This window comes from Myxocyprinus asiaticus, chromosome 3 (genome assembly GCF_019703515.2).
Source record: "Myxocyprinus asiaticus isolate MX2 ecotype Aquarium Trade chromosome 3, UBuf_Myxa_2, whole genome shotgun sequence".
Classification (NCBI taxonomy): domain Eukaryota; kingdom Metazoa; phylum Chordata; class Actinopteri; order Cypriniformes; family Catostomidae; genus Myxocyprinus; species Myxocyprinus asiaticus.
In genome coordinates, this window is record NC_059346.1 from 23,002,716 (window position 1) to 23,291,073 (window position 288,358).

The window sequence follows — 288,358 nt, forward strand, 5'->3', positions numbered from 1 at the left end:
GTAGTAGGCTGAGAACACAGCCCTGTGGGGCTCCAGTGTTGAGGGTCAGTGATGAGGAGATGTTGCTGTCTATTCTAACCACCTGGCATCTGCTTGACAGGAAGTCCAGGATCCAGCTATACAGCGAGCTGTTTAAGCCCAGAGCCCGGAGTTTCTCATCTAGCTTGGAGGGCACTATGGTGTTGAATGTTGAGCGGTAGTCTACAAACAGCATTCTCACATAAGTGTTCTTTTTTTCCAGGTGGGAGAGAGCAGTGTGTATTGTAGATGCAATGGCATCATCAGTGGAGCGGTTGTTGCGGTAAGCAAACTGCAACGGGTCAAGAGAGAGAGGCAGCACAGAGCAAATGTAATTTCTGATTAGTCTCTCAAAGCATTTGCTGATGATGGGGGTCAGAGCAACAGGACGCCAGTAATTTAAGCAAGTTATTTTTGATTGCTTTGGAACAGGCACAATGCTGGATGTTTTAAAGCATGTGGGGACTACAGACAAAGAGAGGGAAAGGTTGAAAATGTCCGTAAAAACACCAGCCAGCTGGTTCGCGCATGCTCTGATGACGCGGCCCGCGGATTTGCGGATATTCACCCATCGGAAGGATCGGGTTACATCTGCTACAGAGACGGAGAGTGAACTAACCTCTGTAGCTTCAGCCGCGAGAGCTCTCTCCGCGAGGGCGGTGTTATTTCCCTCAAAACGAGCATAAAAAGTATTTAGCTCATCCAGGAGAGATGCAGCGGTGTTCATGGCGGAGTTTTTATTCCCTTTAAAGTCCGTGATAATGTTAATTCCCTGCCACATGCTTCTAGAGTTGTTGGTGTTAAACTGTCCTTCAATCTTGCTCCTGTACTGGCGTTTTGCGGTTCTGTTTTTCGGAGGGCATAACTGGCTTGTTTATGCTCCTCCGCATTCCCGGAATTAAAAGCAGAGGTCCGCACATTAAGTGCCACGCGAACATCATTATTTATCCATGGTTTCTGATTCGGATAGATCCGTAATGTTCTGGTCGGAACCACGTCCTCCACACACTTTTTGATGAAACACATTACGCTATCAGCGTAAAGCTCGATGTCGTCATCAGAGGCGGACCGGAACATCTCCCAGTCCGTGTGATCAAAACAGTCTTGTAGCGTAGAGTCTGATTGGTCCGACCAGCACTGGATCGTTCTGAGGGTGGGTGCTTCCTGTTTCAGTTTCTGTCTGTAAGCGGGCAGAAGCAGAATTGAAGAGTGGTCCGATTTGGCAAATGGTGGGCGGGGGAGGGATTTGTAGCCATCCCGGAACGGAGAGTAGCAATGGTCCAAAACCCTGTCCCCTCGTGTGTTGAAACTAATGTGCTGGTGGTATTTTGGTGCGAATGATTTGAAACTGGCTTTATTAAAGTCCCCGGTCACAGTGAACGCGGCCTCAGGGTGCGCGGTTTCCTGCTCACTTGTACTCCCATACAGTTCCTTGAGTGCCCGGTCTGTGTCGGCTTGTGGGGGAATGTACACAGCTGTGATAACGACCACTGTGAATTCCCTCGGTAGCCAGAATGGTCGACACAGAAGCATAAGAAATTCCAGAGCAGGAGAGCAGAAAGACTTGATAGAATGTACATTCCTCTGATCACACCAGGATTTGTTGATCATAAAACTTACACCACCGCTCTGTCCGCTCGGTGCACGGAGAACCCCGCGGGTTCAATGGCTGAGTCTGGAATCTCCGCAGACATCCAAGTTTCCGTAAGGCAGATAATGCAGCAGTCCCTTGTATCTCGTTGGAAAGAGATCCACGCTTTCAGCTTGCAGAGCTTGTTATCCAGAGACTGAACATTTGCCAGTAGAATAGTGGGTAGCGGGGGTCGATTTGAGCGGTGTCTTACTCTGATGAGAACGCCGGCTCTGTTTCCCCTTTTCCTTTTGCGTTTCCGCGGCCGGACTGCCCAGACAAAGGGCTCCGCTTGCGTGTTTGTAAACAGCGGGTCAGCATTGAGAAATTTTAAGTCCGGTTTATGGTGTGAAATTGCTGAACCAATGTCCAAAAGTGTTTGTCTGTCGTAGACAATAAGGCAGACAACATCCAAGACAAAAAACATAAGAATTGTGAACAAAACAAACAAAACACTACTATGTTGTGTCGGAGCTCGCAACGCAGCAGCCATACTCGGCACCATCTTAAGTCCAGATGGGACAATGATAAGATCATTGTGGACTTTAGGAGAAACACTCCAACACTGACCACCCTCACCATTCTAAACAGCACTGTGGCAGCAGTGGAGTCATTCAGGTTCCTGGGCACTACTATCTCACAGGACCTGAAGTGGGAGACCCACATTGACTCCACTGTGAAAAAGGCCAGGCAGAGGTTGTACTTCCTTCTCCAGCTGAGGAAATTCAACCTGCCACAGGCGCTGCTGATACAGTTTTACTCAGCAGTCATTGAGTCTGTCCTCTGCACTTCAATAACTGTCTGGATTTGGTTCAGCTACAAAATCAGACATCAGAAGACTACAAAGGACAGTTCGGACTGCTGAGAGGATTATTGGTTGCCCCCTGCCCCCCCTTCAAGAACTATTTCCCATTCAGCTGATGAAAACAAGCTGCGTGAGCATGAGGAAGGATTACTTTAAGATGTAGATTGGAATGCAGGTGCAGAATTTCATATGAATAAAATAGTCTACTCCTGTCTCGCCAATGCTGGCACACGTGCCATAGGTTGTCGACCCCTGTACTATAGACTTAGTTTAGGGGTTATATCTTTAAGACCCATTTACTCAATATTCAAAATTGATTTCTTCATTATTTTTGCATTATTTAGTGGTCAATATAATTGATTTTATTTAATGTATTAAAATTTACCAATAAATATTTTTATCCCTTCTACAAACCATCTGATTTATTGGAGTTATTTCCATCTGCTGGATCACCTTGCATCAACAAGTCATGTATTATTTTAAGTAAACTGAGTAGATTTTTGGTGGGCAATATTTAAAACTAAAGGATATTGGACTTTGAAGTCCATCCCGAATTGACTACGAAAGTGCAAGGACATATCAAGGAAACTAGGATGAAAGTAAAGAGCACCACTTGGAACAAACACTTAAAGTTGCTATTTTTGCCATTTCTCCACTGTGCGGCACGGAAAGAAATGAAATACAGATATATATATATATATATATATATATATATAATAAAAGTAGGATGAGTCGAAATGAAATTTTGTGGTAATCATCATTATGCCACAAATGCTGTTGAATGAGCTTAACTTGTACTGAACCCAGAATATTCCTTCACACATAAGACCCAGGCAATAGAAAATGCAACATCCCACAATACATACAGACAATATACAGGTGGAGGCTATGTAGGCTACAGTACAAGTGAGCTTGGGCACTGAAGATAAACTGCAATATATCCGGTCAGTACAGTACAGCAATGTATCATCTCCTTTATAAATGCATATAGGCAACCTGGTCTCATAGAATCATGTTACTGTACTCTCGGTGGGGCGCGTGGTGAGTTGTGAGTGGATGCCGTGGAGAATAGCGTGAAGACTCCACATGCATTATGCGGTAAGGTGCTCAACAAGCCACATGATAAGGTCTCAGACGCGGAGGCAACTGAGATTCGTCCTCCACTACCCGGATTGAGGCGAGTCACTACGCCACCATAAGGACTTAGAGCGCATTGGGAATTGGGCATTCCAATTTTTTTATTAAAAAAAGAAAAAAAAAGAAAAGAAACAGTAGATAAAATTAATATGTATGTAAAGGAAAAACACATGGCAAAATAAATAAAGCTGTTTATCATTTGGATGCTGATACTTTGATGATCCTTTTGACTCACATATATTTTTAAGGTAAATACACACATGGAATAGTCTCAACCTCTTGTAGTTCTAGCAATGCCATTGTTTCAAGGTCCCTTTCAATAATCCCACACTTTTATTTCTAAAAGAAAATGGGACATGCCATTTAAGAGACCACTGTTCCAGTACAAATGATGCACCAGTACGACTCCCTCAAAGTGTATTATGATGTGGAACTCTCCACCAAAGTCCTCTATCTTGACTACAGTGACTCTTTCTCCATGTTCCTGGCTGTCCCAGAAATTGACAACAGAGAGAAGACCATCACTGATCTGGAGAAGGCTGTCTCTCAACAACACATAGACGAGTGGAGGGGAGCTGTCAAGAAAATGTATATATATACAGGTGCATCTCAATAAATTAGAATGTCGTGGAAAAGTTCATTTATTTCAGTAATTCAACTCAAATTGTGAAACTCGTGTATTAAATAAATTCAGTGCACACAGACTGAAGTAGTTTAAGTCTTTGGTTCTTTTAATTGTGATGATATTGGCTCACATTTAACAAAAACCCACCAATTCACTATCTCAAAAAATTAGAATATGGTGACATGCCAATCAGATAATCAACTCAAAACACCTGCAAAGGTTTCCTGAGCCTTCAAAATGGTCTCTCAGTTTGGTTCACTAGGCTACACAATCATGGGGAAGACTGCTGATCTGACAGTTGTCCAGAAGACAATCATTGACACCCTTCACAAGGAGGGTAAGCCACAAACATTCATTGCCAAAGAAGCTGGCTGTTCACAGAGTGCTGTATCCAAGCATGTTAACAGAAAGTTGAGTGGAAGGAAAAAGTGTGGAAGAAAAAGATGCACAACCAACTGAGAGAACCGCAACCTTATGATTGTCAAGCAAAATCGATTCAAGAATTTGGGTGAACTTCACAAGGAATGGACTGAGGCTGGGGTCAAGGCATCAAGAGCCACCACACACAGACATGTCAAGAAATTTGGCTACAGTTGTCGTATTCCTCTTGTTAAGCCACTCCTGAACCACAGACAACGTCAGAGGCGTCTCACCTGGGCTAAGGAGAAGAAGAACTGGACTGTTGCCCAGTGTTCCAAAGTCCTCTTTTCAGATGAGAGCAAGTTTTGTATTTCATTTGGAAACCAAGGTCCTAGAGTCTGGAGGAAGGGTGGAGAAGCTCATAGCCCAAGTTGCTTGAAGTCCAGTGTTAAGTTTCCACAGTCTGTGATGATTTGGGGTGCAATATCATCTGCTGGTGTTGGTCCATTGTGTTTTTTTGAAAACCAAAGTCACTGCACCCGTTTACCAAGAAATTTTGGAGCACTTCATGCTTCCTTCTGCTGACCAGCTTTTTAAAGATGCTGATTTCATTTTCCAGCAGGATTTGGCACCTGCCCACACTGCCAAAAGCATCAGAAGTTGGTTAAATGACCATGGTGTTGGTGTGCTTGACTGGCCAGCAAACTCACCAGACCTGAACCCCATAGAGAATCTATGGGGTATTGTCAAGAGGAAAATGAGAAACAAGAGACCAAAAAATGCAGATGAGCTGAAGGCCACTGTCAAAGAAACCTGGGCTTCCATACCACCTCAGCAGTGCCACAAACTGATCACCTCCATGCCACGCCGAATTGAGGCAGTAATTAAAGCAAAAGGAGCCCCTACCAAGTTTTGAGTACATATACAGTAAATGTACATACTTTCCAGAAGGCCAACAATTCACTAAAAATGTTTTTTTTATTGCTCTTATGATATATTATAATGTTTTGAGATAGTGAATTGGTGGGTTTTTGTTAAATGTGAGCCAAAATCATCACAATTAAAAGAACCAAAGACTTAAACTACTTCAGTCTGTGTGCATTGAATTTATTTAATACACGAGTTTCACAATTTGAGTTGAATTACTGAAATAAATGAACTTTTCCACGACATTCTAATTTATTGAGATGCACCTGTATATATATATATATATATATATATATAAAATATACTCTGGTTGCCAAAAGTTTGGAATAATGTACAGATTTTGCTCTTATGGAAATAAATTTGTATTTTTATTCACCAAAGTGGCATTCAACAGATCACAATGTATAGTCAGGATATTAATAATGTGAAAAATGACTATTACAATTTGAAAAAAAAAAAAAAAAAACTTAAACTACTTCAAAGTTTTCTCATCAAAAAATCCTCCACGCGCAGCAGTGACAGCTTTGCAGATCCTTGGCATTCTAGCTGTCAATTTGTCCAGATACTCAGGTGACATTTCACCCCACACTTCCTGTAGCACTTGCCATAGATGTGGCTGTCTTGTCGGGCACTTCTCACACACCTTACAGTCTAGCTGATCCCCCAAAGCTCAATGGGGTTAAGATCCATAACATTCTTTTCAATTATCTGTTGTCCAATGTCTGCATTTCTTTGCCCACTCTAACCTTTTCTTTTTGTTTTTCTGTTTCAAAAGTGGCTTTTTCTTTGCAATTCTTCCCTTAAGGCCTGCACCCCTGAGTCTTCTCTGTACTGTTGTACATTAAACTGGTGTTAAGCAGGTAGAATTCAATGAAATTGTCAGCTGAGGACATGTGAGGCATCTATTTCTCAAACTAGAGACTCTGATGTACTTATCCTCTTGTTTAGTTGTACATCTGGCCTTCCACATCTCTTTCTGTCCTTGTTAGAGCCAGTTGTCCTTTGTCTTTGAAGACTGTAGTGTACACCTTTGTATGAAATCTTCAGTTTTTTGGCAATTTCAAGCATTGTATAGCCTTCATTCCTCAAAACAATGATTGACTGGTGAGTTTCTAGAGAAAGCAGATTCTTTTTTGCCATTTTTGACCTAATATTGACCTTAAAACATACCAGTATATTGCATACTGTGGCAACTCAAAAACAAACACAAAGACAATGTTAAGCTTCGTTTAACGAACCAAATAGCTTTCAACTGTGTTTGATATAATGGCAAGTGATTTTCTAGTACCAAATTAGCAATTTAGCATGATTACTCAAGGTGCTGGAGTGATGGCTGCTGGAAATCGGGCCTGTCTAGATTTGATTATATTACATTTACATTTATTCATTTGGCAGACACTTTTATCCAAAGCGACTTACAAAAGAGGAATACATTATATCAAAATACATTTGATCAAAAATGACTTTTTTCAAATAGTGATGGTGCTGACTATATTTTGTGATCAGTTGAATGCCACTTTGGTTAATGTAAAGTACCAATTTCCTTCCGAAACAGCAAAATCTTTGCATTATTCCAAACTTTTGGCCACCATTATATATGTTATCTTTGAAATACTTGTTGTTTACACATTGAACATCATATGTATTTCAAAATTAAGGTTTTCCCTACTGATTTATTATACTCTTTAGTCTCTTTAACTTCAATGTCTTTCATCACACCTAGACTAGAAAATGTGAAAACTGATTTTATGAAGTCACAGTCAGTCTGATTTAATACAAACACACTTTTTTTGTCCTACAGCAAGACTTTCACTGCCTGGCCAAAAAAAAAAAAAAAAAGCCCTGTTTGGATTTAAATAAGCAGATAATTAAGAGCCTATGATTGGATCATTATTGCAATGATTAATGTTTCAGCTGGCAACAGTTCTTTTAACCCTAACTGATGCAGTGTGTAGCTTCTCTCTTAAACAACCATGTCGGAAGACGTATCCCGTGGACGTGGAAAAGATGTTACTGTGTTTCAGAAGGGGCAAATTATTGGCCTGCATCAAGCAAAGAAAACATATAAGGAGATTGCTGGAATCACTGGAATTGGGTTAAGAACTGTCCAACGCATGATTAAAACCTGGAAGGATAGTGGTGAACTGTCAGCTTCGCGGTAGAAATGTTGTCGGAAAAAATCCTGAATGATCGTGATCGGAGATCACTATAATGCTTAGTTAAGTCACATCATAAAAAATCGACATCAGAACTCACGGCAATGTTTAATAGTGAAAGTAAGAGCATTTCCACAAGCACAATGCGACGAGAATTTACAGGATTGGGACTAAACAGCTTTGTGGCCACAAGAAAGACACTAGTTAGTGAGGCTAATCAGAAAAAACAACTTCAGTTTGCTAGGGAGCATAAAGATTTGACTGTGGAGCAATGCAAAAAGGTAATGTGGTCTGATGAGTCCAGATTTACCCTATTCCAAAGTGATGGGCGCATCAGGGTAAAAAGGGAAGCACATGAAGCGCTGCACCCGTCATGCAAAATGCCCACTGTACAAGCCTCTGTAGGCAGTGTTTTGATCTGGGGTTGCTTCAATTGGTCAGGTCAAGGCTCAGCAACATTATGCGGCAATAAAATGAAGTCAGCTGACTACCTGAATGTACTGAATGACCAGGTTATCCAATCAATGGATTTTTTCTTCCCTGACAGCACGGGCATATTCCAGGACGATAATGCCAAGATTCATTGGGCTCAATTTGTGAAAGAGTGGTTCAGGGAGCATGAGGAATCATTTTCACACATGAATTGGCCACCACAAAGTCCTGACCTTAACCCCATTGAAAGGCTTTGGGGTGTGCTGGAGAAGACTTTACGGAGTGGTTCAACTCTCCCGTCATCAATACAAGATCTCGGCCAAAAGTTAATGCAACTCTGGATGGAAATAAATGTTGTGACGTTGCATAAGGTTGTCGAAACAATTCCACGATGAATGCGCGTCGTAATCAAAGCTATAGGCAGTCCAATGAAATATTAGAGTATGCAACTATTTTTTGGCCAGGCAGTGTAGCATGAGTATCATCGGTGATCTGTATTTGCAGATAAATACTCACATTTTAAAGTGAACTCTGATTTACTTTCAGGCTATGCATAAAGCCACTCTGGATATAGATGAAGAAGGAACCACTGCAGCAGTGGTGACAACAGCTACATTCAGACCAATGTCCTGACACCCTGTGAAGGCTCTGAGGTTCGACCGTCCATTCATGATCTTTATCATTGATCAAAAAAGTGACAACATCCTCTTCTACGGAAAAGTTGTCAACCCAGCGGAAAAGCATCGTACTCCTAGACCTAGAGGCTCATCTCCCTTCTTGCAAAGTTTAGATTAAATAAACTAACACACTTAAACCAGAAAATCAAGGTCTTTGGATGTATTTGACAACAAACAGTCAGGTGTCATAGAAAGAGGACACGCAGCTGCTGCTTTACTGTCAGAACGTTGTATGTATGACTTGAGATAAATCATTAAAAACAAACAAAACACAAATTCTCTGCATCGAAAGATTCCATTCAGGACAAACTAGGAGCGACAGAGCATTGTTTTAGAATGAAATAAAAGCACAATAATCACATTAGTTTCCTCACTTCTTTTAATTTTTTCTGGAACAAATAGTTTTCCTAAAAATGTATGTACACATATGTGGATAGCAGGATTAAGATTTAAATAATACCAAGCTATAGAAAGTCAGATTTTTTTTTTATCAAATTGTTTATTATGTTTCCAGGAGTGTTGGTTATTCATGTTTTTGAGACAATGCAGACATAAGAGCTGATTTTCTTTAAAACTGCTCTGGAACAACGTGTATTGGGAAAAGCAAAAAAAATAAAATAATAATAATAAAAAAAACTATACAAATAAAAATTATTTGACTTGATTTGACATTTTTTTACAATGGTTTTTTTCTACTTCGGCAACAAAATCTCAGTGTTATCTCTTTGCACTGTCAAACAAACAAGTGATAGCTGGTGCTGGAGCATTTTACCAATCACAAATTAGCATTGATCTGATACAAGTAAAGACCAGTATCGTCCAATCTAAGTACTGATAACCACTGTTTCATGTCTGCTAACCAGAAACTGAACTTTTGATGGGAAGTTTGGATTGAATGCAAAGGCAAAATACATCGTCCATGCATGTGTATTCTGGGTCACACAAGGATATATATAATGCTGAATTAACTATATATATATATATATATATATATTGTTAATTCAGCATTTCACAACTTCATTTCCATGCGTTTTACACTTAAATAATTTATACGTTCACACAATTTAAAGTTAGAAAAAATATGAACTCATATCTTGGCTCATACATGAACTTTGCTAAATGAACGCATAAATATTTTTAAAACACCATATTTGTAACTTAAAAACCGTAATTGTCTATCTCTATAAATGTGCTACCCGTCAGACCATGTTGTGTCCATCATTAGCAAAGTGTATGCACATCTGATTAGTGTGCAATAATGAACACGTTGTGAAATGTTTTTTGTTTTGCACTGTAAATACTTTATTCATAAGAACAAATTTATCAATACTTTGCCCAGGTTTGATGTCTTTCTAGTTGAAATAACCCATAAAATAGAATCTCTTAAATAATAGCAAGAATAGCACATTTCTCAAGTTTTATGAGCTTGTTTTTCTGTCTGATTGAGTTTCTATTTATTTTCATTTACATTTTTATAAAACGTATCTATTTTTAATATATAAGTATAGATCTGTAGACTATTTCCTCAGTGTAGTGCTAACTGTTCTGTGTTGCGCATGTTGAACTTGAAACGGAACTCCGTTTAAGCATCACTTCTCATTCCCCTTTAACCATTACATTTATTATTTTAAAACCGCTGACACTTCATAACCACATTTCAATTTTTGGGGGGCTCTCGGGTGGGGCGTGGAGAGAGTACTGTAGTATAGTTTTTAAGTGAGTATGATTATTATGTGTGTATATGTATATGTATGTGTATGTATGTATGTATATATATGTGTGTGTGTGTGTGTGTGTGTGTGTGTGTGTTTATTGTTATTATAAGATTTAATAAAAAATGTTAATAAAAAAAAAATAATTCCCATTCTACAATACCGGTAAGTCTAATCAGGTCCTGTGTGTCCTGATTCTCGTAGGAATGTAGATCTGCTGAATCAACTAAAAGGACAAAACAGCAGTGATTTCTTAATATAAAGAGAAAAAGAAGCAGTTAGACTTCTATGTAGGCCTGAGAGAAAGTGGAGGCCCTGCATTACTTAAATATGAGTGGCTAGGACTGGCATACCACTAGACTGGCATATGATTAAAGAACTGAATGTGCTACCACATGGCACAAACAAACACAGTTTGGCTCACATTCTAAATGCTGAAAAATTATAGGTACTGTACAGAAAAAGAAATAAAAATTAAAACATGAACTGAAACAGGACACTCCTAATTTTATAGAATCTACCCTAGTCAGGAATTCTAGCCAAGCTATAGAGAGAAGGGCAACACCCACAGTCCCGGGGACGAAAAGACAGGAAACTTGCACAACATAACATTTTGCATCTTGCTTTATTTCTATATAAAGAAATGTCTTTCCAATTGTTCTATGAAACGTCTTAGATATTCAAATGTCTCTTTACATTCAACGCCTTACCCTGGGCCTAATCAGATTCAACCCTAAACTTTTTATGTTTTTGTCTTTCAGAAAAGTGGACATCTTTGTCCCCAATGTGTCTCTTAAAACATCATACTCCCTTAACAGTATTTATTTTAAATGCAATGGAAATGACTGATATGTTTACCGCTAAACCCAACGTCACAGGAATGTCAGAGGAAAGGATGTTTATTTCAGAGGTAAAGAAACTAATTTTAAATAAAAAGAAGAGAAATTAGTGAAACTTTATTTCTTTCATGTGCTTTATCTGAAGTGGACTATCTGATTTACCTTCAGGCAGCAGCGGTGACAACAACTCACATCAAATCTGTTTCTTTCGACCCAGTGAAAATGTACAGATTCGACCGTCCGTTCATGATCTTTATCGTCGACCCAGTAAATTACAACATTCTCTTCATGGGAAAAATCGTCAACCCAGCGGAAAACCAATGACATTATTTTAAAAATGTCATTACTCACATTAGCCAGCAGATGGCCATGGTTGTTTTTATGTCATTATTTTGCCGACATCTTTTAAATTTGTTACTACTGTATACTGCTGATAATAGTGTGTCTGTTTTCTGATAGCACACGTAGGCTACCTCAACCAGACATCTATTTGTGTGTTTTTACATCTGGAAACGTATTCTTTAGGTTGTTTGCTCATCTGCAGTACGCCTGACCCAATACTCAAAACAAGCAGGTATTCATGTCCAGTAAACTATGTTGTCTGTGTCAATTATTTTTCTGTATGGTCAAATGTGTTACCAAGATTTTTACATTATTTTATTTTTATTTTATTTTTAAACCTCAGCTGCATCCTGTACAGATATGTGTTGTGTAAAGTGATGTCCAGAAGTGTGTTTTTCCATGTAGATCACTTTCTTCCAAAAGAGCACAAAATTCGACTTGCTTGAGAAAATGCGAAGACCATTGACTTCCATTTGTGAAACTAGACAGGTATCATCCCTCTAAATATTTTTTCTATTAAAGTGTTGCTTTTGGTGAGTGGTCACATCATCTATAAAATCAGGTTGCTATGTTAATTCTTGGTATTTTCAAAAACTGTGAAAAATTACTTGGCTGGTCCGTAACATAGTTGACAAATTAAGCAGCTAAAATTTCTAATTTTTGAAAAAATATCTGAAACCAGGTTATCCTGAGTTTGGCTTATACCAAATATATTGATTTTTAAGGGTGCTATGTAAGATCATGTTTGAGTTTTGAGGAAAACGTAAACTTTTTTCTTCTCACTAACAAATGTCAGATGTACCCCTAATTATAAATTGACCTATATATGTCAATAAATAATTAAAAAAAGACTAATGTGTATACTGTCAATAGGCCTATTTACCTTATACTGAGATGGCCTTTGGAAAATTAACTAGACACAAAAACAGATGCTCACTTTATCTACCCTGTTCAGTGCGAAAATTACCATGGTTTTGCAACAGTAACCATAGCTTTGCCATTGTATTAGTAGTGAAACCATAGTAACCACAAAATTAACCATGGTTACTACAATATTACTGTAGTAAAACATTGTTTCATTTATCCACAGGTGTGTCATGTGGTTAATAACCTGTTAGATATTTTAGCACTAATATTCTGCTCGTTTATTTAGTGCCCACACAAAACTTCTGTTTTGATTTCTGTTATGTTTAATATAAAAGACGGGACATATATATTATTTGAGCTGATATAAATATTTATTTCATTCTCTTTATATATTCCATCTTTACATGCATGTCAGGCAGTCTCAGTAGTTGAAAAAGGTTCAGTAGGCTCTTTCAGACCAGACTAGACCAGCATATACGCCGACATTTATTTTTAAAATTGTAGGTCATATAGAAGACTATTAGAGTACTCGCCACAGTGAATGTCTAACAGAGCAGGCTGACTACAGTTGTTGGATGATGGGGTCATTGGCATGCTGAGGCACATTTATAATTTTACAGTCTTCCCTCTGCATCAACGCCGCATTGAGACACCAACAACACTGTCACAATGTTTAACTACTGTAGAAGTCTCAAAGGTACAAGATTCAGAGGAACCTGAAAGCAGCAATGCACGCTCCAAAATCAAACGATATCATATCACCGATTGGTAAATCCTGGCCTGCTTCATCCACTATAACAGCTATATACATTGCAAATCAGGTACAGATGTTTGTTTTTTTTTTGTTTGTTGCTGAGTTTGATAAAAAATTATTCCAACTAAAATTTCAGTTACAGTTCATATGTGTTTTTGTTACATCATTTGTGTGAACCAGAAATGCACACGGACTCTCTTTATTATTAGCCTATACAGTTTCAAACCATGCATAGTATGACCATTCTGATTATACAGAGGCTACATAATATAATATAGGATTATTTTTGTGAGCACGATCATAAAAAAATATAAAAATCACCATTGGTATTTTACAAAATACAGTCACAGACATAGTTGGTAGAATTAAACATAAAATATGGTAATCATATCATTTATGTTGCTTATGAAATGAAAATGAGCATCTGCATCTTCCAAATCTGTTCTAAATATACAGTATGACTAGTGTTTGCAGGCAAGATATCTCTACAGAATTAATTCTATAAATAGGTTTCCTTTTCATTTCACAGTATTCACAATATAGTACAGATTAAGTCAGAATAAAACTGAGCAATGACCTGATATTAAATGAGCCTTGAGCTGGTATCAAGTGCACTGACAGATCACTTATGTTCAAGCATTGTGAGTGTAGAGACACTCAGTTCCTTGATGCATGTTTATAGCAGACAGTACTATCAAACTGGATAGTCCAGAAGGCTTAAAGGAATAGTTCACCCAAAAATTACAATTTGCTGATAATTTACTCACCCTCGGACCATCCAAGATGTATCTGAGTTTTTTCTTCATCAAAACAGAATTTAAGATTTTTGGGATTTAATTTCAGGCATCCTCCTTTAAACAATGCGAGTGAATGTACTCCATTTTTTGACGGTCCAAAATTTATATTTAGGGTGCATCAAAATAATCCACACGACTACAGTCGACAAATAAAGTTCTTCTGAACCCAAACAATTGATTACTTTTAGAAACAAAACAATACTTCTATACTTCTTAACTACAAATGTTTGCTTCCATACATCTCTGTTATGTGCGCTAATGAGAGGGATGATGTAAGCTTGTTGGTAAGGCCACGTGTCATGTGGAGGAGGAGGCAGGAAGCGCGTCATTGAAATCGTCAGGGGTAAAATGTTCATTGCACACCCTACAATATTTGAGAGAATGTAGGGGTGTACTGATATCCAGGTTCAGCGCGATAAGCCAGAGATTCAATCGCTCATGATCACGTATAAGCAATCGATGAAAAGTAAAATTTTTATCCGCCGTGCATTTTCTTTGGGGTTTCTGAAGGTTGAAGCATCCAGGATACACACAACAAACGACCATTTTGAACAATACACTTATACAAATACAAATCTACAACAAAGACAATTAAACTTTTGTACAGCGCTGCTCCTCTTGTAAACAATGACGCGCTTCCTGACTCTTCCTCCACGTGACGCGTGACCTTACCAATGAGCTTACGTCATCCCTCTCAAGAGTGTGCGTCACGGAGATGTACGGAAGTGAACATTTGTAGTTAAAAAGTATATAAGTATTGTTTTGTTTCTAAAAATAATCAATCGTTTGGGTTCAGGAGAACTTTATTTGTCGACTGGAGTCATGTGGATTATTTTGATGCACCCTAAATATGCATTTTGGACCGTCAAAAAAAGTCACTTGCATTGTTTGGAGGAAACCTGAAATGAAATCCTAAAAATCTTCAATTCTGTTTTGATGAAGAAAGAAACTCAGACACATCTTGGATGGCCTGAGGGTGAATAAATGATAAGCAAATTTTCATTTTTGGGTGAACTATTCCTTTAAGGAAACACAGGCAGACAAAGACTCTGCGAGGAAAAAACCTGCCCTCAAATGTCCATAAAAACCATGAAGACCATGATAAGTGCAGAGTGTCTTCATGACCTTCACTGCATGGCTACCAATGCCTGAATGGATCAGATGGTGTAAGCACACCTTTGTGAATCACAAGTGTTCATGCGTGTTTGTGTATGCGGTGATCTTGCTGAGATGATGTGTCCTCACATTCAGTTGTAACTCCTCTGCAAGTGAAGATGAAAGGTGGAGTCATCAAACAGTGGATTCTTCACTTCCATCTCACCAGTCTGCAAAAATAAAGAAACCTTCAAACACTACAGCACTACAGGAAACCTCATAGCACTGTGGGTGACATATAATACCATAGATTACAGCTGCAGGTGTCTTGATTTATAAGATCTGTACACACATGTACACAGACATATGTTGCCACACTCAGAATAATAATGTTGTGCTCTTACTGGGGCGAGTCCAGGGCACTCATACACAGTGAAGTCTCCATCTTCATTTTCCTCATCTGAGGTGGCTCCTGACTCCAGAATCTTGGACTCCTTTCTTTGCCTGAAAGTGGTACCACCAGCAAATGAGAGACACGCAGTATAAAACACACTAAAAATGACACAAAATGCTTTATAATCTAATGGGTAAATCGCTCAAAAACTGATTTGGTGTAGATATTAGGTGTGACTGTGAAGATACAATCTAACACAGTGGTTTTTAACTGGTTTTGTTTCAGCACCCAGATTTTACATTGATGACCCAACACCGTGCTGAAATAATTTATCGTACAAATTAAGTAAACAAAAATGTCATTATGGTGGTGGGGGCGTGGTTGAGCGCCGGCTTGTGAATGGAGAGCGAGATCAGGAGATGAGAACGGTAAGGATCATCACCTGGAAATGATTGTCTCTAACAGCTGTTTGTCATTGCAGTGAGAGTGGAGACGGTTTTAAGAGTGAGCCAGACACCAGTGAAGGCAGAGAGAGCTACCCATGCACACACACCCAGAGAGAGCATGTATTGACAGTCCACTGACAGTGAGTTTTGTGTTGTAAAATAAATTATCTTTTGAGTTGAATTTTGCTGTCTCCCGCTTCCTCGTTGCACCCCATTATGAACTTTGTTACAATCATACATTTAATGAACTGCAACAGGCACAACAACATGCAAAATTATTAACATGACATGGGTTGAATAGGAAAATCAACAAATTTGGTTTTTAATGTCTCTTGAATTTCATGTTCTCGGCAGCCAATAATTCACCGCACAAAACAAATTGCACAAACTATGTTTTTCCTTGCTGCAAGTGAACCCATATTTAATGCAGACTGGGCCATATTTTTTAATGTTTCATTTTGTTCTTGGTTTTTTGAGGATGAAGACATGTCACGCAACCTGTATATGTTGTCATCTGTTAAATTCGGGTAGCTTTTACCATGTGATTGATACATTTTTGCCAAAATACTGTAAAATTAATTATTGATTTTATATCAGTGACAAAACATAAGGTAAGCATTATCCTCTCCCTTTTAAAAGTTTAAAATATATATATATAATTTTTTTTTTTTTTTTTTTTGCTATTCTAACTCTTCAAAATTATATGGTTAGTTGCATTTCATTATTTGCATTAAGCATTGTTTTTTTCTTTTCTTTTTTTTTCTCCCTTTTCTCCACAAACATATTAGAAAAGACCTGTGACCCACCAGCAGAGAACCACTAATCTAATATACTCTAATAATTCCAGGCAGAAAGGTTGAGGATGGGTTATAAATCAGTTGTAATGATGAGAGTTGGATGGCTGGAGTTTATTAATGCTGTTTCGAGATTACTCACTTGAGTGACATCATTTGCTGCTTCTGAAGGTGAAAGTGGTACATCTGGGCACTCTGAGCAAGTGTCTTATCTCCAGGCTGGAAATTAATAATAGGAGGGTGTGTGATCCTATGAAAAAAAGGTAGCTCACTGGATGTTGTGTTGTCATTGCGCATATAGGCTCTACTCACCATGGCACCATCATAAGAATGGGGACCTCTTAACCCAAATGCAGGATACTCAACCTTCTGGTACAGATGATTTCCTCTCTGCATTCTAAGGAGGAAGATGACATGGAATCAGTATTTTTCATGCCTACTTATTCATGCATGTCTTTCAAGCACGTATGACTTTGAGCACAAAAGGAGTTATTTATAGCAGACTGTCCAAACTGCTCTTTTCCATACAGTGAAAGTGAATGGTGCTTAACGTCTGTCAGGCAAGAATTTCCAGTAAATAATAAATTCCATTTCAACCTGTTTCTCAAACAAAACTATAATAGGATAGGACAAAAAGTCATAACAGGATAATTTTAAGATGCTTTTTGGAGCTTGAAAGCCCCTGATCCACATCCACTATGCAATGAACAGCTTGGACATTCTGCTAAAAATTCTGGTGCTTCAGGGAAGACAGAAAGTCATTCAGATTTGGAATTCCATGAAGGAGAGTAAACAATGACAGAATTTTCATTTTTGGGTGAACTATCCCTTTAAGTTGATCCATTACTGAGAGACAGTAAAAAATACAAGCCAGTCTGGTCATCCTGCAAATAGATGAATGCTCACCTGACCCAATACAGTCCAGTCAAGACCATGGCCACAGAACCCGCCATGAGAAACACACCCAAAAATACTAAAGGAGAAAAAAAGGAAGTGTTGTCATGAAAAAGTAACAGAAGGAATGCACGGAATAGGCACAATAACAAACAAATATTTGTTTATTAATATCAATAAACAATAGTGTCCATAACGCACTGATGAAAGAGTGGTCCTCAGAGGGGTATGGGACGATAAAGGGGTCATTGTGCACAGCAGAGATGATGGGAGCATGTGAGGCTGGGCTGATGGTAGAGAAGGAGGAGGTAGGCAGGGCAATTGTAAGAGGCTGTTCAGGTGTAGCAGAGGTAGGAGATGGCTCTGCTCTGAGCTGACTGCTCGGTAAGGAATGGTCTTCCTCTGTGACTTTGGGAGCAGCTGGAGAGGGAGCTGAAGAACATAATGAAACACAAGAAAAGAGATTGTCACTTTGAATGGAAAATATTAAGGGGCAAACACACTGTGTAGTCGAGTATACTTTCAGAATTTTGAAGGGATAGTTCATCCAAAAATGAAAATTATTTCATCATTTACTTACCCTCATGCCATCCCAGATGTGTATGAATTTCTTTATTCAGCAGAACACAAACAAAGATTTTTAGAAGAATATCTCAGCTCTGTAGGTCCTTACAATGCAAGTGAATGGTGGCCAGACCTTTGTAGCTCCATAAATCACATAAAGGCAGCATAAAAGTAATCCATATGACTTCAGTGGTTACATCTATATCTTCAGAAGTGATATAATGGGTGAGGGTGAGAAACAGATCAATATTTAAGTCCTTTTTTACTCTAAATCTCCACTTTCACTTTAAGATGTTTGTGTTCTGCTGAAGAAAGTCATACACATCTGAGGGTGAGTAAATGATAAGAGAATTTTCATTTTTTAGTGAACTACAGTATGCCTTTAAAAAGTCGATTCAGGTAACTGGATCACAATGGTGGAATGACACTGTACAGTCCCAGCTAAGTATACCAGATCGTGGTATTTTGCTGCTGCATCCTTCACAACCAAGTATTTAGAACGGGCATGCAAGATTGGGTAATTGTGGCATGCAAAATGCATTCAGCACAGATTTTTTGGGCATGTTTGCACCGTTTCCTGATTTTCATACTTCCTTTTATGAATTGGGTGCTAAAACAACATAGGCAGTGCGTGCAAATAAACCACACTATCAGCGTGTTCATTCAGGCCAGTTAATTCTTAGTGAATGTGGTAAGCAGGGCAGGGCCGAGCAGTGTATGGGCAGAGCGAGGCCGAGAAGATAAGTGGTGAATGAGTTCCACCTGTATGCCACACCGGTCTCGCATTCCAGCGAAGGGTGGTGGGAGGGTTTAAGGAGAGGAGACAGCGGCAAACGGGGAGTGAGAGACGTGTGGGCGTGTGTGTTTGCAACGTGACTGCGGGGAAGTAGTGTGTTTGGTTTTGTCTTTTAAGTTGTATGATAAAAGTTTACGTGTTTGTCAAGCCGGTCCCAGCTTCCTCCTTCCCCATCCTTGAAACGTTACAGTGAATTTCCCCCATTATTCTAAATTTGAACATATTTAATATAGATGTGTGTATTGGGTGAAAAAGAGGGGAATGTAAAGGTTCCATGCTCTTACCTGAGTGCTTCATCTTTGTTTCTTTGTGTTTGCTGCTGATGATGGAGGAGAGAATGTCTATCTCTTCATCTAGCTCTGGGAGATAATTCACCTTGGCTGCTGGACAGGAATAGTGAAAGAGAAATAACATAAGAGAGTTAGATAGATAGAAAGGGATTGATGGAAGAGAGACAAAGAGGAAAACTAAAACTTTGCACTAATTGCTATCTTAGCGCAGTACTATACAGTACTACAGTATAATATACAGTATGCACATACAAACATAATATACAGTATGTCAGAGCAAAATAATTGCTGTAACAGGTGAGTGCTCCTTAGTTAGGAAAGCAATAGTAAAATAACAGTTTGTAAGATTCAAAGCATGCCATTTGTACTGAATATTTGAAACACTGCATACATATTAGTATTCTGGTGTATTCTGGTGTAGTACTAGTACTACATACTTTGGTACAAGAAAATCACTTGCCATTATATCAAACACTGCTGAAAGCTATTTGGTTCATTAAATGAAGCTTTGTCTTTGTGTTTGTTTTTGATTTGCCACAGTATGCAATAAACTGGCATGTCTTAAGGTCAATATTTGGTCAAAAAATGCAAAAAAGAAACAGCTTTCTCTAGAAACTCATCAGTCAATCATTGTTTTGAGGAATGAAGGCTATACAATGCTTGAAATTGCCAAAAAACTAAAGATTTCATAAAAGGTGTACACTACAGTCTTCAAAGACAAAGGACAACTGGCTCTGACAAGGACAGAAAGAGATGTGGAAGGCCAGATGTACAACTAAACAAGAGGATAAGTACAACAGAGTCTCTAGTTTGAGAAATAGATGCCTCACATGTCCTCAGCTGACAGCTTCATTGAATTCTACCTGCTCAACACCAGTTTCGTGTACAACAGTAAAGAGAAGACTCAGGGGTTCAGGCCTTATGAGAAGAATTGCAAAGAAAAAGCCACTTTTGAAACAGAAAACAAAAAGTAGAGTGGGCAAAGAAACAGACATTGTACAACAGATAATTGGAAAAGACTGTTATGGATCTTAACCCCGTTGAGTTTTTGTGGGATCAGCTAGACTGTAAGGTGCGTGAGAAGTGTCCGACAAGACAGCCACATCTATGGCAAGTGCTCCAGGAAGTGTGGGGTGAAATGTCACCTGAGTATCTGGACAAACTGACAGCTAGAATGCCAAGGATCTGCAAAGCTGTCACTGCTGCGCATGGAGGATTTTTTGATGAGAACACTTTGAAGTAGCTTAAGTAGCTTTCTTTTTTTTTTTTTTTTAATTGTAATAGTAATTTTTCACGTTATTAATGTCCTGACTATACATTGTGATCAGTTGAATGCCACTTTGTTGAATAAAAGTAACAATTTGTTTCCTGTTAATTTCTTTCAGTACATTATTCCAAACTTTTGGCCGCCAGTATAAACAAACAAATTACAAATTATTTTTATTTAAAAACATAATTGTTCTGAAATCAGTCACACTGTCAAAAATTCAACCTACTAAAATGAAAACATAAGTTTAATACTATATACTAGTATTAAACTAATACTAATAGTAATACTATAAAGTTTTGAGTAAAACCAAAGTGATGCCACATTTTTAAATTTTGGTCAATTTGAATTTACTTACTAATTAGTAAAATCAAATCGAAACTCAACTAAAAAATGTGAACTTTGATAAAATTTAGTAAAAATTACAGAATTTATTTTGAGAAGTTAAACAGATCAAACAATTATGTTGTTATAATCATGAAAAAAAATGCAGGGCTCATTTATTTACAGAAAAGTCTCTTAAGTGAATACAACATTCTACGTTCACAGGGAATCGCAAAATGTTGTAATATTAGATGGAACATAAACTGTCAGAGTTCAGCCATTTGTTGATTGTATTTTGTTGTCTTTGTGGCTGAGTTCTGACATTCTTGTTTAGTGTTTTGTCTAGTCTTTGTGAGAGTGCATGACTCGTCCTTTTGAAGTTGTCATGCATTCTCTTGTCTTGTTGGTTATTGGCAGGAGTGCATTGCTATTGTGTTATTCTTGCAGCATGCACTCATAGCAATTGTTCTCTGTCTGTCTCTCGTGACCTCGGGCGCGCTTCGTGTGGTGCTCGCCTTGCACTGCGTGTCCGGGTCGTGATCCGTTGCCAGGTTGTGTTGGGGTTCGGCCGCTTTGGTCTTGGTTGCCTGTTTATATGTGGCCAAAACCCCGCACAAATGTCCTGTCTTGTCTGTCGTTTGGCATGAGCACGTGTTGCAGTTGTCTCTGGCGATATGCGCTCGTGTCATTCGTGTGTTTGTGTCTGTGAGAGCGCAAGGCTTTGTTTTGTTTCCGTATTGCCACATGTCTCTCAGTCTTGCATCATGCCCCACCTTATGTCTCTCTCTTTCTTTTGTTTTGCAGGTGCTGCAGTGGTTACTTAATTACCTTGTTAGCTGATCATCTCCGACACCTGTTCTCCTCGTTTTTCCTCCTGATTCCTCTCCCATATATTCTCCTTGCGTGCTCTGTCTGGGGTCAGTTCGTTGTCTCTGTTAAGTCAGATCGGTCACGTCTTCTTTTTCTTCAGTCAAGTCTTTTCAGTCGTGTTTGTTGTATTTCTGTAGGTTTTGTATTTCTTTTGTTTCTCCCTTGTGTGTGTTTTCATTTCTGATTCCTGTTTTGTTTTGGTTTGTTATTGTATTGGTTTTATTTCCTTTCTCTCCACAGTGAGATTTTTGTGTTCTGTTTAGTTTTGGCAAAAGTCAAGAGTTCAACAAGTCAGTAGGCAAGTACATTTAGCACAAGATTAGACCAATGAAGCCATCAGCACAAACATGTACTTTATATAAGTCTAACAAAAAACGGCAGTCATGAAAAAACTGCAAAGCAAACTGGTATTTGTCAAGCCGTACCACTGCAGTGTAGAACAAGACCACCTGAATTATTTCATTAGTTCCCCTCCCTCCTGTTGCATCTGCAGCAATGTGTAGTTGGAGGAGGAAAGCCAGACTGGAGGGTGATGAGGAGTGAGAGGTCTTTCACTGCAGTTCAATGCATACTTCGGCTATCCCAAATCCTTAAGATGGGGAACCCTAAAAATGACTTGCTTATGAAAGATTTACTTTGTAATACTGCATCTAGTATCAGGTCAATATCCCTGAAACTGACTGATAAAATTACAGCAGGCAAAATCACCTTTAGGTCCTTTAATTCAAATATTAATAATGCATATTATGTTTTTATTGTTGTAATTATAATTGTGTAAAGGAGCAGAGACAAAATAATAATTAAACAATGGTTCCAGATGTCACTTGTCAGATATTTTAACAAAAATCTGCATATTATCAGATGAAAAAAAAAATACACTCACTGAGCACTTTATTAGGAACACCTGTACACCTACTTATTCATGCGATTATCTAATCAGTCAAATCTGTGTCAGCAGTGCAGTGCATATAATTATGCAGAGACAGGTCAAGAGCTTCAGTTAATGTTCACATCAACCATCAGAATGGGGAAAATAATTTGATCTCAGTGATTTAGACCGTGGCATGATTGTTGGTGCCAGACAGGCTGGTTTAAGTATTTCTGTAACTGCTGATCTCCTGGGATTTTCATGCACAACAGTCTCCAGAGTTTACTCAGAATGATGCCAAAAACAAAAAACATCCACTGAGTGGCTGTTCTGCGGACAGAAACGCCTTGTTGATGAGAGAGGTCAACGGAGAATGACTGGTTCAAGCTGACAGAAAGGCTATGGTAACTCAGATAACCACTCTGTATAATTGTAGTGTGCAGAATAGCATCTCAGAATGCACAACATGTCGAACCTTGAGGCGGATGGGCTACAACAGTAGAAGAACACATCGGGTTCAACTTCTGTCAGCCAAGAACATCAAGCAAAGGCTGCAGTGGGCACAGGCTCACCAAAACTGGTTAGCTGAAGACTGGAAAAACGTAGCCTGGTCTGATGAATCTCGATTTGCACACAGATGGTAGGGCCAGAATTTGGCACCAACAGCATCAGTCCACAGACCCAACCTGCCTTGTGTCAACAGTCCAGTCTGGTGGCGGTGGTGTAATCGTGTGGGGAATGTTTTCTTGGCACACTTTGGGCCCGCTAATACCAATCAATCATCACTTGAATGCCACAGACTATTTGAGTATTGTTGCTGACCATGTGCATCCCTTCATGGCCACAAGTGAGGCTGTTTTGAGAGTAAAGGGAGGCCCTACCCAGTATTAGTGGCTCTCATTTACTCTCATTATAAACCAACAGCCATTCTTTCTTTGTGGCTTTAGATCCTGTTTAAAACTCAGTCTGAATTTAGCAGTACTTACCAGAGTGATTTCGTCTCCTGAACACACACTTCCCTCGTTTGTTCTCAACAAATGGGTCTAGGCATGGGCCACAGTGTGAAGAGCCAGGCTGACAGAAGTGCCGTCGCTCCCGGGCACAGTCCAGACTCCGAGGACAATGTCCCACAACTAAGACAAAGAGACAATGATGAATGAGTGTCTATCCATCATTTCATCCAGGATCTCAAGACCTATCTCTAAACTCCAAAAGAATAAACAGAGTCATTCATATTCAAGTTAGCATGATATGACTTATTATATATTATACATATTATTTCTATTATATAATACATATGATATTTTATGAATTAACAGATGAATGTAAAATAGAAATGAGTGGAATGAGTGGTAGACCTAAACAAATGCAAGCTGTCCTTAATATAGCCTGCTTTCAAATTATACTATCTATTATGAGACAGCAAAAACAGATATCTGACAGCTAAAGGTCACTACAATGTCTGCAAAGGCATCAGGGTAGGGTTGCACCAGCTGTGCATAAGTTCTCACATAAGTTAGGACGTAAAGTTCAAACTAAGGGCTTAGTAACTACTAGTTAGTTTGTAAATAAGTCAGTGCTTAATTTGGTTGCACCACCTGTTCTTAAGGCAAGACTTAACTAGAAGGTTGTAAGCTCTCCGTAAAGTAATGCATAGTCGCATAATATGACGTTTACCTGTATTTATCCAATAAGCAGCCTTCAAATTTGTACACAGAAGTATTAAAAAGCCGTGAATTTCAGTTTTATCTCATTACGATTGATGTTCAAACCTTGTTTGTTCACGTAACTGTCAGCTGTAATAAATGATATCCCCATTAAAATACGATACGTAATAAAAGAGGATTTCATTAATGATATATTTAGCTTATGTAAATAACAATATTCAGTAACTGTATCTAAAATAAATAAGGGGTGATAAATAAATACTAATACAACAGGCTGGAAAAATAGACATTTATTCATTTTAATATCTTATATATTTGGTATATGCTGAAACTTGACACCGGGCGACGCACCCTGAAAACTGCACCATTAGATCGTTTCATGCTGAAGAGCTGCTTAAAAGTACGTTTTTTTTTTTCCCTCCCGTAAATGTAAACAAGTGTAAATGCCAACACCATCATATATGTCGAAAGGATTTATGCCTGTCACGCAAAACATGAGCTCATTGATGTCTTTAAATGAGTCTGGGTTTTTTTTACTCCATCCGTTACTTCTGGTTGGTGGCTTCTGTAAATATTTAGTTCATACGTAGGGTTACGTCCTAACTAAATTTAATGGTGCAACGCTGAAATATTTAGTAGTGCGTAAATTGTGACTTAGTGCCCATTTATGCCACAACTTGGCTAAGTTGTAACGTATGTAGAGCTGGTGCAACCGGCCCCAGATCAATAACTAGACAGGCCTAGAATATTGTGAAATATATCAATTGTTAGATAACGGATTAAAAAAAAATTTGTTCATATCTAAGGCCTTTTTTGTTGTAGGCTACTTAGTAAAATGTCACTTTTACCATTAGTAATTATCAATAATTTTTATAGCTCACAGTGATTCATAATCTGATTTTGATTTAGGTAGATAGACTACTTTCGATGACTTTTGATTTAAAGAGTTAACTATGGCTATTAGGACTCAGTAAGAGAAAAAACCACTTCATCCTGAGATTATATATATAAAGAAATGTCAGCAGATTAACAAAATACACTTGGCTCTCTGAGTACATCAATTTGTAATAGGAATTGCTCTGATCGATCGGCCACTGATATGTATCGAACGATATTCACTTCCTATGACTCAACTGGTGGTCTAATAACTTGGCTGATCACATCAACTGATCACCCATTTCGCAAAAGATGTGCGACTCCTTTAAGACTTCAGCGTCACTGTCATGCCATCACAAATGTGTGGGGAACAAAAGCCACAATAGCAAGACAAAAAACTTGATTCTGCTGTTAAGAGTGATGCAGTGTGAGAGGTATGGTGATTATAAAAAAACGTGCACAGTAAATGGCATTTCACAAGCGACAGCAAATGGAAAGTGGTGCGGCCTTTATTTTTGTCCGCAGCGGCGGCAGGCATAGGAATCATAATAATAGCGTGGGCTACAAAATGAGGTATAATTCAAAAATCTTTATTAAATAACTCCAGAGCAATCTGTACTAACAGCAGCATCTGTTCTGTCCACAAATATGCACTCTTTCTCCGCTCTGCAACCTACAGTATTTTTGTCAGCAAAAACTAGGTAACAGCTATTGTATTACCAACAGGCTAATTCAGTTAACCATAAGGGCAGAAATATACTATATGCAAGTATGTGAACGCAGATACATCTTGCAACGCAAGCTCGATTTCACGCGTCGTTGCTTTCTGAAATGTGTATGAATGTGTACGCAATTCTTAAATTAACGCAGCTCTGCGTTGCATTCTCAACGTTGCCGCAAGAGGCGCTATAGCGAGATTAGTGTGAACTAAACACTTCTATGGTGAGTTTTCTCTTTCAACTCAACTACTGTTATGGCAGAGCAACAATTTGAAGAGAATATTGCTGAGCAAGTAAGTTAAAGTCAATATATTTATAGCAATTTACCAGAATAATCACACATTCAGTTTAATGGCACAGAATGTAACTGTTTGGAACACATGTGCGTTCACGTACTTACCTACAGCAGAAACCTTATATATAACCGGTTATGACAAAGTTAAATGGTGTCATGGGTTAGTCGACACAAAGAATCAGCCAAAGTAGTATCAAAGACTCTGGAGGCTTCAGTAGTAAATGCAGAATATAGGTTTATTGTAGAGTTAGTTATCGTATTTCTAAAAACTGTCTGCATCATCATAATCACACCATTGTTTTCCCACTATCGTTGATCAGCTTCTTGTATCTATTTTAATATAATGGGGGTTGGCGGATGTGCAAGGGTTACTCCCTGCCTCTTACGCAGTCAACCCTCCTTACATTCCTTCTGTCATTGTTCACTGTCCTCCACTCATTCTGGGTCACATGAGGCTATGCATGAGTTCGTTGGGTTATGTGAGAATATAATGATCACGCGATTACACATTTTGGTTCAACTTTCTCTACCACAATGGTCTGGATCTGTATCAGCTGATGAAATGACAAGAAAATCAGTAATCATATCAGCTGTAAAAATCCTGATTGGACTATCCTAATTTGTAGATGCCCCAGAGCAGGCTTTAGTCTATAGCTGTAGCTTGAGTGATCACATATTAGACATAACATTGTTCAGCTTCCAGTGAACATGGCAGGCTATTCATCAAACAGAATAATTGCTAATTGCATGAACAGCTAACAATAATCAGCCTGCTCATGTTTACACTGGCCTCTCTGAAAAGGAAGGATCCAGTGTACGTTGTTGTTCAGTGAGGATGTCAGGAGTAACAGTGGAGCAGTAATGCACTGTTGTGTGGGAACTGTTGCTGAGGGGAGAACGGGGCAGCAGTTTAAAAACAGCGGGCAACTCCTCCAATACTAGGACACGGTATTGATACAGATTTCCCGATTAAGTTAGATTCTGATTCACAAGCTCTTGATTCATATAGGTATATTTCAGTTATAATGTCCTTTTTGCTTGAAAAAAATGCTCTACCTGCACATGCTGTTAATTAGACAGGGGATCTTCTAAATAGGTACATTACGAAATTATTAATTTTACAAATTATATTTTATTTGTTTTTCTTTATTTTGGTCCCATTTTAGCTTTTTAAAAATTAACAAATCCATGTATTCCTTCAATAAATATAATATTATATTGCATATCTTCTATTTTGTTACATGTGTAATGCATAATTTTCTGTTTTCTATTTTTCTATTTTTACAAGTATTTACATTGATTTGTAAAATCGGCACTGTCTCTTTATGAAAACCGGCAGTTATGTATAGATTGCTGTAAAAAGCACATATTAATGAGAGACGACTCTAATGGCTTCTTTACCTCAACTGTGCTCTTTGTAATTGAAATGTAATGTTTATTTTTTGTTGTTTTTGATCAACAAATGACTGTAAAAAACAGAAAGGATATTAAGAGACATTATTCTATGACAAATGGATTGTGTGGATCTTGTCTTTGGATACACATTACACGGAACAAGTCAAATCAACCTTCAATTCTCAACACACCATAAGCTTTGGATAAAAGTGTGAGCCAAATGCACAAATGTAAATTTTCATCAGAACACCACATGCCAGGGCTAACGTTAAATTTCATTCCAACAAACAGTTTTGATTAAGATACAACTGAGCTGCTAAGCTTTTGTTGGCATTTAAACAGCAGGGGAAAACAAATAATCATCAACAAAGCAATTTAAATTAAAAATTGAGTTCCACTTCTGGAAGACTCAGCCATTGAAACCTCTGCTCCAGTTTCCATAACAACTGCTATGGCAACTGAGTATGTGTGACAACATCAGGTGTGAGTCACTGCCAATGCAGTAGCTGAAAGGGGCCGGGGGAGGGGGGTGAACTCTCCTGAACCAGAGCAAAAAAAAAAAAAAAAAGAAAAAAAAAAACACACGACCATTGAGAAGACGCTATCAAGATTTTATAATCTTTTTAATATATTTAGGGTAGAAGAAGTAAATGGTGTCCAATATGTCAAAATGCCATCGTTATACATTGGAGTTAAAGAGTCTTTTTTTTGAGAATTTTTTTGAAGTAAATTAATATGATTCTGCACTATTTATAAGTCACTAAGCCATAAAGCAAATCTATGAAATTGAACACCCAAGGTCAGATTTTCTTTTCTTTTTTTTCAATGGAGCACAAGATGCTCTTTGGAGAATTCGGAGAATGGATCATCAGGTTTTGCCCAAACTTGTGGAGTCCCTGCCAGTTCGAGTGCCTACTGTTATTAAATAAATTACTAAGTATTACATTTTGAAATTCATGTTAAATTATAACAGAAATAGTTTTGTAGAGAATATAATTTATAATGAAAACATTGCAAAATAGAAGCATTTTAAAAATTGGACTCTTGTACCCCACTATATTCTCCCCCAAAACTAATATTTAATCATGACTACCTTAATCAATTGACTGGATCATTAGTTGCCATCTTTTATAATAAACTTTATGAGCATAAAATTCAATAGTCTTTTGACCACACCATTAGACTCATTAAAAGATCTATATCACCGTATAAATAAAAATTGTTTTCAATGCTCAAAACTACAGTCATTGCCTGTAGTTCAGCCATTTACTTTTACTGGAACTGTCCATTAAGTGTTACAGAGAGGAAGGCGTCATTAAACACAATAAATCAAAGATGCATCATCAGTAATGTTGGTTTTTGCAAGAATCCCACAATCTCACTGTAAACAGTGATGCGGAGATGGACAGACCTGCTCTCTAGTGACTCTCTGTTAGCTTACAGTATGATCTAAACAATCGCATAAAGAGAGAAACAGAACCGCTTTTTATTTGACAATCTTTCAATCACACATACATTCACTTACATGTACACAAGCACACTGGTGCACAAACACACACACATCACACTCAAAATTAATTTCCTGCTCTTTATCATTTGAAGTCGAGGGAATTCATCTGTCTAACTGCCAATTTTTCCAGCTATCAATTTAACATACAGTAATGAGAAAAGATCACTTCCTCAGATTACGCCTGACAAAAATGCATCTGTAGTTCCTGTCAGTAATGTGATATTAGGTCCAGTCTGAAATACCTACTGTAGCTGTAACTGCAATCTTGTTCCAGTTATTCCCAGTCCAGGTTCTTTGTTGCAGTTTTGTGTTTATAAAAAAGACTGTGATTAACCATGTGCGACCCAGGGTCCAATATTGTTCACAAGACTCTAGACTGTCATTTAAGGGTTTAACATCTGCCGGACCAAGTCAAGTGACACAACAACATGACATTGATTTCTATGAAGCGCTTCTATGGATGCAGTGCCAACAAAAGTTCCTCTGGTAAGAAATCTCTATGTTTTTTTCATTGAAACCTGTTTGGTTGTAAATTGTAGTCTCTAGTTTTGTTTGATATGCCGCTTTAAAAAATACATTAATTTTTCAAACGCCAGTGCCCTGATAAACATGTGGAATGTGGAAACTTTTTTCCATTTCCTCAAAAATGCATTTCCTCAAAAATAGAAAAAACATGTTAGTTATTTTGAATAACTTTCTACACATCTGTGGATCATTTAGCTTCATTTTAATATACATTTTGTTATGTTTAATTTTGTTTATAGCTGTGCAATACGATTCTATTCATTAACATTAATAAATGCATTCCTATATATTTACTGTTCAGTTTGACATTGAGAATAAATGGGTTCATCCAAAAGCAGAAAAATGTTGCTTTCAGAGGCTTTATATGGAGTTAGGATGAAAATAAGATGCATTTCAAACTGTTATGAGACCACTGTAGACAGACAGCACACTGGAGGTTAAGTCATTCACTAAATAGGGAGCAAGGGACCAAGGGAGCATCCTATAGCTTTCTATACAGCCAAGTGCATTCCATCCTAAAATCCAACCAAACGTTCAGTTTCAGGCTGCAGATGATGTTTGGACAGTGGCAGGCCATGCATTTAAAGTCTAGGCCTTCAGTGTGATTCATGCCATTAAGAAAACACAGTTTCACAATGAATAAGACACCCTATGCCTTTGGGCATCATACGTTATGTCGCAGCAAACTAGTAATACCAATTGACATTTTAAAAACACATCCAAGCATGAAAGCCAGCACTTGAAATGACATTAACTGCAGCATGACTGTTTTGTGAAATGAACATCAACTGAACAGACATTCAAAAATCATAATTTTTCATATGAATCTAACAAGGGGGTCTATAATACCTGGAAAAATCTATCTAATAATATTTGCGATTTAAATGTTGCTTACAATATATTTAGTTTCATCAGGGTACACGGTTATGCTGTGTTCCATTCAAGTTGGATGTGGGATATTCCCACTTGATATCTCCGACCATAAATGCATTCCATTCCCTGATACTCGGAACTGCAATGCTCCCATTAGCTTAGCAGGGGTTTGACTCTCATTAGAAATGTCTCCTAGCAACCCAACTGATAAACTATGCTGCAGCGCTAGTATTTGTGCTTCAGGTGTACGATTATCAAAAGAGATTATAATAATTTATACACCTGTTTCTGCAGGCGTTTGCTAAACCAGCTTTAATATCATGTAATGTGGAAACAAACTCATTTATCAATAATACTTAATAAAGTGAATGTTTATCACTTACTTTGTATATCTCCCTGAGTGTCGACATGTTTGTGTGACATCATGCCCCTGCATCTCGGCGGAGTTGAGAATTTCTGCACAAGCCTACAAGTTGTAATTCTGACTTCAAGATGCATTCCATTGCACTTTTCCTGGTAGGAAGTTATACAAATCTGACTTTCCGAGTTGAATGGAACGCAGCACTACTTTTCAAAACTTGATCCAACACTGAATGCTCCAGCAGCCTAGTTTACACTTAGAACTAACTTACACTCCTGATGATGCTATAACAATGCAAAAAGCACTTACCAATTTGCTTGAAGTGAAAATCTTTAATAAATTAAGCAATCACATGGTCATGCAGAACATCTCAGGTTTTTAAATCCATAAGGATCTCTTTCTCAATGGCAATAACAGCAGAGATGACAACCGTCTCTCAGACAGCTTGATCTTACGCTTTTCGCTCTTGAATTACGTACATAACTTAAAGCGTGATTGCGTCACTCAAGGCCAGCTAGAAGGCCTCGACCAGGACATATCCTAAAGAACAAATAAATCAATCTGATTGGCTGATGAATCTGACAATCTGACTTTAGTTGCCCATTCATTTGCACTGCTGAGGGATTCTGAAGAAATTCTGAAGGCCTGACGGAGTTTAGACTCACGTGCTGCTTCGGGCATGTGATTTGTGAAACAGTTGTCACATTTTGCTTGTAAGCATCAAGGAATAAATTCTGACTGGATAAACTTTTTGTTTTCTCTATTTGTTTGTAGATTAATTAAGAGTGGAAAGTGATTAAAAATATACAGGCAAAAAGGTGATTGAGAATGAAATTATGAAAAATATTTATTTATTTGGCATGTTAGGACAGCAGAGAAGGCTTTGCTGGCCCTGGGAATTCACCACTGTGTTTGGACCACTCAACATGTTTGGCAGACCTGGGACAACGGTAATCAGTACATAGATTCAGAATTTTATAATGCAGAAAAACAAATAATTTATAATTTTATTTTAACATGATTGGCTGTGATGATGAACATTACTTTGAATAAGAATTATTTATTCAGCTTTACAGAAAATCTGCTGTAATGCCTGTAATGTCTCAAAAACATGAATAACCAACACACCTGGAAACATAATAAACAATTTGATGAAAAAAAGCTGACTTTCTATAGCTTGGTGTTATTTAAAATTTCACAACGTAGTCTCACTGTCCACATACATACATATGTAGGAAAACTGTTTACCCCAGAATTTTTTTTATTTATTTTTTTTTGCTTGTTTATTAGGTGCTACTAGTTACAAATCAAAAATGGAAATGGAAAATGCACAAAGCAGTCACATGGGGGTCTCAGGAGACTAAAAGTAATGGGAAACAAATCATACAGTAATATACAGCCAATCCAGGTTACCCAATTGTTTATGCTTCCAAAGCACTTGAAAGCACAAAAGCGTGTGGGGCCTACCCTTACCTTGGCCTTAGAAATGTTTTGCACTTATAAAAATGTATAAATACATTTTCCAATTCAGGAAGTCTTTAAAGGTAGGTTGTGTCAGAATTAACTCACTTTTGGGCACAATTTTGTCCGTAAACTTTAGCTAAGTGCACACACACACACACACACACACACACACACACACACACTTGAGCTGCTGTTTGTGGACTACATTCATCTCTCACTCTGCCCTGTTCCTGCTTCTGCCAACAAAGGCCAGTGTGTCTCTGCTGAGGGGGGAAAGTGTCTGCGTCTGATCATGGTTCAAACATATGCCTCAAGGTGACCCAGTCATGCTGGTCTTTCTGTGCAGAGTAAAGATTAAACTTATCCAGGACAGATTGAAACAGGCTTCTGTTAGTAAAATCATCTTGGTCAGAAGTACGATATGGAGATTTAGTTCAAAGTAGAACTGGTTTTGGTGTACTTGTTTACCTTATTTTGCATTATGCAGGAAAAGCAGAGAACTGTACTGTATAAGACCGACAATGCAAATGGTACATCTGATTTGAGAATGAACTTGAAGTTCTGACTAAAATACAAAATGAACAGATGATAGCAGAGTGAGCCCATCCATTTTTGTGACGTTGTGATATTTTGTGAAGAACTTTGTGTTATATGTGACATGACAGGTTGACTGAGGAGGGCACACACTTTTATAAACTAGACCGCTGTGCGCTCTTCCTGTCTTTTTGAGGTGTTGAGTGCCTCGATTTGAATTCATTTGAATCATTAAATGGTTAAAAAAGTTTATTATTTTTGAAATGTCAAGAATAAGTTAACAGAGAATCAATAACAATTTCAAATGTGTCGGAAAGATCAAAATAAAATTATTACAATCCTGTCACTTCTCATTATTCATTCTGTCTCCTGTTGTCGTTGTTTCATGCTGTCTGCAAATTAATCCTTCCATTGTAAACTGTTAAAATAATCAGAACACTCAAAGAAACCGATTGCAATCAAGTTTGGTCCTGGTAGTCGCTCAGAAATGACAGATAATCTGTTTAAGCAGTCACCTCACAATCTTAGCATTTTCCTGAAACCTCTAAGTTGACAGAGAAACATGGCATCTGTTATATAAATAGATAAAAGTGATGCCATTAACAACTGTTTATCTGACCAACTCAGAATACGTTAAAAAATAGCACATACTGTACAATGTTTGTGTCCAGAAATAATATTCCTATTTCTTTCATCAACTGTTGTCATGATGAATCATGACAAACATAAAAAATTACCTCTTCTATTTTTAGCTAGCCTACCTCATTTTCTTACATCATTGCCTGCTTCCTGACCTCCTGAATGATCATCATGTATGAATACATTTGTCTTATTCAGGGCAGAAGTTAGGTTGCCAACCGTGTCTCTAAATTAGTAATGAGCTGTAATCTATTGTGTCATTTAGATGGGAAATGTAATGACCCAATTAATGTAATAATGTGCAGTGAATGAAGCACACATTTGCATGTATTATTGACTCAACTGGGAAATAAAAGAGCACCATGTCAGACAAAAGCAAAATGCTAATTTTAAAAGAATCACTTGCCTTTGGAAGTTAAATAAAAAACAAAGCAGCACTTCTTTCATGTGAATACAATGTGCATGCATACAGTATAATACAATACAGAACGGCTTCCTCTTTGACATACCATGTCCTAGAGACTACGGTCAGTGTGAAATGTGGCATTTCAGGAAAATAACTTTAAATTAAGAACTAAAGGCAAAGGCGTTGGTTCAGATTAGCAAAGAATGCATTCTCAGGTAAATTCATGCAGCACGCCAGATTTTATCTTACAAAGGGAGCCAGACAGATTTCACACATGCACTGTGTCAGTGTCAGGATTAAGGTTAAAGGTTTAAGATCATCAAAGGATGTTTGTGGGCTGGGTCTCATGTCACAGAGTTACTTAACATCTGACTTTAAACTGTTGTGTGCAATTTTTTCAAAGTTAAAATACAGTAATTTTGTCAGTATATATGCAGAGACAATTATAATAAGTCATTCATCAGTCAAAGGGTAAACACTGTGGCTTTTTGGCACTTTCGACATTGCTCTGTTTTTCTGAGTGATCTAACACAGAAACATTCAATTTACAAACAAACAATTCCATTTGATGCCGCTAGTGGTGCTAAAAATGACACACTACAGCTTTTAGCACACAGAGAACATTGCTATTTATCCTGACATTTCAAAAAGCTATTGAACTACTGCATGTTACATATATGGGGAAACAGAAATACAAAACCTGTAGCAATTTGTGCCTGACATTAATGAATGCATATAGTACCAGATTATGAAGAAAGGGTTAATGTATCACTTCTGCATTATGCTATGAGAGAGTGGAGAAAAGGGAGAAAAAAACAGGTAGGTGAGAACGAGAGAGAAAAAAAGGGAGGAAAGGAGGAAAGAAAGAGGGAATGGAGAAAGAATATTAGATAAAGGGGGGGGGGGGGCAGGGAGAGCGAAAGAGGAGGCAGCTTCAGAATATTCAAGATGACTATTAATTTCTATGGAGTAACTCTTGAGTGGCAGCTGTAACCTTTTTGTTTTAATAATAATCTCGCAATTGTGTCCCTGTTTTATTTCAGAGGCACATAACAGAACTGAGACAACAGACAGTGACATACCAAAATGCATTTTACTTTCTACCAGACATCTCTCTATAACATTAAAATCTACAAAAAGATTTTAAAAAATAAATAAATAAACACTGTCAAGAGAGCACTGTAAAAAAATCTGTTAAATTTACTGTAAAAAGCTGGAAGCTATGGCTGTGAGAAATTCATCAGAACAAATTCACATAAAAAAAGTGACCATGTTTCAGGCATTACAGTATGTATTTTTGGTGACTGTATATTTTACAGTCCACTATCATATAAATCATTAATGATATCAACCTACTAAACTACAAAAATCTGCTTTGCACTTTTAAATGTATTGTTAAAAACCAGGTAACACAGATGGTAAAAAAAAGGCCACATGATGACTTAAATTTCATCAAGAGTTGCCCTTCCAGGAGCACTTACACAAACAAAAACACAAAACACCATCACGGTAAGACGTGTGACACTAAGACCCCGTTTCCACCTGGCATTAAGATACGTTTCGGGTGATCCGATCACATGTGGTCCGCCCTAAATACAGGTCTAAACAGGGTCTAAAACGTTTTGTGATCGGATCACTAAAACCACATACGAATGTGGTCAAAAATGCATGTGACCAGATCACATTTGAGTTGTAAATAGGCAGATCAATCCTCAGAATCAGAATCAGCTTTATTGCCAGGTATGCTTACACATACAAGGAATTTGTCTTGGTGACAGGAGCTTCCAGTGCACAACAATACAACACAGCAACAAGACAGAGATAATAATAAGAAAAAATAATTAAAAATAAATAAATAAAATAAAATAAATAAATAGAAATAGTATAAGAAAAAAATTGGATGGAAAATAAAGTATACACTACCGTTCAAAATATACCGGATTGAGGCTGGTCACTAAGCCACCACGAGGACCTAGAGTGCACTGGGAATTGGGCATTCCAAATTGGGGAGATAAGGCGAAAAAAACAACAACAACAAAAAAAAACTAAGCAACAAAAAAGGAACATAAAACACCCCAATGTACATTACTGATATATAAAAAAGGAAGAAACAGCTATTTAAATTGAATATAATCAAATGTGATGCCACGTAGGGACTTCTGGGAATATCCAGTTGTTACGTAATTTTAACAACAGTTTACCGGAAAAGTACATGTATTGTCTTATTAAACATACTGTCATATACATTTTTACCATTAACTATAACGTAAATCATACTTTTTTCTTATAAAATGGTTTTTACATTATTATTAATGTAAAATTACATGTATTGTCTTGTTAAATAAAATATAATTTTTCACTGTACATGGTACTGTATGGTGACAACAAGTTAACCAATTAACAGTTTTTATACTGTAGCATTTTTACATCTTTTTCCATTAAAATTACAAACTACTTCTGTGGTGCACATTAATACAATATTTTTTTGTTATAATTATTTAAAAAAAAACTTTATTAATAAATTATTAAAATTATAATTGTATAAAAGAGAAAAATAATTTGAGAGAAGCTCTTCTCGCTCTCACAGCAATGCAGTACAAATCCCAGATTTAGGCATATGCTTTGAAGTGAGATTAAATTGGCAGAACAATCAAAGTCACACACACACAAGGATTATTGTCAGCGCAGCTTGCTGCTTAAAATATCTCACCCTCTTTCACAGCAGCTTAGTTCTGACATGTAGTTTAGCCACTCTCCTTAGACAAACTCACATATACACTTATCACGCAATAGCAGAACAGGAGCAAAAGCACACAGGAAGCAGTTTACACTGGAGACAGAGAAGTTGATAAAGAGACAGACAGCTGGAAACGTACTAGGCTTCCCAGCTCCAGGCATTAAATCAGAAGTGTGTCAAAACAGAGACTTAAATGGACATAACCATATTAAACCTCTACACAAGCACAATTTCTGAGTGATTAAAGGGATAGTTCATCCAAAAATTATTATATTCTATACATTTCCTCACTCTCATGTTTTTCCAAACCTGTATGACTCTATCTCTACAGTGGAACACAAATATAATGTAAGTGACTGGGTTTGTTAGGCTCCAAAATAAAAAGTGGTCCATTGGACTTGTATGCTATATACAAATTCTCCTGATGCCATACGACAGCTTTGTGTGAGGAAATAACTTTTACAATATTTTTATTGTGCTTCTTAGACATTTTGAAGCTTGACCTACCCAATCACTTTAGTAGGTACACCTGTACACTTACTTATTCATGCGATTATCTAATCAGCCAAACATGTGGCAGCAGTGCAATGCATAAAATCATGCAGTTACGGGTCTGGACCTTTATTTAGGAAATGTTCACATCAACCATCAGAATGAGGAAAAAATTAAGCTGAGGCTGCAGTGGGCATAGGCTCCCCAAAACCGGACAGTTGAAGACTGGAAAAACATAGCCTGGTCTGATGAATCAACTTCTGCTGAGGTACACAGATGGTAGGCCCACTGCAGCCTCAGCTTTCTGTTCTTGGCTGACAGAAGCGGAACCTGACATCGACGTGGTCTTCTGCTGTTGTAGCCCATCCGCCCAAGGTTCGAAGAGTTGTGCATTCTGAGATGCTATTCCGGTCACTACAATTGTACAGAGTAGTTATCTGTGTTACCGTAGCCTTGAACGAGTCTGGCCTTTCTCCATTGACCTCTCTCATCAACAAGGCATTTCCATCCACACTACTGCCGCTCACTGGATGTTCTTTGTTTTTGACACCATTCTGAGTAAACTCTAGAAACTGTTGTTCGTGAAAATCCCAGGAGATCAGTAGCTACAGAAATACTCAAACCAGCCTGTCTGGCACCAACAATCATGCCACAGTCGAAATCACTGAGATCAAATTTTTTGGTGAATGTGTATATCAACTGAAGGTCCTGACCCGTATATACATGATTTTATGCATTGCATTGCTGCCACATGATTGGCTGATTAGATAATCACATGAATATGTAGGTGTACAGGGGTACCTAATAAAGTAGTCATGAGTGTGTCTAAAGATGAGGTCAAAGATGGCATGGTAATACCACCACATCTAGAAAACCCTGTTTAGGAAGGTAGCTGTGTTTATTTTAGAACAAAGGTAGCTGATTTCTAGTTAGTCTAATCTGGTCTTTGTATGGTCACTGGCAGACCAGCCACTATGTTCCAAAAATCTGGTTTGTTGCAGGTCCAAGATGGTCTATCGGCTTGGACCAGCTAATAAACATCTTATTCCAGCCAAAAACCAGCTACCATGTTCCAAAACACAGCTTAAACTAGTACTTTGTTGTTACTCTGTAATGATTTATTCAAACAACTCTTGCAGTACACATAAAACAAAATAAATAAATAAATATACCAGTATTGTCTTTTGATTGTCTTTGGTCTTATGTACACTGTAAAAAAAAAAATGAAATTGCATTTTATCCAGCTTATGGGGTTTTTTTTTGAGTCACAGAAACTCAAAATGTAAAATACTTTGCATCTATATAAAAACACATGTTTGACCAACAATAGTACCCCAAATGTTGTCCCAACTGAGTTGTCTGAATGAACAATTTCATGTTGAACAGTGTTCCTGATGTGTGAGTTCCCAGCATGCATTGCAACATGAATAAATTATGTGCCTAGTGTTTTAGTCTTGTTCCTTGCTGTTTGCTGACTTTATGCTTTTTGTTGTTGCTGTTGTTTGGCACTGTTAGTTAATAGTTGTGTGGTAATGTTAGGAGCTCATCTTTTAACTTAATGAGGTTTGTGTGTTAAGAATTGAGGTCTTTTGTGTGTCTACATCAAACAATTGTTCATACTGCCTTGCCTCGCAAGACATACCTCTTCAGAGGCAAAGATTGCTGGTAACTTCATATAAAAGTACTTTAAATGATGACAAAATGAAAGTTCTCACATTGTGAACTGTTAGTTGTCTGAACTAGAAGTTAATAGTTCTCTCAACAAAAATGTTTGCATTTAGTGATCAAACACATTCACATTGACTAAACAAAGCAATGTTACTGAGGACAATTATTTAAACGTCGTTGAGAGAACCCAAAAATCTTACTGCTTCATGTTGCGTTGAATTTTTACGTTTGCTCAACTATTCTTTTTTTTTTAAAGTGGCTTAAGGGACTCTGGTTGGCATCATGTTCACATTGTTCTTATTTATAGCACAGACTTGAGTGACAGAAGGAACATTTCAGGGTCTGAGTTTTCCTCCTGGCTATTTCCATTACACACTGACAAGAGGTTAAAGAATAGCCCCTGGAACGTGTGTATGAATGAATGGCATGACGTTATCAGGACATTATCGCAAACCTTAAGTGCACACAATCCCTGTTTCACTGGGGAACAGACACATGGCCAAAATGTTCACACACGTGGATTAGAGGGGGTCCACATCTCTTCTATCTGCATCACAGAGCCAATCTGTTTTTCCTTGATCAACATTTGCCTCATGTTTAAACAGAAGCTTGTCACCCAGTTCTGTGCCCTGTGTTTAACTGCCTAAAAAAAACCCATTATAACTTCTTATACAGTTTAAAATTAACATAACATTTAAATGAGAGATATAGATATATATATATATATATATATATATATATATATATATATATATATATATATATATATATATTTTTTACACACACACACTCATACATACATACTACAATGTTATTAACAAAACAAAACAAAAAACAAAAAAAAAACAAAAACAAAATAGTTTAATAATAGGCTACTATAATATAACCAGAGACAGAAATTGAAACAATTTAAGTCAGAATTAATTTGGTCCATTTAGTCACAGAATGTGAGCAAAAATATTCAGTTAGTAGTCAAGTCATTTTTATTTGTATAGAGCTTTTCACAACACACATTGTTTCAAAGCTGTTTTACAGAAAATTATGCTCTAACAGAAAATAATGCTGCATTATGTCTGTAATGTCTTAAAGTTGTCCTCATTGAGCAGTTTTAATTAAAAACGTGATTGAAAAATTCTCATGCTTTAAAAAATGCTAAAACTCCATAAGAGTTAATGGAGAGAAAAAAAAAAAAAAAGTTCCCATCTGGCAATACAGTATGATCATAATGCCAATATTAGTTTTCTATGCGTTATAAAATTAATGTATTCATTGAGTAAACTGAGTAGTAGCTTAGGCTATATAATACAAATTACATGTATTTAAAATCATCAGAATACTTGAATGGGCTAATTATGACTTTTAGAATGGGTTTGCAGCGCACATGTGGACAGCGAAACGAATATTGAATATATCCTAATCCTATTGTTACACAACCTGTTTTGCGCTACGGTGATATGCATTGATATAGTTTATTTAACCTAATAACATGCCTGGCATCACAGCCAAGGTGTTCTACTGAAATCATGCGTCTCCGTTATATTATCTCCATCAATTAAACTACTAAAATCCAATACTCTTACCTGCCATTGCAGCGCTGAGGGCGACTGTTGTGATGAAGAAAACCTCGGTGAAGAGCGAGGCCCGACTCAGTGATCGCATCCTGACGAACAGTACAACGGTCCGGGGAATCCGGGGTTTATCATTCCCCCGTCCCACTGGATAACCTTTGACAGTAATCTATTTGCAATTACACTCAGGTACACGCAGTAAGATGAGTTTATGTTGCGGCAGGATCATTCAGCGATGCGCATCCTCTGCCCGGTGCTGATGCTGCTCTCAGTGCGTGCGCTGAGTGGAGACGATCACTGAGTTCGAGATTTGAGCGAGCAATGGCTACGCACAACAATGTCGTCATTACGTCAGGATGTTATTAGTTCCCCACCAACATCAATATCACCATAAGGGCCAATCCATAAGTTGCGCTAGAAAAAGTTGAAAATTACCGTCATTGTCTATTTGTATCAGTCATACTTGTTTTCATTTCATAAATAATAGGGCTAGATTCTGGGGCCTAGCATTCATTAAAGCAGAGTTCGGAACTGCATTCTACCCATACTACTTGTACTACTTCTGCCATGTTGGTCTATAGGAGAAATAGTAATAGCAGTATGGTAATATGCAAAGCACCATATGGAGAATGGCTTGTAGACAGTTGGTGTGAATTGTACTGGTTTGAAATGCTGAAGGAAAATCGATGCAGCCACTTCTGTAAATAGAACAAATGACAGCAGTGTTTCTTAAGAAATTAACGGACCAATGCAAGCAAACCAAAAATGGCTAAACAGGGTTAAAAACTTGGCATTCCAGCCCAAGAAAGAACCAGAGTAAATCAATGTAACAAACCCAGAATCATAATAAAATTCAGTATCTTCAATTTGAATGCAGACAAGGCAGATACCACTAGCGTTAAGCATTAGAGGCAAAATGCAAGGCACCATATGCTATCAACATGAGGTATAACATGGCTGGTTTCCATTGTTTCAAAGCATCCTGCTTCTAGGTAGCTAGACACACAAAAACGGAAAAGTACTGGTTGATATCATATTTGTTAATGGAATGACATTTTGACCTAGGATACAATATGATTATCATTGAGCCCAGCTCTAACTCTAAGAGTGACAATAATTAAGTGCAGAAAAGTTAAATATGTGACAAAAAGATTGCGCAAATGATTGGAACATTGTTAAGACAAAATTCACAAAAGTCTATACAATCATAGTAGTAAGACAAGCGCGTTTACATATAAAAACGCCACCAAAAACTCCTGTTACCAAGTCTTTCTTAGAGCAGTGGGTTATATATTTACTCACTGTTTACAGGCACAAACACACATACACAATAAATGAACAGAATTAAGAGACCCTAGTAAGTTTCACTGGTGATCCATGTGCGCACATTCTCCCTTTCCAGTGTCCTCTCCTGTTTCAAAGCCATTACACTCCTCCTTTGCCGTCTGAAGCTCCTCCACTGCTGCTTCATTAGTGGGAGACTGAAATCCGCTGTTGTCTTGCTGTGACGGAGATATGGAGTCAGTGCTTTGCTCCGAGTGTGAATCTTGATTGCTCTCTGAAATGTGACTTTTCTCCTGTTGGTCTGATGGTGTCACTGCCTCTACTTCCCTTGATGGGGAATCTAAAGGCTTTTCTTTTGTGCCTGAAGGTGTATCTCTGTTTGTGACCAATGCAGGCATTTCCACTTGGTTTAGTTGTGTCTCATATTCATAGTTTGGGGTAAATTCTACCTCTTTATTTGCAATGTCCTCTTTTAACAATGATGACTCTGCAGCTTTCTGCATCCTGACCAATCCACCCAGCTCACGTTCCTCTTCCTCTTCTGTATTATCTATTTCCTGTATGGCACTCTCCATGGCTGACTTGTTTCCTGTTTCCTGTAGTGGCTTTTCCGCTGGAGTTTCTTCCTCTTGTAGTGCTGTTCTATTTGTTAAAGCAGGTGGTTTCTCCTCAAACTCATTTCTATTCACATCCTTTTTAGTTCCATTGGGAACTTTCATCTCCGACTCCTGGGTTGATGTGGTGTCCGAGCGTCTCTCTGCCTCATCTTCAGGATAGTCATCCACGGCAGCCACTTCTAAGGTCGATTCATTGGGCAGCACATGGGCAGTGCCTTCCAGCTGGATCATGGAGACCACTTGCTTCATCCTGTGTCTCTTATGAGCTTCTGTGTCTCCCACTTGTCCTTCATCCTCTCCATCCACCTCCTCTCGGCCTCCTCCATACCCCCCAGCCCAGTCAATAGGAGGGTTCTCCCCCAGCAGGAGAAGATTTGGGTCACTGTTGTTAAGAACGATGCTGTCTCGGTACAGGTTGTGTCTCCGCTGGACAGCTGCTTCCTTCACAGCTGGAAACATAGAAAAAACATGCTTCTTTTAGACGTGTTAAAAATTACAATGTAAAAAAGACATCTGTGTGAAAATGTAGGTAGGAGGTTAAACATTTTATTCTTCTTGGGTTTAACTCTTTAAGCTCAGAAGGTGTTTAAGGTGTTTTTAAAGATTTCTCGTGTCAGTGACATGTCCAAAATAAAAGGCTTATAACTCTACAAAAAAAACAAAAATAAAGAGAGTCAAATGTTTGGTATAATTTTAATGAAAACTTTTCACAATTTTTAATGAAATAGATTATGATAAATTAGCCTAAGAAACAACTGAAAATTCACACAAAAACCTGAGCCAAAAATGAACTTTTATTCTTATTTTTCTGATTTGAAATTGTATATCTCAGTGTGTAAAATTGGTAGCTCCGAAAAACTGCTTTTATTTTGTTCCTAATCATGTCACATGTAACGAAGTAACATTTTTTTGTTGATACGACAAAGCAATCAAAAGTGTAGCATTACAAAAATAATTTATCCAAGTGTCCAAAAGCCTCTCCAAACAAACAAAACAATAATTGTACATAAGAACTAATTACACATGCAAATACAACAATGACTAAAGGTATGCTCTCTCTCCAAAGCATGCAGGCATGAGTAATGAGATCTCATTTAGTGTCATTTGAGCCATAATTGACTCTACTGTATGTTGTGTACTTGACACCATCTCCTGGTGGCCATATGTAATTAGAGTGAATGATCCTCTCTGCCCATATCTGGATGACTTCCACCTCTGGTTGCAGCAATCTGAATCCTAATACGATTGGATTAGCGTTTCATGACACTGGACCACGTACTACATCATTTCCGATGAAGTCATCTGATCCAGGAAAGCCAATGTGTTTTTAGCCAGATAGCACATTATGTGCTGTGTGCACACTGTGCTTCATGTGCATTATCTAATTATCTATGCATCCGATTATGTTGTTTGTGGGCTCGCTCTAATAGGAATCCCCTCCTCCAAGTAATGGTACATGATATTTTATGTTCAGCTAATTTTTCATGAAGTTATAAGTGAAAATGTGGCATATAATCTGCACCTGTTTACATGTAACATGTATGTCAAAGACATATACTTAGCTATTACTAGCTATATTTTTGTCTGTGCATAAACAGATAGGCTGACCGTAGTCTGCTCTTTGAGAGCTTTCCAATGACAAATAACACATGGCTATTTGATCAGTTTGATGTTTTTACCTATTACAATAATATCTACAGTGCAAATTGTTAATAAATTATCAAAACAGAACACTTCTAATTTGACAGTAAATTTCAAAGCACTTGTTCAGTTTTGTTCATAATGCCCACATGCATTGTAAAGTACAGCTTCTAAGCTTTAAAACGAAGCCTATTTTTTTGTCTTGGTCAAGACTTTAGTTATTAATATTTTGATAATTATTTTTTTCTTCCATGGAACACAAAAGGAGGTGTTAGCCAGCATGTTAGTCTCAGTCACCATTCACTTTCATTGCATCTATTTTCCATAAAATGAAAGTGAATAATGACTGAAGCTAACATTCTTCCCAACACCTCCTTTTGTGTTCCATGGAAGAAATAATTTATTTTTGGATGTATTATCCCTTTAAGGTGTCCTTCATTCTATGAAAGACATCTTACCCATCATTATGTCTTTCATAACTGTGTGCAACACCACTTCCTCAAAGATGTTCTCCACCAGAATGAAACGAGAGAAATCCTCAAAGATCAGCTCCTGGAAATGAGGGAGTTCCTGTAAAACATAACATAATGATAATTATTTTATTGCCCATACCAACAAGCACACAAAGCCCAAGATATCTGTTAAAGACTATCATCTGAAAACATTACACAACAATTATTTTATACAAACATCTGATAAACATCTAAGAGCAGATTCACATATAGTACATTCCAAAGACATTTGCTGAATGTTGGCCTATCATATGAAAAAGAACATTGTATAGACATATTGTAAATGCTCTAAAAATGACATATTCCAGATGAAAACACATACATGGGAGTTTCTAACTTTATTAGATAATTTTTTAAAACACCATACTGCTACGAGAGAAGGTCTTACAGCAGAGCATGATGGAGAGAGCTGTTTCAGCATGTAGGGGATGAATATCTGGAGAAGAGCCTCTCTGAAAAACTTCTTACGAACAGTGCTGCTATCGTAGTCAAATTTCTAGAGATGACAAGAGATGAAATCAGTATAAATTTACAAAAAAAAAAATCATTTAAAAAAATCCCCCTACTGGTACAAAGATATCTGATAGGGCAGAAGGACCACTAAAAGTACTGTTTCACCTTGATGACACGATCCTGGCAGCGCTGGATGGTTTTGCAGAGGTCTTCTCCTTCTTGGCCCTCCAGACTCTGGTGCAGGAGCTGCTCAAATGTGTACACTGCATCATCCATTTGCTGCGTAAAATAAATGGATATATCTTTAGTAAAACTGTGGGAGGACTAATGCAAATAATTTTCATAAAAGGTGACTGGATCTACAAAAGGTCAAAAAAAAAAAAAAAAAGACTTCATGATCAAATACATTTGTTTGTTTTTTTAATTACCACACAGCTTTCACAAACAACTACAATTTACTCCATGTTACTCCATATTGCCACAAGAGGGCATATTCTACCACACAGCAATGGCATTAGTCTTGTTTCTCCACTCTCTATGCGGTGAATTTCTGTTCATCCGAGTCTGTAGTAAAAGTTTATTTTAATGATTATAATCAGTCATTTTATGTAATTCTGGTGATTCAAAAAAAATATACATATTTAACATTTGCATTTAAGTGCTAGCGCATGATGGTACAGCTTTCTCATTTTGTGCTCTCAATCAACAAAAGCTGACAGCAGTAATGAGTCAGTGTTTAACAGTAAACTGCAGCTTTATAATTTGGTGACCAAAATGAGGTTTACATGTCTACCACAACAGTACATTCCCCCTCAGGGCATCTCATTTCATACACAACAACAAAACCACAAACCAAAACCCAAGCGGCACACTGATAAACACAAAGCACTTTTTTGCACTTATTTTTATACTTATTCGAACAAGCTGCAAATTAAGAAACCATCTTGATGCATTTCTCTTGCATAAACTGTCACGGTCCTGTCACTCTATCAGTCTGGAGTTTTGTCTGACAGGACCGTGGCATCATCGTCCCATGTCTTGTGTTTCGGTGTCTGTTTTTGTGCGAGTGCACAGTTTTGGTTGTATTCCCTGCCGTGCACTCTTCGGTTCATCTTGTTTCATGTCAGGAGCATGGTGTCTGGATCCTGACTTTCTGTCTGGTTCAGTTTCAGTCTGTGTCGGGATCCGGACACTCGTGCTCCATATCTGTCTGTTATTGATGTGGGTGCATCGCACTTACAGGTGCATCTCAATAAATTAGAATGTCGTGGAAAAGTTCATTTATTTCAGTAATTCAACTCAAATTGTGAAACTCGTGTATTAAATAAATTCAATGCACACAGACTGAAGTAGTTTAAGTCTTTGGTTCTTTTAATTGTGATGATTTTGGCTCACATTTAACAAAAACCCACCAATTCACTATCTCAAAAAATTAGAATATGGTGACATGCCAATCAGCTAATCAACTCAAAACACCTGCAAAGGTTTCCTGAGCCTTCAAAATGGTCTCTCAGTTTGGTTCACTAGGCTACACAATCATGGGGAAGACTGCTGATCTGACAGTTGTCCAGAAGACAATCATTGACACCCTTCACAAGGAGGGTAAGCCACAAACATTCATTGCCAAAGAAGCTGGCTGTTCACAGAGTGCTGTATCCAAGCATGTTAACAGAAAGTTGAGTGGAAGGAAAAAGTGTGGAAGAAAAAGATGCACAACCAACCAAGAGAACCGCAGCCTTGTGATTGTCAAGCAAAATCGATTCAAGAATTTGGGTGAACTTCACAAGGAATGGACTGAGGCTGGGGTCAAGGCATCAAGAGCCACCACACACAGTCGTGTCAAGGAATTTGGCTACAGTTGTCGTATTCCTCTTGTTAAGGCACTCCTGAACCACAGACAACGTCAGAGGCGTCTTACCTGGGCTAAGGAGAAGAAGAACTGGACTGTTGCCCAGTGGTCCAAAGTCCTCTTTTCAGATGAGAGCAAGTTTTGTATTTCATTTGGAAACCAAGGTCCTAGAGTCTGGAGGAAGGGTGGAGAAGCTCATAGCCCAAGTTGCTTGAAGTTCAGTGTTAAGTTTCCACAGTCTGTGATGATTTGAGGTGCAATGTCATCTGCTGGTGTTGGTCCATTGTGTTTTTTGAAAACCAAAGTCACTGCACCCATTTACCAAGACATTTTGGAGCACTTCATGCTTCCTTCTGCTGACCAGCTTTTTAAAGATGCTGATTTCATTTTCCAGCAGGATTTGGCACCTGCCCACACTGCCAAAAGCACCAAAAGTTGGTTAAATGACCATGGTGTTGGTGTGCTTGACCGGCCAGCAAACTCACCAGACCTGAACCCCATAGAGAATCTATGGGGTATTGTCAAGAGGAAAATGAGAAACAAGAGACCAAAAAATGCAGATGAGCTGAAGGCCACTGTCAAAGAAACCTGGGCTTCCATACCACCTCAGCAGTGCCACAAACTGATCACCTCCATGCCACGCCGAATTGAAGCAGTAATTAAAGCAAAAGGAGCCCCTACCAAGTATTGAATACATATACAGTAAATGAACATACTTTCCAGAAGGCCAACAATTCACTAAAAGTGTTTTTTTTATTGGTCTTATGATGTATTCTAATTTTTTGAGATAGTGAATTGGTGGGTTTTTGTTAAATGTGAGCCAAAATCATCACAATTAAAAGAACCAAAGACGTAAACTACTTCAGTCTGTGTGCATTGAATTTATTTAATACACGAGTTTCACAATTTGAGTTGAATTACTGAAATAAATGAACTTTTCCACGACATTCTAATTTATTGAGATGCACCTATATGTCATCTTGGCAGCATGCACTCACGTCAACAGTTTGTCTCTTGTGAACACAGCGCGTGTCGGGCTCACTTTGTTGCGCACCCGGGTTGCGAGATGTCTTCGAGATGTGCTGGGGTTCGGTCACTTCGGTCTAAGGTGTCGGGTGTGTGGCCGAACCCTTGCACAGGTGTCCTGTCTTGTTTTTGTCACCTGTTGCGTGCATCACGTGGTGTTTGCATCGTGATGTATGCTCAGGTTTCGTTTAGTGTGAGAATGTGTGGCATTGCTTTGTTTGGCGTTGCAATGCATTCTCTCCTCTTGTTTGTTGGTTGGCATGGGCGTATATTGCCTAGTTCATCCTTGTGGGAGTTTTATGTTGGATTTTTGTGTTTTATATTTGTATTAAATAAACCTTTATTTTTCACTATGCATTTGGGTCCGGAGCCTCTTATTCCTGACATAAACATCATAAAAATAGCTTGAATTTGTGATAAATATTTGTACTTTGTTTTTTAGTTTTACTTGCCAGTTTTACAGCCTGTTATTTTTAATAGACATTATTTTGACTTTGTTTCTGTTCTGCTTCAAAGATGACTGACCTCTCTAATTAAGATTTGGGCTCTCTGGACAAACACGGAGGGGCTGGAAACGTCAAACCGCTGCTGCAGTCCCTCTAAACTCAGTGTCTCCACCCTCTCATAGCAGCTCTGCATCTTCACAGGATGGAAGGCTAGCATAGAGATCTTCTCCATGTGCTGGACAACAAAGACAAAAGAGTTGAGACCACTGTACCTAGTGGCTGAGAGACCAGCCAATGACCAGCTAGCTACCAAACTGGTCTCTGAGATGGATCTTCCAGCAGGATAATGCATCAAGCAGCCTATTGGAAACTGCAGTACACAGGTGTATGTATATACAGTGTGAAAAAGTTATATTCAGGAATTCAGTTAAACTTTTCATATGTACAGGTTGTCTTACTTCTCCAAGTTTTTCCTTGTTGCCATCATTGAGAAGGTTCTTGCTCATATCCACCAACTCCCTGAAGAACAAGTCTCGCACCTCAAAGAAACCTCTGCTGGTGGGTTCCATCAAAGCTTCCAGGATAGAGCTGATATACGGTTGGATACTCACCTTCAGAAGCTTGTCTGCTTTGGGCAGAACAAGAGCTACAGACAAACACACAATAGTCTTTCTGTTTGTGACACTCACTTTAAAGGAATATTTCACCCAAAAATGAAAATTCTCTCATCATTTACTCACCCTCACACCATCCAAGATGTGCATTACTTTTTTTCTTCTGCTAAACACAAACAAACAAAATGTTTTAGAAGAATATCTCAGCTCTGTAGGTCCTCACAATGCAAGTGAATGGTAACACATAAAGGCAGCATAAACGTAATTCATACAACTCCAGTGGTTTAATATAAGCAATGCAATCACTTTGGGTGAGAAAAAGATCAACACTTTTTTTTACTATAAACTAATAGATTTATAGTAAAAAAGGACTTAAATATTGATCTGTTTCTCACCCACAACTAACATATTGCTTCTGAGGACCCAGAGTCTTATGGATTACATTTATGCAGCCTTTATGTGATTTTTGGAGCTTGAAAGATCTTGTCACCATTCACTTGCACTGTATGGACCTACAGAGTTGAAATTCTTCTACAAATCTTTGTCTGTGTTCTGCAGAAGAAAGTAAGTCATACAAATCTGGGATGGCATGAGGGTGAGTAAATGAGAATTTTCATTTTTGGGTGAACAATCACTAAGCTACAACAAATAGACCTCGCTAAACTGTACTGCGAGTTATGACCAAAATTGTGTCTCTTCGACTTAGATCTGTCCTGTGACAGATTTGGTTTGACGCAACTATGTTCAGATTCAGAGAAAATGGAGTGAGACTGTTATAATCTACATTTGGCTGGACAATCAAAAAACTGTGATGCCATTTTTTCTCAGTTTCAGTGGTGGCACTGTTACTGTGGTTTAGCTTTGAAGGGCAATATAGATCTATATATCTTAATCCCAAAATTATTTTTTGTACACATGAAAGCAGTCACCATAGAAGCAAACAGAGCTTTATGAGTCTTTGATGGTGTCTTGTGTAGCATAAACATAACATGCTGTTGCAAAGTTTACTTGGATTGTGAGAAGGAAAGAAGTTGTTTCAGTGGTTTCAGAAGCACAACCCTGTATATATGTCATCCTTACTCATTAATAACACTGGAGGTGACAAATTATGTCATCCTTTCTTTTCAAAATTCCTAGAAAATGCTGTATACTTCCTTGGAAGTGAATAACCAGAAACCTGATATGGCCTGACATCAGTAAATAGTCGGAGTTAATTTATTTCCTTGATAAGTAAAAAATAGTTAAATTAAAGCTACCTCTGATTTTGCTGGTCACATGTTCTTTGGAAGAGATGATCTGGTCCATGTCTGTGCGGATAGTGTTTTCCAGTGGGGGGCTACCTGCTTCACAGCTCTGCACTATTGCTTCATACTGCGCTTGAGTCTGGCTCTGAACCAGCCCATACACTGCATCTGATATCTGACCACAAATAAGATAGAAGCCATTTTAATACATCCAGGTCATTGTAGAATGTCTGGTAGAATTTGTTCAGGAGCTTATTCAGTACATTCAGTTAGTAATAACACCCTGCTTTTAGGATAGAGCTATACTAAATGGCTAAAAATGTGTGTACATCCAAACACCACACCCATATGTGCTTTATAAGCATTTAATTTCAATTCAGTTGAAACTAAACAGCTTCTAATCTTATGGGAAGGATTTCCACTACACATTTAAACATGGCTGCAGGGATTTGCTCCCATTCAGACACAAGAGCATCAGTGAGGTCAGGCACTGATGTTGAGTGATGGGGCCTGGCTTGCAGTTGCTGTTCCAATTCTTTAAAAAAGGTCTGGACTTCCACACCAGACTCGGTTATAAAAAAAATAAAAAACAAATAAATATATATATATATATATATATGGACCCTGCTTTGTGCACAGGCTGGAACAGAAAAGGGCCTTCTTTAAACTCTCGAGAATGTCATGCCGTAGCATTAACAAAAATTAATTAAATTACTGGGATAGGCAATCCCGTTAATTAGAAGGGGGTGTATACATACTTTTGGCTATGTCGTGTCTTGGCGGTATAGTTACCTGCTCGCTTTGTTTCACACTCTCAATTATGGGGAATTAAAATGAGCAGAATAGAGCGCAACAGTGCCCATCTACCTTTTCAGCCATCTGGGTTTCCCCAAGTATTTTCCCCATAGACTTTTCATAAAACCCTTCATAAGTGTTGTGAGCCATGAACCAAACTATCCAGCTCAGAGATAAACCACAACTTCACAAACTTTGTTTTGAGGCAAAAAAATATTTGAAAATCAGACAAAAAGACAAAGGTACAAGACTGTGTACTTACGTCTTTCATGAAGGCACGCACTTCAATCCCATGAAGCATTGCAAATTATTTAATTGAATAAAAACAATGGGAATACTGTATGTAAAACTATTGGTTTTAAGTTGCTGATTATAGGTATAGAAAAAATATATTGTACGTTTATTGCTAAATATTCCGAAAGGTACAAAGTAATTTAAGGGTGAAAAGACACAGAATCGATTACGTCATACACAATGCGTCATTTTGCGGGCTTGGTTGGCTGCAGTTCTCTGATTGATTAAGCTTTCTCTGCTGGACCATGGGTAATGTAGTTATTTACCATGAATTCCACTATCAAACACTATGTTTAATCAATGAAGTTGAAATAAAGCAGACTGATGGCTTCAACAAAAGCATATACCATTGATAAACAACCTCAGAGCTCAAGGTAGGTCTGTCTTTAAAGGTTTATAAGTTACTGAAAATCAGTTCATCTATGGAAAAATTAATGGGATTTTTACTTCCGGAACCAGAGATTTGCACTCTATAAAAGCTGTTCGAATTCTGCGGAAATGTGTAGAGCTTTTGTTAGAATTCTGGAACTAGTAAAGCTTAAGTGCATGACATACCAGCATCCAATTCCTCTGTCTCTCATGCATTTTGCCCTTCAGTTTGGGGGTGATGAGGTCTTTCAGCTCAGGGAGGAGGGTCTCCATCACTAGATTGGCAAGGATCTGTGAACACAATCAGAAAACAACAGATTGAAGAGACATGAGGATTGCACAACCATAGCTTACCAGTCTTCTTTTAAAAGCAACATGGCAGTCATTCCTGAAAAATCAACAAAATACAAAAGACACAAACAGTGTGTTTGTGTGTGATTGTATGTCAGAGCCAGAGTAATTCTAGTGAAAAAAAAAAATCTTTTGAGTGCCTTAGAGATAACAGAGGAAACCCGGCCTGCCTGGTGCACACTACAACTTTACTAGTTCCATAACGGTCTGGATGCAGATCATATATCATTCAACCAGTTACTGTTTTATATCAAAGGCTAAGAAAAATATCCTGATGTAACGTCTATTATTTAGCTAGGCATATTATGAACATTGCTAATCCAAACCTTAAGAATCTGAGAGAAGAGTAATAGTTAAAAAGAATTGTCAAAGTCACAAGACACTAAAGGAGGCACTCCTACGACTTTCACACGATGTCTCTTTCTATTTGTTTCTCTCTCTCTCTCTCTCTCTCTCTCTCTCTCTTTTCAGACAGAAAACAACACTGTTAAGGAACTCAGCCAAGGCTCCTGTGAAGCTGCCAACATCATCTGATCCCAAAATAACAGTTCAAACTTGACATGCTACATTGTTAGCTTTATACTTCCAAGTTATTTCTTTCAGATATCTGATATAAAGCCGTTTAACCAACCACTGTATAACCAAAGCATGAAGAATAAATAATTCAAAAGCACAATGAAAAAAGATCAGACACCATGTATGCCAAAGTAGAGTTAAAATCAACATTTCTCACGGCTGCCTTCTCTGCTAAGGATACATGCAATGTTACCTTAGATTTTTGGTCAAAACTAGGTATCTTAGGAGCAAGCATAATTAAAATGCCTATGTTTTGGAACACCCTTCACATCTGGAGTGCTTTTATGATGCCATAACATGTTGCATTCATAAGAAGCTCATCAGGTTTTTCAAACAGAACCAATGAGTGTGTGCGTTTTACCTGTTGGGGCATCCCACACATCATATCCCAGGTTCCATAGTGTCCATGAGCCTGTCGATAGAGTCGCACTGTGTCTGTGAACGCCGGGGTCTGAACCTTACATTCTTCAGATAATCCTGAACAAAAGACGACAGCATTACCATCACCATCATCAACATTTTCAATTAACAACAAAGCCATACAAATAACAAAACGATGTGTTATTTTCAACACATTACCAAGAGCCCATTACCATGGCTAGTCATTTCTAAACAAAACATCATCATAGCATTGTACAGTTCCTCTCTATTTAGAGAAGTGAAAAGAACAGGTGGCAAAAATGGAAGAAAGGTCATCATCATATGCATGAACACGATCAGATTTTTACCATTAAACCACAGAACACAAAATCTGCTTTGGTCACCCTCTCAACAGGAAGCATTGCATCATTAGTTACCACGGTAATTCCCTAAACACTGCCATAGTCACCATAGGATACTAAAGTGTCATAAGGATTATGTAACTAAATAGAAAGTTTTAAATAGAAGAATAGAAAAACTATTAACTGCTGCTATTTTCTGAGCTCAGAGAGTGGAAATGCAAATCTACATATGGGTAAATGAATAAGGGTCCAAGAAAATGAAAAGTCTTATAGTTTTATAAAAAACACATGCATGAATTCTTCTAATAGAACTAGAGTATTATTTGAGCTGTAAAATCGTTTAAATCATCGTTTCTCAATCGTTTTAGGCTTACAGCATTACATCGTCCTGTTAACAATGTTGTACAGTTGTATACAACTTTACATAGTAAAGGTTAGTAATCGATTTTATCATGTTAGCACACATACGGTTGACATCTTGTGGCTATACTTTAAAGCATTTAAATGTTTACGGATTGGCTACTTTCACTTCCACTGTAAGTGTCTCACTGTAACCCAGATTGTTTTGTTTGTTTGTTTTTTAATGAGGGGCAAGTCGAATTTAGTTTTTGCGATGACCAACATAATGCCACAGATGCGGTTGATTAAGCTTAGCTTTTACCGAACCTGAAATATCACATGAGTAAAAACCTGAAGTCCCACATGAATGCCTGAAAAAGATCAGCCTCCTGTACAACTCTTACAATGAGAGGAAGTTGGAGCAGGCAGCTGTGTGGGGGCTGGAGGAGCGCAGGCAGGAAGTCCAGCACTCCACATCAGCACAGCATGAGTTTTTGCGAGTGCACGCACACATGGGCAAGTGCGTTTCTGAACATGTGGGGAGCACCAGAGAAGTTTTATGCAAATACAATCGTTACGGGTTGCTTATTCTGGTGCAAAACAACTCATCTCAAGTCAGTCCAGAAACACCAGAGGATCAAAGACCTTTCACTTTCCACTGAGAGAGATAGAAATGAGGGTGTTTTGTGAAAAATTCATCGTGCCCTAATACCACTGACACAAATGAGCTGTTAAATACCTTGCACAACATGAGACCTAGTTTGGATAAGGCCAAGCTGAGTTCAAACATTCATGATCAACATTTTTATCCCTTTCAGTCATCATGTCACAGGGTGTAAATACTTATGGTTTACTGTTGAGGAATTCAAATTATTCCAGTAATTTCCTTGTATTTTACCAGTTTCTGTCAGGTTGTCCCTCAAAGCCCTTTACAATGTCATTCGATAGGCTTTTAAAGAGTAACTGTGTGCCTGGAAACTGAAGAGATTTTCAACCACCTGGACTTAATTCATTAACATGCTTGTAAACCTGTTCAGTTGCCCAATAAAACCTTTTTCCAAGACTGACATGTACCAAATACTGTACATTTTAAGGCAGGGCTCGATGAAAATCTTGCCAAAATTTCACTAGTGAAACCACCAAAAATAATTCAGTTTTATTTTTGGCAACGTATTTTACATGCATCAGAAATAAAATATTCCCTTTTTTTTTTTTTCACTTAACATTAAACTATTTAACTATCCGAAATCCTGCTGTAGCTCGATTAAAACTGTGCATATAAATATACTGCATGTTAGCCAAATAGATAATGTTACCCTAGTGACTTATTTAAATCAACAGAATTTAAACAAAGTTCAATACAATGCTCAAAACATCATACTAAACCAAATGTTTAAGTCTACAACAACACATTATCAATTAACTTAAGATATAGTGAAAATCTCATAGGGCAAATGATAGTTCTGACAAGTGCCCCAAAACTCATTCATCCTTATTGTTATGCTGTGTAAAGCTGTCAAGTCTAGCTAGTTTGCGCAGTCTGCCTCATGACTATAAATGAGATATCTTTCATCAAAGTTAAGCTTTGTTCCTTGCAAAATTTGCAACCTGACCAGGTGCCATTTTAATCACTCCCATTTAGATCCCAGACATTGGATCTAAAAAGCCTCTCTAACCCAAGCCAAAATCACACAGGGTAAGATCAGAGGAACCTAAATTAATTGCAGTCACATACCAGACTTTACTGGGCCGCCCATCCAAACAGATTGCTCATGACAGCATGGTTCTACAGAAATCAGGCCCAACATGCCAGTATACTTACAGATGTGTGCAGTATTTATGGTAAATAAGCATGGATTGTTTAGACAGCCTTTGGATTAGGAGGCCTTAAACATTGCACATGTATATTATGCACTTCCAAAAGCACGCTTAGACTTGCCAGGGTCTAGCCCTGATCTAACACTGTTCATGCATGCTTCGGTTTACTGCTCTGGGCCTCAAGTCACAGAATAACACGATCTTATTGGAGCACGAACATGTTCCTGTACCCCAGAGTTCTGCCACTTTTAGGAACAGTAGATGAGCTTTTACAGTGTTTCAAGCTAAATTCTTCTGTGTACTTAGCATATTGAATTACGTCACATTTAGCTCTTTGAGGAGACCAGACAGAAAACACTGAACAGCCACAATACCAACACCATATCAGACACGTGCCCGGCTTTTGTTTTCAGTTTAGCTGCTTTAACTGCACTATTTGCCATAAAAGATTTCTTTTGGAGCCATCCAACATACATTTAGCTAATGAAGAGACAGAGATTAGTGTACCTAACATGTCTTATAGTTTTTAATTGTCTATTCTTATATGGACAGCAAGGAAATTTAAATAAAATGGAAAACTGCATAGTAGTTAGGATAGCAAAATTAATATGGAAGACTGGTAATATGGCTAATAATAATACAATGATTGGCACAGTGTTTGTTTCATGTGTTAGGCTGTTAAATCACACTTCTGCTGTTTATGCATTTACAAAATTGTCAATTCAGCCTATGTCATGTTAATAATTTAGCATATTGTTGGGCCTATGAAGATCACAGTTATTACAGGGTTCATACAGGCACCACTAAATGAAAATCCAGGACTTTCAAGTACTCTTTCCAGCACCAATGTTTCATTTTTAAGGACATCATACAAGTGAAAAAAAAATAAAGTCAGAATCTAATACAGTAATTTCAACATTGCATGAACAAATGTATAAAATATGTAAACAGCCAAGAAAAGTAACACACTAAATATTTATAGTATGTGCAACAGCCTATATTATTTTATAATTTATCAAATATATTAATTCCACATTCTATCAATTAATATAATGGTATGAAACTGCATGTATAATGATGATTTGAGCAGTCACTGATTGAAATAATATGTATAAGTATCCCAGTATTTACATTAGTTTATGCTCATTTGTATAACAAGCACTAAAATGGCACAGTCTCTTTAAGAAAACCAGCAGTTCAGCCAACCTAGTCTAATAGAATGAACGTTACTATAACAAAATTTTGCAAACTGAGTTTTACATGCTGCTTTCTACATTTTACTGCAGTCCAAACACAAATCACTACTACGATGGCTGATTAAAACTTTAACACCAATTTTTCGCTTTATTACATCCTGCTATGTTATGATTTCGATGCATTTGACTTCAATGCATAATTTGAAAAACTATACATTTTCACACTTTTACAGACCCACCCACATTTACACACTTATTCCAACATGATTAGCTTCCGCAGTAGCTCACCTGAGTGTGTTGGACTTTGATCTCAGAGACCAAGCCTAGAGCCCAGCCAAGGACGCTCCAGTGAAAATGAAGAAAAATTTCATAAAAAGCTACACAAAATGATGTGATTGCTTCAGTAAATGTGCTTTTCATGTCGAATCTGCTTTTAAAACAATGATAACGTTTTAGGTTAGGGAGGTACATTTTACTTATTAAAACATCCATCTAATATTCACTTTAAAGAGATAGTTCACCGAAAATTTTTAATTCTCTCATCATTTACTCACCCCCATGCCATTCCGGATGTGTATGACTTACTTAAATATTGATCTTTTCTCACCTAAACTTTTATCGCTTCTGAAGATATGGATTTAACCAAATGGAGTCTTATGGATAACATTTATGTGGCCTTTATGTGATTTTTGGAGCTTTAAATGTTTGACCACCATTCACTTGCATTGTAAGGACCAACAGAGCGGACAGAGTTTTTGTTCAGCAAAAGAAAGAAAGTCATACACATCTGGGATGGACATTTCACTCACTTTTGGTGCCCCCCACTGGAAATTTCACTGGGAAACTGCAGCCAAATGAAGCCTATAATTTTGGTGTACAAAAATGTCCCCATTGTCAAGTGAATTTCACGAGATAAGGCTGGGGTTGAGCACACATTAACGAGAAAGGAGTCGCACAGTTTCTTTACTGCATCTGTGCTATGTGTGATTAGAATTTGGTTCTTTTTGCCTTTGATCAACAACTGAATGTAAAAAAAAAAGACTATTAAAAGAGAAATTACCGAATATAAATGGAGTGTGTGGAACTTTGATGGACACACATTACAGGGAATGAGTGTTCATGCAACAACAAGCAGTGAAAGGATCTCGAAGCTAAACTTCTTCACCACTACTGCAACTTATGGGGGTCTATAAAATATTTCACTGGCAAGTTTTTTTTTGGAAGTGGCCATTTTTTAGTCAGCTAACTTAAATTTGGTTAAATATGTGAGTGATTTACTCACATTGTAGAGGGTTGTAAATCCACATCGACATTTGACAACAACACAGAAGTGCAGACCATTAATAGTAACAGGCCTCTTAATGTCAAGTAAAAAAAAAAAAAAAAAAAAAAAGAGCTGTGGTTGGTCAATTTTCACTTCGGTCAGATGGCCCCTTCCAATCTTGGAGTGGTAGTGGCATAGTGGGCTGAAACACAGAACTGGTAAGCAGAAGGTTGCCAGTTCGTTCCCCATAGCCACCACCATTGTGTCCATGAGCAAGGCACTTAACTCCAGGTTATTCCTGGGGGATTGTCCCTGTAATAAATGTACTGTAAGTTGCTTTGGATAAAAGCGTCTGCTAAATGCATAAATGTAATCTTGGATGGTATCTGTGCACTGTGTGCTAAAGAGAGCCACAGTGAAAGATACATTAAAAAAAAAAAAAAAAAAAGACTAAATATGACAAAATGATTGATTTATATGAAAAAAGGTTATTTTTTACTTCTTTTTGCAGTTTAAAATGCAGCCTTTTAAGGTTTAGTAATCACAAAAAGCCATATTGCAATTTCAATCTTAATTCAATCAATCATGCAGCATTAATGGTCTCAGAAGTCTGCTGGTATCAAAACGTTTTGGATGGTTTCATCATGTAGCCTAGAGGCAAGATTCTGTTTTCACAACTGTCACGTCCATTTATTGCGTTTTTTCCACATTAACGCGAGATCGAGACAAAACAAAAATTAAATAATTACATGTTCTTAGCAGTGCCAACCCTTCCAGATATTGTGGCTATTATTATTTTTGGATTGTGCATTTGAATTCACAGAGGTTTTACAAAGTGTGTTACTAACTAATTACAAATAAACCATCTGTTGTTCATACCGGTGTTTTCATGCTTATTACCGATATGCAGATGGTTTTAATTTGGTCAATAATTGGCCGATAAATATTAGCAGCCAATACATCGGTGCATCCCTACTTACATAATAAATGTGTGTTATTAAGGAGGTAAAAGGGATGGGCAGTTACATTAATAATCGGATTATGAATCAGTCAATTCCGAATCACTCCCAAATCTAAACTGTTTCTGTAAGGTTTACCTTAAACACTGCCATGGTGACCAGGTACATATCCACTAAAACAACAACTTCTCAACCAATGAATCAGACCAAGGTCACATAATACATCAAAGAGCAGTTGTTCTGCTGTAAAAATCAGTCAATTAAAACATACTGAACAATACAACAACACAGCTTTTAAGCTTGGGTGACTGTGAGGCATTTTACAACAATTTAAAAAATGAAGCACTGAAGTTGATTCTTCAGACAGACAAACCACTTATCCACTCCTATTAGCATCTGTTATAAACAGTGATAAAACCAGATTCCTGCTTATTAAGTGATGTTCCCGGTCATGGTCACCAATTTAAAACCACACAGCCTCTGCTAACAGCTAACTTTTTACCAAACACTTAACATAGTAAATGATAGGGTCTAATATCTTAAAATATTTACGGGAACGATGGCTAATGAATAGCGCAGAACCTCACCAGAACTGAACCGGTCCTTATTTGGGAAAAGAGGGTCTGCAGATGTTGCATACAGAACATACTACAAACAGCAGGGATTTGGATAAGGCAAGCATACACATTCAGCTGGCCACCTTAATCCCACTAGGGACATTACTGCCTTTGCCGCAAGTGTGCATTCCCTCTCGGCAGCCTCCCATCAGATCTGAAATATGGGTTTACGTCCCCAGCTGTGACCACTCTGGAATCTGGACTACAGCAGTGAGAACAGGTCTTGAAGCAGTGGTATTCAACCAGGGTAAATGTACCCCAGTAGGCACTTAAGCAGGTTCCAGGTGTGCATGGAAAGATCTTGATTTTGTTTGTTAATGCCTAAAACAGAAATGATGACTTAAAATATTGGGGCTGTAAATAGATCAAAATAACTAAATGATTAATTTCAGTATTTTTCCTTTTCAGTTCAGGAAAGAAAAAAAAAAAAAAAAAGTTGTTACAAAATAAACACTAATTCTGTATTTCTCAGTCTGCATCAGAAAAGCAAACACAACAAATCTGCAATAATAAAATCATATAATAAGATTATCCACATTTTGTGTCCATAATTAACAAAGCAGAATCACTGTATTAATAAAGATTTCGATAAAATGAATGATAATGCTAAATGATATCCAGTATTATAAGAGTTAGGAAATACTACTGGTTTGTGAAATACTTCTCTACAGTACCTTCAGTACAGTATTTTTTAACACAAGAGTGAATTTCACTAATGCAAAGGGCTCATGACTAAACAAATGGCAAACACAGCTCAAAAACAAGCCCTTTAACCTGAGGCCATGAATGATTTTTTCCTCCATGATGCTAAAGAGTCAAGCACAACAAGTTTGTTGTTGTCACAACTTGCTCACTGAAAAAAAGCACAATAAGCAGGCAACACACCTAAAACAAAGTGACAAAATCTTACCGTACCCTTCAAATAGACAAGTACTCTCTTGACGCGAGTAGTCTGCCTGTAAAATCACATTTAGAGTGAAACCCTCATAGTTTGACCCGGTGGCCCTAGGCATGGCGTAACTATGTTTACACAAGAGCAAATTCTTCTTGAGTAAGTTTCTTAAACTTAAAAGGAGTTTCTATGGGAGTTCTTTGCACAATCTCTTTCTAGTCTGAGAATTAACCTCAAATACTCAAGTACTGTTCAAACAGAATTGGAACTACAGTAGTTGTTCATGAATCACAGAAAGCGATGTTTATATGACATTCACCTGTGAAACACTATTATCTCAACTATTGATATAAAGTTACAGACGTTCTATAGAATAAACAGCCATAAAGCTCAGGGAAGAAAGGATGACAGATAATGACAGCACATCTCCAGTCTTCCCTATGATCTCATCAGACTCTTTTTACAGCCTTGAGCGTTCAAATTCTTTCTATTATCAAAGAGGCCAAATGAATACCATCAACCGTTCCAAACGTACTGCTCGAGTTTCCTCTTTGGTAAATGGATGTCTAAAAAAGGTGATTTAGAAAATAACATATCAGTAAATCAAATAAGTTTGAAAGCAGCTTATTCTGATAACAGTAGAATAACAATAACTGTAATGAAAACAGATGACCTTTTGTAATGAGTCATGTTTTAAATATGTGTCATATGAGTGTTAAAGTAACAATCAGCAGAGAAGAGAGGCAGACAGTAGGATTTTCCTGACTGTACACTTTATTTTGCCTTTGTGGAATAAATGCTATAAAAACAGGACAGTAATTTTTAACAAGGGGTATGATCAGAGACAGTACAAAGAGGAGATGATGGTCTACTCATAGAAAAATGAGGAATTGTAAAACTCAACGTGGCAGCTATAGTAATGGAAATGCTGCATTTCAGTAAAAAAAGAAAAAACATTTTGATGAGACATTGATGTGATGTGTTTACTCTAGTGCGCATGCATGGACCAGCAGGAAAATACAGTTTTTAGTGTGATTTAAGCTAGAGAAGCTAAATATTTAAAGGAATAATTCACACAAAAATTATAATCCTCTCATAATTTACTCACAGTTACAAACTTGCATGACTTTCTTTCTTCTGCGGAACAGAAACAGATTTTTTTGATGGAGATATGACGTGGTTATATCCATACAATGCAAGTCAGTGGGGACCAACACTTTCTATCTCCAAAAAGGAAATAAAGGCAGCATAAAAGTTACACTATTACACCATTGCACTTGTGTATATGGCTGTGTGACAATAAAAGTGATTTGATTTTGATTTGATTCATCATACTTGATGCATGTGCAAATTGCTGTACAGTCATTCTGCACGTTCACACGCTGTACATGCGAGGAAGTGGAATTCAGCTTCAAACCATGATTGGGCCAAAGAAATTGCAGATTTCATGATTTAGAATGATAAACGAGCTACATTTTTGTCTGTTCACACCCAAAACCAATCGGAGCTAGAAGGTGTTGGACCCCATTGACCCATTCACATCTCCATAAAAAAAATCGTAATTTGTATTCCGCAGAAGAAAGAAAGTTATACAAGTTTGAGACTGCGTAAGTGCAAATAAATGATGAGAGAATTTTCATTTTGGGGAACTTACTGTAAGACTCACCGTTGTTGGAGTGCCGGACACAATCCTGAAAGACAGCATTCCATTTCTGCTGCTCCTTCTCGGTCACCACACAGAAAACGTAGTGACGTGCATAAGGGTGCCAGAGGATGAGGGGAAACTGTGTCGCACATTTTAGGAATGGAGAAGTGCCAACTTTAGCTTTTACACCTGGAAAACATACATAGTGCTGCATGACTGGATGATTCATTGTTCTGTTAAATATGCCTGAGGAAGAGGTCACCACATTCATCATGACCACAGCTGCACAACATACAAAGATAACAGTCTATCCCTGTCTCACTCTTTCTTTCTCTCCCTACTTCATCACTTCTTATCTGAGATTCTGGCCCAACCCATTTCTCCCTTTCTTAAAGAACTCCCTTTCCTCCTTGAGGACATCCTGGTATCCATATCTCCATCATTCCTTCTTTCAGACTGACCTGGGAGGCTGGTGTTAAGGAGCTCGAGATATTCCTCCATAGAAGTCAGGACCCTGTAGCCAGCACAATTAATAGTGCCTTTAGGATGCAGGCCTCTGTCATGGGCCTAATTAAAAGAAAGAGATAAAGACATGAGAAAGAGAGAGGCGGACAATTTGTGAAATATGTCCACAGTTAATATGATGAACTACACCTATGGTTAACACCTGTGTCATACAACCCACTAAAAATCTACTTGGGATCACATGGATCAAAATAATTACAAAAATGGCTAAGGAATTTGAAATTGGTTCTGAGAAAAAAAAAAGTTTAGCATCATTTGTTTGCAGATATCCTGGTTTGATATTTTGTGTGGCTTAAAGGGACAGTTCACCCAAAAATGAAAATGCATCATTTACTTTATCTCATGTCATCCCAGATTTGTTTGCGTGATGAGGAGGAGGGAGGGGCCGGGCCGTGAGTGCGCACGGCTGGCCCCCAGTTGGGCTAATCAGCCGAGGAAAGGGATAAAGCCGAGCCGGATGCGGCAGTTCGAGAGAGAGATCCACACGCAGCTGCCGTGTGTGTGTTTGTGTTTTGTGTCTTTTTGTTTCATTAAATATTATTTTGACTGTTTAGCCGGTTCTCACCTCCTCCTTGCCCATTTGAACCATGTTACAATTTGACTTTCTTGCTTCTGCTGAACACAAACAAAGATTTTGAGAAGAATATCTCAGCTCTGTAGGTCTATACAATGCAAGTGAATAGTGACCAAAACGTGAAGGTCCAAAAAGCATATAAAGGCAGCATATAATTAATCCAGACTCCAGTGGTTAAATCCATGTCTTCAGAAGCAATATGTTAGGTGTGGGTGAGAGAAGATGAATATTTAAGTCCTTTTTTACTATAAATTCTCCTTCCTGCCCAGTAGGTAACGACATGCACAAAGAATGTGAATCGCCAAAAACAAAAGAAAAATGTGGAAGTAGAAGTGGAGATTTATAGTAAAAAAAGGACTTAAATATTGATCTGTTTCTCACCCACACCTATCATATCGCTTCTGATGATTTGGATTTAACCACTGGAGTCATATGGATTACTTTTATGTTGCCTTTATGTGCCTTTTGGACCTTTAAAGTTTTGGTCTCCATTCAATTGCATTGTATGGACCTACAGAGCTGAGAAATTCTTCTAAAACTCATTTGTGCTCTGCAGAAGAAAGTCATACACATCTGGGATGGCATGAGGGTGAGTAAATGATGAGAGAATTTTCATTTTTGGGTGAACTATTCCTTTAAGTGACCTAATACTATTTGGGGCCACTGTCTTCGTAATACAGAAATTAATTATAACAAATGAGAAGTAAAATTGTTGAGATCAAATACACCCAAGGAAAAAAAAACATTTACTCTATATTTACTCAAAATTCACACAAAAACAACTTAAATTGTTAGGCTGATGGTAGATTTTGGAATTGCTACAAAGAAGAACTACCACTTATGTTAATTACCGGCATGATTATTATTACTGATGCGCTAATCTCAAATTGGCCAAAAATTCATATTATCTGAAAAGTTAATCCTGTTACCTGTTTGTTTTCATAATAGTTGATGTTGAAGGAGTCAGGTATAAAGAGGAAACCATTCCTCCATTTTTTATTTTCTTCTAGATACTGGAACAAAGCCCCTGAGAAGATGGACTTATTATTAAGAGGCACCTACAAAAGGAAAACAAAAATTAAAGTGTGGTCTAATTTACCACAAGGTCCAGCTTTAAACAGGATTGTTGTTCCTCAATGTTTAGTGAGGAGCTGGCCTATAATTATATACATTGTTAGGACTGGAACTACTTAAACTGTGTTTATTTAAATCTTTGACTGTGTGTACTTCTTGAAGAGAGCCTGTCACGGTCCATTGTCAAATGCAGTCTACAGACTTATATGGTTTAGAGGGGCATACTGAGGTAATACTACATATTTCAAATAGACAAGGATAACATTTTTCAAACAGAGCCAAGGCCTCATCAGTCCACTGAGAAATCCCCTGGTTTCATTTATTATTTCACTCAAATGAGGTTCAAAATACTTTAGTCCCTATTCTGGCTCCATAATAGTCTTGTGAAATGACACATAGAGCTGAAAAAAGAGGAATAGAAAAAGGCAGAGCTTTACCTTCCTGTGCAGGAGCTGGGGTTGAGGGCCTCCCCCACCCTCCATGTCATAGCGCATCTTGTTAAAGAGAGCAACTGCATACTGCTTTTCATATAGTCGACCAAACTCTCCCATCAGCTCCCCTGTCCGTGCTGAGAGAGATAACACACAATTAACGAGCATAAAGAAACCTCAAAGAATCAGCATGGCCATTATGAAGTAAGGCAGGGTAATAGCCAGGTATATTCTGAGTTATAAGACAATGTCTGTGGCATGCTGTCGTTAACACAGACAATCATTTTGATTCATCCCTGAGTTGGCAAAAAATTTGAAATGTGAAAACTCGGTAGGCAAGTGGACTGCACCGGGAATAATTGTTTAAAATGTGCAACTATCACAAGAAAGTATAACCATAACACTTATAAATTACACGTCTACGTGTCTTACCAACCCTGTCTGTGAAAAGTTACATCCCAACATATGAGACTACTAGCTAAAAAGAAACCTGTTTATTTTCGTTTGGTATCTAGATCTACACAAGTTATTTACCCCATCTAGAAAAGTAGTTTCACCTCAAAGGACAATGTAGACAACTTTACAACTGAAGTAACAATTATTTTTTATTGAAGAGGTTGTATAAGGGCTTTAAAATAAAAGCTTAACATCTGGGCTTTTAAAACCACATTTCAAACTGAGGGAACAGTATAAATTAAAGTCTGTACTCTGTAGTAATGACAAAATTATTGTCTGTTGTGCTAATTAACACCATGCCACATACAGTACAGTAAGCTGTCTGTAGAAAAATAAATTTTATTATTAAATTAAAATATAAAATATGGAAATTACAGTAAATGCAGTAATTTAAACACCGCAATAAAAAACTGTAATGGTTGCATTAGCATTTCAACCCTTGTTGCAACTTCTTTGCAGCTCTACTACATAAGGTTGCTGTTCAATGAATTGATGGGCATTAATCATTAACCGCAATTCACACTGTGCTCCATGTATCTGATCAGAAGAGGAGATTACAAAGTTCAAGCTTCACTGCTTTGGCCTTCACATGCATGTGAAAGCACATCAACACTGCATTTGGCATATGAATACAGGAAACTCCTTACTGACTACTTTCAAATGGGATATTTTACAAATGACTCTGTAGGGCTTGTTTGTAAAACTAAGGGATGCAGAGGAAAGAGAACAGAAAAAACAACAACATTCCTATCCATTCACATAAAATGTAAAGATGCCATTAAATTAGGGGGAAGCACGGCGAATGAAGCACTTAGTGATGGTCAAAGTAAGGCCCAAAACGTCTTCGCAAGTATGTGAATCCAAACGGTTCTAGTTATACAAGTTCAATTGTGCGTTGGCATGTAATGCAATGTGTCAGACCACAGTTCCGAACGCAACGCAAGTACGTGGTGCATTCTCAGCACTGTCACAAGGGGAGTTATAGCAGATATTAGCGTAAACGTAGAGAACGTGAATGTAACAAGGTTAAGGTTGGGAAAGGTGGCGGCGGGAACCGGACGAACCATCAAAATAATGTTTAATGATAAATTAAAACAAAGACAAAACAAACACAAACGCACACACTGTAGCTGCATGTGGCTCTCTCTCTCCCAAACTGCCGCATTCCGCCACATTTATCCCTCCAATTAGAGGCCCTACGCCCTCCTCCTCGTCACTGTCCTCCCTCCTTTGCCTCAGGCCAGGGAACCCCCGGCATGACGTACATCCCCCCCAGGGAGGGAGATGAGGGGAGGGAAAAAAACAAAACAAAAACAAAAAAGAGGAGAGGGAAAGGGCAAGGCAGAGCAACAGTGAGAGAGAGAGAGAGGAGAGAGAGAGAAAAAAAAAACTTGCTTGCCGTTTTCCCAGACACGCCATTGCCTGGTCCTCGATCACTCCTTCACCCTCTGGTGGACGACAGCCGCTCCTCCCCGGGCGGACCGGAGCCAGTCCTCCGACCCCTAGCGGATGGAATGCCCCTCCGCATTTTGGCAGCCAGTAGAGAATTCCTCCGCCCCTGGCAGCGGCTCCACCGCTCCAGGCGGCCGGCAGCGAGCCCCTCCTCCCCTCGTGGACAGCGTCCATTCCTCTGCGTCCAGGCAGTCAGCAGCAACTCCTCCGTCCCCCCATGGATGGCCGCGGCTGCTCCTTTGGGTGGATGGCAGTGGCGAGGACACCACGACAGCACATCCCTCCTCCTTCCCGGGTTTCGGCACCAATGTAACAAGGTTAAGGTTGGGAAAGGAGGAGGTGGGAACCGGATGAACCATCAAAATAATGTTTAATGAGAAATTAAAAGATAAAGACAAAACATAAACACAAATGCACACACTGCAGCTGCATGTGGCTCTCTCACTCCCGTACTGCCGCATTTATCCCTCTCCTCGGCTGATTAGCCCAACTGGGGGCCGGGCGTGCGTAGTCACGGCCCGGCCCCGCCCTCCTCTTCATCACAGTGAAACTAAGTTACCTAGGCCTAATTGACTTTGTATGATTACAGATAGGTCAGTGAGATCACCTGCACATTAACAACCGTATATGATTGTCATTAATCATAGAAATTGCTTTTCATTCTCATGAGTAGGCAGCGAGTCCAACAAATCAGATCCATATAGCTAAATGCTCATGTTCAACAGGACCATTAACATCAAAGTTCCCATAAGAGCAAATTATAAACAGACCTCATGTTTAGCATTTACATAATTTAGTCTGCCAATCTCATGTGCGCACAGGAACACCCTAATGTTCCCTGTCTGAATTTTAGTATGGCCTACACTGCAGTTAAGAAAAGTTTTTGGAGCTCTGAGAGTTGGTTGGGGGAAATCATAAGCAATCCATCATAATTGTTCCATAAAGCCAGAATATGTAATTAAATGAACTGTTAAAGCCATTATACAAATTGTGCAGGCAGAGCTTAAGAGGGGAATGTGAAAAAGGAGACAGGGAGGCTGAGCAGTGGTGCTCGTAGCTGTACGGCCGTACGCACCATGCATACCATGAGTGCTCCAACTGACCTGAGAAATATTTACTCTTATAATATTTCATCAATCATGAAATGTGTCCCGAATTTCTGTTGGCTGCTTAAAAGAAATAGCAATGCCCAATTTGCAAATGAATAATTCTTTTGAGTCGGTTCTTTTCAGTGAATTGGCCAAAACGGGCTTGCAAAACTCTTTGAATCGATTCGTGATTCAGTACAATTCGTTCAGAGCGCTCTCTCACTGAATCATTTGGAGCGGTTTCACACATAGTAAAACAGTATCAGGATATTTACGAATACAGCGCTGTATACAGTGTAAATTTACCTACAGTCAACTGAAACAAAAGGCTGACTTTTTGAGAGGTAACTTTGAGAAACTTCAGCTAGTGCTGTGTCATGTGAACAAGAGGCTGTTCAAACTGAACGTGTTTTTGCATCCGCTCACGCTGATTTTCAATTGTTTTCCACATAAACATTCGCTAGATAGATGTCTTTTGACAACTGCTTCAAGCTTCACTGTGTTTTTAGTATCTCTCATGGGAGCGCTGCATTTTTAGATGCTGTGTCAAGTTAAACTTCAACTGATAAAAACGCGTCTGAAAAACGCGTCTGTGCGTTGTGGTGCGTTTTGCTTTTTTAGCACGAAAACGCATCTGTCTGAACGGTTACTGGAAGAAATGCTTTCGCTAATAGTTACATGAATGCTACTCATACTCAATAAAACGAATGCTTATCTCAAAGTCACCAGAACTGAACGCTTTGGTGTTGTTTTTTGCACACAAAAAATCTCACAGGGGAGCATAACCCCGGACCCCCCAGATATAAGGTTTATCAGGCACATTTCTGTGCGTACCCTCAGATTAAATCCTGCAGGTGCCCCTGAGGCTGAGGTTCACTCTGACCATCTGCATTGTTTTAAAAAGTGTTTTACTGGGGTGATGGGCAATGTGTGCCTATCTTACTGTACATCACAATAATGTAAGAAACAAATAAGCAACGTTCACCAGTTCAGTCCAAGTCAAACTGCTAGTTTGTCACTACAGGGCTTGTCACTTGGTAAAATACATTTAAAATACAATTTATATATAAAACCTAAAGGCGAACTATGCAATTTTTGTGCCTCTAGCGTCACCAAATGAAATTGTAAAAGTAATGACTTCTCAAACAGGTTTTCCAAACACTCCCGTCTGCTATTGGTTAGAAAAAACAGACAGTCCCGCCCCAAACTCACAGCATTGGCTGAGTCAGTGAGTCAGTGCACGTTCTTACACCGATTATGCCTAATAAGCCAATGCATGTGGTCCTGTAAACGCAATAAACGGCATTCCTTTAAGAACAAACCGGTCGACACAGGTAGATTTTTGCCCATTGCACCGATTTCACGTGGCACGTAAACAACTTTACCAGTGTTCTCACCAGCTTATCCAATGTGCGCACATGTTGAGTGCATGTCTCTTCACGGTTTGATGTCAAAAGCAGATAATAACGCGATTATTTCAAATATCATTTAAATACGGTTTTCTTGCTTCGTCAGATTTTTAAAATAAGCTGATATTTGGGAGTAATCAGCATATTGGTGTGCATGTAAACGTGCTAGGTGTTGCTGTGACGAACAGGTCGGGACACACAAACAACGACCTACGAATGGCTTGCTTATAGTTGTCTCTGCATACAAACCTGGGATAGGAGAAAAGTATTTTAACATTGAAACATTTAACCTTTAAGATGCCTATTTTGAATCACACCTTTGTATCAGGTTTTGTATCAAGTCTTTCTGTAGAGGCAATGATGGTGGGAACTAGGCTGGGCAGCTGTAACTGCATCATTGTTTGCACACTTACTAAGCATCAGTCTTAGACAAACATCCTGAGGCAGATCCCACAGTGTTGTTCTCCCATAACAAATCATTCCATACACACTCACACAAGATTTCACAATCCAAAAGTCTTATCTCAAATCCAACTAATGAAGATTTTCGCAGTAACTTATTTCAACACTAGCAAGACAAACAGAACTGTTTTGATGAAAATGTAAAGACCACATGAAATCGCTTGACAAGCCGTTTTCTTTCCTGTGTTGACATTTTTCTTATTGAAACAAAGTTTGTGCAGGACATATCACAGGACTTGTCGGTTTTTTTTTTAATAGCCAATAAGCTTTAGCAAAACTGCTTGAAGCAGGCAGTGGAGCAGGGCGGAGTGCATCCGCTTAAAACTGTGCCACAGTTTTTGAATATAGCAGAACAGGTTCCGACACAACACAGACTATTTCTTTTCTTTTTTGAATCAGAGGTCCTGGAACGCTGCGCCGAGGTGCCGGAACACCATTTCAAACTGTTCCGCCCCATTTTAACCCCTGCTAAACATCCATGAAACATTTGCTACTTGCTAGCAGTTTCAGGTGGTACATTCTCATTCTAGAGAACATTTTATCAGACAAAAATGTATGTAGTGCAAAATAAGGCTGGGCGATATGACAATATATATCGTGGCGACAATGAAAAGTGTCACTCGATAGAGATTTTGCTGTACCCTGTATATCGTGATATGCAAATATCTGTGTGCGTATCAGTGGGCAGGGCTTCACGTGAGACTGAGAGAACTGAAGAGACATGGACAGGGTTTTTCCGGCATTTAATATTTCAATAAAATTCAATGACACTCAACTAGCTTTCGGCGCTTCATGAGCACTAAATATGCTTCTCATCTCATCTGTTTCATGCGAGTGTCGCTTGCTCCAGAGACAGCACGCGCAAGTCCAGAAGGCTTCCTAATGTATGTGCTCCAGAGACAGCAAAGTCCACACTTTCATAACTCAAATGTGAATTTTGAAGCTGCCATGCGTTTTAAAAATAGTATGCAATTCAATACGTCTTCAAAATTCACATTTGAGGTATGAAAGGGTGTAATTTATGTTGTAGAAAAGTAATGTTGATAACAGACCTTATTTTACTCATAAGTTTAAAAACCCCATTATAAAAACTCATGTGTTCCCTCTGGATTTTCCCATAGCGAATTCTCTTCCAGTTTTTTGGACTACAACCAGAACAGCTCTACTGAGTGCTGTTTCTGCCCTGGACAAAAAGTCAGAGTTCGCTGTGATAGAGCTTGTTGCTGTGATTCAGACCGCAAAGTACCGCCGAAAATCATGACAACTCAATCTAAAAATTACAAATAAGCCCCTCTTTGACAAGTTTGTGTATAGTTAGCACTGAATTTCGAATGAAAAGTCACGTCACGCATGATCATTATCGATCATCGCTTTACTCCATACTCGCTTTTGCCCATCCCTGTATGCTATATGATGTTTGGAATGATTTTATACATTTATGCAGTGTTTATATAAGGATTTAGAAGGGTGAAAGGGTGCAACAGCAGACATTTATTTGAGAGGTTTGAGTTCACAAAGCCGAAGTTCTTTCACAAATACTTTATACAAGTAATATTGGCTTGGGGTGTGTCTAACCAATATACTTCATTATCATAAGGAAGAGCTTTGTAGGAATGAAAACCACAAGGATAAGATCATGGACACATGGTAACTGTGAAATAGTTGACTCATGACTGTTGAATATTGGCACTTTATTGTTCACTTCACTTTGAGTCATGGCCACATTACCACCTCGGGTGTGCATATTTCCAATAATTCAATGGTCCATTGTCAATTATTTTGATGATGTCCTCCTCATTTAGCCTGTAAAACATTCTATTAGCACTTTCTAACAAAAACAGTTTAGATAGAAGATTTTGTTTGATGATTATATGTAACTGGTTAGGAAGTTAGCTTTTTGCAGTCTTGAATTAATGGGAAAACTGGCAGGGATTAAGTATAGCTGATATAAGTCTGACACGCAGACATTCTGCAATTGTTACATGCCTTGTTGTAGGAAACAGAGAGAGTCAGTAACAGTTCCTTTCTTCTACAAAAGAAAACTTAATTTCATTGCACAAGACACTTTGACAGGATGAAGGCTAAACCAAATCAAACTCTGATCAAACTCTAACCCATGTTATTTGATGGTCTGCTGTTAAGTGAAGCATGTCTTGATGTGATTTATGAACATGCTGTGCTCTCAATTTGTTTTAATTGTCCTGAGAGCCTCAATGGTGCTGAGTCCAACACTGAGCAAGTCCCACATTCATCATGGAAAATTCCCATTTATACATTCACTGGCCTATGAATGGAGCCACATACTGTATCCCATAAAACCTTACTTAACTGGCTGAATCACATGTCTTCAGCATACTCCTTAATTCCTTCTCAAAAGAGTCATAAATCTGTGCTTCACAGAGACATTGGCACTCCAACTAGGCTAGATGATTTCTGCACACTAACTCTACAGGCACTTCCATTTTGGTCAAAATTCCAGTCAGTTCTGTGGATGACTAAGAATTGTTCATTTGTGAAGTGGATGAGTTAGCATTTGCAATATGTGAAGACACACACACACACACACACACACACACACACTCACACACAAAGAAGTTAAAGTGGGATGGGTTAAGTTCACCCAAGTAACACAAGGCCTCACTATAAAGCTCTATTAGTGTTCCATGGCCTGTTTACAAGTATTCAATAATTTCCCCAGAAACACCCCCCACAGGGCAAACATTCCACTTAAGTATTTCCTGTATGAACCCCCTCTTCTCCCAGCTATTTAAAACAGTGGTGTGGGGATGTCATTTACATCACCAAATGACTCTAAATACAAGTTCATGTGTAAGCAAAAACATGCTTTATTAAGCATTAAAGATATAGTTCACCCAAAAATGAAAGTTCTCTCATCATTTACTCACCCTCATGCCATTCCAGATGTCTATGACTTACTTTCTTCTGCTTAACACAAACGAAGATTTTTGGAAGAATATCTCAGCTCTGAAGGTCCATACAATGCAAGTGAATGGTGGCCAGAACTTTGAAGGACCTTTTAAAGGTCATGGGTGATAAACAGATCAATATTTAAGTCCATTTTTACTATAAATCTCCAAATTAAATATTTATCTGTTTCCTCACCCACACCTATCATATTGCTTCTGAAAATATTGATTTAACCACTGGAGTCTTATGGATTACTTTTATGCTGCCTTTATATACTTTTTGGGCCTTCAAAGTTGTATTAACCTAACAAGCTGAGATATTCTCCTAAAAACCTGTTTGTGTTCAGCAGAAGAAAAAAAAAACATAAACATCTGGGAGGGCATAAATGTGAGTAAATGAGAGAATTTTCATTTTTTTAGTGAACTATCCCTTTAATACAATCATCCATAAAGCCCAGCTTGCAACACCTTAAGCTGTGCCAACTAATATAAAATCAAAGATAAGCAGCTTGTTCAGTTCTGTGACAGGAAGTGTTGAGGTCATTCTATTCCCCACCCTCTATTTTGAGATGATTACCTCATTCATTTTGTAGACTACACTAAGATAGAGGGGGTTTGATGTTATGTTCTGGACACTTTTCAGATTGGGGGACTCCCTCTGTCTCCGAAGTTGAACCATGCTCTTAAACCACAAGATGTGGTCCAAAAGTCCAAGTGCCAACAGATAACAGTTTACTCTAGGCATATCATACTGTCTAAACAAAGTGAATGTGTCTTCACATTATTATAAGAATCTGATAAACTTAGGGCACTTCGCATTTAATCAGTCATACCCTGTATGAATCACCTGACATACTGTGCCTGATTATTGTGCTACAGAGCACAAATCTGCTCACATAGTGAGCATGCATCACCTCCTGAAAGCCATTCAAATGTTATCCAAATGTTAGAGTATGACATATGGTCCAGACAGCCTCCTTACTGCGGTTGGATTCTCCATGCGTTCCTGAGATTCCATATCTGATATGCTTTTTCTCTTCAAATGTGCAAATGGATGAAAGCTAGGAAGTTGTTTTCTCACTCCCAAATGGAATTTCATCAACTATGAATATTTTTACCAAACTGTCCTTGGTGGGTAATCTTCTCCCAGTAAACCACAGTGAATGTCAATTATACAGGCATTTTCTGAAACTCATTACCAACTATCCACACCATACCTGACCTCAGCTCTGAAGTGCAGGCCACATTGGTCCAACAAACCCATTTAACCTCAACCACCAATAGTTGGTTTGTGGAGGTCAGGATCACACATTCATCTTGTAGATCTTCAAGCATTACATTATTTTACTCTTCCTCCGTTTTAACTGGCACACTTTGAGCAAATATATGTATGCCAATGTTCATAAAGTGATTATTTATGCAGCGTCCATTCCAAATGCAGTCCCAGAAAGCAATAACAGGAAATACTGCGCCACGTCGCTACAAAGTTTACTCCAATGAGAGAACAGCACAAAGTTTATTATCCCACACCTTTTTCCTTTTGGGGTGCCATTCAAAACATTTCACGCCGTTCTCCAGCACGATAACGGCTGAAAACAACAGCGGTCTATAACCGTTTGCATTGCAACCCTATTCTTTCGCAACATCATAATTCATCACATAACAACACTGATTATTATCTATCACGTCGTGCTTCTAGTAAGTCATCAGTGGAGGTCTATTAAATGCACTTACATGTAATAACCTCCCGTTTACTTTCATCAAGATGAGTTGAGATCAAATCCCCCATTGCGCCGCTGTTCCTTGGCTGAGTCGATTAACTTCGTCTCCGAAAAGCAGCAGTGTAGTAAAAGGGGCGCTGGTTTCTTATGATATGATATAAACAAAAGTTGATTTGAGCGGCTCCACCCTCTTCTACTCAAGTATCTTGAACGCAGAAAGCAGTGTCAGAGTTTTCACATAAAGGCTGACAGGCGCTCAGCTGAAGTGGGCTGGATAAAGGAAAGCTCAATCTTCTATAACTTCTCTTCATCCGTCTAAAGAACAATCAAATACACATTTTTTTTTTTTTTATTTATTTATTTTTTTTATACAGAAGAGCATGCTAAAGGCGTGGTTTCAAAAATCTGTGAATTCGACAATTCACCTCATAGGGGCCGTTCTCACCGAACACGTTTTTGTGTCTGTTTAGTGTCTTTCAACGGGGCTAAAGGCACACCTTGAGGAAAATATGCTTTTTTATTTTATTTTATTTTTTTTTTTTGGTCACAGAGTGTATAAAAATACATTTCTTTTTTTTAATATTGATGGAGCAACATAATTTGTGTGAAAAGAAAAAATAACGGAATGTTGCTTTGATTATTTTTTTTAAAGGGGGGTTAAAGTAATGTCGTGTAAATATAGGAGCAATAGGGCAAAATGTGTCAACTTTTGAGACAGCGAGTTGCTTTTTTGAGTAACAAATTAAGATAATGCTTATTCAAAATAACCACTTCAGAAAAGAGTTAAACATTTTTTGTTAATTTAAGTCACAGTTGGCATTTCATAACATCTCAGGTATTCTATAAACAAATGAATCTCCATTGTAATTGGATCAGTCAATGTGAGCCCACTTTGAACATTTAATTTGTTTTAATCCGTGAAACAGGGGGGCTTTTTACCACAAATACAAAGCCTGGCCAAAAAAAAAAAAAAAAAAAAGTTGCATACTCTAATATTTAATATTTCATTGAACCGCTTTTAACTTTGATTATGGCGCGCATTCATCGTGGAATTGTTTCGACAACCTTATGCAACTTCACAACATTTATTTCCGTCCAGAGTTGCATTAATGTTTGTCAAAGATCTGGTATTGATGACGGGAGAGTCGAACCACTCCGTAAAGTCTTCTCCAGCACATCCCAAATTCATTCAAGGGGCTTAAGATCAGGACTCTGTGGTGGCCAGTTCATGTCTTTCACAATCTGAGCCTGATTAATCTTGGCATTGTCGTCCTGGAATATGCCCGTGCCGTAGGGAAGAAAAAAATCCATAGATGGGATAACCTGGTCATTCAGTACATTCAGGTAGTCAGCTGACTTTATTTTGCTGAGCCTAGACCTGACTAACTGAAGCCTCCAGAGGCTTGCACAGAGTGCACTATGCTTCCCTTCTTACCCTGATGTGCCCATCGCTTTGGAATAGGGTAAATCTGGACTCATCAGACCACCTGACCTTTTTCCATTGCTCCACAGTCCAATCTTTATGCTCCCTACCAAATTGAAGTCGTTTTTTCCGATTAGCCTCACTAACAAGTGGCTTTCTTGTGGCCACACAGCTGTTTAGTCCCAATCCTGTAAGTTCTTGTCGCATTGTGCATGCGGAAATGCTCTTACTTTCAGTATTAAACATAGTCGTGAGTTCTACTGTCGATTTTTTATGTTGTGACTTCACTAAGCGTTTTAGTGACTTCCGATCACTATCATTCAAGATTTTTTTCCGACCACATTTCTTTCACGAAGCTGACGGTTTACCACTATCCTTCCAGATTTCAGTAATGCGTTGGACAGTTCTTAACCCAATTCCAGTGATTTCAGCAATCTCCTTAGCTGTTTTCTTTGCTTGATGCAGGCCAATAATTTGCCCCTTCTGAAACACAGTCACATCTTTTTCACGACCACGGGATACGTGTTACGGTATGGTTGTTTAAGAGAGAAGCTACACACTGCATCAGTTAGGGTTAAAAGAATTGTTTCCAGCACATTAATTACTGCAATAATGATTTATTTAAATCCAGTCAGTGTGCTCTCATTTCACTTATTGGACAGTTATTAAAAAACTTTGGATTAATCACCTTGAACAGAACTGAAAATTATAAATATGTATTGTCTAAAAATACTGTAAATATGATCATTTCAGGGATTCAAATCAGCTACATATATTTGCAACTTTTAAAAATGATTGAATATGAGATCAAATTACCTCAAAATCAAACTTTCGACACTGCATGCAGTGATCTCATGGATCAGGAATAATTTGCAGTGTATACTGACAAACAGGTGTTAAGGAAAATACTGTGGTAGCCTTTGTTGCTGTTTAGTGTTTTGGGAGAGTATAAATCAAAAGCGCCTTTTACCCCAGGGGCCCTTTAGCCCCATTGTACCCTATACACCTAGATGTAGGTGCCTGCTGACACCATACAGATAAAACATGTTAAAATTGCCAACAAAACATATAAGGAAAACATAAAAAATTGGCAAATTGTTTTTTATTGGAAATGATCACTTTTGCTAAAACCTAGGAGAAATAAACACAAAACAATGTAAAATAATACTGTTTTAACAAGTTAACTCTCTATCACTGTTAATAACTATAATTGCAGGTTCATTATTCCCACAGAAAATTTTCAAAAGGAAATTTGACCAAGAAGAAACTTTTTTAAAGACATGCAGGTTAACAACTCTAACTTAATTTGTAATTATTATCACAAGTTAAGCGTTACTATTGGGCTTTTATTGTTTTTAGACCTTTATCAAATTACACTATTTTCATATAAAATAAGCACATTATTTTACAGTACCTTCTCAGTCAATACCAAAGAAGAAGAATTTTCAAGGTTAGACATTTCAAAGACTATTATTTGTCAAAGGCTTTTTTAAACCACCTGTTTTGAAGTGTCAGTTTTTGCTAAACTGGTAATGGTGTTACAAATAGAAGACTAAGAAGAAGTATTTTGTTACCTACTATGTATTCAACAAACATCAAAATAAAAATAAAAAAGTAAATGAAGTAAATAAAAATGTAAAACAAAACAGCAATCATGATAAATCAATTTGTGAACAATTAGAAGATAAGTATACATTTAGCAATGGCAAACCTGACATTTGTTTTACAAGCATTAAAATACAATAAAGTCAGAGAAGTACAAGTATACAAGATGATTAACAGCAATAAACAATTTATTTGTAAACGGTTACAAACAGGAGAAAAAACTGTAATAAACAATAAAGAATAATAATATAAAGTCTTGTTTGTGCATTCATGCACATGTGTGGCAGTGTGCAGTAATCACAGCATGTGCCTTGCAAATGTTTGTTGTGCATTTTATGTACACCATAGTGGTTTTTATGTCCCTTGGGTGACAGACCTGACACCTTTCCCTCTTGGTGGGGGAAGCTGTTGTGGAAGGGCCTCCATTGTTCATCCCAGTCTGAAACAGAATGTTCTTGTGCTTTCCTCAATATACTGACAGAGGCTGGTGCTAGTGCTGCTGTCTTTCCATGAGGGGAGACCCCAGAGCTCTTCCAGAAAGAGCCTCCTTCTTTATAACCTCCCTCTGTTCCAGCCGGGATTTATTTCCATCCACGCAACAAAATAACTGTAGGCAGAGACATCCAAGATGGTGAAGAAATCACCATGGGCCAGTGATACCTTGGCCTTTTGAAGGTGTATGTGCAAATAACCTAGAAAAAAAAAAAAAAAACACAGACAATTTTAGATTTAGCTAATTTGTTGACATCTGCTGCCATAAGTAACACCTGACATTTCAATTTACTCCAAATGTGCCATTTGGCCTTGAAAGTAGTCAAATAATGCCTTGTCAAAGTTGTCAAATCTGCCTTTGATGTGGTTGTAACTTGTCAGCTAAGATTACATTGAGCTTCCTCTCCTTGTGAAGTGTGCTCATCAAAACACTTTTGTTTTTGTTTTTTTCTGGGACAATAGGACACTGTAAAAGCAAACACAGTGTCTGTGAAAGCAAACATTGAGGAGAACTGCTCTGCCTCTGGTTTTTAGCAGTGAAGGCTTGTTTCTTCTAATTGTTCCAACTATGTTTAGTTTCCTCTGAAGCAGCATACGATGTGAAAAAATTGTCACAGGTAATGGTGTGTCCCTGGAGACCAGCTGTCATTTCAAGGACCACACACATTTCCTGACTGATTTCTTTCTGGCCATCCACTATGCAGGTTTACCAGTATAGACCTGCATGTTCCAATCATAGCTGGACCTGGAATCATATGCTGTCCAGGTTTTTATTCCATACTTGGTCAGTTGTCTTGGCATGTATTGTTTGAAGGGACAGGGACCTCTAAAACTGACCAGGCACTCGTCCACTGTGGCATCCAAGCCTGCATTGCACATAAGTGGCAGATGATCAACCCAGTTATCGCAGATGTCCAAGGTTGGTGCCAGTTTGTCACATTGCTGTCTTGTGGCACGTCTTTTGTCCCTGTTGTCAAAGCAGATGACCCTTGACTCATGACATGGTAACCAGAAAAATTGCCTGTCCTGACTCAGCATGCCATAAACTGGATGTGGCCTCATTGTGGGATTGATATACGCCTGCCAGAATCACCAGATTGATATAGGCCTGTAAGTCTGTCCAGGCCACCTCCCTCCAGCCATCACCATTCACATGTTTCCCCTCTAAATTTGTCATTGCAATCAATGCATTTTGAATTGCATTTGGAAAAAATAATTAAAAAGCTGACTTTATGTCATCAACATGGGAACATTATCTTATTGTTCCAGTGGTCTTCTTGATGTCACTCCTAGCTGACCATCCAGTTGATGCTCTCCTTAGACTCTGAGGAAGAAATGGAGACCACAGTGTCCTATTTTTGGACTGGAAACTGACCTGCAACTCACCACCAGGGCACTCTTCCTCTGAGTCTTCCGCATCAGTTCCACGGTGGTCTCAGTCAAACTCTGTATAGTCTTCAATTTCAGACACTTGTTCCAAGGGATCCTTTGGTTCAGTGTCTGCTGTGCCTTTTTCATCATCAATGGTGTCAAGTAACAATCAGTGGTCTCCTAAACATTTTGGGAACGCAACTCATGTACAGTATTCAGCTATTTCCAATAATAAAAATATAGCTCTTTTCTCCTTGAATAGGGGAAAAAACGAAATCTCAAAAACTGCTTGTCAAACTTAGCCTTCTTTAACATAGGCTACGTAATGTTACGTTTACAATAACACACTGTATCAGCAATAAACTCTTGACTTGAACTGCATCATAAACTTTCTTAATCTTAAATCACGTTTAAGATTTAAATGTATTTTTCAGGTTGGTCCAGCCAGTGCGCACGCGCGTCACTTCAAGAGCCGAGGACGAGCGGTCATGTTTAGAAGAGAACCTTTTGGCTGCAAAAGACTCGCGAGGGTCGCATTTGCTGTTCCTTAAATTAGAGTTATGTTTAGGGTTAGGTTTAGAGGCAAGAATATGTGTCGGGTTTATGTGGGACTCCAAATATACACACTAAGCACAGTGTGAATTTCGCACAAGACTCTCGCGAGACTTTCCCCAGCCAGACGGTTCCTTTCTAGACAAGACCCGAAATAAACTCAGGTTTTGCCACACGGAGATGCAGACTATCACGTCGTGGTCGCCCTCTAGTGGTCTGTCCCTGATAGCACATGTACATCACCCAGACGTCCATTTGATGTCTGTGTTTACATCTGGAACACATTTTTTTTAGGTTGTTTGCTAATTTTCGATTGGATGTCAATAAGACATTCAGCAGATGTCTTTGAGACGTTTATGATTTAGTTTGTTTTGTAATCTGATCTTTTTAAGATGTTTAGCATATGTTAATTAGATTGTGATGCTTTCCAGATGAAAAGATCTAAAAACAGACATCTCAGAGATGTGTGTGCAATCTGGGATATTATTTCTTACAGGAGCATTTTTACACCATTAACTCATTACATACTGGGTACTCACCTGCGTCTCAATCAGCTCCCTAGCTCCATGTGTCGTGAATCAGTATATCATGAACACGAATTTGGGCACTGGCAAGGGTGTTCATCCACTGAACATTGGGACACTTATGCCTCATTTACCTGCGACACGATTACAAGGCAAGCTCGCGAATTCAAGCGCTGTTATTAATAAGCATCATCGCTGTATAAATGACACTATCGTTCATTTTCGTTGAATATATTCAAATGTACAGTGTGATTATGAAAGATATATTACATTAAATAAATAAAAAATATAAAGGAGTGTATTTTAAACCTACTTTTAAAAACTCAAATATTTAAAAGATTGTTTCATTTTCATGGTCATTATGGATGAAAGACTTTACAAACAACATAACGCTTTAAAAGACAAAATAAGGCTTTGACATCATATGCAGTATTTACACTTGTGCCCGTCTTCTAAGGGCTTGAGAGACTTCAGAAGACATCACGACGTTTCCGGTAAGGGAACATAGTGAGCAGATGCTCCCTGGTTTTTACGGTGTATTGTGGGATTTATTTTTTAGGGAGCAAACGTTTCAGTGTACTGGAACGATTTTGCGATTGATACATCCCTAAAAATCGCCGATTCAGTGAGGAAGAGCTACAGTTGGTGTAAATGGGATGTGCTGCTGGCGTTGATGCCTAATCCCGCACGACACGCCTCCGCAGGTCCTCTGTTGACACGGGCTGCATGTCTTTTAAAAAATGTTTATACGTTTTTGATAACTTGACACACATAAAAAAAACACCAGTCAATTATCAGGGTTGAGTGTTTGTTGCTTAATACATACTGGCAGATATGAGGATCAAGCAGATCATAATCATGATCAGGAAGTTTTGCGAATTATTGATATGTCGTACAGTTGTGCTCAAAACTTTGCATACCCTTGGAGAATTGGTAATATATGTACCATTTTTAAAGAAAACATGAGTGAGCAGGCAAAACACATTTATTTTATTTCTTATGGGATTCATATTCAACTGTAGGTTATAACAGAATGGCACAATCATAAAACAAAACATGGCAACAAAGAAAAAAAATGAAATGACCCCTGTTCAAAAGTCTGCATACCCTTAGTTCTTAATACTGTGTATTGCCCCCTTTAGCATCAATGACAACGTGCAGTCTTTTGTAATAGTTGTCTATGAGGCCCCAAATTCTTGTAGGTGGTATAGTTGCCCATTCGTCTTGGCAGAATGCCTCCAGGTCATGCAAAGTCTTTGGTCGTCTTGCATGAACCGTACGTTTGAGATCTCCCCAGAGTGGCTCGATGATATTAAGGTCAGGAGACTGTGATGGCCACTCCAGAACCTTCACCTTTTTCTGCTGTAACCACTGGAGGGCCAACTTGGCCTTGTGCTTAGGGTCATTGTCATGCTGGAAAATCCAAGAGCGTCCCATGCGCAGCTTTCGTGCAGAAGAATGCAAATTGTCTGGCAGTATTTTCTGATAACATGCTGCATTCATCTTGCCATCAATTTTCACAAGATTCCCCGTGACTTTAGAGCTCAACCCCCCCCCCCAAATATCAGTGAGCCACCACCATGCTTCACAGTGGGGATGGTATTCTTTTCACTATAGGCTTGTTGACCCCTCTCCAAACATAGCGCTTATGGTTGTGACCATAAAGCTCTATTTTGGTCTCGTCACTCCAAATTACAGTGTGCCAGAAGTATGTGAGGCGTGTCAAGGTGTTGTCGGGCATATTGTAACCGGGCTTTTTTGTGGCATTGGCTTCTTTCTGGCAACTTGACCATGCAGCTCATTTTTGTTGAAGTATCGCCATATTGTGCTCCTTGAAACAACCACACCGTCTTTTTCCAGAGCAGCCTGTATTTCTCCTCAGGTTACCTGTGGGTTATTCTTTGTATCTTGAACAATTCTTCTAGCAGTTGTGGCAGAAATCTTTCTTGGTCTACCTGACCTTGGCTTGGTATCAAGAGATCCTCGAATTTTCCACTTCTTAATAAGTGATTGAACAGTATTGACTGGCATTCTCAAGGCTTTGGATATATTTTTTTTATCCTTTTCCATCTTTATAAAGTTCCATTACCTTGTTACACAGGTCTTTTGACAGTTCTTTTCTGCTCCCCATGGCTCAGTATCTAGCCTGCTCAGTGTATCCACATGAGAGCTAACAAACTCATTGACTATTTATACACAGACAATAATTGCAATTTAAAAAGCCACAGGTGTGGGAAATTAACCTTTAATTGCCATTTAAACCTGTGTGTGTCACCTTGTGTGTCTGTAACAAGACCAAGCATTCAAGGGTATATAAACATTTGATCAGGGCCATTTGGGTGATTTCTGTTACCATTATGATTTAAAAAGGAGCCCAACAACTATGTGATAATAAATGGCTTCATATGATCACTATCCTTAAATAAAAGACAGTTTTTTGCATGATCAGCCATATTTTCAAAAATCAATGCTAAAATTTCACAATTTCTGCCAGGGTATGCAAACTTTTTAGCACAACTGTTTGTATTACTACTGTAGAGAGCATCTTTGAAAGTCTTAATTTTTGGTGGAGGAAAATGCTGTTCCATTGTGATGAAAGGCGAAAACATGGCAAAATTAATGCGTTTTCAACCGAAAATGTGAATGTGGCCTAAGATTGTAACTTTTTTTGAATATTTTTTTTTTCTTTGCATTATTTATTAATCGATTGTAAAAATTGAGAATGATCTCGGCCATGACCCGGCTCCCCACAACTCCAGCAGGCCCAAGCTTCTCACCCACACCTGTGGTGGCGGGTTCCCTCACCTGGGATGAAGAGAGGGGAGAAAGTTTAGCAAAAAGGTTTAAATCAATTGGCTATTTAGTCCGATTAGTTTGGACTGCTATCTCACTGAATAATATGCAGCAGTTTCTCACTCATTAAAACAGCACTGGGATATTTTAGAAAATGGAACACAAGCCAGTTGTTGGATAAAGTGGATATTTGCCTACAGTCAACAAAAGAATGATTTTTTGAGAGGAAACTTTGAAAAAGTTCCATTGGTGCTGTATCTTGTTAATAAGGGGCTGTTCACACCAAAAGCGTTACTGCATCCATGTTGTTCAATTGTTTTTTTATGTAAACATGTTAAACAGATGTTTCTAACCATTGCATAACGTATTGCTGAGTTTTTGGCATCTCATGCAGGAGCAACACCATTTTTTCTTTTGTCAAGTAAAAAAAAACATCAACTGTTAAAACGTGTCTCGAGACACCTGCGTCATACTTTATTCCCTGATAGCACACGTACAACACCCATACGTCTATTTGATGTGTGTGTTTACATCTGGAAGACGTCTATTTTACATTGTTTGCTATAAGACGTATGTCAGTAAGTATGTCTTGGATGTCAGTAAGACATTCAGCAAATGTCTTTGAGATGTTTATGATTTAGAATGATTGTAAATCTGATCTTTTTAAGATGTTTAGCAGATAAAAAGCTTTCCAGATAAAAAGATCTAAAACCGACATCTCGGAGGCATACATGTGCTATCTGGGTTCGTTGCACTGCCTTGGTCTGAACAGCCTCTAGTCTTTTAGAACACATACTGTATTGAAGAAAATGTAAAAATATTTCTCTCAATGTCATCAGAATTGAATAATTTCTGGAAAACAAAAAAGGTTTCTGTGCATACCTCAAGATGAAATATTGCAGGCAAAAGTAAGTAGAAATGCTTACTTGACTTACAGTGAATGAAATATAGTAGTGTGATTGAGGAAATTGTTAACAAATGGAATGGAAATGTTTATATTCACTTTCTGCGTAAACATTGTCATATTTAATACATTATTGTTTGGGTTTTGGCCCGTTTTAGTTATAGTACAGTAATACTGTATTTTGTGAACCAGAAATGTTTAGTTAGTATACAGAAGCTTATAGTTTTTATTGTCATGCTAAGCCACCTAGGCACTTTAAACCTTTAATTTGAGTTTTTCACTGACATTTTGTTAACACTGACATGTCGTAATTGTAATACCAATTTGTTCACTTAACCTAGGACATGTCATTTATTGAATTTTTATCCTCAACTGGTGAACTAATATAAGGTTAAGCAAATAATAAATTAGGTTTATTTGATATATGCGCCTAGAGTTAATAGTGCTTTAAACTATACATATAATACATTCATAAAAAAACTCTTGTCTTTGACTCTACCTTTACTGGTCTCGGTCTTGACTCAGACTCGGCCCTCTCCGGTCTTGTTCTTGACTCGAACTCAACCTACTCTGGTCTCGGACTGGACTTGGACTCAGATGAGCTCGTCTCGACTACAACACTGACACCATCTACTGTCAGAGTCCTCATCAGATGGCATAATGATTGATTAAGTGTTGGTGTATTTTTCAGAGAATACAAAGACAATTTTGGCCCAGATGCTTCAGGATAAACTGGATGTTTATAAAGCGGATGACCCCACTCTGGGAGAGGTGAGTCTGACAGCTTGTAGCACAATATTTTCTCTCAGGTGATAAAAATAACTCCTTCTGTCTGGCACCATTGACCTTAATTTCTCACTGTCTAACTTTAATTCCTTGCTCCACTGTTTTTGCTCCATCTCTCTCTCTGTCTCACCCTCTCTTTCATAGGGACCTGATAAGGCACGTTCCCTGTTATTGATTCTGGATCGAGGCTTTGACCCTGTCTCACCTCTTCTACACAAACTCACATTTCAGGCCATGGCCTATGACCTGCTGCCCATTGAGAATGATGTCTATAAGTCTCATCTCGAGCAGTTTGTGATATCATGAAATCAGTTTTCTATTTCCTGGTCCAAAGTCACTTAGATCGTTTGAACTGACCCATGGTCAAGTGTTTCACCATTCATGATTGTAGTATCTCTACCCATCACACTGGTTAGTGTCCCTGATGATATATGTGTGTGTGTCTATCAGGTATGAGACCAGTGGAATGGATGACACACGTATTAAACAGGTACTGCTGGATGAAGATGATGACCTTTGGATGACTCTGAGACACAAACACATAGCAGAAGTGTCCACATAAGTCTTGCACTGGTTCAAAGCATTCAGTTTTGGACCAGAAAGGAATATTATAGGGACATGAATCATTTTATTTCATTTTCACTGCTTTACAATTTAATCATTATCTTAATTATCTTTTCTTAATTGTATCAATATGTCTTACTAACATATTAACATTTATTCATTTAAATAAAAAGATTATGAATAAATAAATGTGTAAATAAATAATTTATTTAATAAACACACTAGAATTATACATGTTTTGTAACAAGATAATGTGTACATACGTAAATATCTACATTTATTTAAATATGTGCCTTGCCAGAGGAGGATTGGCTCCCTTAGCTGAGTCTGGTTCCTCTCAAGGTTTGTTCTCTATCTCCACTTAAACATCTTTAAGTGGAGTTTTTTTTTCCCCCTTGGCACATTCACCTTTGACTTACACAATTTTCTATTTAGCTGCTGTGAGGCAATCGTCATGGTTACTGGTGTAACCTCCGTTCCCTGATGGTGGTGTCGATGTAGTGACACTAGGGGTCACTCTTGGGAGCCTGAGACACATCTGGTCTTTGATAAAAGGCCAATGAAAATTGGCGAGTGGTATTTGCATGCCACTCCCCCGGACATACGGGTATAAAAGGAGCTGGTATGCAACCACTCATTCAGGTTTTACACTGAGGAGCCGATATAAGGTCCGGCCATTTCAGCGGGTAGTTCAGCGTTGTGGCAGGAGGGACACAACGTCTCGTTCCCTCCATCAGGGAACGGAGGTTACACCAGTAACCATGACGTTCCCTATCTGTCACTCACTCGACATTGGTGTCGATGTAGTGACACTAGGGGTCCCTATACAAAACGCCACAAGGCAGAACTGTGTTACGTGAACTGGCGGTGTGTGGTGGGCAGACTTGCTGTGTGCCTCATGGCCAGCACACCAGGTTGACACGTAACCTCCCCCAACACAGTTATGAGTGTCGAACGGCCCTTTTTGGGGACAGGTCGACTACCCAAAGATAGAGACAGGCTTAAATCAGTCGTGGCCTCTTTTCCCCTTCTCTTTTTCCACTCCCTAAAAAAGAAGGGGGATTATCCGACTGGGCCTCCAGGTCTAGTCGGGGGTGTCCCTCCCAAGGGGAAGACACCACGGAGACCACACCTCGCCCCAAGAGAGGGGGGGATATTTAAGTGGAAGAATACGTCACATGGTCTTTCCAACCATGTGGAGAGCCTTCAAGGTAGATCCTGCCCAATGGAGGAGGAGTTACTACAAACATGGAGACTGGGGCAGAGGGGCTCTGCCCAAGGAAGACGCAGTTTGCCAGCAGGGAAACTAACTAGCGGAGGATATATATCGCATGGGGTTAGCCTTACAGGGAACCGCCACATGCGGAGCACCTACCCCAGAACAGGGCTCATAGTTAGCACGTCAACCAGGGAACAAATTTTGTGAACACTACTGGGAATTAACGGCGCATATCTTCAGCTTAAAAGGATGTGGAAGGTGCTATGTGCAAGCGATACACCTGACCGGCTATCCTGGCTTATCCGCTTGTGTTGCGTGCCACTACCTGGGACGAAACCGGTTCCACCCGGAGGTTGTAGAACCTTGCAAAGGTGTTGGGTGTTGCCCAGCCCGCTGCTCTGCAAATGTCTGTTAGAGAGGAACCTCTGGCCAGGGCCCAAGAAGCCGCTACACCACGGGTAGAATGGGCTCGTAGCCCTACCGGGGGCAGCATGTTTTGGGCTAGATATGCCATAGTTATGGCGTCAACGAGCCAGTGGGCGATCCTCTGCTTGGAGACAGTACTTCCTTTCCGCTGTGCACCAAAGCAGACAAAGAGTTGCTCAGAGACTCTAAAGCTCTGCGTGTGATCCAGATAGATGCGTAAAGCGCGCACCGGACACAGCAATGACAGGGCTGTGTCTGCTTCCTCCTGGGGCAGCGCTTGCAGGTTCACCACCTGGTCCCTAAAAGGGGTGGTGGGAACCTTGGGCACATAGCCCGGTCGGGGTCTCAGGATCACGTGAGAATAACCCGGACCGAACTCCAGGCACGTTTCGCTGACAGAGGACGCTTGCAGGTCACCTACCCTCTTGATGGAAGTGAGCGCAGTCAGGAGGGCAGTCTTTAAGGAGAGTGCCTTAAGCTCGGCTGACTGCAAAGGCTCAAAGGGGGCTCTCTGTAGACCCTGAAGAACTACGGAGAGATCCCATGAGGGAACGAGGCGCGGTCTGGAGGGATTCAGCCTCCTGGCACCTCTTAGGAACCTGATGATCAGGTCGTGCTTCCCTAAGGACTTACCGTCAACTGCGTCGTGGTGTGCTGCTATGGCGGCAACGTATACCTTCAAGGTGAAGGGGGACAGCCTCCCTCCCAGCCTCTCCTGCAGGAAGGAAAGCACTGATCCGACTGCGCATCTCTGGGGGTCTTCGTGTCGGGAAGAACACCACTTAGCGAATAGACGCCACTTAAAGGCATACAGACGCCTCGTAGAGGGGGCCCTAGCCTGAGTGATCATGTCTACCACCGCGGGTGGTAGACCACTTAGGTCTTCCGCGTCCCGTCCAGGGACCAGACATCAGAGATTCCAGAGGTCTGGGTGTGGGTGCCAGAGGGTGCCCCGTCCCTGAGAAAGAAGGTCCGAGAGGTCCGAGAACCACATCTGGGTGGGCCAGTAGGGTGCTACCAGGATGACCTGCTCCTCGTCCTCCCTGACCTTGCACAGAGTCTGTGCAAGCAGGCTCACTGGGGGAAATGCATATTTGCATAGTCCAGGGGGCCAGCTGTGTGCCAGCGCATCTATGCCGAGGGGAGCCTCGGTGAGGGCGTACCAGAGTGGGCAGTGGGAGGATTCTTGGGAGGCGAAGAGGTCCACCTGTGCCCGTCCGTATCGACTCCAAATCAGCTGGACCACCTGAGGGTGGAGTCTCCACTCTCCCCTGAGGGAAACCTGCCGTGACGGCGCGTCCGCTGTAGTATTGAGGTTGCCCGGGATGTGAGTGGCTCGCAGCGACTTGAAGTACTGCTGACTCCGGAGGAGGAGACGGCGGGCGAGTTGTGACATACAGCGAGAGCGCAGACCGCCTTGGCGGTTGACATATGCTACCGCTGCCGTGCTGTCCGTCCGAACGAACACGTGCTTGCCCTGGATCAACGGCCGGAACCTCCGCGGGGCAAGCAGAATTGCCAGTAACTCAAGGCAGTTGATGTGCCAATGCAGCCGCGGACCCGTCCAGAGGCCAGCGGCTGCGTGCCCGTTGCAAACAGTGCCCCAGCCTGTTTTGGAGGTGTCTGTCATGACCACGACGCACCTGGAGACCAGTTCTAGGGGAACACCTGCTCGTAGAAACGAGAGGTCGGTCCAAGGGCTGAAAAGACGGTGACAGACCGGCGTAATGGCCACGCGATGTGTCCCGTGGCACCATGCCCGTCTCGGGACTCGAGTCTGGAGCCAGTGCTGAAGCGGCCTCATATGCATCAACCCGAGCAGGGTGGCCACCGCTGAGGATGCCATATGCCCCAGGAGCCTCTGAAAAAGTTTCAGTGGAATCGCTGTTCCCTGTTTGAACGCCTTCAAACAGGCCAGCACCGACTGGGCGTGCTCGTTTGTAAGGCGCGCCGTCAAGGAGACTGAGTCCAACTCCAAACCGAGAAAAGAGATGCTCTGAACTGGGAGAAGCTTGCTCTTTTCCCAGTTGACCCGAAGCCCTAGTCGGCTGAGGTGTGAGAGCTCCAGGTCCCTGTGTGCGCATAACACGTCTCAAGAGTGAGCTAGGATTAGCCAGTCATTGAGATAGTTGAGAATGCGAATGCCCACCTCCCTTAACGGGGCAAGGGCAGCCTCTGCGATTTTTGTAAAGACGCGAGGAGACAGGGATAGGCCGAAAGGGAGGACTTTGTACTGATACGCCTGACCCTCAAACGCGAACCGCAGGAAGGGTCTGTGTCGAGGAAGGATCGAGACGTGAAAGTACGCATCCTTCAGGTCTACCGCCGCGAACCAATCTTGATGCCGGACGCTTGCCAGAATGCGTCTTTGCGTCAGCATCTTGAACGGGAGTCTGTGTAAAGCCCGGTTCAGTACTCGCAGGTCCAAGATTGGCCGTAACCCACCGCCTTTTTTCGGTACGATGAAGTAGGGGCTGTAAAACCCTTTCTTCATCTCGGCTGGAGGGACAGGTTCTATCGCGTCCTTCCGTAGGAGGGTAGCGATCTCCGCGCGCAGGGTGACAGCATTTTGTGCGAGCGCCTGGCAAACTGAATAGCATAGCCGAGTCGGACGGTCTGGACCAGCCACCACGACGGATTGGAAAGCGCAAGCCACACGTCCAAATTCCGTGCGACAACGTCGTCGGACGTACCGGCAGGTGGGGCCTCGCGGCGGGGTGGAGCGCGAGGTGCCACAGCATGTCGTGGCCGTGCTGAGTCTAGGGACATCGAAGCACTTACCTGGCTCCTTGTGACCACCCCCGGAACAGCCTGGGACAGGGGAGGAAGAGGCCTGTCCTCGTAACCCGTGGAGGCTGCCACATCGGGGGTGGCTGTGTGCCACAGCTGGGCGCTCAGGGGCGGAAAGGGCACCGCTGGAGCGCCAATCCTGCAAGAAAAAGCCCGTGGACGGTAGTCGTGGTGACGACCGTACACACCGGGTATGTGACCCAGGGAGGAAGGAAGCCGCTCTTTTGTTGAACTGTTGGGTACCGCAGCCACTTGGGCTTGCGGCGAAATCAAACAAAAAGGCAACAAAAGATTTTCCACCCGGCCCTCCATCGGGGAAGGAGTGGTCTTCCTACCAGCTCCACGTGAGTGGGTTCCCTCGTCCCTGGGTTGCCCGTCTCAGGGGCGCTTCGAGGACTGCAATGTTGCCATGGTCATGTTCTCGCAGTGAGAACATGAACCATTCACAAACGCTGCCTCCGTGTGGGTTGCGCTCAGACACAAAAGACAGCGATCATGACCATCCGAAGTTGAGAGAAAATGACTGCAACCAGGAATCACATACGATCGGAAAGGCATCTTTAGAAAGACGCGTCTTTAAAAAGACGTTCCGTATGTGTGCTCTTTTAGAGAAATGTACTCTTTTAGAGGGGAAAAATGTTCTTTCAGAAAATATACTCTCTAGTTTTTCTGCCGAAGCGCCCAGGGGCATTCTCTGCAGTGCACCAGTGCAGAGGAGGGAGAAGCCGCTGAAATGCGCTGTCAGATCCAGCAGAGGTGAATGAACAGTGATATTCAGCTCAATGAGCATGACTGTTCGGCTCCGAAGAGAAAATCTGAATGAGTGGTTGCATACCAGCTCCTTTTATACCCGTATGTCCGGGGGAGTGGCATGCAAATACCACTCGCCAATTTTCATTGGCCTTTTATCAAAGACCAGAGGTGTCTCGGGCTTCCAAGAGTGACCCCTAGTGTCACTACATCGACACTAACGTCGAGTGAGTGACAGATAGGGTAATGTATTTTCTTATCTTGTCTTGTCTTTCTTTTTTATTTCTATTCTTTCTTTCTCTGTTTCTCTCTCTCTCAGGGCTGTGACTAAATCGCTCAAGGACTTCTCAGCAAGCAAAAAGATGAATACAGGAGAGAAGATGTCTTATGTAACAGTGCTCAAACCTTAATTGGTGCTTCTCGATTATTTTCAATAACTAACTACCTTTTCTTTTTAAAATCCTTTTTTTCATCCTACAGACTACCATGAAAGAGCTCTCCCAAATGCTTAAAAAGATGCCCCAGTTCCAGAAGGAATTAAGCAAGGTACTACGATTATGGACACAATTTATATTACTGTAGTCAGTGGTATGATTATCTCTCTGATAGTTGTTCTGTATTCTTGCTGCAGTATTCCACTCACCTGCCCTTAGCAGAAGACTGTATAAAGCATTACCAGGGCAGTGTTGACAAACTCTGCCGCATTGAGCAGGTAAAGTTTATGTTTAATTGGACTGCCTGTCACATGAATTAGGGTTCAAGGAATAGTTCACTCAAAAAGAAAAAAATTCTGTATTATTTAAGGATGGCATTTAATGATTTTACTTACAACTATAACATTTTTATAAACATTTGTGTCCTTAATATTTTATTATGTGGTGACTGTTTTATAAAAGCAATAAGGCACTCGAGGCTGTGACATATTGTGAATTTAGTCACGGCTGAAGGGGTGCCTAACAACGCCTTTCAGCTGTGACTATATTCACAAAATAGCACGGCCTCTCATGCCTTATTGCTTAAATCTGTTTCTCACATAAAACTATAGTACAAGTTTAGAAGACATGAAATATAGTGCACGACGTATGGACTACTATTATTGTGCTTTTTGTTTTTTTTTGTTTCGTTTTTTGTCATTGTGCGAAAAAGACCTGCATGAAGATTCTTAAAAATTCTCTTTTTGTGTTCTGTGGAAAAAGTAACAGCACACAGGTTTGGAATGATATAAAGGTGTGTAAATAATGACAAAGTTTTCATTCTTGGTAAAACTATTCTGAGTGTCTGTTTACTGTGATGTAGGATCTTGCGATGGGCACAGATGCAGAGGGTGAGAAGATCAAAGACCCAGTGAGAGCTATTGTTCCCATCCTTCTGGATGCCAACGTCACCATCATGGACAAGATTCACATCATCCTGCTCTACATCTTCCTCAAAAATGGTAAGGGAGCCTCAAATCAAAACAGCCAATCCTCTGAATTCTATCACTCTTTTGTTGTGTGTGGGTAAGATGGGGGTGGTATGTTTGACATGTACAGTTTGTACAGACAGTCAACCCGGGAAGGAGGAGGGATTCCCGTCGCAGAGGCCTCGACACTGCCGTCCACCCAGGGGAGCGCCGCTGCCGTCCGACGGGGGACAGAGTAGCCCGACCACCCGGACGCGGGGAACGGCCGCCTTCCGCGAGGCGAGTGGGGACGGGACTCCCCGACCGCCTGGAGCGAGGGAGCCGCTGCCGGGGGCGGAGGAGTGCCCTGCCGTCCCCCGGGAACGCGGAGGGGTCGAGAGAAGACCGCCGTCCGCGGGGGGAGGAGGGAAGTGACTCCCCGACCGCCTGGAGTGGTAGGGCCGCTGCCAGGGGCGGAGGAGTGTCCCCACGGGACGCCGGGAACGCGGCGTTCTGTCCGCTGGGGGTCGGAGGTCTGACTCCGGTCCGCCCGGGGAGGAGCAGCTGCAGTCCACCTGAGAGGGTGGAGCAGTGATCGAGGACCACGCGACGGCGCATCAGAGAACCGGTGAGTTTCTTTTTTCTCTCTCTCCTCTCTCTCTCTGTCGCTCCGTGTTGGCCTTTCCCTCGCCATTTTGTTTTGTTGTTTTTCCCCTCCTGTCTCCTCCCAGGTCGAGGAAGGCGGGGATGACCCGCCGGCAGTCGGGGCGTAAGGCACGCCCCCGCCCCACCCCCCGGAGAGGAAGGGTGGGGGATGTACGTCATGCCGGGGGCTCCCCGGCCTGAGGCAACGCCGGGAGGAGTGTAGAGCCGAGGAGGGCGGGGCCGGGCTGGAATGAGACACACCCGGTCCCCAATCAGCCTGATGGGGCGCGCGAGGAATAAAGGCGGCCAGGGACGACAGTTCGAGAGAGAGAGAACACCGAACCCCCTTACAGTAAACTTCCATTTTTCAAATTTAAATGGATAGAACGCAATGAAATTCAAGTTGTGACAAAATGTTCTAGAATTGTGTTGCTCATTTTAATTAAGTTAATTGAACAAGCAGCCAAAATACTTTTTAGTGTAGGCTATATTAGTTATAGAAATATTTACTACATGCTTAAAACAGAAGCCTCTCATAATAACAAAATATAAGCCTCAGTTTTTGCTGGGTAACTGATATAGAAAATGTGGGTGTGCTGTAAAAATGAGACAGAATTCTGGTAATGTAAACAAGTTTTGTGTGTGTGCTTTTGCTTAGGAATTATTCAGCTTTCAATCTGCATTGTTGGTAATTTGGGACCAGTCAACTTTTATGTGTAGCTATGGGTAGATAAAACAAAAACAGAATATTATTTAAATTAACTCAATATTGTTGTGACTAAATCAGAGCATAAGTTTGAGATTTCTGTTTCTTCTTCTGTAAAAAATTATTATTATTATTATTATTATTTTCATGAATCAGAGTAGTTTCACCTCACTATGCACTGGTCTGATGTGTCTGCCCAGTATAATTGTTTCTGCTGTGTGTGGTCATGTTAATATTGAATGTTCCACTGAAAACAAACCGCTCTATGTTGTTTTAACAGTTTGTTTTAATCCCATAAATAGAGTTGGTTCATATAGTAAATATATATTCAGCTGTATAAATTCTATCCTTTTAGATTCCAGTTTTACATCTTCAGTTCAAATAAGAACTGAATAGCTCCGTTCCTTATGTGGTATGTAGTATGTTTGCTTGTTATGTTGTAATCTGTTATTTATTTACACTTACTAAGAATACAAACGTATGCAATGTATATATGCAATACAAATGTCATATATAAGTCTATGTTGAAATTCTGAGCTCACAGGCAATGACGTGCAAATATTGGTCTTGTGCACTGGCAGTTAAATAAACTTGCTCAGGTTAAACATTTGATTATGACATTTGATTTAATGCCATACGCACACATGGATACATTGATGCAAAAAAGTAAAAAATAACTACCTAAATTCAGTATGCAAATTATCAGTATACAATATCATCATCATTGTCGGGTAGAGTGTAAATGCAGAACATTCTATTAAAGGATTAGTTCTAAAATAAAAATTCTCTCATAATTTACTCACCCTCATGATTTCAAGCTCGATTGTACTTCCTATAGTGCCATCTAGCGCTCTTCGCATGCGTAAAGCACTAGGAAGTGTAATTGAGCTTGAAAGCATGATGCTTAGAGACTGCATTGACAAGATGTACAGTGAAAAAGAAGTTATATTTTGCTCTGTTCTCACCCAAAACCAACTGGATCCTTCACAAGACATTGATTAAACCACTGGAGTCATATGGATTACTTTTATGCTGACTTTATCTCCTTTTTGGGGCTTCAAAGGCCTGATCACCATTCACTTGCATTGTATGGACCTACAGAGCTGAGATATTCTTTTAAAAACCTTTGTTTGTGTTCAGCAGAAGAAAGAAAGTCATACACATCTTAGATGGCATTAGGGTGAGTAAATGATGAGAGAATTTTAATTTTTGGGTAAACTATCTCTTTATGGTAAAAAAAAAACCCAAAACAAAATCAATAAACATCTAAATAAAAGTATGAAGTTGATAAAAAAATAATAATAATTGGGTTGAAGTTTGAAATGAGGCTGTATGCTGAGTGGTTGGAGCTGAATTCATTGCAGAACATTTTATGAAATAAAGTACATAAAGAATTTAAATACAGTTCTACTTTATAAGCACTATATGGAGAAATTACTGAATTACCTGTGCATAAGCCAAACAATCCCATGTCCCTCAATTGAACGCATGAGGGCGCCAAAACTCTTTTCCAGAGACCAGAGACTGGTGAACTAAATATCGATTCCTTTTTGAGTGAATGAATAAACATTTTATTTGACCAAATAAAATATATGAACACATTTGCAGGCATGTATATTCAGTCTTTGAATATTTATTTACTTCACCTTTTCATCTTGGCATAAATCATAAATATTTCAGGCAAAATATTGATACCCTCTTCCAGTGCACTGTATATACAACTGCTCCGTAATTAGCCTACGATATTACAGTTCCTGTAAGATTCATTATTATGTATTTCACATTGCAAAGTACAACAAATAAACAATGGACATATGTATAAACTTAATGACAGTCTATATGTATGATGGTTTGTGGTGTATGGATAAAACATCTGAAGGGAAAAGATAGAACATCATTTTATGGGGTTGTAAAGCTATAGGCATCCATGTTTCTAGTCTAACTGGTGATGTTTTGGTTTAATATTTGAGGGTTTTGATGTAGTCATTTAAAACATATCAACAGTATGTGCAAAAAATATATATTACATAAAATATATACAGCTTTACATAATTTTACCTATATACAATAACTCTCTCTGTATGTTGCATAATCAGAAGCCGTGAATTTACCAAAATAAATAAATAAATAAATAAAAATATTGAATATTCCTCTGTTTCAGTACATTGTACATCTGATCTCTTCCCAAAAATACTACTATACACATCTTCAATACTTCTCCGAAACTTGTCTATGACGTATGCAGACTAACATAAGACAAACGGAAAAAAGAGTGTGCATTTTGTGTGTGTGAGCAAGACAGAAGGAGAGAAAGAAAGATAAAGAAGCAATGAGAGAGAAAACAAAGATGTAAAAGAGCTTTGAGATAGCTGAGGCATTCTCCTCCTCTCTCTGTCTGTCCAGAAATAATTCTCTGCCTCCATTCAGTTTTAAAGTAGTAGTGTATGAAACAGTAACAAAAACAATGACTGTATCATTTGATAATATGATAACTGCTATGGGGTTTTCAGTGGCAGATTAGCAATTGCATCCTTTGCCTTGATTTGATTTAATATTCTTCATTGGATAGACAGTTTGTGTCTGTTAGAAGCCTCAATTCTTCGCCATCATTGTTTAAGCGTGATATTCCATTTACCGATAATGATGTCACTCTCACACTGGATTTTAGGTATAAATGCTGTCCATTTGCTCTTTATCTGTGAATGGTGAGGAGTTGTCCTTGAAGCGAGAGGATACCACATATGAATGCTTTGGCTTTAGAGAGATCATATATGTGGGAAGATATAATAGGCTTAAATAAAACCTAAAACCCTGATCTTGTCCTATCAAACTGATCTATATAACAGTCTTGGCATTCATTCAGGGCCTGCAGTTCAAACACTGGGACATACTGAGATCATACAATGTACGTGTGTGGTGGATGTCATTAACCAGGCATGACAGTCTGACTGCTTGCTTTTGTAGCGAGAACAGAGATGCAAGGTGGGTGTATGGTGGCTCTTGAACTGCAAGCTAATTGTGACATAGATATGACAAGTATGACTCATTCCATCCTTCTGTAGGGATAGTGTTGTAAAGTGCATGGTCTTTGCAGTGTCATCTGGTTTGCAAAGTCTCTCAGGGGATGACTTCTACAGAGTGGAGTTGAACTCTGCGATCAAGAAGTCGACATGGTCCTTGTCTTTGGTCTTGAAAGCCTCTGCAATGACCCGAGTCGCGTCCCGGTGCTCCATGCCTTTAAGTGACTCACCGTTCACCTCAAGAATCACCTGACCCACCCGTAACTGCCCGCAAATGTCTGCAGAGCCCCCTTTCTGAGAGACAGACAGAAAGAGAGAGTGAGAAATAATAAGCTGAGTAAGTAGATTAGAACTAGAAAACTGTTCAGAAAATAAGAAATGTAGACACGATAGTTTAAATAAAATAATAGTTGCCCCAGTATTGGAAAATAGGTTTTATCAATCACTATATAATTTCTGCCACTTAACTATTAAGATCATAGTCCGTTTATTATAATTGCTGTGCTAAGCAGGATATTTGCCTGGGAACTTATTTTTTTTATGGGCATTTATAGCGTTTCACCCATAAATTTATATCAAACACTTCGATTGAATCAATTAATTGAAATGGTCACTACAATGTCTAAACCCATAACTAGATATGCCTACAGTAGAATATTATGAAATAATATAATAATTAGCTAATTATACTGTATAATAATAAGAAATGCTGACAAAATATCAGAGGAATTGACTCAGGGGGCGACATTTAAAAAATCTGGGGCATTTTTGCCCCACGCCCTTGTTAATTCCTGACCCTGGTGAATCTACCTTAAATTCAGCACTAAAAAAATCTATATTTGCCGAGCACCAGTGGACACATTTAATCTAATGAGCATGAGCAAGAGGAAAGAAAGGTTGCAAAATGCCTTCATTCTTCACCAAATTTACAGTGAGTCAAGCAAAATTGACTTTGGTGACATTACAGTGTTACCGTGTTCCTATAGCTCAAATGGTAGAGCATGGTGTCAAGGTCCTGGGATTGATCCCCAGAAAACACACATACTGATTATATTGAGTGTAAATTGCCTTGGATAAATACATCTGCTAAGTGCGTAAAGGTAAGAATTACACTGCTGTAAGCTGTTTAAAGCTCCAAAATCTGTTTAAAAGGTGCTTTCCGTAATTTTTACCTCATAAAAAACCTCTACACACACACACACACACACAAAATGAATAGCACTTTTGAAAAAAAGAAAATATTTAACATAATGTACACACATAATATGAAGACTCCAGTCATATCAGTAACCTAATAAAAGCCGTTTTATTCTACATGGAGCGGGTCAACCAACATGTTGAGATCACATGACCAGCTGAATACTCGCTTTATTTTAATAACCCCCTGTTTAGTTTTGGGTGTAATGTAATAACTTTTTTCTAATGACAAATTTTCAAAAAAGTAGTCAATTGCATTTTAAATTCTTGTAATCAGATTACAGTTACTGACTTTCAGTTAAGATAATTACTTTTAAGTACATTACTTGGATTACACATTTCTAAAATAATAGAACTATAATGAGAATATAACGAGTCACTGTAAGGGAGAAACATGTATATGATTTGCATGCAAAAATGAACAATGGAGGAAATATAGGCATTACAAAAACGAACGATGGAGGAAGACATTGTTTTGAATTCGCTGAGCAGAAAAACAAAAATATCTCTGTAAAAAAAAGTGTTTAAGTAACTTAACCCTTATGTTATTTTTTGACCTGGATGACATATTTTGTTTATTTTTTATTTTTTTTTACTTAATCCAATTGGAATAAAGTTCCTTGACTTTGTTCACATATGGTATCTGAAAAAAATGTTTTGACCATTTTCTTTAAAAAAATTTGGTTTTATTTCACTTTGTTACACTTGTTGTGTACCCGGTCAAAAATGACCGGCCATTGGAAATGAATGGATCAGACTACAAAATACAGAAATATTAAATGTTCAGGAGCATCCCAATCCTTAGATGAGCACATACAGTATGTGGATATTTGTTTGCACACACAAAGTCCTCTGACATATGCACACACTAACACACACACACACACACAATGTGTGTTGAGGGCCCATTTGTGCATCGTCTTTCCATGTACTCTCTTTGAGGAATATTTCAAGATCTACTCATTATATTATGTTATGTTTGGGCTTGATTGAATCAGGATAGTCTTCTGTAAGTTACGATATGTCATCTTCTATGTTATATGTATGTATCATGAAGTAACATGGAAAAATGTGACAAAAAGACACTCCTGTTTATTATATTTATGTGTGTCTGTGGGAATTTCATACACTAAAACTCACTGCAGTTTGGCCTCTGAGAAAAACAAATTTACTCATTACGTTCTACAAATTGAGACCTTTCCAACGATACTTAACACATGGCTATCTCATCTTTTTTATGGTTTTACCAACTCTGAATATAAATGTTGTGAAAACAAATTTGTAAATGATGTTTGTCAGCAAATTAAAAATCGTAATTTAAGAATTGGTAGGATCAGCTATATGCGTTGTTAAATCCAGATTCTAAGCTTTAAAATGACACCTTTGTTCAGATTAAGCAAGTGGTTATTAATTATGTAATTATTATATATTTTTTGTTTTCGCAGGGAGTGCTCCCCACTAGCCCGGTATGAGCTCAGTTCAATGAATCTGTCTATCAATAAAAAAATATATTTTTAAATATGTTCAAAAAAATGGTACAAAACCTTTTTTAATTACTAAAATAGAAGTTGATAAAAAGATCTAATCTTGGGAAAATATATGCAATAAACAATCTTAGTGGGCCGGTCATTTTTGACCGGGAACACAAAATGTGTTAACACAAAATGAACACAGCACAAGGGTTAAAAGTAAAGTAATTGTAATGTAATTAGTTTTCAATGAAGTAATCAGTAAAGTAATCTGATTCCATTTTTCGAAGAGTAATTATGGAAATAAAATAGTAATGGTAATGTAAAACTATTGTTACATATAAAAACATTTTTTTAGCTGTCTAAAACTATTTATCAAAAGTGTATGAAACGGACAAGTGGGAATTGGGGAAGAGAATTACCACTTTTTCTCTCCAATGTGGCACTTTATATATATTGAGAGTTCCAAGTATAAAAATAAACTGCCTCAGGAGAGGTAGAAATGCCTTGTTGATGAGAGAGGTCAACGGAGAATGCCCCGTTTGAGCTGACAAAAAGGCTACGGTAACTCAGATAACCACTCTATACAATTGTAGTCAGCAGAATAGCATCTCAGAATGCACAACACGTCGAACCTTGAGGCAGATAGGCTACAACAGCAGAAGACCATGTCAGGAACTTTATTAGGACCAAAGTGATCCTAATAAAGTGCTCAGTGAGTGTAGATAACTAATATCGGCATTATATTTATGCTGTTTAGCAAGAGGGGAACCCCCAGTGAGCCTGGTTTCTCTGAAGGTTATTTTTCTCAATTAACTAACATCTTATGGAGTTTATGGTCATAAATTATATTATTATTATATTATATTCTCTCTTAACAACTTACTATCAACCGACAGCCTGAATGTCAATACAGTACAATACAACCTACTGTACATTCTATTTATACTACTATATATACTTTTTTATATATTTTTTATTTTTATTGAATAATGTGTATCTATATAGAGTGTATTGTATACTGTACAGTGTATGTTATTATTTGTATATTGTTGTGTGTAATTATGTGTATATCAGACGTTTAAATTGTGCTGTGTTAATTTGATGTTATTGTAAATTGGTATATGTCTCATCACTGTCACGACTGCTATGTTGATCGGAACTGCACTCAAGAATTTCACACACCATTGCACTTGTGTATATGGCTGTGTGACAATAAAGTGATTTGATTTGATTGATTGAGTTTTGTGTTCCTTGCCACAGTCCCCTTTGGATTACTCACTACGGGCCTTAAGACAAATAATTTATTCTGCCATTATTTACTATCACGTTATTATATTAAACCACACAATGAGGATTTTAAGATACTGTATTACATACATTACAGCTTCATTTTCTGTTAAATCATAATTTTCTGTAAAGCTGCTTTGAAACGATTTGTGTTGTGAAGAGAACTATACAAATAAAAATGACTTGACTACTGTCTACAGTCAGGGGCAGCTGAGAGAGATAAATTGTGTCACAAAGTGCACTAACCATGATTGGTTACACTGAAGGCCATGGTTCCAAGAAAGGCCATGTTACTGTCTTACAATGAACAATCCTGCTGGAGTCTGATCTAATTTGTCAGCTTAATTTATTGAAAGATAATTCACAACATGACACCTAAGCTGTAAAAATTTGATTAAAGATTAAATAGTGAATGATCTCATAATGAGGGAGCTGTAACCATGGTTACACCTATGACATCGGCTCTTTTACTGTGGCTTGTGCTTCTGTCAGGTGGGATTCAATTCGCAAGAGCACCAGGTGACGTCTGAGATCTCTGGCATCAAGTATGATGCTTTAAAAATGCTGCATTTAAAGAACACCAGGTCATGATAGCCGCTATGCCTGATTTGAATGTCTTTTGTTGTAAAATATGAAAATCAACATGGCATTCAACTGATCACAATGTATAGTCAGGACATTAATAATGTGAAAAATTACAACTACTTCAAAGAGTTCTCATCAAAAAATCCTCCACGTGCAGCAATGACAGCTTTGCAGATCCTTGGCATTTTAGCTGTCAGTTTGTCCAGATACTCTTGTGACATTTCACCCCACACTTCCTGTAGCACTTGCCATAGATGTGGCAGTCTTGTCGGGCACTTCTCACACACCTTACAGTCTAGCTGATCCCACAAAAGCTCAATGGGGTTGAAGATCCATAACACTCTTTTCCAATTATCTGTTGTCCAATGTCTGTTTATTTGCCCACTTTAACCTTTTCTTTTTGTTTTTCTGTTTCAAAAGTGGCTTTTTCTTTGCAATTATTCCCATAAGGCCTGCACTCCTGAGTCTTCTCTTTATTGTGGTACATGAAACTGGTGTTGAGCAGGTAGAATTCAATGAAGCTGTCAGTTGAGGACATGTGAGGCATCTATTTCTCAAACTAGAGACTGCGATGTACTTATCCTCTTGTTTAGTTGTACATCTGGCCTTCCACATCTCTTTCTGTCCTTGTTAGAGCCAGTTGTCCTTTGTGTTTGAAGACTGTAGTGTACACCTTTGTATGAAATCTTCAGTTTTTTTTTTGGCAATTTCAAGCATTGTATAGCCTTCATTCCTCAAAACAATGACTGACCGATGAGATTCTAGAGAGAGCTGTTTCTTTTTTGCCATTTTTGACCTAATATTGACCTTAAGAACATGCCAGTCTATTGCATACTGTGGTAACTCAAAAACACACACAAAGACAATGTTAAGCTTCATTTAATGAACCAAATAGCTTTCAACTGTGTTTGATATAATGGCAAGTGATTTTCTAGTACCGAATTAGCAATTTATCATGATTACTCAAGGATAAGGTGTTGGACTGATGGCTGCTGGAAATGGGGCCTGTCTAGATTTGATCAAAAATGACTTTTTTCAAATAGTGATGGTGCTGTTTTTTACATCAGTAATGTCCTGACTATACTTTGTGATCAGTTTGGTATATATATATATATATATATATATATATATATATATATATATATATATATATTTTTATGTGTATTATTATTATTATTTTATTACAGACTAATTTATTTAATTTAATTTAAACATAAATGATTTATTTATTTATATATTTTTTTATTTAATGGTTATTTGTGACCAATTTTAAAGTACATTCTTTTCATAGTTGTTGAAAATATGTTCTAATGGGAAAAAAATAAATAAAAAACAATATAAATGAATAAATAATTCAATATATAAATGACCAAAACACTTCTATTTTTCTATAGAAATATGCTTTTCTATTTTTCTTTCCCACAAAGGTCAGCATTTGTGAGGTTCAGGACATTAAACTAAGCAGAGTTAAATTGAATTATCATATCATATAAAGCACTTTAACAAAGCTTTTCTTTTAAATTAGGAAACATGTCCAGATGGATTTGTGTTCTCCTGTGACCTTTATTTCCAGTGATAAGATTCATAATTATCACAGTTAGTGTGGTTGCGGAAATTGTCATTCTATGCAAATTTCAAGGATACTCCACCAATCAAAGAATAAACACAGCAACACCGCTACAGCATTGCGTCTTTGGTCAGCAGAATTGGACATCTCTATAAGCACTTCATTAGATATATGTTATGTTGATCTCATCTCTTTTCATACATTGCCTAGAGCTATATGCATTTCACTAGCTGCTTGACCCCCACTGGGCTAGTGTCGAGGAGGAGGGTGCGGCCATGCTGCGAGGATGCACGGCCGGTGCTGAATCAGGTGATTTGCGGGAGAGCGAGATAAAGGGGAGCCAGCTTCAGTTAGAGAGAAAGCGAAAGAGAGAGCAAGAGAGAGACGCGCACGCGGCCGCGCTGCATGTGTGTCTGTGCTTGTCTTATGTTTTATGTTGTTTTAATTTCAGTTATATCATTAAACCTTTATGTTGACTGTTCAGACCGTTCCTGCCTCCCCCATGTCCATCCTTGAACTGTTACAGGGTTTAATTATGCAAGTAAACTAGTTTCTGTGCAAAGCCACTTTGCGCTAAGGGGGAATTTCTCACCTTGATGTTAAGTGAACACAAGTCTGATAACAGCATACACTTACACACTGAAATACACACAGATAATTAAAAGAGGCTGAGCCTCAGTGCTGAATATGTTAATGTGCTCTATTTACTAACAGATGCTGGAATAAAGGTCATAACAGAAATGAGGGGAAAACAAAGTGTCTCCTTCATATTTAAAACTTCACACAAAGTTATGACTAAATACTTATACTTACAGTAGCTGGGGGTCTATGTAATGTAATGAGTCATTTCTAATAAGAAAATTGGGCTTGTTTTTCATGCAAAGTTGTAATTGTAGTTATGTGATTGAGAGGCAGGTTTTACTGACCTGAGCACTCATGTGTCAGTGTGAGAATGCATTTTAAAAGCTTTTTGAAACCACATTATATTCCCCTTTAAAGTTACATTTGTATCTTACAAATTGATGGGTGTAATATTAGACCTTCATGGTACATTAGCTACCTGTTCCAACGAAAGGTATTGTCTGAGAATATTCAACTGTAACTTAAGACTTTTTGATACTTTTTGTAGCATTTCACATTTATTGTTACATACAATTTCTACTTGGCTGAGTTTAGAAGCTATAGAATGTCAAATCAACATACAGTATAGCTCTGTTCTAAAACCTAGCGAGCTGCCTTGGCATTTAGTCTGCTACTGTACATATGCAGCTACTTTGTAAGGTAGCATCCTAACTGAAATGGAAAGAATAAAACATAAGTAGCACCTCTGTACGCTACCAAAATAGAACTCCTCACACATGAAGTGCACAGAAAGACTGACAATTGATGCCAATTGAGCTGCATGTTGCTAAAATAACAACACAATACTCAAAATGAAAAAGTGCACAGAACACCCACATTTCAGGTAAAATAGTCAATTGGGTGAATTGTCCTATTTTAACTAAAAATGAGGGACTAGTTAAGTAGCTTTAAACTTCCAATGTTCAGCACAGTCATGAAATTCAGCATAGCCATGAATTGCTAATGCTATGACCCACCTGTATGGTCACAATGCGCGGCAGTGGCTGTCTGGTGTTGGCACCCCCTTCAACAGCAATACCCAGTGTACTGGCACATTTGCGTACCCGTACAAGAGTAGGCTCTATTATTCCCATCTAAAACAAAAAGAAAGAGAGATACTACTTTAATTATCACATTTAAAGGGATAGTTCATCCAAAAATGAAAATTTTCTCATCATTTACTCCATTCCAGATGTGTATGACTTTCCTTCTTCTGCTGAACACAAACCAAAACTATAGAAGAATGTTTAAGCTATGTAGTTCCTCACAATGCAAGTGAATGGGTACCAACATTTTGAAGATCCAAAAGCACATAAAGGCAGCATAAAAGTAATCTATATGACTCCAGTGGTTAAATCCATATCTTCTAATATAATGCTAAATGATAGGTGTGGGTGTGAAACAGATCAATCTTTAAGTCTTTTTTACTATCAATCTCCAATTTCACATTCTTCTTCATTTGTTTTTTGGTGATTTGCATTCTACGTGCATATCGCCACCTACTGGACAGGGAGGAGAATTTATGGTAAAATTAGACTTAAATATTGATATTTTCTTACCCACACCTATCATTTACCTTCTGAAGATATGGATTTAACCACTAGAGTCTTATGGATTACTTTTATGCTGCCTTAATATGCATTTTGGAGCTTCAAAATTTTGTTACCCATTCACTTGCTTTGTGAGGACCTACAGAGCTGAAATATTCTTCTAAAAATCTGCTTGTGTTTAGAAGAAAAAAAGTCTTACACATATGGATGGCATGAGGGTGAGTAAATGATGAGACAATTTTCATTTTTGGGTGAACTATCCCTTTAAGAAGACCAACAAATTAGAGTTTTCATGAGGAGACATACCAAACCCCTCTTTAAACTCAAACAATTACATTTATATTATAAATATTATATATATATATATAAAACTCTCTTTAAAAGATTTAAATGAATGAATTATTAAAACAACAAAACATCACTTGTGGCTACTAGCTTACCTGTTTTGCAGCCTGTGCAAGTCCTTCCAGTCTGCGCGAGTCCCCTATGACCTGCAGGAAGGGAGGTTTACCAGGCCGCGGACTGCTGTCCTTGCTCAATCCTCCAGCCTCTGCGATGTCCACTCCACTGTCTTCGCTCAGAGTCTGCCCACTGTCTGACAGCTGGGACAGCGTGGCTCCTGGGAATACAGACAAATGAGCACACAAAGCCATAAATAACCATACAATTTAGCTTTCAGAGATCAAAATCTGCATTCAGACACACAGAAAAAATGTATGTAGACATCAAACATAAGCTGGATATGAATAAGAGATATACTATATGGTGGGTAGAATTCCCTAAGTATTGAACCTCATCACAGTTTAGATATACATACACTTCCCACGCAAAAGCATGCTCTGATTCAAACAGATAAACACATACACACCCACAAACACAAAGGTCCTCTTAAAAACAAACCAACTTGATAAATCCAACTTGATGCTATCTTTAGATATACAGTGGGGTTAAAAAAAGTCTTCAAGAATGCCTCTATTATGCATTTTTCTAATTTTAATTTTTTCCCCCATAACTTTAATTATCAGCATAACAAATTTGAGTAAAAAGTTTAATTCAAAAGTTAACATGAATATGACAAAGTATTTGGTATGTCCCCAGTTTGCTTTTATGACAGCATGCACTCAAGCTGGCATGCAGTCCACAATTTTGTGCTAAACCTGATAACCCATGTAATCCCAGCATACTATGAAAATGTTCCAAAAAAAATCATGTGTTCCTCAATGGAAGCAAAGAAATCTGACCTTTTGTACAAACGAGTTAAATGTATAGTTCACCCAAAAAGTATTCTGTTTTATTCTCCCTCATGTCTTTTTCAAACCCATATTACTTTTTCTTCCATGTTACACAAAAGGAGATGTCTGGCAGAATGCATCTTTTTTCCATATAATGAAATTGAATAATGACTGAGGAAAACATTTTGCCTAACATCTTCTTCAGTGTTCCACAGAAGAAAGTCAAAGGGGGTTGGAACAACATGAAGGACAGTAAATAAAGAGTTCATTTTTTCAAGTTTCAACTTTTTCAAGTGAACTATCCCATTGACATGGTCAATGTCACAAATGTGCTTATATTATTAGTGACCAAGAAACAGTGCAGTGTATTTTACATGTAACATGTATAACATTTTCCAAAAATTCCCAAAATGTGTTTATTTCCAGATTTAATTTAGATTTTCAATGTTGACTTTTAAACCCCACAGTAATTGCCGAGTGGCTTCACCTCGTAGCTGTGGTCTCTCCTCTGCCATCTCAGGCTCAGCGTGTAGTGGGCTGCTTTTGGCTGCACCACAGACATGTGTAGAGGGGGAGCCTTCAGGCTTCTCAGGGCTACAGGGGGGTGGCGCAGGCATTAGTAGCGAAGGCGAAAGGGATGGTGAGGAGCGGGGAGAGATCATGGGGGTTGGGGTACCTTCCCGAGAACGATTAGGAGACTCTGGATATGGGGAGAGCACTGCCGCCTGCCTGCTCATCAGAAACTGAACCAGATCTCTCGCCGGCGGTCCAGAGGAAGGGTTTGCATGATTAGAGGACCGCGGAGAGTTATGATGAAGAGAACAAGGTGGTGAAGAGTGATGGACAGAGCAGGTGGAAGAGGTGTGGTGGATGGTACATGGTGAGGTGTGGGCGGAGCAGGGCGGGAGTGAGTGAGGGTAATTGTGGGCGTGGTTTTCCTGGTGCCGCCTACAGGGTGCGGTAAAGAGCAGGTTGGACTGGAACAGCTTGGACGAAGGTCGTTTGGTCTGACCTTTAGGGCTTCCATGTCTAACATTGCCTTGAGCAGGTGGAAGGGGAGGCTTGAAAGGGGGCGGTGACTCGGGTGAGGACTGCACCTTGTCCTGCGATAAAACACAAATGTACTGTCCATTTTTATCTGCTCACTGTCGTTTAGAAGGCAAGCAATTAAAAGAGCTATTATCATTGAGATATGATAATGATAACATCAGGAAAAAAATCCTGACATTTGAAAGCTTTTAAGGTTGACATTTCCTTCTAAAATGTCAGCACATTATGAAAATTAACAGATGACAGAGTTGATGGCATGCATATCATTTTAGCGTATGCATATGAGAAGAGGGTTGATTACTGATTAATCCAAGTTAATGGTTTATGATTACAATAGTTTAATGTTAGGCCACTGATGCTTAATTAAATGAGAACAAGAAAGAGCTTAAGTAAAGACCTACTGAACTTGACAAATACATTATTCAGTATCATGCAAACTGACTATATCTAGTAAACCTAAGATAAATGGGAAATCTGTCACATGGGCAATTTTCTGAATTAACAGCTTGACCTAATTATTTATTTTTTGTCAATTGCATTTTTCTGTGGATTCAAAGTAAATGACATAATTAGGTTAAACTTTCAGTACGAACATCCACAGTTACTGATTTTATCAACAAACACTAAGACCAGCTCTGCGATCACAAAAATAGAGGTATTTCCTACATAGAGTAGCTGTGCTAGTTTTATGTCTTTATCACTCACCTCTCTTCTTACATAATAAATGAATTCTAACTCAAATATATATTTCTTGTCCATTTCTTTAGAGTATTTATTTGGTAAGTAGCCATGTAATAAGTGGGATAATGTGCAGTCAGCCGGTCATTATTGCAAAATAAAACCCCTTTAGGTTGATACTAGACCCTACCACTTTCCTTCCTGGGATTTCAGGGCTAAATATTTATTTGTAGGCCGTAACCCTGACCCTTTATTTTTCCTTTATGAAGTTTTTTACAACTTTTCATCGACAACAAAAACATTTCAATTTTGGATACTTGTACTCTACAAAACATTGATTTCATCCAGTCTATTGCTGTTTAGACACACAGCAAAAAATGTAACCAATGTCAGTGATACTCACCAGAGCGATGTCAGGAAGAGAATTCAGACACTCAAGAGGCATCAAACCTCCATCCAACCTGTACTCACTCTATAAAGCAAAGACATAAACAATCATTAAAATGACTCATCCGTACACAGAAATAAAAACTCCAGAACATGTATAATCAAAAAGCTGTGTTTGAATTTAAGAAATCTATGCTGCACTAGAGAGACAGCCAGTTATTTATCAGAATTTCTCATCAATTACCAGCTTACACTGGGTGCGATTTTACAACTCACAGTAATGAGTGGAATCAACTCATGCAATTAACAAGCCACAGTGGGTGATATGAAGATCTGCATGATCAATGCAGGTACAGTAGAAGTCTGTATGAATTTGGCCATTGTAAAATACAGACCACAAAGTTTTAAGAAAACAGTAAGAAAGAATCTTCTACAAACCTGCAGTGATTTGATTTGATTTGATTTGGTATTAACCCTCAGAGACCCCAGCATTGATAATGATGATGTATTATATTTCCCTCCCATAACCCTTTAAGCTCAGATGGGCCCGTCCGGCGATAAAAAAAAAAATATTATCAAAATATTAATAACTACAGTTTTGACCAACACAAAATAGGTATCATTCTAAAGTTTAGAAGCTCTACTTTACAATGCATGCAGGCATAATGACCAAAACTGAACAAGTGCTTTGAAATTTATAGACAAATCAGAAGTGTTCCGTTTTGACAGTTTATTAATAATTTTGCAATGAACATATTATTGTAATCGGTAAAAACATCAAACTGATCAAATAGCCATGTTTCACAGGTTGTGGAAATCTCTCAGCCTATTTGTTTTACTCACAGACAAAATAAAGCGAGAAATAGCTAAGTATTTGTCTTTGATATACTGTACATGTTACATGTAAGGTGTTGCTTATATATTGCTTTTTCGCTTATAACTTCAAGAAAAATAAAAAGAACATAAAATATCACATCATACCATTTATTAGAGGAGGTGACTGTCTTTAAAACAAGCCCACACACAACATAAACGGATGCATAGATCATTAGATAATCCACACAAAGCACATTGTGCACACAGCACATAATGTGCTATCTGGCTAAAAACACATTAGTTTTCCTGGAACAGACTTCATCTGAAATTCTGTAGTATGTTATCTAGTATCATGGAATGCTAAACCAATTGTATTAGGATTCAGGTCATTGCCACCAGAGGTGGAAATCATCCAAATATGGGCAGAGAGGATCGTTCACTCTAATTATATATGGCCACCAGGAGGTGGCACCAAGTACATGACAAAGACTCAATGATGGCTTAAATGTCAAAGAATGGAACTGAATGAGATTTTGTTACTCTTGCCTGAATGCTCTGGAGAGAAAGCATACCTTTAGTCCTTGTTGTATTTGCACGTGTAATTATTTCTTATGTACAATTCTTCTTCTTCTTCATCTTCTTCTTCTTCTTCTTTCGGCTGCTCCCATTAGGGGTCACCACAGCGGACCATCCGTGATCCGCATATTTGACTTGGCACAGGTTTTATGCCGGATGCCCTTCCTGAAGCAACCCCCAGTGGCTGGGGGACTAGTTCTTATGTACAATTATTATGTTTTATTTTGTTTGGAGAGGCTTTTGGACACTTGGAGACATTTTTGTACACTAGGATAAATCTTTTTTTTTTTTTTTATGCTAAAACTTTTGATTGCTTTGTTGTTTCAACACAACATTTTACATGTTACATGTGACATGATTAGGAACAAAATAAAAGCAGTTTTCCACCCTGAGATATATAATGTTGAATCAGAAAAATAAGAAAAACATTAAATGCTTTAATCAAGTGTTGTGGGTCTCTGAGAATTAAAACACAATCAAACAAGCACATATCATGCTAGTATATATTACCACCACATTACACATGCCTTGTTGAAGCCAAGGGTCATCTGGCAGGCAGAGGGAGCCTGTCCCTCCGGATGCGAAACGCAGATAGAGTCGGGGTGCAGCAGGCCTGGGCCTCCATGCCGGGCTCTCCACGCCTCCATCTCGCGATGTAACACCTGCCTGTCGAAACGCTCCAGATCCTGTGGAGAGATCAGAGTCCGCACCTCGGCCAGCAAGGACAGCTGGGAAACAGGAACGGCCAAAGTGTCAGATCATTATATCTGATATAAATTAATTCCTAATGTTATAAATCAGCCATTTAAATTCAATGCTGAAAAAAAATACACAAAAAAACACCACAAACGATCAAACTAAAAGTTTTTTAAATTGCATTACAGATATACTACATTGCTGGAACCTGAACACCACACTCATACTGTATTGTTTGTTTGAACATTGCTGGTTTGAACATTGCTTGTTGAACACTGAATTATAAAACCATGTAGTTGGTCCTCTCTAACAGCTTCCAATCTTCTGGGGAGGCTTATGTAGATGTTGGATGGGTACCAGATGTTGGAACATGACTGTAGGAATTTGCTTCCATTACAACACAAGATCATCAGTGAGGTCAGGAACTGTCAGTTCTGGAAATTGTGCAGACCAGTCAAGTTCTTTCACACCAGACTCAGTGCGCCCTATTTTAAGAGCGCAATGTCTTAAAGGAATATTCTGGTTTCAATACAATTTAAGCTCAATTGACAGCATTTGGCATAATATTGATTACCACAAAATTAATTTTGACTTGCCCCTCCATTTCTTAAAAACAAAAAACTGGGTAACAATGAGGCATTTACAGTGGAAGTGAATGGGGCTAATTTGTAAACATTAAAATACTCACTATTTCAAAAGTATAGCCACAAGACCTAAAGAATATGCGAGTTAACATGATTTTAGTGTGGTAAAATCCTGTACTAACCTTTTCTGTGTAAAGTTATAGCCAATTTTACAACTTTGTTGCACGACAATGTAATGTCAACAAACCCTAAAACCCTTAAATGACTGTAAAAAATTACGATTTAAACAACTTTACAGCTCAAATAATACATGAATTTTAATACAAGAATTAAAGGGATAGTTCACCCAAAAATAAAAATTCTCTCATCATTTACTCACCCTCATGCTATCCCAGATATGTATGACCTTCTTTCTTCTGCTGAACACAAACAAAGATTTTTAGAAAAATAACTCAGCTCTGTAGGTCCATACAATGCATGTCAACAGGGACTGAATCTTTGAAGCTCAAATAGCATATAAAGGCGGCATAAAAGTCATCCATACGACTCCAGTGGTTAAGTCCATGTCTTCAGAAGCTAAATAAGTGTGGGTGAGAAACAGATCAACATATGTTATTTTTTACTATAAATCTCCAGTTTCACTTTCACTTTCAAAATGTGAAAGTGGAGATTTATAGTAAAACTGATTTCTCACACACACTAATCACATTGCATCTGAATACATGGATTTAACCACTGAAGTCTTATGGAATACTTTTATGTGGCCTTTATGTGAGCTTTAAAGTGCTGATCACCATTCACTTGCATTGCAACCACTAACAGAGCTGAAAAATTATTCTAAAAATATTTGTTTGTGTTCAGCAGAAGAAAGGAAGTCATACACATCTGGGATGGCATGAGGGTGAGTAAATTATGAGAGAATTTTCATTTTTGGGTGAACTATCCCTTTAATGTAAGTGCTTTTATGAAATTATAAGATTCACATTTCTTCCTTTAAACCCTCTAAAAATGTGACTCTTTCACTTCCATTGTAAGTTTCTCATTGTAACCTTGATTTTTACTTTTTTAAAAGAAAAGAACGGATGAGTCAAAATAATTTTTTGAGGTAATCAACATTATGCCACAAATGCTGTCGATTGAGTTTAACTTGTATTGCACCTGGAATATTTCTTTGTGTATATGATGTATTGCATAATGCTGCACTTAAAGTCATTGGGAATGGCCATGAGTTTTTATATTTTGTTTTGCCATCATGTCATCGTACTCCTTCTTGAAGCACTTTTCTAACTGTTGCCAAATCACGTTCTTCAAGGAGCAAAAAGCAATCAGGTCAGATGTCCAAATGCACAAAGTTGTAATGGTCATGTTGAAAATAACTAATTAGTGCTAGCGGGTTTCTTTTTAAGTTACTTTGCATAGCACTAGATTTTCTGTTAAATTTGAAGTCCACTTTGCTTATATTGCAGGTTACTGTAGCATCTGTGCCATCTTTATCAAAGTACATTTGAGCCACTTCACTCTTTCTGGAGTCGTATGGATGACTTCTATGCCACCTTTATATGTTATTTGAGCTTTCAGTGCAGAGCCATTGGCCTCCAGAAATGTAGGATGGCAGAGTAAAGCGATAACTAATTGGACGATTCAATAATATTCATCAGGAAAGCACTACCTGATTGGACAGAGAAACTATAACCCAACCCCTAAACCCTAACAAATCAGGAATAGCTTCCCTCATTAATATGAATGAGTCTTCCCTTGCCATCCTACATTTCAGAAATCACCCACCTCCTGTATTTCCTACAGACGCATTTTGTAAATCACATGAAAAGCAACTAGTCGACTTCAGGCTGACAATGTCGACTAGATTAGTTATAGTCGACTATGCTACCCCTAATACAATACACCCACAGATTGCATGCATATGCCCACAGATAGCGCAAGCACTCCCAGTTCTCACCCACGCCCACTTGCGTGTTGCGTTGGCACTAATGTGCACTCACAAGAACTGGATAAGACGCATTTGACGCTTTGGTACACCCCTTCTACCTTAAATGTTTGTCTAAGGAAATTTCATAGCTTTATGCTTGATATTAGGCACCTGTTAGTAATGGATGTAGCTGAAATTGTCAAAACAATTCATTAGAAGAGGGTGTACTGTCCACATACTTTTTGCCATGTAGTGTTTGCTAGCACAGACAATGCTGTTATAAGTTGTTAGGAATTCTTGTTAGGTTCTGTGTTGTCAGTCTCACCTTGGCATGAGTGTTGAAGAGTTCAAACAGGGCCATCGCCAGAGGCTCTACTCCAATATGGCTGCACTGGTACTCTTGAATGTAATAGCTCATAGTCTGTCTCTCTGTCTCTGTCAAAAGCATGACCGCCTGTTCCTCCAATGAGCTCCACACTCCGGCACGCACTGCTCCGACAGTAGGCACAACACCTTTACGGCAGACTGACTGCAAGAGAGAGAAGTTACAGTACAACATTAGATAGCATGTCCAAATGAGCTGTAATGGTGATCAGGTGTGTAAATGTGAATTATGTAATTAGTAAAAAAAGGTAAGCTTCAGCTTCTTCTTCTGTGCACTCTTGGTATTTTCTCAACCATCTTCATGAAGTATTCACCTGGGATCCTTTTTAAACAGTATAGAAAGAGCTCCACTGTCTGCAAGGCACTTGTTAGCTTGTTTTTGTTTTTTATTCACTATGCATTAATTCATACATTCAAACAAATATATAAAATGTTTAGTGTTGTAAAGAAATTCATACATAGGCACGATTTATATTTGTCTACAAAATTACTTCCAAACATTTGAGCATAAGCCTTTAGATCAAAAGGTTTTTAAGATAATGAGAAACTCAGTCAAGTGTCCAAACGTTTAACTGATAGCTCATAACTGAAAATAAATAAATAGTGCTACAGTAGTGCTACAGTGCTATAAAACAGTTGTGCAATCATAAGTCAGAGCATGAAGTTGATATGATGTGATGTAATATGCATGTTGTGGTCAGTGTGTGGGCAGTTGGCACTCATGGGGAACAGAGATTAGCAGCTGCAGGACAGTTTCTGTGAGACTTCACCAGTCAGCCATGTCTAATATGTAATACTACACACCCTGGGGTAACAAACTCTATCTCTCTCACTGGCTTATTTATGCACCTTCTTCTCAAAACATGCCCCTCCTTTGCTTTCTACTTTTAGACTTTCTCCTTATTCAGGCCTACATCACAAAAAACTGCAATCTCTGTCTAAAACCTTCCACTCCTTCTCTCTCTCTCTCTCTCTCTCTCTCTCTCTCTCTCTTCCTGCCTCCCTCTATTCATCCATCTCGCTGTGTTCCACACCTCTCAGTGCTACTATTACTAGAAAAAAAAAAACACTGAAAACACCATGCATTACATATCTAAAAACTCATATGCCCCCAAGTATCTAGCTCAGTGTTTCTTATAGGATTTTATTTTTGGACCAACCCCAACCCTGCTAATCTAGGCCTAAAAACTTGCTAGACAATAACATATCATAAATTAAAATTCCCTTTATTCCAACAAAACTCTCAAACTGACAATGCGATATAAACAAACAGTCAGTAATTAGACATAGGTTAAGATTTAAGTTTCACTAACCTTACAAATGTGCATTTTTAACATTGCTTTCGATACAGATTACACAGTAACAGGAATAACCTGTGGTTCAATGACCTTGTGAGTTGTCTGACTGATTCAGTCCATGATTCAGACAGCTAATTCATGTGATCGATTCAGTTTGATTCGTCAATCATTTGATTAATTGAAAAGAACTGCACCAATCAAGCAATTTCTTACTGAATTGGACAGCATGTTGTGCTGTATGTTTGTATGTGTGTGTGTGTGTGTGTGTGTGTGCAACCAACAAGTACAACGCAATATCAATGCAACACAACTCGGCATAGTGCATAATGTATATTCTTTTATTATTATTATTTTTTGTGGTGCTGCAGATTAGGTGTTCCTGACTATCGGTGAAGGAAACACTGATGTAGCGAACAACTTACTGAAAAAAAACTTTGTAACAATCAAGCTTTGATAACAAATAATGCAATGTTCTGTGTGAGAGAAAATAGAGATGCACCTGTTCTGCGTACCATAGCTAGTTACATAGTATTTGTGAGTGAAACTCTGTCTAGAGCACATGAAACTGAATAATCACATAAATATGTGCTACTGACTGATTGTGATTGAAACTGATTGTAAGTGGAATGAACGGGGAAGAGACAGCGAGAGGGAAATCAGAGATATAAAAGACAAAGAGCAAGAATGAGAGAGACAGAAGAAAAAGAACCAGAGGAGAGGGAGGTTTGCTCTGACAAAAGCCATGGTTTGCTTCCAAATCAATAGGCCTACATTTCTTAAAAGTCTGTCGGTTGCATCTGTCCTTGAGCGCTTCCATTTCAAGAAAAACAGGGGTGTCTTTTCCCTCCTCAAGGATTTCCTATTCTCTTCCTGTACTCACAAACGGTCAATGGTACAAACTTCTTTAAACCAATTGAAGATCAGACACAAAATGCTCAATATGACTTGAAATGTGTATGACTGTAACAGAGGCAGTCTCATTATAATTGATTTGTTGTGCCTTTATGGTTAACTTGGTTAAGTCTTCCAGATAAATTCTCCAATTCACATCTTGCTGCACTTTGTGCCTCTTTTCAGCGTTCTAGAAAGCACAACTCGATCTTTTCAGCCTGCTGTCATCAGAAAGTACATCTCCTCCTCTCTCACGTCCGGTCATGGACAACGTCCGGTCATGGACATCCCCATATAATAGTCTTACAAATCAATGCGGGTGACACACAGATAACAGAGCATAGGTTTTCTTTTAGGTATTGTCTGGAGGCTATGGTGTTAGACACAGATTCTAGGGTGCTTATGCATATGGGTTATTACACCCAGGGGTTAAATTGGCGCGGAACATCCGAAATGCATTATGGCACTTCCGATTCAAAAAAGAAAAAGATATTGCCAGTTTGTTCATCACTTCATTTTATTTCCTGCAGGCAGGCTCCAGTTCAGTTTTCTTCTTAAGCATTCCATTTCCAATTAGTGAGTGAGATCCAGGTTGTCCAGGTTGCTTACTTCTAGGCCAACAGGCTATCAAATGCCATTGAGATCAATGGGAATGCTAACGGATGTCTCTCTCTAGGTATGTTAGAACTCCTTGGAATTGTGCCCAGTGGGAACAATATAATTTCCAATTAAAACTTATTAGCTTGAACAAATAGATTCAGATATCCCAGATTCTAAATCATATCAACCAAAAAAATCTCATCATACATACAGTGGCAGGTTTCATATGGCAAGCTGGCATGCACTTTATCTCAGAGGGCCTAAAATGTTGATTCCAGGAGTCAAGAGAGAACCATCCATCCCTCATTACTGCCCTCATTCCTGGATAACGCTGATCCACAGCCCTTGATCACTAAAACTGTCCTTGGTGTTTCACTCTGCCAGCCTTAATCAATTCCCCAGCATGAGGGTGCCTCTGCCAATTTAACTCTCAAGTTTAAACGCACATACACAACGACACGGATGACAGACTGTTCCTCCAAAACAGGCATGCATTGCTACTCTCAGTTACTCTGTGGTTTATGGATAGATTGAGACACTATAGTTTAAAGTAGAAAAGTCATTGCGATCTACAGGAAGAATATTGCACTGGAATAGCAATGACTATAGATGCTGATGTCAGCATGTCTGACTTTGTTGAAATTAGTTATGACTCAGAACAGGATGAAGGACTAAGAGCATTACGTCAACAACAGGAAGATGAGACAGACCTTCTGTGTCACGACAATGTATTGATGAATGATGTTAGAGCAGTTTAACAATCTAAACAACCGTGGGTGTGACACAGACAAAGAAAGAAATGCTGTTCCCTGTAAAACACAATTGCTGCTTAGTTCACCCAAAAATGACAATTCTGTCATAATTTACTAACCTTCATATCATTCCAAACCTATATGACTTTCTTTCTTCCGTGGAACAGAAAAGGAGACATTTTAAAGAGTGTCAGGGACTGACAGCCTCAGTTCCATTTCACTTTCATTGAATGGATGTGATGAAATGAAAGTAAATGGTGACTAGTTTTATCAGCCCTTAATATTCTGCCTAACTTATCCATTTGTTCCACAAAAGAAAGAAAATCATACAGGTTTGGAAGGACATGAGAGTGAGAAAATTATGACAGGATTTCAATTTTTTGGTTGAACTATTCCTTTAAAGCTAAAGTGTGTAGTTTCTGCACCACTGGTGTCACCAACCAGAATTGCAAAAATAATGTTTTGTTTTCAAAGCAGGTTTCCCGAACACTCACCTCATTTATTGTAAGGGAGAAAAACAGATAGTCCTGCCCCAGCTCATGCCATTGGTTGAGCCAATGTTTCTGTCTGGCTGGTCAGGATGCTCAAAAAGAGCAATGTTTTGAAAGCACAGCAGAGACAGTGTTTACACTTTTCAGGGATATCAACCAACAAATATTTTCATTATAACGGTCTCTGCATATTAAGCTTGGATTTGAGAAAATATTTGATGTTGCCATTTGTTGTTGTTTTTGTTGTTTTTAATTATACACTTTAGCTTTAATTGACAATAATTTATTTGCTTTTGTATCTAATACTGCATGTTTTTGCTCTGAGTTAACTCTATTAAATCAAGTTTACGATTTCCATAACATACATACAGAAGATAACAGTGAACATACTACATTATTCTAAAATCACTTCCTCATCGCTGACAGAGAGAGAAGATTGGCACTCAGGCACACAATAGTATTCAACTAGGTGCATTATGAATGACCTACATAAGACCCATTCAAGTGGTTTGCTCAGGCTTGCTGAAACTTTGATTCTTTAGGCTACACATGATGGACAGCTTGTATTGTATCTGTTCTGTGAAGCCTTTTAGAATGCCATGGCCCTCTTGCCTATTGTTCAATGGTGGAAGGCTCAGGTTCATTCCAATAAAATAAAAGTATGCCTGAGGCTCAGGGGACAGGAGGGGAGGGCAAGAGGCAGCCCAGCCTAAAGCACTGTGTTTGAGACACATAAGAGGGGATAAATATGGATATTTATGCACCACCAAGCAAGCTAACCAAACTCCTTAAGGTTACTCTGACAAAATATAATTTGACTCCAGCTGCCATTGAAAAAGTCTGATGGTCTCTGAACCAATAACAACTCCACCTTTCTTCTTCCTTGACCCTCCTCTTTTCTCTCCTATAAAGGGGTCATGTAATGCATTTTATTTTTACATTTTATTTTTTTCATAAGGTCCACTTATGATTATAGTCATAATTCATGACCCTCTATTTAAAGCTGAAGTGTGTCATTTCTGCACCACTAGCGCCACCAAACGTAATTGCAAAAATATACATTGTTTTCAAACAGTCTTCTGAATACGTCCCCTATCTGCAACTGATCAAATGAGCAGAAAATCCCTCCCACAACTCACACCTTTGAGGCTGTCAGGTTGGACAAGTCACTCAAAACAAACAGAGGAATTTTTATAAAGCCACAGAAACACAGTGTTAACAATTTTCTAGACAATCAACCTACAAATTGCTTACTAATAGTTCTAAAGTTGGAATCCTTCAAAAGGATATGAAGGTCAGAAACCTTAGGATTTCAGAATGAGCTGTTTGTTCAGCTTAGTCTCAAAAGATGGTGTTTTTGATCTCTCATATGATCAACAAAAATTTGCTTCCTGGTGATATGACCCCTTTAGGTTAAGCTTTAATGTTCCATAAAATTATATCACTCCCCTGATCCTCACGTTGAGGATGATGAAATAATCATCTATACTGTACTAAAGGGCCAAATATACTTCATACGAAATCGAAGAACAAACGGGTGTGATGTAATTTAGAACAAAATCTGGCCAAAAAGATGTTCATTTTGGTGGTTCGTAACACCTCGCCTGGGCGAACTTTTAGGAAAACTTCTAACGACGTCATGCAATTTTAGTTTTGTTTAATTAGTCTACAAAAGGAATCAAATCTACACAAATACTCTCAAGTACCCATTCACTCATGTGCCATCTGCAGTGAAAGCCATTTACACATCAGCCCAAAGTAAGCCTATCATCATTCTTCTGTCTTTATTCTGCACATTAACACTTTTATACACTGATCTTTGCAGCAGTATCATCAGTGCCATTATAAATTACAATAACAGAGTACAAACGGCACATTTTATGGCCATGTGTAGCACATTAGCACCATGAATACAAAATGTAAACAAGACAAATTAAACATTTTCTAGTGCATAAACAGTATATTACTTTAAATCATCATCGAGTGGTTAAAACAGCTTCTTATACTGACCTCATGTGAATTCTACTGATAGAATGAGGCATAAAGTTATTGATAGCACATTTTAATGTCACATTAGTTTATGTTTTACTGAGCGTCCTCATATTTAAATGTACTTCTAAACACCTCCCACAGTGGTGTGGCGGGTGTCTGAATGTTCGGGAACAGTATACTGTTGTTCGGCTGTTTAGAACTTGTTTTTACCTCTGAACGAAGAATGAATAAGAACTTCCCTGGAAGTACACCGATCAGCCACAACATTAAAACCACCTGCATAATATTGTGTAGGTCCCCCTTGTGCAACCAAAACAGTGCCAACCTGCATCTCAGAATAGCATTCTGAGATACTATTCTTCTCACCACAATTGTGCAGAGCTGTTATCTGAGTTACCGTAGACTTTGTCAGTTCGAACCAGTCTGGCCATTCTCTGTTGACCTTTCTCATCAACAAGGCATTTCTGTCCACAGAACTGCCCCTCACTGTATTTTTTTTTTGGTTTTGGCACCATTCTGAGTAAACTCTAGAGACTGTTGTGCGTGAAAATCCCAGGAGATCAGCAGTTACAGAAATACTCAAACCAGCCCGTTTGGACCAACAATCATCCATGCGATTATCTAATCAGCCAATCATGTGGCAGCAGTGCAGTGCATAAAATCATGCAGATACGGGTCAGGAGCTTCGTTAATGTTCACATCATCCATCAGAATGGGGAAAAAAATTGATCTCAGTGATTTGGACAGTGGCATGATTGTTGGTGCCAGATGGGCTGGTTTGAGTATTTCTGTAACTGCTGATCTCCTGGGATTTTCACTCACAACAGTCTTTTTTTTTGTTCTAAAAACAAACCAAAAAATCCATTGAGCTGCAGTTAAGTGGATGGAAATGCCTTGTTGATGAGAGAGATCAACAGAGAACTGCTGCCACATGATTGGCTGATTAGATAATCGCATGGATGATTGTTGGTGCCAGACGGGCTGGTTTGAGTATTTCTGTAACTACTTATCTCCTGGGATTTTCATGCACAACAGTCTCTAGAGTTCACTCAGAATGGTGCCAAAAACAAAAAAAAAAGTACAGTGAAGGGCAGTTCTGTGGACAGAAAAGTCTTGTTGATGAGAAAGGTCAACAGAGAATGGCCAGACTGGTTCGAACTGACAAAGTCTATGGTAATTCAGATAACCGCTCTGTACAATTGTGGTGAGAAGAATAGTATCTCAGAATGCTGTACTGAGATGCAGGTTGGCGCTGTTTTGGCAGCACGAGGGGGACCTACACAATATTAGGCAGGTGGTTTCAATATTGTGGCTGATCGGTGTAAATCCAGGCCTTAATGCTGCCTTCATGTGCTTTCAGAATTATCCTACTTCCCAGAAGTTCCCATTTCTGAAGTGGTAATTATGAGAACTTTGCATTCAAGTGCTTTGTCAGAAAGAAAAGGAAACATGGAGGACACAAGGTTAATTTTTGCAAATTTCGAAGGAAACTCTTATTTTGACACCGTAATACACGCTTCTCAGTCAGTTTGCTGACAATAATGGAATATTAGTCAAATACATGCTATATATTTGGTGTACAAATGTACAATATGGATCAAATGGATGCTGATAAGTGTATAAGTGTAGGACCAAAACGACAAGCACTAACAATTAGCTGTATTTAGAAAAATGAATAAAACCTATCATTCACTAGAAAAACCATACTCTCCTCCACCATGTTGAAACTCAGAAACTCGGGTATCAACATTTTTCATTCGTAATTACGACTTGAGGGGTCATTCATGTGCAACTTCCGAAAAGGAAATTTGTATTTATGATTATTCCAATAGCACTTAAAGGCAGCGTTACACTCTAAAACTCCTTAACAACTAAATAAAAATAAACAGCGTACTGACATCAACATTCTCCTTTTCAGCAAAAAATTATTGTTTTAATTTATGTTTCAGCATGGATTGAAGCATCTGTTTTCCTGTTCTAATTCAAATTAACTTGTGTAAGCCTAAAGCAGTGTTGATTCAGATTGTTTGAGCAATGATTAATTAGTATGCCACATCTCCAATCGATAATTATGAAGTTAACTAGCTGATCACTCTGAGAGGAAACACAATAAGTGGCTGCTCTGGATAAATTGATTACATAATTTTAGAAAAGCTTTTAATCTACATTTGTCTGAACAACATCATGGGTTTAATTGTTTGCTGTGCAACAGTTCCATATTTGACCAAGCTTTTATCCAAAGCAACTAACAGTGCATTACTAGCACCATGCTCTACAAGTTATGCTACTGGAAACATTAGAAAATGAATTCACTTATATGGTTAACAGTCCCTACAAGAGTGGTTCTTGCTCTTTTCCTCACTGTTTCCTAACCTACAGTATATCTTATTGTTCTTATAAAAGAGTGGTTCTCAATTTTGTTCCTGAAGTACCACAGCACACCACTAATGGGCACTCTACTGATGGGTTGAATCAGGTGTGATAAATAAGAAAGATATCCAAAATGTTCAGTGCTGTGGTATTTCAAGACTAGGATTGAAAATGGCTTATTCCTGGGTTTTTGTAGAAGGCACCTTTCTGAAATATAATTTGAATGTGAACACTGTTTTTCTTATGCCGATTAAGGAATTAAGAGAAAGCGGTTTAACACACCTTCAGTAGGTTTCTGGTAGAGAGTGTGGTTTACAAGCACTTAGTACTTTATTAGGAACACTATGGTATTAATAAAGTGCCTGACGTGATCTTCTGCTGTTGTATCCCATGCAGCTCATGGTTCGACGTGTTGTGCATTCTGAGATGCTATTGTGTTCACTACAGTTGTACAGAGTGGTTATTTGAGTTACCGTAGCCTTTCTATCAGCTCGAACAAGTCCGGCCATTCTCCGTTTATCTCTCTCATCAACAAGACATTTACATCCGCAGAACTGCCGCTTACTGAATGTTTTTTTGTTTTTGAGACTGTTTTGAAACTCTAGAGACTGTTGTTTGTGAAAATCCCAGGAGATCAGCAGTTACAGAAATACTCAAACCAGCCTGTCTGGCACCAAAAATCATGCCACGGTCAAAATCACTGAGATAAATTTTTTTCCCCATTCTGATGATTGATCAGTTAAACATTAACTTAAACTTCTGACCCATATCTGCATGATTTTATGCACTGCACTGCTGCCACACGATTGGCTGATTAGATAATTGCATGAATAAATAGGTGTACAGCTGTTCCTAATAAAGTGTTCAGTGATGTATGTGGCTACATAAACGCTTAAGCGACGTTCTTATGGGTTTTTGAAGACTGCGCATGACACCAGATAACTACAGTAACCTCACCGGATGAAACGCTACATCAACTCAAGTCATCATGGTGGCAATAATTTAACATTTCAGGGAAGTACAGTGGGAAAACAAATTGCACACACACACACACACACACACACACACACACACACACACATACACACACACTATTAACTAAAACACAATATCTTTAAATTTCGACTACTGTCTCTCACATCTGCGTATATGCTTAGGTCCGCCGGGGGAATCCCGGAGTATGAAGTGAGAGGGCAACCCCAGTAGACCTCTGAAGACTGTGATGCCATCTGGAATTATTATACAACATTACTGAGCATAAAAAGCAGCTAATACAGCGCATGTACTGTAAATGCAAACACCGCCTCATGTTTTCAGTGGCTTTCATGCAATATATTACTTTCTGGTGTCCATGTAAATTAGCTCAATGTGCAGGAATGTATTTATACAACACTACAAACCTGCATATATAAAGAACATGCTTTATTCATTATCTAGAAGTTCTTCAACAAATTCAGTACATACTCTGACGCAGTGCTGGAGGTAGAGCACAGAAACTCCTGCCTTCAAACTTCATAATCCTGTCCTGTAAATGAATGTATCTCATTCTCGTCTGCAGGTTTTCTCAAACCATGCTTTACTCTCCATGGATAAAATATAAATCCAACCATGTGGATAAACATCATGTGTGTTCCACAGCTTAGGGCCACTCAAACTCTGTAAGAGCTTTGATTTGCCCAGCAGAACTCAGTGAGACAGGCTCTTTTACACAGTCAGAGTTGTTTGATGTTTCCAAGCTCAGAACTGTCCTCTGCACTCAATAATAGATTGATGTGTGTGAGTTAGACAGAGATCACAGCCTTACAGCTGTGCAAAGACAGCCCTTTAACAACCATCAGATATAATCTCCAAAGACAATAGACCATGCAATTTGTGGTGATGGGTATGCAAACCATAAACAGGAATAGACACAAATATGCACACTCTTTATGCTATTACAATGTGTTTGCTCGAGATAGCAGTGTTTATTTAATTTGTACACTCAAAAAAGCTTGATTGTTTTGATCTCCAGGCAAATTGCAAAGTAACATGACATCTGGGGCCAATATATTCACACTGGACTTACTATCAGCTTTTGTTTTCTTAGACACATTATTTAAAAAAACAACCATAAAATGGAATTTGGTTTCACATATTAAAGAGGCCATTATTCCAGGACCCTCTAATGCAGGGGTCGGCAACCTATGGCACGCGTGCCAGCATTGGCACGTGGAGGAGTAATCACTGGCATGCCAGCAACAGCGAGAGAGGAATAGACTATTTTATTTATATAAATTCCACACCTGCATTCCAATCTACATCTTGATGTAATCCAACCTCATGATCCCGCAGCATGTTTTTATGAGCTGAATGGGAGGCTAAACAAAAAGTTAACATGTGACGAGACTGCAGTATACCCAACAGACTCGTGCAGCGCGTGCAAGTAGCACTTCACTTTCTGTTAATTTTTGCTTTCAGAACAACACGTAATGCAATAAGAAAATCATCACTATTAATCCTTGAGATTTCCAACCCACCATACAGGAACACCCTCCTTAAACCATTGTCACACTCAAAATTACATTAAACGATTAAAAGAGAAAACATAAACCCACATGGTGGGGTTCAAAAATCTGAGTCTATTCAAAATATAAATTAAACCTGGAAATTTTGCAACATTGACCAGCCATTGACCAGGAAAATAAAAAATGGCACTCCATGTCAAAAATGTTGCCGACCCCTGCTCTAATGAAATACAAACAGGTGAAAGTTCAAAAATGTTTGTACATGTAAATGATTGTGCATTTTGTCCCTTACCTTTCCTGAACTTGCTCCAACATCAGCAGACAGACCACTGTGAGAAAGAGAGAGAGAGAGAGAGAGAGAGAGAGAGAGAGAGAAAGGACATTTTGTTGAGAGATTATAGCTAACAAAAGACATTAGGCAAAATGACATCCTCTGTCACCATTCACTTTCATTGCATCTTTTTTCTGTACAATAAAGTGAATGGTGACTGAGGCTTTCATTCTGCCTAACAAGTCCTTTAGAGTTCTATGGAGGAAAGAAAGCCATATGGGTTCAAAACAAATTGAGGATGAGTAAATGATAACAGAATTTTCATTTTTGGATGGACTATCCCTTTAAGTACGCAGAGAAAAATTACCTGGACAGTAATCAGAATGCAGTTTGCTTCAGGTTTTGGATGACAGGACTAATGAAGTGTGGAACAAAAAGGCACCTTGCCGTATTTTCAAGGGGAGCACTATAGAAATGAGCACATCCTCCAGAGATCCCAATAAGCCCATTTCCATTTGGGCCATTGTATGAGAAAGAGAGACAAGACCCCTGCTGTGAGTCATCCCACTACTGTCATCCCACTACCATGTCATAAATACATTTCAACCATCCTTGCTTATGGCAAGCCATCTAACAATAGCGTTTACATCTAGCTTTAAAATCATCTCAATGCTATTTTTAGAGAACCTCTTTCAAATCCACCATCTGTATGACTGGACTCACTGACCTGAGTGTAATGTCATTTAGTGAAAGGAATGAGACCACGACCGAAATTCAGAGGAATGCTGAAATATAACATAAAGTGGGGCTATTACATTAATGGAATAAAATTAATTCATTTCCACTTAATTGCCCAGATTACAACAGGTAAATGATCATTAAATGGTGTTAGCTCAATATATTTTATTTAAAAGTGACATATTGTACAGAATGACTCTTAAAGGACTCTCAGATTTCAGCATGCAGTGAGAAATAGTCCCATTGACCATTGTTTCACCTCCAAATATGCAATCACACCTTTTTTCCACCAGGCAAGTAGAAATCACTAGAGTGGTTCATTAAATTTCTAACAGAAAGAGAATGTGAAAGTGGCAGAATAAAGAAAATCAAACCAAAGTAAATCAAAGGTTTCAGCCCACAGGAAAGAAAAATCACAATGGAGAGCACTTTAACTCAACCTTTTCTCCTAGACATTAATGAGATTAAATGGTAGTAAAGAAGAAAAAAAAACTAGTAATCTCCAATGTTTTCTATAGAGTTTCAGAAGTGATCTCTACAATGTCACAAAGTGTTTTGTCAGATTTGCCAAGATACCAATGTCTTCCAATAAAACCAGAGATTTTAATATGAATAAAACATTTCTATTAAAATTCTTACAAGTCCAAATTATTTGAGATATGCTACCCACATTAATTTTAAAGCTCTTTAGTCATACTGTATTTCAACAGAAATCTCTTTTGTGTTTATTTTTGTTTCTCCCTTGCTGAAAGGCCAGTATTTTACCTTGTTACCAGCAAATGTTGTGTTTTGGTCACTGGTCCCCAGACTGGGATGCTGGTGTCCCTAAAAGGCTTTTTAACCAGCAAGAAATCCTTGTTTAACCTGCCTCACCAGAAAGATCTTGCTAGTAAACCAGCTTCACCAGCTAAGTTTTCAATGCTATGCTGGTCCACCAGCTAGACCAGCTTGGAACAACATGGAAATTCATTTTAGTCTAAGCTGGTCTTTTCAGAATGGTTCTGAAGCATTTTAGGACAAAAATGAGAGACAAAGTTGATACTTAAATTAATCAAAAGTGACAACTCTATTTAGTCTCCTGAACTCTGAAAGAGCATCCTTGAAGCAATGCAATGTTCTTCTATGAGTCTCTGAATAAAGAACACTAATTAAGCCTCACCTATGGGCGTTGCTATTGGCTGAGCTCTCAGCAATCTGTGAGCTAGGGATCCACTTGGTCTCATCCACCACAGTGCGTGCATGAGGCAGCCGCCCCACATCCTTTATGGTCATCAACATGTTGCGGGAATTCTTTAAGATTTGCACAGCCTCGTCATGAGGAATACTTCGGAAACTATGGCCATTGACATCCAGTATCTGATCCCCTACCTACAAAGAGAGAGAGAGAGAGAGAGAGAGAGAGAGAGAGAGAGAGAGAGAGAGAGACCTCAGAGACCTGAGAATACTAAATAAGAGAAAATGAAAAACACAATGATGCCTGGCACAATGGCACATAGCCCACGCACCACAGGAACGTGTTAGAAAGAGCTGAACTCAGATAGAGATTTCAATTATGCAACATTTTGTAGTGATAAACAAGCCATCCTTCCAGCAAACAAAAATCATGATCTGTATACGAACAGTTTAAATCTGCATCACCAGAATGACCATTGTTGTAAAACGTTGCAGATTCAGAACGTTGTAGACTCTGTTATGAGAATTATCTGTCTCATTGCCAAATTCCCTCAGTAACAGACTGAGGAGGGAGGGAGTAGAAAATAAAGAAAAAGATAAAAAGAGAGGGAGTGCAGATATTGCATTCACCAGAAATGATCTGGTTACAAGCCACAGACAAAAGAGACCAATCTGTTTTCATTAAAACTACTTGGCCAAAACAGAATATCAGTGATGTGCTGTAAATCAATGCAATGAAAATAGCTCATAAAAACTTTCTGTGTGCAGTTCAGCATGGAGGTACTGCAGTTGATGACCACAACATTATTGTTTTAACTCTAGATTCATAACTCTTGATGGCTTCCCTGCTCTAAACCATCCAGATTACAGACTCCACATTCAATTCAAACTTATTTTTTTGCAACAAACTGTTAAATCTCACTTATATAAAGGCTGCAGTATATGTGCTCTGTTCCAAAACATAGTAAGTTGCCTACAGAGGTGGCATTTTAAGGCATCATAGGTGCGCTACAGAGGCCTAGATAGCCCTGGGCTTTCGAGCCTATAGCCCCGAATAATTTTTCTCTAGCCCGAACACTTTCTCCTTCATCATCGTACCATGCATCTAATATTTCCCCTATGGTTGCTAGGAGCTGTGGCATTGCCCCTCCCCCACTTTAATATGAGTAGAAAGTTGGCTGTGCTTACAATAGCATACAATCATACTACTCTTACTGTTTCTGCAATATGTAGATAAGGCCGAACTAGTAAGAGTAGCATACTAGTATGCACTGTGGCATGCATCACTCTTGCATATTTGAGTGAGAGACTGAAAGCCAAATGTATTGGAGAAACAGGGTGATTTGAAATGTATATCAGACAGTTTGTGCTAAAAAACAAACACCACACAATTTGTCAGATGAGAAAAAGGATGAAGAAGCAGTAAAAAACCTCCTCAGGGTTTGGGTGGCTGCAGCCCCAACCCGAAGCTTCATCTGACCCAGGTAGACTGTTTATGCTCGGGCAGGTTAATGTTGTTCCATAGCAGCTTTAGGCTGGAGACAATAAACCAGAGGCATATACAGTATATAAACTACAGCTAACTTCCTCGAAGCTTGTGAATGAATGAGGCTGTATTATTATTTTGTTTTTTATGTCTTCTGTTATAGCAGCTGTTTTAACACACAATATTAGCTGTTATTATCAACATTTATCTGGTCAGTCCCAAATATTTAGATATATAACCCTTAAAACAAAGAGTAATTTACATGTGCTCGAGGAATTTGAAAACTTACAGTCATGAGCCAGAACATTAAAATTTTTTGCAAAACTGTTTTATGATGACACAATGCCATGAACTTTGCAATCTTTGCCAAATATAGCAACAATTTTTTTTTATTCTTATAAGCACATATTTTAGCATATTTACGTCCTGGTTACTTTCGTAACCTCCATTCCCTGATGGAGGGAACGAGACATTGTGTCAATGTAGTGACACTAGGGGTCACTCTTGGGAGCCCCAAACAACTCTGCTTTTTTGAAAAAAGGCCAATGAGAATTGGCGAGTGGAATTTGCATGCCACTCCCCCAGACATAGGGGTATAAAAGGAGCTGGTATGCAACCACTCATTCAGGTTTTGTGCTGAGGAGCCGAGACCAGGTCCCGGCCATTTCAGCGGGTAGTTCAGCTTTGTGGCAAGAGGGACACAATGTCTCGTTCCCTCCATCAGGGAACGGAGGTTACGAAAATAACCAGGACGTTCCCTATCTGTCACTCACTCAACGTTGTGTCGATGTAGTGACACTAGGGTTCCCTATACAAAACGCCACAACTAGCTGAACTGTGTTTACGTGAACTGGCGGTGTGTGACGGGCAGACTGCTGTGTGCCTCGTAGCCAGCGCACCAGGCCATCACGTAACCTCCCCCAACGCTCTTATGGGCGTCGAACGGTCCATCAGGAACAAGTCGACTGCCCAACTACAGGGACAGGCTAGCTCAGCCGAGGCCTCTTTTCCCTCTCTTTTCTCCCCAAAAAGAGTGGAATTTGTTAACCTACTGGGAGCCATAAGTGTCTGCATGGGGGGTGTCCCTCCCAAGGGGAAGACACCACGGAGACCACATCCTGGTGGAGTGGGCTCGTAACCCCGCATGTCCTGAGCCTGGTATGCCATCGTCTGTTTGGAGACAGCGCTTCCTTTCCGCTGTCCACCAAAGCAAACAAAGAGCTGCTCGGAGCTTCAAAGGCTTTGCATGCGATCCAAATAGATGCGTAAAGCTCGCACTGGACACAGCAACACCAAGGCTGGGTCTGCCTCCTCCTGGGGCAGCGCTTGCAATACTGGAGTACTGGAGTACGAGGTCCCTGTGTGCACACTGCAACTCTCAAGAGTGAGCTAGTATTAGCCAGTCGTCGAGATAGTTGAGGATGCGGACGCCCACTTCCCTTAGCGGGGCAAGGGCAGCCTCTGTGACCTTCGTGAAGACGCAAGGGGACAGGGACAGGCCGAAGGGGAGGACCTTGTACTGGTACGCCTGGCCTTCGAAGGCAAACCACAGGAAGGGTCTGTGTCGAGGTAAGACCGAGGCGTGAAAGTACACATCCTTCAGGTCTACAACCGCAAACCAATCTTGATGCCGGATGCTCACTAGAATGCATTTTTGCTTCTTGAACGGGAGACTGTGCAAAGCCCAGTTCAGTACTCGCAGGTCCAGGATTGGTCGCAACCCACCGCCTTTCTTCAGTACGATGAAGTAAGGGCTGTAGAAACCTGTTTTCATCTCGGCTGGAGGGACAGGCTCTATCACACCCTTGCGCAGAAGGGCAGTGATCTCCGCACGTAAGGTAGCGAGCCATGCGCCCAAACTCCGGGTGAGGGGGACCAAGGGAATGATCACGTCGGATGTACCGGCGGGTGGGGCCTTGCAGCGGGGCGGAGCTCGAGGTGCCACGTCGAGGGGACTCGAGCCCCATGGCTGTGCTGAGTCCAGGGACATCGAAGCACTTACCTGGCTTCTGCCACCCACCATAAGATTGGCCGAAGAGGGAGGAGGAGGAATCTCGTCCCCATAGTCCACTGGAACCAGTCCCGTGTGGGCGTTTGTGCCACAGCTGGGCGCACAGGGGTGGGGGGTCCGCCGCTGGAGTGCCATACCTGCCAAAATGGGATGGTGGACAGTGGTCATGACGACGGCCATGCGCACCGGATATGTGACCCAGGAGACAAGGGAACCATTCTTTTGTCAGGCTTTTGGGTGCCGCAGCCTCCTGGGCATGCGTCGACAAAAGATTCTCCTCCTGGCCTTCCACCGGGGGATGGAGTGGTCTGTTGACCAGCCCCAGAGAAGTGTGTCTCCTCGCTCCTGGGTCACCCGTCTCAGGGGCGCTTCGAAGCCTTCCTCAGGTTCTTAGTGGCCGGGCGCGAGACGGGTGGCGTCTGCTTCTTACGGAGGGCTCCACGCCGGTGTTGTTGCTGCAGCAGGACGCCCTTGGCGACGAACAGAGAGGGTGCGGGGTCTTAAGCCGCGACGGGGCAGGATTTGTTGTAAAACCACCGTTTGCTTCTTCACCGCCGAGAACTGCTGGGCAAAGTCCTCGACGGCATCGCCAAACAGGCCAACCTAGGAAATGGGGGCGTCAAGGAACCGTGCCTTGTCCGCCTCTCCCATCTCGACCAAGTTGAGTCAAAGGTGGTGCTCCTGGACCACCAGGGTGGACATCGCCTGCCCGAGAGACCGCACCGTGACCTTTGTCGCCTGGAGAGCGAGTTCGGTCACCGAGCGCAGTTCCTGCATCAATCCCGGGTCAGAACTACCCTCGTGCAGTTCTTTTAGCGCCTTGGCTTGGTGTACTTGCAGGAGAGCCATGGCGTGCAGGGCGGAGGCGGCTTGTCCAGCGGCACCGCAGGCTCTAGCCATCAGGGACGACGTAAACCTACAGGCCCTGGACGGGAGCTTCGGGCGTCCACGCCAGGTGGCGGCGCTCTGTGGACACAAGTGCACCGCAAGCGCCTTATCCACCTGGGGGATCACCGAATACCACCTGGCCACTCCGCCATCGAGGTTAGCGAGAGCGGGGGAGCTGAAAGATTGGGACCAGGCAGTAAAAGGTGCCTCCCACGATCTTGTCAGCTCCTCATGCACTTCCAGGAAGAAAGGATCGGGGGTGGGGTGTGGCCGTGGGCAGCGCCCCGTGCCCAGGAACCGATCGTCGAGCCGCGAGGTTTCAGGGGAGAGTGGAGGGTTCCACTCTAGCCCGACGCTCGCGGCCGCCCGGGAAAGCATGTCCATCATTTCCGCGTCGGCGTGAGACTGGGCGACCGTTTTCTACACATATTCCAAGCTAAGCTGGGGTCAGAGCGCAGGGTCAGCCATGATATGGCACCCCTTGAGCAGATAGGGTCAAGGGCCTTGCTCCAAGATGGTGAACAAGGTGAGAGAAATGTTGATAAATGTTTATTACTCTAGTTCAGTGTAATTGGAAAAATTCAATATTTATGTGTGCTATGTTTTTATACACTTATTAGAGTATCGTGCCGTTGGCTTAGCAACATGCTAATGTCTTCCATTCAAGGAAAAAACAGCAGTCATTGCAGGGTTTATTGCATTTGTTCTGTAGATTATTGTTTCACTGTTTATTTTGTGTGTTTTGAGGCTGAGAAGAATTAAAACTCACCCAGAACCCAGACGTATTACTTTTTTCATGAAGCCTATAAAATAAATACCCTGCCAACTTTTGTCTGGGCAAGACAAGTTCTAAATGAAGGCTGGAAGAGCCCTGTGATATGAAAGTGAGAGAGTGAAAGAAAAGTCTAGAGTTAAAACCTTGCCTTCCTTTGTTCTCCTAAGCAAAGCAGAAATAATAAAGAGAGATTAGTTATCGATGTGTGTCTGTTTTGTCTGTGAAAATGTTCTTCATGCAGTGGAGTCAGCAGACGTAGCACATCATAACTTACTGGAGCCCGGTGCAAAGAGAACAGAGAGAGGGATAGTGAGAGAGAGAGAAAGAGAGAGAGAGGGTGGGTGGGGCTGATTTATAAGCTGCAGGAACTCAAGGATCATTCATTTACTCACAGAAGGGAAACCACTGGCATTCTTCTACCAAGCTCTCTCTCCCCCTTCATCACAATGTCCAATGCTCTGCCATGCTCTGCATTCCCCTATTCTTTCCTGACTACTCCTCCACACTCTGCACCATTACTCCACTTTCTCCTCCACTTTGGCAACTGCTCCATCCCTCCTTCCCACTCTCCTCTAAAAGCCCTATTTTGTTCCACATAAGTAGACACTTTATTAATCCTCGGGGGACAGTCAGCAGTAACATTAAACATACAGTGCATACATGCTCAAAAACATATGTCATATTCTTAAACAGCTGAAGGTGCAATAATGTTAGAGTAACACAATGGAACATTCCTGTTTATATTTGCATTATCGTAATGTAGCTAGATGGTTAACATGACAAGAGTGTCATTAAAAAAATAAATAAACAGATTTGCAAGTAAAATTTGGACCAGAAAGAGAAAGCTAGCATAATCCTGCTCCATTAACCATTGGCCACGTACACACTGCTAAGTTTTGGGATAACAAATGCATTTAAATGTGGTTGTGATACCCTAAATTATAGTTCCCTATCTGTCACTCACTCGACGTTGGTGTCGATGTAGTGACACTAGGGGTCACTCTTGGGAGCCCGAGACACCTCTGGTCTTTGATAAAAGGCCAATGAAAATTGGCGAGTGGTATTTGCATGCCACTCCCCCGAACATACGGGTATAAAAGGAGCTGGTATGCAACCACTCATTCAGATTTTCTCTTCGGAGCCGAACGGTCATGCTCATCGAGCTGAATAGCACTGTTCATTCACCTCTGCTGGATCTGACGGCGCATTTCAGCGGCTTCTCCCTCCTCTGCACTGGTGCACTGCAGAGAACGCCCCTGGGCGCTTCGGCAGAAAAACTAGAGAGTATATTTTCTGAAAGAGCATTTTTCCCCTCTAAAAGAGTATATATTTCTCTAAAAGAGCGCACACACGGAACGTCTTTTAAAGACGCGTCTTTTTAAAGATGCCTTTCCGTTCGTGTGTTATTCCTGGTTGCGGTCGATTTCTCTCAACTTCGGATGGTCATGATCGCTGTCTTTCGTGTCTGGGCGCGACCCACACGGAGGCAGCGTTTATGAATGGCTCATGTTCTCACTGCGAGAACATGACCATGGCAACGTTGCGGTCGCGGCTTGCTTTTGTAAGAAAGCAAGCCACCCCAGCGGCTCCCCGCCTTGGTCCTCCTACCTACGGGTTTGAGGTCAGCGCGGCTGGCGCTGGGGGCGATTTGGGGACCTCAATGGGATCGCCTCCGCCGGGTATCCCCCCGCGGACCTCCCATTCCCCAGCACGCTCGTCTGCCCCAATCGGGCTTCCGGATGAGTTCGCCGGCTTGTCGCACGGCGAGTCTGGCTTCTCGTTCGAGGCCCGCGAAGATGATGAGCTTTCGAGCGCAGCGTCGGAGAGCGGGCTTGTCCAGTCGGACGCAGAAGCCTCAGCTGGGCTTCCCCCTTCGGGGACGGTCGCCCAGTTACAGGCCGACGCCGAAATGACGGACATGCTTTCCCGGGCGGCCGCGAGCGTCGGGCTAGAGTGGAACCCTCCACTCTCCCCTGAACCCTCGCGGCTTGATGATTGGTTTCTGGGCTCGCCGCGGCGCTCAGACCGGCCGCGCCCCGCTCCAGTGCCATTCTTCCCGGAGGTGCATGAGGAGCTGACGAAGTCATGGGAGGCACCTTTTACTGCCCGAACCCGACTCCGCAGTTCCCCCGCTCTCACTACCCTCGATGGCGGGGCGGCCAGGGGCTATACGGCGATTCCCCCGGTGGATAAGGCGCTCGCAGTGCACTTATGCCCGCAGAGCGCCGCCACCTGGCGTGGACGCCCTAAGCTCCCCTCCAAGCCCTGTAGGCTCAAGTCATCCCTGACGGCCAAGGCCTACAGCGCTGCTGGACAAGCCGCCTCTGCCCTGCACGCCATGGCTCTCCTGCAGGTCCACCAAGCCAAGGCACTGAAAGAACTGCACGAGGGTAGTTCCGCCCCAGATTTGATGCAGGAACTGCGCTCGGCGACGAAGGTCACAGCGCGGTCTCTTGGGCAGACGATGGCCACACTAGTGGTCCAGGAGCGCCACCTGTGGCTCAACCTGGTCGAGATGGGCGAGGCCGACAAGACACGGTTCATTGCTGCCCCCATTTCCAAGGCGGGCCTATTTGGCGACACCGTTGAGGACTTTGCCCAGCAGTTCTCGACGGTAAAGCAGCAGACGGAGGCAATCCGGCACATCCTGCCCCGGCGCGGCTCAAGACCCCGCACCCCGTCTGCTCGTCGCCAAGGGCGTCCCCCTGCGGTGACTGCACTGGCTCCGCCGCAGCCCGCCCCTCCGGCCCGGCCCCGGCGTGGAGCCCACCGCAGGAAGCCGACGCCACCCGTCTCTCAGCCGGCACCGAAGAACCCACGGAGGTCTTCGAGGCGCCCCTGAGACGGACAACCCAGGGATGAGGGAACCCACTCACCTAGAGCTGGTAGAAAGACCACTCCATCCCCCGGTGGAGGGCCGGGTGGAAAATCTTTTGTTGCCTTTTCGTTTGATTTCGCCGTACGCCCAAGTGGCTGCGGTACCCAACAGTTCAACAAAAGAGCGGCTTCCTTCCTCCCTGGGTCACATACCCGCTGTGTACGGTCGTCACCACGACTACCGTCCACGGGCTTTATCTTGCAGGATTGGCGCTCCAGCGGTGCCCTTTTCGCCCCTGAGCACCCAGCTGTGGCACAAATCCACCCCCGATGTGACAGCCTCCACGGGTCGCGAGGACAGGCCTCTTCCTCCCCCGTCCCAGGCTGTTCCGGGGGTGGTCACAAGGAGCCAGGTAAGTGCTTCGATGTCCCTAGACTCAGCACGGCCACGACGTGCTGTGGCACCTCGCGCTCCGCCCCGCCGCGAGGCCCCACCTGCCGGTACGTCCGACGACGTTGTCCCCTTGGTTCCCCTCGCACGGAATTTGGACGCATGGCTTGCACTTCCCAATCCGTCGCGGTGGTTGATCCAGACCGTCCGACTCGGCTACGTGATTCAGTTCGCCAGGCGCCCGCCCAGGTTCAGCGGTACTCACTTCACCTTCGTCAAGGGCGAAAACGCTGTTACTCTGCGCACGGAAATCGCTACCCTCCTACGAAAGGGCGCGATAGAACCTGTCCCTCCAGCCGAGGTGAAGAAAGGGTTTTACAGCCCCTACTTCATCGTACCGAAGAAAGGCGGTGGGTTGCGGCCAATCTTGGACCTGCGAGTACTGAACCGGGCTTTACACAGACTCCCGTTCAAGATGCTGACGCAAAGACAAATTTTAGCGAGCGTCCGGCATCAGGATTGGTTCGCGGCGGTAGACCTGAAGGACGCGTACTTTCACGTCTCGATCCTTCCTCGACACAGACCCTTCCTGCGGTTTGCGTTCGAGGGTCGGGCGTATCAGTACAAAGTCCTCCCTTTCGGCCTGTCCCTGTCTCCTCGCGTCTTTACGAAGATCGCAGAGGCTGCCCTTGCCCCGTTAAGGGAGGTAGGCATTCGCATTCTCAATTATCTCGACGACTGGCTAATCTTAGCTCACTCTCGAGACGTGTTATGCGCACACAGGTACCTGGTGCTCTCGCACCTCAGCCGACTAGGGCTTCGGGTCAACTGGGAAAAGAGCAAGCTCCTCCCGGTTCAGAGCATCTCTTTTCTCGGTTTGGAGTTGGACTCAGTCTCTCTGACGGCGTGTCTTACGAACGAGCGCGCCCAGTCGGTGCTGGCCTGTTTGAAGGCGTTCAAACAGAAAACAGCGGTTCCACTGAAACTTTTTCAGAGGCTCCTGGGGCATATGGCATCCTCGGCGGTGGCCACCCCGCTCGGGTTGATGCATATGAGGCCGCTTCAGCACTGGCTCCAGACTCTAGTCCCGAGACGGGCATGGCGCCACGGGACACACCGCGTGGCCATTACACCGGTCTGTCACCGTCTTTTCAGCCCTTGGACCGACCTCTCGTTTCTACGAGCAGATGTTCCTCTAGAACTGGTCTCCAGGCGCATCGTGGTCACGACAGACGCCTCCAAGACGGGCTGGGGCGCTGTTTGCAACGGGCACGCAGCCACCGGCCTCTGGACGGGTCCGCGGCTGCGTTGGCACATCAACTGCCTCGAGTTACTGGCAATTCTGCTCGCCCTGCGGAGGTTCCTGCCGTTGATCCAGGGCAAGCACGTGCTAGTTCGGACAGACAGCACGGCAGCGGTAGCATATGTCAACCGCCAAGGCGGTCTGCGCTCCCGCTGTATGTCACAACTCGCCCGCCGTCTCCTCCTCCGGAGTCAGCAGCACCTCAAGTCGCTGCGAGCCACTCATATCCCGGGCAACCTCAACGTTACAGCGGACGCGCTGTCACGGCAGGTTCCCCGCAGGGGAGAGTGGAGACTCCACCCCCAGGTGGTCCAGCTGATTTGGAGTCGATTCGGTCGGGCTCAAGAATCCTCCCACTGCCCGCTCTGGTACGCCCTCACCGAGGCTCCTCTCGGCATAGACGCATTGGCACACAGCTGGCCCCCTGGCATTCGCAAATACGCATTTCCCCCAGTGAGCCTACTTGCACAGACACTGTGCAAAGTCAGGGAGGACGAGGAGCAGGTCATCCTGGTAGCACCCTACTGGCCCACCCAGACATGGTTCTCGGACCTCACGCTCCTCGCGACAGCTCCCCCCTGGCAAATTCCCCTGAGGAAGGACCTTCTTTCTCAGGGACGGGGCACCCTCTGGCACCTGCGCCCAGACCTCTGGAATCTCCATGTCTGGCCCCTGGACGGGACGCGGAAGACCTAGGTGGCCTACCACCCGCGGTGGTAGACACGATCACTCAGGCTAGGGCCCCCTCTACGAGGCGCCTGTATGCCTTGAAGTGGTCTCTGTTCGCTAAGTGGTGTTCTTCTCGACACGAAGACCCCCAGAGATGCGCAGTCGGATCAGTGCTTTCCTTCCTGCAGGAGAGGTTGGAAGGGAGGCTGTCCCCTTCCACCTTGAAGGTGTACGTTGCTGCCATAGCAGCACACCACGACGCAGTTGAGGGTAAGTCCTTAGGGAAGCACGATCTGATCATCAGGTTCCTAAGAGGCGCTAGGAGGCTGAATCCCTCCAGACCGCTCTTCGTTCCCTCATGGGACCTCTCCGTAGTTCTTCAGGGCCTACAGAGAGCCCCCTTTGAGCCTTTGCAGTCAGTAGAGCTGAAGGCACTCTCCCTGAAGACTGCCCTCCTGACTGCGCTCACTTCCATCAAGAGGGTAGGTGACCTGCAAGCGTTCTCTATCAGCGAAATGTGCCTAGAGTTCGGTCCGGGTTATTCTCACGTGATCCTGAGACCCCGACCGGGCTATGTGCCCAAGGTTCCCACCACTCCTTTTAGGGACCAGGTGGTGAACCTGCAAGCGCTGCCCCAGGAGGAGGCAGACCCAGCCCTGGCGTTGCTGTGTCCGGTGCATGCTTTGCGCATCTATTTGGATCGCACGCAGAGCTTTAGACTCTCTGAGCAGCTCTTTGTCTGCTTCGGTGCACAGCGGAAAGGAAGCGCTGTCTCCAAGCAGAGGATCGCCCACTGGCTCGTTGATGCCATATCTATGGCATATCTCGCCCAAGACATGCCGCCCCCGGTAGGGCTACGGGCCCATTCTACCAGGGGTGTAGCGGCTTCTTGGGCTCTGGCCAGAGGTGCCTCTCTAACAGACATTTGTAGAGCAGCGGGCTGGGCAACACCCAACACCTTTGCAAGGTTCTACAACCTCCGGGTGGAACCGGTTTCGTCCCAGGTAGTGGCACGCAACACAAGCGGATAAGCCCGGGATAGCCGGCCGGGTGTATCGCTTGCACATAGCGCCTCCCACCTCCTTTTGAGCTGAAGACGTGCGCTGTTAATTCCCAGTAGTGTTCACAGAAGTTGTTCCCTGGTTGATTTCCTCCGAGCCCTGTGGCAGTCGAGTCTTCGGAGAAACTCACTGCCGGCCCAGTACACGTGCTATCTAAGAGCCCGGTGCTGGGGTAGGTGCTCCGCATGTGGCGGTTCCCTGTAAGGCTAACCCCATGCGATCTATATTTTCCGCTAGCTCGTTTCCCTGCTGGCAAACGGCGTCTTCCTTGGGCAGAGCCCCTCTGCCCCAGTCTCCATGTTGTAGTACCTCCTCCCCCATTGGGCAGGATCTACCATGAAGGCTCTCCACATGGTTGGAAAGACCATGTGATGTATTCTTCCACTTAAATATCCCCCCCTCTTGGGGCGAGGTGTGGTCTCTGCGGTGTCCTCCCCTTGGGAGGGACACCCCCCGACTAGACCTGGCGGCCCAGTTGGATAATCCCCCTTCTTTTTTAGGGAGTGGAAAAAGAGAAGGGGAAAAGAGGCCACGACTGGGTTAAGCCCGTCTCTATCTTTGGGTAGTCGACTTGTCCCCAAGTAGGGCTGTTCGACACTCATAACTGTGTTGGGGGAGGTTACGTGTCGACCTGGTGCGCTGGCTATGAGGCACACAGCAAGTCTGCCCACCACACACCGCCAGTTCACGTAACACAGTTCAGCCTTGTGGCGTTTTGTATAGGGACCCCTAGTGTCACTACATCGACACCAACGTCGAGTGAGTGACAGATAGGGAACGTCATGGTTACTGGTGTAACCTCCGTTCCCTGATGGAGGGAACGAGACGTTGGTCCCTCCTGCCACAACGCTGAACTACCCGCTGAAATGGCCGGACCTTATATCGGCTCCTCAGCGTAAAACCTGAATGAGTGGTTGCATACCAGCTCCTTTTATACCCGTATGTTCGGGGGAGTGGCATGCAAATACCACTCGCCAATTTTCATTGGCCTTTTATCAAAGACCAGGGGTGTCTCGGGCTCCCAAGAGTGACCCCTAGTGTCACTACATCGACACCAACATCTCGTTCCCTCCATCAGGGAACGGAGGTTACACCAGTAACCATGACGTTCTCTGTGAGTACAGAATGCAGCAGTCACTCTCAAAAATGCAACCTGGTCTCATAGAATCATGTTACTGTACCTACATTTTTGCAAAAGGATTTTACGTGGATCGTTGTAGTATGTATCATGACAGTTTCCTGGTGAAATAAACACTATAGGCACAAAAACAATTGCTTTTATTCACTTTCACACAAATAACAAATAAAACGGCAGATTACAGGTTCATTAACACATACTTTTCACCCTGTTCCTCACAATACGCTATTTAATGACATCAACACATCAAAACTTGTTTTTGTGTGAACAAATTGCACAGTAGCTTAACTAACAGAACGTTGCACTTGCAATGCAAAAGCCTGGAAAACAAGTCCTGAATGGCACATCAGTTGACAAATTAGCCAAAAGTGTCACGGAAGCACAACAAAATTACTTTTAGGTAGGTAAGTTTTTGTTGACTTAAAACTCGATAGAGCATTAACCTTCAAAACTTCATCAGTTTGGGAGAATATTTAACTCATTTTTAGTGCCACACAGTGGATATTTTATGTCGGAACTGCCGCAATATGTGTAATGAACCACGTAATAACATTGTGCAAAAATCTCACCACAGACACGTAATTTTCACGAGATTGCAAGGGTTGACATACTCATAACCATAGCAATGTTTTGGCACCTTTCTACTGTTTGCTTTTAAACATCAACATCAAAAGGAGAGAGTCCTAAAGAGAGTGGCGTCACTGCATTAACAACTAGTTATTCAGTATGATGCTGAACACGCAGATGTAATGCAGTTGTCATTATCGGAATATTTCGGGAGTTAGTTGAAATATGCAGTTGTCATTTCTGTAAATTAGCTAACTCTGTGTTTACAGAACATGATATACAGCAGCAGTCAAAAAATGAGTGACAACTGTAGTTATCTGCAGTGTGTGCATGGCCATTATGCCGCATAGTAAGTGCCTCTATAGCAAAAGGGATTTTCACATGTTACTTGTACTGTACTTCTTATTAGAGCTTTGACCTACCCCAAATCAAAGCTAAAACACCTAAGGAACAATAGCATTTTAAATATGCTAAAATAAAAGCATGACCCATTTTAGTTCTTGCGAGGCTTCTGCCCAGACCGTTATGTAGGTCTATTTCATCCTTAGATGCCTTTGGCTGTCTTCTTTGTGGTCTCCAGGTGGGACTAAATTAAACAACTATAAAAGACCTAGATAAAGATGTTAAATTGCATAAAGGCTAGCCCCCAACCCCCCTCTTCCCTTATAAAAACCTCGCACATCCATCTGTCGGCTACAGTTGCACCGGACACTGCCAGCGGCAAGGGACAGATAAATGTGTCTGATGGACGTCCGCCACAGATCCAGATGAGCCCCGCTCATCTCTGAGGGGAACAGACCTTAATTGCGCCTTGTGTTTAGCTACGCAAATGGGACAGATGCCAAGCCATCAGTCAGTTCTACATCCAGCACTGCTGAAGTTTCATCTGCATGGCTCTTCGTTAGGCAGACAGAGGAAAGGCTTTTGGGAGAGGGTGGGGATGGCTGCTTGAAGGGAAATATGGTTCAGAGGAGAAGAATTATAAGATGAGTTCAAAAGTCAGGAGTTTTGCCATAAACCCTATCTGCAAAAAGAGCTGTTAGGAGGATCCAGCACTTTGCAGTATCTATAGAGCCACATGTTCCATGAAAAGGTGGTTTACACTGAGGCAGACTGCTTTGTACTGCACTGTATTAGTAATAGACTGGTTTAATAGTCTAGTATAAAAAGGTGTAGTCTGTTCTAGATTCCACGTTTGCATTTGGACATCCTTCAATAACTAGTGAAGCTATTGAATGTACTGTATATCTCATATACTGTATCTTCTAAAATGTTAGGTTTATTTTTAAAGAAAAATGTCTGTATAGGAACATACATTAAAGGAATATTCCTGGTTCAATACAAGTTAAGCTCAATCGACAGCATTTCTAGCATAATATTGATTACAACAAAAAATAATTTTGACTTGCCCCACTTTTTCTTAAAAAAAAAAAAAGCAAAAATCTGGTTTCCAGAGAGGCACTTATAATGGAAGTTAATGGGGCCAATCTGTAAATGTTAAAATACTCACTATTGTAAAATGATAGCCACTAGACATAAACAATATACATGTTAACATGATTTTACTGTGACAAAATCACTCATTAACCTTTTCTGTGTAAAGTTATAGCCAATTTTACAACTCCGCTGCCATGATGATATAATGTTTACAAATCCTTAAAGCCTAAAATGACTGTAAAAATGACGATTTTAACAACTTTATAGCTCAAATAATACATGCGTTAATGTACAGTTAGTACTTTTATAAAATTATAAGCTGCACATTTCTGTCTTTAAATCCTCCAAAAATTGACACACACATTCACTTCCATTGTAAGTGCCTCACTGTAACCTTGATTTGTGCATTCTTTAAAGAAAAGGATGGGTGAGTCGAAATTATTTTTTGTTTTAATCAACATTATGCCACAAATGCTGTCAGTTGAGCTTAACTTGTATTAAACCCAGGATATTCCTTTAAAATTTTGGCTACAAAAAAAGATTTGGAAAATTTCCACAATTATTGCCTTTTATTGTCAATTATAGACACAAAGATACAACACTAGCCTTTTGTGATAACATGCCCCAATATGGGGGTATGCTGTAACACAATGGGAACTTGCGTGATAAGTAATAAGTTGTGATAAGTTGTCACAATGGGAACCTTCCATTAAAAGGTCAAATAAAATCTATTTCATGACAATTTAGCAAACATTTATGCATTTAATTAGGATGCAAAAAATAATTAATGAAACTGCCAAAATATAAAAAGTTACATACCAAAATATGAAACTACTATTTTGGCTAAGTGAAATTGCAATTAATCAACTGCATGAAATTACAATATTTAAGCCACATGTGAAAACTTGACCCAATTTGACATTCATGAAAAATACTCTTATAATAAGAATACAGTTCAACCTTTCTATTCAAATCTGCCTATGTAATATAGTTAATCTTAATTAATTTTATTGTGCTCCCTTGTTCACCCAAGAGCTATTACAAAAGTATATTTTATTTATTAAAAATTATTTAAATTGCAATATACTGTATGTTTTCATTTAAATTGTACTCCACTCTAGACACTTACTGTATGTGGTTTGTATGTTGTGCCATATTGTATTGCATCATTTTGTACAGTATATTGCATTATGTTGTATCATACAGTATATTGTTTATTATTCACACAGTATTGTACATCAGTGTATGGTAATATAGGTCAATGCAACACCCACAATTCCTCATAATTGCAAAATAACTTGGCCAATAAACCCTTTGATTAAAAGAGAAAAACACATTTATCTCTGATTGTCACCACTCTTTAAACGTCATTCAAGTGCTTCATTAAAGGTGAGTGTGTCTACAAGTCTTTAATCTCTGGCCTTAGGTAGTTCTGCTTTTAGTGGCTGTGAGAAAGGGAGTTTTTCAGTGGTCTAGACATATAAATAAGGAGACTGAGGTTTAAAGGGGCTCAGTATCTAGTGGGACCTCCAGTCCACTGATGAGAGGACCAAATGAAGCAGCAACCTGTCACTGAAACCCAAACAATTACAGTGAGGGAAAAAAGAAAAGCCTCTTCCAAAAAGCAATCAATCTTTCATCTCCTCATTGCAACCACCACACTCCATTACAGCAGTATGTCAACAGTTGTGCGCCCAACATAACGCACTGTTGAGCCCAGTGGGAGATTTATGTGTTCCTGTAATAGAGCAGGGTTCAAATGCATCTCCAGGAAAGACTCATAATTATTGGGGTCGATAATTGCATTATGCAATTAAAAGAAAGTGAGACCTTCTCCCAGTTCCTGCTGGGAAAATTGCAGTGTAGAGTTCAACATTTCTGAGTGGCATTCATAGCATGGGGTATTAATAAGCAAAGTGAATACATAAGTGAATTAAATAGCTTTTCTATGTCTAGATTACGCAAGAGCAACTATAGCATAGCACATTTTTTTCTGAAGTTAGTCAAAATACAAGCAGAGAAGTGATTTTTGACTTTGGCTTTTCATAAGCTTTATAGTAGTCAAAAACCCAAATGTTCTCTTATTACAATTTCTTACTGCCTGCAAGATGGATCTCTTGGAAACATTAGAAGCATATGTCGGAGCTTTGGTCCCATTACTTTAGCATCAATCTCTACAGTTTTGTTAATTAAAGGAATATTCCATGTTCAATACAATCAATAGCATTTGTGGCATAATGCTGATTACCACAAAAAATAATTTCAAATCATCCTTCCTTTTCTTTAAAAAAAGGAAAAATCAAGGTTACAGTGAGGTACTTAAAATGGACATGAATGGGGCCAAATTTTAGAGGGTTTAAAGGCTGAAATGTAAAGCTTAGAATTTTATAATATTACATTAATTCTTATGTTAAAACTCATGTATTATTTTAGCTGTAAAGTTGTTTAAATCATCATTTTGACAGTCATTTTAGGGTTGCAAACCTAAATGTAGGACATCTGATTGCTCCGTCTTGAATATACAGTATCTTACCACAAGTGGTTTCATCAGTTTTTGGGTGGTGGAGATTCTCTGTCATAAGCAAATTATCAAAGTATGTGTAATCACAATAACATCATAAGAAGCAAATGGCTGTGACAGTTGACCCTCTGAAGGCAGGGATACTGTAGATTTGCTATAGGGAGCAATAGGCTGATCTACTTCTGGCTGTCGAAAACGTCCTGGTTACTTTCGTAACCTCCGTTCCCTGATGGAGGGAACGAGACATTTTGTTGATGTAGTGACACTAGGGGTCACTCTTGGGAGCCCCAAACACCTCTGCTTTTGAAAAAAGGCAGCCAATGGGAATTGGTGAGTGGAATTTGCATGCCACTCTCCCGGACATATGGGTATAAAAGGACCACCAGGCCATCACGTAACCTCCCCCAACGCTCTTATGAGCGTCGAACGGTCCCTTCGGGGACAAGTTGACTGCCCAAAAAAGAGGGACAGGCTAACCCAGCAGTGGCCTCTTTTCCTCTTTTTTCTCCCCAAAAAGAGTGGAATTTGTTTACCGACTTGGGGCCACAAGTGTCTATGTCGGGGGGGGAAGGTGTCACTCCCAAGGGGAAGACACAGCGGAGACCACGTCACATGGTGTGGAATTACGTCACATGGTCTTACCGAGTCTTGTTGGAAGTATGTCATGTGGAGAAGTCCCATGGTAGGTCCTACCCGAGGGGGGAGGAGCTCTACAAATACGGTGATCGTGGGCAGAGGAACCTCTGCCCAAGGAAGACGCAGTTTACAGTCAGGGAAACGAATTAGCGGAAGATACTGTATATCAAATGGGGTCACCTATGGGGAAAAATGCATGTGGAGCACCTACCCTTGCACAGGGTCTGTGCAAGTAGGCTTACTGGGATATATGCATATTTGCATAGTCCCGGGGGCCAGCTGTGTGCCAGCGTGTCTATACCGAGGGGTGCCTCGGTCAGGGCGTACCATAGCGAGCAATGGGAGGATTCCCGGGAAGCAAACAGGTCTACCTGCGCTTGACCGAATCGACTCCAAATCAGCTGGACCACCTGGGGGTGGAGTCTCCACTCTCCCCTGAGCGTAACCTGTCGTGACAGCGCGTCCACTGCAGTGTTGAGGTCACCCGGGATGTGAGTGGCTCGCAGCGACTTGAGGCGCTGCTGACTCCAGAGGAGGAGACGGTGGGCGAGTTGTGACATGCAACAGGAGCGTAGGCCACCTTGGCGGTTGATGTATGCTACCTTCGCCATGTTGTCCATCCGGACCAACACATGCTTGCCCTGGATCAACGGCCGGAGCCTCCGCAGGGCGAGCAGTACTGCCAACAACTCGAGGCAGTTGATGTGCCAACGTAGTTGCGGGCCAGTCCAAGAGCCGGCGGCTGCGTTCCCGTTGCATACGGCACCCCAGCCCATCTTGGAAGCGTTTGTCGTAACCACGACGCGCCTGGAGACCTGCTCTCGGGGAACCCCTGCCCGTAGAAACGCTAGGTCGGTCCAAAGGCTGAAGAAGCGGCGACAGATTGGTGTGACGACCACGCGATGTGTCCCGCAGTGCCATGCCCATCTTGGGACTCGAGTCTGAAGCCAGTGCTGAAGCGGTCTCCTATACATCAACCCGAGTGGTGTGGCCACCGCTGAGGATGCCATATGCCCCAGGAGCCTCTGAAAAAGTTTCAGTGGGACCGCCGTTTTCCATCTGAATGCCTTCAGACAGTTCAGCACTGACTGTGCGTGCTCGTTCGTGAGGCGCGCCGTCATCAAGACTGAGTCCAACTCCAAACCGAGAAAAGAGATGCTCTGAACCGGGGAGAGCTTGCTCTTTTTCCAGTTGACCCGAAGCCCCAGCCGGCTGAGGTGCATGAGCACCAGGTCCCTGTGCACACACAACACATCCCGAGAGTGAGCTAGGATTAGCCAGTCTTCAAGATAGTGGATGCTCACTTCCCTTAGGCTGCCTCTGCAACCTTCATGAAGACGTGAGGAGACAAAGACAGGCCAAAGGGGAGGAGACAGGTGGTGTCTGCTTCCTGCGGTGGGCTCCACGCCGGGGCCGGGCCATGGGGGCGGGCTGCGGCAGAGCCGGTGCTGTTGCTGCAGGAGGATGCCCCTTGGCGACGAGCAGACAGGGTGCGGGGTCTTGAACCGTGCCGGGGCAGAATATGTTGGATAGCCTCCGTCTGCTGTTTCACCGATGAGAACTGCTGGGCAAAGTCCTCGACGGTGTCACCGAACAGGCCAACCTGGGAAATGGGGGCATCAAGGAACCGTGCCTTGTCAGCCTCCCTCATCTCGACCAGGTTGCGCCAAAGGTGGTACTCCTGGTCCACCAGGGTGGACATTGCCTGCCCGAGAGACCGCACCGTGACCTTCGTCGCCCGGAGAGTGAGGTCGGTCACCAAGCGCAGTTCCTGCATCAGTCCTGGGTCAGAACTACCCTCGTGCAGTTCTTTTAGCGCCTTGGCTTGGTGTACCTGCAGGAGAGCCATGGCATGCAGGGCAGAGGCAGCTTGTCCAGCGGCACCGTAGGCCTTAGTCGCCAGAGATGACATAAACCTACAGGCCCTGGATGGGAGCTTTGGGCGACCGCGCCAGGTGGCGGCGCTCTGCGAGCAAAAGTGCACTGCGAGCGCCTTATCCACCTGGGGAATCACCGAATACCCCCTGGCCGCCCCACCATCGAGAGTAGTGAGAGTGGAAGAGCTGAAATACCGGGATCGGGTAGTAAAAAGTGCCCTCCACGATCTTGTCAGCTCCTCATGCACCTCCAGGAAGAAAGGGACCGGGGCGGGGCGTGGCCGTGAGCGGTGCTCTGGGCCCTGGAACCAATCATCGAGCCGCGAGGGTTCAGGGGAGAGTGGAGGGTTCCGACGCTCGTGGCCACCCAGGCAAGCATGTCCGTCAGCTCCACGTCAGCCTGAGACTGGGTGACCATACCCGAAGGAGGAAGCCCAGCCGAAGCCTCCACATCAGACTGAATGAGCCTGCTCTCCGATACTGCGATCGAGAGCTCATCGTCTTCCCGAGCTCTGAATAAGTGGTCGAACTCGCCCTGAGACGAGCCGGCGGTCTCATCCGAGAGCCCGATCGGGGCAAGCGAGCGTGCTGAGAAATGGGAGGTCTGTGAGGGTTTACCCGGCGGAGGTGTTCCCACTGATGTCCCCAAATCGCCCCCAGTGCTAACCGACGTGGCCTCATACACGTAGGTAGAAGGACCGAGGTGGGGAGCCACTGAAGTGGCTTTCCTCTTACGAGGGAAAGCCGCGACCGCAACGTTGCCATAGTCATGTTCTCGCAATGAGGACATGACCCATCCATGAACGATGTCTCCGCGTGGGCAGCACCCAGACACGTAAGACAGCAATCGTGTCTGTCAGAAGCAGAGAGGTAACGACCGCAACCAGGAGTAATACAAAAACGGAAAGGCATCTTTAAAAAGACGTTCCCGTAAGTGCCACTCTTTTAGGAGAAGAAAATATATTCTTTTAGGAGAATACACTCTTTTAGTTTGCCGAAGCACCCAGAGGCGTTCTCTGCACTCCACGGGTGCAGAGGGGAGAAGCCGCTGAAATGCGCCGTAAATCCAGCAGATTGAGGTGAGTACAGGCAGTGGAGGAATTCAGCTCACTGAACACAACCGCTCGGCTCTGAAGAGAAAATCTGAATGAGTGTTTGTGAGACAGCTCCTTTTATACCCGTATGTCCGGGGGCGTGGCATGCAAATTCCACACGCCAATTCCCATTGGCCTTTTTTCAAAATCAGAGCTGTTTGGGGCTACCAAGAGTGACCCCTAGTGTCACTACATCGACACAACGTCGAGTGAGTGACAGATAGGGAACCAAATTTAGATATAAAGTAAACATACAATGATTTAATGGAAAAAAGTTACAACAACATCACGGCCGCCCATTTAAACCAAAGCTGTGGATCATGGCATAAATGACATATAGAACTGCTCTTAACCACCTAACCATTTAACATTAAATTTACATTTAGTTACAATTTTTTGTATTATTGTTCAATTAATTTGAGCTGCCTTTGTAACATAAAATGGCAAATTAAAACATATCAAAATTACAGTGAAAATCAATATATATAGAGTAGAATAGATAATACAGCAGGCAATAGGCCAGCATAGGTCTCTGGCTGTTTTTTATTCCCAGTCCATCCCTGTCTGTAGGTGTAAACAGTGTTTCCTGTGTGAATTAGGACAAATTGCCAGGTTAAAGATGTAAAAATGCCATTTTTACAAGTTGTGTGTCTACAGGCTGATTTAGTTTTACCTAGATGGTCTCTTTCACTCATCTGTTGAACCATCTGTTATCCCTGTCCAAAATCAAATTCGCCTTTGGACGAGTGATCCTTGTTATTTTAGAGTAGGTACACAGCAGACACCTGCCCGAATGGGTTATCTCTCACATCACCACCATTCTACTGATCCAGAATACATTCTACAAGACACTCGCAATGTTGTTGTTGTCTCAGTATCCTGTGTTTTGCCAAATTATAAGAAATGCCTGATTTTATCATCAGCAAAAGGTAAACACCAGCTCTGACACGAGAGGATTACAAATCAACCCTTTTGTTAATATTTTTACCATTGGACAAAGCAAAGAGAATACAAATGAATGTTTGTGGACATGCAGAGGCACGGAGCTGCATTACCAAAAAGGTGGAGTGAAATATTTATCTGCCTCTGGTGGAGCTGTTGAAGCCTAGTCACTGAATAACTAAAGCAAATGAGGTTATGTAGAGGGAGATAGATAGAGAGGTCTGGTTTACACAGAATACAACACAATGGGAAAATTATTAGGAGCAAAACATATCATCTTCATTTCAACAGGTAAAAGGCCAGAGTTGTGATGAAGAACCATGCCTGTGATATTCTGTGGCCAGTCCAAAAGCCTGCCTGGCCCATTTTACAGTCAAGTGGAGAAAGAGGAAACATCTTTCATATTTCTATCCACTGCCAAAATGTTAAAAGCTCACTCAATCTTTTATGCGTTCAGCCTTGGATTTAGTGCCTCTTTGTTTCTACATCTTCCCGTCTGCCAGGGGCCACCTCACACAATATACTCACACAACAAATTTCATTAGACATTGTAAAAGCAGTCATGCCAAGCCCCAGCATCATCCTTGGCCAATAGTGGAAACAAACAAACTGCTTCCGATAATATCAGATTAAAAAATAAAATAATAATCTTCCATTTTAAGGGCTTCACTGTAACCTTGAATTTTGCTTCTTTTTTTCCTTTTTCTTTTTTGTGGTAATCAACATTATGCCACAACTGCTGTCGATTGAGCTTAACTTGTATTGAACCCGGAATATTTCTTTAAGCTGTTTTTTATTTATTTTTTTTGCAGCAGGATCGTCTTATGCTACGTCCACATTAATCCAGATACATTTGAAAACGGTGTTTTCGTTTTCAAAACGCTCTCCATCTACACTGTCATTTTAAAATGTTTCTCATCCACACTGAAATGTATGAAAACCATTAAATCCCCTTACTGGGCATGTGAAAAATCACCATTGCATGTACAATCTGATAGAGTTGGGGTACTCAAATTCGGACTCGGAATCAAGTCTGAGTCATGAGTCCAGTTTTAATGGACTTGGACTTGTCACATACTTGGATGCCTTTTTACTCGGACTTGACTCGGACTCGAGCCTTTCGACTCGAGTCCGGCCGAGTCCATGGCATTTGTGAAGCAATGAAAAACAAACAAACAAACAAAAAAAATAATGTAACAGAGGGTGACAATACGTCCTCTTTTCCCCAGACATATCCTCTTTTTCAGACTTGAAAAAAGCATCCGGCCCCAATTTCAAAATTGCCTCTAAATGTCCGGGATTTGGCTTTGTCTTCATATTGATGTGTTCTCTACAGTTAGTACTAACATACATTCAGTGTATTTGATACTGCGCATCAGTTTTCACATGTATATGTCCTTATGTGTGATTATTCTGGCTGAGATCGGCAACGCGCACTCTTTCAACATACTTTTCTAACTCTCTCACCCGCGCTGTATGTGTGCAGGAAAGAGATCGCCATTCACCAGACCTGCTCTGCCGCTCTCATCCAGAAATATCAATAACGTAAGTACACTTTAAAAATTACGTTCCCCAACTCTACAAATTATTAAATAGAACACGTTTTATCAGACTCACGCTTACTACGCAAAGTCATTTCTAATTGAAAATGTTGACTATATCGAGACAAAATCAAATTTAACATTTAAACTAATATGATGGATGAAATAGACCATGATGGAAATTGTACAACTCAGTCCGTCACATATTTGTAGCACGACATCTGTGTGTTACCTGTAAAGCTGGCACTTGCGTTTCAATGGCAAAAAAGTCAGAAAATACAATGAAGAACAAGTGAGGGGCGAAGTCTCTATTCACCTATTATCCATACTAAATATAATGTGAAAAGTACGAAGCTTCAGCCAAGGTGAGTTTGTCAAAAATTTTATCTTGACTTTAGGGAAGTAGGTTACACCTGGACAAAGCTGGAGGACTGAAAAGTGTGAAGTGTAGTACTGTAGTATATAAATATTTTTTTTAAATTGTATCAGATCTCTTCTGTTTTTATTTTATGTTGTTGTATTTAATTTTATGGGCATTATTAAATGTTTTAATATTACCATTTATTAAATGTATTAAACACATAAAAGTATTTAATTAATTTTAATGTATTTAATCATAATTTTAGATAAAACTAAACTAAATTGAATGGACAAATTGAAAATGAAGTAGAAATAAAAACTCAATTAAAATTCTAAATAATAATAACTCTGGTTGTAATGACTAACGCAGCTTTCACATTCTTTGGTGTATGTTTGAGTGGAGGGGAAAAGCAACAAATAATTGAAATGTCAACAGAACACAATAAGTTTGTCTTCATACACCTAAAGCATATGCTTTCATTCTGAAACCACTTTGAAATTTGTTCAGCAGGATACTAATCTTGTTTTTTTTCTTTTTTGCATTTATTTTGACAAATTGTTTTTCTTAGTTGTGAAGGTTAAAATAAGCTCAAAATATTGATGTTGAGTTTACGGTAACAATTTTAATCCAGATTCTTGAACAGATTCATTCAGACTCGACTTGGACTCAGCCTGTTATGGACCCGGTCTTGAGTCCGACTCTGCCCCTTTTGGACTCGGACTCGACTCGGACTCGATTGTTTAAAGACTCGGACTTGACTCGGACTCGACTAAGGTGGACTCAAACCCAACACTACAGTCTGAAATGCAGTTGTCCTTGTGTTTCGCCGTCAGACAGTAATTCTGAGTAAACTTCCCATCGCCTTTGAAGGAATGCAATTATAAAGTTGTACAAAGTAACATTTATCTTTAACAAAACCTATCAAAGCGGATAGCAGGTTAGGTACTACATGGGCCACCATCTTGATTGTTTTGTGTTGAATGGATCACATGACTGCACTACATGACAACAAATACGTCATCGTTTTTAGATATCTCAGTTTTCCCTGTCCACACCAGAACGTGAAGATGGCGTTTTCAAATGTATCCACTTTGGAGAGTATTTTTGAAAAGTTCTGTTTTCGCTGTCAAAAATGCCATCTCAGTGTGGACGGAAGGCCAAAACATAGAGAAAACATATAAGTATGGATGTGGCCTTACATTCAAATCATGTGGCATGTAAGTCAAAGTGGAGTCTTATGTATTGTACAACCCCAATTCAGAAAATTTGGGACAGTATGAAAAATGCTAATAAAAGCAAAAAGGAGATATTTGTAAATTATTTTCACTCTTTGCTATATTGAAAGCACTACAAGTACACATTATATGATGTTTTACCGTGTGAATTTCACAGTTTTTTTTATGTACAGTTATTTCAAATCAGATGATTACAACACGCTCCAAATAATTTGGGACAGTCGAGTGTTTACCACTGTGAAACATCACCACTTCTTCTAATAACACTTATTAAGCATTTAGGCACTGAAGACACAAGTTTGTTAAGTTTAAAAAGTGGAATTTTTCCCCCTTCATCCATTATGCAGGTCTTCAGCTGCACAACTGTACGGGGTCTTCATTGCCATATTGTGCGCTTCATAATGCACCACACATTCTCAACTGGAGATGGTCAGGACTGCTGGCAGGCCAATCTAGCACTTGCACTCTCTGCTTATTCGGCCAGTATGTGGTTTGAAGTTGTCCTGCTGAAAATGCTGGGACATCCCTGGAAAAGACGTGCTGGATGGCAGTATATGCTGCTCCAAAATTTGCACATATATGTCTGCATAAATGGTGTCCTCACAGATTTTCAAGTTACCCATGCCATGGGCACTGACACACCCCTGGCCCATACAGACACTGGTTTTTGGACCTGACACTGATAACAGCTTGGATGGTCCTTTTCCTCTTTGGCCCAGAGAACACGACGGCTGTGTTTTTCAAAAACTATTTGAAATGTGGACTCATCAGACCAAAAAACAAGGTTCCACTGTTCTACTTTCCATCTAAGATGAGACCGAGCCCAGAGAAGTCGGCAGCGCTTCTGGACAGTGTTGATGTAGGGCTTCTGCTTTGCATAGTAAAGTCTTAACTTGCATCTGTGGATGCAGCGGCAAATGGTGTTGACTAGGGTTGCACGGTATACCGGTACTAACAAAATATTGTGATACCAAAAAATTTTAAATGGTACGATATCATCTTGTTGTTAATTTTGGTACCATATTAAAGTATGCAGCCATTAGCAAAATGTAATGTAATGTGAGAGTTCTGAGATGAAATCAAAAACTATTTGAAAATAATAATAAAAAAGTCTCAATATGGCCAAGTGTGATCATTAAACATCAGAAGGATGTCATTTAATTAAAAAATATACAGTCACATGCACTGTGCACCACAGAATGAATGAGAGGCTGCTGTCATCTCTTTGATACACACACGCGCACAGGCACGCATGCGCGCAACACACACAACTACTGCTTGATTTTCATGCAGTGTGTCCAATAGTATCTATCTGCAGAGCCGCAGAGCAGAGTGTTTAGTGTAAAATCAGCTGTGAACTCTCAAATGACCTTTTTCACTGGAGATTTCAGCTCGCGAGTCGCAGAAAGTTTGATATAACAAACCCTTCAGAAACAGGAAGAACTTCAAAGGTATTTTAAAATAAAAGTCCAGCTGAAATGAGAGCTTTATTTAACTGGATGCGTGAAATTGAAGACATTATGACAGAAAAATACTACTACTGTATAAAAGTGTAATATTCAAAGTAGTATCAATAATACACATAATAAAAATAATATAATATTAAATGGTTATATTAGTAGTATTATTATCTGTAAGCAATATCACAAAAGCTGAATACTAGTACTTAATATCAGCATGTTGTGATTCAGCCATGGCAGCCTCAGGTAATCAGATTATTTTCATTTAATGTTTTCATTAATAATGTAAAGCTCTGTTGTGCATCTTCTCTTTTTTTTTTTTTTTTTTTTACCAAAAATAATTATTTATAAATTATTATATTTTTAATTAATCAAAGCTGTACAGTAGGTATTTGATTAAACACAATTTCATCATAATGTTTTATTAAAACATTTAACATGGAATCCAGAAAGGCATAATTTTTTATCTATAAGACTTTATGCAGTTCTTTTTGGCAATCATTTTCTGTGTAATTTCATAAAAAATCAGAGGCTTTTTTATTTGTTGTGTAAGTATCGAGTTAGTATTGATACCGAGGTACCAGGGCTGGTATTGTACTGAAACCAAAATTTTGGTATCAGAGCAACCCTTGTGTTGACTAACAAAGGTTCCCTATCTGTCACTCACTCGACGTTGTGTCGATGTAGTGACACTAGGGGTCACTCCTGGGAGCCCGAGACACCTCTGGTCTTTGATAAATGGCCAATGAAAATTTGCATACCACTCCCCCGGACATACGGGTATAAAAGGAGCTGGTATGCAACCACTCATTCAGATTTTCTCTTCGGAGCCGAACGGTCGATGTTTACTGAGCTGACTGTTCATTCACCTCTGCTGGATCTGACGGCGCATTTCAGCGGCTTCTCCCTCCTCTGCACTGGTGCACTGCAGAGAACACCCCTGGGCACTTCGGCAGAAAAAAGAGAGTATATTTTTCTAAAAGAGTATATTTCTCTAAAAGAGCGGCACACACGGAACGTCTTTTTAAAGACGCATCTTTTTAAAGATGCCTTTCCGATTGTGTGTTATTCCTGGTTGCGGTCGTTATCTCTCAACTTCTGACGGTCACGATCGCTGTCTTTCGTGTCTGGGCGCGACACACGCGGAGACGTGGATGGATCATGTTCTCACTGCGAGAACATGACCATGGCAACGTTGCGGTCACGGCTTGCTTTTCGGTCCTTCTACCTATGGGTATGAGGCCAGCGTGGCTAGCACTGGGGGCGATTTGGGGACCCCAATGGGACCACCTCCGCCGGGTATCCCCCCACAGACCTCCCATTCCCCAGCACGCTCGTCTGCCCCGATCGGGCTTCCGGATGAGTCCGCCGGCTTGTCTCATGGTGAGTTTGACCTCTTGTTCGGAGCCTGCGAAACTGATGAGCTCTCGAGCGCAGCATCAGAGAGCGGGCTCATCCAGTCGGACGCAGAAGCCTCAGCGGGCTCCTCCCCTCGGGTGCGGTTGCCCAGTCACAGGCTGATGTGGAAATGACGGACATGCTTTCCCGGGCAGCCGCGAGCGCCGGGTTAGAGTGGAACCCTCCGCTCTCCCCTGAACCCTCACTGCTCGATGATTGGTTCCTGGGATCGCAGCACCGCTCAAAGCAGCCACGCCCCGCTACAGTTCCTTTCTTCCCGGAAGTGCATGAGGAGCTGACAAGATCGTGGGAGGCACCTTTTACTGCCCGGTCCCGATCTTTCAGCTCCCCCACCCTCACTACCCTCGATGGCGGGGCGGCCAGGGGCTATTCGGCCATTCCCCGGTGGATAAGGCGATCGCGGTGCACCTATGCCCACAGAGCGCTGCCACCTGGCGCGGATGGCCAAAGCTCCCATCCAAGGCCTGTAGGTTCACGTCGTCCCTGACGGCCAAAGCCTACAGCCTACAGCCTCCGCCCTGCATGCCATGGCTCTCCTGCAAGTCCACCAAGCCAAGGTGCTGAAAGAACTGCACGAGGGTAGTTCCGCCCCAGATTTGATGCAGGAGGCTCAACCTGGTTGAGATGGGTGAGGCCGACAAGGCACGGTTCCTTGCTGCCCCCATTTCCCAGATTGGCCTATTTGGCGACACCGTCGAAGACTTTGCCCAGCAGTTCTCGACAGTGAAGCAGCAGACGGAGGCTATCTGGCTCATCCTGCCCTGGCTCGGCTCAAGATCCCACACCCCGCCTGCACGTCGCCAAGGGCGTCCCCCTGCGGTGACTGCACCGGCTCCGCCGCAGCCTGCCCCTTCGGCCCGGCCCCGGCGTGGAGCCCACCGCAGGAAGCAGATGCCACCTGTCTCACGGCTGGCCGCCAATAACCCTCGCAATGCTTCGAAGCTATCCTGAGACGGGAGACCCATGGACGACGAAACCCACCTTGGAGCTGGTAAGCAGACCACTCCATCCCCCGGTGGAGGGCCGGGAGGAGAATCTTTTGTTGCTTTTTAATTTAATTTCGCTGCATGACCAAGTAGCTGCGGTACCCAACAGTTCAGCAAAAGAGCGGTTTCCTCGTTCCCTGGGTCACATTCCCGGTGTGCACGGCCGTCATCACGACCACCGTCCACTTTTCCATCCTGTGGCACAAATCCGCCCCCTATGTGACAGTCTCCACGGGTCACGAGGACAGGCATCTTCCTCCCCCATCCCAGGCTGTTCCAGGGGTGGTCACAAGGAGCCAGGTAAGTGCTTCAATGTCCGTGAACTCAGCACGGCCACAACATGGAGTGGCACCTCGAGCTCCGCCCCGCCACGAGGCCCCACCTGCCGGTACGTCCGATGAGATTGTCCCCTTGGTCCCCCTCACTCGGAGCTTGGATGCATGGCTTGCGCTTTCCAATCCGTCGCGATGGCTGAACCGGACCATCCGACTCGGCTACGCGATTCAGTTCGCCAGGCGTCCGCCCAGGTTCAGAGGCATCCACTTCACCTCGGTGAAGGGTGAGAATGCTGTTACCTTGCGCACGGAGATCGCTACCCTCCTACGGAAGGATGCAATAGAGCCTGTCCCTCCGGCCGAGATGAAGAAGGGGTTTTACAGCCCCTACTACATTGTACCGAAAAAAGGCAGTGGGTTGCAGCCAATCTTGGACCTGCGAGTACTGAACCGGACTTTACACAGACTCCCGTTCAAGATGCTGACGCAAAAACTAATTCTGGCGAGCATCCGGCATCAAGATTGGTTCGCGGCGGTAGACCTGAAGGACGCGTACTTCCACGTCTCAATTCTACCTCGACACAGACCCTTCCTGCGGTTTGCATTTGAGGGTCAGGTGTATCAGTACAAGGTCTTCCCTTTTGGTCTGTCCTTGTCCCCTCGCGTCTTCACGAAGGTCGCAGAGGCAGCTCTTGCCCTGTTAAGGGAAGTTGGCATTCGCATTCTCAACTATCTTGAGGATTGGCTAATCCTAGCCCACTCTTGGGATATGCTGTGTGCACACAGGGACCTGGTGCTCTCGCCCCTCAGCCGACTAGGGCTTCGGATCAACTGGGAAAAGAGCAAGCTCCTCCCGGTTCAGAGCATCTCTTTTCTCGGTTTGGAGTTGGACTCAGTCTCATTGACGGCACGCCTCACGAAAGAGTGCACACAGTCAGTGCTGACCTGTTTGAAGGCGTTCAAACAGAAAACAGTGGTTCCACTGAAACTCTTTCAGAGGCTCCTGGGGCATATGGCATCCTCAGCGGTGGCCACTCCGCTCGGGTTGATGCATATGAGACCACTTCAGCACTGGCTTCAGACTCGAGTCCCGAGATGGGCATGGCACCGTGGGACGCATCGCGTGGCCATCACACCGATCTGTCACCACCACTTCAGCCCTTGGACCGACCTCACGTTTCTACGGGCAGGCGTTCCCCTAGAGCAGGCGCGTCGTGGTTACAACAGATGCTTCCAAAATGGGCTGGGGGGCTGTATGCAACGGGCACGCAGCCGCCGGCTTATGGACGGGCCCACGGCTGCATTGGCACATCAACTGCCTCGAGTTGCTGGCAATTCTGCTTGCCCTGCGGAGGCTCCGACCGTTGATCCAGGGCAAGCACGTGTTAGTTCAGACAGACAACATGGCAACGGTAGCATATGTCAACCGTCAAGGCGGTCTGCGCTCCCATTGTATGTCACAACTCGCCCGTCGTCTCCTCCTCTGGTGTCAGCAGCACCTCAAATCGCTGCGAGCCACTCATATCCCGGGCGACCTCAACACTGCAGCGGATGCGCTGTCACGGCAGGTTACCCTCAAGGGAGAGTGGAGACTCCACCCTCAGGTGATCCAGCTGATTTGGAGTCGATTCAGACAGGCACAGGTAGACCTGTTCACCTCCCAAGAATCCTCCCACTGCCCGCTCTGGTATGCCCTGACCGAGGCACCCCTCAGTATAGACATGCTGGCACACAGCTGGCCCCCTGGACTTCGCAAATATGCGTTTCCCCCAGTGAACCTACTTGCACAGACCCTGTGCAAGATCAGGGAGGATGAGGAGCAGGTCCTGGTAGCACCCTACTGGCCCACCCAGACATGGTTCTTGGACCTCACACTCCTCACGACAGCCCGCCCCCCCCGCGACCAGACCTCTGGAATCTCCATGTCTGGCCCCTGGACGGGACACGGACGACCTAAGCGGTTTACCACCCATGGTGGTAGACACGATCACTCAGGCTAGGGCCCCCTCTACGAGGCACCTGTATACCTGTAGTGGCATCTGTTCGCTATGTGGTGTTCTTCCCGACGCGAAGACCCCCAGAGATGTGCTGTCGGATTGGTGCTTTCCTTTCTGCAGGAGAGGTTGGAAGGGCAGCTGTCCCCCTCCACCTTGAAGGTGTATGTAGCCGCTATAGCGGCACACCACGACACAGTGGATGGTAAGTCCTTAGGCAAGCACGACCTGATCATCAGGTTCCTGAGAGGCGTCAGGAGGTTGAATCCCTTTAGACCACGCCTCGTTCCCTCATGGGACATCTCTGTAGTTCTTCAGGGTATACAGAGAGCCCCCTTTGAGCCTTTGCAGTCAGCTGAGCTTAAGGCACTCTCCTTGAAGACTGCCCTCCTGACTGCGCTCACTTCCATCAAGAGGGTAGGAGACCTGCAAGTGTTCTCTGTCAGCGAAACATGCCTGGAGTTCGGTCCGGGCTACTCTCACGTGATCCTGAGACCCTGACCGGGCTATGTGCTCAAGGTTCCCACGACCCCTTTTAGGGACCAGGTGGTGAATCTGCAAGCGCTGCCCCAGCAGGAGGCAGACCTAGCCCTGACGTTGCTGTGTCCGGTGCACGCTTTACGCATCTATTTGGATCGCACGCAGAGCTTTAGAGTCTCTGAGCAGCTCTTTGTCTGGTTTGGTGGACAGTGGAAAGGAAGCACTGTCTCAAAGCAGAGGATCGCCCACTGGCTCATTGACGCCATAACTATGGCATAACACGCCCAGGACTTGCCGCCTCCAGTAGGGCTACGAGCCCATTCTACCAGGGGTGTAGCGGCCTCCTGGGCCTTGACCAGGAGCGCCTCTCTAACAGACATTTGCAGAGCAGCAGGCTGGAGAACACCCAACACCTTTGCAAGGTTCTACAACCTCCGGGTGGAACCGGTTTCGTCCTGTGTAGTGGCACGCACAAGCAGGTAAGTCCAGGACAGCCGGCTGGGTGTATCGCTTGTGCATAGCACCTTTCACCTCCCCTGAACTGAAGACGTGTGCCGTTAACTCCCAGTAGTGTTCACAAACTGTGTTCTCTGGTTGATTTCCTCCGAGCCCTGTGGCTGACGAGTTTTCGGAGAGACTTGCTACTGGCCCAGTACACGTGCTAACTAAAGCCCTGTACTGGGGTAGGTGCTCCGCATGTGGCGGTTCCCCGTAGGTAACACCATGCGATGTATATCTTCCGCTAATTTGTTTCCCTGTTGGCAAACTGCGTCTTCTTTGGGCAGAGGCCCCTCTGCCCCAGTCTCCATGCTTGTAGTTATTTCTCCCCCGGTGGGTAGGACCTACCATGGGACTTCTCCACATGGCATACTTCCGACATAGCTCGGCAAAACCATTTGACATATTTCCACTTAAATACCCCCCTCTCTGGGCGAGGTGTGGTCTCCGCGGTGTCCTCCCCTTGGGAGGGACACCCCCCCCGACTAGACCTGGTCGGCCCAGTCGGATAATCTGCCTTTTTTTGGGGAGTGAACTGGGCCACGACTGGGCTAGCCCGTCTCTATCTTTTGGGTAGTCGACTTGTCCCAAAGGGCTGTAAGACACTCATAACAGTGTTGGGGGAGGTTACATGTCGGCCTGGTGCACTGGCTACGAGGCACACAGTGGTCTGCCCGTCACACACCGCCAGTTTTCATTGGCCTTTTATCAAAGACCACAGGTGTCTCGGGCTCCCAAGAGTGACCCCTAGTGTCACTACATCGACACAACGTCTCGTTCCCTCCATCAGGGAACAGAGGTTATGCAAGTAACCAGGATGTTTACTAAAGTAATCCCAAGCCCATGTTCATGATATCCATTACAGATGAATGATGTTTTTTAAGACAGTGATGTCTGAGGGATCAGAGATCACAAGCATTCAGAAGTGGTTTTCGTCTTGCCCTTTACGCACTGAGATTTGACCAGATTCCTTGAATCTTTTAACTATATTTTGCAATGTAGAGGGTGAAATGCCCAAAATCCTTCCAATTTGTCTTTGGGGAACATTGTTCTCAAAGTGCTGGATTATTTGCAGAAGCATCTGTTGGCAAATTGACAAGTCTCAAATGATCCTTGCTCTTGAATTCCTAGGCTGTTTTTGGAGGCTCCTTATATACATGATACGAATGCCTCACCTGTTTAACATCTCCTGTTTCACATTGCCTTGTTATTTTAACTTGTCAAATTGTTATTAGTATTATATTGCCCCTGTCTCAACTTTTTTGGACGGTGTTGCTGTCATCTGATTTGAAATTACTGTATATAAAAAACTAAAAGTAAATTCACAAGGTAAAACATATAATGTTTAGTTGTAGTGCTTTCAATATAGTAAAGGGTGAATATAATTTACAAAATCACTCCTTTTTGCATACTGTCCCAACTTTTTTGGAATTGGGGTTGTAATATTTACCAAGTCAAGTCCTCAAAATTGTGACCCAAGTCCAAGTCAGAAGACTCTTGTCCACATCTCTGACGTGCATTTTGTTTTACTACTTTTACCTTTAGTCCGCCATACTCTGCAGCTGAGCCTCGGTCCACTCCAGTGATGTAGATGCCCAGAGCATACTCAGCACCCCCACGGATCATAAGACCTAGAGATCGCCCGTCATTCAGTGAGATATTCACCTATAGGGAGCACACATACATTTACATATTACCCTGCTCATTTCACTTGCTAATGCATATAAGCAGGCAGGACATATACTGTATACTCCGAGTTATATTTGTGGTTGCACACCACATCCTTCCTGAGTGAAATATCAATAGGATTCAGCACAGCCAACCACTGCACCTTCCAAACAAACTACAAATAAATACCAACAAATCAAATGAAGCTACCTTTATTATGACTCAGAGCAGCATGAGAGTTTTAATCTTTGAAATTATTATATTTATCAGTTCTTATTTGTCTTGCATCATTTAACACTAAAACAATCTTAAAATTCCCAGAATTCAGACATAATATTACTCAGCATTATTCTGACTAATTATTTAGGAAGATTCTGCATATATCTGTAGGGTTTGACAGGTTTAAGATGAAGTAGACATTTCTGACCTTTATACAGAGCCATGACCTGCCCCTATAGATGTGTCTTGATTGCTTAAATCGATATGCTATATGCTATGTAGTGTAATGCTTACTAACAGGTTTTAGTTGGAATTCTGATGACACTAAAGGTGAGCTCTACAAAAAGTGTTAAATTACATATAAGTAAACAAACATCCATATTCATACCTGATGCTTTACACGTAGTGTGATAAATTGTTACTTTGGGTCTGGCAAGTTCAACTCAACTCAGATGATAGTTCAGATGGTTCATATCAATCACACTGACATAAAGTTTCATTGACATTTAAAGTGACAAAAAAATTTCAGGTGTGTCCGGCCCAGAGCGTGCCTGAAATACTCTTTCTAGCTCTCCTTAGAGCCAAGAGCCAAAACAGCACAGACCCCACTGAAGAGTCTCTGCTCTATACGTGCTCCACTGCCTCCACCCAAAACACATAGATCACTGTCAGTGTTTATAATTAGGACTACCTTAAGTCATCCATAATCAAATCTTTGTTGTTGTTGTTGTTGTTGTTGAATTGTCTGGTGTTTATTATTTATTCTGTTACACATTAGCTTCCCAAAGTGGTCACTAATCTTCCTGATGTCCACAAAACAATATACAGAAAGTCTGGTGTTTAGACAGTATGAGTGCTTATTTGTGTGTTTGAGTTTAAGGCTTTATAGGCGTGTTTACAGACCAAAAGCAATGTGTTTAAAGCAATTGTGTGCTCTCCTTTGGGTGTTTTTAGCTGAAGAGGAAGATTTTGGGATGGATGTGTCAGAGGACATAGAGGGATGGAGGGCTAGTGTGTGTGTGTGTGTGTGTGTGTGTGTGTGTGTGTGTGTGTGTGTGTGTGCGTTAATGCACCTATATAGAAAAAACAGCAGACCTGGTTCACAGTTAGCAGGGAGGAATCACTGAGGCATTCTAAATAATTTTTATGCTTGTTACAGCTGTCATCTCTACTATTAAAGTGAGCAACATACTGTAATCCCTGCTTGATATGTAGTGGGAAGAACCACAGATGTTTAACACAGCTTACTAGAGGTACTATCACACTGAATTTTAATGGCTGAATACAACTGTGGGTATACCAAAAGCTGCCATTGGTACTTTCCACAAAAAGAGTACAATAAGTCATTGAAACTCTTGAAAAATGACAAATTTGCCACATTTTTCAAAATGGTCAGTGTTAGGAAATGCTTAGCCTCCAGAAAATGTTAACCATAAACCTCAGGAGTTCAAACTAAATATTATATGAGCTGTTTTATTTTACATTTATCTTAAATGTGGTTCCCAATTTTTGCAGACCTGTTACCAAAATTTGGAACATGTCTAAATACAGTTTAAACCCCTAAAATAATTTGTGAGATTTTGTCATTTTCTTGCAATAATCTTACAATAAAAATAATTAAACAAAATTTATAAAATACATAAAAAAATAAAAAAAATAAAAATAGAAACAAATAAAAAACATTGCAAGTAACAGGGTTGTAAATTAGCCTAAATTAATTGTAAGTTCAGTCTTTGTCTCTCTGTATTGAAGCTAAATAGTTTGAGACCAACTGTTGGTTTGAAGTTACATATAAGCTTATAGGTCCATGTGACGCTTTACAATAACCAATCCAAATGCAAAAACAGAAAAACAGGTATGTAGTTAACAAATCTTATTGCATATTATTTTATTGTGGATTAGTATTAAGTTTAATATTGCAAATTGTCTTAGCTGCATGCTTAAAGTGATTCTCCATAATTTGGTGTGGAGATGGCAGAGACAACGATTTGATAAGAATGATAGGGGTCATAAATCTGACAGTTGTCAATGGATTGTCCGATTCATTATAGTAAATCGGTTTGTTCTGATTATTCAGATACTGTAAGCGAACCATTTCAAATAAATGATTCACTTCAGCCCATGCGCCCTGTGTCTTCTTTTTTTAAGTAAATTATTTATGTAATTGCTGCTATTTAACACTCTTGGTAAAAAAAGATTATAATATTAAAGTGTTTTTTTTTTTTTTTGGTTGTAGCCTATTTGTTATAAATTAATGTTCAGTTTAGTACACTCAAAAAAGCATGCTTTTGTAGAATGCTCAAAAACTTTTTCTGCATGCCAATAATTGTTGAGGACCAGAACCAGAAATGGGAAACCATGTCATACTCTGTGTATGGTTTAAACTGTGAATGACAGAACTCACATTGTCTTATTTGATGTCTTATATGAACTATGCAATTCTGGTTATGAATGAATGAATTTGTTTGTTTTTTCTTTTTGATATTTTGAAGGTTTTTGAAGTCTGAGCAAAAGAGGCACATTTTTTATGATTCAATGAGGATCTACACTTCTATAGAAAAGGAAGACATGGATATTCTGAAGTAATTCATTTTTCATCTTCACCAGTATATAATATCTCAATAATCCATTTTTTATGAGAATAATATTTTGAACATGTGAAACATGCTCATCTTTCATTCATTGCTGCATGTTAGGGACTGTGTTTACCATAAAAAAAAAAAAAAAAAAAAAAAAAACAGGAAAAAAGGGTGTTTAAAATTGTCTATGAAGTGTGCACATTTTAGTGTGCATCAATTGCAAAGTTTGCAATGCTATGTTCACTTCATCTATACATGATCTGTTTTAGAACCCTGCATCCACACATCAAACAAATGCAATGGGTTCATTGTGACCTATACAACAGATGGTTACACACAGATTGTGCTGGAACAGACCCTACAACAATTTCAAGTGACACACTTCCACTTTGTATGCGATCTAATAGAAGAATATTCTTATGAAATGTATAAAACATAGCCATGACACAAATATATGATCAAATACAGTATATGAACATGTGGAACTACTAATTGATGCAAATGTCTATTTTACAGGGCACTCATATCTTTGAAATAAGGACTTTTGGTTGACACATTGATGAAGGATAAAGAAATTACAGTAAGCTTTATTATTTAAAACTTTTAAATTAAATATCAACTAAATATGTTTATTTAATGTATGAGACATTTAAGAATTAATCAAAATAATTCTTTTTTTTTTTTTTTTATAGATATCAATACAAGCAAAAGTTATCATTTATATCTTGGGATAAAATTACTGCTTTCATTTAATTTATTTATTTATGCACTATGACCTCACATCTGGTGCTGTTACATCACACAGAATGTTTCTACATAAATATAACAATTTTGCACCAAAACTGAAGAACCAATGGAACCTAAGGAACTGTGTTTTTGATGATGAACAGGTACAAATAATCTTTATTTAAAAAATAACAATGGCTTATTTACTAAATTATCTTTATCATCAACTTCCTTAGAGAATTAAGTTCAAATTCATTTTCTTAATGGAAAGCATAATCATTTTTTAAATAACTGAAACTGAGTTCAATGTATTTTAAAGACTAATATCTTTGAAGTCTTTGTCATAGACCGAGGCCATCATTAAAAGCGTGTACCGTGTTTTGGTGCTGTTCAAGTCAGAAGCACTTCTTATGCTTTGGAAGTCATGACACCAGAGGTACAGTACATTTGAAAAAGGAAAAAATATTATCAAATATTGGATAAATTCAATGGAACATATGTGTATTATGGTTTTCAAAGTGAACATTTATGATCTCAAAAATATTTAATCTTTCTAATATATAATAAGTGATGGTATTTTTTTTACTTGTTTGAAGATAACCATCCTGATTTTCAGAAAGATGGAGGGGTTCCATAGATTCCAGGCAGAGATAGCCTTTGCAACTTCAAGATTGTTGGAATAGTACTTGTAATAGCTACAAGAACCACTATCACAATTGTATTACCAACATAGTCTTGTTTTAAAAATAACTTATAAATAACATTCTTAGTAATGTGAGAATTTATTGTATAATATACACTCTTAGAAGAAACTATTCTATACAGAACCCAAAGGAGTTCTATTCTTTGCTTCATATTTGGTACCTCTGAAAGGTTCTACATGGACCTATTTTCCAAACTGGTTCAAACTCAAGAGTTGGAAACATTTTCACATTTTCAACTTTGTCATTATACATAAAGTATATTATGTTCATCAAAATCAAAATGCAAATTTTCTCTGTCAAATACAAATATTTGATCATACTGATTTGAGAGTAAATGATTTATGAAATCATTCATTATCATAAAATGTTAGTTCATAACTTAGTTTCACTTTATTTTTGACAAAACACTAGGGGTTTCGCTAGTGACCGCAATGTTGTGGTAGTGACCATAATATTTTGTTTGCAAGGTTCTAACATATTCCTCAATTTGTTGGACTTATATTAACTCATTTAATGTTTTATGTTGAAAATATTAGAAACACAAATTTTTATGGTGCTTAGTTGTACAGCTTGTTTTCCAAACAGATGAGGAATGGTTTAAAATAATATCTTTGAGTTTTCAGTTTAAAAAATAAATAAAAGCTCAACAATAACATTAAAAGTCTTAGCTTTCTGACTTTCTGGGCTCTTTGTTAACTAATAAAAGTTAAAAAAAAAAATAAAACCAGGAAAAGAGACTGCATACCTATCCATCATGGCCATATGGTGAGTAATTAGATCCCATGATGAAGTAAATACTCCAAAGTCTGAAAATCAGTGTGTAACTTTAAGAATAGTCACTACCGAACACTCTCTGCAGTTCAATAAACTTTTGGGGGTTTTAATCTAAAATATTATTATTTTTGTGTTTGTACAACTGTTCACAGCCTTGATTATTTCCTTACAATTAGTGGTTTAACATTACATTTTATCACTACTAAAATAATCATGTTACTATGTTACATGTTTCAGACTGTTTATGTGTTGACTTTTTTTAGCTAATTTTAATTTGAGCTAATTTTAGCTTGTGATTATTGAGAAATAATCATAAACTTTGAACAATTGTACCTTCAGAAAACAGAATATTTCAGATTAAAACCCAAAAATGTGTATTATTGCAGAGAATATATGTTCGGTATTGACCATTCTACACACTGATTTTTCTGACTTTGGGGCACATTTACTTCGAAGTGATTGGAACAACTTGTCTATGTATATGGCCATAATAGTCTCACTTCCTGTTCCCGCTCAAAATGCAGGCTAAAATCAGGCTCAGCCAATGGACTACTAAAACATTCAGTATTTCAGTAGTGACATGACAGCCTTTTTAAATTGAATTATTTAAAAATGTAACCCTTAATAGAATGTAAATATTTTCCTTCCTCTTTAAAAGTAATCAAAAATATATTTTAATTGTTGATTTAGAGGTTGGAAAATAGAAAGTACCCTAAAAATTATGGTTTTGTATATATTTTAGCTTATTATTTCAATCAATGCCTTGGGTTTAAATGGAACATATTCATATCCAATATCTGAATTCTTTTTTTGTTATAGTTCTTTTCATTGTGGAACCACAGTTTGAACTAATTCAGCAGAATGAACCATATACAGTAGAACCTTTTAGGTGTTCCAAACATGGATTCATAACACTTGTATTTTTTTGGTTTAGTTTTTGTTTTACAGCAATTTACGTTCAAATGAATAGGTAAATTAAACAATTCATATAAATACAACAACACAAAAATCATATAAAAACACATTTAAGTAATAAACGCATTTTGAATAGTCTGTATTTACAATAATAAAAGCAATAAATAGATTCATAATGCAATAGTTATAAGAATCAATAAATCCAGAGGTTTGTCATGAAAAGCTAGATAGAAGTGCTTAATCCTACATTCTTAAAAAAAAAAAAACAAACAAATTGCACTCTAATCTCTATCATGATAACTTTTCTAATAAAACTTTGTATTGCATAACTTTTCATGTTACTGTCTCCTTAAGATGAATCGCTTATGTTGTATATCTTTCCTTATTTTATAAGTCACTTTGGATAAAAGCGTCTGTAAAAATAAATAAATTAAAAATGTTAATGTAATTAGTAGTAGCCTCACATTAGGTCCATTTATTTATATTAAAATCATAATGATTAAATAATTTAGCAATAACCATGTTATATTTCATAGCAAATATGAACAAAACAAAAAACAAAATAAATATGAAAGACTAGAGAAAGTATTTAATAATAATAATAATAATTATGATTATTATCTTTTATTAATATTGTTATTATTAATACGCAAACATAAAACATTATATTGGCTTTGACTAACCATCACGGTGATTAGACAGCTTTAAAAGCAAATAAAAACTGTAAAGTCTTAAATGTATAACAATAGATCCAGAAGCAAAAATTGAAATCATTCTTTGGGACTGATTATGGAATGAGATTGTAAAAATCAGGGTTGTTTAACGCAATAGCGGCTGGCTGCACTGACTAACCAGGGCCTCATTTCCCAAAAGCATCGTAAGCCTAAGTAGAATGTAGAAACGATCGTACGAATCTTAGAATTACGGTCCGTTTCCCAAAAGTATTGGAACTTACAGTAAGTAGTAGCCTACTTACTACATCTATGAGGGATCTGGAGTTATTGTGGACGTAGAATGCTTAAGAGCATCATAAGGACATAGACATATGCTGACACCTGCAGGACAATTGCGAAATCACACTTCATTCAATATAATACAGTTAATACATTTCAGTTAGGACAACTCTCAGAGTAGTATAACATCTTTTTTTATTCTATATATATATATATATATATGACATGGTATGGGCTTGGTCTTGGCAGACTAGATCTGCTCTACGCATGCAGCTGCTGCTGCTGCGACTTGACATGAGTAAATATGCTGCTGCTGCACGGAGCCCGTGCACTGCTGCTGACATAAAAGCGTGCTGCTTCTACTGAACAAACATAAAATCCCTAAACCGCATTAAAAGAAAATAAATACACAAGACAAGCAAATAAGGTGATCTCTCCCCCCAACAAGCAGATCTGACTGCCAGACATGTGGGCTGCAGTGAGGTGGATTTCAGTCGCGTGTAGCTAGCAGTGTATCCCTAGCGTGTGTTAAAAATGTGTTCCCACTGGGGTTTGTCTAGTTTATCTAGTTATTAGTTGTTTGTTTGTTTTTTGGTGGGGGGGGGTTTGACAGCACATTTGTGCTGTTGCAGTGTTGACCCGTAGATGCTGTAGTTGCGGATTCTGGACAGCACATTTGCAGTTTTTAGTTTTTTATTCCCTTGGCTTGAGCCAAGTTAGACAAGACTAGCATGGAGCAAGCTGACAGCATACCCCAGCAACCACTTGAGCAATTGTATGATCAACTGAATCGTATTCAGAATAAACTGAACTGGTCTAAGGTACATGCTGCTGAAAACCAACATTCCATTCTATTAGACAGCCGACAAGGTAACTCTGGGTGCTGAAGTGATCTTGCTCTGCCTTTGAAGAGTTCAGGTGTATTCTTCTGCATACAGAGTCCCTTCTGTATACAGGGTCCTTTGAGTAGATATATTTGCTTCACTGCAAGCGAACCATGACTTGTCATGGTTTTCCGTCGACCGTTAGGAATAGAGGGTCATAAAGAAGCCAGAGTTCTGGTCTCAGGTCCAGAGACATGTGGAGAAAGGGCAGAACTGTGTTAGTTTGGGTTAGGCAATAGGTGACCCTTATTAAAGTACAGAAGTAAATAATATATATATATATATATATATATATATATATATATATATATATATATATATATATATATATAAATAATTTTTTTTTTTTTTTTTTTTTTTTTGTGGATGCTGCAGTTGCGGCGCCTGAACAGCACATTTGCGCTGCTTTGCAGTGTCGTGAGAGGTTTAGTTGCTCGGCCTAAAGACGCTGCAGTTGCAGCACCTGAACAGCACGTTGTGCTCAGCAGGCCGGGTAGATGACAAGCATAATGAATTATGATTGGACACCACTGATTGTGAATTAAGAAGTGTAAGCCAAAGAGGGAATATTCTTCTATTTAATATCTTACACTGAACAGTAGGTGTGATCATGCGATACAGCCTCAGACCCTGCAGGATATTGGTAGGAATTTGTTGCTGCATTACACAAATAGCATGTCTTTCAAGCTTATGTGAGTGACCCTAGATGATACATACTGATTTATGCAAATCGAATGTACGCCTAACTAAAAGTACGGACAGGAGAATGCTGACCGTGCAAATAAAGTCATCATATCAACAGGATCTTATGACATAACTGGATGTTTCAAATGCCAAAGCATTCAAAATACAGCCTTGCATCCAATTACTGCATGCCTGCTGATTTTGATTTAATGATAGACTGAAACCATATGTGGAAGGAAGCTTCCATAATAGTCGGTCTGATATTACCATGAGAGGGTCCAAACAGTATGTCTCTGGAAGATGCCTAGCAGCAAGGGTTACTGCCAGGGAAGACTCTAGACCGACACTGAAAAGGTGGAATAAAATTGCATCTAAAACAGTGGTCACCAACCGGGGATGGGGACCCACTAAGGGGCCTTGGCACACTTCCAGGGGCCTCAAGATCTGTAAAATTATTTAGATAGGAAGTTAAAATTTTTATTACATTATAAAACTTACTGAAAATGCTCAATTTAATACTCCCTTCAACATCTTGCTTTAATGAAGAATATACAGTTCTAGACGTTCTGGAGTACAAATTATAATGATCAATATTTTTAATCTATTGTCGATAGTAGTTTCTTTCATTAAAACTTGAAAACAGGCTTTGTCGTTATTACAGCAGAAATAGAGGAAATATCTTATAATAATAAAATAGCCTATATGGAAGGCCTTTGAATATTTTCTCTGACAGTGGGGGGCCTTGAAGTCAAAGGGTGGAGAACCACTGATCAAAATACATTCAGGTACATTTTCAAAACAGATTAATGGTATTCAGTGGGCATGCATGCATTTATACATCAATTACGTTGCAACAACTGATGATGGCCATTATGCTTTAAAATATAAAATAAAATATGCTTATATGACAAGTTTAAAACAGCTCTAAAGCTGCCATCATTTACGCAAAACCAGCGTACAAAACTTACACCGAAGCCGAGTTTGTAGAGTAGGGAGATTTATGCAGAGTTCGGAATGGCACACTACCACTACTGTGTATCAATGGCAGTGGCGGCCTGTGCATTTTAAATCTAGGCCTTCAGTGCAATTCATGCCATTAAGAAAACAGTTTCACAATGAATAAGACACCATATGCCTATCATACATTATGTGGCAGTCAACTAATAATACCAACTGACATTTTAAAAACACGTCCACACACGAAAGCCAGAACCAAGGAGGTCTAATACCAAGAAAAAGCTCTCTAATAATATTTGCGATTTAAATTTTGCTTGCAATAAATTTTGTTTCGTCAGGATACAGGGTTACTTTTCAAAAGTTGATCCGACACTGAATGCTCAAGCAGCCTAATTTACACTTAGAAAACTCCTGATGTTGCTATAACAACGCAAAAAGCACTTACCAATTTACTTTAAGTGAAAATCAGTCCTCCTTTCCTGTTTGATCAATCAGTCGCATGATCATGCAGAACATCTCAGGTTTTTAAATCCATAAGGATCTCTTTCTCAATAGCAATAACAGCAGTGACAGCCGACTTGTCAGCAAGATCTTGCGCTCTTCGCTTTCAAATTACGTACATCACTTAAAGCGTGATTGCGTCATTCAAGGCCTGATAGAAGGCCTGGACTGGGACATATCCTAAAGACCACACCCACCAAGAACAAATAAATCAATCTGATTGGCTGATGAATCTGACAATCTGACTTTAGATGCCTATTCACTCCAGTGTTGAGGGATTCTGTGGAAATTCTTAAGGAGATCAGCGTCACAGTTGAGATGTTAACACTCAGTCTAGTAGGCTCGGGCATGCCCGGAAGATGACATTTATTTCGGTGTGTTTGCGAATAGGGGATTCCAGGATCTCGTACAATACTTGATCAGCTCCCTGATCTTCTAGGAAAAGGTACTTTCTGGGTCTGAAGCTCAAGATGAGGCATGGACGTGGGAAACCAAGGAGAAAATAGTGAAAATGATGACTGCAGGAGGCTTGAGAAACACTGCGTGCTACCATGCAGTAGCAACCGTGCCACTACTAGTGATGGGTCGTTCATGAACCATTCATTCATTTTGAACAAATCTTTTATGTGACTCAGAAGAACGAGTATTGTTCATTTTGTGTTGGCCGCGCATGTGCATTGCGCAACCTCCGTTCATTTGTTATGTGAAAACCGCATAGGCACTGTACAGGAAACAGAAATGATTAGTTCACCTCTCGAGTCTTTTGGTCCGAGTCGTTCGATCTTTTGTCACGTGACAGCTGTATACGCTATGCATTGCTCACACAGGAAACCGAAATGATTAGTTCACCTCTCGAGTCTTCTGGTCCGAGACGTTCATTCTTTTGTCACTTGACAGCCGTATACGCTATGCAGTGACAAAAGAACGAACGACTCGGACAAGAAGATTCCAGAGGTGAACTAATCTTTCTGTTTCTCATAATTTGTTCTTGGCTGCATTATCAATTTTTCCTTATTGGGACTATAATCAAAATTTGTGTAAGTAGATGTGTTGGGGGGGATCTGGCTATTGAAAATGTAACATTTTAATTTAATTCTGCTCAAATGAAGGAAATGAACGAAATGACTTGAATAAAGATTTGTTCATTTTGCTGAATGATACTCAAAGATTCAAGTCAGTAAAATGATCCGATCTTCCCATCACTAGCCATTACAATGCCTGGGTGGGTTATATATAATTTGATGAGAAAAAAAGGGTTCTGATTGGTAATCGTAGCAAGGTGTGCCGGGGTGACCTATTATCCTGCGCCACAGAGTTTCCTAACTGAATTTAATTTGTCATTTATTTTGAGATTCTCAAACTGAGATTTATGTTTTATGATAATTTAGGCCTAAATCAATTAAACACATATTGGTATGAATGACCAGTGACCAATGACCACCAATTTTCTACCAGTCTAGATCACAGTCATTAGACAGCTTTCATTGCTAATAAATACAGAAAAATACCTTTAATGCATAAGAATAGATCCATATGAAAATATTTGTATTATTTTGAAGGAGAGATAATATAAGGAATATTGCACAAATCGTGGTGGGTTGAACTGACTAGTACGAGCAGAAATTTTCTGTCAGTTGGGATCATGGTCATTAGACAGTTTAATGTCACATAAATACAGACAGGACGGCTTTGGTGCATAAGAAAAGATTCATACAAATAAAATTATATTATTCTTTGAGAGTGAAATTGTAAGGAATATTGCAAAAATCACAGTTATTAAACTCAATCGCGGTGGGCTGAACTGACTAACCATTACGAGCGTAAACTTTCTGTCAGTTGGGATCACGGTCATTAGACAGCATTTGTAACAAAGAAATACATTTTTAAAAGCATTTAATGCATAAGAATAGATCCATACGAACAAAATGATATTATTCTTTGGGAATGAAAATGTAAGGAATATTGCAAAAATAGTGGTTATTAAACGCAACTGCGGTGGGCTGAACTGACTAACTAGTACGAGCAGAAATTTTCTGTCAGTTGGGATCATGGTCATTAGACAGCTTTAATGTCCAATAAAAATAGACAGGAGGGCTTTAATTATAAGAATATATCCATACGAACAAAATGATATTATTCTTTGGGAGTGAAACTGTAAGGAATATTGCAAAAATCGTGGTTATTAAATGCAATCGTGGTGGGCTGAACTGACTAACCAGTACCAGCGGAAATTTTCTGTCAGTTGGGATCATGGTCATTAGGCAGCTTTAATGTCACATACAGTAAATACAGACAGGAGGGCTTTAATGCATAAGAATAGATCCATAAGAAGTAATTAATGTTATTCTTTTGGGTTGATAATGGAAGGAATATTGCAAAAGTCTGGGTTATTAAACGAGCGGCCGCTATTGCGACCAAAGCGAGCTGATGTTTCTTACCAGTTGAGATCATGGTCATTAGACAGCTCTTAGGACAAATAAATTCCATAAGAATAAATTAATGTAATTCTTTGTAGAGAGCACAAGGAGGAATGCAAAGTTCAGAGCTCTTAAACGCAATAGCGGTGGGCTGGTTGATCATGGTAATTCGACCGCTTTAAAGGCAAGTTCCAAAAAACAACGTTAGATCCATGATTATATTCAAGATTAGATCCATAATAATAAAGGATTCAAATTCCTTGGAGTGACAATAGAAGGAAGGGAGCAAAATTCGGAGCTTTGTAAATAGATTTAATAGATTAAAAATCCTCATAAATCTGACAGTTGTCATTGGTTCCAGCCATTTGACGAAGTGGATGGTCACGTGACCTGCCACTAGGTGGCTGCCTCCTGCCAGTACGGACTGCTAGGTCTTGTGAGCTGCCACTGTCATCTTTCCATCTACCAGTGGCTGGTGGCAGGTCACCATTGAACCCCTTCTCTACGAATCTGTGGGAACGGATTGCAAAATTGGGGGTACGGTTTATAAATCTGAAAGTGCAGATTAGCAAATTGCCATGGTTTATAAAACCGTGGACACGATTCGTTAAAAGGAGGGAATGGTTTAAAAATCTGTGAGCACGGTTTATAAACTAATTGCAAAATTACGAATCTAATTTTTTTCCTCTTTCCAGACTTCCCGGGCTCTGTAATTTTTCCATATTTGTGTCTTGCAGTTTGCGCTGTGGGCTGTACCATTAGCATGGGGTTATGGGTTAGGGAACGGTCTGCTTATTACTGCATGGACGTTGAGGAGTTTAAAAGGCTAGTAGAGGTTGCAAACTAATTAATATTATTATTATTATTATTATTATTATTATTATTATTATGTATTAAGGCCTTTATACTGAGCGTATTCTTTCTATTTACCATTTTTCCTTGTATGATATTCACTGGAAGAAATCTGCTGCATGGTGGCTGGCTAAATGAAGAACTCAATATTCCGAAAGTTATTTGCAAGTAAATTCCTTATTAAGGCGTTAATACATTAGAATAGACCCATACAATACATTTAAGTAGCCTAATATTTTGGAATGATAGTGCAAAATTCTGAGCTCTTTAGCGTAATAGCGGCTGGCTGGACTGGGCAGTTTTCTGCCAATTCCTTAATTCGACCGCTCTAATGGCAAGTAAATTTCTTGGAGTGAGAGTGAATGAGGAGGGCAACATTCATACATTTATGTAGCCAAATTTTTTGGAATGATGTCATAAAATTCTGAGCTGTTCAACGAAATAGCAACAAGCACTCAGCCAGCCACCAATGAGCAAAAGTTTCCTTCCAATTAGAAATGAATATCGTACAAGGATAAATGGACCTGGTAAATTGCAAGTAAACTCCATATAAATTCCTTAATGCATAAGAAAAGATTAATAACCTTTAATTTAAAAGGAAATGAAAAGCAGTTCAGAAGAGGTCAGCACTGTTTAGCTATTGCTAATATCCTATGCTTTGTAAATAAACTTAGAGAAAAAGTGATTTGGCAGGAGATGGCATGAGGACTGACACATGTGATCCATCAGTGGCAGCTTCTGCCAGCTAGTGAGAGATCAAACCCCTATCATCCACTGCATGGAGCTAACAACGCAAAGCCGAACCCTTTATTCTTGCTTAAAGTGTAGAGACGTGCTTGGCGCCAAGTTGGCACTCAGTGGGTCGCACAAATGGTTTGTCCACTCTCTTGCTACTGCCCACGTGCCTACCCCTCCACGTGGGAAAGGTGGCATGTGTGCCTGCAGTTGTCGAATACTGGGCAAACCTTTTAAACTACTTCTCAATGTATATGCAATCCATTCCCTAACCCACACCCCCGTGCTAATGGTACAGCCCACAGTGCAAATTGCAAGACAAAATTTGTAAAAAAAAAATTTAAACTGATGATAAATCAATTATTCAAAAAATAATTTCTAAAGTCACAATTTAGAAAAAGTAAAATTGAAGAACAGTAGAGAAAAGGACAATTATCCATTCTTGAAGTAACCAGAAAAAATGTCAAATAAAAGTTTCAAACCGTTTTTCTATTTTTGCATTTGGATTGGTATGATCTGAAAAATGAATTGTAAAGCATTACATGGACCCTTATATGTAATATATAAAAGAAAATATAGAAAAGAAAAGAAAAGAAAAAATATTTGTTTGATCATTTTTCTTACAGTTACATTGGTAAGAGGGTTGAATGTTAAATACTGAATGCTGAATGTTTGGTAAGAGGGCTGAATGCTGAATGTTTGGAAAAAGGGTTGACACTTGATCTGTGCAGTCAACTCTACAATTTGTGTAAAAACTGTGAAAATGAAAAGAGATTCTTATTTACTTGTCTTCCAATCTTGATGTAGAAAAAGTTCAAATGTTTATTTCTTGGATGTGTGTGACACAGCTACAGTAAACATTGCGTTTTTGGTGATTACAATTAATCATTAATTCATATTTTGTTAGTTTTACTACAACTAATTGAATATCAATTCAATAGATTATGTCAGAATTATGGCACTTTAATATGGTTAATAGTAGGGGTGTGCAGTGAAGCAATTATCTGTATCTCTATCTGTATTTGTTCATATGACAAAATTATCTGTATCTGTCTCTGTATTCAGATAGAAATGTGTGTGGGCGGGGCTTAAACCGGAAGTGCTTCAAAACTAATTTTTAAGTGTTACTCTTACATTTATAGTTTTTACTAATAAAATATGCCTTGTATATGCCTTTTCATAGTAAAAGCCTAATAATAAGAAGAATTATTATTATTATTATCATTAATTCATGTTAAATTCTTATAGTGCCTTTCCAGAGCTCAAGAACACTTAACATTCTCAAATTTAGCCAATTTTCTTTTAGGGCCTCCCTGGTCCAATTATCCGGGCCAGTTCCCAGGGGCCCTTGACCACCAGGGGCCCGGGGGGGCCCTGGGCTGTAAGGTCTTGCAGCCTATCAACTTTGAAAACAAATGTTTAATATAAGCTTGAATATGTGGGACCCACAGCTTATACAAGGCCCCCTCAATAGGGCCCTTTGACTATGAGGGCCCCCAGCCCTGTTATAGGACCATTTTGCATTACTGTTTCAAATTAAATTTTTTAAGCCACACATTTAATCCTATGATGCATATCATATTTGATACATGACTTTCTATAGCATGCTTTCTATGCTAATCACTGATGTGGATATAAATGTGTTCAACTTTAAGAGACGGATAGACGAGCTCCGACGTGAAATCATCACTTCAGGTCAGGAATTTAACATTGCGCTCAGGTTTAGGCTATAAATGAATACAGTACATGGGAATCATATGATATATTAACATAGACATTTCAAGAAGTTGAAAGTGTATATGTTGTCGTATCTTAGTTAATGTTACACTTGATAAGCTCTAGACCTGCACAATTAACGGAGACCGCAAACAAAGTTAAGACCGCGCCCATCCGATCTGAAATCACACCGTGCGCTTTTCCATTCATTACACTTTAGAAATATTGGCTGCACAGATTCATACATTTGTTGTAATTTTGGATATGTTTATTTAAAATGTTGCTTTTTTCTTGTGCTTCTTGGATAATTAGTCAAACGAATATTTTTTATATTATTCGGATGAATACGTTATTCGATTTGAAGTCATTATTCATGCCTTTCCGAATAGGGTATTCGGCTTTGGGTACATCCCTAGTTAATAGGTTGATAGGTTTAATAGGTTAAGATCTCTCAAGTGGGACATTAAAAGTAGTAGCTTATCTAACATATCTAATAGTTCTCAAAAACAGGTTTTGTGCCTCTACTGCTCTAAAGTGCCTCAAAAATCAGTAATGGGACACCAAAGTGCACCCTATTCATGGAAAGTGCCCTTCGCTGTATAAATGCTCAGCATTTGTTTTGCTGTCTTGTGGCACACAAGAAGTCACAGACACTCACCCTCTTCTCAGCAGGCTCGTGCTGTAAGTGTGTGTAGCCGTGTTGCTGGATGTCCAGGTGTCTTCCTCCTGAGCCATGCTGCTCCACCAGGTCTGGGGGTGGGGACGAACTGCGACCCTGGGGGTCCACCCATGTGTATACATGATTGGTAACATAACCACCTGGGATCCGTCCCATGGAACAGACAGACATGGAAAGCTTTTTAGAACCTTTCAATACCTGTGAATGAAAAGCAGACAAGGCCAAAAAAAAAAAAAAAAGGAGGGAAAAAGGGAGGAACAAAATTAACAAAACTGTCTGAATCATGACTTTCCAAATTTATTTCTTCATACAGTATGTAAATAGAAATTATAATCTCATTTAAATCTTTAAAGTGAAATTAAATGCTATTCACAACTCATTTTATCTCCATAATGTCATCTATTTCTGAGTGAAGTAGCATATTTAATGAGAAAAAATATAGGGTGACTTTATCCATTGGGGATAAACTGTATTGTGAAAAGTGAGTGTTACAGTGTTAATAGAGCCAGGTGGTTAGAGGGGAGGGGTAAGAAAGTAAGAAGGATTCATGACATCAGGCAAAAGGAAAGTCATTTCAAAGACAGAGCAAATTATTACATTTTGATAAAAGATTCTGAAGATTTTGTTTAAAACTTGAAAAAACTTGCACCGATGAATCATGCTCGATAAGACCAGGAGTGTGCATTAAGAAAGTAAAAAAGGTTTAATTATGATTTCATAATGACTTTGAGATTAAAATCTAAAAGCCACCATTTAGATTCTAAAAATAATTCTCCACATTAAGCTTTCAAATTAAAGTTGGTTGTATCTCTCTCAGCTGTTTTATGTTCCTCCTGAAGACTGCATAGTGCTTTGACCTGCTGGAGAGGTAATTTGGCATTCATGGCCTTTAAGAGCCAAACAAGTCCTATAAAAGCTCACTGACTCTACTCTCAGGTCTCTTGTGGATTGACTCAAGCCTTGTAAATCAGTCCCACCACTTCTCTGAGCTGCTCTCATCTCCACAGACATCCATCTCTGACATTTAATATTCTTCATAGGGACAGAGCTGGAAGCTTCGGTGGAGTGGAGAGTATTTTTAGTGTGACTCCTGATACAGACATCATCTCCCTGTGCAGAGCAGATGATTCAGAGAGATCTGCAAGAGATCTGACTCAATTCGAACACTGGCTCTCCACATTAATTTTTATAGCTCTGTACTATTACAGCATGTCAACAATTGTGTCATTTGTTTCAATTTGTATTCCTCCTAAGGAATTTAAGGGAAAAAACTGAGACAAAGTTGATACTTAAAAGAAAAATGAATGACAACACCACTAAGTGTCCTAAACTGTGAAACTGTGAAGCTACCTCTGAACAATAACATTTCTCTCTGGGAACATCTGTTAAAAATCGGAACCCACCCAAATCTATACTCTCCACTTTTACAACACTGAATGACTCTTACTGACTGTATAGAACATGAGCTCTCACAGAAATGTACAAGAAATTAAATTAAGAGCAGGATGAAAAGTATCTATTGGCAGAAATATATCAGCTAATGAATAGCAGAATTGAAGACTGGGCCATCTCCATTAGCACAGCGCTTATAACAGTCTAAGAAATGCTCATTGTTGTGAATGAATCCCTCTGGCTCACTTGCAGAACAAATAGCTTTCCCATGTTGGTCATTTGCATGGATCTACACAGATTAACATAAATGTTTAACTGGAACGGAACGACATATTCAACATTTCTTTTCTTAATTGTTGCTGCATGAATTATGAACAATGGCATGCATGTCCTCATTTAAATATGCTGCCAAAACACTTCTGAGAAAAAGATGTAAGGAGCTAAAAATAAGAGCAACAAACCTGTGAAACAGCATAAAGCATTTCATTTGTAGCCTCTGAATGGAGCACTTGACCAAATCTGGTCAGATATATAATAACACCTCAGTGTGCAACAACAAGAGCATGGACAACTATTGAGCAAATCTCTTACATAACGTACAGTATGTGAGGAGTTCTTAGCCATTAAGTGAGCGAGAAAGAATGAGGGGGGATTGAATGCTTTGTGGATGTCCAAAGGGTAGGTCACATTGTTCTATCCTGAGAGAGAGAGAGAGAGAGAGAAAAGCTTCAAAATGTAGGGGAGACCAGAGGCAATTGTAAAAAAAACAAAAAAGCAGACTACAACATATATTCCATCTTGGAATAAGAGACATTTATACAGTATGTGTCAAAAATAACTATACCAATAACAGACTTATAGTGAGCATATTAACATGCACAACCTTACATTGATTATATTTAATAAGCTGACAACATGCAAGCTCATGTAAACACCTTAAATGGTCTTTTATTGGGGAAATTTCATAAACAGTTTGAGCATAAAAAGACTAGCACGAATAGACTTTTGCTCATTAAACACCCTGCATGAAAGCACCTTTAGCAGCGTTCTTGAGGCTTATCCAGTTTTTGTTCTTGCGGATTAATGTGCACATGTCGTGCGCATGCATGTTTGATTTTGACAGTTACAATTTGACATCAAAATCAGAGAATAACCCGATGATTTTAAATCTCATGTAAACACGGTTTTCTTCCAATGTCTTATTTTTGCTGATTTTTGATAGTTATCAGCATAGGGAAATTTCTTCGCCACCAAAATCCATCAGGCAAAATTCCTAATTGTGCTGATTCCCATTGAGATGTCTGTATTTCGCCTGTGGAAATTAGCAATGTAAAGGTAAATCTGGCAGAGCCCTAAGTCTTTAAATTAAGCTTATTTGTGATTGAATACATTTTAGTGTTACAACTGCCCCCCTATTACAATTTCTCCTGGTCTCCCCTTTCTTTGAAAAGGGCAAGCTTTTCAAACTTCCAACAGATGCAAAATGTCTTCCTTTTAGTTAGTTACTCATACCCACTGACGGCTTCCCAGAATGTGAGCACCAGTCTGAGTCGATTCCCCAAGCGTCAGTATGAGAGTGACAGAGCAAAAAAGCGGCAAAGGCTCCGAAACAGGGAGAAGTAGACAGAAAAGGAGAGAGAGTGAGAGTGAAAATGAGGGCATCTTACAGGGCTTGAATAAACCATAAGCCAGTGGTCTCTTCATCACAGTGGCAGAGGACACACCTGACATTTCTGTGCTGAGCCTCAGTAGACGCAACCCTGTTCTGATAAGAGTGTGTAACAAACCTGTTTCACGCTCACTTCCAGCCACCAGACCAGACACCAATTGAGACCTGTGGTGACATAGATATGATTGATGGTGACAAAGATGACGATGATTAGACCGTGAGGTCACAGCCTGGGGTGGTGTGCTTAATCATTTTTGAAGCTATGCAGATCTGTTGCCACAGCTGCTTAGCTGAACGTTAACTGTAAAAGGATTTTTAAATAATAGCAGTATGTTGAGGTAAAAGGTTCCAAATACAATAAAATGGAAAAATGGAAATTTAGAGCGAAAACGCAACCTTCAAATTCACCTTCACCTTTCTTCAAGTGTACACAATTACGTCCTGGTATTCATGGAACCAGAACCCGTGACTCTGCTTTGCACTGTAAGTAGTGCAAGAAGGAAAGATGATCATATTTGAACTGATGCAAAAATGTCTGATGGGGGATGGTGCATGTCAGTAATTTGGCAGAACGGGGTCAGTTTCAGGGTACATGAACATTGGGATGCGATTTCCCATTTGATCTCACTGAGGAGAAACAATTGAGATATTGAGGAGTAAAAAAAGCAAATAATAGTGCAAGACAGAAAGGAAAAAGAGTTATCATGAGCATGGACAAAAAAATCCCTTCTTGTAGCATATATTTCAAAACCAATAATAACCAGGAGATTTCACTACAGTTTGGGACTATCCTCTGGGCATTCAGTCTGAGCTCATTATGCTCTCAGTCTCCTTTTTGCCTCTGAATCATCACAATTGTGAATGAATGGTGCCAACAATCGAGTAATAATAGTTAACCGAAAAAGCTACACCAGCACAAGCATCTTTGTGATATACTGTATAATTAAACAATGAAACCCTTTGAATCTCATGGGTGACCTTCTAAGGGATAACCATAAAAAGCACTACTTGTAGTGTAATTCAGTTTTATGGGTGATTAATAATTAAACAATGTTGTTTCTGTTTTCTGTCACAATTTCCATGTCCTAACCCACAGGGAGGAAGAACAGCATCTGCGGACAGTTCCGGAATGGACCGTAAAAGCTTGGCAATATGCACAGTACCCCCTGAAGACTTCAGACCTAGAAACACCATTAAACAGTAAAAAAGAGAAGAAAAGTAGGTCTTCTTCAGAACCGCTCCATTGAAAAAAGTCAAGACAAGAGTTGCAATCTTCACTCGCTAACATGAGGTACTTTTTAAAGATACAGCTTTCCTTTGTCAGCTTAGCTTAACTCTGAAAGCATGCTGATGCTGGTAAATATCTTACATAAAGATCTGTAGGAAAAACATAGTACTAAACCTGACAGATATGTAAAAAAGAAACATAAAACCAGTGTTGTAGTCAAGACCACCTAAACCGAGACCAAGTCAAGACCAAGACCAGAGTGTATCGAGACTGAGACAAGACCAAGACTTTGAGGGGTTGAGACCAAGTCAAGACCAAGACCGAGGCAGGGCGAGACCGAGTCAAGACCAAGACCAGACCAGTGCGAGTCCCACACTGCATGACACACTTACGATAAAATGTGGAACATGCAAACCATAGGCATTCCTCAAATTGATCTGAAAGATCCACATTCCAATAAAAACACCCACAGAATACAAATGAAGATTCCTCTTCATTCACCTCTTTTATTGCCATATATATACATTTTGTATGTGTGTGTGTGTGTGTGTGTGTGTGTACATGTTTATACTACATTGTGGGGACCAAATGTTCCCACAAGGATAGTAAAACCTGAGATCACCTACCATGTGGGGCCCAGCCAGCGGTCCCCACGAGGGAAATGGCTTATCAAACATACTAAACTATGTTTTTTTGAAAATGTAAAAATGCAAAAAGGTTTCTGTGAGGGTCAGGTTTAGGGGTAGGGTTAGGAGATAGAAATTATTGTTAAATCTGTATAAAATCTATAAAATGCATGGAAGTCTATGGAGAGTACCCACAATGATATAAAGTTTGATATAGTTTGTGTGTGTGTGATTGTGTGTGAGTGTGTGTGTGTGTGTGTGTGTGTGTGTGTGTGTGTGTGTGTGTGTATCAGTGTACCATGAGAAATGTCTTGATAAAATAATCAAAAAGCATTGCAGAGGTGAATTTTATGTGTGTGAATTTTCCTTTGTTTTCTATGAGCAAACAAATACAAACAAACACTAAGGAGCTGAAATCAACCATCTTTGTTCAACACTCCTTTACAAAGTTGTACCATCCACCTAAAACAATACAATTTTTGTGCAAGCATCGCATCGGGTTTTCTGGATGACACTTCCCCTAGAAACCATCAAGTACAGAATATATCAAACAATTATTCAATACTTAAGTCTTCACTTTTCTCTATCTTTTCTTAAACATTCTAGTAAGTTTTTGTTGTTTTTGATCCAACAACAAGCCTTGTATAAATGTGTTCAATTTGCTAACCACATAGCTAAATCTAGAAAATAGAACAAAGAATGCCATACGTAAGCAAAGCAGCCTATTTAAAATGTAAATGTTTCATATAAGTGGAGGCGCATTACTCAGTCTCCACTCTCTGCTGTCACACTCTGTTGATATAACATAACTTAATATACATTAGCTACATAGCTTTATGTGGCCTGTCTCGTCATTGTTTATCACAAGCAAAAATGTAACTTGGGAACAACAATTTGTCACTACATGCCCTGTCCCTGCAATCTCTCACAAAGTTGACACTGCATTAGCAGGGGTGTAAAGTAACGAATTACAAATACTCACGTTATTGTAATTAAGTAGTTTTCCCCAGGAATTATACTTTTTTTAAGTAGTTTAAAAATGTTATACTTTTACTTTTACTTGAGTATATTTTAAGTGCTGTAACTGTACTTTTACTGCGATATTTTCCCATTGTCTGTGTTTGCTACTCCCCTGTCCTGATTTTATTTTTATCTATCAACATGATTGTCTAGGGAGAGTCTCGTGACTCCCATCAAATCAAATCACATGTAAAAAACTTGAACAGCAGCTATAGATCTGGCACCATCTGTTATGGGTGTGCAGGATGCCTCAAGCACATTTCAACACAAGGGCTTTTCGCAGTGGAAAAGGCCAATTGCCTGACTGTGTCATGTGAGTTTAACTTGCTCAAGCCAGATATCATCATTAATCCTGCCTCTAATTTTAAGAAACATATCGAGCTAAATTTCATATTTCTGCTTACTAGATTCTGTGGGTCTATAATGTAGCCTGTAAATAAGCTTATTGAGATTATTGGGTTGATGTGAGAGATTAAGGTGATGTTATCAATAGAGCTGGGCGATAAAACAATCTTGATGTTTTCTGAAAGAAAAAGAGACCGATATCGATGATAAACTTTTGAGTAATTTTCTATACTAGCCTATGATCTACATCTAGAACAGGGGTGTTCGTTACATCGATCGTGATAGCAAGACAACCACTGGTTGGTTGATCTAGATAAAATATAAAATATTGACTTTTTATTTCCTGACGTCCGTAGCTGCGTGCTGTTTGATTGACAGGCGGCTAATGTTTGAGCGCTATTGCGCCTAAATGATCCAATGCACTTTATAATTCCGCCAATGCCCGTCTCGATGAGGCGTTAATATAAGCGCAGACGGTTTGGTCTAAAGTGAGTGTAAACAGTGGGACAAAAAGTGTATTTGCATCAAAATGTTGGACTTGAAGTGTACATGTAACCGAATAGAGCACTAGGCTATGTCATATAAAGGCTATTAATCAAATAACAAGGAAATGAGAAATCCACTCTCTGCTTTTGGCTGAATAACTTGAAGTATTAATGTAATAGAATAAATCTGTGATATTTTTTAATAATATATATATTTTTTTATAATACCAACCCCTGATGTAGAGAGTGTGTTAATTTGTATAATAAATTACCAGGAAAGTAGAAATGATAAAATATTTTATAATTATGCTTAGCCTTTATCAATTTTTTTTCTAATGCCTGATAGAAAAGTATCAACATTTGTAGAGCTATACTTCAGGCAGAACATTCCACCAGTTACAAACTTCAGAAAATTGTGCATTATGCATTAGAATGAGAACACAACTATTTCTGGGCTTAAAAGATACAAGAACTAAATCAATGTGGAACATTGTATCTCAAAAGGAGGACAATGTGGCCCCCCATGTCCTACTTAAAGAAATAGTTCACTCAAAATGTGAAAATTCTCTCATCATTTACTCACCCTCATGCCATCCCAGATGTGTATGACTTTCTTTCTTCAGAAGAAAACAAATTAAGATTTTTAGAAGAATATTTCATCTCTATAGGCCCATACAATACAAGTGAATGGATGCCAAAATTATGAGGCTCCAAAAAGCACATAAATGCAGCATAAAAGTAATCCATATGACTCCAGTGGTTAAATCCATGTCTTCAGAAGTGATATGATAGGTGTGGGTGAGAAACAGATCAATATTTAAGTCCATTTTTGCTAGAAATTCTTCTCCCTGCCCAGTAGATGGCGATATGCATGAAGAATGTCACCAAAAACAAAAGAAGAAGAAAGTGAAAGTTAATGTGGAGACTGACTGAGCAGGGAGGAGAATTTATAGTAAAAATGTACTTAAATATTGATCTGTTTCTCACCTAACCTATCATATCTTTTCTGAACACATGGATTTAACCACTGGAGTCACATGGATTAGGCTACTTTTATGCTGATTTATGTGATTTTTGGAGCTTCAAAATTTTAGCACCCATTCACTTGTATTGTATGGACCAAAAGAGCTGAGCTATTCTTCTAAAAATCTTCATTTGTGTTCTGCTGAAGAAAGTCATACACATCTGAGATGGCATAAGGGTGACTAAATGATGAGAGAATTTTCATTTTTGTGTGAATTATTCCTTTAAAGCCCGATGTGGCCCCTGTACCAAACCACTGCTCTACCCCCTCTATTGTGCGGGACATAACGCACCAAGTGACCCTGCTTTTTTGCATTCATTGCATTGTTTTGAACATGTTTTAAGCACAACAGTAACTCTCTCTGTTGGCATTAAGGAAAATTTAGACCCTTCCCATAAACTGATTTTAATGTAATTGTTTCATACATTATGATATTGAAAATAACTTTTTCATTTTTTCATTTCTGTAATCATGTCGCCCTTTTATTTTTTAAATCAGATTCATGTAGTGTTTACAGTATCATAGATAAGTGATGTATTTTAAAAGTTGTCAATCACAAACACCTATAAAATACCTATTTTTTTTATTCTTACAAACCATAAAAGGGAATGTAAATTACGATATGTGTGCTACATTTTTAAATTGCAGCATCAAGTTTTTATTATAAAGGGGCATAGCTTTCACAGCTCAGTACTCAATACTCACTACTCTTGAGTACTTTTAAATGAGCTACTCTTTTACTCTTACTTGAGTAGAGTTTAGGACAGGTACTTCTATTCTACTCATACTACATTTTTTAAGATGTAACAATACTTTTGCTTGAGTATTAGTTCTCAGTACTCTTTCCACCCTTGTGCATTAGCTACATCCCTCAATATATATTATCTAAATTGAGTAGCTTGCGCACCAAGCTAGGTGGCAAATAGCTGGCAAGCAACTGAAACTAGCGCCCTGAAACACAGTAAATACATAGGTAGCTAATATGTATAGCTAATACTCTCTAAATCTCTTTGGGTGAGGGATGATGATGAGTTTAGGTACAGATGCTGCATTCCATTCAAATCAGATGTGGGATATTCCACTTGATATCTCCGATCTCTGACTAAAGGCATTCCAGTGCCAGATGCTCGGAAGATGACGTTAAAGGAAACAAAACTACAATGCTCTTGTTAGCTTAGCAGGTGTTTGACTGTCACCAGAGATGTCTTCTAGCAACCCAATTCATAAACAATCTGCAACGCTAGCATTTGTGCTACACGTGAACGATTATCAAAAGAGAGTATAATTTACCATGTTTTGAACACCTGCTACTCTGCTAATGTTTGTTAAACAAGCTTTAATATCATGTAATGTAGGAACTTTGACTAATTTATCAATATTATTTAATAAAAGTGAATGATTATCACTTATTTTATACATCTTCCTGGGTGCCGACAAGATTGTGTGAAGACATGCACCCACATCTCGGTGAAAATCTGAGTTTAACATTTCCGCACGACTTTCCAAGTTGTAATTACAACTTCAAGTGCCGTTCCATTGCACTTTTCCCAGTAGAAAATCCGACTTTCAGAGTCGAACGGAATGCAGCAAGAGGCAGATTGCTAATGTTAGCTAGCTAGCTTTGCTATCATCACTTACAAGAAGCTTACCTTTCTTTATGCTTCCTTTCTAAGTGCCGATAAAAGTTTGACGTGGTCCCAGCTGTCTCGGTAAGCATTGCACTGCAGAATTTACATACTGCTGTGTGTTTTCTTTTGGACGCTTTTTTGCAGATGAACTCATTTGCTCATCTTGCTTTTGCAGATGAACTCTGGTTTAGGTCAGTGTGTCCCAACATTTTTTCTGCCACAGCACACTTTTTACGATTAAAAAATCCCATAGTACACCACTATCCCACATAACCATCGTCTATAGTTTTCCTTTTCAAGAACTTGTTTTTGTTCCATGTTTTCTGTCTGTCTTAGTAGCGTGAACTCGTAATGTTTGAAATTTGGCTATGCAAAAAATGCAAGTAACATAGGTATGCTGTATAATGAGGTCACAGAGGCCAAGAGTGCTAATTGGATAATGAAAAACCAACAAATATGTGTCTTTTCCACTTTGCAAATTAATTCAGTAAATATATTTTTATTTATTTATTTATTTACTGTATTTATTAAGTCATACCTGACTATAAGTCGCAGCGGGTCAAAATCACGTTGTTGATAGAGAGAAAAAATAAGTCACATAAACAAATAAGTCGCACTGACAGAGGTTGGATTCGGCAGGCACTAGGACCCAGGAGCAGCCACCCGGCCTCCATTCACCTGGTTCAGATGTCAAACGCGCTCCGTGAAGATTACAGTACTACAGAATCTACACATCATATAACAGTGTTTTTGGACTTGTTTAAAACAGGAGAAATTGCTTTTACTAATCGTATTTAACAGATTCTCATATTCTTTTTATGTTTCATGAGAGAAACACGACAAGCCACATCTGTTCATAACATCTGTAACTCTATGCTGTGCACAAATAAACAGCTTTTAGTCTTTGAGTAAAACAATACACCTGTTGTATTCTATTCATTCAGTCAGTTCACAGACTGAATGTTTTTACTACAAGTGTGATGATGAAGCATCATTTTGTGGGCATGTGAGGAGTTGCGTTTGACAGCGGACTAGAGTTTGTTAGAACAATAATGTTATGATGGACAAAATATTTAAACTGGTTGCATTAAATACTTTGTAATGGCAAATATACTGAATTAGCAACTTTAAAACACTGTACTACCGTCTCTATGCCTTCATGGGGGGGGGGGGGGGGATCTCAAGTACTACAACACTGCTTAAAACATTCTATCTCCCAAGATAAATCAACTTCCCACATTTCATTCCCGCCTCTCAGTTTCATCTCTAGCTCAGGTCATGTGCCCAACTTCATATGTCACTCTTTCTCTGTACATTTGGAAGGAGCTCATATACTGTGGAAAAGGAGGCCAGCGAACTTCTCAGATTTCCTCACCCATTCAGAATGGAAAAGGTCAAGAGTAGAACGTATGCCTCCAGGGAGACACAAAAATATCTTACTTGAAAAAGTTGAAAGCAGCAAAGGTAGGTGAGATAAATATAAACATGTTTTCTCTGTCTGACTTTGCAGAGAAGTTTTATCGTATATATGTGCATTTTCAGCTGCTGATAAAAGAGCGTGCAAACTAGCCCAAAGGGGAGCTAATAAGACAAGGGTACTTTACTTACTGTGAAGTACAAATCTGAAAACACAACAAAGACTTAATTGTTTCCAACTCTCCTCATGCAACTCTAAATTGTTTAAAAGAACAAATTTGAGAGTTGGGGAGTCATGGAGTGTATTTGAGTCACTTGGGTTGCCAATATTTTAATTTGCTTGTTTATTGTCCCATTAAATGTGACATCGCAGTGTGAAGGCAAGCAAATAAAAGATGCACACTCCATTAAAGCACTCATAGCAGCTATTACTGTTGGTATAAATTCTGATTATAGATGTGTTCGGTACACCGTCACACAACAGCACTGGAAAGAAAAAAATGGTCCTGTATGGCCTCTGAAAAAGGAGAATTACACAAACATTAGCTGACCTAGATGAAAAACCCTCACTTTCCACCATATTTCTTTAGTTTCCATTATTTTTCAGCATAGCTCTGTTCAGCCACAAAGGTCTAAACTCTGGAGCATTAGGTAGAATAATCTGTATTGATTAGATAAAGGCACAAATACATCTTACAGTGAGTGAGTTCTATTTCAATGCTGTTCTGTCACTGTGTAGTTTAACCCTAACTCTAACCCTAACTTTCTATATGCAGTGCAACTCACATACACACTATGGTACAACTGATGCTATGTTGAACATGTTGTAAATTCACAGTTTTATACACACAGCATTACTCAGAATAAGGCTTTTTCCATAATTCTTCACTTACTTTTTAACCAGTGCTAAATTAACTTATGCACTTCTAAGCCAATATACTGTATGTCTAATTAATCACTGCTTAACCCACAATTCTAAATTGTCTCTCACATTGTATACACAGGGTCCAAAATTAACACTCGCCAAACACAGAATGCAAGTACAACGCCAATTCCAAAAAAGTTGGGACAGTATGGAAAATGCAAAAAAACAAAACAAAAGGAGAGATTTGTAAATTCTATTCACCCTGTGCTATATTGAAAGCACTACAACAACACATTATTTGATGTTTTACCTAGTGAACTTACTTATTACAGTATATATACTATATATATATATATATATATATATATATATATATATATATATATATATATATATTCTAATTCTAATAACCATTTTAAGTATTTTTAAGTTTGTTAGCAAGTCGAATTTTCCCCCATTCATCCATTATGCTGGTCTTCAGCTGCACAATTGTAGGGGGCCTTCATTACCATATTTTGCACTTCATAATGCACCACACTATCAACTGGAGATAGGTCACTACTGCAGGCAGGCCAATCTAGCACCCGCACACTTTGCTTACACAGCCACACACTTGTAATCTGGGCAGTATGTGGTTTGATGTTGTCCTGTTGGAAAATGCAGGGACGTCTCTGGAAAAGACAGTATTTGGATGCAACCGGTTAGGACAATAACTATGATTAACATAGAAAATATAACTTTTATCGTGTGTCATTTGACGTCTGGTTAAGACACGGAGCTGCCTTTAGGCTTTTCTATCTCTCTGTTTGATGTCTGAGTACTCCGGTTCAAATAAGTAAGGCTGGGCATAGAAATGCATCTATTCTTCGATCTAAAACTCTCCAGACATGTTTTCTAAGTTCTGTCCTCTGGTTTGTGTGCAGCTGTTTTGTGTTTTCTGTCGTTAATATCACTGCTAGTCCGGTTGAAGTGAAACAAAGCGGTTTCTCGCTTGAACGGCTCATCTCGCCAACGGGGGCTGTATGAACTGTTGCTCATGTGTGGACTCATAGGTGCATACAATAATTTATTAGACTTCTGAATTATAGTTTTGAAGTATGAAGATGTATGTGTTCACCATAAACTGCCATTTTATGACATCACTGAGCACAACATTTTTTCACAATTTCTCCCTTTGTGTTAAGAAATAGAAAGAAAGTCATAAAGGGTTATAACAACACAGGTGTAAGTAAACAATGATTGAATTTTCATTTTTGGGTGAACTACCCCTTTAAGTTACCACGTTTTTGTGACTGTAACAATTTACAGAGACGGGGAGTGGATCATGGTTGCAAGGAATATGTAAGAAATAAAATGCTTATTAATTTTTAATTTTTTTAAATTTATCCCCTTTTCTCCCCAATTTTGGAATGCCCAATTCCCACTACTTACCAGGTCCTCGTGGTGCTGTTACTTACCTCAATCCAGGTGACAGAGGACAAGTCTCAGATGCCTCCGCTTCTGAGACCGTCAATCCACGCATCTTATCACGTGGCTCGCTGTGCATGACACCGCGGAGACTCACAGCATGTGGAGGTTCATGCTACTCTCCGCGATCCACACACAACTTACCACGTGCCCCATTGAGAGCGAGAACTACTTAATCGCGACCATGAGGAGGTTACCCCATGTGACTCTACCCTCCCTAGCAACCGGGACAATTTGGTTGCTTAGGAGACCTGGCTGGAGTCACTCAGCACACCCTGGATTCGAACTCGCGACTCCAGGGGTGGTAGTCAGTGTCAATACTTGCTGAGCTACCCAGGACCCATGCTTAATAATTCTTGCCATTAGGATAAAAATATTTTTTCTATAAAAAAAACATTATGCAATATACAGTTTTATGGCAGGTATGAAATTTTCTTAATTTACCTGCCACTGATTTGTGTGGAAAAAGTTTCTTTTTGGACCCTGTGAATGCATACACACTGCGTATAACACAAACCTCTACAGCTCAGCAAAAACTACTACTATTATTGACAACTCTCAGTCACTATGAAATCAGGAAAGGTATTCCTTAGCTTTATCAGTCTGCCTCCAACTTGTCTCCTCGCGCAACTTGAAAACACCCCCAAACAGCTGGAGGCTTTAACACTGAAAATAGTTAACGACCGATAAGGGTTTTTTAATGGCCAATGCCGATATCCAGAGAGCAGAGTGGCCGATAGGCCGATACAATGCTGGTATATCATACAATTTAATACAGTAAATAACAAAAACATAAAATTGCTAATAAAATGAATAAACTCTTATTTAGCACTATATTTATTCAATTTAACACAAAAGTTTAACTTTGTAAAAAAGAGTCTAAAAAATTATATTGTATTTTAAATAGTAGATAGCAGTTTCGTCTGATTTCTGTTTAGTCATCAAATTTTAATAATTAATTTGCCCATGAAGAAATTGTTAATATATTAGGAAGAAGGAAATAACAGTACACACAGTAGTCCAGCAACCATGGATGGCATGTGCGCATTAACAATCGCATTTTCTAAAAAAATACTGAATCAAATCAATTGTACATACAGTGCATAGTGAATAAGACATTTACTTATAGCAAACGTGAAGTGCTTTTACTTTGAAGCTGCACTCATATGCTTGTGCGGATCCAGTACAAGCAGCAATCTCCTGACAGTTTAAAGGCCTGGATCGCCTGCTTGGATTTTCGTGAGGTTTGTGAATTACATCTATTTAAAAGAGATATCTGCATATTTGCAGATAGAAGTTTTATTGATATTTGCCTTTTATCATTAGAAACGAAAGTTAAAAGTGACAGGAAACTGCTGAGGAGAGGATGATAGTATACGTGCTTCAGAGGAAGATTTATGAGCGTTCCACAGGATGCTGGATCTGTTCAAGTTGTGAGAGGTTGGTTTATTACATCTGTTTAAACGAGAATTGTGCATATTTGCAGACAGTATATGATATTAGTTTTATTGATATTTTCCTTTTATCATTAGACTAGACAGTTAAAAGTTACAGGGAACTGTTGCGGAGAGAGAGGGAGAATGAAACAGGTGCCACTTTAACATTAGTGCTCTGCTGCGTCTGCTGCGGCTCTGATATGCAGACCATTTAAATTAGACTGTTGCACACAGGTCTATTATTGTAGTAACACAATAGCACTAAACAACAAAATGAACCATGACTGGATTTTACATGTCTCAGTTGCTTCTGTGACGCTCTTGTTCTATTCGCTCCGCCGCTACCCGGCGTCTCCGGCATGGGAGGCGGGTGCGCTAACAAGGAGGCTAATACAGCCTCTAATGTCAGTCACTAGTGCACCTCTTGAGGTCAGTAGAGTGAGGGTTATACACATTGCACAGCTATCTGTCAGCTGGCTCCCATTACACTTCACATGCAAGCAGCCAATTCTCAGCGCCCTCAAGAAACAAATCGGCCAAATGGGAAAATGTATCGGCCAATGCCGATAATTAAAAGATTCCGAATATTGGCCGATTTATGGGCCTCTGTGATTTATATTGGTCGACCACCACTGAAAAGCACCACTTGAAAAAAATGTATTACTTGAAAGCATTCAGCTTTCACTACTCTAAATTTCAACTGAACAGCAGACAGCTTTTTATGAGTCGGAAAACTAAGCGCTTTATCCTATTCTTCAAAGTATCATAAATATGCATACTAATAAACTGGCTTTTCACAGGTACAGAGAACAGATGGCTGTGTCCTGAAAAAGGTAAACAAGTGGGCTGTCACCTTCAATTTGCATTGAGAATTCCTTTTGTCCACCATTTGCAATTGCTTGTTCTCTCACAGCTCCTTGCCTTAAACTCAGTCATTTCACTTCAATTTCTACAGAAACAGGGCTATTGTGCATGCTCACACAAACAATCATCTCTCAAATCCCTTGTGCCTCACTGACGATTCATTCACATGATTCAGTGCAGTTTATGCAGCATATGCATAGCTAAGCACTTAGTAAAGATGGAATATATGTCATTTCCAAGAGTAGCAACCAGGCATGTTCAGATGTCTCTATTCAGAGGCTTACGTATTCTTTATCATTTCACGGTGGAGCATTTCCTGTGTGAAGACACTCCAGCAATCTGAGTTAGCAAAGATTGATCTAATATCTGCAAAGGACAGCAGGCAGCAATTACAGTGGACTACTTTACCAAGTCATCAGGACAAAACTGCTGTCCTCACAGTGGTAACAGCTTTTTTTGGGATGTGAATGGAGAGAGATCAAAAGGAGACAAACATAAAAAGAAAACTTAAACAGGCAGCAAGAGGAACAACATAGGCCAACCTAAAGAGCAGAATAGCTCATCAATAGCCAATCAAAAGCCTCTTAGTTTATAACAACTCAGTCTGGCATTCGAAATCACACAGTTTTAATTACACATCTCTGGAGAGATGAACAAACTCACTTATGCTCTTAAAATGAATAGTTGATAAAAAAAAGAAAAGAAAATTATGTCATCAACTCATCCTAATGTTGTTCCAAAACTATAAGACTTTCTTTCTTTCATGAAAGCAGACAATGACCACACACAAGTTATATTGACTACTTCTGTGATGCCGTTATGTTTCTTTTTTTTTTTTTTTTTTGGACTGTTTGGAGCTTGACAGCCCCTGATCACTGTGTTTTCTCTGAATAGAAAAGAACAGCATGGGCATTCATTAATATACCAAAGTAAATGACACAAAATGTTGTGTTCCACATAAGAAAAAGTTCATATGGGTTTGGAATGACATAAGGGTGAGTAAATTATGACAGAATTAGCATTTTCAGGTGGCTTATAGGTGAGTAATCAAGTAAGCTGTGTTAAAAGCAGCAGTTCTACATTGTGAAACTCTTGCAGTACCAAACATGAGATCACCATTTTATTTAAAAAAATGTGTATTTTGTTGATTCATGTCTTTTATTTTCAAAAGTTTAGTTCCCGTTCCCTTGTCGTGTGATTTAATGTTTTCCCTCCATGTTCATGTGTCTTGTCTTTTCATTGGTTGATTGTTTAATTAGCTTGTTATCAGTTCTGTTTGTTCATTGGTTTGTGTTCTCCCATGTCTTGTATTTAAGCCCTCATGTTTGCCAATGTCAATGGTCAAGTATTGAATGTATGTGGATGGCTCTTAGCCAAATCAAGCCATGTTATGCTCAAGTCAAGTCAAGTCTAATCAAGTTGTTTGTTTTGTTTAGTCATCACATTTGGATTAAAGCACTTTGTAAATAAACTGCACTTGGGTTCTCGTCATTGTCTTCGTCATTGCCAGCACCGGCGACGTTACACTTACACACAAATTGCTCCACACTAAGGACATCTGTTACATGCACAAGTCTATAACCACAAAGAGCAATCTGGGATCAGATTCACAACAATTTATCTACGCTTTTTGATTGATGGAACATAATCAGCACTTTTCATCACTATCTGTTTTTAAGAAAAGATACTTATTTCTATTGGTTAATGTCAATGTTTGTCCAATAATGGAGCACAAGATTTAAAAATAGCAAAGCATTCAGATTACATAATGTAGGATAAATATGCCAAATCAATACCAAAGACCTTAACCTTTGTGCTTAGCCTGCTCGAAGAACCAAAATAGAATCCAATATATAGTACTGCATGTGGGTGTGTGTGTGCCGGATGTACTAACTGTATGTGTTTAACTGTGTGTGTGTGAGACAAAGAGTGAATTGTTGCATTTGTATTCAAAATGAGTGCAGGGTGAGACACATAGTCATTCTCCAGGGATAACATGAAGCAGAGGAGAGACAGGGCACATGCCAGCAAGCAAAGAAAAAAAAGAGTGATGATCTAGCTCATTCAAACCCAGCAAAAAGGCCTGAGGTGCACGCTCAGCCAAAGACTACAAACTACAAATTTTAACACAAGAAGGTAATAATAAAGAACAGTTTTAATTCCCTTGGTGTGGACTCAAACGCCAAACAGATCACTGTGATCTCAACAGATATTTTTAACCTCAACCAAATGTCTTTGAGATTCTCATTCTCTTGTGGAACCATGAAGCAAGCTTTTGGTGTCAATGATTTAGAACAATCACTTTGTCATGCTCTAATTTTCATAATAGGATGTTTTAATTGTTTATTTAGTTTCACGTTCATTTGTGAGTTGGATTGTCAAGGAGGAAAAGTAACTTGGCAACTCATCTTCTTTCTAGACTGGTTTAAAGGTTTTAAAGGTTCAGCCATAAATACAAATTCTGTAGTTTACTTTTTGTCATTTAATTTAAAGAATGTACTAGTCGCTTTATAACATGCAATTACAATAAATGGGCACTAAAAGCTTCAAAAAGGATGCAAAAGCACCATTAAAGTAGTCCATGTGCATTGTGACAAATTAGGGATGTGCACACAAGTAATGGATCAATCCAGTGCTCGTTCAGCTTTAAATATTCAACTAGTGAAAACGTCATGGTTACTGGTGTAACCTCCGTTCCCTGATGGAGGGAACGAGACGTTGATGTCGATGTAGTGACACTAGGGGTCACTCTTGGGAGCCCGAGACACCTCTGGTCTTTGATAAAAGGCCAATGAAAATTGGCGAGTGGTATTTGCATGCCACTCCCCCTGACATACGGGTATAAAAGGAGCTGGTATGCAACCACTCATTCAGGTTTTACACTGAGGAGCCGATATAAGGTCCGGCCATTTCAGCGGGTAGTTCAGCGTTGTGGCAGGAGGGACCAACGTCTCGTTCCCTCCATCAGGGAACGGAGGTTGCACCAGTAACCATGACGTTCCCTATCTGTCACTCACTCGACGTTGGTGTCGATGTAGTGACACTAGGGGTCCCTATACAAAACACCACAAGGCTGAACTGTGTTACGTGAACTGGCGGTGTGTGGTGGGCAGACTTGCTGTGTGCCTCATAGCCAGCACACCAGGTCGACACGTAACCTCCCCCAACACAGTTATGAGTGTCGAACGGCCCTTTTTGGGGACAAGTCATCTACCCAAAGATAGAGACAGGCTTAACCCAGTCGTGGCCTCTTTTCCCCTGCTCTTTTTCCACTCCCTAAAAAAGAAGGGGGATTATCCAACTGGGCCACCAGGTCTAGTCGGGGGGTGTCCCTCCCAAGGGGAGGACACCGTGGAGACCACACCTCGCCCCAAGAGGGGGGGGGAGGGGGTATTTAAGTGGAAGAATACGTCACATGGTCTTTCCAACCATGTGGAGAGCCTTCAAGGTAGATCCTGCCCAATGGGGGAGGAGTTCCTACAAACATGGAGACTGGGGCAGAGGGGCTCTGCCCAAGGAAGACGCAGTTTGCCAGGAGGGAAACGAATTAGCGGAAGATATAGATCGCATGGGGTTAGCCTTACAGGGAACCGCCACATGCGGAGCACCTACCCCAGAACCGGGCTCTTAGTTAGCGTGTGTACTGGGCCGGCAGCGAGTCTCTCCGAAAACTCGACTGCCACAGGGCTCGGAGGAAGTCAACCAGGGAACAAATTTTGTGTACACTACTGGGAATTTAGGCGCACGTCTTCAGCTCAAAAGGAGGTGGAAGGTGCTATGTGCAAGCGATACACCCGGCCGGCTATCCCGGGCTTATCCGCTTGTGTTGCATGCCACTACCTGGGACAAAACCGGTTCCACCCGGAGGTTGTAGAACCTTGCAAAGGTGTTGGGTGTTGCCCAGCCCGCTGCTCTGCAAATGTCTGTTAAAGAGGCACCTCTGGCCAAGGCCCATGAAGCCGCCACACCACGAGTAGAATGGGCTCGTAGCCCTACCGGGAGCAGCATGTTTTGGGCGAGATATGCCATAGTTATGGCGTCAACGAGCCAGTGGGTGATCCTCTGCTTGGAGACAGCGCTTCCTTTCCGCTGTGTACCAAAAGCAGACAAAGAGCTGCTCAGAGATTCTAAAGCTCTGCGTGCGATCCAAATAGATGCGTAAAGCACGCACCGGACACAGCGACGACAGGGCTGGGTCTGCCTCCTCCTGGGGCAGCACTTGCAGGTTCACCACCTAGTCCCTAAAGAGGTGGTGGGAACCTTGGGCACATAGCCCGGTCAGGGTCTCAGGATCACATGAGAGTAACCTGGACCAAACTCCAGGCACGTTTTGCTGACAGAGAACGCTTGCAGGTCACCTACCCTCTTGATGGAAGTGAGCGCAGTCAGAAGGGCAGTCTTCAAGGAGAGTGCCTTAAGCTCAGCTGACTGCAAAGGCTCAGAGGGGGCTCTCTGTAGACCCTGAAGAACTACAGAGGTCCGATGAGGGAACGAGGCGCGGCCTGGAGGGATTCAGCCTCCTGGCGCCTCTTAGGAACCTGATGATCAGGTCGTACTTCCCTAAGGACTTACCGTCGACTGCGTCGTGGTGTGCTGCTATGGCAGCAACATACACCTTCAAGGTGGAAGGGGACAGCCTCCCTTCCAACCTCTCTTGCAGGAAGGAAAGCACTGATCTGACTGCGCATCTCTGGGGGTTCTCCCGACAGGAAGAACACCACTTAGTGAACAGACGCCACTTAAAGGCATACAGGCGCCTCGTAGAGGGAGTCCTAGCCTGAGTGATCGTGTCTACCATCGCAGGTGGGAGACAGCTTAGGTCTTCCACGTCCCGTCCAGGGGCCAGACATGGAGATTCCAGAGGTCTGGGCGCGGGTGCCGGATGGTGCCCCTTCCCAGAGAAAGAGGGTCCTTCCTCAGGGGAATTTGCCAGGGGGGAGCTGTCGCGAGGAGCGTGAGGTCCGAGCACCACGTCTGGGCGGGCCAGTAGGGTGCCACCAGGATGACCTGCTCCTCGTCCTCCCTGACCTTGCACAGGGTCTGTGCAAGCAGGCTCACTGGGGGAAATGCATATTTGCGAATGCCAGGGGGCCAGCTGTGTGCCAGCGTGTCTATGCCGAGGGAGGCCTCGGTCAGGGCGTACCAGAGCGGGCAATGGGGAGGATTCTTGGGAGGCGAACAAGTGCACCTGTGCCTGTCAAATTGACTCCAAATCAGCTGGACCACCTCAAGGTAGAGTCTCTACTCTCCCCTGAGGGTAACCTGTTGTGACGGCGCATCCACCGTAGTGTTGAGGTTGCCTGGGATGTGAGTGGCTTGCAGCGACTTGAGGTGCTGCTGACTCCAGAGGAGGAGACGGCGGGCGAGTTGTGACATACAACGAGAGCGCAAACCACATTGGCGGTTGACATATGCTACCGTTGTCGTGTTGTCTGTCTGAACTAGCACGTGCTTGCCCTGGATCAACGGCCGAAACCTCCACAGGGTGAGCAGAATTGCCAACAACTCGAGGCAGTTGATGTGCCAATGCAGTTGCAGACCCGTCCAGAGGCCGGCGGCTGCGTGCCCGTTGCAAACAGCGCCCCAGCCCGTTTTGGATGCGTCTGTCGTGACCACGACGCGCCTGGGGACCAGTTCTAGAGGAACACCTGCCCGTAGGAACGAGAGGTCGGTCCAAGGGCTGAAAAGACGGTGACAGACCAACGTGATGGTCACGTGGTGTGTCCCGTGGCGCCATGGCCATCTTGGGACTCGAGTCTGGAGCCAGTGCTGAAGCGGCCTCATATGCATCAACCCGAGCGGGGTGGCCACCACAGAGGATGCCATATGCCCCAAGAGCCTCTGAGGGAGTTTCAGTGGAACTGCTGTTCCCTGTTTGAACGCCTTCAAACAGGCCAGCACTGACTGGGCACGCTCGTTCGTAAGGCGCGCCGTCAAGGAGACTGAGTCCAACTCCAAACCGAGAAAAGAGATGCTCTGAACTGGGAGGAGCTTGCTCTTTTCCCAGTTGACCCGAAGCCCTAGTCGGCTGAGGTGTGAGAGCACCAGGTCCCTGTGTGCGCACAACACATCTCGAGAGTGAGCTAGGATTAGCCAGTCGTCGAGATAGTTGAGAACGCGAATGCCCACCTCCCTTAACGGGGCAAGGGCAGCCTTGGCGACCTTTGTAAAGACGCGAGGAGACAGGGACAGGCCGAAAGGGAGGACTTTGTACTGATACGCCTGACCCTCGAACGTGAACCGCAGGAAGGGTCTGTGTCGAGGAAGGATCGAGGCGTGGCAGTACGCATCCTTCAGGTCTACCGCCGTGAACCAATCTTGATGCCGGACGCTCGCCAGAATGCGTTTTCGCGTCAGCATCTTGAATGGGAGTCTGTGTAAAGCCTAGTTCAGAACTCACAGGTCCAAGATTGGCCTCAACCCACCGCATTTTTTCGGTACAATGAAGTAGGGGCTGAAAAAATACCCTTCTTCATCTCGGCTGAAGGGACAGGTTCTATCGCGCCCTTCTGTAGGAGGGTAGCGATCTCCGCGCAAGGTAGCAGTGTTTTCATCTTTCACCAAGGTGAAGTGGACGCCGCTGAACCTGGGCGGATGCCCGGCGAAGTGAATCACGCAGCCGAGTCGGACGGTCCGGACCAGCCCTCATGACGGATTGGAAAGCGCAAGCCATGCGTCCAAGTTCCGCGGGGCAGAGCTCGAGGTGCCACACCACGTCGTGGCCGTGCTGAGTCTAAGGACATGGAAGCACTTACCTGGCTCCTTGTGACCCGTGGAGACTGTCACATCGGGGGCGGATTTGTGCCACAGCTGGGCGCTCAGGGGCGGGAGACTGCCGCTGGAGCGCCAAACCTGTCAAATCGAGTGGTGGACGGTGGTCGTGATGACGGCCGTACACACCGGATATGTGACCCAGGGAACAAGGAAATCGCTCTTGCTGAGCTCTTGAGTACTGCAGCCACTCGGGCATGCAGCGCAAAATGCAAAAGGTAACAAAAAGATGAAGATCTGCTTACCAGTTCCAGAGCAGCGGGTTTCATTGTCCCTGGGTCGCCCGTCTCAAGGGTGCTTTGAAGCCTTTCATGGGTTCTGGGCGGCCGTGAGAGACGGGTGGCCTCTGCTTCCTGTGGTGGGCTCCACGCCGGGGCCGGGCCGAAGGGGCGGGCTGCGGCGGAGCTGGTGCAGTCACCGCAGGGGGACGCCCTTGGCGATGAGTATACGGGGTGTGGGATCTTGAGCCACGCCGGGGCAGGATATGCCGGCTAGCATCCATCTACTGCTCTACCATCGAAAACTGCTGGGCAAAGTCCTCGACGGTATTCGCTGAATAGGCCTGCCTGGGAAATGGGGGCAGCAAGGAATCGTGTCTTGTCAGCCTCACCCATCTCGACCAGGTTGAGCCAAAGGTGGCGCTCCTGGACCACTAGTGTGGCCATCGTCCGCCCGAGAGACCGCGCCGTGACCTCCATCGCTCGGAGAGCGAGGTCAGTCGCCGAGCGCAGTTCCTGCATCAATCCCGGGGCGGAACTACCCTCGTGAAGTTCCTTTAGCGCCTTGGCGGACTTGCAGGAGAGCCATGGCGTGCAGGGCGGAGGCGGCTTGTCCAGTGGCACCGTAGGCCTTGGCTGTCAGAGACGACGTAAACCTACAGGCCTTGGATGGGGGCTTCGGGCACCTGCGCCAGGTGGCGGCGCTCTGTGGGCATAGGTGTACCGCGAGTGCCTTTATCCACCGGGGGATTGCCGAATAGCCCTTGGCCGCCCCACCATCGAGGGTAGTGAGGGCGGGGAAGCTGAAAAGATCGGAACCGGGCAGTAAAAAGTGCCTCCCGCGACCTTGTCAGCTCTTCATGCACTTCCGGGAAGAGAGGAACGGGGGCGGGGCGTGGCTTTGAGCGGCGCCGCGAGCCCAGGAACCAATCACCGAGCCGCGAGGGTTCAGGGAAGAGCGGTGAAATCCACTGTAACCGACGCTCGCGGCTGCCCGGGAAAGCATGTCGTCATCTTTAAAAAGACGTTCCGTGTGTGCGCACTTTTAGAGAAATATATACTCTTTTAGAGGGGAAAAATGCTCTTTCAGAAAATATACTCTCTAGTTTTTCTGCCAAAGCGCCCAGCGGCGTTCTCTGCAGTGCACCAGTGCAGAGGGGGGAGAAGCCGCTGAAATGCGCCGTCAGATCCAGCAGAGGTGAATGAACAGTAGTATTCAGCTCAATGAGCATGACCGTTCGCTCCGAAGAGAAAATCTGAATGAGTGGTCGCATACCAGCTCCTTTTATACCTGTATGTCCGGGGGAGTGGCATGCAAATACCACTCGCCAATTTTCATTGGCCTTTTATCAAAGACAAGAGGTGTCTCAGGCTCGCAAGAGTGACCCCTAGTGTCACTACATCGACACCAACTTCGAGTGAGTGACAGATAGAGAACACTACTTGAATATTGCAGTTTGATTTTCCTTTGTGCCTTTGCCTGCCGTGGGCAACATTGAAACTGCTTCTCTCACCTAAATCTTCCTGCTAGTTCACACAAAAAGAAAATTCTGCCATTATTTAAAATGATTGTATCACTTCAGAAGACTTGGAATGTATGTTTCTATGGGTGAGTGCAAATGTTTATTTGTTTTTGTTTTTTCATTTTTTAATTGAAAACTTGTTGTTTATGCATATTGCTAATTTTTTTTTTCACAAGAAAAACAGGTTCAAAAGTTAAATTCTAAATTACAAGTAATCAAATTTTATTTTATTTTTTATGTGTTGAGTACTCGACTACAAATTTACTTGAACTGACCTTTTTCTCTTCCAATCCGATTCCGATATCGGAAATCTCAGTATCGGTCGATCCCGATCTCAACTGTCTCAATGACTGGCAGGCTCTAGCTCACTCTCGAGACTTGTTGTGTGAGCACAGGGACCTGGTGCTCAGGCACCTCAGCCGGTTGGGGCTTCGGGTCAACTGGGGAAAGAGCAGCTCTCCCCGGTACAGAGCATCTCTTTTCTCAGGTTGGAATTAGACTCAGTCTCTATGATTGCACGCCTCACGAGCGAGCGCACGCAGTCAGTGCTGAACTGCCTGAAGTTGTTCAGGCAGAGCACAGCGGTCCCACTGAAGCATTTTCAGAGGCTCCTGGGGCATATGGCATCCTCAACGGTGTTCATGGCACTCGGGTCAATGCATATGAGACCGCTTCAGCACTGGCGTCAGACTCAAGTAACGAGGTGGGCATGGCGCGGCGGCACACATCGAGTGGTCATCACGCCGATCTGCCGCTACCTGCTCAGCCCTTGGACGTGCCTTGCATTCCTGCTGGCAGGAGTCCCCTTAGTGCAAGTACACCAGGCGCGTCATGGTTACGACAGACGCCTCTGAGCATGGCTGGGGCGCCGTGTGCAACGGGCATGCAGCCACAGGCTCCAGGACAGGGCCGCAACTGCATTGGCATGTCAACTGCCTCGAGCTGCTCGCAATGTTGCTCGCCCTGCAGAGGCTTCGGCTGTTGATCCAGGGTAAGCACGTGTTGGACAACATGGTGATGGTAGCGTACAGTAGCCACCAAGGTGACTTGCGCTTGCGTCGCATGTCGCAACTCGCCCGCCGCCTCCTCCTCTGGAGTCAGCAGCGACTCAAGTCGTTGCGAGCCACTCACATCCCGCGGGACCTCGACAGCATGGCAGACGCGCTGTCGCGACAGGTCACACTCAGGGGAGAATGGAGACTCCAACCCCAGGTGGTCCAGCTGGTTTGGAGTCGATTTAGTCAAGCGCAGGTAAGCCTGTTCACTTCCTGGGAATCCTCCCACTTCCCGCTCTGGCACGACCTGACCGAGGCCTCCCTTGACACAGATGTGCTGGCACACAGCTGGCCCCGGGGGCCACACTAGTATGCGTTCCCCGCAGTGAGCTTACTTTCACAGACCCTGTGCAAGGGTAGGTGCTCCACATGTGCTGGTTGCCTGTTTGTAACCCTGTGTGATGTATCTTCCACGAGACGGTTTCCCTGTTGTTAAACCCGTGTCTTCCTTAGGCAGAGTTTCCCTCTGCCACCGGTCACAGTGTTTGTAGAGCTCCATCCCCTCTGGGTAGAACCTACCATGGGGACTTCTCCACATGCAACACTGCCGACAAGACTCTGTAAGAATATGTGACGTATTTCCACACAATTGCCTCCCCTTTGGGCAGGATGAGGTCTCCGCGGTGAATGGACACCCCCCGGACGCGGACATTTATGGCCTCCAGCTGAACGATTTCCATTCTTTTTTGGGGAGAAAAAAGAAGAGAAGAGGCCACGGCTGGGGCGGCCTGTCCCCATTTTGGGCAGTCGACTTGTCCCCAAGGTGCGGGGGACCATACAACACTCATAGGAGCATTGTGGGAGGTTATGTGACGGCCAGATGCACTGGCTACGAGGCACGCAATGGTTTGCCCATCTCACACCGCCAGTCCAAGTAACGCAGTTCAGCTAGTTGTGGCATTTCGTATAGGGACCCCTAGTGTCACTACATCGACACAACGTCGCGTGAGTGACAGATAGGGAACGTCCTGGTTACTTTCATAACCTCCGTTCCCTGATGGAGGGAATGAGACATTGTGTCCCTCCTGCCACAACTCTGAACTACCCGCTGAAATGGCCGGGACCCTGTCTCGGCTCCTCAGCACAAAACCTGAATGAGTGGTTGCGAGCCAGCTCCTTTTATACCCGTATGCCCGGGGGAGTGGCATGCCAATTCCACTCGCCAATTCCCACTGGCCTTTTCTCAAAGATCAGAGGTGTTTGGGGCTCCCAAGGGCGACCCCTAGTGTCACTACATCGACACAACGTCTCGTTCAGCTCATACGTGTATATGTAATTTATTTTTAAAATCTATTCATCTCATTATGTGTAAAACTTTTTTTAATTGAGAACCACTGCAACCTGAAGTTGAGAACAAAAGAAGTCCAATTCATTAACAAATCATTCAGACTGGTTTTGTGAACCAGCTCGACTGATTTGCTGCAAAGATCCGATGCACGAGAATAATTAGTTCCCGAATTGGACATCTCTACTTCTCTCGATAGATGGTGAGGATGTTAAAATTTTAAGAGAATAACATTTTTAGGTGACATGTTCCTTTAAGTATGAGGAAGAGTGCTCTAAGTGACTCTCCATCTATTGGTTCCTCAGGCATGTTCAGCTTTTTAAAATCTCCATGACAGTGCACCAGATGGATTTACTGAAAACTCCACTTCCATCAACCTTTGGACCTTCCATCTAAACATCTCTCTATCCTTGTCTTCCTTCAAGCTATGATTAAAAAAAAAACATCTCTCTTGCTTTGATGAATTGGTCCATGTTATCTTTCATGGACCCATTCACCACTTTGCTTATCTTTGATGATCCTTACTGGTTGGAAAACAAATCAGCTTTTCACTATTTTGACACTTATGTAACCCCAAACTCTGCCCTAACAGCATTTTTAATTACATTCCCTCTCTGTTTAAGTTATACAATGGTAAACGTGCATCTCAATGGTGAAAATAGCAGAACACTGCGCTTTGTTTGTTTCAGAAGTATGAGATTTGGAATGGGTGCTGTTTTGAGCCAATGTACTGTTTACTGGAAGAGAACACATCCAGGGGAGTAGTATGTTAGCTATTTACAGGACTGGGATGGTCTCAATTATTACTGCTAAATCTACTGAGAGAGATAAATAGATAGATATAAATATAGGGGATCAAGATAAGACTTGAAATACAGAGGAGAGCAAGCAGCTGTGTCACCATTATTTGCATTATCAGTACAATTTGTCATTAAGAATGATTACTTCAGCCTTTCAGGTCAATAAGGGTGAGATTCCAACAGAGAGCACAGACAATCTGACTTTACCTGCTGTTCTTCCTTGTCAGATCCCCTGTTGTTCAGCAGATTACTAAAACCCATTATAAAGTTTTAGTTCAATCATCAGTTTAGCTAAAACCTGAATAAGTGAATGTTTGTTTTTTATGTTTGATCCCTTCTACCAAGCTCTACGAAGAGATATCATATTAAATTGGAGTATACAGCAAGTCCATTCAAGTAACAATTCAATGAAATATAGGAATCCCTTGAACTTTTTTAATCCTTTGATCTATTGTTACCCACCCACTGGCACACACATCACCACACACCAAGCTCTCTGTCAGCTCTAATCAAGGCTCACTGTCGGGGTGGCTATGAATGTGTTCTCTGGCTTAAAACACTGCCTGCTTAATTAACGCTTTTATGAATTATTCAGCTCCTAATGGGAAACAGAATGGATCCAATTAATAAACGAGAGCAGGAATCCCAACAGGAGTGGCTCCAAACACCTCAATTAGCCTAGCAAGCTAACAGGAACTACGGCAATTATCTTGGAACAATGACACTTAAAGAAACTGCTGGAATTTAGCAGCAGGCAGAACTCAGTAATCTATTCTTTGAAAGATACTCAAAAGTATTGCTTGAGGTGTTTTATGTCACAGTACGCAAGCAGGAAGGAAGACCCAAATACAGGAATGAGTGAAACAAATGATTTTATTAAACAAAAGATAAAACAAACATGAAACACAAAACTCTCAAGTGCGAGAAAACTTGTAAGAAAACAAATAAAAAGAACAAAAAACGATAACAAACTGAATAACTGATAAACAAGATAACTAACGAGACAGAGGGGTAACACACAAACACTGGTCAACAGACATGGGAATAAAATGATCGGACAAACACAAGAGGAAAGGGAGCACAATATATACATGCAAGGCACAAGAGGAAACAGGTGAAGAAAATCAACATAACAAGGACTAAACTAGGGGTGAGGCCAGAGGGTACAAGGGGGCGGAGTTGGGAGAGCACATGGCAAACATAAGCACTAGACTAAGCCATGTGCTCGTACATAACACAAACTCACACAGACAAACAGACTGGTGGCTGGTGTCTGACAGTTGCTTGTTGCCGGGCTAAACAACAGACTGTTGGCTGGAGTCAGACGGGTGCTGGTTACTGGGTTGAGCAACAGAATGGTAGCTGATGGGCGCTGGCTTCTGGCTTGAGCAACAGAACGGTCAGGACTGTTGATGGTCACAGGGGACTTGACGGGCTCGTCGACAGCCTCGGGGACCTGGACGGGCTCGTCGACAGCCTCGGGGACCTGGACGGGCTTGTCGACAGCCTCGGGGAACTGGACAGACTTGATGTCTTCAGGGAACTGGACAGGCTCATCGACGGCAACAGGGAACAGGACAGGCTTGTCAACGGCCACAGGGAACAGGAGCGCTGGCAGCGACTGAGGAACGGCCTCCGTGGCCGGGAGCGCTAGCAGCGACTGGGGAACGGCCTCCATGGCCGGGAGCACTGGCAGACTGGGGAATAGCCACCGTGGCTGGGAGAACTGGCAGCGACTGGGGAACGGCCTCCATGGCTGGGAGCACTGGCAGCGACTGGGGAACAGCCTCTGTGGCTAGGAGCACTGGCAGCGACTGGGGAACGTCTTCCGTGGCTGGGAGCACTAGCAGCAACTGGGGAACGGCTTCCGTGGCTGGGAGCACTGGCAGCAACTGGGGAACGGCTTCCGTGGCTGGGAGCGCTAGCAGCAACTGGGGAACGGCTTCCGTGGCTGGGAGTGCTAGCAGCAACTGGGGAACGGCTTCCGTGGCAGGAAGCGCTAGCAGCAACTGGGGAACGGCTTCCGTGGCTGGGAGCACTGGCAGCAACTGGGGAACAGCTTCCGTGGCCGGGAGCACTGGCAGCGACTGGGGAATGGCCTCCATAGCCAGTTGCGCTGGCAGCGACTGGGGAACGGGCAACTTACTGGGCTTCCTCCTCCTCCTGGTGGTTGGCAGCACTGCAGCTGGAAAGGCCACCACCTCCTGACGGCCGGCTGCAGGCTACTCCGCCTCCTGGCGGTCCGCAGCGGGAATGACCTCAGGTGTGGAGCTCCGTCTCTTCCTCCTCCTATGAGTGATGGGAAGGGTGCAGCACCCACTGTCGGTGAGGGGGCACTGCTGTCCTCGGGCTGGGATGAAGAGAGAGATCCTTCCGAGACATAAGCTGAGATAATATAATCCCACTTTAAAGCCAATTTTATGGTCTTGGTAAGACTCCCCTCTTCCAGCAGGAATACAGGATTGATGGGCTCAACCAGGCCTGCCACAAAGAGGTTAATGAGGCATTCCTGGTTGAAGCCCAAACCCTAGGCCAACACTAGAAAATCCAGCAAATACTCCCTCACCGATTGGTTCCCCTGACAGAGACCAAAGAGTTTTTTTGGCTTTGGCAGCTCACTGGTGAACCATGGAATCAGAAAAAAAACTAATTCCTGCTGGATCCATCAGTGGTCGGATCGTTATGTCACGGTACACAAGCAGGAAGGAGGACCCAAATACAGGAATGAGTGAAACAAATGATTTTATTAAACAAAAGAAAAAACAAACATGAAACACAAAACTCTCAAGTGGGAGAAAACTTGTAAGAAAACAAATGGAACAAAACACTATAACAAACTGAATAACTAGTAAACAAGATAACTAACCACACAGAAGGGTAACACACAAACACTGGTCAACAGACATGGGAACAAAACAATCCGACAAACACAAGAGGAAAGGGAGCACAATATAGGCAAGGCACAAGAGGAAACAAGTGAAGACAATCAACATAACAAGAACTAAACTAGGGGTGAGGCCAGAGGGAACGAGGGGGCGGATCTGGGAGAGCAGGCTTAGTCTAGTGTTTATGTTTGCCATGTGCTCTCCCAACTCCGCCCCCTCATTCCCTCTGGCCTCACCAATAAAACAAATTCACACAGACAAACAACCGACAAAGACAGAAGGACAGATATAGAAAGATCACGACAATTTATTAGCGAGGAAACTTAGCAAGTAAATGAAAAAAAAGCCTCAAGCACAACAGTATAATAACAGTAATATTTGTTTGTTTGTTACTTACTATTTTTGGACAGCCCACTTAAGCCACATGCTTTTTCTACTAATTCCTTCAGTGTTGTCTTTTCAACCTTTCTCGGAAACTACTCTGCTGTGCTTTTATTTAAATGAGCTACCATTTTGTTACATGCCAGTACTGTTAAAAAGTGAAATTACATTTTAACCAGCACTTGTGTTTTTTTTTTTTTTTTTTTTGGTCACAGATACTATGAAATGTGAATTACCTTGCATCTACATAATAACACATGTAAGACCAACAATATTCCCCCATACGTTATCGCAGTCAGGCTAATAGAGTTGTCTGTACAAACAATTTCCAATGTTTTTCATTTGCGAGTTCCCAGCATGCATTTAAACATGAATTAATTAGTGTTAATAGGCTCATTTCTTGCTGCTTGCTGACTGTATTTATGCTGCTGTTTGTTTTTTTGGGGGGGGGGTTTTTTGGTTGCCTCAGTTTTTTTGTCTGGTGATGTTCAAAGGTTTGTTGATTTGCCACCATTATTGAGGTTTGTGTTAAGTGTTGAGGTCTATATGTGTCTGAAACAAATTTTTGCATGTTTTGTCTTGCCTAACAAGATCTGCATTTCTTCAGAAGCATATATTGTAATAAACTTCATACAAAAGTCATATAAAACCATATATGAGAATGAAATAGTGACAAAATAAAAGTTCTGGAATTGTTCATTAATCATTTTCTGAACAATAAAACTGTAGTTGACTTGACAAGACTTTACTGGCTGAACAAATTATTTAGCATGTAGTGAACAAACTAATTCAAACTGAGTGTTACAGAGGATAATTATTAAGATAGAATTTGAGAGAACTCAAAAGTCTTAATGACCCATGTTGCCTTGATATTTTAACTTTGCTCAACTGTTCCTTTTTTACAGTGATTATTGTGGTATCATTGATTTCAGATTACCTGTCTCTAAAGGTCATAAAACAAATGTAACTGGTTGGTCTCTACATGTCAGTCAGACAAGTGGGTGGTTCTTGGCCAGATCAAGCTGCAATATGGGCCAGACTTTTAGCAATTTGTCAAAAGTCTAGCTATGTGAGAGGAACCGAACACATAAAGCTAAAAGCCATGTTTCAACTGTGATACTATCATATCAGCTTATTTCACACATCTGCCTTGCAGTAAATGATCCAGCCATGCGAGAGACTATTCTCACCTCTTCAATCTTAAGAAATGTTTAGAGGCTGGCATTTTTGGGTAAACATGGTCAAGCATTTTTCATCCCAACATATGGAACCTGTAATCAAGACTCACTCACTCAATAAATCATCATACACAGGCATCAGGCCTTTGAACTACCATTATAGTATACTATATCAAAGGGTTAGTTCAACACAAAGAGTGAGTAAATGATGAATTGTTTTATTTTTTATTTTTTTAATGCTCCCTTTCATGTAAAAGTATCCACTGAATACTTATTATTATTGTTTGTGAGTGAAGGAAAGCAAAAACTATTGTGGCAAGCTCTTGAGTAACTGATGCAGTACTGAGCTGCAGTGTGCTTTTTTTAGCTGTGGATTCAATTCTGATCGGCAGCCAACATTGCAACATGATTATGATAGGCTGTACAACAAAGCAAGGACGATACAAAAGAATGATGCACCTCCCTCGGCAGTTGAAAGTGAATTCTCAAAAAAGAAAAAAGAAAACATAGAATGAGTCTGCCCACACAAATAGTCAAAGAGATAGAAAGCCAGAGAGAGCAGAAAGAAAAGTAAGAGTGAGGTGGCTTGCTGTCATTGCTCTTCTCCTGCACACACTGTTATGTAACCGCTGATTTAACTCTCAAATCTAGAACTAAAATTAGAGATGATAATAGATTCCACCATGGACAATTCTCAGTATGCATGTCTAACTGGACTTACAGTTGATCAAATTGCAATACCTCCAATTCTCTGAGCTCTGCCTGAGGCCAGCACCAGCTCCACATGGGCATTTTTATTCAATTATCTAATTTTCTGAAATTACCCTCAGAGAGTGAGGGAAGATGTGACAAAATGCCAAGATTAGGGCCATTTGACAGGAAGAGAATAAATGAGAGCGTTTGGTCATAATGCCAGTTATGGTTGTGGCACGGGCTATAAGCTACTGCACACCACTGTGCAATCAAGTAGGCAAAATAAAATAAATGATTGATTTTAGTCCTGCTAAAGGCAGTAAGTCTTACTGGACTCCACTAAAAGAATTGTCTGCATGATTTTGACTCTGACAGATAGCTTCAAGGGGAGGGAAGCAGAAAGCAGAAAGAAAGAAAGAAGAGTCAAGAATTTCAGACTTAACATATCCATCCATCAGCTGTTGAGATAAATCAAAAATACTCTTACACATTGGTTCTCAACCTTCTTGACACCAAGGTGTCCTTACTGAACAAGACATAATTTGCAGGCCCTGATGTGTACATATTCAGAGTAAAATTCAATGAGAGAAGGCGAGTATGAAATAAAAAAAATAAAACAAATGTTTGCATGAGAACTCAGCTGTGCATTCATGTTGTAGGCCCACATTAGTGTTTTTGCATGTTTTAATGAAGTTCGATTATTTGTATATAACTTCTTTTTAATAATTTTAAGTCATCTTGCGACCTTTTGAAAATTTGCTGAGGCCCCCTCGCTAGATTTCTACTGTTTTTATATAAAGCTCAATCCATAACCTACACCAAACAAATACAAAAAAAATGTATTCCCCTTTTTGTTGGTGAGAGTGGATTGCGAGGGGGGTTAATACACTTGGTGATCTTTATGAGAGTGGTGTGATGAGATCCTTTGAAAATTTGGTTCAATATTTTGGGATCCCCAGATCTCAGTTTTTTAGGTATCTTCAGCTATGCCACTTGCTCTGTACTGTTTTTGGGAATAGCATGCACCCCCCTAAAGCAGCAGATACTCTAGGAGAGGTGATTTCTGCTTTTGGAAAAGGTCATGAGGCATCAGTGTATTACTCCCTGCTAATTCAGAGTCTGGGGGATGGAGTCTCAACCACTCTCAAGAGATTATGGGAGAAAGATTTAAACTTGGAAATGGAGGAGGGAGAATGGGCTTGGATTTAAAGAAACATAAAAACTGCATCTAGAGATGCAAGGGTGCGCCTTATACAATTCAAGATTTTACATTGGTTCTATTGGACCCCCTCTAAATTGTATAGGCTTGGTCTTAAAGACACAGGCACCTGCTGGCGATGCCAATCAGAGGATGGAGATATAACCCATGTCTTTTTGGGGGTGTATTGAAATACAAAAGTTTTGGTTAAAGGTGCAGAGTCTGGTGTGCAATGTGTTAGGCATTGAGGTATCATTCTGCCCCAGACTCTGTATCTTGGGTGATGGGGCGGTCATTGACATTGAAAGTAGACACCTAAAGAGTTGGGTCTTAACCAGTGTCATGATCGCCAGGCAGATCATTTTGAGGGGTTGGCTGGAGCGCCCTCTTTTCAGGAGTGGTGCTCGGAGATGGGAAGGGTGGCAGCCTTTGAGGAAATGACATTCAGAGGAATGAGGAGGTATAAAGTGTTTGTGGAGAAATGGGGTGGGTATTTGTCATTTCTCGATGTGTGATTATTGGTGTTGTGTTTATCTGTTTATTTATTTATTTTATTTTTTTGTGCATGTGTGTGTGTCTATGTCATTTGGGACCACTGTTATGTTGTTGGAGTTAGGGTGGGATTGGGAGGGGTAATAGTTGGGGTTAAGTTTGATTCTATGTATATATGTTTTGTCTTATGAGTTATATATATGTGAATCAATAAAAATTGTTAATCGAAAAAAAGAACATCTACATTTTTAGAATAAAAACAAAACCGTTATCTATTTTATTGGTAACACTTAACAATAATGTTCCTTTAGTTAACATTAGTTAACACAACATTAGTTAACATGAACTAACATGAAAATTACTTATTAAGCATTTATTACTCTTAGTTAATGTTAATTTCAACATATATTAATACATTTTTAAATCAAAAGTATTTGTTAACATTAGTTAATGCACTATGAACTAACCATGAACAATATTATTTGTATTAACTAACATTAACAAAGATTAATCAGTGATGTACAAAATATATTGTTCATGGTTTGTTCATGATACCTAATGCATTATCTAATGTTAACAAATGGAACCTTATTGTAAAGTGTTACCATTTTATTTATTGATCATTTTTCAAAAAGGGAGATTTAGTCAGATTTAGTAAACACACACACATGCACAGATTAACACAGAGATAACACCTCACCTTGACAGCTTCTCCATGGGTGACTCGGTCAAAAACCACGTTATTCACTTTCATGATCTGGTCTCCAACTCTCAGCCCCTCTCTCTCAGCGGATGATCCCGGCTCCACCAAAGACACATAGATCCCAACTCCATGCTCTGATCCACCCCGTATGCTGAAGCCCAGGCCTTCGAAGCTCTTGCTCCGTTTCAGCGTCACCTGCCGAATTTCATCAGAAGCGTCCTGTATCAACGCCGCACAAGGGCCCGCTGGAGCTGTCCCCTCAGCTGGGGTGCTGAAAACGGGACCTGCGCGCACAGATCCTTGACTGAGACCGGCTTGCTCGCTCTCATGAAGAAAGTGCACTGATGATGCTCCTGCATGGGCATTCGTGTTGCTTATTTCTTCCGAGCACTCATGTGTGACACTGCTTGCTAGCAGATCCGTTTTCAGATACAGACCTTCCGACGTGTACTGGTCGAACAGCAGCTGGTCCGAGCGGGGTATGACCATGCGCAGCATGGGTAGAAGTTGGCGTTTGTTGGGTGTGTTGAGAATGACTTTGAGAGTCTGCACGAGATCGAAGACATTACGCTTAGCGTGGTAAACGTTGAGGCAGTGGATAAACTGCTCCCGTTCGAAGTCGTTGAGCAGTACGTTGAGCGCGTTGTGCAACTTCTTGACGTTAACGGATAACGCGCGGCCACCAGAGCCCAGCGAGTTTGTGCCCGACTTGAGGGAAACGCGCTCCAGATCCGTGCTCATTCTCAGAGACCTACGGTCGCTCCTCAAAACCACAGGGGGACTTCACAACAGGCATTAGAAATACAGCTCTTTCCCTGCCATCTTGTTAAAAATTTAACTGTACCGCGATTCGTGACCACATCCAGGCTCGAGACTGGTCATGCTGAGTTCAAGCTTCGTTTGAAAGCGCTCCCAACATAATAATACAATCAAATTAACGGTTAATTGGCGCAATACTGTTTCTGAACTTTTGATGCCTAACTACATTTACCGAAAAACACGTAAAGTGGTAGTTCTGTCAACTTTGAATGCTAAATAGGTTATATAGTGCAAAAAGTCCACTGTTTCTCAAGAGACAAACAAATCCCACCGTAAACGACTTAAGACCCGCGAGGATTGGATGTCCGTAACAGTGACTTTAATCCTTCTTTTAACACACTGTGCGTGGAAAAACGGCAGGTGACACTCCTCCTAATGATGAGAGAAAGCGAAAACCACAGCTTTGAGCGTTTCAAGTTTGGCAGTGGCGCGCAGATAAGGAGCGCGCGCTTGTTCGGTGCGGCTCGCTCTGATTTAGTAGTCCGTAGTGAGATCCACACACTCGTGCTCAGGAGGAAATGACGCACGCACGCGAGAGGCGACTCTGTTGCTTAGGAACAAACAACACTGAGTAACGCATGTGGACAAATTAAACCACATCTTTCCTGTGCGTGTGGTATGTGTAATGTTCAAGGTTCGCCTAGCCATTGTCGTTAATCAATAGAAAAATAAGACGTTTTCACAGAGGATTGTGAACTTTTGGGGACATAACTTGGTGTTAGTTCTTGATTGCAAGTTTCTCACAGCCACTTTATCTCACATAGCCTTATATTCGTGCCATAGGAAGATCATTTCCATGCCATGTGTTTTAGATAGAAGAATAAACCACCATTAGTAGTGATCTAAATACAACCTTATACTTTATTCGGATTTACAATGACATTTTCTGTTGGAACACTTTTTAAAAGAGATCTACCTGTCCTCCACATTTCCATTTGCTTAGGTATAGTGGGAATGGTTTGAACAGGGCCATACCTAGTGGGGTGAAAGGTGGTAACGATTCTAGGGGCCTCCGCAACAAATTCTAAATTTTATAGTTGTAATAGGAAAGGGGCCCTGACCAATATACAGTCAGGGGGCCCAGAATACCTTGCTACGGCCCTGGGTTTGAACATGGTTTCACCAAATGATGGAAGTGTGTGTTGTATATGTGATATGCTATGTGTGTCTGCTGAAGCTATCTAATCCCTTCTGTCTAGGGAGAGAGAGCAGTATCACATCTTAAACACAGGTTGGTAACTTAGTTGGTGTTGTGAGTGTGACAGGGTCTTTAAATGAATAGTTCACCCAAAAATGAAAATTCTTTCATTATTCACGTACCCTGATAACATCCCAGATGTGTATGACTGTCTTTCTTCAGCAGAACACAAATGAAGATTTTTAGAAGATAGAGCTCTGTCAGGTCCTTATAATGGAAGTACACGGGTGCCAGCACTTTGACAGTCCAAAAGTCATAATTAGGCAGTAATAAAGTAATCCACATGACTCCATTCAATCAATGAATGTCATCTGAAGCAAATCGATAAGTTTGTGTAAAAATATATAGATAATTAAAACGTTATTATCTTTTAAAAATAGCTGCTTTGCCAGCAGCTGACGTGAAGCGTGATGTAAGCATGTTGGCGAGTTCACATGAGAATTTGGAAGCGCCACTTATTTACAACAAAAGAACGAAACGTCATGCGAGTGTTCTGCCATTTCAAAAGGCATCGGATGGAAGTACCAGTTTAAAGTTAAAAACGTTTTAATTATCGACTTGTTTCTTACATAAACTTATCGATTTGCTTCAGAAGACATTCATTGATCGATTGGAGTCATGTAGATTACTTTATTGCTGCCTAAATGTGGCTTTTGGACCGTCAAAGTGCTGGCACCTGTGTATTTCTATTATAAGCCTGACAGAGCTCTATCTTCTTCTAAAAATCTTAATTTGTGTTCTGCTGAAAAAAGACAGTCTTACACATCTGGGATGGCATCAGCGTAAGTGAATAATTGGAGAATTTTCATTTTTGGGTGAACTATTCCTTTAAGAGAGGCTGTGTCTGAAATTGCATCTGATTAGAAATCCCACATAATTCATAAATTCATAGCAGCCCATGTAGTGTCATAAATAAAGTGTAATAATCATCCTTATTATTTTGGTTCAGCCTATTTTGTCTCAAGTCAAGTCATTTTTATTTGTATAGTGCTTTTCACAACACAAATCGTTTTAAAGCAGCTTTACAGAAAATTTAAAACGACAGTGTTTTAGGCCAGACTGTGGATTTCTGTTGCTGTGGAAGCTCAGTAAAAACACATGTGTCATCCTCTAAGCGCATAAAGAGGAATTAGAAAGGCCTGTCAACAGACATCCACAACCTCGTCTCACCAACGTCTTACTGTGAGCTATTAATAAACTCATATGGACAGACCGTTGCTCCTGTTAAGGCTGTATTTAACTTCATCCTTTTCAACTACTGTGTATCTGCATTGATTCATTTTCATTTCAATTCATCAAGCTTTATTGACGTGACATTGGCAAGCCTGTGCACCTGTGCTGCATTAGATGCAAGCAGTGGAAATGCTTTTATAATGGGAAATGATGCAATATAAGAAAACTGATGTAAAATTACAATAGTGTGAATGGAGTAAACAAGTAATATTAACAAATAAAATATCAATATTACAAAACATTTAATAATTTGAAATACAAAATATGAGTAAGTATATCTTCTTGTGTCCACTTGTACACGTGTGGATGTTGTATTTTGACTTTGCTATATGTAATGCATAATTTAATTTAATTTAAACTGACTGATCTCAGTTTAGGAGACTCTGGGCTGTCAGTACAGGGTAAAACTTTCGATGTACCGAGTCATGTGACAAAACAACATGGCGCCAATCACAGCAGAGTTTGTCTTTGGGTGAAATGCCAACAAAACTACATCTGGTAAGAAACCTAATTAAGCTTTTACATTGAAACCTGTTTAAGTCAAAAGATTAGAGTCTCTAGTTTCATCCGATATGCCATTTTTTACATTTGAGCAATTTATCACGAAACGCCACGCTGGTAAACACAATGTACACTAATGCGTACAATAGCACAAGGTTTTCATTAGAAATCCTACTGTATATTAAGTGTGCATTTTCACAATGAGAACATTTATTTAGCTTTCAGAGGCTTTATATGGAGTTAGGATGAAAATATGGTGCCTTTCGAACATTTGTGAGACCAGTACGGACAGACAGCACACTGGAAGTTAAGTAATTCACTAAATAGGGAGCAACGAATCAAGGGAGCATCCTATAGCTTTCCTATAAAGTCAAATACATTCAATCCAAACTTCCTATCAAAAGTTCAGTTTCAGGCTGCAGATGATGTTTGAACCACTCAGCATTTTTGGCAGACATGAGACAGTGGTAATCAGTATAGAGATTCAGAACTGATAATGTTAAATTTTATTTTAACATGGTTGGCAGTGATTGGATGAAGATTGCCATTACTTATATCAGAATTAGTTATGCTAATTTCTGATTGGTAAAATGCTTCAGCAATGGCTATCACTTGATTGTTTAACAGTGCAGAGAGAACACTGAGATTTTGTTGCCAAAGTAGAAAATAACATTGTAACATAAAAGTCAAATCAAGTCAAATTATTTTTATTTGTATAGTTTTTTTATTTGTGCTTTTCCCAATACACATTATTCCAAAGCAGCTTTACAGAAAATCAGCTGTAATGTCTGTTACATCTCAAAAACATGAAAAACCTACACTCCTGGAAAGATAATAAACCATTTGAAAATTGTACCAAATAGCTTGGTATTATTTAAAATTTCACAACTTAGTCCCACTGTCCACATATGTGGGCATAAAAAGACTATTTGTGCTAGAAAAAAAAATAAAATAAAAAAAAAAAATATATATATATATATATATTCATGATATATATTCTATATTCATTCGTGATATATATATATATATATTGCATGTTTATTAGGTGCTACTAGTTACAAATCAAAAAGGGAAATGGAAAATGAACATAGCAGTCATGTTTGGGTCTCAGGAGTATATTTGTATTTTTATAAGAAAAGAGTAAGTTTACAGAGTAATACAACTGAAGTAAGAAATAAACTTAGAAAGAATATATTAACTTTAAAGTAATAAATGAACAAAAAGATTAAAGTAAGAGTAGTTATAAGATTAAAGATGAAAAATAAAACTATACATGTTTTATTTTTATTGTTACGTGTGCCAAAAGACTCCCTATATGCTGACTTTTCTTTATCCTACTTGATCTCCAACCCACTGATTTACAGCTCTTTAAGATGCTGCCATTGGGACAAATGAGTCAAATTCATCGTTAATGTGCAATTACTGCTTCTGGCATTAGGCCGTACTGGCAAAAATTAATGAACAATTAATGGGTCTAGATGAGACAGTAGAGACACTCATTGATCTTTATTCATCTTTATGCATTGTAAATGCATTGAGAGCATTATACACTTCAGTTATAAGTCATACTGTACATAAAGTACAGACTCACTTTTCACACACATACACACTCACAGCACTCCAAATGGACTTCTCATTCCAGAAATTCAATTAGGTAACTATAATTAAACCACCTTAGTCATACAAAATACCAGATAAAACACAATATATAATTCCTCTTTCTTCCTCTCTGTTTGTGACCTTCTCCCTTTTTCTCTCTCTGTCCCTCTTTATCTTCCTTTACCTAAATTATCCTACATTTATGTATGAAAGACAGTGAGTGATTTAAAAAGACTGCGTGTAGAGGGTTTTCAATAATTTATTTGAGTAACTCCTGTACTTGTCTTTAAACAGAGTATTCAAATAGCCAACTATTTACCATCTGACACCATTAATTGGCTGTTTTCTGCTTTCCACTTACTGGATAAAGAGTATCATATGATCTTTTGAGTAGTGAGTTATTGATATACCAAATAAACAAGTAACATTTACAACAGTGTGTGGTCAAGGCCATTATTTTTTAACCCTGTTATCTGCAGTATACTGAGACCCAAGTACAGTTCACTTAATTCCCCTATAAAAACTGCTGCAAGGTTGTTTTCACTTTGAAACATGTTAAGCTGTATAACTCCCTGACACTTATACAACACTATTTACAACAGCTGATAAACAAAACACACTATTTTCACTATTTAAATAAAAACAGTAACAGAAGGCAGGAGGGAAGAATTGATCAGTAAATGTAGAGTTAGGATGAGGTATGGCTTTAATTATTGACCGAATGTTTAATGGGAACTGAGGGAAAAGTGCATCACACAGGGGGATGCCAAGCCCATAATTACTGCAATATAAAAGAGCAGAAGGTCCGTATGCTGCAGTGACATGCCCCAGTGCCCAGTCTGACAGAGCACACCACACCATTAAACACTGCATTACAGATACCTCACTGAGGTGTATTCAGCTTTCTGTACAGGAAAAGGGTGATTTAAAAGCCATCTGACCAAGTCTGAAATAAAATCTGCCAGTGGTATAAATTGTATAGCTGTGATGTAAGTTAAATAATTTTTCTCTTTAGCACTGCTGTTCAGTTTATGTATGATAGATACAATTCAGTTGGAGGTTAAGGGGAAGTGGGTGGTAATGATGTAAACCAGAGTTGGCATCCCATGGAACACTATTTAAAACTCTGGATTTGGCCAATTTTTTTGTGTGATCTCTGAAAGTACCCGAAAGTACCTTTTCTATTCATAATAAATGAACTCGCTCTGCAAAGAGAGCCAAAAGACTCCTGTTGGCTTTTAATTTACAAAGAATTCAGGCATTCCGATACCATTATACAGTATTTTTCACTTTAGACAGCTTAAATTCCCAAATGCTATTACTTTCCAGTTAACAGCACTTAAAGAGAGTAGCTGTAATCTCTTCAAGAAAAGGGAAAAGTACACCTTATTGATACTGTAAACCAAGGAAAAGGTAATAACGGGAGATTTGGATCAGGAAAAAATAAGGGAGAAACAAAAGTATCTTATCAGCTTCCTTACCATCAAACTGACATTTAATGACTTAATTTAATATGATTTAATCTGTTTAAACCAATGCTCGAAAGTTCTTGTTCACTTTCACTGAGATATTAGCTGAAGGCACACTTTGGAATCACTTCACTTCAGCAGAAATGCCTTCTGATAAATACTGTCATTCATTTCAACAGTTATAAGCCCAACTGTTTATGCCCCATTGTTGCTGTCTGTATCCCGATGAGCAAAACTTCGAGGGAAGATGCCAATATTTCCAGCATTGTGGCCTTCTAACCACTCCTCATTCACTGTAAAATGGAGAAAAACACATTTCTTGCACAAACAATGGAAAAATATAAACATGTATAGGCAAAGTTAAATTGTAAATAATAAAACATTTATTTGTCTTATCATACCTTCACTGAGAATATCAATAGTGTCCCCTTCACTGAATTCTAGGTCCTCTGGGCCTTGTGCAAAGTAGTCATACAGTGCCACCATCTGATAGAGAATGGTCCTGTTGGCTAGAGGGTCCTCAGTCTTAGGGGAGATGGAAAGACAGGAAGTAATGAACACTGGACTATTACCAAATATTACTAAATTGTTGGAACATCTGTACCAAATTAAGAAATAGCTAAATTGGTGTAACATCTGTACTTAAAGGTGAAGTATGCAATTTCTGCATCATTAGTGTCACCAAATAGAAGTGTATATTATGATTTTCTTCCAACAGGTTTCACAAACATTCCCCCCATCTGTCATCTCTCCCCAAACTCATGCCATTGGTTGAGCCAATGTTGCTGTAACGGTCTGGTCGGGACACTCAAACAAACAGAGCAATGTTTTGATAGCGCCGCAGAGCTACAGTGTTTAAAGGTTTTGGGCAAATCAATCTATGAATGTCTTATAATTGTATTATTACTATATTAAGCTGGGATAGAAGAAAGTATTTCAAACAAACTTAAAGGAATACTCCAGGTTCAATACAAGTAAAGCTCAATCGACAGCATTTGTGGCATAATGCTGACTACCACAAAAATAAATTTTGACTTGACCCTCCTTTTCCTTTTAAAAAAAGCAAAAATCTGGTTTCCAGTGAGTCACTTACAATGGAAGTGAATGGGGCCAACCGTAAACAATACAATACACACTGTTTCAAAATTTTAGCCACAAGACAAACAATATGCGTGTTAACGTGATTTTAAAAATCGCTTACTAACCTTTTCTTTGTAAAGTTGTAGACAATTTTAGAACTTCGTTGCCATGATGACGTAATGCCAACAAACCCTAAAACAACTGTGAAAATGATGATTTAAACAACTTTACCACTCAAATAATACATGAGTTTTAACAGAAGAATTAGTGTAAGTGCTTTTATAAAATTATAAGCTTCACATTTCTGCCATTAAACCCTCCAAAATTGGCCCCATTCACTTCCATTGTAAGTGCCTCACTGTAACTTCTAATTTTGCTTTTTTCTTTTTAATAAAAAAAAAAAGGTAATCAAAATTGTGCCACAAATGCTGTTGATTGAACTTAACTTGTATTGAACCTGGAAAATTCCTTTAATATCCTTCACTGAGCAGTTTCATTCAAAGATGGCAATTAGTGAGGTTACCTGACACCAAATTGTGGCACGTCCTGTTTCAGCCACGTCCTCAAGGCTATCCAGTCCATCATCTCCATCCAATGGTGTCAGTACTGTGGTACCATGCTTCCTGTATCTGTGAGAGGAAGCAGCATGCTTTAGGGTTGGTGTAAAGAATTGTACAATGAAAAAATATACCTGCTCTTACAAGCTTTATTACTGTGAATTTATGGCAACAAAAAGCAGGTCGGCCAGGCAGCAGGTCTGCAATATTACCTGAGGCGAATGTTCGTTGCAGGCTGTCCTAATTTCTGAGCGATTTTCTCTTGCAGGTCCCAAAATGGAGTTTCTAAAGGGACTTTCAGAGCCATGGTGTATGTGTAGTGCACCTTGACAATGACTGGCCTGACAATTGGGGCCTGAGAAATGTGGGTCACATTTTTGGTTAATGTTAAGATAACTGAGATATACACTCACTGAGCACTTTATTAGGAACAATATGGTCCTAATAAAGCACTTGACATGGTCTTCTGCTGTTGTAGGTCAAGGTTCGATGTTTTGTACATTCTGAGATGCTATTCTGCTCACTACAATTGTACAGAGTTCTCTGAGTTAGTGTAGCCTTTCTGTCAGCTTGAACCAGTCTGGCCATTCTCCATTGACCTCTCTCATCAACAAGGCGTTTCCATACGCAGAACTGCCACTTACTGGATGTTTTTTGTTTTTGGCACCATTCTTTTTTTTTTTTTTTTTTATATTTATTTATCACACATATACATTTGCACATATACAGTGAAATTATTTTTTTATTCACATATCCCAGCTAAGCTGGGGTCAGAGTGCAGGGTCACCCATGATACAGCGCCCCTGGAGCAGATAGGGTCAAGGGCCTTGCTCAAGGGCCCAACAGTGGCATCTTGGCGGTGCTGGGGCTTGAACCCCCGACCTTCTGATCAGTAACCCAGAGCCTTAACTGCTGAGCCATCACTGCCCCATTCTGAGTAAGCTAGAGACTGTTGTGCGTGAAAATCCCAGGAGATCAGCAGTTACAGAAATACTCAAACCAGCCCATCTGGCACCAACAATCATGCCATTTTCGAAATCACTGAATCACATTTTTTCCCTAATCTGATGGTTGATGTGAACATTAACTGAAGCTCCTGACCAGTATCTGCATGATTTAATGCACTGCACTGCTGCCACACAATTGGCTGATTAGATAATCGCATGAATAAGTAGGTTCTCTGTTCTCTGATTTAGAAGTATATTTTCTCACTTTAAAAAAAAAAAAAAAAAAAAAAGTTTTTCCATTTTCAAAGCTCCCTGTTTTCCAAAGTCCTATCATGTGCACAAGGTATTTGCATACTAATTTATAAGAAAATTTTGTCACAAGGTAATCAGGTCTCTCTGCCAGGCAGTGGTTTCAAACAGTCCTCTTAAAAATTTTGTGAGCTTTCCTTTCCTCCCCTGGGTGTATTTGTGACTGAATCAAGGCCAAATCAAAGGTCTGCTGCCTCAACACTCCACTCCACTTCATCTCTGAGTCACAAAACTCATTTTATCTCACACAAAAGATCAGTCATGATGGCCACTGCATTAATCATGCTCTGCTTCTATTTCTATCTCCAAAACACTGTCAGAAATATTAGCTTTCAGGCTTGCCATATTGAACTGGGAGATCACTTTGCAGAAAAATATAAAACAGTACAGAGCACACAAACATACTGTAGACTGTGAAAACATGCTCTAATTAATTAGTAGAATGTTGGAAAGACCATTCCTGGCAAAAACTGCATGTGTAGGTTTAAGACATCATTGGAGTTTCTGTTTTAAAGGGATGACTGCATTTTCCTGCCAAAAGGTCAGCATTCTTTCGAGTGCATTTTATTACTCACCTGCTGGGTATGGACGCGGGTGGAGTTGCTGTTCATTGGAGGAGTTGTGTGGGTAGCACTGGCATTGAAAGAGCGCAACTCTACAGGAGAGAGGATTAAACTGACATCACTTCAGAATACAAGAATAATGAAACACAAATCTTTTTTTTTTAATTTTTTTTATGCATTTTGCTTTCATTAAATAGGACAGTTGGAGGAAACTTAAGAAAGATATGAATGTACAGAACAAGCCGTTTTAGCAGCTTAGTTTCAATAAAAGGTCTTTTTGCACTGGGGTGGAAGTTTTGCATTATGAAAGTTTTCCCCATGATATAACCCCTTTACATTAGATACTGCCACTGCATTTTAATAATAGCATATATCAAACACCAGGGAAAAATCATTTTCAGAATTATAGAAAACATGTTTTCTTTCATAATAATGATTTTATCTACTAACAAGCAATTCCAGTTTAAATGTTTCGGTAATACTTTACAATAAGGTTCCATTTGTTAACATTAGTTTACAACATTAGTTAACATGTACTAACAATGAACAATGCTTATTAAGCATTTAATAATCTTATTTAATGTTAATCTCAACATATAGTAATACATTTTTAAAATCAAAAGTTGTATTTTTTAACATTAGTTAATGCACAATGAACTAACAATGAACAACTGTATTTTTATTAACTAACATTAACAAAGATTCATAAATTATATTAAAAACAATATATATATTGTTCATTGTATATTCATGATACCTAATGCATTAAAGGGATAGTTCACACAAAAATAAACATTTTCTCATCATTTACTCACCATCATGCCATCCCAGATGTGTATGACTTTCTACTGCAGAACACAAACAATCCCCACTTTCACTTTCACATTTTTCTTCTTTTGTTTTTAGAAATTCACATTCTTTGTGCATTTCACCACCTACTGAGCAGGGAGATGAATTTATAGCAAAAAAGGATTATAAGGAAATATTGATCTTTCTCTTACCCACAACTATCATAGTCATTTTGATTACTTTTATACTGCCTTTATGTGCTTTTTGGAGCTTCAAAATTGTGGTCATCATTCACTTGCACTGTGAGAACCTACAGAGCTAAGATATTCTTCTAAAAATCTTTCTTTGTGCTCAGCAGAAGAAAAAAAATGGCATTAAGGTGAGTAAATGAAGAGATAATTTTTATTTTTTGTGAACTAACCTTTTAAATAATGTTAACGAATGGAGCCTTATTGTAAAGTGTTACCAATGTTTCTGTGTTATTGTCAAAATCTTTTCTGTACCTGTTGGAGGTTGAGATGGACCTTGGGGTCGATTCGGGGGTTTTAAGTCTGGTGGGTGTGGGATGCCATTGGCCAGTTCCTTCCAAGGAAAATGCAGAGAAAAGCAGTCTGTGTTTTATTACCTAAAACAACTTTGATTCAGTTATTGAACAGAAGCTCAGAGTCTGAAGAACGAGGTCACTAGTCCTTCTGCAAGCCATAATTCTTTCTAATATTTGCACAGAAGAAAATGTGTATCCCTTTTCTTGCTCAATTGATCATCAAGTCTCTGGCAGAAGGTGTAACAAGCGATAACCTTTTAAACCATTTTTATTTTCATGGTAGCTTTCTCATTTCCTTGCAACTATATTGAAAGTGGCAAAGTGTGCTGAGGCAAAGCTCAGACTTTGCCAAGTCTTTCTGTTTTGCAGAGTGTGCAAGCAAACTTTAAGCTAGCATTTAAGGGCCCTTAAACCTGTCTGCATTCATAAAATTCATGCATTAAACAGCAAGCTCAACACATTTAGGAGAAAAGCTGGATAAGTCTTGACAAATTAAGGCCCTATGAAAACTCATAAAGCACATACTATATGAAACAAAGATGCAATGGGACACTTACAATTCGCTTGTTTTTACCCTTGTTTTTCTTGCCCCTTGCATCAAGTAGGTACTTGGGAACCAGACCTCTCTGACATGTTAAAAGAAACAAAGGAGAGATATCCTGTGGGTTATTCTAGATTCTGAAAATAGGTTTTTATCACACATTTACATTATTACTCAAGCTGCCTGTGTGAGCGTATGAAACATAATTGGACACTATTGTCATAATGAGGGACAAACATTAAGTGTGCCTTCAAAATCATTGGTCATAACAACAAAATCAGGCTCAGTAATGTACCATATCATTCTAGAAGGGAAGAGCCCCCCACCTTTCCATCATATATGACTATTGCCAGTCCATCTCTGTCCTCATCACCGTACACAAACACTTCTGCTCCAACAGGCACTGTTAACTCCCCTGGCCCTTTTGCCACATATGCACTCTTCGTTATCATGTAATGGGAGTCCCTATACAAGAACACACAACTTAATGAGATATGCTCTTTTTTTTGTATTATCTCAATTCATGAAGCCAGATTTGTTACAGTTGGAAAAATGTCTGAATATTGAATACTTACTGGCCTTCTTCTACCTTTGGCTCATAGTACCCTGGTTTCTGCAGGAAGATACATCATCAGTATGGTCTAGTCAGGAACCAAAGCCAGAGCAAATATGTGGGATAAAATATGATAGTAACTGTACCTGTGGTCTGAGAGGATCAAAGCCTCTGAAGTCATCATTTGGAATCAAAGAAGTGATGACCTGGAAAAAATAATAGAGTTTAAAGAGGAGTGAAATTGTCTTTGATGTCTTCTATTGTGCTTCTAGTGTATTTGTGATTAATAGTGTTCATGGGAATGGTCTATCTAAAAGCAAGTAACTTTAAGAATAGAGTGAAAAAAAAATTATAATCTGCAGATTTGAAATTGGGCAGAGTTTTAGTTCATAATGTGCATACTATATATTATATTTAAATTAAACAAAAATGTTTATTTTGTCTCAAAATATACTTATAATGGGGTTTTCTTATCGTTAAAGCACCTACAAGATATGCTGTATGCAAATTGTCTCTATAGAACTGAAAGAGAGGTTTTGTTTTAAAGGGATAGTTCAACAAAAAATTTAAATTCTCTCATCATTTACTCACCCTCATCCTCCCTGCCCAGTAGGTGGCAATATGCATGAATAATGTGAATTGCCAAAAACAAAAGAAGAATGTTAAAGTGAAAGTGAAAGTGGAGATTGAAAGTAAAAAATGACTTAAATATTGATCTGTTTCTCACCCACATTTATCATATTGCTTGAGAAGATATTAATTTAACCTCTGGAATCTTATGGATAACTTTTATGCTGCCTTTATGTGCTTTTGGAGTTTCAAAGTTTTGGTCACCATTCACTTGCATTGTATGGACCAACAGAGCTGAGAAATTCTTCTAAAAAAAATTCAGAAGAAGAAAGAAAGCCATACACATCTGGGATGGCATGAGGGTGAGTAAATGATGAGAGAATTTTCATTTTTTGTTGGACTATCCCTATAAGCCACTGGTTGTTACACAACTACTGAGAGCATTCACTTAAAACATTCACAGTTTGCCTTTTTTTTATGTCCTGCATATATGCCACCATATTTAATTTGTCTTTAATATTTGATTTTGAGAACAAGTTCCTTGTTTCACCACTCCTTTTGCTCTCAAATGTTGTGCTACACAGAAGTTCATTTTCAAATAGCTAATGATAAAATGTACAGTAAAGATGTGTCACCTTTGCTTCACCCAGAAAGTCCCTTGGCATCAGCTGCTCTACCTCCTGCTTCCTGGGACGAAACACTTCACCCTCTGGAACTAGAAGAGGTGCCAAAACCTCTCTGCTCTAGTGCAAATATGGACAAATAAATTAACTAAACATTAACAAAAACATAAACTATTGACAATATACTGTAGCAATATACTGTGTTTGCAGTGTGAGTAAAATTTTATGCATTATTGGTAAAAGGGCAAATCATAAGCTAGTGTTGGATGTATTTTTTTTTCTTACAGAAACAGTTTCTAAAGCCTTGTCTATAAGGTTGACCCGCCCTCCTCCTCTCTCACGTGACGCTGCCAGCAAGATGTCCCTGGCTTTGTCCCATTGCTGCAGTTTAGAGTGGACTGCTGCTGTGTTATAAAGGACCTGTCAACATACACCGATCAGCCACAACAATAAAACCACTTGCCTAATATTGTGTAGGTCCCCCTCATGCCGCCAAAACAGCACCAACCTGCATCTCAGAATAGCATTCTGAGATACTATTCTTCTCACCACAATTGTATAAAGCGGTTATCTGAGTTACCGTAAACTTTGTCAGTTCGAACAAGTCTGACCATTTTCTGTTGACCTCTCTCATCAACAAGGTGTTTCCATCCGCAGAAATGCTGCTCACTGAATGTTTTTTGTTTCTGGCACCATTCTGAGTAAATTCTAGAGACTGTTGAGTGTGAAAATCCCAGGAGATCAGCAGTTACAGAAATACTCAAACCAGCCCATATGTCACTAACAATCATCCATGCGGTTATCTAATCAGCCAATCGTGTGTCAGCAGTGCATAAATTCATCAGATACGGGTCAGGAGCTTCAGTTAATGTTCACATCAACCCTAAGAATGGGGAAAAGATGTGATCTCAGTGATTTCGAGCGTGGCATGATTGCTGGTGCTAGAAGGGCTGGTTTGAGCATTTCTGTAACTGCTGATCTCCTGGAATTTTCACACACAACAGTCTCTAGAATTTACTCTGAATGGTGCCAAAAACAAAAAACATCCAGTGAGCAACAGTTATGTGGATGGAAATGCCTTGTTGATGAGAGAGGTAAACAGAGAATGGCCAGACTGGTTTGAACTGACAAAGTCTACATTAACTCAGATAACCGCTCTGTACAATTGTGGTTAGAAGATTAGTAATGCTATTCTGAGATGTGATTTGGTGCTGTTTTGGCGGCACGAGGGGTACCTACACAATATTAGGCAGGTGGTTTTAATGTTGTGGCTGATCGGTGTATACATAGTGCACACACACAGTGTTAACTGGTATGTTATAGACATTGTGAACTGCATCATTCATATCAAGAGAACATTAAAAGATGTAATATATACTGTACATGACACTAAAATAAGATGATAACAAGATGTAATTGATCTGTCTTACTGCCATTTTGGGAATCAGTAAAATTTGTAATTTCCTTGAACAGGAACTTCATCCTGAAAGTATCAAATCTGTATATCTGTTAAACCTTCAGTAAATTGTATTAGACGTACCTACAGATTTTTGCTTTGTGTTCTTTAATTAAGACCCCCTACGTCTTATGAAGAACCAAAACTTACATGCACTTGTTGTGCACTGACTGTGCAGGAAGTTCTATAAAGTGTGCTGACAAACCTTTCTTTTTTATGCTAATCCACATTTGGGAATAGAAATGTTGCTTCACCTGTTCAGGCTAAACTCAGTTTAACATGACAACTGAGGAATGCTGCTTATGTCTTATCTTCTTTCAGCCTGGCATTTGACATTGCATAACTGTGGAGCTTTTTAACTTGGCCCTCAAAGAGGCCTTGAGATATTTATCTGTGCAGGTGAATTCTACTAATGTTCATGTTTGATGGCACAAGGTAAAATAGAGAATGCCAACAACTTCCTGGCTTAAAATAAAATGTTACTAAATAAAAGCCCAGACATTCTGCTTTAATACTTTTATAGATGGTTATGTCTTACCTATTTGCAATATGGATTTAAATATGCATATGTTCTCACCTGCCAACTGTACATTTTATATCGTAGACCCAGCTGTTTATAGTCAATGACAGGGTTTCCCCTCATGTATTTCTGAGCCCATATACAATCAGACAATGCCTCCTCTAGTCTAGGGTTAGAAAAAATGAGATAATTGAGAGAAGAAAAAAACAGAAAGAGAGAGAAACAAAGAAGCAATATCAGATGAAAGTATTCATTTTAAACGGTCCAAAATGTTACATTTAAACAAAAGAAATCCATTTTAAGGTGTTCCTGTTGTGACATGCTGTGGCGTATGCACCAGACAGACTGGTTATTCCTTTACAAAGTGTTTAGGTGACATTCTATGTAAACAGTCAGAACATATTAATGGGAGTATATTTACCTGTTTGCAATCATATGAACTGCAGCCCTCTGAAGAAATCCAACAGCAAGACACGGATCCTTTGCAATTACCTGGTCTAATGCCTAAAAGGTATGATTTGACATTGACAAACATCAACATTTTCACCCTTTTATCCAACTTACAATATAGTAATCATGACAGTTGATGACACAACATCAACTGAATAAAAGCAGTTACTTAGATGTTACCACATGAAGCACATTTTTTATGTTAACATTTCATTTTCAGTGAAGAATGTTTATTTTATGGTCAATTTAACAAGTGACATGACTTGTCATGATTTACAAAGAGCGAACGATTTAAATGACTTTTATCTGAGGTTTGAATCCTCGTGGGATGAAGATGTTGAGGAGGTCAAGTTGGATGAGATTGTGTGTAACTCTGATCAAAGACTGGTGGTAATGCCTGGTCTGGTCACGTCGTTATTAAAAGGTGTACGAACTAAAAAATCTACAGGCCCTGACAGCATCTCAGCTTTCCTGTTAAAAAATTGTGCATATGAACTCTCCAAAGCTTTCTGTCCGAATTTTCAAAAGTCTCTTGATTCGCATATGATTCCGTCATTATGGAAGAAAACAACTTGTATTCTGAGGTGAAAGTAAGTAACACGGGCGCTCTGCAAGGTTGTGTCAGTTCTCCGTTTCTGTTTACATTATATACAAATGACTGTGCAAGTAGTCAGGACACTACCTTTTTTATTAAATTTTCGGATGACACAGCAATTTTGAGTTTATTAAATAGGCACGCAATACCCTCAATGCATTTCTACGATGAAGTTTGTTCAGTGGTGTGATAATAATTCATTGGTCTTAAACGGAAAGAAGACTGTCAAAATGATTTTCGATTGTAGATCAGTGGGAGATCACAGTCCATTACAAATTCATGGTAATACTATTACGCAGGTTGATTCACATAAATATTTGGGTGTTTATCTAGACAATCAATTATGTTGGTCTTCTCAAATTGATAACTTGTTTTCAAATACTGCAACAATGACTGTATTTTCTGCGTAGGTTAAAGGTATTCGGGGTTAACCGGAGTGTTCTGTTTTTGTTTTATCAATCTGTTTTGGAGAGTCTGATAAAATATGGTATCACAGCATGGTATGGTAACTTGTCCTTACAGTCCAAATCTAAAATTGAATGACTAATCCTTGTAACTTTAACAATTATTGGGGGAAGGAGATTCGATCTATACTAGAACTGTACGATTCATCCATACTAAGGCATGCCAAGAAAACTGTGGCTGATGATACTCATATTTTACACAATGAATTTAAAACTTTACCTTCGGGGAGATGATTTAGAATTCCATTATGTAAATGTAATAGGTACAAGAACTCGTTTATCCCGAGTCTATTAGATTATTAAACAAGGTTGCATATACTGAAGGCTAGTGGAGGTGTGGTAACCATGGTGTATATTTTAGGTATTTATTTATTGAGGAGTGGTAACCTGATGTATATTTTAGGTATTATTTATTGTTTTATTGTGTTTTATGAGTGTTGTAGTGTATTGTGTGGTACTGTAGTCACTGTCCAATGTTGAGGCTGCTTGTGTCACTGAAGTCCAAGACAAATTTCCCAGAACGGGACAATAAAGTATATTCTATTCTATTCTATTCTACTTTATTAACCAACTGATGGCTCTCTACAGGAAATGCTGTACGTTTAACAACTAAAGGATCAGATTAGAGCCATCTCTGTACTGTTCCTATACAGTTAATTGTCAAAATGTGGTTTATACCTTGATGGCCAGGTCCACCTGACCCAGAGCAATGTGTGCCGAAGCAACCACAAACAGAGTTCGACAGTTGTGATCAGTGATCTGGTTGAGCTTGGAGAGAGCGTCGTGCCAGTGATGGATGTCTATTGCCTTCACTGCTTCATCCCACAGCCTGATCATCTCTATGTACAGCATGGCTCTCTACAGCAAGAGAGGACCAGCTGTTATTTTTTATACATCAAATTTTCATAAAACTAAATTTATTCAAAAAGAGACTTTATACTGAGCTGTACTGATAGTTTGGTCAATAATAACTGTGATTAGTCACAACAGGGCAGAACAGGGCAGAATCTGACAGCTGTCTGCATGTACAGGTGAGACTAGCTAGGCAAGTTCTTGTAAGACAATAACAACATTAGTACAACAACCAATACTAATACAACAGCTAATACTTACCACTGTGCAGAAAAAGACAGAGATAAGTCAGGAACTTGGATTGCTTTCTGGAAATGATCAACCATGAACTTGAGTTGAACAAGTGTAAGCCAGAACTCTCTTACTCTACTCACAGGGAAGTGATATTTGTAGTGTGACACACAGCTGTGGTTCCCGCCCACTCACCATGCCAGCAGGAACTCTTGTATTCCTGGGAGAGAGACAATGAGCAGTCTCCAGCACAATAGTGTCATATACTGTAAAGTGTGTGAATTTCACTACATGGAAGTATGTGCACCTGACTATTGGATTTTGCCTGACCTTTCTTTAATGTGGAAACAGACAAGAAAGAGAGAGAGAGAGGGAATACCATTATTACTTTATAGTACATTAAGGTGACCAGATTTCTGAAATGAAAAATGGGGACTTTTGAAGTTCAGTGGTCAATAGGTCAATGAAATTTCATGTTACTTATTAAAAAAGGGGACAAATCGTATTTTATGTATTTTGACCATGGTGAATGTGGTAATGTGCTGAACTATGCACTGTAAGAAATGATTTTGGTTTAACTTAAAAAAGTAAGTGACCTGGTTGCCTTAAAATTTTGAGTTCATTTAAAATAAAATTTGATAATAAAATAAAATAAATAATAATTTAAATAAAAAGGTATAGTAAATAAAAGTTAGAGGAATTATTATTTATTTATTTATTTTTACATTATATCAGTGCATTGCCATTGTGCCATTAGTTTACTCAATAAAAACACAAATTCTTATGTTATCTGAACACATTAGTGAATCTAAGTTGATTTGGCAAAAAATATAAAGTTAACAAATCATGGAAATAATTTTTACGGTGTGGTATATCATGCTCTGTTGAATACTGTAGACTTTGTCTCAATAAAATTCATACACGGAGGTAAAGATGATCCTTTTAGTGGTCTAATAATAATAATAATACTAATTATCATAATGCTATTTTACCTATCTGTTTGCATATCTCATATGGACCTGTTTTTCTTAATTACCACCTTTTATTTTGATAGTCTTATGCATTATGGTGCTCCTTTTCAGTCAATTGTTTCCCTGCAAAGCGCAATGTAATCTATGCTGTGATGTACTGACTTACTGTACATTTCTTTGCAGATATTTTATTATACATTTTTATTCATTTTTCCATGTTATTAATGTCATATTCTTCTTTGAAATGTATTTCGGGTATATGTTAAAACAACAAATGAGCAAATATATGAGAAGGTGCTTCCTTTAATGTGTGAATATTACTAGTGCAGGAGGGAGGGACAGGGGGCGATAGTGCTGATATACACAACACACACTGATTAAAAATAAAATTATTGATTTTATTTGTTCATCTGTGGGGATTAATTTGACTACTTTTAACCAGCATGTGTTTGTGTGGTCTGTGCGGGAATTCCAGCATTATGAAGGCCAAACTTTCAATACAATCCCGCACCGAATTCAGAACCTATGAAGTTACAACAATATAACTTTATAACAAAAGTAGCTAGTATGTGCCTTACCTTGAAGTTTATAATAATGATGATAATTCTCTTCAATTGCCTGGTCCGGTTCTTTAAGGTGCACTCAGTAATTCTAATCCAATACACTTTTTGTCAAATTCTGCAAATATCTCCTCACAGTCTGCTAACTGTCCGTTCTGTGGGTGGGCTGAAAAAAAAAAAAATCTGATATTTGTACACAGTCCTGGCTCTGTAAATGGGACAAAAACAAAGTGGATCAGACCGATCCACACAACACTACTCCAGCCAATCAGCAACAGGGGGTGTTTTTTTTTTTTTTTTTTATTTTATTTTATTTATTTATTTATTTATTTTTTTATTTTTTTTGCGTGCACAGGATGGGGGGGGGGGGGGGGGGGGGGGGGGGGGGGCAGAGCGAGAGGGATATTCATTAGAAGAGCGACGGCAAATCTGGCTGATGCGAACTTTCTAAACTCCAAGAAGGACAAATGGTTGAGAGACAGACCAAGAGAAAAAGGTCAGACCAATATAACCTAAAAAATAAGGATTATGATCAATTGAGGGCGGAGCTTCCAAAGGAGCACTGAAGGGAGGGGTGTGTTTGTTTTGGCAGTTGATTTCGAATATCAACAGCATTTCTCAGGAATCGCTGAGTGCATCTTTAATGGCAAAACTGGCCGGACCAAAGTAATCAGTGAAGGAAGATTTGCAGAACGGGGCGGGGCAACACATGGGGGGCGGGGGCGGGGGGTGGCCACAAGTCGCGCCACCCATAACTTACTCTCATTGTCTTGGTTATCTTTTATTGGTATACATGAGAGGAGGTGCGTTTTAAAATAGTGTAGCCCGATAATTTTTATTATAGTGCTGTGGCTCGTAAGTGATATTAAATTGTGTTGTATCTCATGGTTCATTGCAAACAGATGTAATAGGATTCTAACTGAGCAGCCTGTTGTTTTTGTTTCAGTCGTGTTGAAAGCGGAGGGCAAAATTACTAATCCTACTATGGTGAAGATTCAACTCTAATGCGGTCTTAGTCAGTGTTGAAATAATTAGGAAAGATCATTCTGATTTTAGTGCTATGACTCGTAAGTGACTATGTTGTACCTCACGTGTCATTTCAAACAAATGTAGTAGGACTGAGGCGCATGGACTGGTGAACAAATTGTGTTGATGTGTCTGCTGTCATTCAAATCTGTAAATCAAAAAGTTGTGAAATTTCACAAAGCCTTCATTATAACGCATGGTTAGATAAATAAATTATGAATTAAATTAATTATAAAATATGTTATTTTTTAAAATATCACCATAGAGTGAAAATGAAAAAGTGTATCAGTATTGTACTATAAACATTTTCATTTATAACCCGGCATATGGGTTATGAAAACCAACAGCGCCATCTACTGTAAATTAACTGTAATTTACACTCCAATTCTCACAAAAGTTATAAAGATGTAATATAACCGTATTTTCAAATATCCTAATATTGGGGGACAGAATACAAAAACCCATGTCGTTCGTTCGTTCATAAGGCATGTGCTTGTATGCAGCGGGCAATTCTCGAAAAAACCGAGAGCATGCATGCAATTTTAGTCTCCCGGTTTCTGCCATAACAGCTCATTATCAAGCGAGGTTCGTTTTGTTTTTTAAATTCCAGACACATTCAGCGATAAACGGCGATAACTCTTAAGTGGCTTAGCAAATACTTTCCAAAAGAATATTACTGTAAAACGTGGAAAGCTAATAATATTCCACAAGCTTGTTTTCATTATTTTCACTCGATATTATGAGCATTAGCCTGCAAAAGCCGTAGCAATGTGAGTTACCCCTAGACGAGTTCCACTAGTCTTAACGGTAAGTAAGGGACCGTGGAGAAAGTGCAATTTTCCTTCTTTCTTTTTTCTTCTTCTTCTTCTTCTTCTTCTTCTTGTTTTTTTATTTTTATTTTTATTTTTATTTTTTTTTTTTTGTAATAGCTTGATGTGTGAACTGGATGTCCAATATAACCCTTCTTTTTGTAATAGATATATTTTTTTTTTTTTTTTTTTGAAGGACATAGACACACGAAACTACTCAATTCAATAACTGTACATACCCCTACCTTGCACATAGGCTACATTACCACTTGCACACAGTGTGAGAATTATACAGCGACCTAGAGAGACATCAACCAGTTATCTTGTCTAAAACATGCAAGCGTGTATTTAGTTGACTAAATTTAGTGAAATAAAATGTTATCTTGTTTATTAAAAAAAATTTTTTTTAATGCAATGCAATCAATAATATCAAGAACAACATCTTGGGTGCAGACTGTATAAAGTACAATGCCAAAAAAATAAAAAAAGAATTCCTTAACACTTACAGCTTCCTCACAGTTCATTACCAGACCATTCAAACTATTTACAAACCAAACAAGCAGGCAGCAGACTCACAAATAACAACAGCTGGTGTCTTCCCTAAACAATTTACCACAAATATTTGCGTTGACTCTGTTCAGCTTGCCTCCCTGTCAGCCATGATGCAGACAGACGATGACGAACAAGACAAGTTCTTCAAGCTGTTTTGGCTAGTTTGACATGTCAAGGGGCTTCAGTAACTCCACAAGATCATCGCTTGGCAGTCGTTGTTTCAAGCTGTCAATAACTGCTTGAAAAAATTGAGGTCGATTTATTTTCCCCTCTCTCTCTCACCAATGTTGTCCACATCTTTAAACTGGCCAGATGAGATACACTCTTCAGCCTTTGCAGTAGATTTACCTCCCTGAAATTTCAGTGCTTGAAGCACTTCAATGGTCTTCTCAATGTAGTGACTGCTGTCAACAAATGTTGTATCTCTTCTCTGCAGCTTAAATGACAGGCTCTGGAGTTCCCGAAGAACATCCTTCATACATGCCAAATCATATAGAAAACTTGCATTTGTGATTTGCTTCAAAAGCCCTTTGTATTTTTGTCTTTCAACATCAGTCCGAGATATGTCTTCATTCTACATTTGGAAATGTTTTGCTAGTGCAGGGAAACTTTTCCACACTGCTTTTACTGTGTTGAAACTACTGGCTACCCATCTAATTGTGAAGAGCTGGCCAATTTTTTGAACTTGAATGTCCAGATCTTTTGCTGCTTCTCGTAGTAATCGTGCATTCTTGTGGGACTGGTGAAACAAGCTGTACAGCTTTGAGAGGACCACTTCAAATTGACTGCAGCAAGATACAGTTTTGAATGAATCATGCACAGATAACTCCAGCCGGTGTGCCAAGCAATGAATGGATTTAACTCTGGGGAAGTCATGTTTTAGCTTCACAATCACTCATTGTTTTTGGCCTGTCAAAACTGAAGCCCCATCAGCAGCAATACCAATGAGATTCTTCTGCAGAAAATTTTCGTCAAAGCAGGCTTCCTGTAAACTCCTCCTCAATGCAGTGTAAATAGAATCAGCATTGGTACCCTCTTTTAATTCCACCAAATCTAAAAAAAATGTTTTCAACATCACATTCTCCAGTGACATCAGATCTGACAAATATGATTAGGAAGGCAACACGAAATACAGTGCTCTCATCAATTGTTACACTAATGCATGAGTTTTTAGCTTTTATATGGACATCACCCTCTTTTTCATTTCCTTTGATATGTGCTCTATTATCTCAGTACATGAGTGATCTGAGCAGTGAAACTGTCCCATAGCAGTCCCATTCAGTGCTTCGAGCTTCACTAGAGGAGTCATCTTTTTAAATGACAGTCTTTCTTTTGCAATTGTGTATGCAGTCCTAAATGAGCTTGTCGTTTCACTGATCAAGTGTGCATTCATTTAGGTTATTCTGGTAGGACGTGTTTCCTTCTGTTTCAGGTCTGCTATTTCCATAGCCCTCTGATGTGATGTACTCTCCCTATGTTTGTAAATTTTCTTTGCCAGTGTCTTTTTGCTCCTACTACTCACTAGTACTCACTCCATTAATCCACTCATCAGAAAGATGCAGCCCAGATCTTTTGTCAGACAGAAACAATGTCTTTGCATCCTTGCATATGGTGCATCCTATGCTCCCATCCTACATGTACAGCCAGGGATTTCTGTCCTTCCAGCCACACCACTGCTCTCTAGTCCAGCAATCTGGTACATCCGAGTCATGGGATGGTTGAAGTACTGGTAGATCATCACTAGCCTTAAAAAAAAGATGTTGATATATGTATACTTGCATATACCAGGAGTACAGATACATACTAAAAAACCTACTCTGTCCTGTCAGTGTTTTCTCTTGTCTTGCCTCCATATCAGCTGACATGTCAGATGTTCTGGATTCTGCCTGACTCGCCCTCTCTGTTTCCTAAAAACATCAGTGCAAAAACAGTAGTGTTAGAGTCTGACTTATCAAGGCAAGTACCATCACCATTATTCTCCCTATCAGAATAAAATTAAGGTTTATGAATGTGGATGGAACATTAGATGGAAACAGCAGGATTGTTGTGTTATAAGTACAGTGTACTGTAACAAAATCTCAGCCTCATTTCTCACTCACATCAGGGTAACTTATCCTCTCCTCTACCTCCCTATAATTTTGGTCACTCCCTGTGTCCTGTAAACAACACCACATGTACACAAAACTTGAAATATTCCTATTCAAATAATGCTGTTCATCTTAAGACAGCTGGTACCATCCAATGGATACCCTAAAAATATGAATAATCCTGTACTTTCTCAGCTGCTCAAACAACTTACTTTTTGTCTTATGTCTGATCCCTTTCTCTTACTCATGTCTTCACTGATGATTGAAATCTGAGTACAAAAAAGAAGGGTTTGGTTAAAATGGACATGCAGTTCCCTATTCAAGCACTAGGTGTAAAATGAAAGGTTGTGAAAGTTGCGCACTGTCCCACTCTATTGAATGACGCTGGTTTCGTGTCTATATCTCCTTCAACAAAAAAGCTATTACAAAAAGAATGTTAATATTGGGTATGCAGTTCCCAATTCAACCACTAGGGGTAAAATGAAAAGTTGTGATATGTTTCGTGCCTCTATGCTTTTCAACAACAAAAAAAGCTATTACAAAAAGTAAGTAATTGAATTACAGTAATTAATTACTTAATAATGCATTACACCCAACACTGAATATAATTCACTATGCGGGCTGTTTTGAATGCTTGGTAAAAACGGGGACAGCTCCAGTCCGGGACAGACCACCAAAAACCAGGACTGGGGGCCGAAAACGGGGACGTCTGGTCACCCTATCAATAACTCAAAATGTGAAATCTGTTTCTGAGGCATACCTATCATATCACTTCTGAAGATATGGATTTAACCACTGGAGTCTTATGGATAAAATTTATGTGGCCTTTATGTGCTTTTTGGAGCTTCAAAGGTCTGGTCACCATTCACTTGCATTGTATGGACCTACAGAGCTGAGATATTCTTCTAAAATGTTTCATTTGTGTTCTGCAGCAGAAAGAAAGTCTTGCACATCTGGGATAGCATGAGGGTGAGAAAATGATGAGAGACTTTTCATTTTTGGGTGAACTATCCCTTTAAGCTACTCTGATTAAAGGCCACGTTTTTAATATAAGTCATTTTGAACTGTAGGGGTTATATTCAGCATTCCATGTCCACTATCCATTTGACTATTACTAAATTCAAATGAAAATATCTGTGTATAAATTGGTTCTGAATGCCAAGATATCAGTTTGTTCTCAGTTTTTTTCCTGCTCAGTTTATTGACCGTCACTTATTTCAAATTTCACGCAGAGGATTTGAGACTTTTACTTTTAAATGGTTTATGACTTTTGGTTTGAAATAGATTTTTATATTATTGTAAAACTGCGAAGTTGCTCCATTCGTCGCAAAGGCGAACTTAAAGAAAATGTACCTTTAACCCATCATGAATCGCTTATATCTGGCGTAAACAACAGTACAGGAAGAGAGTGATACAGTCACATGATTCATGACGTGATCACATGACAGTCAAAAGATTTGTGAAGATACAAACTCAACTGTATTGCTGACTTGACCTGTGGGGTCTCTGTGAAAATGACTGCACAGTGGCTTTTCTTTGGACTGATTTTGCTGATCCTCGGTGGAAAAACTGAGACACTTTTATCTGCGGTAAGTTCTAAAGCCAAAACTTTGTTATTATCTGCAGCTCTCAGTGATTGATTTTTGAGGGTTTTGTCATTTGTAGTTGTTGTAGTTGTTTTCATGCAGTGTAATACTCAGAACATTCTTGGTTCACTTGTTATTAACTTGTTTATTTCTTTACTTTGGAATTCTCTGATTCATTTTTAGGTGGGAAAGCAAAGTAATGAGGTCAATCCATCTCACAATGACCTCACACCTGATTTTAAGGAGAAGTATTTCAAACAAACTTTAGACCACTTCAATTACAACAGCCTAGGCAATGGCACATATGACCAGCGCTACCTTATCACAGGTAATAAGCTACACACTGTCATGCTACTCGCATTGTTTTTTCAGATCTCTGTGTATTGTATCCAAACTGAGTGCATTGTGTGTTTTTTCTAGACAAGTACTGGAAAAAAGGCTATGGACCCATTTTGTTCTACACTGGTAATGAAGGGGACATATGGGACTTTGCTCTGAATTCTGGGTTTATAACAGAGCTGGCAGCAGTACAGGAAGCTCTGGTGATATTTGCTGAGCATGTAAGATTTTCATTTAACTGTTTAATCATATGACAATGGCGAAATCTGCACTGTGTCATATCTTAATTTTTTTGTTGCGCCTATTCACTTATGGTAACTTTGCTATAAATTCTCCCATAGCGGTACTATGGAAAGTCTCTACCATTTGGAAAGGATTCATTTAATATCCCAGAAGTGGGGCTGTTGACAGTGGAGCAGGCCCTGGCTGACTATGCAGTCATGATTACAGAGCTGAAAAAGGAACTGGGTGCTCAGTCATGCCCCGTCATTGTCTTTGGTGGAAGGTGAGACCTGTCTCAATTAGCCAACAACACTATAGTCCTTTTTGTTTTTCTTCATAGTGAACCCCAAAATGAAAATTCTGTTATTATTTACTCACTTTCATGTTGTAAAAAAAGTAAGTGAATGGTGACTGAAACTAAAATTCTGCCTAATAGGGGTGGGCGATATGACCAAAATCGTATTTCACAATTAGATTTTTTTTTTTTTTTGGAAAACCATTAAAAATTGGTTTATATTTTAAATAACCAGATTGTAATGTCTATTTTTGGATAATCCAGTCAGTGAATTAAATACTTAATAAAGGAAAACTGCTTCCTATTTTTAATTTTCTCTTTATTTAGAACTTGACAAACATAGTCAAAACAAGGTCGCCCCCACCCCCCCTTAAGTAATCTTAACTAAATTTAAGTAAAACATATCCAAAGGAGTTTTTGATATATTTGCTATATTTTGGATTTTATGAGTTGTATCTCCCAGGATATGTTGCCCTATTAAGGTAAAAAAATTATGAGTTTCTGAATTCCCCTCTTATTTTAAAACACATCTTATGTGTGTGTGTGTGTGTGTGTGTGTGTGTGTGTGTGTGTGTGTGTGAGAGAGAGAGAGAGAGAGAGAGAGAGATAGAAAGTGTGTGTGTTAGTGTGTGTGAGAGAGCGAGAGAGTGTGTGTGTGTAACCAGTGATGGGTGGATTACTTGTGAATTGTAATCAGATACTGATTACAAATTTCATGATAAAAAATGCAATTTTGTGGATTAAATTTTTTCTGGGTAATCTAATCTGATTACTTTTGGATTACTTCCAACCTAATTTTGTTTTATTTGATGTTACATGCATCTGAGTAGGATAAACTTGTATCATATTAACTAGGAATGCACCGATACTGGTATCGGAATCGGGTCCGATACCGCACTTGTGTACTTGTACTCGTAAAAATGCTCCAATACCAAAAACCGATACCATCTGATTTATGAATGTCATTAAGTAAATAGTCAGTGCACAGATTAAAATCATGTCATGTCCTAGTGAGATTATGTAACAGCAAAAGCTGTGATTTAATAAAATAAATAGATAGAGTGCTTGTGAATGTGTAGAGCAGGTGTTGTGCAGGCATAGAGACACAAACTGCTCATATCTTTAAGAGATCCTTGACTCATACACGGAAAACACTATTATGAGCATCACATACTCTGTAGCAGATGACAGCAGGCAGAGTGCTAAAATAATAAAAATAATAAAATTTCATGTTGAAAATTATATTTTCATTTGATTAAACTTTTAATTAATTTAAACACAATTTTGATGATAAAATTGAAATAAACTGCTGATATTGAGTTCAGAAAAATAATGTTTATTCTTAAATTTAAAATTTAAAATTAAATCCTTATTAACAATTTAATGCCGTAGCCTTCTTAATATGTAATCATGTAATCCATAAAAAAGTAACTGTAGTCAGAATATGAATATTTTAAAATGTAATTTAATCCAAATACAAGTACTTGATTTTTGTGATCTGATTATGTAATCCATATTATATGTAATCTGTTACTATCCAGCACTCTGTGTAACAAAACTGAGAAAGTTTAGTTTTAAGGTTGCATGTATGACATATGTAAGTGTAATAAATGTGTATGTGTAATATTGTGGATTAACCCTTTTTCTTCCCTCAATCATTTGTATCTCAAGGGATACAAACAATTCATAATGTGCTAAATAACAGCATGAACAACATCTTAAGAAAATGTTCATGATTAATATTAGTAGTTTTATTGTTTTGTTTTTTACTGAAGAAAAGTCATATTAATATATAATTAATTATCACAAAGTCAGAATGTCCTGAACCATGTTCATTGGTTCCAAACTTCTGTGGGAATTGTGCTTTTTTTGTGATGCTTTATTTCCATAACTCCAATAACTGAAGCCGTAGCCTCGATTTTGGGCAAATGGTGAGATTTAGTGATTTTATTTGCAGTCCTTAAGGATTGTGCCTTTTTTTACGCTTGATACAACCAGATGTTTGTACATTTTTAGGTAATCAAGCATTGTTTCAATATTTCAATGTTTGTATTCTATTTCCATGTTGATTTGAGGTCAGTCTGAATTAACAATCACAGAAAGTTTGAACCAAGTCATGTGACCCGCATACTCAAAAAAGACCCAACTATGATAAATGATAAGAAGATGAGAAACTCTTTCTCATACCCCCTATAACAAACTAAAGAGTATGTATCTTGTTGTGCAGGGTTAAATCAGCCTTACCATAATGCTAAATTTCACATTATGCCACAGTTTTGTCTGATATGTTGTTGACTAGTATTATTATTATTATGAACATTCCTCAAGACACCCAGGGCCTTGCAATGCAACAAAGGAAATAATAGATAAGAAAAAAAAAAACACTTATAGGCTCTTAATGATTTAAGTCATCTCTATAGAGAATATATAAATATCTGAAGGCAAACATGGCCGTTTTGTTTCCTAATATCTAACATCATTTGAACAGAATTTTAGTAAGGGTGATGATGTTTCGTTTAAAAACTCTATTTTTGGTCCATGACACAGTGATGCTGTTTTCCTCGTCAGTGGAGGTTAGAATGTTGGGCTTTCTTGCCGTTTGAGATGTTTGATTTCCTCTATAGTGTTTAAAGATAAAAATAAAAATAGAATTCAAATAGGTCACATAAGTTTTGTGGTAAGGTTTGGAACATCACGAGGGTGACTAAATGATGAAAGAATTTTCATTTTTCAGGTGGACATTTCCTTTAATTAAAGGTGAAGTGTGTAATTTCACACATTATTATTTATTAAACATTTGAATTTGATGTTTTTAGTCACCACGTATCCAAATGTTTCTCTCTTTATGTCCTTGTCTGTTTTTCAGCTATGGAGGAATGTTGAGCGTTTACATGAGAATCAGGTATCCAAATATTGTGGCTGGAGCATTAGCTGCTAGTGCTCCCATCCTGTCCACAGCAGGACTAGGAGACTCTAGACAGTTCTTCCAGGATGTAACAGCAGTGAGTTCAATATTTAAAGGTGCACTCAGTAACTTTTGTCTTTGTGTCATCTTGGACTTACACTGATACCTAGCAGCTTGAATGTAGCATAATATAAAATCAATAATTTTCAGTTTCAGATGCCATTGTAGAAATTTAGTATTCACAGTCAGTCATGATTACTTTAATCATTGAGTGAAAGTGTCAAATAAAAGGACGGTTACTGAGATTAAGGGAGTAGTATTCGGCTGGTCATGTGATTCTAACATGGCAGCCCCCATGTGCGGACCCTCTCCATGTAGAATAAAACAGCTTTTATAAGTTTACTGAAATGACTGGAGTCTTCATTTAAATGTGTGTGGTCGTGATTTCCTACATATATTGCAAAATTACAATTAATGTATTTAGGAGTTAAACATAAATTACTGAGTGCATCTTTCATTTTTTACATTAAGACACCTAACTCCCCAAAACGTGGTCTTATAATGAATAAATAACGTTTCTTAATTGTATATGATTTTTTACTTGAGGTGTAAGATTGATGTGTTCTCTGTTTATTTAGGATTTTGAGATGGTTAGCCCTGCCTGCAGAGATGCAGTAAAGGGAGCTTTCTCGAAGCTAAACACTTTGGCACAACAAGAAGGTATTTATCCTTTTTTTTGGACTCTAAAAGCTCCTACTGTTTTCTTTACTACAACTCATTTCACTCTCTGTTTTATGGTCATTAATCTTCTTAGACTACGGACGCATCCAGTCTGCCTTCTCCCTGTGTAAAACTCCTTCCACCTCAAAGGACATTCACCAGCTGAACGGTCTACTGCGCAACGCTTTCACCATGATGGCCATGTTGGACTATCCTTACAGCACTCAATTCATGGGCAGCATGCCAGCCTTCCCTGTGAAGGCAATCCACTTGTCACTAGTTTGAATTTACAGTTAACTCAATCACTTAGAATCATACCGCCACCAACTGGAAATGAAATAGCACACAAAGTAAAAGCCTGTCATTATACTATAGCTAATGACATCACCAGAGGCTTTTACACAGGCTACTGAAAGGTTTCAATGGGACCAAATATAATGCAGAACCTAATGGTGTTATTCAAATATTTCTCATATGCTTCAAGTGAATGGAACCATTCCACTGCACCTGGCCCCATTTGAAATTGCTTATTTTTATGGTGCTCTACAAGTTGAATGGAACAGGTGTGATCGTATTAGTTTCATAAACTGAAATATTTTTACTTCCACAGGTGGCGTGTGAAACTATGCTGAACGGCACTGATCTTATGACAGCACTCAGAGATACTGTTGGTAAATGAAAGCAGCTTTGAACAAATGTAAATTGGATTTTTTTAGCCTTCTGGTCATAAAGAGGCACAACACACTGTTATTCATTAAACAGGTTTTGTCATTACTCTGAAGCATAATAATTCGATTTAGTGTATAACGTGTGTGTGTGCCTCCCTACAGGCATTTTATATAACTCCACTGGAACACTCGCATGCTATGACCTCTACAGTCTCTATGTGGAGTGTGCTGACCCCACCGGCTGTGGCCTTGGTTTTAACAGCTATGCATGGGATTACCAGGTATGTAGATTAGTACTAATTTAACTCTGAATTATCACACATGCAGTACTGTTATACTAAATATCAGAACTCTTGGAACTCAGCTTGTCTAATCAGATTAGATGACCTCAAACTAAGTATTGTATTATAAAGATTGTAGTACATGGTGCAAGTTGTCAGAGTAATATTAATCATGATCAATGATTAGGTCATATTGTTAATGTAATTTAATCACAGACCTTGTTTTCAGATTCAGTTAATAAGTACCAGGATAGCAATGCAAAATAAATCTGCTTTAAAAGAATCGAATGTTTAACCTTAAAAATTGGATTACATACTAATCTGAATAGATTATCCTCCCTCTTGTCATCATGTATATAATAAATGTTGATTTGTGTTTCAGGCTTGCACAGAGATTGAGCTGTGTTATGAGAGCAACAATGTGACAGACATGTTCCCACCTATGAAATTCACGGAGCAGCAGAGAGAGCAGTACTGCTCGAAGAGATGGCGAGTGGTGCCACGTCCAGGCTGGCTCAAGACCCAGTACTGGGGGAATGGTAATTTATAGCAACCAGTGTCCAGACTTGGCCAGGATTCTTAAAAAACTATTTTTAACATAATTATGCAACTTGCCTTTGATCCTTTTAATATTTATTGGCTTTCCATTGTCCATCGTGAGATAGATGTCTCATGCATTTGTGTTTTCTCTTTTCAGATCTCTCCACTGCAAGCAATATTATATTTTCCAATGGTGACCTTGATCCTTGGGCTAATGGAGGGGTAAGACACATTAAATATAATTTTAAACATTTCTATTTAAATTTAAAGGAATATTCTGGGTTCAGTACAAATTAAGCTCAGTGGACAGCATTTGTGGCATAATATTGATTACCACAAAAAATAATTTTGACTTGCCCCTCCTTTTCTTTAAAAAAAGCAAAAATCGAAGTCACAGTGAGTCACTTACAGTGGAAGTGAATGGGGCCAACCGTAAATGTTAAAATACTCACTGTTTCAAAAGTATAGCCACAAGACATAAACAATATGCGTTAACATGATTTTAGAGTGATAAAATCGTTTACTAACCTTTCTGTGTAAAGTTATAGTCAAAAATGTCGATTTAAACAACTTTACAGTTCAAATAATACATGAGTTTTAACAGAAGAATTAATGTAAGTGCTTTCATAAAATTATAAGCTTCACATTTCTGCTTTTAGAACTTCCAAAAATTTGCCCCATTCACTTCCATTTTAAGTGCCCCACTGTAAATACTTTCTCCTATCCCAGCTTAATATGCCGTGACAACTACAGTATAATTAAGCCATTTGTAGGTTGATTTTCTCAAAAAGTGTAAACGCTGTGGCGTAAAGTGCAAAACATTACTGTGTTTGTTTGAGTAACCCAACCCGCCTGACACAGCAATATTGGCTCAACCAATGGCATGAGTTTGGGATGGCCACATCTTGTTTTCTGACCAATGGCAAACGGCAGTGTTTGAGAAACCTGTTTGAAAACCTATCTGCCAGCTTATTTGCCAAATCTGTGACACGAGTGGTGCAGAGATGCAGTGAAGTGCTGATGGATTTATTTTTTTGACTGTAGATCAGAAAGTCACTCAGTCCATCACTGATTGCAGTCAACATACCAGAGGGAGCACATCATCTGGATTTAAGGTACAAGCTTTCAGGAACTTTCAGAGTAAATTATGAGTTGGGCCAAAACTGTGTTAGAGAAAAAGGCAGATTGAATTTTTGGCTTGGTCGTCTAACAATGCTTCATCTATTTCTAAAGCAGTTTAAAAAAAAATTTTCCCCCCAGGGAGTCAAACCCAGCTGATCCTGAGTCAGTTATCTCTGCTCGCAAGAAGGAGGCTGAAATCATTGCTCAATGGGTGAAGGACGCAAGGAAGAAGTCATCATGAGTTACTTTTATTTACAATTTATTTTAATCTTTGTAAACTTGTCAAATATAGAATAAATCAATTTTCCACAGAAAATACATGGACATTAAAAAGATTCCAGAATTGTTGAATTATTGTACATTAAATGTCAAATATATATATATATCTTTTTTTTTTTTTTTTTTTTTTTTTACAGTCAACTACGTTCATTCTTTAGAGACTAAATCCTTCATTAAGAATAATATGCACCACTGTACCACATTATTTTCCTTAGGGTTGTCACTCCCATTACAGACTATTTCTTGAAATTCTTGGCACATCTTTGGTGTATTGAGAACCATGTTGATTTGTCTATGCAAGAGGCAGATGATGATTTACACTACTGAGAGTGTCATGAAAAGCCCTTCATTTGAAATTGGATACACAATCTCATTTCAGTCTAGCTTTGTTCAATTTCTCACATGAAAGATACAAAAAAAAAAAATAAAAAAATAATAAAATCATATTGATAACAAATGTTTATTTAACCCTTACAGACTCTATTATAATTCATCACAAAAGTATTTTATTCACATGAAGCAAAACTGTGAATTGCTTCACAACAGGCATGAGATTGAAATGGACACTTCTCATCATTGCTCTGTATCTTCAAAGGCACACATGGAATAGAACACGTCACCACAGAACGACACTGGTTAATCAATGCTCAGCCCTTTTTGAATATCAGCAAAGGCTGTAGTACACACACTGCCTACACAAATCTCTGGCTGGCTAAAATGAGTAAAATATTCAGCACAGTGAAACAAAACTGCTTTTCAAATACAATGCACATACTACATCTGTGATCATGATACAGACAGTAATAAGTGTATTCTTTGTTTAAAACAAAAATGGTTGCTTAACCTGCTATCAGTAACCTTAAGACATCCTAGCACAAAATTTAAGCTCTGAGCCACATAAACTGATCCACAAGCAGCAGAAAAGAATGAATAACTTAAACATTCCACTTTTTAGCCCATTAGAAAATATTTGGAATTTTATAGAAACAAGTTCCAACAAACCTAGTTTCAATAAAAAAAAATAAAACCGCCATATGAATATAAAATCCCTAAAAAAAAAAAAAAGACATACATATGTTGAAATATACGAAAATACTACTGACAATCGCATCTGATAAAGGTTCCCCTGAAAGAATGAAATAAGTACATCAGTCATAACATCGACTCTTTAAATAACATTGTGCTTGATTAACACTCCATTAAAGAATTTCGAGTTCTGCCACAAAACAAAAACCATTCAAATAACATTGGATCAAACTAAATAAAAACCTGGGATAATAATATGGCTTCAAACAACCACCCACTAGAAAACATAAGGATCAAAAGTAGATATTTGCCTATTTAATAAAAAAAAGCTTAAAAACCCTCACAAACAACTAATTTGAGACCTACATTTTCTCTATTGACAGGAATGACAGTAAAATCCTTCACAGCAAGGTTGGGGTTTTAGGCTCAGAAACAAAAGAGAAATTAAAAATGATAAAACACTTATGATTAAGGAATATACAATACATGTTTCCCCCTTGTATGGGCCTGATTTGTTGGATCACAAGTTAAAATTATTTCCACTTGGGAATTCTGAATGCCGTCTGATAATTATATATGTGCTAAATGCTTTTGTAGATAATCATATGTTCTGGAAAACAGCTTTGACTCGAGGAAAATGTAAAAAGCAAAACAGCAAAAACTTATGAAAGACCCTGTAAATGCCCTTCCCAAACACCATGAAGAAAAAAAAAAGAAAAAAAAAGCAGCAGTTCTTTCATTAAAAAATACATGTATATTAAAATCCTAAACGCACCATAAAGTGCTTGCAGTCCCCATAAGGTTTCACAGTATTAAAGTTTTTTTTTCTGTGTGTGTGGGCTGAGAGACTGCAAACTGCACACACCGATTAAGTGGGCGAATTCACCATCCCAGCTGAGCGAAAGCATCATTTGTACTTCTCATGCAGAGATCATCCCTGCACAGTAATCATCTCACCTGCAGATCTGTGCCTTATAATCAGGCAATGTGATTCCGGCAACATAGCTGACACTGTGTGTATTTTGGTCACTGAAAATATTGGTTTTATGATTCTTAAAAGGAAAATCCTGTCATTTACTCACCATACAGTTCCAATACCATATGACTTACTTTATTTTGTAGAACACAAAATGAGATGTTAGGCAGGATTTTAGCCTCAGTCACCATTCACTTTCATTGTAATGGAAAAAAGATGCAATGAAAGTGAATGGTGACTGAGGCTAACATCATGTCTAACATTTCCTTTTGTGTTCCATGAATGAAAGAAAGTAATATGGGTATGGACCAACAAGAGGTTGAGTAAATTATGAGTAATTTTAATTTTACTTTATTTTAGGAACCATCCCTTTAAAGCATAAATCTAGTCAAAATCAGAAAATCTATTAATAGAAACATACAACAGACCACTAATTCACTCTATATTCAAAAAGTAGACATCCACATTTACATATTGATTTTCTTCATGGGTCTTACAATTATGAAAAGAGGCTTGTTCCTAGTGTAGAAAAAAAGATGGCAGTTTGGATATCAAAAGAATAGAGTATTCTTTGAGTTTTTCACGGCCCTGAGAGGTGTGTTTGGTTAGGTGTGTGAGCTTATGGGTCCATTACTCCGTTTGTGGCCATACTGGCAGGGGATGGGCCTCAGTGTTGAAGACATATTTGTCTAGGTTCATAAGGCTGGGGTCATCTGAAAACAGCAAATAGAAGTATTTGAGCGTCTCACCCAGGAAGAAGCTCTCCATTTTGTCTCGGGGACTGGGATAGGCTGGGTCACGAACGTTGTTTATTGATGTATAACCTCCAGTGGAAACCTGTGGGGAGGGGACAACTGATGAGTTACTACCTGAGAGTCGTTTGTTAGCATGTGAAGTTGAAAAATGCAGAGAGAGACACTGTAAGCAAATTTGGAAATGGAGCGAGGCAATGTTTTTATAAACCAAGCGAACATGAGAAGACAAGTGGCAACAGCTGAGACATGCAAGTCAATATTGAACCAATGATACCAAAGTCAGGTCCAGACAAAGACCCAAGGTTTTACTTAGAGCGGGTGTAGACAATATTGAGGTACTGTAGGGATCTCATTACCCCCCTCCAAACAAGAATGCTGTAGACATACTATAACTTTCAGAGGATAAAACTCCCTCCACAGTAGATGCACCTCAATTTTATTTTTTAAACTACTAAAGGTAACCACTTTGCTGGTGATGGGAAAGTACATCCTTCTAAACAAATAGTAAAAAGGCAATTTCACACTAAATACGATGCAAAGAAGTGAGAGGAATTGCAAACAATTGTACATACACACCAAAAGCAATGTGAATATTGTTGTCAGAGTATTCATGCTGGTACAACAGGAGGTGCTACGCCAGAGGTCTGCCGATCCTACTGCAAATTAGTGGTGGGGATTTTGATTCATCAGTGACTTCAGTCTTTTGAATTGGTTCACCAAAAAGATTTGTTCAGATTCATTCAATGATTCATTCATTGACAATCTTTGCAAAAAAACGCCTTTGCACGAATAGATTTTAAATTTTAAATAAAAAAATAATAATAATAAAAAAAAATGTTCTATTATAGATTTTCTCCCCTTTTCTCCCCAATTTGGAATGCCCAATTCCCAATGCGCTCCAAGTCCTCATGGTGGTGTAGTGACTCGCCTCAATCCTGGTGGCGGAGGATGAATCTGAGTTGCCTCCACGTCTGAGACCGCATCTTAACACGTGGCTTGTTGAGCGCGTTACTGCAGAGACATAGCGCGTGTGAAGGCTTCACGCTATTCTCCACGGCATCCACACACAACTCACCACGCGCCCCACCGAGAGCGAGAACCACATTATAGCGACCACGAGGAGGTTACCCCATGTGACTCTACCCTCCCTTGCAACCAGGCCAATTTGGATGCTTAGGAGTCCTGGCTAGAGTCACTCAGCACACCCTGGGATTCGAACTCGCGACTCCAGGGGTGGTAGTCAGCGTCTTTACTCACTGAGCTACCCAGGCTCCAAACAGAAAGTCTTTTACGTTTTGAACGAGTAATCTTCATTGAACAAAAAGTACGGAGTCATTTACATCCGGAACTATTCAAAAAGACTCTGCACAGCAGAATGTTTAAGTATCATAAGCGTTTCCCCACAAATGACAACAAAGCTTATCATACTGTGAACTTCCGAGCATGACTTTTTATCCTTTTGTCATTGTAATGTGTGGTCTTCACTCACTTTTATTCATAAGTCATCCGGCCTGTTAAATGAGATTGCCGACTGAACGAAGGACTTCCCTCTCGTTCAGTGTGTCAGCAGGTCCTTGTTTATGAACGAGATGACAGTGATTCATTTTGTTCACAAATGAGTTTACAGACTATAATAATAATTTTATTACTATTAGTACCTTTTAGCGATTAAGCACAAGATGCTTCACAAAACGTAAAAACTCACACAGTAAAACCCAAAATATTCACAAACTCAGCAAAAAAAGAAAGGGCCCTTTTTCAGGGCACTGTATTTTAAAGATAATTTTGTAAAAATCCAAATAACTTTACAGATCTTTATTGTAAAGGGTTTAAACAATGTTTTCCATGCTTGTTCAATGAACCATAAACAGTTAATGAACATGCACCCGTGGAACGGTTAAGATACTAACAGCTTACAGATGGTAGGCAATTATGGTCACAAAACTTAGGACACTAAAAAGACCTTTCTACTGACTTTGAAAAACACCAAAAGAAAGATGCCCAGGGTCCCTGCTCATCTGCGTGAACATGCCTTAGGCATGCTGCATGGAGGCATGAGGACTGCAGATGTGGCCAGGGCAATAAATTGCAATGTCCATACTGTGAGATGCCTAAGACAGCGCTACAGGGAGACAGGAAGTACAGCTGACCATCTTCGCAGTGGCAGACCATGCGTAACAACACCTGCACAGGATCAGTACATTCAAATCTCACACCTGCGGGACAGGTACAGGATGGCAACAACAACTGCCCGAGTTACACCAGGAACACACAATCCCTCCATCAGTGCTCAAACTGTCCGCAATAGGCTGGGAGAGGCTGGACTGAGTGTTTGTAGGCCTGTTGTAAGGCAGGTCCTTACCAGACATCACCGGCAACAATGTTGCCTATGGGCACAAACCCACCTTCGCTGGACCAGACAGGACTGGCAAAAGGTGCCCTTCACTGACGAGTCGTGGTTTTGTCTCACCAGGGGTGATGGTCGGACTCGCGTTTATCGAAGGAATGAGCGTTACACCGAGGCCTGTACTCTGGAGTGGGATAGATTTGGAGGTGGAGGGTCCGTCATGGTCTGGGGCGGTGTGTCACAGCAACATCGGACTGAGCTTGTTGTCATTGCAGGCAATCTCAATGCTGTGCATTACAGGGAAGACATCCTCCTCCCTCATGTGGTACCCTTCCTGCAGGCTCATCCTGGCATGACCCTCCAGCATGACAATGCCACCAGCCATACTGCTCGTTCTGTGCATGATTTCCTGCAAGACAAGAATGTCAGTGTTCTGCCATGGCCAGCAAAGTGTCCGGATCTCAATCCCATTGAGCACGTCTGGGACCTGTTGGATCGGAGGGTGAGGGCTAGGGCCATTCCCCCCAGAAATGTCCGGGAACTTGCAAGTGCCTTGGTGGAAGAGTGGGGTAACATCTCACAGCAAGAATTGGCAAATCTGGTGCAGTCCATGAGGAGGAGATGCACTGCAGTACTTAATGCAGCTGGTAGCCACACCAGATACTGACTGTTACTTTGTTCAGGGACACATTATTCCATTTCTATTAGTCACATGTCTGTGAAACTTGTTCAGTTTATGTCTTAGTTGTTGAAACTTTTTATGTTCATACAAATATTTACACATGTTAAGTTTGCTGAAAATAAAAGCAGTTGATAGTGAGAGGACGTTTCTTTTTTTCGCCGAGTTTAGTATTAAAAGCAACACGCAGTAAAACACAACACATTCACATATTAATAAAAGCAAGTCTATAAAAATGAGTTTTTAAACAAGACTTAAAAACAGTCACAGATTCAACAGATCCAATATCCCAGGGCAGGCTGTTCTATAATCATAGGGCCTTCACTGCAAACGCTCTATATCCTTTAGTTTTGCATCTGGATCAGCCAAAAGTTCATGACAAGAAGATCTAACTGTTTCATAAGGACTACTAGTTGAGTAAAGGGGTGTATTCGTTCAGTGGGTCAAACTAGAGCTCATCGGCTTTGAAAGGGAGAGATGTCAGTGAACAAGAAATTTGAGTCAATGTATGGAGGTGAATGAGAACGATTCTCACTTAAAAGATTAGTTCAAAAAGACAGATTCTGCAAATTCAAGATATTCTATCTAATATCAGCATTAAAAATAAAAACTTGTTTTGAGACTTATGATAAAAAATGTTTGACTATGGTTATAGCAAAGTCACAGCAATAACTGTGAAGACAAGCCACACAAGAACAAAAAGCGCAATGGCGTCTGTTAAAAAAACAACAACAAACAGACATGCTCTGTTTATCAGTAAACTGCTCATTAATGGATATTTCTTTCATGAATGAAACACAGATGGGACATTAAACTGAAGTCAAGCCATTTGTGGTTTTTGTATTATGGAAGTTCATCATTTAAGAAGCAAATATGTAGCAAAACATTGGTAAATAAAAGATTAAGAGTGCTAAGACATGTTGCTAGGGATGCACCGAAATTTCAGCCATCAAAATTTGCAAAAAAAAAAAAAAAGAAGAAAATCTTGGCTGAACATTTGAACTTTTTTTTTGAAGATTTTTACTTTAAAATCCGGTAACAGAAACAAGCATTGTTTACATTCCACATTAATGTGAAGTGAAGTGATTTCTCTCCTAGTCATAAGCACATTAATAAAGCGTGTTTTCCAGTGCTCTGGTATTGCGTGTCATGTCATTACTGTTAAGCTGCAATATGACATTAAAGCATAAAGGAACCATTAAAGTAGTCCATATGACTCGTGCATTATATTGAAAGTCTCTTCAAGCCATGCAATAAATAGTTTTGTGAATCGCAAAGGATGCGTTTAAAAAGTAATTATACAGTCTGCATGCGCAGCACTCTGTCAACAACAGAGCAAAGCTCATTCACTGACTCATAGCAAGTATTTGCACGGCTCGTAAAGCGCTACTGTTTTTAGCTCAGCTCAAAGTTCTTCCTGGAATGTTCCACCAAAATAAAAGCCAGAGGGTTTTAAAGTTGAGAAATTATGACTGAAATGTTTTTATTGTATAATAAAACTGTATTACTATTATTAAATTACAAGAATATTTAAAATTGACCAAGTAATGTGATATCCTATCAAAACTAAAATGAACACAAAAGAGATCCACTAAAGAATCCATTCCACATTCCAAGTGCACATACAATGTAGGGGGAAAAAAGGGCCATCAGAAATGGAAGATCATTGAAGATTTTCATTGGATTTCATTACTATTCATTTTTCTGCTGCATTATCCAGTAGAGTAGTTAACATTAAAGGTTTTCTTAATAGGCTACAATTTTTTTATGTAATTCTTCTCTGTCTACTCTATTTTATAATTAAATGTGTAGCAAAGTGGTTTCAGTGTACCCCTAATAACTTTTAGAATTTGTTCAATTATACCAAACAAAGTCTAATATAAAATATTCATTTTCGGTTTTCGGCCCACTTTTTCCATTCCATTTTCGATATCGGACAAGGATTTTTATTTCAGTGCATCACTTGTTGTTATGTTATTTAATTATTTCAGTATTATTTAATTACTGCATGTTTGCATTTCCCTGTGCATTTTAAGTTATGACAGGAGTGAGTATTAGGAGTATTATCCTTGTCGTGTACGGTTTACATTTATACTTGGCTTCTAGCTAAATTCATTAACATTCAATTATTACTTTAAGTTTATACATTAAAATGCATTAAATACCAATTCTGAACAACTGAAAAGTTTGAATTAAAACATCCATCTTTGATCTCCTCTTCCATTGAATAACGAGTTTTGAGCGATATTAGCTGGAAGGCATGCACAGATGCACACATTTCAAAGGTACACTGAAAATAGGACACCATCTAGGCACTTTTGGCATACAATTTTTAACATGCTATGATTTGGACCACACCAGTTCTAATCTTGCATACTACTTAGTTTGTAAACTAGGACGCAGCACGAGACATTTTCCACTCTCTATTCTTGCTCCATGTTCTAGAAAACCCCTCAAGGTTAGACAGGAACCATATTATCTCTCCCACATACCCTTGTGTATTTATTGAAGTTCTGCAAGATCTCCCAGCCCCACTGCTGGTACTTCTTATCCTTGGTAAACCTGTACAAGTAGAAGAGGCTCTCCACAGTCTCTGGCCTCAGAAGGTTGTGCCTGTCTGCAATCTGTAAGACATCACACAATCACAAAGGCCATTTAATTTCGTCATTAAACAAGTACCTGTTTAAAGCTGCAAGCTCACCTTTACATCTACATCCTGTTTGCTGCCTTCATGCATGTTGAAGTGAGCTATCTCTGGACTAAGGCCTGTCTCCATCTGGGCATACATCTGGTAGCAGGTCTCCATCAGCTGTTGTGCCAGCTCCATGTGATCAGCAGGAAGACCGTGGTGTGCTCCAAGTGCCAGCGTGCCAGGCAGGAAACACACCAAGTGGTCCTAACAAAAGATAGATTGTAAATAAATGAAAGGGTTCCTATACTTTTTGACCAATGAATTTCCATGACTTTTCCAGTCATTTGTGATTAACAGAGCAGAATTCTTTTTAATAAAGCTGAGTATTAATTTTTCAGGCCTGACAATCATAATTGTAAAATTCCCTGATATTTCTATCCATGACCATGATAACCCTACAGTTAGCTATTTAGTAGTGTTAGGGGGTTAACTACATTAAACACAACATATTTGACTGAAATTGAGGACCTTTGAATCTTTGCAAATAGGCAAACATACCATCTTGGCACTGAAGTATCCATGGGATAGCTCTCCTACAAATGTGAGTCCTAGAGGAACGGACTTCTTCAGCAAGTTTTTCTTCACCCCTTCCACAGCCTGCAGATAGTCCTCCAATAATCTGAACACAATGGAACACAAACAAAACTTTGAACCCCACATTTATCTGTAGTTCAGCAGGACAGAATGCTGGACTTATATTGTAGGGAAAATACTGTGTGCTATTAGTCTATGTTAAGCTCCATTGACTGTGTCTGTTCCCCTGCAAACACAAGCATTTGATTTACTTTCTTTTGCAAATTAAGATTTTTAGAGGAATTTCTCAGATCTAGAAGCCTTTATTTTTGTCACACATTATACATTTTGCACATATACAGTGAAATTCTTTTTTTCACATATCCCAGCTAAGCTGGGGTCAGAGCACAGAGTTAGATCTGTTGGTCCATTCAAAGCAAGTGAATGGTGGCCAGAAAACATATGAAGGCAGGCATAAAAGTAATCCATACGACTCCAGTGGTTAAATCCATGTCTTCAGAAGTGATATAAGTGTGGTTGAAAAACGGATCAATATTTAAGTCTATATATCTCCACTTTCAAGCAGCCCTCCTAAGTGCTCTTCTGTCCTAAGAGTTCTACTTTTGTTTTAAGCGATTTGCATTCTTAATGCATTTCGCCACCTATTGGAAAAAAGGACTTAAATATGGATCGGTTTCTCACCCACACCCATCCTATTACTTCAGAAGACAGAGTCGTTATGTGCTTTTTGGACCTTCAAAGTTCAGGCCACCATTCGCCTGCATTATATGGGTCTACAGAGCAGAGATACTCTTCAAAAAAGCTTTGTGTTCAGCAGAAGACAGACAGTCATTCACATCTGGGATGGCATTAGTGTGAGTAAATGATAAGACAGTTCAATAATAAAATTCAGTGTATTTGTAGAATGAGTTGCTTTATGCTTTCATTCATGCCATAACAAAGTAGTCTGTATTAGGAGGACAATTTTGCCAGTGCTTAGCCACTGGTATCTCTATGGCAATGCTGACACAAGACATTAAGACATAAAAGTCCAAGTCACCGGTTGAAGCAACATTTGGGAACAGTTCTTCTTGTGATGTGTGATGTGTCTTTTCAGGTCGTAAAAGTACTCAAGTATAAAACTGCCATGCAACTATTCAAACAGACATTACAGAAGTATAAACCTAATGGCAAAAGATGAAGAGACATACACAGACTTTACTCACACTTTCTCTTTCTTGCCTCCCTGAATCCATTGCTTCAGCAGGTATTCATAGTAGCTGTCAGCCCTGGCCCCCAACGTGTAGATGCCCTGGTGGGTGAACTGCCCATTATTGGTATTGATAAACATAGGCACTAAACCATCTTGTTTCCCATCCAATTTATGGATCTGCTCCATCACCTCCATCACTGCCAGCTGGAGAAAGAAAGACATGGAAGAAAATGAACCATCTGTTCTAATGAGAAAACAATCACGTAAATGAGTTTCAGGCCAAATGTCAAAGATTCTTTCTACAAATTTTGTCTTATAAGAATAGCTCACCACAAAATTAAAATAGTCATCATTTACCCTTATGTTGTACCACACCTGTGTGACTTTCTTCCGTATAGCACAAAAGGTGATTTTGTTTTTTAAAGAAAATCTTGGTCACATACTTTCCACAAAATCAAAGTGAATGAGACACGAGAGCGATTCATCACAAATCCGACATCACAACTTCACTCACGAACGTTAAATCCGCCGGGGCAGATGTCAAGATTTTCTGTGAATAACAACTTAAATTACTGTATGTCCCTCACACAATCACTACTGTATGGCTTCAGAAGACTTGGAATATACCAACCAAATCACATTGGCCAATTTTGTATTTTTAGAGCTTGATAGCCTCTGTCCTCATTTATGTTCATTTCAAAGATTAATCAGGATAACAGAGTGTCCAGATTCCAGAGGACAGAATGTCATACAGGTTTGGAATGACATGAGCAAATAATGGCAGAATTTTTATTTCTTCTTGAATGCTCGATTTAACGGTGAAAAATAAGAGGTCACAGTATTGACCTGGTATTGAGGATCTCCTGTGAGCCGACTGAGCTCTCTGAACTCCATCTGAATGCTGGTGACTTCAGCTACAGTGCTGTCTGAAGTCCACCGCGGAGGATGAGCGGTCCCCTTCCCAATGTTCACATCAGAGTAAGGGATTTTAGAGGGTGTTTTGAAGGCAGGCATCAGTCTGGAGCCAATATCAGTCTGAAAAATTAGATAAAAAACCATCATCAAATCAACAGAACATAGTAACAGGAGAAAGAGAAGCTCTCTTTCTTCAGCATGCTAATGCTTGACTAAGACGAAGAGATGAATAAGTTTGTGAATGATAGTTCAAGCAGCAGATGATGAGGAGGCAAGACTGAGTAACAGCATCAAGCTTTCTCCCTTCTTTTCTCCTCCATCTCTCTGTTTCACTCCATCCATCATGCTCTCCTTCTTACTCACAGCTTTATCCAGGAACACAGAGTCTCCAGTCAGATGATAAGTGCTCAGCAGGCCACCCAGGATACGAATGGTGCTCTCAAACAGATTAACATCCACGCTTTTATTGAAGGAGAGTTCTTTGGCCACCCACTTCCTGGCCTCTGCAAACTCTTTGTCAACAACATTTGCATACATATAAGCAGCACTATAAACATAGTCAACAGCTTCAGTGATAAACCATCAGCATCATCAACAAAAAAAACAAAAAACAATGCTCTCGAGAATTGGCTGTTTGTTAAAAGATGGGAGGTACTTTTTGTACAAAAGCCCACAGAGGACATACGTATTTTTCTTCGGTCTTGTTTTCTCAGTATAATGACCTTTTTTCTATTCTTTTTTTCCCATTTCTGTTGCATTTTTACAAATGATATTTGTTAAATACTAAATTTATGTCGTATAGTATTTATAGCTGCAGTGTATAATTTCTGCGCCACTAGCAACAACAAACAGAATGTCTGGTTTGAGGGGCTACCTGTTTGGACTTCTTCTAGTGGGGCAAAAATTCCACATTGCAGTCCTACATATTTTGCCTAATAAATGAGACCAACATTTTTATTTTCATAAGAATAACTTATGATCTCAGGAAAACTACAAACTAAAAAAATAATAATGCTTGGCCTGTGTGGGCTTCCATATTTTTTTCTCAACTGAACTAAATTACCCTCTTTTAGACCCAAGATCCACATAGTGTCCAGAGCATCAATTAGGGTTAGCCCAAGTCCAAACCACTCTCCATAAGATTTAGAGATGGGTTTGAGCTCATCGTGACCCCAGGCAAAATCCTTGTAGCCCTTCCAGGCGTGTCTAAATGCTTCTCTCACAGCCTCCAGCCTGCTGTCAGCTGAAACCAACAGAAACAGAGGAAACAGCTGCTTCAGTGCAATTCAGAAAAAGAAACAAACGGGTTAGGGAAATCAGCTACATGGAAGCTGATGTTTACATTGACCTAGTATTAAAAAGGACAGTTTCTCCCAAAATTTTAGTTCTGACATTATTTATCCTTCTCATGTTGTTCCAAACCCACGTGAGTTTCTTTCTTCCATCAAAAACATTTTTCCATGCAATGTAAGTGAATGGTGACTCAGACTGACATTCTGCCTAACATCACTTTTTGTGCTTCATGGAAGAAATAAAGTAAAATGGGTTTGGTATAACATGTAGGACAGTAAATGATGATCAGTTTCAAACTATTCCTTTAATAAATTTGGCAACTGTCTTTCTTCCTGTTCAAAACAAATATAATTGTATGTAGTTGAAAGAGAAACAAACCAAGTGCTAATAAAGATGGGACTTCTTGGTTTTCTTTCTCCTTGGTGTCAGTGTCAGACCCCTGTTCTTCTTCTATCACAGCTCCACCCCAACTAAAAAAAATGAAAGAAACAACAAAACAAAAAACGATACAAACCTTCCATAGGAATATATTGTTCTAGATCTACTCTTTTAATAATCAAGCTCATCCTTGCAATGTAGACAAAACCGGTATACTATCAGCATTTTAGTCCAGCAGACAAAAACAAATCTAACCTTATAACTGCATTCACTCCTTCTGATCCTTTTGCTACATTCTTCAGGTCTGGTCCATCATTTCCATCTCCCAACAACCCCGACACATTTGATTTGCTTTGCAAACGGTTCTTCAAGGAGGGTGGTCCACGCCTACCCTTTTTCTGAGAAAGACACGCACGAGTCACAACAGCCAAAAAATGCAAAATCCAGCACAAAGCATTGCCTGTAACCTTGAGATACCAGGTTACTAATCAAATGAGGCTGTCCAAAACGGCAAGCAAGAAACAAATGGGTCACACTAACCTCAGAGGGCAGTATGGGAAGAAAGGGCCTGTACTCATTTTTCAGGTCTACAACAAATGGCTGTTTTCCAACGTCCCCATTCCCCCCTACTGCGCCATCTGAGAAACATGAGCACAGAAAATGTTTCAATAGCTCTACAATCAAATAGACATATTAGGTTAAATGATAATGGCTCACCTCTCCAATGTACTATAAGAGTGGGATATGTGGATATGCCACAAACCAACAGAAGCATCAGTGTAAACAAGATCAGGCTGCGCTGCAATCTGGACAGCTGTTTCCATTTCTGGAAACAAAAGCTAAGGTGATTAGTACAGTCATAACTTCATCACATCCTCCCAATCAAACATTACCAATGCATTTTATTTTATAAAAGAGGTACTTTACTGGACAAACAGGGCTTTGTTTTCTCTTTTTAAATAGGAGTTTCATGTACTATGTATGTAGACACAAACTTTGAGGACAAAACACTAGGCACGGTTCCAGATCAAAATCACTGAGGGTGCTTCTGAAAATAGTGGGGGTGCTCTGTATAAAGTGGAGATGTATCGTAATTACACATTTTTTTAATAGATTAAATAATGTTTAAATGCTACTAAAACAACATAAATAACAGTTTTTTTAAATGTACAAAACATTTATTGCTTTGTTTTTTTTCCACATGATCTGTCGCTGAAAATGACAGCAAAATGTTGCACCAGCAGATTAGGACATAATGATTTGCAAAATCATACACGTTTAAAAGTTTTGATGCAGCATTTTGTGCATTCACAAAATGCAAGGATTTTTGTGTGTTTGCTGGTATTCAAGAAAATCTGCTTGCCAATTTACAGTATTAGTCTTACATATTCAATTGAGCAGAGGTGTGCAATTATTTTGGTTCAGGGGCCATATCAGCTGTTAAGTAGAACATGGAACAGAGAAGATACAAATTTCTGCATTGTTATATCTTTTAAGCCCAGACATGCACTCAATGAATGATGCACAATTTTCTGAAGTGTATACTGATGGGACCATTCTGCGATTGCTTGAAGTTTTGCTGCTACTTTTCTATCATGTGTTAGTAAAACTGAATAAAGGCTGAATACAATTATTAATTGTTTATTTTACCATTCTTCAAAGCAGTGGTAATTCATTATACAATTTAATACTCTACATCAGGAGTCTGGTTTAATAGTAAAATAAAATATTCTGAAATTAAAGATTCTAAAGGCTTAACGTTTGCCACATAAAGCTGTTTTATTCTCAAAACATTATCAACCCATTTACACGCTCATGGGTCATGATGTGGGTCTCGTCAATGTTTGTTTGGCACCCCATTCAGCACACCACTGAATAAAACAGGCTGCATGACACTGATAAATGATTAATCAGAGTAACATTCACATACAGGTGTGTGTGACTTCAGCATTTCACAAATAACACACAGAACAAACATTTTCCTCTCTCTCTTGGTTTTGCTCCTGTGTCCCCTCCTTGTGTGAATAAAGTGAAGATCTATTGGGATTTTACTAAAGTTCATCACTGAAAGGGTTTACTCACAGACTTGGCACTAAACAGCACATGCAGCCTCACAAATGGACACAGAGTGATTGCATCACACTTTGAGCAGAATATTGCACTACTGAAAAATGAGCACTAAAGAAGAGGAGAAAGCGCAAGCACTCGCATGCATGGTTGCCAGATTGCATAAATTAAGTATGACATAAATATTTCCTATTTGTGCATGTTTAAATCTCTGATTGGGGTGTTGCATCTATTATCTGGCAACCCTGAGCATATTAAAAGCTTGTGGATGCGCGATAGGTGAAAGATCTAATAAAACATTCATGATAAATCGACCCGCGGGCAGTAGTTTGCCCTGGTCTGTAAATGAGGTTGCTCTAAGGTTCATTTGAGGGTGCTTAGCACATCTTCTCCAGCACATCCCAAAAACTTTCAATGGGGTTAAGATCAGGACTCTGTGGTGGCCAATTCATGTGTGAAAATGTTTCCTCATGCTCCCTGAACCACTCTTTCACAATTTGAGCCCAATGAATGTTGGCATTGTCATCCTGGAATATGCCCGTGCCGTCAGGGAAGAAAAACATCCATAGATGGGATAACCTGGTTATTCAGTACATTCAGGTAGTCAGCTGACTTCATTTTATTATCGCATAACATTGCTGAGCCTAGACCTGACCAAATGAAGCAACCCCATATCATAACACTGCCTCCAGAGGCTTGTACAGTGGGCACTATGCATGACGGGTGCAGCGCTTCACACGCTTCCCTTCTTACCCTGATGCGCCCATCGCTTTGGAATAGGGTAAATCTGGATTCATCAGACCACATGACATTTTTCCAGTGCTCCACAGTCCAATCTTCATGCTCCTTAGCAAATTGAAGTCGTTTTTTCCATGGCCACACAGCTGTTTAGTCCCAATCCTGTAAGTTTTTGTCGCATTGTGTGTGGAATTGCTCTTACTTTCAGTATTAAACATAGACGTGAGTTCTACTGTCGATTTTTTACAATGCGACTTCATGCATGTTAGTGATCTCCGATCACGATCATTCAAGATTTTTTTCCGACCACATTTCTTCCGCATAGCTGACAGTTCACCACTATCCTTCCGGGTTTTAATAATGCGTTGGGCAGTTCTTAACCCAATTCCAGTGATTTCAGCAATCTCCTTAGTTTAACTTGATGCAGGTCAATAATTAGCCCCTCTGAAACACAGTCACATCTTTTCCATGACCACGGGATACGTCTTCCGACTTGGTTGTTTAAGAGAGAAGCTACACACTGCATCAGTTAGGGTTAAAAGAACTGTTGCCAGCTGAAACATATTAATCACTGCAATAATGATCCAATAACGGGATCTTAAGTATCAGCTTATTTAAATCCAAATGGCGACTTTTTTTGTTTTGTTTTTTGGCCAGGCAGTGTATGAAGAACCCACAGTGAACCAGCAAATCATACAGTAAATAAGGGGTGTTACTCATTCATTTCACATGTGAAAAGGTCAGCCAATCATACTATGGTCATTCAAATGTAACTTTATAAAGGTAAGTTTTAATATAACACAAACAGCCCACATAATTCCAAGGGGCGGGGAAAAGGTGGAAAATTATTACAGTTAATACTGCATGAATCTTGACTGAACATGTTGACTGAAACCTCTGAACCTTATTTTTATTTCTGATGCCAGTAGATGACAAATATAGCAGCTACAAAGCTTATAGAGCAGTCCTACAAGCTACTCAAACGCAAAATAATGTAAATAAATGTGTTGAATATTAAACCCACCCTCCAGCAGGACTGCTGCCGCCACTGCCTGACGTTTGTGTAGCTGCCACATTCACTCAGAGTCAGAGATACAAAATCCCTTCTTGATGGTGGAAGCATGATGCCCTTCTTTCTCTCCAGAAGCTCATAAACTCAGCGTCAAGATCTGTGTGTACACCAGAGACAGAGAGAGAGAGAGAGAAACAAACACAGGCTTTGGCTCAAAACACTGTAATCTTCCTACCAAGGCACAGCATTTCTGGGTTGTTTATGATGTTTAGATATGCTGCCAAGGAAGGGCGTTCAGACCGAACGCGTTCTTGCGCTAAAAAAAGCTAGAAGAATAGAAGAGAACGTTGGTCTCCTGAGGCGCGTTTTTCACAGTTGGAAGTTCTTTTTAACTTGAAACGGCGTCTTAAAAAGTGGCGCTCCTGCGCGAGACGCTGAAAAATTGTGATGGGAAGATCGGATCATTTTACTGACTTGAATCTTTGAGTCTCGTTCAGCAAAATGATCGAATCTTTATTCAATTCATTTCGTTCATTTGAGAAGAATTAAATTAAAATGTTACATTTTCAATAGCCAAATCCCCCCCCCCCCCAACACGTCTACTTACGCAAACTTTGATTATAGTCCCAACAAGGAAAAATTAATAATGCAGCCAAGGACAAATGATGAGAAACAGAAAGATTAGTTCACCTCTGGAATCTTCTTGTCCGAGTCCTTCGTTCTTTTGTCACTGCATAGCGTATACGGCTGTCACGTGACAAAAGAACGAACGACTCGAGAGGTGAACTAATCATTTCTGTTTCCTGTACAGTGCCTATGCGGTTTCCAATTAACAAACGAACGGAGGTTGCGCAATGAACATGCGCGGCCAACACAAAATGAACGAATCACTCTGAGACTACTCGTTCTTCTGAGTCACATAAAAGATTCGTTGAATCGTTCATGAACGACCCATCACTACAAAACAGCGAGACGCGGCGCCACAGGAAACGACGGCCGCCTAGAGCATGTTTACATAGTAAAACAATTGAAAAACGGTGAGGACGGACGCAAAAACACGTTTGGTGTAAACGTTCCCTTATGTTTACAGTCACAGCACCATGTGGTAAACAGCGAGCCCTCAAGCTAGTCAGACTTGACACTAGATGCGTTGGCAGCAGCTTGGCACATAGCTACTGTACTGAAAACGCGAATATAACTTATGCACCTCTTCATCTGTGTGTAGCTGAGCTCTGATCGGCTCACGGCTGTCCGAGGCATCACTGAAGGGCCTACAGCTCACCAACGATCATTCGTCCTTACAGAAAACTCACCCGACTCATGCTCTGCGCCAAAACACGACTCTTCAAACAACAAGTTCTCAAACGGAAGGATTAAATGTAGCATACTTTAGCAATTTTGGCTGCAGATGTGTCAAGTGATTTCCTGCCGATGAACACCCAGCCAACAGTAGGGAGGGAGGCGGTGAGTGGTGGCTTAAAGGGACAGTTCACCCAAAAATGAAAATAATAATTTACTCATACTAATATGACTTTCCTTCCTCAGTGGAACACAAAACATGATGTTAGGCAGAATATTTGGGACTGAGAACCTGTCACTTCACTTTCATTGCATTTAAAGTGAATGGTGACTGTCTCTGCTTAACGTCTCTTTTTGTGTTCCACAGAAGAAATAAAGTAAATGATGACATAAGTTTCACTTTTGGGTGAACTATCGTTTGACTTGGTACTGACAACTGTCTAATCCCACAAATGCGCAATGTATAAATCAGTAGATTTGAATGCTTCAGTCCAGTTTAATCTCACAGTCACCTAGAATGTTGATAGTTTACCTATTTTGAAATCATCTCGTTAGTTTCCACATAAGACTATGGACAAATTAATTAAATAATTATTAACCTTCAACCAGATAATGTGGCTTAGTGATAGGACCGTTTGCAGTATTTAATTAAAAATAGTCCATAAGAAAGCATAAAAGTTGATTTTGAAGTTGTTTAATTTTTATAAGTGACAAAGTAGCTTGCTTCACTGTTCATACTTAAAGGGAGTTGCATTGATGAAAATGTCATTTTAGTTTCAATGTACACATTTCAATACAGTGTCATCATCAGTAAGAAACTGGGCTAAGTTATGGTGCATTTATTTTTTTAAGTCACAGGAGCACAGTGTAGTCTGTGCAATTGTTTACATGTTTCCTGCAGGATCAGGGTATAGTACTGCAAAAAAAAAAAAAAAAAAAGAAATGGACTCTGCAGTATTCAAAACGGTCAACATTTCATTATTTTGCATTTACTAAATTACATGAGATGCATTATAAACAATGTTTCCACAGCAACTGACCAAACTATGCTTTTTACCTATTAATAATTGTATATTATAAATATAGTGTGGAATTATTTTATAAGTCTGTGTTTCTAAGCAGTTAAATGTGAGGCACATTGTTTATTAAAGGGAAAATCTCTCATCATTTACACCTCATGCCGTCCCAGATGTATGACTTTCTTTCTTCTACACAACACAATTGAAGATTTTTAGAAGAATATCTCAGCTCTGAAGGTCCATACAATGCAAGTGAATGGTGACCAGAAGCTCCAAAAATCTCAAAGGCAGCATAAAAGTAATCCATATATGTAACTGCAGTTGTAAAATCTATGTCTTAAGAAGTGATATGATGGGTGTGGGTGAGAAACAGACCAATATTTAACCTTTTAAGCTCTGAAGGTGTTTTTGAAGATTTTCTGTTTCAGTGGCAAGGAGATCAAGGGGGAAGGAGGATCAAGTGTTTGGTATCATTGTAAAGAAAACTTTTTTTATTTAATTTTTTTATGATATAGATATGATAAATTCTGAGACTCTCAACCTAAGAAACTGCTGAAAAAATCACAAAAAAACATGAGCCAATATTTTTTCTCTCTCTTATTTTTCTGATTTCGCATTATATATCTCTAGGTGTAAATAAGGTGGCTCCGAAAAACTGCTTTTGTTCCTAATCATGTCAACTATAACTGAGAACATTTTTGTTTTGATACGACAAAGCAATCAAAAGTTATAGCATTACAAAAAAAAAAAAAAAAAATTATCCTTGTGTACAAAAATGTCTCCAAGTGACCAAAAGCCTCTCCAGCCAAATTAAACATAATTGTACATTAGAACTAATTACATATGCAAACACAACAATGACTAAAGGTTTGCATAGCGGAGACATGATTTTAGTAATGAGATTTCACATAAGTGCCATTTGACTCAATGAGTCTGCATTGAGTCTGTCATGCACTTGGCGCCATCTTCTGGTGGCCATATGTAATATTGTGCTTTGTGTCGATTATCTAATGATCTATGCATCAGATTACCTTGTGTGTGGGGTCGTTTGAAAAATAATCGCCTCCAAGTAACTGTATGTGATATTTTATGTTCTGTGTTTTTTTGTGTGAAGTTATAAGCGAAAACGCGGCATATAAACAACACCAACATAAATGTCAAAGAAATACTTAGCCATACCTTGCTATATTTTTGTCTTGTATTCTACTCTTTGAGAGCTTTCCAACAACATATGACACATGGTTATTTGAAGAGTTTGATGTTTTTACTAATTACATTAATATGTACAGTGCAACATTTTTCATAAATTATCAAAACAGTTCTGATTTGCCTGCAAATTTAAAAGCATCTGTTCAGTTTAGGTTCACAGAAAGTGAAAGTGGAGATTTATAGTAAATAAAGGATTTAAATATTGATCTGTTTCATACCCAAAACAGTTCTGATTTGCCTGCAAATTTAAAAGCATCTGTTCAGTTTAGGTTCACAGAAAGTGAAAGTGGAGATTTATAGTAAATAAAGGATTTAAATATTGATCTGTTTCATACCCAAAGTGATTGCATCGCTTCAGAAGACATATTAAACCACAGGAGTCATATGAATTTCTTTTATGCTGCCTTTATTTGATTTTATGTAGCTTGAAAGGTCTGGTCACCATTCACTTGCATTGTCTCGACCTATAGATCTGAGATATTCTAAAAAAAAGTAATACACATCTGGGATGGCATGAGAGTGAGTAAATGATGAGAGAATGTTTTATATTTGGTTGAACTATCCGTTTAACATTAGATGTGGGTGCAACAGAGATCACAGTGCTCATTGTCATAAACTGCAACAAAACCTGAAATAAAGGGATTTGAGGAAAGTATGTGGTTTATAAAAATGTGAATTGCATTCTAAGTAACATCTAACACTGACATCATATAAATAAAGCTATTTAACAGAAACAAGCATTGTAAACAATATACAGCAACTCCTTATGAGAAGCTGTGCACCAAATTACTGTTGCCACTGGACAACAGATCAGTTCATTTTACAAACTTAAGACGAAATAAAGAATTCATATGGAATCTCCATTCCTACAGCAAATGGAGAGGAGAAAAGGTCCTGATCTTGGAGAATGCCCTTTCTCCTTTTGATTTTAATTATTTGCTCTGCTTTTCTCAGTGAGAGTCCTGCAGAGCAGTCCAGCAAGTCCCCGAATGAGAGTGTGTTTGTCTAGCTGAAGCAGATGTGTCCTATAGTAAATTTAAATTTTTCTGTCATGTCACTGTGGCCAAATAAAGCCACATCTCTGATTGGTAAAAGCTCCAGGTCTTCACTCTCAAACTGGAACACAGACTCCTGAGGCCCCATATCCAGCACACCTGTAGGCTACAACATAAAGGAAGGCAACATAATAAATTCAAATAAACAACAATGCAATCCATTACAATTCACATTAAAGTCAGTCTGAACTTTCAGAGATTGTCTTTACCTCACAATCTCGTAATGTTCCCAAAAAGCTCTTTCGTCTCGAGTCTGCAAGGAACTTAATCTCTCTCACACTTGTACCTTGATGGCTGTTTGGCTGGCATGAAAATGTGATGTTTTGTCTTGCAATCTTACTGTTTAATCGTAGGAATCTCATCTGTACCACACTGGTTCCAGTGTAATCAAACTATAAAGAAATAATGACCAAAGATACAACAACCAACCAACCAACCAAACATTATAGTTAGAGCTTATTTGGGTTGTTTGTTCTTAACCAACATACCTGAAAGCCACCATCTTTAGAGCTCAACCAAGTAAATGAATCTGGCCTGGAGCCTTTGAGCCAGGATCTCATCGGCATCTGAAGCAGAGAGGTCTCTCATTAACAGCCTAATATTGATAATAGGCCTATACAAAAACTTGTATGCTGAGGAAATGTCTGCTTACTTGTGGCTGCAGGGGTGGCAAGCATGTTTGGCCACCTGAACTAAAGTTGCAATATACTAGTAAAGCATCAGCTGAACTGCCCTGATTTGGGTCGATGTAATACATTCCTGAAACAAACCAAAGAAAAATCATTAACAAAAAGTTACTTTAGTCACTAAGAACAGACTGGTATGCTTAAGACGATAACACCCATGAGAATGATTCTGACCATTAGAAAAGTTGGGATGACAGAGCATTAACTCCAAGCATGTGGTCGCTGGATGCTCCTTAGAGCCATCTGGTGGATCTATGAAGAGTCGCAGGTCTTGCTGAAGGGAGTCCAGCAGCGTCAGAATAAGTGTATAGTTGGGCTTGTCGGATGGGTACATCAGGTCCTGAGGTGTGAGAAAAGCATTTTGACATTTGACAGCTGGACAGTGGGATAAAAGTCCTACTTTCTACCTATCAGAATAAACATGGTGTTATTTTGCATGGAATACAATGAATGACTTCGGAGCAAGCACATCTTGATCAGTTATCACCTACTTACTTTTAGCTGAGTCAGTGTTAGGTTCACAGATAATCCTGGAGGACCTGGAAGACCTGGTGGGCCCTAAAATGGCACAATTAGTTATAGTTATTAACACAGGCATTTTGCTGAATATTTTGTAAAATCCTGTTCAATAGAGAATAATGTATCTTGAGTACTGTCAAACTCACAGTTGGTCCTCTCTCTCCTTTTGGACCAGAAAGTCCTGGATTTCCTTTTAAACCCTAAAAGATAAAAAGTTAACACATTCGGGGCTCTATTTTCGTAAGTGCGCAAAGCGCAGCGATATGACCGTGCGCAACGTCTTATGCAATTTTCGTGAGAGCACTGATTCTAAGTGCAATTTTCGTGCTGCCACAAATCGCAAGTGAGTGGGAGTGTTTGCGCGCTGTTTGCAGGTGTATAGGCGTAAAGCACAATTTGCTGTTTTCCTGAGAAATAGGTCATTGCACTAAGACGTTTCAAAAGCACGTCTTATCTGAGTGCAAAGTCTAAACTCAGTTCCTGCATTTGCAGTTTGGAGATCCACTAGCAGGTAGTAATAAAGTCCATGTCCAAACTCTGAAAATATAGTGGAACATCAAATTAAGTCAATGACGATCACTGTTGTAGCCGTTTTATGAAACAAATATTCATGAGATTTGTGCTAAACTATCTTTAGGTCATGGTTTATTTATCAATTATTATTGTTTATATTTACAGTCGTATTTCTCCACCTGTTGTCATAGGTGTTTTTTAAGTCACCACAAAAGGGGCCGGTGGAAGAAGTTGGAGAGAGAGAAAAAAAGCTTGTATTTGGTATGATTTCTTTGACCACTATTTTGAGTATATTTTCACTTTGTTTGAAGTGTAATTTGAATTAAGAAATATTTTTGGTTTGGGGGGCCTGGGTATTGACGAGTATTGACGCTGACTACCACCCCTGGAGTCATGAGTTCAAATCCAGGGTGTGCTGAGTGACTCCAGCCAGGTCTCCTAAGCATCCAAATTGGCCCGGTTGCTATGGAGGGTAGAGTCACATGGGGTAACCTCCTCGTGGTCACGATTAGGGGATCACACTCTGAATGGGGCACGTGGTAAGTTGTGCGTGGATCGCGGAGAGTAGCATGAGCCTCCGTGCTGCAAGTCTCAGCAGAGTCATGCACAGCGAGCCACGTGATAAGATACGTGGATTGACTGTCTCAGAAGCAACTGAGACTTGTCCTCTGCCACCCGGATTGAGGTGAGTAACCGCACCACCATGAGGATCTACTAAGTAGTGGGAATTGGGCATTCCAAATTGGGAGAAAAGGGGATAACATTTTTTTTTTCTTTTTTTTTTTCAATAAATTAAATTTTACAAAATCAAAATTGACCGGTAAAAGTGAAATTCTTTCTGACACAATCACTGTATATACTAGCAATGATTTGTGTGTCAGTAGATAAATGATTAATAAGCTAATACTTACATTCTTTATAATTTAACAGAGCGTAAATACAAGAAATATGTTTGACATTCAACAGGGACGCAGATAATGCACAATAGAACAGAAATCCATATTTCTGTTCTTCCAATTCATTGCATACAGTCCGATTACACTACCAACTTCTTATGAATGTGCTGTCTTTGTTTTTATTACTGGTGCTTGATAGGGAATAAACTATTTTATAGAACACAGACAGTGTCTGAGAAGAACCTCCAAATTAAATTGCACCTGACCCAGCCCATTAGCGATTTGCACGTGCAATTTCACCAAACCCACTTGCGCCTAGACTTAGCGCATGCTTGCACAAAAATACCAAGACTTCATGGCCATGCCCATTGACTTTGCATGTATGACTTATGGCATAGCGCTGCGCTTAGCACTAGTGCTCTTAAAATAGGGCCCTCGGAATAAACATCTACATGAGAAAATATGAATTATGAAATTATGAAACATTAATTGCAAAAGTGGACAACACAACAAAACATCCATATTAAAACAACTGTTCCAAACCTTTTCTCCAAACAGCCCCTGTGGAATAATGAAATAAACAGAATGAAATTTAATCATGAGTACCACGTGTGCGTGATTTGTGTATGGAAGTGTTATATCATCTTATTGGGTAGTTTTTACAGATTTGTTGTTCCATGTTGTGCATAACAGTTATATTAACTAAGCAGAATAAAAACTAATGATGATCACTTACAGGCATCCCTGGTAGACCTGGGGTCCCTCTTTGACCTGTTGGTCCAATATCTCCCTAAAAGAGGCACAAATTACACTTTACATGCAAATGATCCACATACATACAGTATATATGGTAAATGAATCCAAGTATGCCACCTGCTCTCCCTTAGGTCCATTTCTCCCTTTCTCTCCATATAGGCCCTGCTTTCCCTGAAACAAACAGAGACTTAAACAATCCAAATAAAAAAAGTGAAGGAATTCTGTACACAAAATAGTATTATGTGTAAAATAGGTTATGTTTTTCATTTTTCTCTAGAATTTGATCATGATGAACGCAAGTACCTTCAGTCCCTCTCCCCCTGGAGGACCAAGTGACCCGATTTCCCCCTTCTCTCCCTGCAGACAAAAATAAAAGCAATTCTAGCTTCAAGGTTCTTATTTGTGTCACTAGCAGTTCTAACATAACATTTCCAGGGTTAAGGTCCCATACCTCAAAGCCTTTTTCACCCTTCTCTCCTTTCTCACCTTGAATGCCTGGTAAACCCTGAAACAATACAGAGGAAATCTGGTTATTAATAGCATTTCTGTGATGTAATCCAGTGTTTCTCAAACTTTTTTTACCTTATGTACCCCCTCAGCCCTTAAGTACCTTTTCATCAATACCAAACTATAAAACGTGTTTCCTTTAACTTCATTTAGCATTATCCTTATATTATTTTATAAGTAACTGGTAACTGAGAAAATCATGAGATTCCTTAGATACCATTTTAATTTACAGTGTTTTTCTGTTTTATAAGTTTAACAAAGAAAAATTTAAATCTTTCCAAGTTCGCCCAAGAACCTGCTTAAAATACCCCGGGTTGGGAATCACTGATTTAACCTATGTTATTTAAACATAGACCACTGAAAATATATATTTTTTATGAAATAATAAAACAAAATCAGGGCTAAATTACCCCCCACCCCACATACACTTACATACGATCCTGGTCTGCCTGGAGGTCCAGACATTCCCAGTGTCCCCTTCGGTCCCTGTTACAAATTATACAAGCTGGTGAAATTTCTGATAAATTCTGAAAAACATTCGTCTTAAAATGAGAAATGAATAAAGAAGTACCTTCTCCCCTCTGGGTCCACTGAGGCCTCTTTGACCAGCTGTTCCTCTTTTCCCCTAAGAGTGACAGAATGACTCAAATTCTGCTTCTAATGCTGAGATTGTTCTCCAAAAACCCCAATGAAACTCACTGTACTTACTCTCCTTCCAGCATGCCCAGTTTTTCCTGGAGCTCCTTCTCGACCATCATTTCCCTAAAAAGTACCTTAGTTAATGATAAGTGATCATTTATTTAGAAATGGATAGAACAGTTGGAGTAGGGAAGAGTGAATGGATAAATGACAATAGTTTTATTACAAAGTCATAAGAGATTAAGAGATAAAGATCATCCTGACCTTATGACCTTTCTTTCCCTCTCTTCCCTGAGGTCCAGCTCTGCCTTTTGGGCCCTAAAAAAGTTCAAAAGAAATAGAACAATTAAAATAAAATTTGAAGTTAAGAAAGTGAAAGAATATATTTCACAAACCCCTAACCCTAGGTATTATAGGGATAGTTCACCCTAAAATGAAAATTCTCTCATCATTTACTCACCCTTATGCCATCCTAGATGTGAATGACTTTCTTCTGCTGAACACAAACGAAGATTTTTTAGAAGTACACTGCCATTCAAAAGTTTGGGGTCACTTGCCTGAAATGTTTCTCATGATCTTAAAAACCTTTTGATCTGAAGGTGTATGCTTAAATGTTTTAAATGTGTTTTCTAGACAAAAATATATTTGTGCCACCATATTAATTTATTTAATTACAACAACAGCAAAAAAGTTTTGAAATGGATGAACTGGACCAAATAATTAAGAAAATCAGCCACTAAGTACCAGCATATAGATGGGAACTCCTTCAATACTGTTTAAAAAGCATACCAGGGTGATACCTCATGAAGTTGGTTGAGAAAATGCTATGAGTACATTTCTGCAAAATTTAGGCAAAGTGTGGCCACTTTGAAGATGCTAAAATATAACACAGTTTTGATTTATTTTGGATTTTTTTAGTCACAACATAATTCCCATATTTCCATTTCTATTATTCCATAGTTGTGATGACTTTACTATTATTCTAAAATGTGAAAAAATAAAAATAAAATAAAATAAAGAATGAGTAAGTGACCCTAAACTTTTGAATGGTAGTGTATATCTCAGCTCTGTAGGTCCATAAAAGCACATAAAGGCAGCATACAAATTAGTAAAACTCCAGTGGTTAAATCCATGTCTTCAGAAGTGAAATGGACAAGTGTGGGTGCGAAAGATCAATATTTAAGTCCTTTTACTATAAATTATACTCCCTGACCAGTAGGTGGCGATATGCACGAAAAATGTGAATGCCAAAAAAAACCCAACAACAACAACAACAACAAAAAAAACGTTAAAGTGAGGATTTTTAGTAAAAAAAGGACTTAAACATTGATCTGTTTCTCAACCATACCTAGCATATCACTTCTTAAGACATGGATTTAACCAATGGAGTCTTTTAGATTACTTTAACACCTCTTTTAAATGCTTTTTGGATCTTCAAAATTCTGATTCCCATTCACTTGCATTGTGAGGACCTACAAGGCGGAGATATTCTTCTAAAAATCTATGAATGTGATCAGCAGAAGAAAGTCATACACATCTGAGATGGCATAAAGAGGAGTATATGATGAGAGAATTTTCATTATTTGGGTGAACTATTCATTTTAACTTCAGCTCAAAACTCACCCTGCCCTGTTTGTTCTGTGGACATAAATTACACTTAAAGTGTGCAGCTTGTTGAGGACAGGTGTGCCATAACTATTCTAAGGAAATGAAATGGCAAAAAAAAAAAAAAAAAAAAAAAAAAAAAGTGCAAATTGCTTCATGTTCAGTAATGTTTAAAGAAAGGCATATACTGTAAATAGGTACTTGCACTCAATTTAATCCAAACATTACATCCAAATGTAATCAGATTAGATTAAACATTTAGATAATCTAAATTACTAAATTACTGATTAAAATTTTAGTTATTTACCAAACACTGCCCAAGCCATATCTAGGGGCCAGAATATTATAGAGACTTGGGGGTAGTCTCTTTTAACTTGGCCTAATAAGCAGACACTGAGCAACCACCTACAGTAGCAACAACCTAGCAACAACATAGTAGCAACATGTTAAAACCTCACAGGGTGCCTGGGTAGCTTAGCGAGTATTGACGCTGACTACCACCCCTGGAGTCACAAGTTCGTATCCAGGGTGTGCTGAGTGACCCCAGCCAGGTCTCCTAAGTAACCAAATTGTCCCAGTTGCTAGGGAAACCTCCTCGTCATCGCGATTAGTGGTTCTCGCTCTCAATGGGGCACGTGTTAAGTTGTGTGTGGATCACAGAGAGTAGCATGAGCCTCCACGTGCAGAGTCTCCACTGTGTCGTGCACAGCGAGCCACGTGATAAAATGCGCGGATTGACGGTCTCAGAAGCGGAGGCAACTAAGACTTGTCCTCAGCCACCCGGATTGAGGTGAGTAACTGCGCCACCATGAGGACCTACTAAGTAGTGGGAATTGGGCATTCCAAATTGGGAGAAAAGGGGATAATGCTGACTAGAGCTGGGTATTACCAGCCACTTCATAATACGATACATATTGCGATACACATGTTAGGATTCAATACATCACGATCCATCACAATATCATGATTCAATTACGATTCACAAGCTTTCAATTAAAATTTATTTGGGTATATTTCAGTTATAATGTCCATTTTGTTTACATGCAGAATGAAATAAATTCTCTTTCAGCTATTGTTTTAATTACAGGGGAACTTAAAATATGAATTTTAAGATTTTTATTTTATCATTATTTTATTTTGGTCATTTTAGCTTTTTCAAAATATACAAAGTCCATGTATTCCATCAATAAATATGTCTTGAAATTTCATATATTATATTGCAGATATTTATATTGTTACATGTTTATTTTTTACATTAATAATTTCTACTATTTACAAGTATGTACACTGATATGAAGAGCAAGTGTTAAAACGGTACTGTCTCTTTAAGACCAGCTGCAGGGACTTTAACAGAAGTGTTTGTTTTGGTCGAATGGCTTCTTTACAGCATCCGTGCTGTGTGTGATTAGAATTTAATGTTTCTATTGTTGTTTTTGATCAGTTACTGAATATAAAGAACAGAAAGTGTATTAAAAGAGACATTATTCAATGACAAATGGTTTCCGTGGGTCTCGTCTTTGGACACACATTACACAGAAAGAGTCAAGACTTTTACTCTCAGCATGCAATGAAAAGATCTCATTGCTGAACTTCTGGCTAAGTGCACATATTTTTTGTTGCAAATGCAAGTGATTTAGTGTAAGGGTTGGAGATAGAAAGAAAAAGCGATCTTGGGATTTTAAGAATCAGCATCAGGATCGTTCAAATGAAGATTACAATTAAGTGGAAAAAAAAAAACAATAGTTTTGCCCAGCCCTAGAGCCAAACGTGTGAGAGAGGCCCAGTGTGAGTGCGTCTGCAAGGGAAATAGGCTCAGTGTCAGCCTCTCTTGCACCTCATAGAAGAGTCTCTAACTTCACTGAGGAACGCCGCTTTGAGTTTGTACTTACTGTGGACGACCTGCTTCTTTATTGAAATGCTGGACATGATATGAATACACAAATAGTTGAATATAAATATCGATACATGGATCTAAAGTATCAATACAATATCTTGAGGAAAAGTATCGCGATATATATAGATATTTGATTGTATCGACAAAGCCCTAATTCTGACCTGTGGTCCTGGTGGGCCAACTGGGCCATGAGCACCCACTTCTCCTGGAAGTCCCTGCAAATAAGGGCAAATGAATAAAATTAAGATTAGATTGATGGTGTCTAAAAAAAAAAAACAACAAAAATATTGTTCTGCATTTAACGACAAATTGCACAAATTGTACCTCTGTTCCTGACAATGCAGAGGATCCTTTGGACCCAGGGAGACCCGGTGGTCCCTGGACAAAACCCATTCGTCAGTTGGCACCAAGCATACCTCATTTACACATGATAAAAAAATAAATTAAAAAATCAAATTTATCAGAGTCTTACCATCTGCCCTAGAGGTCCTTGTCTTCCTGGTTCACCTTTAGGTCCCCCTTTTCCTGGCATACCCTTGGGGCCCAGTAAGCCCTCAGGGCCTCTGAGACCCACAGCTCCCTGCAATACCAGTATTATTTGTCTCTTTAAAGTCTAGCACATCACAATTTACCATGAAATGGGTAGTCATACTAACCTGAGGTCCTGGCTTCCCCATAACCCCCTTTAAACCTCTCTGCCCAGCTATTCCCTGTAGACATAAAAAGACGTAATGACTTTAATTTGAACCTTCATTTGAGAGGTTTACCTCAAGCTTTCTGTAATCCCAGTGAGGAGTCAATATACATTCAAAAGGGGCATTGAATGAAATGTTATGTGAAGGGAACTTATGTGGTTTGCACCATCTCATATTCTTGCTCTCAGTTCAATTGTATATGCAAATCAAAAGTTGTTGTTTTACTCAAGTTGTAAGTTTACCTGATCGCCTTGATCTCCTGGATGGCCAGTGACACCATGTGATCCAGTTTCTCCCTTATAAAACCAAGAGCAGGTTGGTTACATTGGGAAATGTATAAAGTAATGCTGATCTATGACAAAGAACACTGATGAAAGAAACAAGAGGCAAGAGCTTTGTGATACCTTTGGACCTGGTGAACCATTAGCTCCTGGTGGTCCCAGTGGGCCCATTAAACCCTGCAACAACAAACCAAACTTATCGACTCAACCAAGTGTTTTCTACATAAAAGAATATATAATCATATAAACTATCTAAATTTATTTAAACTACAACACTTAAATAAAAATTATACCTCTAGGCCTATCAAGCCTGATGGACCAGTCTCTCCCATCAACCCATTCTGGCCCTGGTGAAGACACATTCACCATTCAAAGCACTACAAACTTACAGGAGAAAACTAATACTACATATTAACGATGTTCCCCTTAAGCTAGATGAGTGTATGTGTAAGCCATGGACTTCACTAACTTGTGCTCCAAAGTAGCCTTTGTTCCCCTTCACTCCTCGCTCTCCTCGATCCCCCAAAAATCCAGATAGCCCTTGTCGCCCAGACAATCCTCTATGTCCAGGGTCACCCTAATTGAATAAGAATGTGGCTACTTCACTTTATTGAAGAATTTGTGTAATAATAGATCAGTGTAAATACCTCAGTTATTGAAACACATTTTGCTTATTAATAACAATTATTATACCTTTTGTCCTTTAGGGCCTGGGTTTCCAATATCACCTGGAGGTCCGATACCTTCCTGCATATAAAGATCATACATGAACATCATGTAAATATAGCTTATTGTTATGCAGTTTAAATGAGTGAAAGGTCCTCAAAATTGTGCTTTTTTTGTTGACAGCCCCACTCCTCATTTGCGTTCATTATATGAAAAAGAGGCTTGTGCGTTCCACAGAAGAAATAAAGTCATACGGGTTTGGCACGACATGAGGATGAGATGACAATTTTCATTTTTAGGTAAACTATTCCTTAAGGATAAAGAGATGAATAACTGGACTTGAAGCATCAGGCAGTCAATGAAACTGACCTCTTTGCCACTTGGTCCTGGCTCACCCTGCATTCCCTGAGAGCCCTGAGGCCCTGGCTCTCCTGGAGGTCCATTTGGACCAGGCTTTCCGATGGGTCCAGGTGATCCCTTAGATCAAAAACACTAAATAAATCATTTGACATAAAAGAGCCAAGAGAGACAACTGATGGAAACAATGTTAAAGGAGTAGTTCACCCAAAAATTCTCTTATCATTTACTCACCCTCATGCCATCCCAGATGTATATGACTTTCTTCTGCTGAACACAAAGATGTTTAGAATAATATTTCAGCACTGTAGGTCCATACAATGCAAGTGAATGTACATAAAGGCAGGTTAAAAGTAATCCTCATGACTCGTGGTTAAATCCATATCTTCAGAAGCGATATGATAGGTGTGGGTGAGAAACAGATCAATATTAAAGTCCTTTTTCACTAAAAATTCTCCTCCCTGCCCAGTAGGTGGCGATATACATGAAGACTGCAAATTGCCAAAAACAAAAGAATGTGAAAGTGAAAGTGGAGATTGATAGTAAAAAATGACTTGTATATTGATCTGTTTCTCAACCACACCTATCATATCACTTAAAACTTGGATTTAACCACTGGACTCTTATGGATTAATTTTATGCTGCCTTTATATGCTTTTGGACTTTCAAAATTTGCTGTACACATTTACTTGCATTCTGAGGACTTACAGAGCTGAGATATTCTTCTAAAACACTTTGTGTTCAGCAGAAGTAAGCCATACACATCTGGGATGGCATGAGGTCGAGTAATTGAGAGAATTAAAATTTTTAGGTGAACTATCCCTTTAAAGGAATAGTTAACACGAAAATGAACATTTTCATCATTTACTCACCTTCAGGCCATCCCAGATGTGTATCCCAGTCTTTCTTCTGCAAAACACAAATTAAGGTTTTTAGAAGAATATTTTAGCTATGTAGATCCATACAATGCAAGTGTATGGTGCCAGAATTTTGACGCTCCAAAAAGCACATGAAGCCAGCATAAAAGTAATCCATAAAACTCCAATAGTTAAATCCATATCTTCAGAAGTGTTATGATAGGCGTGGGTGAGAAACAGATCAATATTTAAGTCCATTTTTGCTAGAAATTCTTCTCCCTGCCCAGCAGGCACCAAAAACACAAGAATGTGAAAGTGGAGATTGACTGGGCAGGAATATTGATCTGTTTCTCACACACACCTATCATATCACTTCTGAAGACATTGATTTAACCACTGGAGTCTTATGGATTACTTTTATGCTGGCCTATGTTATTTTTGGAGCTTCAAAATTTTGACACCCATTCACTTAAACTGCATGGACCAAAAGAGCTGAGAAATTCTTCTAAAATATTTGTGTTCTGCTGAAGAAAGAAATTCATGCACATCAGGGATGGCATGAGGTTGACAAAATGATGAGGTAATTTTCATTTTTGGGTGAACTATATCTTTAAGTCTTTGTTGGATGGATATAAACCATCATCAATATGTGGCATTGGTTAGGTATCCTTTAATGAAGGCACTTACATATTCCCCTTTTGCCCCTGATGGACCCTCCAAACCAGGTGGACCAGGATGACCCTATATGCACATAGAGGTCAATTTAAACAGTATATGCTCATTTACTATGAATTTTACAAAAAGGTGGTGGTACAGTAGCTTATGTATAGCACACTAACAAAACTCTCCAGCACTTAAGACTATCTAACTTTTCCTATATTAAACATTCTCCTCATAACATTAAAGTATGATGCTTGCTTTTGTTTTTAGTAACTAGAGAAAATTGATTTAAGGGACTCAAAAGTGACCAGTCCTAATAGCAAATAATGAACTGACTTGTTGTCCATCCAATCCAACAGAACCAGGGTCACCTGGAGGTCCTGGCACTCCCTAAAAATAGAGAATTATGAATCAAACGCTTAGTGCTATGTGTTGTGCAAGTCGTTTAAAAAAATCTATACCTGCTCCCCTTTCTCTTCAGCTTGACCAACCATTCCACTTGCTCCCAGTAAGCCCTGAATAATTGCAGAATAAGATCACATACAAATACTGTATATCAGATACAAACTCAGAATTGTTACTTGAAAGCTATCCTAAAAATACACTGCCTGACCACAAATAGAGTTGCATACTCTAATATTTCATTGGACCTCCTTTAGTTTTTATTACGGCATGCATTTGTCGTGGCATTGTTTCAACAACCTTATGCAATGTCACAACATTTATTTCCATCCAGAGCTGCATTAATTTTTGGCCGAGATCTTGTAAAGTCTTCTCCAGCACATCCCAAAAACTTTCAATGGGGTTAAGATCAGGACTCTGTAGTGGCCAATGCATGCATGAAAATGTTTCCTCATGCTCCCTGAACCACTCTTTCACAATTTGAGCCCAATGAATCTTGGCATTGTCGTCTTGCAATATGCCCGTGCCGTCAGGGAAGAAAAAATCCATTGATGGGATAACCTGGTCATTCAGTACATTCAGGTAGTCAGCTGACTTCATTTTATTGCCGTATAACGTTGCTGAGCCTTGACCTGACCAAATGAAGCAACCCCAGATCTTAACACCGCCTCCAGAGTCTTGTACAGTGGGCACTATGCATGACGGTTCACATCACATTTCTTCCGCGAAGCTGACGGTTCACCATTATACTTCCAGGTTTCAACAATGCATTGGACAGTACTTTTTATTTTGCGTGTGTGGTTTTTTCCCCTTATCTCCCCAATTTGGCATGCCCAATTCCCAATTGGGGCTCTAATTCCTCTTGGTGGCGTAGTGACTTGCCTCAATCCGGGTGGCGGAGGACGAATCTCAGTTGCCTCTGCGTCTGTGACAGTCAATCCGCACATCTTATCATGTGGCTTGTTGAGCGTGTTACCGCGGAGACCTAGCACGTGTGGAGGCTTCACACTATTCTCCGCGGCATCCACGCACAACTCACCACGTGCCCCACTGAGAGCAAGGACCACATTATAGCGACCACGAAGTTGTTAACCCAACGAGACTCTACCCACCCTAGCAACCGGGCCAACTGGTGGCTTAGGAAGCCTGACTGGAGTCACTCAGCATGCCCTGGATTCGAACTTGCGACTACCGGTGTGGTAGTCAGCGTCTTTACTTGTGTTGGACAGTTCTTAATCCAATTCAAGTGATTTCAGCAATCTCCTTAGTTTAACTTGATGCAGGTCAATAATTAGCCCCTTCTGAAACACAGTCACATCTTTTCCACGACCACGGGATACATCTTCCAACATGTTTGTTTAAGAGAGAGGCTACACACTACATCAGTTAGGGTTAAAAGAATTGTTGCCAGCTGAAACAAATTAATCACTGCAATAATGATCCAAAAATGGGATCTTAAGTATCAGCTTATTTAAATCCAAATGGCGACTTTTTTTATGGCCAGGCAGTGTACAATGTTCAAAATGAGGGGTACCCACTCACTGGCAATCCAACTGGACCTTGTTTTCCTTGTGGCCCCTGAGGGCCCTTGCTCCCTGGGGGGCCTCGCTTTCCAATCATACCCTCAGTCCCAGGCAGGCCTAGAGGTCCCTTAATTTACAAATATATGTGCAAGCATGAAAGTACAACAAAGCACACTTGACAATATTCCTCAAATACTATGTCTAATGGTATTTCTGATCATGATACAAAAAGCGATATATTCATCAACATCAGACCATAAGGTAATTTATAATTACCATACAAAACACGCAAACCTTAGAGTAGAGAAATTGAAAATGCATGCTTCAAAGAAGGCTACTTACAGGCACTCCTTGGAAGCCAACAGGTCCTGACTCCCCTTGACGACCCTAAATAATTGAAAACATTATGGAAAATCTAAAAAAAAAAGTGATCATAAAGCTTTAAAATATCTGCATTTGAGAGGAGAAGTAACTTCACCGGTGGTCCAGATGGGCCCCTCTCACCAGCCGGGCCAGGTAAACCCTAAGGAGGATAACAGTGTAAACCTAAACTTAAACTAGAAAGTACTTAAGCGTTATAACATTAGAAACATGAAACATGAAATAAAAGTAAACTTACAGGTGGGCCCCTTGCTCCTGGTGGCCCCACAGGTCCCCTGATTCCTGGTTCACCCTGCAGATTTACACAACATATAATAAAACAGATCCAACAGAATGATCCAATACATCTTAAAATTGCACTGTTATATATTTACAGCAGAGAGTAAGTTCTAACCCTCTCTCCTATGTGACCTGGTCGTCCACGAAGGCCTGTGGCTCCTGGATAACCCTGAGAGCAAGAAAACAGCATACAGAATCAAACTTTTGCTGAAATGACCAGAATTTTCATGCAAGTCAAGGCTGTTTTTGCTGAATAGTGCTCATTTAAAGCTGGTCAAAATGGTGGATCAGCATAGTCATGCTGTGGGAAAAGTCTCTGGTCTTTTGAGCAGGGATCGTAAACAGTATACACTCATGGAGCACTTTATTAAGAACACCTGTACACCAACTAATTCAAGCGATTATCTAAGCAGCCAATTATGTGGCAGCAGTGCAATGCAGAAAATCATACAGATATGGGTCAGGATGATTAGTTAAGATATACTACATACAAAATCGAAAAACTAATGGTATGACGTAATTTAAAACAAAATCTGGCCAAAAAGAAGGTGTTTTTGTGTTCATTTTGGCGGTTCGTAACGGCTCACCTGGGTGAACTTTTAGGAAAACTTTTATCCAGCTGCTAAACACCTTTTACCGCCATTGGTCCACATCATCGGTAGGTGTGACCTGAAGCTCCACCTACTACTTTGTTTACATTGTTCAGTCAGTATTCATCACAAACACACTGGCATGTAGAGTTATTAGCGAGCTGGTGCAAATGTACCTACATCTGTACGATTGTTCGCATAGAAAAATTTTCCAAGAACATGTCAAGCTTTTTTTTTTAAATTTTATTAGTCTACAAAAGGAATCAAATCTGCACACCTATCTTTGCAGTAGTATCTGTGTCATCATAAATTACAAAAACAGTGTAATTGGCGCATATTATGGCCACGTATATATTACTTGAAATCATCATTGAGTGGTTAAAACAGCTTCTTTTACTTACCGTGACTTCTACTCAAAGAATGAGGCAAAAAGTCACTGATAACATATTAAGGTTTCACATGTAGCGTCCTCATATTTAAATGCACATCTAAAAGTCTCCCTCAGCGGTGTAGCGGGTGTCTGAATGTTCGCAAACAGTATACCTTTGCTCAGCTGTTTAGAACTTCCTTTTTCCCCTGAACGAAGAATGAAGAAGAACTTTTCCAGAAGTATATTGGGGCCTTTAATGTTCACATCAACCATCAGAATGGGGAAAAAATGTGATCTCAGTGATTTCGACCGTGGTATGACTGTTGGTGCCAGACAGGCTGGTTTGAGTATTTCTGTAACTGCTGATCTCCTGGGATTTTCATGCACAACAGTCTCTAGACTTTACTCAAAATGGTGCCAAAAACAAAAAACATCCAGTGAGCGGCAGTTCTGTGGATGGAAATACCTTGTTGATGAGAGGTCAGTGGGGAATGGCCAGTAATTCGAGCTGACAGAAAGGCTACGGTAACTCAGATAACCACTCTGTACAACTGTAGTGAGCAGAATAGCATCTCAGAATGCACAACACGTCGAACCTTGAGGCGGATGGGGTACAAGAGCAGAAGACCATGTTGGGCACTTTATAAGGACCATAGTGTTCCTAAAAAAAGTGCTCAGTGAGTGTAAGTGATTAGTTCAATATGAAATCATTGCACTTTATTAACATGAATTGGTCATGGAGAATAATGTGGCTCCTCATCCCACATCAGACCAATTGTTGAAAGGTATCCAAAGTCATAAAGAGATGGCAAAAAATGTTAAGCATCACCACATCAATGTAAGCTAAAGTCATGGTAGTTGACTGTAAGCAGGAATTGGACAGGATGACACTTACATACATGCCTACAGGCCCCTGTGGACCTGCTATGCCTGGTTTTCCAGTGAAGCCCTGATAAAGAAAAACAGTCATGCTACATTTAAAGACCACCTTATTGCTTAGATACTTAAAATTTTAATAGAAAGTCATGAAACTTTGAGATGCTTACCCTCTCACCAGGAGGACCTTGGGTGCCATCTTGGCCTGTTCGTCCAGGTGGGCCCTAATGAGATGAGAAATCATAGCCTGAGATGGATGTTGAACCGCATAACTTGACCAGTGAACATAGAGTCAAAGACAAAACATACTGTACAAGTATATGTTTTGTTTTAAAATGTGGATAGATATTTGTATAAAATGCCTAAATAAATAATTAACTACTTTTGGGAGCACTGAGATGGTCCAAAATAATAATAAAACAAAGAGAGGACATTTTCAATGAACACAAAATATAATGGTTTTTAATAGCACTTCGTAGCCTTTCCCAATCCACAGTTGGCTCTGTGGTTATGCTCACCTGTAGGCCTGGAGGCCCTTGTTTTCCTGACTCTCCAATCACACCCCTGAGGCCCTTCAGATGACAAAGATTACAGAAAAATATATGAAAAGTTCAGTTCAATATCATATATGGCTGACATCACTAAACACGTTTCCAGTACTTGTTTTCTTGCTGAAACAGAGATAATCCTCCCACGATGAAGTCTTGTTAAGTTTAAACTTTTTCAGGCCAATTTTCCCTTTACATGCATATATATCATGTTTCCCTCCTTCTAAGGACTAATATCTGAATGACAAAGTGGAATGGTGGTTATAGCTCTTTATAAAGAAACATGTTACCATTATTAACTGCTCTTTACAACAAGCTTTTATTACAGTAGTAGTCTGCTCTCAAATGACTCAAAATGAATGAATTCATTTAAATTTGTTTATATTTAGCTGAAGATGAAGAACATACATCAGGTCCTTTATCTCCTAGACTTCCAAGAGAACCAGAAAAACCCTGCAAGACACATACATCATGTTAGCACAGAAAAATAATTTTTTATATTTTACTTGGTTGTAATGGTATTTGTAATTGATCTAAAAAACTTGATATTAAGTGCATGAAATGGGAACCTGTGTACCAGGCTTTCCTTCTGGTCCCTCTACACCAACTGGACCTCGTAAACCCTGCAACAAATAAACACAAGCAATGAATAAGGCAATAAACACAATATAAAACAAGTACACATAATTTACTCAATACAACATGAATTTTGCCTCATTATACTGTCAAATCTATTCCCTTACCGTTATTCCAGGTATACCAGGGGGACCATGTTGGCCTGCTCGACCCTGAGCATATTAACACAAGTGAATGTGATGAGGAGTTTCCTTATCTATATTATACATTTAACAAATATATATATATATATATATATATATATATATATATATATATATATATATATATATATATATATATATATACAGTACTGTGCAAAAGTCTTAGGCACATAAGATGTTTCTCAAAAGCATTTGTCTTAAGATGGCCATTTATATCTTCAGATTTAGTGTGTCAATAGGAAATATAAGTGTTTGACTCCCAAACATTACTTTTGCAAACAGAAAAGATTAGAACATAAGAACAGGGAGCCCTGCAACAGATGTCATGTCCGCCACAAAGCCCCCCACTGAACATCGTGTCAGTCTGTGATTACATAAAGAGACAGAAGCAATTTAGACAGCCTAAATAGATAGAAGAACTGTGGCGAATTCTCCAAGAAGTGTCCAGGTGTACCTAGGAGAACTGGTGCTGTTTTAAAGGCAAAGGTGGTCACACCGAAAATTGATTTAGCTTTTTTATGTTTACTGGACTTTGTATGACATTAAGAGATAAGATTAAAAATAATGATATGATTAAGTCATTATTTTTGAAGACATCCTCACTATGCAACATTTTTCACAAGAGCCTAAAACGTTTGCACAGTACTGTATATAGTATATACACACAAGCACACACAATGTCCTCATAAACCACATTTATAGCATAATACCATTGTAATTACCAGTTTGTAACCTAAAAAAAGTCCTCGTAAACCACTTAAACCTGCCCACACACACGCACATACACTCACTTAACATTTTATTAGGGACACCTGTACACCTACTTATTCATTCAATTATCTAATCAGACAATCGTGTGCCAGCAGTGCAAGATACGGGTCAGGAGCTTCAGTTAATGTTCACATCAACCATCAGAATGGGGGAAAAATGTGATCTCAGTGATTTCGACCATGGCATGATTATTGGTGCCAGACGAGCTGGTTTGAGTATTTCTGTAACTGCTGATCATTCAGTGAGAGAGAGGTCAACAGAGAATGGCCAGACTGGTTTGAGCTGACAGAAAGGCTACGGTAACTCATATAACCACTCTGTAAAATTGTAGTGAGCAGAATAGCTATATATATATATATATATATATAGCTATTCTGCTCACTACAATTTTAGTATAATAGTATAATATATATATATATATATATACACACACACACACACACACACACACACAGTATATATTAAATAATTCTTACTCTGGATCCTCTGGAGCCTGTTCTTCCATTACAACCAGTTTCACCCCTACTGCCCTATGTTTCATAAAATAAAAATAATATCAAAAGATAGAGAGGTTATTGACTTGTATGTATAAAGTACAGAAGGACATAGTAAAACAGCCTTTGGCCAACATTAATGTAATTAAAGGATTAATGTAAAAGGGTGAGCTCTTCACTATAAGCATGCTTTAGTGTGATAGCTCCACCTGAAATTCATAAACTGACCTTCTGACCCTCTTTTCCAAGCATTCCCTGAGGACCCACTTCACCACTTTCTCCCTGTGGGGAAAAAATGAAAGAGTTGATTTATGCCTCATGGGTCTACTCATAGTTCATCACTAGGTGAGGCAAGGCATGTCTCTATGCAATCCTACTGAGAAAGTTATGTAGCATACCTGGATACCTGGATCACCTGCCTGACCTTTGACTCCAGGTAAGCCAGGAAGGCCTGATTGGCCCCTCTCACCCTGCGGACCAATTATCCCTGGTGCTCCTTGTGGTCCCTAAAAATATCCAATAAGTTGTGATTTTCTCCAGTAAAGTGTTTAAAGTTGAATCTAATCCAGCATTGTATAACATTTGGATTTATTGATTTGCTGATAATTACTTTTCCCCCCTTGGGTCCTGTAACACCCTTTTCTCCATCCGGGCCCCTATAGCCCTGAATGAGAGACATTGATTAGTAAGCTAATACATGGTAAAGAAACATATATTTGGATAGTTGATGCACAATATGTCCATTAAAATTGATTGATTGATTGATTTATTCAGTCTCAAAGTCAACTGATTATGCCTCTTTTATTTATTTATTTATTTGTTCTATTTAATAATGTATTTTGTTCTTTTAATCATTTTTTTCCCTCTCTCTTTTATTTTTTTAATTTTTCGAAAAATTTCAATTACATTTTGCATTTACTAGTTCATTTTAAATGATTCTTCAGTGGGACAAATTACTGAAGTATGGAATCTCACAATTAATTTGGTCATTAAAATGGCATTCATTATTATAAAATAATTAGCAAAATGCTGTTTTGAATAAAATATCTTACTGTGACACCTGGAAAGCCTTTTGGACCTGGATCCCCAGTCATACCCTATAAACAGATCAATAATCACTGATAGATTGACTATTATTTTATACAAAAAGTTTCTGCAGACTGCCTGCCTAATTATATACACACTGTCAGCAAAAAACATTCATGCATTCAAAGCTGAACATTTAATATTATCAGTGTTTCCTCAGAATAAACAAAAGAAAGAGCTTATGCCATTTCTGATATACAGGTATATTGTGGCATTCTCAAAACATGGTTTCAATTTCTATTTTCTATCCTGCCAGAGCACAATAGCAGCTAGGACTGCTTCAGTTCAAATGTACATTGCTAATAAGCTTGATTCAGGCTTATAATACAGCTGCATTGTGGGCATCTGTGGAAACAAAATAGGCAAGATACAATAACTGCATATTTTTTTACAAATTGAGGTGTGACCTTAGACTATGATCTGTCCTGTGACAGATGGATTTGGCTCAACTATGCTCAGATTCACAAACTAAATGGTCATAATCAGTGTATTGCCATGTGTGCATGTACAACACCTTGGTCTGGACAATCAAAAAACTTTGAAGTCATTAATTGCATTACTCTAAAATAGCGAAATAAGTAGTTATTGTATTTTGCCCATGTAGTGCATTATCAGTGACTGAATAGGCATTTTTAACTAGCTTACTTACCATGGGCCCTTCGATGCCTTGTAGTCCTCTGTTTCCAGTTGGACCCTCTGGTCCCTATGCACAAACAAAAACATCTATAGCATCAACTTCCTAAACACACATTAATTGAACCTCTCATGATGAGTACCTATTCCACCTATCATATCTGCTCATATTTGAACAGTTTCCAGTTCATTGTTACATGGAATTTATTTCACATGTACAAAGAAAGAATGACGATCAGACTGACATTTCAAACTTACAATGCCACCTTTTAGGCCCTGTGGACCATCCTGACCTGGAAGCCCCTGCGGATAGAGCATTCATGAACAACACTATCCTTGATGGATTTTTAGTAGACAGACCCATATTTAGTATCTGTTTCTTTATCAGGACCACTTACATAGGCCTACTTAACTGCTTTAGTTTGCAAGTAGCATACAGTATAGTAATACAATGCATAACACATGCATTGCTAGTCTACACTGACATACATATTGAATAACCCACAGATGAAATGTACCTGAGGGCCTGGGTGACCAGGTGGGCCTCTATCTCCTTCTAACCCTCTAGGGCCCTAAGAGAAGGTCAAGACAAGTTTCACTTTATTATAGCCTCTGAGCATTCTGTATGAAAATGCATCATGAAGTAATGATAAAGTAGATTGCAAGCATGTTTGGGGAGTAACATTATACATGTAAAAGAATTACGTATTTAAAATATAAAATATTAGTAACTATATTCCACTACAGTTACAATTTAAATAGTTGGTAATCAGAATACAGCTACATTCAAAGTGAATTTTGATTGCTGAAGAGATTACTTTGCATTTTATTGTTATTCATTTGACGTAGTATTTAGTCTATTCAGTTGGAAAACATTTATCCATATAAATGATGAGATCAGAAGATGATGTCATTGTGTACACTCTCTGGGTTTTTGATGCAAGTTTGGAGCAGCAGAAGTAGTTAACCTTGTGTAAATTGTCATGTGAACAGTTAGCTTTATGCTAAGCTAAAATGCTATTTCTAGCCCTTTTACATGCACCTGTTACCAGGCACGACAAGTAAAACGTTTGATATTAGGGCAATTATGTACAGCAAAAATCTTATTCTTGATGATCATTTTTGTATTGTTTTCCAGTAAACATATCTGAAAATCCTTAAAACAAGATACATTTTTGTTTAAATTTTGTTTTAGAAGCAACAATGCATAAGATATTTAGGCTTTTTTCAGATAATTAATATAGTGTCTTATTGTACTGGTATATTTGTATTTTTACTTGTTATTAACTTATTTATAGTCAAAACAAGTAAATTAATCTGCCAGTGCTGGAGTAGTAATCCAAAGTATTTAGACTACGTTACTGACCTGGAGTAATCTAACGGAATACGTTACAAACTACATTTTTCAGCAGGTATTATGTAATCTGTAGTGGAATACATTTTAAAAGTAACCCTCCCAACCCTGATGGTAAGTATACCTGAGGGCCTTTCCGCCCAACAGGGCCAGCAGGTCCATTATCCCCCTGTAACAGTAGAAGTGTTTAGGTCTACGATATTCAGTCAGTCCACTTCTACTCACAGTAAAATGTGATTTTCTCCTGGTCGGTGGTGTAGACTGACAACATTGATTTTATTTTTATAATTTGTGCAAGGAAGGTATTTTCAGGAAAGATCACTTAAAATCACTTACTTCTGAGCCGTTAACCCCTTGTGGACCAACCAATCCTGTAGCACCAGGCGCTCCCTGGCAACACACACATACAACTTAACTCAGCGTCATTATCTGGCATTCGTATTTTGTTCTATATACAGTATGTTGCACAAGGTTCAACTGATTATTTATCCTCACCACTGACCCTGGAGGACCAAGTTTTCCATTATGTCCTGGATTCCCCTGAGAAAAAACAAAACAATTTACAACATCAAGATGAATGTAAAACAAATACATTATGAAGACCAGTTTAGACCAGCACAAATTTCCATGCTGGGCCAGGCTGGTTTATGCTGCTCTAGTTGGTTAACCAGCATAGTCTTGCTGTTCACCAGCCAAAAAAAAACAAAAAAAAAAAAAAAAGCAGCTAAACCGACATGCTGAAGCTGATTGTGCCAAGAAGTCTGGCTGGTTAAGCCTAGTGGGGACATCAGCAATATATGCTGGTAATCAGCTATGCTGGTCATTATTATTTGAAGCATAATTATTCATGATTATTAATAACAAAACAAATATATAATTAACTCACCTTAGGGCCAGGTGGGCCAGGAATCCCTTCAACACCTTGTAAACCAACAGGTCCCTATATATATATATATATATATATATATATATATATATATATATACACAAAAGAATATCATGAATAATAACAACTTTGTTGTTTATATAAATTAGTTTGAATGTTTTAAATGTATAAATTCTTTATTGGAACACAAAGCCAAATATTGTGTACTGTAAGTATATGATTTACTCACTGAAGGACCCGCAGAGCCGCTGAATCCCATCTCTCCTTTAGAGCCCTATAAATATTCAGAAATTTCAACACTCAAAATAACAGTAACAATCACTATTTTGTCAAAATAGGTCTACATTTGATGTGTAACATTACTAAATATACTTTAACTGAAAATCTGTGCATCTGTTTTCTGTGTTGAGTGTAAATGTGCTAGTGTTCCCTCCTGATCCACTTGGGGGAGTATAAGTGTTCAATTGCTGTAAATATGCAGACACAATAAAATACACTATTTACATTTACATTTATGCATTTGGCAGACGCTTTTATCCAAAGCGACTTACAGAGCCCTTAGTACAGGGACAATCCCCCTGGAGCAACCTGGAGTTAAGTGCCTTGCTCAAGGACACAATGGTGGTGGCTGTGGGGATCGAACCAACAACCTTCTGCAAACTACACTATAAATATATAAGGTGGAGACCTCCCTTACTTTTTGGCCAGCATGTCCTCTATCTCCACGGGGGCCAGGTGCACCAGGAAAACCCTGCTCATGGAAAGAGAAAGACAGCTTTATGCACTTATGCAGGGTGAAATTATTGTATGACAGTTGCTAGCATGTGTATACGGAATATTATGTATTTTCAAGTTCTACCTCATCTCCTTTGTCTCCAGGGGGCGCTGTATCACCTTTGTAGCCAGGAGGACCCTTGAGCCATAACCAGCAACACACAGCAATTTAAGTGCATATGTCACACAGCATGATTTCACAGCTTTACATGAAACTATCTGAGAGACATATTAGGTGTGAGGGTATAACAATACAAGGGTGAGTGAATGATGACAGAAATATAATTTTTTGGTTGTACCATTCCTT

General features: G+C 39.8%; 7 protein-coding genes and 1 pseudogene across 15 annotated transcripts; 2 read left to right on the plus strand and 6 right to left on the minus strand.

Moving 5' to 3' along the window:
• The first annotated feature begins 3,190 nt into the window (after positions 1–3,190).
• On the plus strand, positions 3,191–11,642 carry LOC127417964 (alpha-1-antitrypsin homolog; annotated as a pseudogene).
• A 3,348-nt stretch (positions 11,643–14,990) lies between these two features.
• On the minus strand, positions 14,991–40,564 carry LOC127419000 (neural proliferation differentiation and control protein 1-like). 2 transcript variants are annotated; one of them, XM_051660022.1, is made up of 9 exons: positions 40,422–40,564; positions 23,667–23,813; positions 19,346–19,441; positions 17,903–18,133; positions 17,714–17,780; positions 17,120–17,204; positions 16,950–17,026; positions 15,578–15,677; positions 14,991–15,403 (listed from the first exon to the last, which is right to left on the minus strand). In XM_051660022.1, the coding sequence occupies exons 1-9, from the start codon at positions 40,498–40,500 to the stop codon at positions 15,326–15,328; spliced, it is 960 nt and encodes a 319-aa protein (XP_051515982.1). In that variant the 5' UTR covers positions 40,501–40,564; the 3' UTR covers positions 14,991–15,325. The 2 variants fall into 2 exon arrangements, with proteins under 2 accessions (XP_051515982.1, XP_051515977.1); XM_051660017.1 differs by having other exon boundaries at positions 19,346–19,444.
• On the minus strand, positions 39,807–74,339 carry LOC127418959 (protein Niban 2-like). 4 transcript variants are annotated; one of them, XM_051659924.1, is made up of 15 exons: positions 74,065–74,082; positions 66,388–66,731; positions 64,543–64,673; positions 63,961–64,089; positions 62,394–62,499; positions 61,954–62,121; positions 52,842–52,957; positions 51,740–51,844; positions 50,108–50,270; positions 48,696–48,883; positions 48,317–48,472; positions 45,082–45,195; positions 44,852–44,959; positions 44,410–44,521; positions 39,807–42,759 (listed from the first exon to the last, which is right to left on the minus strand). In XM_051659924.1, the coding sequence occupies exons 3-15, from the start codon at positions 64,654–64,656 to the stop codon at positions 41,774–41,776; spliced, it is 2,565 nt and encodes an 854-aa protein (XP_051515884.1). In that variant the 5' UTR covers positions 64,657–64,673; positions 66,388–66,731; positions 74,065–74,082; the 3' UTR covers positions 39,807–41,773. The 4 variants fall into 4 exon arrangements, with proteins under 4 accessions (XP_051515884.1, XP_051515872.1, XP_051515894.1 ...); XM_051659912.1 differs by lacking the exon at positions 66,388–66,731 and having other exon boundaries at positions 74,065–74,339; XM_051659934.1 differs by lacking the exon at positions 74,065–74,082 and having other exon boundaries at positions 66,392–74,036.
• A 20,254-nt stretch (positions 74,340–94,593) lies between these two features.
• LOC127424076 (whirlin-like) lies at positions 94,594–210,997 on the minus strand. Its single transcript, XM_051668859.1, has 12 exons — positions 210,161–210,997; positions 175,496–175,714; positions 159,093–159,218; positions 125,678–125,886; positions 123,802–123,838; positions 112,553–112,756; positions 109,548–109,748; positions 107,645–107,713; positions 106,001–106,616; positions 104,722–104,900; positions 103,709–103,825; positions 94,594–96,296 (listed from the first exon to the last, which is right to left on the minus strand). The coding sequence occupies exons 1-12, from the start codon at positions 210,902–210,904 to the stop codon at positions 96,114–96,116; spliced, it is 2,904 nt and encodes a 967-aa protein (XP_051524819.1). The 5' UTR covers positions 210,905–210,997; the 3' UTR covers positions 94,594–96,113.
• Positions 210,998–214,951: 3,954 nt separating this feature from the next.
• On the minus strand, positions 214,952–228,781 carry LOC127423967 (neutrophil cytosol factor 2-like). Of its 4 annotated transcripts, none has more exons than XM_051668711.1 (17): positions 228,657–228,781; positions 228,222–228,401; positions 226,456–226,538; positions 226,092–226,200; positions 224,344–224,478; positions 224,071–224,178; positions 223,012–223,071; positions 222,888–222,925; positions 222,639–222,777; positions 222,329–222,397; positions 221,731–221,809; positions 221,254–221,373; positions 220,451–220,530; positions 218,832–218,974; positions 218,586–218,691; positions 217,384–217,507; positions 214,952–217,275 (listed from the first exon to the last, which is right to left on the minus strand). In XM_051668711.1, exons 2-17 carry the CDS (start codon positions 228,393–228,395, stop codon positions 217,178–217,180), a joined length of 1,665 nt encoding a protein of 554 aa, XP_051524671.1. In that variant the 5' UTR covers positions 228,396–228,401; positions 228,657–228,781; the 3' UTR covers positions 214,952–217,177. The 4 variants fall into 4 exon arrangements, 3 of the variants coding, with proteins under 3 accessions (XP_051524671.1, XP_051524662.1, XP_051524678.1); XM_051668702.1 differs by having other exon boundaries at positions 221,254–221,376; XR_007894402.1 differs by lacking the exon at positions 214,952–217,275 and adding an exon at positions 218,188–218,263 and having other exon boundaries at positions 217,389–217,507; positions 221,254–221,376.
• A 7,170-nt stretch (positions 228,782–235,951) lies between these two features.
• LOC127421085 (dipeptidyl peptidase 2-like) lies at positions 235,952–243,642 on the plus strand. Its single transcript, XM_051663836.1, has 13 exons — positions 235,952–236,220; positions 236,401–236,545; positions 236,638–236,777; positions 236,898–237,061; positions 239,940–240,075; positions 240,617–240,698; positions 240,793–240,959; positions 241,309–241,369; positions 241,529–241,647; positions 242,030–242,186; positions 242,345–242,409; positions 243,232–243,302; positions 243,448–243,642. The coding sequence occupies exons 1-13, from the start codon at positions 236,146–236,148 to the stop codon at positions 243,548–243,550; spliced, it is 1,485 nt and encodes a 494-aa protein (XP_051519796.1). The 5' UTR covers positions 235,952–236,145; the 3' UTR covers positions 243,551–243,642.
• Positions 243,542–261,650, minus strand: LOC127421073 (endoplasmic reticulum mannosyl-oligosaccharide 1,2-alpha-mannosidase-like). Of its 2 annotated transcripts, none has more exons than XM_051663824.1 (14): positions 261,506–261,650; positions 260,205–260,349; positions 257,093–257,201; positions 256,916–257,013; positions 256,631–256,773; positions 256,376–256,467; positions 255,768–255,947; positions 255,068–255,216; positions 254,636–254,824; positions 253,803–253,993; positions 252,562–252,682; positions 252,073–252,267; positions 251,864–251,995; positions 243,542–246,427 (listed from the first exon to the last, which is right to left on the minus strand). In XM_051663824.1, exons 2-14 carry the CDS (start codon positions 260,301–260,303, stop codon positions 246,221–246,223), a joined length of 1,905 nt encoding a protein of 634 aa, XP_051519784.1. In that variant the 5' UTR covers positions 260,304–260,349; positions 261,506–261,650; the 3' UTR covers positions 243,542–246,220. The 2 variants fall into 2 exon arrangements, with proteins under 2 accessions (XP_051519784.1, XP_051519774.1); XM_051663814.1 differs by having other exon boundaries at positions 261,400–261,650.
• Positions 261,651–261,908: 258 nt separating this feature from the next.
• On the minus strand, positions 261,909–283,817 carry LOC127421068 (collagen alpha-3(V) chain-like). Its single transcript, XM_051663807.1, has 43 exons — positions 283,717–283,817; positions 283,547–283,600; positions 283,301–283,354; positions 282,018–282,062; positions 281,852–281,897; positions 281,683–281,727; positions 281,245–281,298; positions 280,897–280,950; positions 280,746–280,799; positions 279,006–279,059; positions 278,850–278,903; positions 278,709–278,753; positions 278,573–278,617; positions 278,250–278,357; positions 276,767–276,820; positions 276,642–276,695; positions 276,333–276,386; positions 274,801–274,908; positions 274,459–274,512; positions 274,235–274,342; positions 274,059–274,112; positions 273,889–273,942; positions 273,727–273,780; positions 273,446–273,499; positions 273,262–273,369; positions 273,114–273,167; positions 272,951–273,004; positions 269,555–269,608; positions 269,360–269,413; positions 269,223–269,276; positions 269,084–269,137; positions 268,596–268,649; positions 268,448–268,501; positions 268,262–268,315; positions 268,125–268,178; positions 267,932–267,949; positions 266,126–266,179; positions 265,956–266,018; positions 265,635–265,800; positions 265,427–265,533; positions 265,263–265,340; positions 264,984–265,166; positions 261,909–264,880 (listed from the first exon to the last, which is right to left on the minus strand). The coding sequence occupies exons 9-43, from the start codon at positions 280,749–280,751 to the stop codon at positions 264,725–264,727; spliced, it is 2,433 nt and encodes an 810-aa protein (XP_051519767.1). The 5' UTR covers positions 280,752–280,799; positions 280,897–280,950; positions 281,245–281,298; positions 281,683–281,727; positions 281,852–281,897; positions 282,018–282,062; positions 283,301–283,354; positions 283,547–283,600; positions 283,717–283,817; the 3' UTR covers positions 261,909–264,724.
• Positions 283,818–288,358: the final 4,541 nt, after the last annotated feature.

Excerpts from the sequence above, each read along its gene's own strand:
- LOC127419000 (XM_051660017.1), bottom strand. The coding sequence starts at position 40,500 with ATGCGATCACTGAGTCGGGCCTCGCTCTTCACCGAGGTTTTCTTCATC. Across the intron at positions 17,027-17,119 it reads ATTCTTATGATGGTGCCATG|CCTGGAGATAAGACACTTGC; the intron begins GTGAGTAGAGCC and ends ATTAATTTCCAG. Across the intron at positions 15,678-16,949 it reads CAGCAAATGATGTCACTCAA|GCAAAGAAAGGAGTCCAAGA; the intron begins GTGAGTAATCTC and ends TACCACTTTCAG.
- LOC127418959 (XM_051659912.1), bottom strand. The coding sequence starts at position 74,119 with ATGGGGGATTTGATCTCAACTCATCTTGATGAAAGTAAACGGGAGGTT. Across the intron at positions 64,674-74,064 it reads TAAACGGGAGGTTATTACAT|CACGGACAGGGGAGCTGATG; the intron begins GTAAGTGCATTT and ends TATCTCTCTCAG. Across the intron at positions 51,845-52,841 it reads TGTGTGGGATGCCCCAACAG|ATCCTTGCCAATCTAGTGAT; the intron begins GTAAAACGCACA and ends TTGTGTTCACAG.
- LOC127424076 (XM_051668859.1), bottom strand. The coding sequence starts at position 210,904 with ATGAGCACGGATCTGGAGCGCGTTTCCCTCAAGTCGGGCACAAACTCG. Across the intron at positions 125,887-159,092 it reads CAGAGTATGGCGGACTAAAG|GTAGGGGATCAGATACTGGA; the intron begins GTAAAAGTAGTA and ends CTCTCTTTGTAG. Across the intron at positions 106,617-107,644 it reads CTCTTCCTGACATCGCTCTG|GACAAGGTGCAGTCCTCACC; the intron begins GTGAGTATCACT and ends GTTTTATCGCAG.
- LOC127423967 (XM_051668702.1), bottom strand. The coding sequence starts at position 228,395 with ATGCTGTACATAGAGATGATCAGGCTGTGGGATGAAGCAGTGAAGGCA. Across the intron at positions 226,539-228,221 it reads AGGTGGACCTGGCCATCAAG|GCATTAGACCAGGTAATTGC; the intron begins GTATAAACCACA and ends CATACCTTTTAG. Across the intron at positions 220,531-221,253 it reads ACATCTGGGATGGCATGATG|AGTTGCGCTCTTTCAATGCC; the intron begins GTGAGTAAATGA and ends TCTCTCCTGTAG.
- LOC127421085 (XM_051663836.1), top strand. The coding sequence starts at position 236,146 with ATGACTGCACAGTGGCTTTTCTTTGGACTGATTTTGCTGATCCTCGGT. Across the intron at positions 240,076-240,616 it reads TCTTCCAGGATGTAACAGCA|GATTTTGAGATGGTTAGCCC; the intron begins GTGAGTTCAATA and ends CTGTTTATTTAG. Across the intron at positions 242,410-243,231 it reads ATCCTTGGGCTAATGGAGGG|ATCAGAAAGTCACTCAGTCC; the intron begins GTAAGACACATT and ends TTTTGACTGTAG.
- LOC127421073 (XM_051663824.1), bottom strand. The coding sequence starts at position 260,303 with ATGCTTCCACCATCAAGAAGGGATTTTGTATCTCTGACTCTGAGTGAA. Across the intron at positions 257,202-260,204 it reads GGCAGCAGTCCTGCTGGAGG|AAATGGAAACAGCTGTCCAG; the intron begins GTGGGTTTAATA and ends TTTTGTTTCCAG. Across the intron at positions 256,774-256,915 it reads TTCCCATACTGCCCTCTGAG|AAAAAGGGTAGGCGTGGACC; the intron begins GTTAGTGTGACC and ends TGTCTTTCTCAG.
- LOC127421068 (XM_051663807.1), bottom strand. Across the intron at positions 273,500-273,726 it reads CAGGAGATCAAGGCGATCAG|GGAATAGCTGGGCAGAGAGG; the intron begins GTAAACTTACAA and ends TTATGTCTACAG. Across the intron at positions 265,534-265,634 it reads TCATCCCAACTTTTCTAATG|GAATGTATTACATCGACCCA; the intron begins GTCAGAATCATT and ends GGTTTGTTTCAG.